We start from the raw sequence: 288,358 nt of genomic DNA, 5'->3' as shown, positions 1-288,358 counted from the left end.
AAAACACGAGTGCCAAATAAAACCTGAATCAGTAAAATAATAGAATAAAATAGACAAACAGTCATACATATAATTATATTGTTATAAAGGATATACAATACATCAATAAAAAAAAACAAATAAATAAATAAAAATTATACAAATTTATATAGTGTTTTGGCATTAAGGCCGTTAGGATACAAAGCAGGGACGTCATTTGGGGTGGGTGGGTGTGATGGATATTTGCTACCCACCCCACCCCGAATTTGCATGTGCTGCACAATTGATGTCCCATGTATGTAAAGCTCTCCATTGTTATTCAGCTGTGTCCCCTCAGTCTAGATCGTGGGTTGTGGCGACTTTTTGTAAGACGTTTGCTGAAGAAGTACCTCTGTTTTATCCAGGTTTATTATCAGACCAAACAGCCCGGATATTTGAAAGAACTTATTCATGATGGACTTTAGGTGGTTTTCCTTGTGTGCCATTAAGTGCACAGTCATCTGTAAACAGAGCTTTGAGACGTAGAATTTTCAGTGTTTCCGTACTTGTAGAGAGTCTAAACAAGTCAGTCAGGAATGCAGCAAGGCGATACTTGATGACATGGATTCAAATGTCTAGGTCTATCACTACATGGAGTAGGACTTGAGTGAAAATGTTGAACAACAAAGGTGCGTGCACACAGCCCTGCTTCAATCCGGTCGAGGCGCCGAAGTGCTCCGAGTAGTCCACATTGGCCAAGACTTCACCTGTCATATCGTCATTGAACAACTGGATATGGGTGGTAAGCTTAATGGGACAACCAAGTTGTCCAAGTACACACTACAGGTCGTCTCTCGAGCAGTTCCACGTGCCTCGCTAAGGTCAGTTATGAATATCGGATGGCAAACAAAGGGTGCCCAACTTAGAAATCCCCAGCAGGGCTTATGTCCCAAACATTGAGGTACGGTTTCTGAAAGCTCAGCTCAGATCGTATGATCACGTTATTTTGATGGATGAGACTAAAATACCTAGACAGCTTTTATATGGTGAGCTCAAGCAGGGAAAAGAAAAATGAAGATGAGAAATTCTTATTCCGAAGGAGCAGTAGGAACCACACAATATAGATGAGAACATTTGTATATTTATAGACTAGTCTCCATATTATTTTGTTGTGCACAAACGAATTTGGAAGCAGAATTCGAAATATCTTCGCAAATGTATTGACAATTGAAGAAGAAGAAAAAACATGCATTTAATTACTTTGAAATGTAGTGAAGGTGTTATGATTGATAATGTAAATGGATGTATTCCACGCAGTGACGGTACAATTTAAAAACAAAACAACATAAAACTAAATGAAAAAAGCGTGAATTTGTTCGTGGAGAATGAAGTCTGTTACTTGACTATTCCTTCTGAGATCTACATTAGAGATTTACTTATGAATTGTAACTATTCTGCAACCAATGGTGTCGAATCAAGATGAAGATGGTTTAAGGAACCCTGCGATACAAAATATAGTTATGTTCAATGTTGCATTGAGTTGTATGAGTGGACATTGGTTTGTATCAATATTAATTGAAGATTCCAAAAGATAAATAGAATACACTGTATAAGACGCAGTGTTTAATTCCTAAAGAGTATGCCCCTAAATGAGAGATAGTGTCGGATTCACTGCTGCTCCTTGTGTGTTTATTTGCATGTGTGTGTCTGAGAAAGGTGGATACTAAATTGTCTGTTAAAATCACAATTGCTCTGTGTGTGAGAGAGAGAGAGAGAGAGAGAGAGAGAGAGAGAGAGATTGTATATGTTAATACTGTTTTGGTTCCTGTTGACGTAATATCAAGCACCATAGTAGAAAATCAATCTATACATCCTAATAGAAAATTTATAAGAAACAATTGTAGCTGCAAACTCAGGTTTAATATTTACCAATCAAGTTTAGTCTGTACGTGTAAAAACGTATGTGATGTCTCGCTGATTTCACAAATCATAATGAGAAAGGAGGTGCAGAGAAAGGGAGGTGAACAATCAATATCATTGTACCGTTGTTCGAGGTGAACTGTTGCTATACTATAAAACACGAGAAGAAAAAATACATTTATTTTCCAATCCCCTCTGCATGAAGAGACACTCATATTACACTTTTCATGGCGAGACAATTTACTAGTTCTGTTTATTTTGTGTTGTATTTGTTTTTTAAATTGTTAACATAGGAAACTTACTCAAGAATTGATTCTCACACACTTATTAGTTCGGGTTTTTATGATTGTTCCTTCTACCACTGTTAATAAAGGGAAAGTATTCTTCAAGTGGTACGTAGTGTAGATATTAACAGTGGTTCTCGCTGTGTATTTCCGCTTCTGTTACGATGAACTGCAGGAATCGGGTCACGAGTACTATTCAAGGTCCAGTAGCCACGAATGTAGCCCCAGTGTTTCCTATGGTCATTTTGTTTTCTCTCTCCTTTTGATGGTGATGGAAGAGTTAGATTTGGTGTTGATTTAGAGGTAACTGTTTATTCTATAGAATTTTATCATTAAGTTGTGGTTGTCTGTCTGTATTTCGGTGATAGTGTACAGTGGCTCAAGAGGCATTGACGATGACCTGGTTATGAGTTCTGTGACTGAATGCAAGGTGGTTTGTGTATACTCCAGCAGCTATAAAATACTGGACACTGTACGAGTAAAGTTTCAACGTGTCTTTGAATGTACTTTAAAATAAGATATGATTTATTACTATTTGGATTCGATAAAAAGTTTGTTACTTAAAATAAATGTAGAGATTATAAAGTGAAGTTAATTGTAACATGATTGCTGCAACGCACTGTTGATTTAATAATTCCCAGACGAAGTAGAATAACGGAGAAGCTAGTGATGATAACCACCCCAATAATAAAATGTAACCCTCGCATGTCACACTCTGACCCCTCGATGACTCCGATCGAATTTATTCGAAACTATCTGCGGATATTGTCACTCACTCATAACTTACACCAGTGTAAAGAAAGCATTTAACACTTTTCCACTGTTTACCATATAATTAACTTACCTATTCTGAATGCCCATTTTAAGGCAAAGATTATCCATTGCTACGGGTGTGGCCAAAAAAGTGTAACTGGTACTCATTACCCGTACTGAATCCCCCGTACCTAAAACAGATTTTCTTAGATAAATCTTGTAATAACTCATCAAAATTATTATATTACTTACCATTACTTTTACATATATAATATTGAGGAAAACGTATAAATTTGTATTAAATTTTCTTCTGGTATTTTACCTGGAATAATGTGTTTTCTAAGGACTAAACAGGCAAACCCAAACAAGATGAATTAGGCATTAATGTTCAGAAGCATGACATTATGTAAGTTGACTTCGTTTATTTGATTTGCATTATAATATATACACTCTACTGAAATTCTGTCTCATCTCTTTATGATATTTTTGGAATGTAAGAGCATATGCTAATTTACCGTATACGATACTTTGAAAATTCACACCCAAAGTATACTTTTCAGTTCATTTAAAAATATTTAATAACATTTTCAACAAATAAATTGCTCGCACTTTTATAGAAATGCGAGTAGTCGCTGGAAAATCCTTTTATAACATCTACTGAGGTTTCTCCACAACTGTAGCGCATACAGGTATTACATGTTTTGCAACAAGCCAATTCATGCCAATTGTGTTGTCGCTACAGTCCTTGGTAATGCATTTCAATAATGAATATTATTTCGTATTCAGTCTCAGCTTTTGGCGTTTTGGCGTACTCTTAAGCTTTCGGGCTAAGTAATCTGATGTTTTAAGTACACTGGAGAACTTGAGGCATCGTGTTTGTTTCAAGAAACGTTACATTTCTATCGCCAACATATCGATTTTAACAAAACTATGTAATGATTGACTGTGACGTATGACATAAAGCCAACAATCAACATCGTTGTACCGTTGTTCGATGTGCGGAACTTTAAAATATATGTTATTCCGATTAAAGTAAAGATTTGATAACTGGGTCTGCGCACGAGAACTGAACATTTGGCATGTATTTTTACTGTCAAAAGTATAAATGTTGTTGCCTTTGTCTTTGATTGAAGTGACTCAGTGGTCATGACCTGTATGATGGATCTAAACACCAGCCGACTGTGCAGGTTTAAGTTGTAACGAAAAGTCTCATTTGTTGTCCATTAAATCTGGTGTCTCTGCAATATGCTGAAACCTCTCCATAGTAGAAAACTGGAAGAAGAAAAAAAAATGGATCAAATACATAGCCTCTTTGGTATCTGAGAATCAGGGTACAATTTTGAAAATCAGTCCTGATTCTTTTCTTGGCTTTCAAATTCGGGTAAAGTCAGTTATAAAGATTTTCTTGCTGAATAATTTGTGAGCGGTGTTGATGCAACTGTGGAGTTCTGTACAGAAACTGACGATGTCTTGAAGCAGCCACGACGAAAACTTCCATAAATTATGGAACATTGAACTGAAGTGCATGAGAAGCATTTTCAGGGGAAATGTTTTGATGAGGACTCTAAGACTTTGATTTAATTCCTTCAAGACATAATTAGTGTTTTGCATTACCTCTTCTTAAAGAAATGAGGTGATTTTACAGTGTCATTCTTTGAATTTATTTGTGACATTGGTTGTCTGAAATTGACTTGATGTAATGAACAATATGGTGCTGGTATTACCTAATTATCACGGCCCTTGTTCTGTCTTGCCTGCTTTCTTGATGAGACGTTTACTGGTGTTTTCGAGACGTTTCTTTCAAATAAAGTCCAGTGTCTCTATTACAATGTAAATGTCAAATCTCATTTGATCTTCGTTATCTTTGCCTTGGTGGATGGATCAGATATCCCAGTGCTTAGTATCAGCAACATCTATTCGATTTCACTTAGTTGCCTCCTTGAGTGTGTAATTCCAACTAACCAAACGAATAGTTTGTAACAGGATGTACAAGACACTGTAGTATCACTTATTTTTTATTGGGCTCCCTTTTATGGTTTTGTTGAAATAAATACACTATCAATGGTTCTTAGATTATCGTTTTGTTAACATATTAGTCACTATTGCATTTCTTAATTTAAACTCCAAAGAAAATCAAAATAAATAATACAGAAGAATATAACTATGCCGATACAGCATAAACCTGATTTTATATCGTGACTTCATATCGTGCTTTCTTCCAAGTGAATAACATCAACTGATGTCTACGTAGCCAACAAATTGATAACAATGCAAACTCTTCTATGAACACAAATAAATGGCCTGTAAGGATTGTAAGGGTCAATCAGATGGATTCGTCTGAGCACTGAACAACAAAGGAAATAGACGCCACCAAATCGGAAATATGCTAACTAAACTGAAAGTCAGTGGAAACATACTTTTGTTTGCGTCAGCTTCATGAGCAGTACATCATTAATTAATATTCTTGACAGTAAATTACACAGAATGAAAATCACACATCCATGGCTGGTATGCTAATTACGTAACAAAGGCCATCACGACAAAAGATGTTACTGGTGAGAATCAGTACAATATGCAATTGAACAATTACAACCACATTAATAAGATCAATTCACGCTGAACAGATAAATGTAGCTCACGAGACAATTAGAAAGATCATACCTATTTTAGTGGAGTTGAGAAAGCTGGATTTCTTTAATTCTGCTAACTGGGGATTCTTTACCTGAGAAGCATTTATGTGTACCATGGGATATTCTGTGAGAATCCGACTTACGGATTACTTATTCATTTGTATATATTATCTAGTTCCATTTAGTTTGAGTGACACTAACTTAAAGCCGTTTCCTGTGACAGTTTGATTTGTGGATGACTTACGGTTTATTTTCTATCAACGTTTCGATCCGAAATATCCTCTTGCACCTTGAGACCAAAAACTGTATGCCCCCATATGAGATAGAGCATTAGGGTGCAGAACGACCGAAAACAATAGCGTTGACCTTGAGGTGAACCTCCACCATCAAAGCACCATTTTGTAATCCAGGCCTAAAACAATAGCAAAACTATATTTACCGATCAATGTTAATTTGTGCATGAACACCATTATAAGCTCCATGGAGATTTAGAGCCACTGTCTACTGTCCCATTTAACCTCACTGAAAAATTACTGTTACGTGTACATTGCATGATTCTTTCCCCGCTCAGTTCAAAATTTCTAGGCACTTGCGCCATACGTATATGCGAGAGTTTTAAACAATTAGTCTGGCAGTATCCCTGCTCTTGAAACACATATGTTGGTACGTGTACATGTCATTCCCTCAACAGGCAGTCTGTGTTTATCACGTCGTCTACTGAAAGTGTTTTATAACTATGTTGCCGTGGCAATTATTATTCTATCCATGAGCCTGTCCAGCAAATACTTTAAATAAATAAAAATTACATCAGTGTTGTTATTAATGGATTTCATTTTGATATAAAACAAACTATGTGCGGACAGGTGTGTGTTTTGAATGGTTTAGCTATCAAACGCATGGACCCAAATCTGCCATCGCATAATGCACCAGTAGATCGGTAACCATGTACATGTATACTAAAACGTGATTTTTCTTTAGATTAAGTCAATACGTCATGGAAATTTCTAAACTGCAAGCAAAACGTAGCGCTTTTTCCGATACTGAAATCTTGTATGTGATTTGTAGTTAAATCGCTGTAGTAATAATAATAATACTGAGTGATTCTGAGCTAACTATGGAATCTCACACGGCTAAACTAGCTCGACAACGACTAGATGGAATTAAGCAATATATTCCAGTCCGCGATTCAGTCAAACATCAGCTGCAACAACGTCATGAAGCTAATTTGAAATTTACAGAAAGTACAAAACCGTCATTAAAAACTATGTTCGAACCAACCCAAAAACTTGTTACAGCAACTGAGACAACAAGGAAAAAGCTATTGAGCCATTACCTGCTGTTATTGCCGGCCGTCTTCAACCCCCTCCTCAACACGAGCAGCCACCACCACCACCAAAAGTTAGAACTGATGTTCTGGATAAATTTACCTAGAAAGTTGTTGTAGTTATCAATGATCCAAAACAAATTGTTAAAACCCGATGCATTTCGGTGTGATGAATAACGAAAAATGGGAAACCTGAATATGTTAAAAATGTAAGAATCGCGCTGACATAAATACATGTATTGCGTTGTCTCTTGTGAAACGCAAGTCAGAGATAACAATGAGGATTTTTAAAAAAATAACCGGATAGTAGATGAGTATGTTGAGATAGAAAATCAAGAAAGGAAACAAAGACAAGAAGAAATGAATATTCAACTTGAAAAGTTAAGAGAAGCAAGACGAACATCAAAACTAGGTCATAAAACAATAAAGGAAAAGAGAACAGCCGAGTCAGATATACCCCAGCAGCACTCTCCTGAACCACAAAAATACTGACGTCGTACAAAACAAACCTCTCCAGTGATTTACGATAAACATTGTCCAAATAACATCCTCGCTGATGTTGGTCGACTAAAACTTATGATTGGTGGAGGAAGAATTGGCAATAATTCCCGCGAAATGACCAATGAATCAGCTGCTATTTATCAGCGTTTATTTACCGGTGCATCATGGACAGCAGCGTTTGTCGGTAACTAATCGATACAAGTACTAACGATCACTTCAGTGATTGATCAATTTGACCGGCGATAACCATATAACTTAATTATAGCATTTTCGGCGATCAATGACAGCCTCGCGCTATTAGTGCGACGAAAGCCACAACTGATAAAACTGCCCAGCAACGAAGTGATGGCAGCAAGTGTCAGAAAAAAATAAATCAAGCGGAAATGAGCAGTTAAAAGAATTAGTTGGCGGGCCATCTGCGACAAAGCAATCCGCAGTCGAGATGGAAGAATAGAGCCGCAAACCTAAAAGCGGGAAATGGTTTGGCCCGTCATCATCGCTTATCAGCCACTTATTGATCGGTGAAAGAACATTATTTCAGACAAGAACGAATATAATAAAATGTCCAAGAATGTGTCTGATCCTGCATTCGACATGGACGCAACCAGTACATATTATTCCTACGAAGCATGAGAATCAAACCAACGCGGACGAATCGAACTACGTGTCCAAAATAAATTTAGGAATTTATTGGCCGAAGAGGTATTCATTTAAGTTCATGGTAAACTACCAGTTACTCTATTGTACAAAGGCACAATGTCTTTTATCTGTTTCCGATCATTTGAGTAGTAGTGTTGCTAACAAAAACGGATTTGTTGTATGTTGATGCAATCAGTTCTCAAAACCTTTAGAATTTAATCGTTCAATTAATTATGCAACCGAAACAGCTTAGAAATGCAATTACTTTAACGCTTATCAGGGTAGGAAATTTGCTTGTTTTAAATTATTTGTGGATCAAATCCTCTTTTCTGACAGTTCGTAAATATGGCATGTGATCGACATTATTACCTTGCTCCTTTTTATTAGAAATTTTTGGCTATAATTATTTTTATTACAATCTGAGTGCAACTAAACAAATTGTTGGTATTTTTCGGGAGGCCATTCTTTTTAATGTGGTAAATGTTTGTCTCAGGTTCGTACTGCTTTCCTCATATTATCCTGGCAGTACAATTTTCAGTCACTTTAGAAGTTTATCTGATAAATCAATTTCATTCGAATGAAAACTGGGGAAGCAGCAATATATAAGCTGCATTATTTGTATGGTGCGAGTTTACTGAAAGTGAGGGCGAATTGACTCCAAAGTGGAAGCGAGTTGGCTTAAAAGTTGTCGAGTAGGAGGTGGGATTTGAATAGAAACCGCGAAAATCATCACCTAGAGAAAACTATTTCTGGCTGGGGAAACTATGTGATAATCGATTAGCTCTTATGTAATAATGCCGTAAAAGCGCCTGAGTAGTAGGATCTACTAGCAGTACATGGAAAACTAAGGTTCCAAAGTTTTGTGTGATTCCAAATGAAAACACTGAGAGAATTGAGGTAAAATGGCAACCGGCAATGTGGTCGTACGTTCGACCTTTTGCCAGAGGAAAGTTTCGAATAAAGAAGGTCTTTGGGATCCGTCCGTCATCCATCCGACATACATGGATCTAGCCATCCGATGCGACGTTGTCGGAGGAGTTTGGCCATGCTGAGAATCATGGCACGTTCAAGCACCTGGTTGTTTGTTATTCGATCACTCCAGTATGCGTCAGATGCATCGCATGTGAAAGGCACTAAGTCTTTTTTGAGGCGTACAGAGTCCAGGTTTCGCTGGCGTACAGGAGAGTGCTTAGTCCACACACACTGTACACGGAGAACTTAGTGTTCAGGGTGAGCATGCGGTTGTTCCAAACTCTCTGCGACATCATGGAGGGAGTTGCTGATGCCCTCCCAATCCGCTTGTTGAGCTCAGCATCGAGCGAGATGTTGGTGATGGTAGAGCCGAAGCACATGAACTGACTAACTCAAGTTCTTAGTTGTTGGTGATGATGCTTAGGCTGTCAGCCTCCTGAGCCATCACGATAGTTTTTAGTCTAATGGTCAACCCAAACTCATCGCATGGTTTAGCAAAGTAATTCTTCAGGTGATGTAGCTTAGCTTCTGTGTGAGTGGCTAGAGCAGCATCGTCTGCGAAGAGCATGTCCCTGCTTATTGATTCACACACTTTGCTCTTTTCCTTCGGTCCTGCCAGGTTGAACAGTGTGCCGTCAGAACAGCGATGAAGATGCCGAAGAGCATGGGGGCAGAGACGTAGCCCTGTTTCACTCCGCTGCGGATATCGAAGGGGTCGGACGTTGAGCCATCGTACTGCAGTGCCTTTTATGTCATAGTAGAAGGACTGGATCACGCTTTTCAGCTTTTGAGGGCATCCAGTCTTCGCCAGGACTGTGAAAAGTCTGTCTCTGCTGACCAGATCGAACACCTTGGTGAGGTCTATAAAGGCCAGAAATGGGGTCTGTGTTGTTCTCTTCGTTTCTCCTGCAGGTGCCTGACGAAGAAGATCATGTCGAGTGTGGAACTCTCTGCGCGGAATCCGCACTGCTACTCTGGATACACTCTATCAACAAGAGTCTGCAGTCTGTTAAGGATGATGCGTGCGAAGACTTTACCCATGATGCTTAGAAGGGATATGCCCCTGTAGTTGTTGCAATCACTTATGTCGCCTTTGTTCTTGTACAGGGTTACAATGTTGGCGTCTCATGTCCTGAGACACTGCACCCTCATCCCATCACTGACAGCGGAGGTCGTGCAGGTGTGTGAGCAGAACGCTGCAGCCGCACTTGATGACCTCTGCTGGGATGCCATCCTTCCTTGCGACTTTACTTAAGGACAGTTTCTCTAAGGCCTTCTTTAGTTCTGCCACAGTATGTTTCTCAGCCAGTTCGGCCATGAGAGGGATGTTTTCAATGTCGTTGAGGGCATCGTTAGTCACGTGGTTCTCTCTGGAGTACAGTTCATAGTAGTACTCCATCCAACACTCCATCTGTTTGCCCTTGTCGTTGATGGTATGGCCTGCGGCAGACTTCAGTGGCGCTGTCACTTTCCTCATTGCTTTCTTTATGCCTTCATACATGCTTCTGATGTTTCCGATATCTGCTGATGACTGGATGCTCTGACAGAGCTGAAGCCAGTATTCATTGGCGCACTGAGAAGCTAATATCTGCACTTTGCTTCTGGTAAACCTGCATGCATGTAGTGTCCTCTGGCAGGGTTGTCGCTTGTATTCCCGATGAGTACTCGACGCTCTTCTATGGCTGTTGTGAGTGTGGTGGAGTTAGTCTCAATCCAGTCGTTGCTCTTTGACTACTTCTTACCAAACATCCATGTGGCTGTGCTGTACACAATCTCTCTGATGTTATCATATCTCTCTTTGGCACCGCCGTAGGGAGGTTCTGAATCAAACGTCTTGGACAGGCCATAAGTGAATTCCTCAGCCTTGTCTTGATATGACATATTGCTCAAATCAATGCGTGGTTTACCCTCTTGCCTAGAGCTGTGTTTCATCTTTGACTGAAGCTTCATTTTCAGCAGACCAGCGAGTAGTCAGTGTCACAGTCAGCGCCGTGGAAGGTACAGGTAAGAAGCTCACCCTTCATGGCAGACCGTCTCGTAATGATCAAGTTCAGCCGGTGCCAGTGTTTGGACCGGGGATGTCTTTTAGACACGTTGTGCTGTGGCTTTGTCTGAAAGAATGAATTGGAGATGCAGAGGTCGTGGCGCTAGCACATCTCTAGGAGTCGCTGCCCGTTCTTATTCCTCTTCCCAATGCCAAACGTGCCAAGAGAGGGTGGCCAAGAGTCATGGTCGGCACCCACCCTAGCACTGAATTCGCCCAGTAATAGCAAGTTCCCTTCCTTGGGAATTTGTCGATGAGCGAGTTTAACTCGTCGTAGAACTCATCCTTGGTATATGCGTTGGCGTTTAGTATGGGAGCGTAAACGCTGATCAGGTTGACAGGCCCGGTTGTGGTGTGGATTTAGAGGGATAGCAGTCTTCCGTTTCCTTGTTGGCAGAGTTCTATCATTCTCAGCAGAGAGTTCCTGAAGGCGAATCCAACACCAAACACTCTGGCTTCGTCGGCGCTCATTCCTTGCCAGAAGAACGTGTAGTTCTTTTCTCCGAGGGACCCTGACTATGGTAGCTGTGTCTCCTGTAGTGCGGTGATGTCGACCTGGAGTTTTGCAAGTTGTTGATGAGTGAAGTATTTCGAACATCGCTGATTGCCTGGAGATCATCTGAGAGCCCAGTCAACATGATCTGAACTGTGGTGGGACGGCGCCTTATTGGCTGGGGCTGCCCAGCTTGAGGCGGGCGGTAGCTGTCCAATGAGACCTGTTGAAGCAAGCCCTTGCGTCTGACTCTACGCCAATCGAGCGGTGACTTATAGCCGGTAAACTGCTGATTCCTATGTTTTGTCGACCCTGTGAAGCGAAGCTGGAGTGTCCTCTCCAGGACGCAAGCCTGGGCAGGGTGATACGGAGAATCGGTTGTTGCCCATTCAGCTGATTCGCCCTCTCCACGCAGCTGATGGATACAAGAGAAAGGACAAGTTGATACGCCATGGCACCAGCTACGTAGCAGGAGTTGCCGTGGTGATATTGAAAACAATGCCAAGTCGCCTTAGGGACCCTGTCTCCGGATTTTCTGTAAGGGTTTACTCCCTTAGCATTTCCCATGAGAGGGTATAGTCGCAATGCAGCAAAGGTTTGAAGTCGGAGTTTACCTTGTCATAGATGGGCGACTGCCTAAGGTTAATGAGCCCCATCTGCCCGAAGCGTCTGGTTTTGAGGCACCAGATACTCGCCTGTCATTCCTTCCCCAGTCAGTTTAAACAGGTTCCGTCTGGCTTAGTTAAGCCACTCGTGAAGACATGGAGCTGGATTTGGTTGTCAGAGGCTCTAACAGACGCAAGCCATATAGGGATTTCCAAGGGAAGTGGGTGTCTTTCTCCGACATGCGCCCCTGGCGATAACAATCCTTGGAACCTGGTAAAAAATAATACCGGAAATAACTGGCTAATGTTCAGTAATGCACATCTATAAAATCACAGGGCAAAGTCATTTCCGCTTCCCTAACAGGAAAATATGAAGTTTTTATTTTTTAGGCGACTTTATCACCCACTTCGCCTGGTAGCGTGACTCCTGCGCTATATATAAATATTTGTTTTCAGATTACATCAGACGTACAATTGGCAGCCAAAGTTTTGAAGAAAGTTGCAAATTAAGGGGTCAGAAGAAGCTGAATACAAAATGCAGAGTGATCCCGGTAGTTGGGAGCCATAGAACCCGACCGTGTTATAGACCGAACCGTGTTATAAGCAACCGGGTCGGTTAGTTGAAGAAAATGATGCATGTACCTCAAACAATTTGCGGGGGAGGGGGTAGGCAATATAAGCGAACAGTAAACCGAGTGCTTCAATGGCAAAGTTACCATCTTAAATCAATGGATTTTAAATGAGAAATACCCCTGGAATGTAAACAGATAAGGCATATATAATATTTTATTTTTTTTAGAGAACCACAGATTGGTACATATACGTGTATACTGTTTATATATGTCTAATATATAGCAAGACTGCTGTTAGTAAGCATAAACAGTTTCCCTGCAAAACGGAACTTTCACAGAACAGTAAACGCGTTCAAGTCACGTTAGAAATTGAAAATATCAATAAGATTCCATTGCTTTTAAGTTTGGTACTGACTTCCTTTGAAAAATGTTTCTTCATTTTTATTGAAGTTTGTAGTCGGCCTTCATTGATGAATGGTGCATGCATTATTGAAATCGCCGCTAAAGGACAGCTTTTTTTCATTTGCTTAGTATTTCTTCATCACAATCGGTTCTTCAAAGGTAATGTTTTCTTTGAAAATTCAGCAAACTATTTGACCTGGGTACAATTTTAAAAAAGGAATTGGCCGTCGTTTGGTCGACTGTAGTCACTGTTCCTCCCTGCCTATTGAATAGACCAACAAGATGGTTTTCTTTTTTTACATTGGTGGTAGTGGAGTGATGATGCCTTCCATGCAATCATCAGAAATTTAACAAAGGGTCTACAGATGATAGAGATGCAGGTGTTCTGGTCTAAAGCTGTACCGATTAATCAGCCATAATCGGCCCGATTATTAGAACACTCAGTATAATTAGTATCGGCAGAAATAATCGGTGAAGATGTAAACAAATTTCCAAAATATAAATTCAATCATAACATTCATCTTGACATGGCTTGAATTTTAAATCAGAATTAAATGGTGGAAATTAAGTAATAAACATTTGATTTTGGGGTTAATTGAAAGAAAATATATTCTTAAAAGTATATACTTTTTAACACACTTGCTGTAAAATACCGCTGATTGTCTGCACACAGCAAATTATCAATATCATTTATGCACTCATCCCAATCACAGCAGCCAGCCAACCAATGAGGCCTCGTGCGGGTGTTGAACTTCCAGCATACATATTAGCATATAGCTAGGTAGATTAGATAGCTAGTGAAATTTCCAACTACTACAAAACTATAACTCAGTCTCACTATAGTTAATCTGTTGTTTAGTCAGTCCTGCAATGCTGCTAATCAACAAATAGCGGTTGCATGCTGAAGCAGCTGAACACTGACATACAAATATTATGCAACATGGATATTGTCATGCCAGCGACAGCAACGTTACCCCAGCTGATGAGCTTCAGTGCGCGACTCGCAGCATGGTGTGTCCATCCATCCAGCCACATGGACAACTTAGTAACTTACATGATTTAAAACACTGGTTCAAGAGCGTGAATCAATTGGATTATTAATATTGACAAGCGATTGTACACTATTAAATATACTACCGTAACCAAGCCTATGCATAATGTTGAACTCGAAACATTTAATCTGAAATTTCTTCAAAGTAAATGCAGTCGTCAAGTCTAAGGCAAATTGCACACTTTGCAAAGCATACATTTCCAAAGGTGAAATGGATTTTTTTTAAAAATATGACAGCAATTCTTATCCAGCACTTGCACTGCAAGCACATCATCGAACATGGCCTGTTTCTGGCAGATAAAAAAGAAAAGGATGCTGCACAGTTAACCTCAGCAGCTGCAGCAACACCTTGACTATTGACGCAATGCTGGACCGGAAGCAGCCATTTACATTTGATGAATGGAGAGCTATTAGTTAGCACAAAACTATTCAGAGTTCATGGCAGTAGATGTTGAACCATTTCCATTTTGAGAACATTGGATTTCAAAGTCTGATGGCCAAGGCAGAACCGCACTATAAAATTCCAAGTCAGAGTACTTTTCCACATCTTTGATACCTGACATGCATAAGGCGATACAATGCAAGGTGTGTGATTTAGTTTCTGCCCAATCTGACCTTAGTTTGACCTCTGATGCAAGGTCATCTATGGGCATAGCCTTATTGAGTCTTACGACACACTGTCTGATGGAATTCAGCAGAAACAGGTGATATTAGCAGCATCGTCTATCGATGAATCACACACAGGAGAATATTTGCCGACCAAACTGGACAAATTATGCGAGGAACACAACATTCCCAAAACTCATATTCATGCTCTTCTGCATGACGGTGGTGCAAACATGGTTAAAGCAATGTGTCTGGCTGAAATCGACAGCATCAGCTGTTTTTGCACATGCTGCAGCTTGTTGTCAGTGATAGCATTCTTTCGCAACGAGCTGTCAAAGATGTTTTGGTGATCTCGCAATTCATAGTCAGCTAGTTCCGTCACTCCATTCTGGCACAACAGCAGTTCGAAAAGCAGCAGGAAAATTTGGTGTTGCCCATAAGAATCACATCCAGGATGGCCAGACAGACTGGAAATCTACAAACAAAATGTTGGTTTCATTATATGAACAAAAACAAGTCCTGGAGGCTTACGCTCACTCTCTATGACCTGCCTAGCCTAACAGCCCAACAGTGGGTCTTGATTAAAATTGTGGTAGACATGTTAGGCCCATTTGCGGAGATTACCAAGGAGGTAACTGATAGCCAAACATCAGTATCCGTCATTCTTCCAATGCTGAAAATGCTCAGAATGTTGCTGGCTTGAGAGCATGAAGCAAGCCAATGCATTCAGACAATGCGCCATGATATGTTGACATCACTGAACACATGCTTGCTGACGTTTCCTGCAACAAGAAGATTTTCTTGGCCACCATCTTGGATCCATGATTCAAACATCACCTATTCAGCGAAGAATTAGTTGTGACCATATCGAAAGAATGGCTTAGAGCAGAATGCATCATAGTTGCATCAGCTGACAAGCAGGAGGAACCCCCGACCAAAATAAGAAAAACTGAAACTGAAACAAACGCCACTGGACTATCAACAGAACATATCTAGGATTTGTTTTGTTGCCTGTGATGAACCTGTCCATACCATCAACAAAACAACCCACATGAATGAACCAGTCATTGTTATAAAACAAATAATAATGAAATAATTGGTCTTATAATCCACATTGGCAATTTTAAAAATCGGCTATATGCGATATTGGCAAAATCAGCAAAAAGTGACAGCGGTACAGCTTTATTCTGGTCTGATGGCAGGGATTAGTACAGAAAATGTGAAGGATTTAATTCTGAGCAAATTACATCCACATATAAATGTCAGTCCATGTAAATATATTAATTATTAGCAAGGAGCTAAAAATTCGACGAAAGATAGATTATTACATAATGTCTCCTCTGGTTGATCTCCACTATCAGAAATGTCAACAAAAAAGCAGATATCTCACAACATAACAGCACTCATACTAGATATCATCATAAGTGGATCATGATATAATAATGCACAGTTAAGATGGTTTGTCAATATGAACAAAGAATTTGCTTATGTAACAATAAATACATTTCAGTGCATTTATATCAAGTTTGCGGCTTCCTTTCATGGGGACTCTAAATCTCTTCACTATAAAACAATGATAATATATACAAGTTGAAACAGCCAATAATGAAAAAGTCACCATATAATATATTTTGCCACCAATAATGAAAAAAAATCACAGCTTGCGACATTGGCAAAGAACTACACGATCTCGGAATAAACGTTTTACATGTTATTTTTCTTCTTTTCTTCATGTACAAGAAAAGCACATACAATTTCAGCTGACACATGATTGTCTTGTATTATTCATTCGCGATCTCTTCCCCAATATGATAATAAACCTTTTTTTATGATTTTTTTTAGTTTTATTTGATTTGTCCTAAAATTTTGTTTGTCCTTGTTAAATGAGTTACATTTTCTACCCATTTAATAACAATTTAATGGAACATGAAGCATTCATGTATCTTTTGTTGTTTTGTGCAAGCTGCAAATGTTACGAATTTTAAAAACAATATACTAAGCAATTATTTCACATGAAAATATTTGTAAGTTCCTAATGTAATATTTGAAGTTGTTATGAGTACACGATAAATGGACACATTTTATATACATCATAACCATAGGGATACTGCTTCTGATGCTCTTTTTATTTGATATGTAGTTGTAACAGATTGATGTAAATTATTATCCAAATAAAAGAAATCATCAGCTAATTTGTCTCACCTTTTACATGAGTTACAACAATTGCAACAATCTGACATAGTTTGAAAGGAAAACTGACAGTTTTCTTCCAACTATTATTTTATGAAGAGAGGATACTAGATCATTGATCCATAATTAATTTGAAAAATGAATGTGAAAAATTTTAAATCTGAGGTATTTGTCCCATAAGATTGGCTGTAGAACACACTGTAGCTCAGTTTCCATTCTAACAAAACATTTTTCACATACTTCACATTTAAATGTTTTTTCTCAAGCATGTGTGCTCATTTGTCACATTCCAGCGAAATAATCTATCACATACTTCACACTTAATTGGTTTTTATCAAGTATGTATCCTCATGTGCAGATTTAGAGGTTCACTGCGTCTAAACCTTTTGTCACACAGTTCGCATTTAAATGGTGTTTCTCCAGTATGTACCCTCATGTGGTCATTCAAAACTCCACTGCATCTAAACCTTTTGTCACACACTTCACACTTGAATGGTTTATCTCCAGTATGTATCCTCGTATGCATTTTCAATGACCCACTCTGGCTAAATGCTTGATCACAAACTTCACATTTGAATGGTTTTTCTCCAGTATGTATCATCATGTGCATCTTTAGAGTTCCACTCTGGTTGAATTTTTTATCACATACTTCACATTTATATGGTTTTTCACCATTGTGTGTCTTCAGGTGCAAATACAACATTCTGCTGAGTCTAAACCTTTTATGACATAATTCACACTTAAATGGTTTTTCTCCAGTATGTATCCTTATGTGTTTATTGAGATCTCCTCTCACCCTAAACATTTTCTCACATATTTCACACTTATATGGTTTTTCACCAGTATGTGTCCTCAAGTGATCATTCAAGTTTCCAATGCGACTAAACCATTTAAGACATACTTCACACTTAAATGGTTTTTCTCCAGTATGTATTCTCGTGTGCTTATTTAGATCTCCTCTCAACCTAAACATTTTCTTACATACTTCACACTTAAATGGTTTTTCACCAGTATGTGTCCTCAAATGATCATTCAAGTTTCCAATGCGACTAAACCATTTAAGACATACTTCACACTTAAATGGTTTTTCTCCAGTATGTGTTCTCATGTGGATAATTACTTCTCCACTCTCTTTGAACATTTTATCACACACTTCACACGTAAACGGTTTTTCTCCAGTATGTATCATCATGTGCCTTTTCAGAGATCCACTCTGACTAAACCTTTTATCACATACTTCACACTTAAATGGTTTTTCACCAGTATGTGTCCTCATGTGATCTTTGAAATTTCCAATGCGACTAAACTGTTTATAACATACTTCACACTTAAATGGGTTTTCTCCAGCATGCGTTCTCGTGTGGATTGTTAGATCTCCACTCTGTGTGAACATTTTATCACATACTACATACTTCAGTGGTTTTTCTCCATTGTGTATCATCGTGTGCCTATTCAATGATCCACTCTCACTGAACCTTTTATCACATACTTCACAATTAAACGGTTTTTCTCTAGCAAACTCCATTATGTGATCGTAGCACACACCTGAACCAAAATAACTGTTCTCAAAACGCAGCAGGCCTAATATCTGCGATGGGAAACAAGAGTGACCGTAACTGAAACGCTCAAAAAAGCAATGTTATGTTCGGTGGGTATGACACCATTCTGGATTGTACTTATTATTATTATTATTATTATTATTATTATTATCAATTATATTATTATTACTATTAATTTTATTATTATTATTATTATTATTATTATTATTGTCATCATGGGTTTCAAGGGTTGTCATCGCAGGGGGCGGATGTTGGAGATAAGCACCCACTTCCTTTGGAAATCTCCCAATGGCTTTCGTCTGATAGAGCCTCTGACAACCAAATCCAGCTCCAGGCCTTCGCGAGTGGCGGAACCTATTTAAACTGACTCAAAACCAGATGCTTCGGGCAGATGGGGCTCGTTAACCTTGGGAGGTCGCCCATCTAGGAGAAGGTAAACTCCGATTTCAAACCTTCGCTGCCTTGCGACTATACCCTCTCATGGGAAAGGCTAAGGGAGTAAACCCCAACAGAAAATCCGGAGACGGAGTCCCTAAGGCGACTTGGCATTGATTTCAGTGTCATCTCGGCAACTCCTGCGACGCAGCTGCTGCCATGACGTATCGGCATGTTCTTTCCCTTGGCTGTGTGGAGAGGGGGCGTCAGCTACATGGGCAACAGTTGATTCTACATATCACCCTGCCCAGGCTTGAGCACTGGAGAGGACACTCCAGCTTCGCTCCACAGCGTCGACACCACACGGGAATCAGCTGTTTACCGGTTATAAGTCAGCGCTCGATTGGCGTAGAGCCAGACACCAGGGGTTGCTTCTGACGGTGGGAGAGACCAACATGTTTCAAAGGACAGCTACCGCCCACCTCAAATTAGGCAGCCCCCCAGCCAATAAGGTGCCGTCCCGCCACAGTTTGCCTGCCTTGCTGGGTGCGTAAGGCTTGAGGTACGCGAGTACCTGACAATAACAAAATTAAAAAAAGAAGACTTCAATCCTCACGCTAGGTACCTGGAATGCCTGGACCATGCTGACTGAGATTTCAGATGATCTCCAGACAATCAGTGATTTTCGAAAGACTTCAGTTATCAACGACGAACTTGCAAGGCTCCAGGACGACATCGCCTCACTACAGGAGACACGACTACCAGATTCCGGGTCCCGCAGAGAAAAGAACAACACATTCTTCTGGTAAGTAAAGACCGCCGATGAAGCAGAGAGTTTGGTGTTGAATTCGCTGTCAGGAACACTCTGCTGGGGATGATAAAACCCTGCCAACAAAGAAATGGAAGACTGATATCCCTCCGCCTCCACACCACAAACGGACCTGTCAACCTGATCAGCGTTTATGCTCCCACAGTAAGATCCTCCACAGACACCAAGGGTAAGTTTTACAATGAGTTAAGCTCGCTCATCGACAAAATTCCCAAGGAAGGGAACTTGATTTTGCTGGACGACTTCAATGCTAGGGTGGGTGCCGACCATGGCTCTTGGCCCTCCTGTCTTGGCAAGTTTGGCGTTGGGAAGATGAATGAGAATGGGCAGCGCCTTATAGAGATGTACTCGTACCACGACCTCAGCATCACCAATTCATTCTTTCAGCACAAAGTGTCTTGGAGGCATCCCCGGTCTAAACGCTGGCACCAGCTTCTTACCTGTACCTTCCACAGTGCTGATTGCGACACCGACCACTCGCTGGTGTGCTGCAAAATGAACCTTCATCCGAAGAAGATCCACTGCTCTAGGCAAGAGGGTCAACCACGCATTTGTTTGAGCAAAACATCATATCAAGACATTTGATTCAGAACAACCGCCCCCTCCCCCCCCCCAACGGCAGTGCCAAAAAAGATGGGATCACATCAGAGAGACTGTATACAGCACAGCCACACGGAAGTTTGGTAAGAAGCAATCAAAGAACAATGACTGGTTTGAGACTAACTCTGCCACACTCATGCCAGCCATAGAAGAGCGTCTCAGTGCTCACCTGCAATACAAGCGATCCCCCTGCCAGAAGACACTACAAGCACACAGGTCTACCAGAAGCAAAGTGCAGAGATTAGCACGGCAGTGTGCCAATGAATACTGACTTCAGCTCTGTCAGAGCATCCAGTCAGCAGCAGATATTGGAAACATCAGAGGCATGTACGATGACATAGAAAGCAATGGGTCCCACGAAGAAACTGACAGCACCACTGAAGTATGCCACAGGTGATACCATCCACAACAAGGGCAAGCAGATGGAGCGTTGGGTGGAATACTACTCCGAACTGTACTCCAAAGTGAACCACGTGACCAATGATGCCCTCAACGCCATTGAAAACCTCCCTCTCATGGCCGAACTGGACGAGAAACCTACCGTAGACGAACTAAAAAATGCCTTAGAGAAACTGTCCCTAGGTAAAGCCCCAGGGAAGGATGACATCACAGCAGAACTCATCAAGTGCGGCTGTAGCGGGCTGCTCACACACCTGCACGACTTCCTCTGCCAGTGCTGGGACGAGGGTGCAGTGCCTCAGGAAATGAGAGACGCTAACATCATAACCCTGTACAAGAACAAGGGCGACAGAAGCGACTGCAACAACTACAGGGGCATATCACTTCTGAGCATCGTGTGTAAAGTTTTCGCACGCGTCGTCCTGAACAGACTGCAGACGCTTGCTGACAGAGTTTACCCAGAGTGGCAATGCGGGTTCCGCACAGAGAGGTCCACAATCGACATGATCTTTTCTGTCAGGCAACTGCAGGAAAAATGCAGAGAACAACACAGACCCCTCTTCCTGGCCTTTATAGACCTCACCAAGGCATTCGATCTGGTCAGCAGAGACGGACTCTTCACAATTCTGGCGAAAATTGGTTGCCCTCCAAAGCCGCTTCGCATGATCCAGTCCTTCCACGATGACATGAAAGGCACTGTGCAGTACAATGGCTCAACATCCGGCCTCTTTGACATCCGCAGTGGAGTTAAACAGGGCTGTGTCCTTGCCCCCACGCTCTTCGGCATCTTCTTCGTAGTCCTTCTTAAGCACGCCTTTGGGACGTCCACAGAAGGGATTTACCTGCACATGCGATCAGACGGCAGACTGTTCAACCTGGCACGACTGAAGGAAAAGAGCAAAGTGCGTGAAGTAACCATCAGGGACATGCTCTTCGCAGACGGTGCTGCTCTAGCAACCCACACAGAAGCTGAGCGTTAGCGCCTGATGGCCCGCTTTGCTAAAGCATTCGATGTGTTTGGGTTAACCATAAGCCTAAAGAAAACAGACGTGATTGTTCAGGACGCGGACCCCCAAGCATCATCATCAACAACTACGAACTTGAGGTGGTGAGTTAGTTCATGTACCTCGGTTCTACCACCTCCAACAACCTCTCCCTCGATGCTGAGCTCAACAAGCGGATCGGAAAGGCATCAACAACTCTCTCCAGGTTGTCGCAGAGAGTGTGGAACAAAAGCATGCTGACCCTGAACACTAAGATCACCGTGTACCGTGCATGCGTGCTAAGCACTCTCATGTACACCAGTGAAACCTGGACTCTGTACGCCTCACAAGAGAAAAGACTGAGCGTCTTTCACATGCGATGCCTCCGACGCATACTCGGGATCACCTGGAGCGATCGAGTAACAAACAACGAGGTGCTCGAGCGTGCCAAGATTCTCAGCATGATCACCCTCCTCCGCCAACGTCGCATCAGATGGCTGGGCCATGTACGTCGGATGGATGACGGACGGATCCCCAAAGACATTCTTTATTCGTAACTCGCCTCTAGCAAAATGTCGATCGGATGGCCACATCTCCGCTTCAAGGATATCTGCAAGCACGACATGAAAGCCCTTGATATCGATGTCAACACCTGGGAAGAGCTCGCTCTAGACAGATCAAGCTGGCGACATGCTCTGATCACTAGTCTGAAAGACGGAGAGGACAAACTACGTTTGCTAGCTGATGAAAGACTATCGCAGAGGAAGAAGAAGCAGCTCCAACCAACACCAGACACAACCTTCAAGTGCAGAAAGTGCAGCAGGGACTGCCACTCCCGCATTGGACTACATAGACACAGCAGACGCTGCACAACCACCAAACGGGACATCTCTCATGGGCGCAGTTCCATCGTCTCTCGAGACTAACGGATGCCAACTAACATCATCATCATCGTTGCTGTTATTGTTCTTGTCAAAATGATGACGTTGATGATGATGATGATGATGTCCATGCTTCTGATTAAAATAAAGTATTATCGTTGTTAAATTATTGAGAAACCTGGAGAGGTTACTACTGATGTAGGACTTGTCATCATATTTAAGAACATCGTATTTGACATTTCAGACAAAATAACCATTAATTATCTATTGATATGCCTTAATGGAATTGAAGGTTTTCTGATGACCTTACTCAAATAGTAATAAGTTACATAATTCAGTTATCTTTTTTGTGTCTTGCATTATAGTAGAATGTGACCATCATCTTGGTCCTTATCTAGTCCTACACGTAAAACATAGCACATGGCACACGTTGATTTTGTTTAGGTGCTATGTCTTACCATCCAAATAACGGCCTTGTATAGCGTGTTCCGATGTCGTTGACATCTGAATGAGTAATTATGTCCACACTCTTCCACTAATTTATGTGTAATTAATATACTTACTGTGCTGTCTTTATCCTGGCGGAATCAAAATATGATACTAGCAAATAGACGCATTGTCACGTTCCGTTGACATACATTAGAATTTGTTGCAATGCGACAGTAGTCGAGGTATGCCGAAGAAAGTTCGAGTAGGTACATGTTGGGGATACGTTTCTTGAACGAAGGGAACCGTTGCTTACAGTTCCAATAGGCATAATATATTTTTTTTATTCGTTTCGTTAAAGAACAATGTTTAAACTTAACCCGATTTCGGCATTCCCGGCTTTCATCGCTTTCCAACCAACTGAAATGTAGGCGAACGAAACTTGAAAATAGGTCCATTTCTTTTGTGAGAATTTGAGTTTATTAGAGAAAAGATATCAGAGTAAGTAAAGTCTGACTAAAGCAAAATGACTTTACTTTGTAGAAAAGCTACGTTATTTTAGTTGTTGGTTGTTTGAAATATTCCTGAAAATTTGACTTCGTAACGATGTTAGTCGACATCAAAACACGCTACAAAGCGCCGTTAGTTAGGTTGAAAGACCTTGACGCTCACAACATAAATATCAGCGTCAGGTCTTAAATGTAGGACTAGGTCCTTACTATACTCAACATGGGCCGCAACAACTGGTGTAGTGGTACTTTATTGCTTCGTTTTATTTTTCCGGGGATATATTATTTTATTTCTTAGGTGACTATCATCATGGTCTTTACATGTAAAATGTTACCAATTGAAAAGGGCCGACCCAAAAAGGCCCATTTATATATAAATTACCAATCACTAGTATCATAAATGTAACTAATACGTAATATCAAATCACTGTTATAGCAAAAGGTGACTATCATCATGGTATTTACATGTATAACGGTACCAATTGAATAAACCCAGGTGGGTAGAGCTTAAGGTGCAGGGAACATTTTATTTAGAAATAACCAACAAAACTAGCTGTAAAAAATTGGTGCACTATGTAAGAGTTATACTTTCTGTTAGGCTTTAAAAAAATGTTGAGCCTCTTGACAACATGAAGATTATGTTATTTCATATCAAGATAATTTTTTGTATTTTTTAAGATTTTTTATTTTCAAATGTGGTACACATGGCTGAAAATGTGTATGTTGTGACTAGATAACTTTTACTCCTGTCTAGTTCAAGTAGAGTTATCTCTCTTAGATGCAATGGAGTACCTGGTTTTGTCCTTGTCGAATTGACAATCTAATAGTGTTCTCTGTGACAGTGTGTGATATACATGCTGAGGTAGGATAGAAAGTATATTTATTCTCAAAACATTAGCATTGAGGTATATTAAAAAAACTTTTGGTACTGTGATACATAAAGGGAAGAACAGCCTCACGGTGTATCCATAGAAACACATACATGTGGGCGGCATTTATGAACTGTACTAGTTTGATGTAGGAAACCAAATAGATGGTGAACAGTTTTGGTCAAATATTGAAAGTCTTTTTAAAAATAAAATGTGTAAAATCTTCAGAAAATAGCACAATGTTGCCTTGGATGGGGACTTTTGATAACAATAACTATGACAGATATAGACTTGTTTTGCCTGATGCCTTTATGTCTGTGTTTTCAGCACCTATATTGGAATACATGCATCAAAATAAGAAATGTAAACATAATATAGTTGATTTTGGCCAACTATTGAATATTTTACCTGAAAAGATGAAAAATCACGTGTACAGAAAGAAATATATTGCTCTTGTAAGGCAAAACATGATCCAAGATAGAGGACACTCTGAGTACACTTGTTGATATATCACTTGTATCAGATAGAATATTCTGGCATGAGTAATTTTAGGTAATTTATTAAAGATATGGTATTCCTTCCCACTTTGATTTTAATTGTCATGCTCTAATTGTCCAATTTTATTTACACTTTCCTGCCTTGAAATTGTTCATGCAGTTTGTGTAGATAAGTTATTTTGCATTCCCTTTTGTTCTCCTTGCGGGGCTCAGTTTCGATAAATCTTCGATTGTTATTCTTTCAATAGTGTTTTTAATGAAACTTTGTATTTTAAACCGACAATATTTTAAACCGTGCTCTTTTTATTCAAATAACTAATTTTAGTTATTTTATTATTTATTACCTGGAATTACTTGTCAATAAAAAAATCACATGCAAGAGATACATAAATGTTACGTTTGAATTATATTGCGAGCAAATTTATGTTGTTATCGGGTTTAACGCCAATTTTCAGCACAAGCTAGAGTGTACATGGCGGCAAGTGTAAATAGTTGAGGAAGAAGATGGGAAAACTCCCGGAAGAACCACCGACCCATACAAATAAAATGAAGTGAATAATTGCCACTGAAAGTTATGCATAATCAAATTCTAAAATGTTAAACCATTACTGAAATAGTAAATGTTGAACGCCTACGGGATCTGTATGATCGTTAATTTAGATTTGCTAAATGTGAAGAAAAAGACTGCTTGAAGATGAAGTAAATTGTATTTGCCATATACTATAAATAGGTTACATTTGTATGACTTTTACTAGATATGCTATTTAATAAGTGCAAATCTTTTCTAAATAGAATCCTTAATAAATTATCTAACGTTATGAATGATCAACGTGTTAGCCATATTGGATATTAGATTGGACCTATGTTCATTTAGAACCGAGTACATGTCACAAGAAATATTTTAGTGAAAACACCATCTCAGGTTGATCATCCATTCAGAAGGAGTAGCGATAACAATCTTTCCAACATGGCGAATGTGCCGGCCCTGTTTTAAACATCAGATCGGCCCCATTGTTCTTTCCGACAACCCAGTCACCATAAAGAGTCTTTAATGACGAGTTTCAAGTGTATTATCAGTAACAGTAATAATATCACGCCACGTCAAATGTTGCTTATCTAGTGTGACATATACGGTCCAGGTTTCACCACCTTAGAAAAGGGAGATGAGGACATCCGCTTTATAGATCTTGATCTTTGTGTGGATCAGACTTCCTTTTTGCTGTAGGACTTTGACACGACCTCTTCCTAGGGCTTGGCTTGCTTTCCGGATCATGCCTGTGATTTCTTTGTCCAGATACCTAACTGAAACATTGTGTTATCAAGGTATGTAAAGCTAACCACGTTATTTAGCTGCATCCCCTCAGTCTAGATCGTGGGTTGTGTTGGGATTGTGTAAGAAGCTGGCTGAAGTAGCACCTCTCTTGTATCTAGATTTATTATCGGACCAAACAACCCGGATGCGTGAAAGAACTTATTCACATGGTATGTAGGTGGTTTTCTCTGTGTGCCATAACTGAACAGTCATCTGTAAACAGAGCTTCGAGAAGTAGCCTTTCCAGCTTTTATGTTCTTGCAGAGAGCCGACATAAGTCAATCAGGTAACCATCAAGGCGATGACTTAATGATGTAGACTCAAATGTGTTGTTCCTTCACTGCGCGTACTTGTGTAAAGAATAGGTTGAACAAAAAAGTTGCATACACACAGCCATGCTTCAATCCGGTCGAGGCGTCAAAGTGCTCTGAGTAGTCCATTTTGGCTAAGATCCCGCCTGTTACGTCGTCAGTGAACAACTGAATAAGGGAGGTAAATTGTCTGGGACAGCCACGTTTTCCAAGTACAAACCACAAGACGTCTCTCGAGCAGCTCCATGTGCCTAATTACAGTCAATCATGAATATCGGATGGCAAACAAAGGGGGCTCAACTTAGAAGTCTTCAGCAGGGCATGTGTTCCAAGCGTTAAGGCACGGTTTCTGAAAGCCCAGCTAAGATGGTCTGATCACGTCATTCGGATGGAGGCGACTAAAATAGCGAGACAGATCTTCTATGGTTAGCTTGAGCAGGGAAAGCGGAAAGAGGACGCTCCAGGAAAAGGTTTAGAGACAACTTTAATTGTAACTGGAAATGGTGCGAAATCCAACCCAGCGAGCTGGAAGCGTCGTCCATGGACCTGTCTACCTGGAGCGCGGTTATTGCAAAGGCTTTCGAACTAGTGAGATGACCTCCACCAACGCACCACAGACACGAGAGAAAAATGGCACATCGCAGCATTACAGACCATTACGTATATAGACTTCACATGCCCAACCTGTAACATTCTGTGTGCATCCAGCTTTGGGCTCACGAGCCATATGGAGAGTCATCGTGGGCTGCACAATTAGCGTCCTCATCGGACGCGATTGAAAACCAAAGAAGAAGTAATCCATTTAAGAGGAATCAGTGACATTTTCTACCATGTGATACACCATATTATTCAAATACTACCATTTTGATTTTATTGAGAATAAAAATGATTGTACAATAAAAATTTCATTTCATAAACATTCCTAGAAATTTCAGTCTTTTGAATCCCATCAATCATGTTACCAATAAGTTATACTATATGAACATGTTGGGATTTAGACGATGTTGTTAACATCGATGACGTAAGTTTCCTTATTCCACATTACACGGACATGAATGGAAAAGGACCTGAAATTGTATAAAGCAATGAAGATCTTGCAATGTCATTTGTTGAGATAGCTCTATGCGAGACGGACCTCTTATATTCATCAATGTCTTTGAACAAGAACATTTGATTCCAGGCACATATTCTACATGGAAACTTATAACAATGAACAGACTTAGTTCGATAGTTTTATGTATATTCTGTCGTTATAACCTTTGTGTGGGACATAAGGAGTAGTACTTATTTTAATGTACATGTGCTTAGTGTCAATATCATAATCTACATTCATTTGTTTCGACCTCAAGAAGTGCAGTGATACGCTGTTATACGGATGTTGTTAGTTCTGAGCGTGGATTTAGCTCTTTAACCATACAAGTGCATGTACCCTATATAGGAATCATATCTTTTGCGTTATTATTGAAAAGTAAAAATGCTAAATCACTATTCTGAAGGAACAGAAGGAACAAAACGACATAGATTAGGACATTTTGTGTAGTTACAGACTAGTCTCCATGTTAATTATTTTGTTGTGTACAAAATATAAATTTGGAAGCAAAATTCGAAATATCTTCGCAAAGGTATTGCCATTTGCAAGATAATGTCTCTAAATGTTTCTAATTATATTGAAGAAGTTATCATTGATAATGTAAAAGGCTGTATTCTACGCATTGTCGTTAAAATATTTAAGAAACCAAATACAAAACGAAAAATAACAAGGAAAAAATCGTTAATTTGTTTGTGGATAATGAAACCTTTTACTTTACTATTACTTCTGAGATACGAGTGAGAGATTTATCTATGAATTGTAAATATTCTGCAACCAGTGGTGTCGAATCAAGGTGAAGATGGTTTCAGGAACCTTGCGATACGAAATGTAACTATCTTCAATGTTGCATCGAGTTGTAAGATTGGATACCGGTTTTCATAAATATTAATTGAAGATTCCAATACATAAATCATATACATGTACACTGTATAAGATACAGTATTTAATTCCTAACGTGGATGAACCTAATTGCGAGAAAGTGTCCCATATATAAAAGGGTTTGTCAGATTCACTGCTGCTTTGTGTGTGTGTGTGAGATGCGGATACTAAACGATTTCTTATAATCACCATTGCTATGTGTGTGTGTGTGTGTGTGTGTGTGAGAGAGAGAGAGAGAGAGAGAGAGAGAATACGTAAATACTTTATGGGTCACAGCTGATATAATATTTATTACCAGGGCAGAAAATCAGTTTATACATCCTAACAAAAAATTTACAACTGCAGCTCGTTTAGTCTGTACGTGTAAAATCGTATGTGCGCTGATTTCACAAATCTTAATGAGAAAGAGAGAAGCAGGGAAAGAGATATGGACACGTGCTTTCATATAAAATGCATGAGAAGAAAAAATACATTTATATTCGAATCATATCAGCATAAAGAGAATTTTTCATGGCGAGGCAATGGTAACAATGTACTAGTTCTGTTTCGTTTGTGTTGAATTTCTTTCCAAAATTGTTAATATAGGAAAATTACTGTAGAATTGATGTCCCACACGTTTTGTTAGTTCTGATTCTATAATTGTTAACAAAGGGAAAGTATTCTTCAAGTGGTTTTTAGTATGGATGTTAGCAGTGGTTCTCGCTGTGGATTTCCGCTTCTGTTGCGATGAACTGCAGCAATCGGGTCACAAATACTACTTCAGGTCCAGTAGTCTCGAATGTACAACCATGCTATTTCTAGGGTAGTTTTCTCTCTCTCTCCTTTTGGTTGTGATGCTAGAGTTAGTTTTTGGCATTCTTAATGTTGATTTAGGGGTAAAACTGTTTATTGTTTAGTTGTCTGTCTGTATTTCGGTGACGGTGTACAGTAGTTAATAAGGCATGGGTGATGATTTGGTATTGAGCTATGTGAGTCATTGCACGGCGCTTTGTGTATACACCAGCAGCTCCAAAATAAAAATGCTGAATCAGGTATGAGAAGAACGTGTCTTTAAAGGTACTTGAAAATAAGATATGGTGTATTACCGATTTGGACACAATGAAAAGCTTCTACGATGTTCTAGACATTCTGGTTTTACCGTAGGGTTGACCCTCATACAGGAATCTGTTTTGCGTCTCAAGTTAATGTATAACCTATGTCTATAGAGAATTTAGTCTGTCGGGCTTCTAAACACATGGACGTAAGGTTTTATTATTCTGGTTTGACCAGTTGAATTATATTTTAACTTTTCTTCAAACTGTTTGGATTCTAAAAGATTAATTCGTTTATATGGGAATATTTGAGTGCTCATAAAGATTTATTGGACAAAGACATTTATTTAAATTTTATTCAGAATTCAAACTCCGTAATAGTATTGTTTGTGGATCAACAAATAACTGTAGACACGTCAGTACTACACGGGCTATAGCAAATGTCGTCGCCTTTCATATTGGATTTTCGTCAGTATTCCAACTCAAATTCATTGGAACATTGTATTATTAGGATTAATAATCTACAGTTTTGGCATTATTCTTGGATGATTTTGATTGTTAAAACCGTAAGTTTTTTTTTTCGATTTTTACCTTGTTTTTCTAAGGAAATAAATTATTTGTTAAATTTTACAAAGTCTCTTGTCTTCACTTTTCTTTGTTACTGTTTATGAGAGTCTAAACACGTAACAAAGAAATTGGGTTGCTCTTTCTCGGGATATGTGGATTTCGGCTAAAATATTTCAGAAACCTTTTTTTTTTTTTGGAAATGTGAAATCCCCTAGTGTTTGAAATCTTTTAAAAATCTCAAGTTTAATTTTTTACAATCTTGATATTTTTTGTGAAATCAGCAAGCTTTTTCGACAATGTCATCAAAAGTGGAAATCTTTTTTTCATGTCCTACCCAGGAACAATTAGATGTTTTGAAAAAGGATGAACTAATTTAACTTGCCAGAAAACACGATCTTTCCGAGGGAAAAGCTCCCTTAACTAATATAAAAAATGGTCAGTATTTGGTAACATAAATAACCATTTGGATATTAAAAATACGCTTTGGTTTCGAGCAGTTAGTCTGTAGCAGAATCTGATATAAATGTAAAGGAATTATAATTAAAATACAAGATCGAATTGGAGTTGAGGAAGCTGTAACTTCAGAAAAATAAATAAAACGAATGCAGTTGCAATTGCAATACAAGAAAGAAAAAGAACAAATGAAATTGGAGAAAGAGAAAGAACAAATGTTATTACAAAAGAAGAAAAAGAAATGCAGTTATAATTTGAGAAAGAGGAGAGAGACAAGAAAGAGAGAAAGTCAAATGCAGTTGCAAGAAAAACAAATGCAATAAGATAAGGAAGAAAGAAAGAGGGAATATCAGTGTAGAATAAAAGAAATGGAGCTGGCAAGTGAAAAGCACGTTCCCACTTCAAATAGCAATTTAAGTTTTGATGTCGCAAAGAATATTTGGCTAGTGCCCCTTTTTGGACAAAAAGATGTAGAAACAATATTTTCTTTATTTTGAAAAAGTTGCTGAAATTTGCAATGGCCAAGGGAGCATTGGATTCGATGATGTAATGTGTACCTATTGGTATAGCTAGTGGTATTTACCATTCACTGTCAGTTCAACAAAGTGGTGACTATTATATGATTAAGGAATGCATCTTAAGGGTTGTGAGAGAGTCACTGAAGCTGATCGGCAAAATTCAGAAACTATAAAAAGAAGCTAACAAACTCATGTCGAATTTGCTAGAGAAAAAGAGCAGTTATTTGATAGATGGTGCTTAGCCCCGAAAGTTGAACAAGATTATGAAAGTCTCATAAACAACTTGTATTACTTTAAGAGTTCAAGAACTGTGTCCATAGTGACATTAAGACTTATCTTAAACTAAATACAAAAGGTTTTAACATAGGTCACTTAAATGTACAAGGTATAGTGGGAAAGATAGACCAGATTAAGTTAATGTTGTCTTCCAAGGAAAATAATATACATGTTTTAGGACTCACTGAAACCAAATTAAATGCTAACCACAATGATGATCTATTTCACTGTCAAGGCTACAATAAACCATTACGTAGGGACAGAGAGACAGCGGGGGCGGGGGGGGGGGGGGGCGGGGGATCTTGTTGTATACATAAGGGAACATGTAAATGTAAAAAGGCGACTTGACTTGGAGTCACATGAAATTGAGAGTATCTGGGTGGAAATTTTTCAAAATAGTGCAAAATCATTCTTAGCTGGTTTCATTTATAGGCCACCTTCCTCCAAAGCATTTTGGAATGTTAACTTTTTGAAACAAATGGAAAATGTTCTAGCACATGAGAAAGAAACATATATACTCGGAGATATAAATAAGGACCTTCTCAATACTCAAATAAGGAACAACTGGATGGAATTTATTGAATCGTTAGGCCTAGACCAGCTGGTAAATGAACCTACAAGGGTAAAAGAAAAATCGAGCACTCTTATTGATCACATTTATACCAACCTACCAGACAATATGGCTTGTGCTAATGTACCGAATGTTGGTCTTAGTGACCACTATCCTACTTTTTTGACAAGAAAGGTTAAATGCAAGAAAAATAAGAAAAATACACATAAAACGATCACTTACAGATCGTTCAAAATTTTTAATGAAGAACAATTTCTCAATGACCTATATAAAGTTCCATGGAATATGATCCAAAATTTGGATGACATAGATGAAGCCATGAGGGTGTGGACTGACTTATTCATGGATGTAGTATCTAAGCATGCACCACTGAAAGTACATCGAGTAAAGACTGAAATTCAACCTAATTGGCTTACTACTGAAATCCTAGATGCTATGAAAACACGAGACAAATTCAAGGCTATGGAAAACCATGCACAATATAAAGTATGGAGAAATAAAATAACAAGTATGATTAAAAAAGCTATAAAAAAAAAACTTATTATCAAGCATTGCTTGAAAACAAAAAGAGCAACACAAACTCCATTTGGAAAGTCTTCAATGAACTCACTGGAGGAACGCACAAACAACAGACAAATAAAATTCACTCTCTTCTGGTAAATGACACCATAGTCACTGATGAAACTGACATTGCAAATGTTTTCAATGATTTTTTTCACCACAAAATTAAAAGATAGACAACAACTTAAATGAACTGAAAAAGCAAAAGGAGGTATGTTTCTCTATCCCACCAGTGTCAAAAAACTTTGTTAAAAAATGTCTCAGTGAACTTGATACCAAGAAAGCTACAGGACTTGATCAGATTGGTCCACGACTCATTAAATCTTTTGCATTTGCTATTGTAGATAGCATAACATTCATAATTAATTTAAGTATTGCAACCTCAACTGTCCCCAAAATATGGAAAACTGCAAAATTAACTCCTATTCACAAATCTGGTTCTGAGGATGATGCTGATAACTACCGACCAATCTCAATACTACCAAACTTGTCAAAATTGATTGAAAAACATGTCCATGACTCATTCATGTCATATTTAACCAAACACTTGCCGTTACACCCTAATCAATCAGGCTTTAGACAGAACCATTCCTGTGAGACTGCCTTGATCACCCTAACTGATAAATGGCTTCAAGCACTTGACCAAGGTAGAATAATAGAAACTGTATTTGTACATTTCAGGAAAGCTTTTGACATGGTGGATCATTAAATCCTTTTGAAGAAACTGAAAATCTACCAGTGTGATGAAAGAACAATTAGATGGTTTACTTCTTACTTAAATGAGAGAACACAACATGTTTACATAAATAATGTTCTGTCTGAACCTGAAACAATTAGATATGGAGTACCACAAGGCTCAATTCTAGGTCCACTACTATTCATTTTATTTATTAATGACCTACCACTTTTGCTAAGAGACTCAATATCATCTACAGATCTCTATGCAGATGACACAACATTGTTAGACATCCAAAACACAAAGCATGAGCTCCGAAATTTCTTTACAGAATGCACTAAACAAACTGGAAAACTGGTGCACATGTAATGGCATGGTGGTAAATACTGGTAAAACTAAAATATTACTTATCTCAACACGGCAAAGAAGGACAAATCTTGATAGTGATGAACTATGTCTGACATGGAAGGATACAAATCTGCAAATGGTCTGTCATGATAGACTGCTTGGTGTTCTGGTAGATAATAACCTATCATGGACTGAACATATCAAACATATCAGTAAAAAACGTCAATTCAATTTTATGGCTTCTCAGTAGGATAAGACATTTTCTCCCTGAAAGGCACATAAAACTATTTTATAACAGTTACATACAACCCTATTTGGACTACTGTAGTACAGTATGGGGTAATTCAAATGATAAAAACAGAGCAAAAGCTGGCACATCTTCAAAAAAAGAGCATTTGGGCTAATATCAATCCAGAAAGAAAGCAAGGAAAGTTTAGCCGGTAGGTTACAAATATTACCTATTAAAGACCGAATCTGTTTGAAAAAAGCCAAATTAATGTACAGGATATCTCATAATAGTGCTCCTGAATATTTACAATCACTATTCCAGTATAGGCTACCTGGTAATACTCCCCACCTGCGATCCATGTCTACCACACAGTATAAAATTCCCAAGCCAAATAAGGAGTTATTTACAAAAAGTTTCCAATACTCTGGAACTCTGCTCTGGAATAGTATTCCATTTGAGATTAGAAATGCACACTCTATTTCCTTCTTCCAAACCCAATATATCCAGTGGCTTCAGAGATGCAGCTTAAATAAGTAAATTCCTTTGTATGAGGGCCTCAAGGTAGATTAGTTTTTAGCTAATTGTGTTACCCTCTTTAAACAAGGTCATTATTATTATTATTATTATTATTACTATCTTGACGAGCATAAGATAGAAACCTTGGAAAATGCTGCTCGTGCTGCTGATGAGTATACTTTTACTCATACAGTTCCTTTTGTACATAAGACTTCCACTCAACTGTCTTCTGGAGAACATCATTTGAGCCTAATAGAAGCCCTTCTAAATCTCAAACTAGCACAACTTTTAAAAATCAAGCTTCAGATAAGCGTGATCAAAGATTCTTGTCTCTTCCTACATGTACCTATTGCAAGAAGAAAGGACACGTTATTTCTGATTGCTGCAAATTGAAAAATAGGAATCAGAATTAAGACATATATTCTAAATGCTCTTATTTCTAAGAGGTCAAGGTCAGTGTCATGTATTGAAAGCAATACATGTTTTGGGTTTAATATACCATAGTCTGATTTATTATGGAGAATTATGAACAATTCTTTTCGAAGGGGTCTATATCACTCTTGGGTGATTTCTATACCTATTAAAATTTAAAGGGTCACATGCGCTTCTAAGAGTCTTGTATTGTCAGATACTTTGCTTTTTCTGAGAAGTCCTCTTCTAATGAGAATGTTCTAATTCAAGGAGTAGAGTATGGCTTTGTCAATGTTCCTCTCCATTGTGTAAATTTGTCATCAGACTAAGTCACAGGACTAATGACATTCGACACTGTGTCTGTTTTACCCGTTGAGGGCAATCATTTATTACTAGGCAACGACATAGCTGGAGACAAGGTTGTGGCTAATCAATTAGTAACTGACAAGCTTTGTTTGGATCAGAACGTTAATTAATTTAAAATAGAATTCCCAGATTTATATCCAGCTTGTGCAGTTACCAGATCTTTGGCAAAGAATGCACTTGAGAATGGCGATGATAGGGAAAGTAATCATTTAACTGAGACATGTACTGGTCAGGCTTTTGATGAGGTCACTTTCACTCCTTGTTTGGATCAGTCAGAAGGTTTTGAATACAGTGATCCTCTTTTACCTACTCATTCTCTTTATTCTAATCAGGGTGACAAACGACAATCATTTGTCGAACAAGAAAAAGATCCTGAGATCTCCTGTTTGTTTCAAAAGGTCATTATTGAAACTGAAGTCACTGAAGTTCCTGTCTGTTATTTCCTTAAAAATGGAATTCTTAGGAGAATATGGAGACCTCCACAGGTACCTGCTGGTCAGTGAACAATCAAATTGTAGTTCCAAATTCTTACAGACAGGAAATACTTAGTCTGGCCCATAAAATGCCTTTGGTTGGTCATTTAGGGATTAATAAGACTTATCACAGGATCTTAACATATTTATTGGCCAAAAATCAAAAGTGAAGTTGGTAAATAATGTAGATCTTGTCATACTTGTTAAATGGTAGGAAAACCCAATCAAAAAATACCTAAGGCTGATCTGCAACCTATTCATGCATTTGGCGAACAATTTAGTAAAATTATTGTAGAATGTGTTGGTCCATTACCTAAGACCAAGTCAGGTAACCAATACTTGTTTACCATTGTGTGCGTCAACAAGGTTTACAGAGGCATATTAAATCTAAAACAATAGTAAAAGCTTTGATAAAGGTTTTTACTCAATGTGGCCTTCCCAGATCAGTCCAATCTGATTAAAGTTCAAATTTCATGTCTGGAATTTTCCAGCTGGCTATGTACGAATTAGGCATCCAATAATTAACAAATTTTGACTTTCACCATGGCAGCCAAGGGGCATTAGAAAAATTTCATCAGACTTTTTGATTCGATCATATTATTTTGATATGGGTAAAGATTGGAATAAAGACATTCATTTACTGTTGTTATTTGTTAGGGAATCAGTTCAAGAATTTTTGGGCTTCTGTCCCTTTGAACTAGTTTTTGGACACTCTGTGCGTGGACCATGAAAGTTGTTGGAAAAGAAACTTCTTTCTAATGAAGATGATACTGAAATTAATCTTCTTCATTATGTTTCCAATTTTAAGTATAAGTTGTCAAAGGTTTATGCGGTTGCAAGAGCAAATCTGCACTCTACTCAATAATAAATGAAGTCGAGATATGATAACAACTCAAACGAAAGTTTCAGCCTGGTGATAGAGTCCTGGCTCTCTTGCCCGTACCACAACATCGTCTTCAGGCCAAGTATTATGGTTCCTACACAGTTCACAGGAAAGTAAATGATTTAAATTACATCCTAAATACTCCTTGGAGGCGAAAAGAAAAACAGTTTTGCCACATAAGCACGCTCAAGGTGTATATTGAAAGAGATAGCCAGGTTAAACATGCAATCCATTTAGTTGTACCTGACCCACTCAGTGAAGATTTAATTGAAGTAGAATCATCGGATTCTACTGATATTGGAGTGACAAATCTTCGGAATTCAGAAATTATGAACGATCTGGACCACAAACTGTCACATTTGCAAAAGCAAGAACTAAATGACTTTAAACAGTTATTATTTGAATATGAGCACTTATTTCCAGACGTTCCTACAAGAACAAACAAAATTTTCAATGACGTTGAAACTATAAATTCTAAACCTGTGAAACAACACCCTTACACGACTAACCCTCACAAACAGGAATACTTGAAAAACGAAATTCAGTATTTGCTGAATAATGATTTCATAGAGCCCTGTAAAAGTGATTAGAGTTCACCATGCATACTTGTTTCGAAACAAGGTAAAACATTCCGTATGTGCACTGATTATAGGAAGGTGAACAGTGTGATAAAAACAGATTCATTTCCACTACCAAGAATCGATGACTGTATTGATAAGATCGGAAATGCCAAGTATGTCACCAAATTTGACCTTCTCACAGAATTTTGGCAAATTCCACTAATGGAAAGAGCAAAGAAGATTTCGGCATTCGTGACTCCAGATGGACTTTATCAGTTTAAAGTGATGCCATTTGGGATGAAGGGGTTGCCAAGTATTTTTCGCTGTCTCGTGAATATGATCACCTCTGTCTAAACAATTCTGATGCTTGCATCAATGATGTCATCATCTACAACGACACCTGGAAGGAACATTTACCAACAATTCGGAAATTCTTTGACAGACTCACATATGCAAGTTTGAGAATTAATTTATCCAAAAGTGAGTTCTACCATGTTGGTGTAACTTTTTTAGGGCATATCGTGGGACATGGACAAGTAAAATGTATAGATGCTAAGGTCAACGCCTATCTGAATTCCCTGTGCCTGTTAATAAAAAGCAACTGATGCGATTTTGGTATGGCTCGGTAATTGCTGAACCCCTGACAAATGTATTGAGTAAACAAAACAAGTTGCTTTGGACTAAAATAGGTCACGAGGCTTTAGATAAGTTAAAAGCCACACTTAAAATCGCGACAATTCTTACAGCTCCAAATTTCAGCCAATCATTTAAACCGTTGATGCGATCGATGTTGGCACTGAAGCAGTTCTGAGTCAAGAATACGAAAATAGTGTTGATCATCCGTGTGCTATTTTGCAAGGAAATTAAATAAGAAACCAAATAAATTATTCAACAATCGAGAAAGATGTTTGGCTTTGACATTGGCATTACATCTTGAAGTTTACATTAGTTCAGCTACTTCTTCGATTATTGACCACGACTCCCTTACTTTCATCGGCAAGATGAAAAATAAGAATTAAAGACTACTAAGCCTGAGTGTGTTGTTACAGTAATATGATATTGACATCAGGCACATCAAAGGGAAAAATAATTTAATAGCAGATGCACTTTCCCGTGTAAAGAAACGTATTACTTCATGTACATTGTGTATAATTCAAAAGAGTTATCTTATGTCTTTTTAACCTCGTGTATAATTAATCTATGGTAAAAAGAAAGCTTTGTTATATAAATCTTTCTTTTTCTGTATGGGGGAAGTGTTATGTACATTGGATTTAATTTAAATTTGATTTAATTTATTGTCTATTTTTAAGTTTAAAGATTTTTTCGCTACATGTTAAAGCGGTGTAATTTTGTTACTGGAATTTGATATTTTCCAGACATTAGTATGACCTGTCCGTTTAGTCGTAAATACATAATGATGACATAGTTCCTGACCTTGATTCAAAATTAATAATAGTTCGAGTAAACAACTTCTTTTTATAATTATTAATGACTCTTTTAAAGGATGTAATCGTTGCTGACCAGGACTACATAACTTTAGACGTAAATAGCTTCTACGATGTTCTAGACATTCTGGTTTTTATCAGAGGGTTGACCCTCATCCAGGAATCTGTTTGCATCTGAAGTTAATGCATAACCTTTGTCTATAGAGAATTTAGTCAGTCGGGCTTCTAAACACTTGGACGTAAGGAGTATTTTTCTGTTGTGAACAGTCGAGTTATATTTTAAATTTACTTCAAACTATTTGGATTCTCAAAGGTTAATTCGTTTCTCTGAGAATATTTGGGTGCTCATACAGAATTCTAGGACAAAGACATTTATTTAAATTTTATCCAGGTTCAAACTCAGAATATTTTTTTGTGTATCAACAAAGAACTGTAGACACATCAGTACTACACTAGCTTTAACATACGTCATCACCATCTATTTTGGATTTTCGTCGGGGCTCGAACTCAAATTCATTGGAACATTTTATTATTAAGACAAATAATCTATAGTTTTTTTGGATTATTCTTGGATTATGTTTTGGATTTAATTCATAAATCCGTAAGTTCTTTTTCCCCATTTTTACCTTGCTTTTCTAGGGAAATAAATTATTTAGTGAATTTTACAAAGCTTGTTGTCTTCACTTTTTCTTTGCTGATGTTTATGTGAGCCTAAACACGTGACACGTTTACTCAATGCCGTACAGCCCGGATGCTTGAAAAAACTTATTCACGATGGTCTGTAGATTGTCGCTCTTGTGTGCCATAAGTGCACAGTCATCTGTACACATATTTTTGAGAAGTAGCCTTTCCAGTGTTTCTGTTTCTGCAGAGAGCCGACACAAGCCAATCAGGGATCCATCAAGGCGATAGTTCATGAGGTAGACTCCAATGTCTAGGTCCTTCACTCCATGGATTAGGACTTCGGTGAAGAAGAGGTTGAACAAAAGATGTGTACACACTCCCTTTCTTCAATCCGATCGACACGCCAAAGTTATCTGAGTAGTCCACATTTGATAAGACCTCTCCTGTCATGTCGTGATGGAACAATTGGAAAAGGGTGGTCAACTTTCTGGGGCAGCCAAGTTTTCCAAGCACAAGCTACATGGCTTCTCTCGAGCAGATCCACTTGCCTCACTACGGTCACTCAAGCATATCAGATGGCAAAAAGAAGTGTCCAACTTAGAACTCCCCAGCAGGGCCTGTGTTCCAAGAATTGAGAGACGGTGTCTGAAAGCCCAGGTAAGATGGTCTGGTCACATAATTCGGATGGAGGAGACTAGAATACCGAAAGAGCTTTTCTATGGTGAGCTCAAGCAAGGAAAGCGTAAAAGCGCACTCCCCAGGAAAAGGTAAAATGACAATCTTAAGTGTAACCGGAAATGGTGCGCAATCCGACAAAGGGAGCTGGAAGCCTCGTCCATAGACTGGTCTATCTGGAACACGCACATTGCAAAGGCTGTCGAATTAGTGGGATGACCGCCACCAATGCACCACAGACACGAAAGAAAAATGGCACATCAAAGCATTCAGACCATCACGTCTACAAACTTCGCATGCCCAACCTGTAACATTCTGTGTGGATCCAGCATTGGGCTCAGGAGCCGCATACCTAGTCGCCGTGGTCTGTACAACTAGCGTTATCATGGGACACGATGGATAAGCAAAGAAGAAGTATCCCTTATATCAATAATATTTTTTCTACCACGTGATACACTGTATTATTCAAATAGTACAAACTGTTTTCATGAAAATACTAAGAAAAGTTGTACAATAAGAATTTCATTTCATAAACATTCATAGAAACTTCAATCGGAACAATCTCACCAATGATGTTAACAGTTAGTTATAATATCTGAACTTGCTTGGATTTAGACGAGGTTGTTAACATCGATGACGTAAATGTCCCTATTCCACGTTACACGCACATGAATGGAAAAAAGACCTGAATTAGTATAAAGCAATGAAGATCTTGTAGAATATCATTTTTTCAGAGAGCAGTATGGGAGACGGTCCTCTTCTAATTATAATTCTCTTTGAATAAGACTCATTTTACAAAGAGATCAACGGAGATGGGCTCCGTGGCGTTATTCAAGGATTATTCAGAAGAAAACTCGAAAAAGCTATACACAGGACACACATTTGTGTCTGGATCAGCAGCATGGTTATAACAAACCAACTCCTTCCAATGTACCACTGACCACCACAATCAACGCGATCTAATTATACATCAAACCAACAAAGATTTATGAAAAATCCGGGGTATTTGTACAAACTGGATTTACAGATGCAGAAATTGTTGTTGTTGTTTTTGTGTTTAACGCCATTTTCAGCACACAATAGACTATACATGGCGGCCAGTATTAATGGTGGAGGAAGAACTCGGGAAAACCCCGGAAAGAACCACCGACCTATGAGAAGCTACTGCCAAGCTTTCTCACATACCGACATTGGCTGAATCCGAGACTCGAACCCACGCAGGCAGAGGTGAGATGGCAGTGATCCGTAACGGAGAGCGCTTTAGACCACTCGGCCACTCGGGGCCCCTGATGCAGAAATAGAAAAATCTTTATGATGCAGAAGATCAGTCAGATTTTGTTATGCTGGTGGATATCGATGCTCTACTGCGGTATGATATTGTTTGTCCTAGGTGATAGTAAAGAATGGTTTTACAAAGATGTAATAGGTTGGGTCGCCATGACGTCACGAGCTTAGCGACCTACTTTCCGCCATATTACGGAGGTGAAAACAATTGCTTAGTAACAGTACGGTAGCGTTAGTTATGTTCGATATTGCAAACAGTTTTTGTTCACCTATATTTTGTTTATTATTTATGTTTTCTGTTCAGAAGTGTTGCATAGTCTTCTGTACAAGCAGGATTTAAAACCATGAATGTGTGTCTGTCGAATATTTTTATAGACGTAATATATTTTAGGTTGATAAGGCAGGCAGTGATGTGTACGTGTCACGTACATGTGTACACGACAATATACGCCAGTTAGAGTCAGGGCAGTTTGAAGGCTGTGTTTGTTATATAGTTTGTATATTGTACACATTTCTTTTACAAAATGACGAATATAAATGCAAGGATCATAAGGTCAGTTGGCCATTTTTGCAATGTCTTACTGTTACAAAGAGACGCTGGAGAGCGATGCTAATGCACGATATTTACAGAAACTTAAAGTTGTGGAAATCAAAGATTGTCCTTATACATTTCCAGCAGATATTTGGGTAAATAAACCAACAAAATGGCCTGAAGTGATTTGGCCTGATGTTTACAACTATCTTACAGATACACCTGGTAAGTTTATTTTTAACAAAATATTTTATTTAAGTAATTGTACACCTTTTTCTTAAGCATATTTTCTTTTTCTTTAATCAAACTATGTCAAAATCTGTCATTTTCAATAGGTATTACTTGTGATCCTAATTTTTTTCTAAAGTTTTCATTAATTGATATTTTTCCATTATTATTATTATTCTTTAATTGTCCTATTAAACCATAATTAAAAAGCACTAAGAATTGTGTATTTTTCAACCTATGTACATTTATCCACACTGCATTTGTAATATTTTTAATCACCTGTTTTTGCTAGGAGTGCATACCAAAGAGTCAATCAAAAACTACAGAAGTCTTGAGGCACACAACTTTTTTCTATCAGGATGGGTGCAAACAGTATATTATATGCAGCCTGAGAAAAGCACAAATTTTGTGTTGAAGGCCGATGTCAAGCCATCATGGAGAGTGACAGATGAACCTCATCATCCATGGGTTGCTGTTGCCAATGAAGGAAGGGTCATTGCAGCACATTGTGATTTAATGGCAGGGTAAGCATTTTTTTTAAATGTTATATAAACATTAGATTAGTCATATTCTAGTTTGGTAATACTTGTGTAGTAATCAAACTGATAGCCATTAAAGTATTATTTTAGTCCATTTATTATTATCGTTTAAAACTTTAATGGTTTGCAAATATTTACACTGCAGCTTTCTCATCATTTCAAATAAACAACAGAGGTTTATATATTCTGCTTTGCTACTGAATCATGGTATGATACAATCTATGTGTACATTTTGTTAAATTTTTCGGGCTGGGAGGGTCATGTTCTCATGTTGATGCCCTTCTTTTCAAAATAGAACTGCAGTTCGCAATGGATACACACGGCCAGCATGCACATAGAAACCATGCGAATGGAATAAATGTTTTGTTAAGTCTGTAACACCAGCACCAGTTACATCAATTAAATTTTACAAGGATAAAGCAAAGAATAGGCTAAGAGAAAGTATTTGCACACGAAAGCCAACAACTCCAACACCACTAGTTTCAGAACAGCTGGGATTCATTCAGAGCTTAGAGAGCTGCCTAAACAAGCCTATTGGACTAAGCACATTCAAAGAAACAGCTTGGATTCATTCAGAGCTTAGAGAGCTGCCTACACAAGCCTATTGGACTAAGCACATTCAAAGAAACAGCTCATCACTTTGCAAGTAAAGACAAACAAATGTCAGTAAGACGCTTGCCAATGCCCCTGATATCTTTATACAACCCAGGCTGCATTAATCTTACAAAAGAAGAATTAGTGGAAAAGTGTAAACAAGTATTGCCAACTGTGTTAGTCAGTGCCAGTGAAAAGGAGTACTTAATGGAGTGCACCAAAAATCAGTCAAATTCATTGGTATGGCACGAGCAAAGAACCGGTAGAATAACAGCATCTGTGGCATATAGTGTACTGCACACCAATATGGACTGTCCTGCTCTTTCACTAATTAAAAAAAATTTGCAACCCTGTACAGCAAGAACTGAAAAGTAAGCCAGTGCAATGGGGGCGTTTGCATGAAGCTACTGCTCTTCAACACTACACAGCTGCCATATCTATACAACATCAAGATGTGAAAATTACAAGGACAGGATTAGGTTTGTGTATGGATAAATGGTTTATCGGTGCTTCTCCAGAAGCTCTATTTTCGTGTTCATGTTGTGGCAATGCTGTTGTGGAGATAAAATGTCCATATACATTAAAGGATGCCAATGTAGATGAAATCATCAGTGCTATTAACTATTGTCTTGCGTCAAACTATGAATTGAAGAAAGACCACAACTACTATGCACAGCTCCAGCTTCAAATGTACGTGTTCCAGAACACATTCTGCCACATTGTTGTGTGGACCAATAAAGCATGTGTTATCAGTGTGGTCAACAAAGACCAACATTTCATTGATAACATGGTGAAAAAACTTGAGTTTTCTGGATTGAACACTGCCTGCCAGATTTACTGACACGAAGACAGAGGAAGGCTGAAACCATAGCACAGACAGCATCAGCCAATACTTCAGAAGACAATGGAGTCTTCTGCTACTGTCAAAAAACCTGGAATACAGATGATAGAGATGACATGGTAGGGTGTGATGGGGCAAACTGCAAGTTTAAGCGGGTGCATCTCACTTGTGCCAAGATTAAATGCCCTCCTAAAGGAACTTGGTACTGCAAAGATTGCAAAAGGAAAAAACGCAAAAAATGAATTTTTTATGATTTAATGAAACTCATGCATTATTTGTCATCTTTATGTCATACTATTATGCATTTATATAATGAACATTAAAATTTATAAATATATGGAAAAAAATTAGGTATAAAAGGCACTTTTTATGATTGCAACTAAACATTTTTAACACAGTAGCTAAGTTTGACCATTTAAATATATCATTCTGTACGTGAAAATTGAAACGTATTGTGCATGCTAAAACACAATTGTGACATTACCTAAAAATGTTTCCATTAATAAAATTGTTAACTGACTACATAAACAGAAAGTATTTAGCTTTTCTTCCCTCTTGCATCAGAAGTAAGTACAATCCCATCGCCTAGATTTGTAAGAATGGCACATGTACTGACAATTTTATCAACACTTGAAAGCATGTCATTATGTGCTTCTGACTTAATTGAATTCACAAACTGAATTGGCAGAGTCACTTGTAAAATTGAAAATCTTGACTTCATGAGTCCAATCACTCTCTCTATGTGAATTCTAACTGATGATAGTTTTCTAGATTGTTCTACTTCACGGGCAGAAAGCTGTTTTTTTCCCTTTGTAAACGCTGGCAAGATCAACTCTGCAGAACATTCAGTTGCCATATCTTCTTGAATAGTAGAACCCTGTCTATCTGATCCCCGGGGTGATGAAATGCTCTGCTGATATATCCTGATTTGCGTGCTATTTCAATATCTGAAACACGTCCTCCCCAGGCCTTGAACAGAAACACAACTGATCTCAAGGGATTACATGCAACAAGAAACCTCACTGTTGTGTGTATTTTGTAGTTACTGTAGCACTCTGCTTTAGCTTTGTATACTTTTGGGTTTTCAATGAAGATTTCAAAGCAGTCAATTATATTCGTCAAACGGGGAAAGTGAATCTTGAAAACATCAGGTAAAGTTGTAAAAATAGTATCTCAATCTGGCCAGTGAATCATAAAACCAAGCTGAGATTCGATTTGAGTGACCCATTACCAAAATGTATCAATCACAGTACTCTTCCCAAGGTTGCACGGATCAGCCAAATATTCAAATTTTGGATATTGTCTAAATTTGACTAATGTCATGAAATACTGTTCTATAGCAGGTACATTTCCTCGTCTCGTTGAAATAATTTTGGATTCCAAAAACTAAAAAGTTTCATGAAATAAATCTCATGATAAACCTGTGTAAAATTTGCATTTCTTGTCATTTTCCCTTACTAGTTCAATTGAAAGCTGCAGTGTTTTCAGCTTTGCCTCAGTGTCTAAACGCTTTTTGCTAACCACGTTTCTGTCAGATCTCAGGTTGTCAATTTCATCCATGAGCATTTTCCTTTCTGTTTCTTGTAATGGAAGGGCAAATCCAAGCACTTCCTGCTTGTCTTCCACAGGTGTACAATTTACCATTTCACTTGTAACTACGTCATCATTAGCCACCATAACCTCCACACCTGAAATGTTTAAACTGACACTTTCCCCATTCTCCTCTTTTTATTCATATTCAATCTTACGCTTTTTGGTAACATTGTTGTCCTCCACCAAGCCAAATCTCCTCTTCTATGCGGAATTATATCGATTTAAACGCTTGGCTCCCTGTAATGATGAGTCTGCAGTCCTCATATAAATTCTGGGGATATAGTCCGGATGATGTGGAACAGAATTGGGTTTCCCTAAAAAACAATTTAAAAAGGTTATTTAGGAATATTAACCATTTAAAATAACTGTTTAACTAGTTTTACATGTTATCAGATAATGTTCAAATTGTAATATCTTCGTAAAGATTTCATAAATTATAGTTTTCTTCTAAATTCGTATTAAACACTACGTGTGAAAAGAATTAGGTACTTTACGCAACATTCAATGACGCTGACAAGAACAGTTACTGACTTACATTGAGGATAAAATTGGCGATGTCCTGATACCCAAAAAAATAACGAACAATGTATTCCCGCCAAGTTAATTAAGGGCATTTCACAATAATATAAGCAATTTACACACATCATTTTTCAAATCTCGTTTGCCATCCGAGTTTAATATACCTGAGACAAAGTGCTGACTACATATGTAGACATATTTTGCGGTTGGAATCCATTCAGATCCATCGGTATTCTGGCGGCAACACACACGTACCCAGCCAGCCCTTCTCTCTGGATCCTTTGCTGCATCATGAAACTTGAATAATGACAAATTTTCCTTTTGCATATGATGGTTTGTGCACCCACCAACACTGCAAATTTCAGGCATATCTTAAAATGAGTAAATGTCCCCCACACGTTACTCAAGTCACTAGAACAATGGTGGTTGTTTTCACCTTGGCGGTCGTAATCATGCATTGAAAATGCCCGGATGTGAAAAAGTGCCCGGATTCCCGACCCAACCTATACTTAGTGAAGAAATGTTAAGGGATTGGCACAAATCAGGGCAGTCTAATAAAGCACATATTGATAAAATAGATTGGGAATATGCAAATATGCAGCTCAGTCTGAAAAAGCTTTTTGAGCGGTATGCTCTTGAATATCTGAATCATAATCTTACATAAAGAATCACTGAGACAGGACATCCGAACAAGGTGAAATCTAACGCGAAATACTTTCAAAGATCTGTGTTGGAAACTGCAGCTTATTTTGATGAACGTATATTGTCCTCAAGATACTACCCAGATTAGAGGTTTCTGGATCATTTCAAGATCACCAAAGACCAACTGCCCACGTTCAAACTACCCGGGTTGGATATTGATAAAATGCAGCGGGATCTCAATGACATAATTGAAGAACATTTTCCTAAGATCTATGTGATATGGGAGAAAATAAAAGGCCCTCCAAATATTCTCCGACATAACAATGATCACCGGGTACAGTTACTATCAATCCGACGATTTCTGTAAATTTCGTATTTGACGCAGTCAACGGTAGATATACTGCATCTGGATCACAGAAAGGGTAGGTCCAACAGGGATATGTTCTTTACAGCATATCTCCAGGGGTCCCGCATTGTCATTTCTTGTCCACGGCGACTGCTCCTGCTTATTTAAGATGTCATAATCCGACGTTGTCACGAATACATTTCCGTCTGACAACCAAACCACTAATTTACTGGACACGCATGATGAAGAAAGGACTGTTAGTCTGCATGTGCGTGACAGGCCCTGAACGGCCCATCATGCAATGGTCAAAGACCCCCCACCCCCAAAAATAAATAAAACACAGTAGCGCATTTGCCCCTACTAACCAAACATAATAACATTTTTGTTTCGTTAATTTTTTGGGGTACTGGTGACGTTGCTATTCCGACTTGGATTCCAACACAAGTTTGGTTAGCTGTCTTGCACGCCCAGTTACAGCCATTGGAGTTGCATATTGTCAAGACACGTGAGAAACCTTGCCAGTAACTACTCATGGGCCGGTGGTTCTTTCCGGACATTTCCCGGATTCTTCCTCCACCATTTATACTGGCCGCCATGTATAGCCTATCTTGTGCTGCAAAATGGCGTTAAATCCCAGAACAACGACTTGATTGTGGTTGATTACTAAAGACGCCACTCTTTAGTTGAAAAGTTGCAAAACAAACAAGCTACTCTATCATTAACAAAATGAAGCATATATTTTCACAATCAGGGATCCAAGAAACTGTTATAACATATGAAGCTTCATATTTTACATTGTGAGAATTCACTGATTTAAAAAACAATAGGATTTCCCACACAGCGATCTAGTTCTCATTATCTTCAGTCAAATGGCTTGATTGAAAGGACTGTAGGTACCATAAAGAAATTTAAGAAATGCAGACAGGCAGGGAAAGACCCATTACTTAAAATATTTTAGTACTGTACCACAGCGCTTGACATGACATACCCCATCAAATGTATTAATGGGCAGGAACTTGAGATCAACTGTACCCATCAATTCGACACAGGAGACATAATCCCAAAAGCATCTGAAGAAAAAATATGACAGAAACACGAAGCCTTTAAAACCTCTAGAAATAGGCAAGCCCATAAGATTCCATCAAGACCAATGCAAACCATGGTGACTGAAAGATATAGTTAAAAGTCATTCATTGTGTGCACAACAGATGCAGCTGAGTATTGTTGCCAGAGACATACCTACTCAAGACTAACAAAGATACATGTATGCATTTTGACACTATCAAAAAATCAGAAACACTCTCATCGCACATTGGTACCCCAGAAAGTAATCGTCACACACCAGCTGCTAAGATACATCCTGAATCATCAAATACCAAGAAAAGTAAGACAGATAACAAAGCATTGATCCAAGAAATAACAAGAACAACATCATTTATGTAATTAGATCTGTTTAATTTACTACCATGATGTTGAATAGTAATTCATAACTGAATTTATTAGAGAATTGTGTTATAACTTGTACTTGCTTTATCAGTATGTGAATGTATAGTGAATTATGCAGAGTTAGTCACTGTTGGACTTCTGCAAACATAATTAGGTATTTGTATATGTCTTTTATAATTCGTAGGGTTGGGGATGCATAGGATTACTATTGATGATGATAGTTTACTATATCGTGAATATAACAATTAGGGATGTGTATGTATGTATTTGAACTTGCTAATAATATTACTATTATAGCACAAATATTACAAAACAAGGCGTATATGGAATATTTAGAAGTGAGTACATGAGTTGACATGTTAATTTATTCACGATTATTCTGATGACAGGTATATGAGAGTGTGGTGAATTTTCCTAAGATTACAATAAAGAGACAAGAATATACATCCTTTTCATTCCATAGGAAGTTTTCCAGGTGAGTGTTAGAGTTCAATATCCAAAGATTGGAGATGAGGACAGAGACATGGAAAATATGTGGTAGGCATTTATAGTGACATCTAGCAATTCGTGTGCAGATGAAGTGCCAGAAGAAGCATGTGATAAAAAGCACTGAAAGTGTTGGAGGAACAGCATGTTGTATGCACGTACCAAAGAAATGCAAGAGGCACACAAAGATTGACAGATGCATAACAGAGACAACACTGAATGGGAACACTCTCTCTCTCTAATTTCATGTGATGGAATAACTGATTCTATTTCTTCAGAAGAATTTGAAACTGCAATCGAGAATTTTTTTAATGAAATTATTGAATATATTTACTCTATTTTATTAAATCGCTATAGTTTGCACCTTGAGTTATTTATATATCCAGATTGCCAGCATTGCTGACTGGGGGCATAGAGCTATTTAAGTTTGAATTGTCCACCTTTCTCTGGTAATAGAATTAATATTGTAGGAAGCATGCAATATTTTTCATGTATAATTTATCTATAAGTATTGGTTGAGGAAAACTGCTTTTACACATCATCCAGGACAAATTTAAGCAAGCCATTTAGTTCTCTGTATTATTTACATCTTTACAAAAATTAAAAAATATACTTTTCATGTTAATCAGAGGGGTGTTGTTGCATTATAAATATGCATTGTATAACCTACATTCTTCTAAAATAGCATTTCAAGTACAAGGGCAGGAAGTTGCATTGAATTTAAGCAAGCTCAGCGTGCAGTCTAGAATGTTCAATTCCTTGGCCTACATCAACAAATAAACATGTTAGAATACATTGTGTCATTTTAAATTAATTTTTAAATCAATCAATCCTCTCTGCGCCGTCTGGTGCTTGAGGCGACAGCAAGACAGCACCATTTTGGTCTGTCGGCTGCTGTTGTGGGGGCGGTCTACATTGGAATAATAAGTACCATATAAAGCCATGATTAGTGTTCTCATTTGCTGATTCACACTTCAACTGGGACCAAACCTCTTATTACATATTTCACACCCAAATGTTTTCTTTTACAGTATGTGCCTTAATGTGCTCATTCAGAATTCCACTGTGAATAAAACTTTTACTACATAGTTTACACTTATATCGTTTTTCTCCAGTGTGTAACGTCATGTGCATATTCAGATTTCCAACCAACCTAAAGATTTTATCACATAATCCACACTTAAATGGTTTTTCTTCATTATGTATTCTCATATGTGCATTCAGATGTCCACTGTTTCTAAAGCTTTTATCACACATGCCACACTTATATGGTTTTTCTCCAGTATGTATCTTCATGTGCATATTCAGCTCTCCATTCAGCCTAAACATTTTATCACACACTTCACACTTATATGGTTTTTCTCCAGTATGTATCCTCAGGTGCATAATCAAGTTTCCATTCAACCTAAACATTTTCTCACATACTCCACATTTAAATGGTTTTTCGCCATTATGTATCCTCATATGCGTATTCAGATGTCCACTCTGGTTAAACCTTTTATCACACACTTCACACATATATGGTTTTTCTCCAGTATGTATGTTTATATGCATATTCAGCTCTCCATTTGACCTAAACATTTTATCACATATTTGGCACTTAAATGGTTTTTCTCCAGTATGTATCCTCATGTGTACATTCCGATTTCCACTCTGGCTAAATCTTTTATCACACACTTCACACTTATATGGTTTTTCTTCAGACTGTACCTTTACATGCATATTCATCTCTCCATTCAACATAAACCCATCATCACATATTTTATATTTAAACGTTTTTTCTCTAGTATGTATCCGTATGTGCGTATTCAGACCTCCAATGTGGCTAAACCTTTGATCACACACTTCACATTTATATGTTTTTTCCTCAGTATGTATCTTCATGTGCATCTTCAGGTCTCTGTTCAACCTAAACATTTTATCACACACTTCACATTTAAATGTTTTTTCTCCATTATGTATCCTCATGTGGGTATTTAGACTTCCACTCTGGCTAAAACGTTTATTACATACTTCACATTTGTATGGTTTTTTACCATTATGTATCCTCATATGCATGTTCAGATTTCCAATCTGGCTAAAGCTTTTATCACACACTTCACACTTACATGTTTTATCTCCAGTATGTATCTTCATATGCATATTCAGGTCTCTGTTCAACCTAAACATTTTATCACATAAATCACACTTAAATGGTTTTTCACCGTTATGAATCCTGATGTGAGTATTCAGACTTCCACTCTGACTAAACCTTTTATCGCATACTTCACACTTATATGGTTTTTCTCCATTATGTATCCTCTTGTGCGTATTCAGACTTCCACTCTGGCTAAAACTTTTTTCACACACTTCACACTTATATGTTTTTTCTCCAGCAAGTTCCATGATGTGATTATTCCAAAGGCCGATTCAGGTGGAAACTAATCAGTGCTTACAGGGCCAGGCGCGTTAGTAATTAATATATATATATATATATATATATATATATATATATATATATATATATATATATATATATATATATTGAACAAAGTCAATTTTAATCGACAGAAGAAAATTTTATGTTCAATATCATATAAAACTTGTTTAAAAGTTTATTTCCAAATGCTATACTCAGAAGCGTTCGCATGCGTAAATCTAGGTAGGCCCGCCAAAATGATCCAAATCGAACCAATCGTTTGTTAAGGCCGAACCGGAAACTAATGATAGATAAACCTCTCGAGGACTCTTAATTTAGTGATACAAATTTGTATGTGCGTCGTTTACGTGATGTGCCAATAACGTTATGTGGTAAAAACAAGTTATCTGCCTGATGAACATCGTTGGGTGTACTAACATTGAACCGTCCGTACCGAATTTCTTTAGGACGCGGCAGATAAACTTGCCTTATTGTCTGTCGGGCTAACCAATTTGCTGCAACAGTACGTGTGACACCTGCTGCATCAGCGAGTTTGCTAATCGCTCCTCTTCCCCTCCAGTATCCTGTTGGACTATAAAATATTCACCCCATTATTATAATTATGGACAATTAATTGCCGACTTTTGAAGCTATACGTCCACCGCTAGTTTATCGCTCATAGCCGATCTTATTGGCGAACGATTCTCGCATGTTTCTATGTTGGTTCTTTTACAGACTTTAGCGTGTGAATGAATCTCACGGTGCGATATGTCGTTGTTGTAGCTTTTTATTTTTATATTCGACATCATGAACTTGATATGTTTGATCGGTTGTATTTTCTGGATATTCTCCAGGTCGTGGTGTTTTGTTTGTTTTTTCGCTCGTCGAGTCTGGTATCATCAGTTCGTGTTCTAGGACCACAATAATTATATTTTTTAAGATGTTTTTTCACCAGGATTCTTAGTCCATGGAGTTCCTGGTAATTTTTAAAATGTCTAAGCAATATCACAGCCGCAGATTGCAAAGCAAAATGACACAGATATATATTTTTTGTACCACACTTTACGCAAGTGCCAGTAAGTTCATGTCGACGATTCTTTGACATTTTTGATGAAATGACTTTGTTTTAAGTCCACGTTTATCGGTGCAACCTTTGCAGTGAACACAATATAAACTGCTATTATTATCATATTTATACAACATGAATGTGATTAACTTTTCTGCAACGCGCGAGTAAGAGCCAGTTAAGCATTTTCGGGTATTAACAAACCCTATTGGTGCAATTATCATTGGTCCATCTGGATCTGATAAAACTAAGATGTTACTCAACCTGAAAATGCGATGACTCAAATGAAACAAGCTTTATTTAGTGGCACCATCCACAGTTGATCAGCGATGCTATAGTTTTCTTAAAGATTTATTTTTGTTTAATTTTTTATATTTTTAGATTTGTTCTGTAGGTTAGCTTATTCCGCCGATAAGGCTTGTTTATGCAGAATAGTTTAGGAGCCACTGGGTTTTTTTTATATTTATATTCCGCGCTGTGAACCAACAGTATTTTTTCAAGCCTTATTTTCTGCGCAATTAATAGTCTGTTCACCCTCCATCATTTCTCCGTCTAAACGCAATATGAACTTGCTCTCATTCAGCATAATGTGGCAGATTTGAACTCAACTTCATTTTATAACGGTTTTTCTTGCATATTTATTAACAGATTTTTAATTTTTTTAATTTCTTCATTGTTATTTAAAACATCCATTCTGAATTTAGCCAAAATAACATACTTCAGCGATGACCGAGGTGGTAAAGGATTAAAACAATTTTTTTTAAAAAAGAAAAAGAGCCTGAAGAAAATGTAGTATAAGAGTAATCAAAGAGGTGCTTATTCAGTTAGTACAGGTCGAAGACAAGGATATAAGGTAGGCTACTGTACAAATAGATCCAAGATTTCAAAGCATATAAAAGGACCGAGGATATGCATTAATAGAAAGTCGTCTCTACTGAATGAGTATAGATCGATTATGAGGACATAAGCTGGCCTACGTCAAAAAATGTTTATCACAAAAACACATAGAAAAGGATCTATGATAGATAACCATATAAACTGGTGGCGATTGAGAACAAAGACCAAATGTAGCCTTCTAAATTTGAAAAGGACTAATGTTAGTGTATCATTTCAAAGCAAGGATATGATATGTGCTAGATACTACACGAATCTGTTGCCATCATATCAGTATAAGTAGAGTACGAGAACCTAAGGGAGGATGTTATACAATAGGCTTCACGCTTATATATGATAGCAAAGCATGGTCAAGGAGCTGGGATAGAATTTAATAGTAAGATATGCTTATTCAGTACAAGATGAGTACAAAGAAAAAAGTTGGGTTGCTTTAGGATAGATCTAATTTTGGCGCATCATTTCGAACCATGGAAAGCATTTATGATAGTTATAGAAGAACTTGTGAAGCCGATAGGTTCCCACAGAACAGGGTAGGGATAGCGCTTGTATATGATTCCAGGGAATATGCTGTTATGTATATTTGATTTAATTTATATTTGATTGAATTATTTGTAATTTTTGAAATCTTATTTTGTAATTTCATTATATGTCAAAATAATGTAGTTTCGTTTACAAGGACCGCGATACTTTTCCAGAAAATAGTTTGACCGTTCCTGTTCATTTTGTAAACACATGAGGCTGACCTGGTTCCCGACCTTAATTCAAAATTAGTAACAGTCACGTGAACAAGTTTTGTACAATTTATTATTATTGTGGGAATAATAAGTGTGAGATCGAGGCTGTACTGAGTACGTGACCCAAGACTTGTAAATAGTTTTATCATTTTACGTCATCGCATTCCATCTTGGATTCTTCGTCGGGACTCGAACTTAAATTCATCAGAACATTTCAATATTAGGTCTTCTAAAATTTTATTCGTGGATTATTCTAGGATTTATTTTGGATTTGATTCTCAAATCTGTAAGTTCTCTTTTTCTTTATTCATTTTTACAGTATTTTCCCAGGGAAATACATAATTTGTTAAATTTGTCAAAGCTTTTTGTTTTCACTTTTTCTTGTGCTACTGTTTATTCGAGCCTAAATACGTAACATAAGAATTGGGTCGATCGTCCCGGATATTTCAATTTTGGATAAAATATTTCAGAAAACTTTTTTTTTTTTTTTTTTTTTTGAAATTTGAATTTCTCTAGTTTTTGAAGACTAACGAAATCGGCAAGCTTTTTATAAAATGTCATCAAAAGTGGAAATCTTTCTTTCAAATCCTACCCAGGAACAATTAGATCTTTTCAAAAAAAGATGCATTAATTCAACTGCTAGACAATACGATCTTTCTGAGGTAAAGACTTCCTTAATGAGAAATAAGAAATATTTTGGTTCAATAGAAAAGAAAGTTTTGGATGAAAGTGCTTTGTTTTCGATCATTTAGTTTGTATCAGATTCTTACATAAAAGTAAAGGAATTAGAATTAAAATACAGGATGAGATTGCAGTTGAGTAAGCTGAAACTTCAGACAGAAGAAACTGAAAAACAAATGCATTTACAAGCATGAAAAAAGGGAAAGAAAGACAAAAACAGTTACAAGAAAAACAAATGCGTTTACAATATGAGAAGGAGTAGAGAGAGAGAGACAAGAAACAGAGACAAGAAAGAGAGAAAAGAAACAAATACAAATGCAATTAGATAAGGAAGAAAGATAGAGAAATACAAATGCAATTAAAAAAAGAACAAATGCAAAAGGAAGAGAGTGAGAAAGAGAGATGTAAATGCAAATGCAAAGAGAGAATGAAGAGAAGGAATATCAAATTAGAATAAAAGAAATGGAGCTGGAAAGTGAAAAGAATATTCCCACTGAAGGAGATACCACGCTAAACATGCAATTAATTTAGTTGTACCTTCCCACTCAGTGAAGATTGAAGTGAAGGAATATCATCGGATTCTACTGATATTGGAGAGGCAAATCTTCCGAATCCAGACGCTATGAAAGCTCTAGACCAGAAACTTTCACATTTGCAAGAGCAAGAAAGAAATGAACTTAAGCATTTATTATTTGAATATGAGCACTTATTTCCAGATGTTCCTGCAAAAACGAACACAATTTTCGATAACACTGAAATTGCGAATTCCAAACCTGTGAAACAACACCCGTACAGAACGAACCCTCTCAAGCATGAATACATGGAAAAGGAAATTCAATATTTGCTGGAGAATGATTTTATAGAACCCATTAATAGTGATTGCAGTTTACCCTGCATACTTGTTCCAAAACCAGATAACACGTATCGTATATGTACTGATTATAGGAAGGTGAATAGTGTGACAAAAACAGACTCATTCCCATTACCACGAATCGATGACTGTATTGATAAGATCGGGAATGCCAAGTATGTCACCAAAGTTGACCTTCTGCAAGGATTTTGGCAAATTCCACTTTCGAAAGAGCAATGGAAATTTCGACATTCGTGAGTCCAGATGGACTTTACCAATATATAGTATTGCCGTTTGGGATGAAAAGGTCACCAAATACTTTTCAACGTCTCATGAATATGATCACCTCTGGTCTAGACAATTGTGATGCTTACATCGATCATATCATTATCTACAAAGACACCTGGAAAGAGGATTTAGCAACAATTACTAAATTCTTTGATAGATTCATATATACAAGTTTGAAAAATAATTTATCCAAACGTGAGTTTTGCCGTGCTAGTGTAACTTGTCTAGGACATATTTTGGGACATGGACAGGTTAAACCTATAGATGATACGGTCAAGGTTATCTCTGAATTTCCTGTGCCTCTTAATAAAATGCAACCGATGAGGTTTTTATGTAAGGCCTGATACAATAAAAAAATTGTTCCAATTTTTATATAATTGCTTTCAGCCACAAATTTCAGCCAATCATTTAAAATGTATGTCGATGCAAGTGATGTTGGGGTTGGAGTAGTTTTGATTCAAGAAGATGAAAATGGTATTGATTATTGTGTTTAATGACCACATCCCCTTACATTCATAGCAGGATGAAAAATAGAAAAATCAAAGGCTACTAAGGTTGTGTTTATTGTTACAGGAATATTATCTTGACATCAGGAACATCAAGGGAAAGGATAATTTAATAGCATACTCACTTTCCCGTGTAGCAGACTCACTTTTTCGTGTATAACAATGTATTATTTAATGTATACTGTGTGTAATTTACATGAGTCTGTTTTAACCTCATATATAATTAGTCTGTGGTAAAAATAAAGATTTATCATATGTAAAAATAATGTAGTTTCCTTTACCAGGAACTCGATACTTTTCCAGAAAAGAGTTTGACCTTGACTGTTCATTTTGTAAACACATAAGGCTGACCTGGTTCCCGACCTTAATTCAAAATCAGTAACAGTCACGTGAACAACTTTTTAAAATTTATTTTAATTGTGGGAATAATAAGTGTGGGATCGAGGTTGTATCGAATACGTGTCCTTGTAAATAGTTTTATTGAAGCAAATAACGTTTTTTAATTCTTTGAGTAAAATGATTGGTTCTTCTCAGGGCCATGCTGAAAGTACGTGAAGTAAACTTGATCACGCGACCCTTATCCGGACATCTGTTTTGCGCACTATCCTAGTTTTAAACCATTGCTAAAACAGAGATATTTCAGTCGGGATACTAAACACTGGGACGTAAAGGTTTTTCTTTTGTTGTGACATTTTGGGAAATACATTTTAACGTTCATTCGAATCATTTAGATTCTTAAAGATTAACTCGTATCTCTGGAAATATTTTGAGTGCTCATGCAGAATTCTTAAACAAGGAAATTTCATTAATTCAAACACCAAATTATTTCTTGTTTCTCTATAAGGAACTGTAGACTTCAACACGTTGCATGATATAACAGACGTCACCGGCTTCCATCTTGGGTTCTTCGACGGGACTCGAACTTGAATTCATTAGAACATTTCAATATTAGGACTTCTAAAATTTTATTCGTTGATTATTCTTGGATTATTTTTTAATTTCATTGTTAAAATTTTAAGTTCTTTTTTTTCTTTCCTCATTTTAACAGTATTTTTCCAATGAAATAAATAATTTGTTAAATTTTTCAAAGCTTGTTGTTTTCACTCTTTCTTGTGTTTCTGTTTATTTGAGCCTAAAAAAAACACGTAACATTGGAATGCACAGAACTGTGATAAGTATTTATAGAAAGTCAAGCTTATAGGAAGTGTAAAGGCAGAGGACAATGACCTAAGGTAATAATGTAGGATGCTAAAGTCCAAATCCAAGTCTTGTTCAGGGACTAAAGATAAGTATTAATATCAATATATGCTAATTCATTGAGTACAGGTAGAGGACAAGGACCTACGGTAATAATGTAGGATGCTAAAGTCCAAATCCAAGTCTTGTACAGGGACTAAGGATAAGTATTAATATCAATATATGCTAATTCATTGAGTACAGGTAGAGGACAAGGACCTAAGGTAATAATGTAGGATGCTAAAGTCCAAATCCAAGTCTTGTTCAGGAACTAAGGATAAGTATTAATATCAATATATGCTAATTCATTGAGTACAGGTAGAGGACAAGGACCTAAGGTAATAATGTAGGATGCTAAAGTCCAAATCCAAGTCTTGTTCAGGGACTAAAGATAAGTATTAATATCAATATATGTTAATTCATTGAGTACAGGCAGAGGACAAGGACCTAAGGTAATAATGGAGGATGCTAAAGTCCAAATCCAAGTCTTGTTCAGGGACTAAAGATAAGTATTAATATCAATATATGCTAATTCATTGAGTACAGGTAGAAGAAGGACCTAAGGTAATAATGTAGGATGCTAAAGTCCAAATCCAAGTCTTGTTCAGGGACTAAGGATAAGTATTAATATCAATATATGCTAATTCATTGAGTACAGGTAGAGGACAAGGACCTAAGGTAATAATGTAGGATGCTAATGTCCAAATCCAAGTCTTGTTCAGGGACTAAGGATAAGTATTAATATCAATATATGCTAATTCATTGAGTACAGGTAGAGGACAAGGACTTGCTTTTGATAAATGAAAGGCATTTATTATGGATATATAGATAACATCCTTGCGATTGTTGGAGTATATTAGATGACAAGGACATGAGAGAGGTTGCCGTAGAATATGCATACTGATTGTCTATGAGTATACGTCATGTACGTGGACCAAGGATAAATTTTGATATAAATATGTTTTTCACTAAGTACAGGCAATGGACAACGACCTAAGGCTGGATGTTATATTAAAGGCCAAGCGCTTTTCGGTGAGTCCAAGGCACATACAAGGACCGAGGATAAGAAACAGTAGAATCATTTGCTTGTTAATTCAGTAAAAATAGAGGACAAGAACCTGAGGTAGGCTGCTTTAGAATAGGTTGAAGGTTGTCGCATCATTTTGCCCCATGAAAAGCATTTGTCATATATATAAAGCATAACATCGTTGCGATTTCATCAACATATTTAGAGGACAATGGGACGAGGGAGGTTGCTGTATAATATGATATATCTTTATGCATGATTCTAGGTCATACACAGTTACCTAGGATAAGTATTAATATAAATATATGCTTATTCATTAAGCATTACGTACAGTAGAAAAGAAAGTCCTAATGTATGATGCTATACTATAAGACTAACACTTGTTTATGAGTCCAAGCCACAGAAAAAAAAACTAGTTTAGAATTTAATGGAAATATAGGAATGGCACATTTAAACATTAGCATAGTTAGACTTTTAAAAGCAACCACACAACCGACCAAATAAAGTACTAAACAATGAATATACGATTGTTGCTAATTGCTGTTTGTAAATGTTTAAAATGTGTATTCGGTTCTTCCCAACGAAAGCACTTCGCACGTGCGGCATAGGATGAACCGATTTCGAAATCTTTGTATATATATATATATATATATATATATATATATATATATATATATATATATATATATATATCACCCTCGGGTATCATTGTACACAAACAAAGAAACCCGAGTGCATATATTTAATAAATAAAAGGATTTATAAATTTTGTCACACATAGATGCGGCTTGTGTATTTATACTGTTAAAAATAAATATATATATATATATATATATATATATATATATATATATATATATATATATATATAAAATCAACATATTACTTCAAGCTTACCAAATTCACAGTTTTATTATTTCTTTATTTATAAAACGTTGTATAAATAATTAAATATTGAATAACTTAACGATTATAATAAATTTACGAATTTCAGTATTTCATAATGACTCCAAAATTGAAGTTATTGCGATCTATTAAACGTTTGACTTTAAATACCAAAATATTCTGCTCTGTAGCTTCAAAGGTATTTTATTTCTAAGATAATGATTAGTGAGCATAAAGTTGGTAGCGAATCGCATTTACAATAAATCAATACTACTATTACAGATACATATATGCATTCTTAATAATATTTAACTTTCCAAAACAATATATATATATTATGATTTATATTATATAATAAAATGAATACAAAAATGTTTCAAATTTTTCGATATAGAATTAAATCGGTTCTAAAATATATCAAATCCAATGTCTTAAAACATTCAAAATCTTTAAAATGTCGTACTTAATTTCTCTTACCTTTAGGAAAAGGAAGGTGAATGCTGCGAAGTCTTGAACCAAACTATTACAAGAGACATTGATGGCTTTACTTATATTATGATCTCAATCGGCGAGGAATGAGAGTTCGAACGCAAATAACTGTATACTGGACTTTGCGCTGCGCTTCTCCGTTAAGAAAAATTACAAGACTTGTTTAGGAAGATTTACGAAAACATCAGAACATGTATGATAGAACCTTCTATGTTCCCTAAATGCCCTATAGTTTGGCAGTTATAGACTTTGCATAATCTATCTTTGCTTTTTTTGTCAGGTAAGTATACAAAAATTTGTCAGGCCAACATCATAGAAAGATTTAGCGAATCGGCGGTCGCTGAGTCAACATCACAATTTATTGAATCAGCCTGGTATGATATCTTGTATCATATTACTGTATTCGTTAACTTAAAACACAGGAGAGATTTTTCCAGTATTTTTATACAATGTTAGACCTATTGCCATATTTAGGCAACAGTCACAATCTTTATTAAAATCATACAAATTTATGTTACAACAATAAAAATGCTTAACTGGGCTATTACTGCTTAAGGACTAAAAACGTGGTTCGCATTTAAGTGTAAATTCGGTGTTTTCTTTTTAGGTGTTTCTGTTTTAAAACAGAAGATTTTGCTATCTGAAATTAAACTGTCCATTATTCACAGGACTATTTTTCATGCTTAAAAACAAGAGTAAATGTACACTGCTCAAGAGAAGCCCAAGAAGGTGGACCTCCCGTCAGGTCAGCGCCCAAGTTTGCTAAATGTATGAAATATAAAAGACTTATAAAATTAATTTATATTGACCATATATATATATGATTGAAATAATGATCACTGATTGCTAAAAAATAGTATTTGTTAATCACTCACAATGTCTCAGCCTTTGCATTGGGTGGCCTTCACTGACTGGCTGTTCATATGTCAATAAATAAAGCCTATCAGCCACTCCACGGTATTATGTAGCCATGGAACTGCCTTGGATAAGAACTTGACTGAATTAATCAGAAGAATTAATTCATCTACTCAAACCTGATATCATATGCTTACAAGAAACTCACTTGACCACTTCAAAAATACCAGCATACTCTACTGTGTACATTAAAAATACAACAAATGGCAAGCAAAAACGGGGGGGGGGGGGGCTACCTTCATTACTGATTCAACACCCCATACCTCTGAAACCAGAACCAACCAAACATGACTCAACATCGAGGTACAAAACATCCTGGTCAATAATGGACACCAAATTATACACATACTCAACATTTACAACCCAGGGAATGACAACCATATCAACATGAAAGCATATGTGAACCTGATCCCAAAGCAAACTGACAACCTTATTATACGCGGTGACTTCAATGCCCATAAGACACAATGGGGAGGTTTAGTAAACAATCAGAAGTAAATTAATCGAAAAGTGGGCAGCTGATTCGAACCTAATTAAACTTAACAATGGAGCTGGCACAAGAATGAACCCAATAAATGGCGCACTGTCAGTCATCGACCTGACTATTATTACCCCCAGATTGGCACAAACTACAGAATGGGACGTCGACCAAAGTGACACTCTCGGAAGTGATCACTTCCCTATCCATCTCACTCTTAACATAGCGATTCACACCCAACTATATAACACCACCCTAAAATGGAGATGTGGCAAAGTTGATTGGGAACATTTTAGAAACATCCTCTCAACAGTCACACTAGCTGATCTGTATAATGATAACAGTGATCAATACAACCTAAATATAGTAACAACACTAACAGAAGCAGCGAAACAAAGCATACCTAGAACTGGAGGTCAACAATTTAAACCGACTGTACCCTGGTGAAACGATGACTGTAAGACCGCTCGCGAAAATAAAAAGGCCCTGAATAAATTTAAACACACATGATCATCGAATAATTTTAAGATCTATAAAAGTAGGGAAAATGAATTGAAATCAACAATCAAACCAGCAAAAGAAAAATCATGGCAAAAGGTTTGTTCAAATACTAATATTAAAACTAATGCAAAGCAGGTATGGGATAGGATTAAAGCCAGTAGGGGTAAAACCGAACAACAAACTCCCAAACTAACAGGAAACTTTACCAACAAAGTGAAAGCTAACCTACTGGCAACACATTTTTCTAATATGAGCAGCAACTCCAACCATACCCAAAAATTTAAGGACCACCGCCAAAAAGGGGAGGAAAAACATCAAAACTATTTACCAACCTTGGCTCCAAACAATCGCCACTTAATGAAGAATTTACATTAACTAAATGGACGGAGGCACTTGCCACCAAAAATGCAACCTCACCCAGTGAAGACCAACTTAGATATGAAATCTATAAAACGCATCCTGGATAACTTTGTTGCTATAGTACTTGACTTCCTCAACAATACCTGGCAGAAAGGTCACTTACCAAAAACTTGGAAAAAGGCGATCATCATACCTATTCTTAAGCCTAATAAAGATCCAACTGACATCCATTCATATAGGCCTATCTCGTTTACTGACAACATATGCAAAATAATGGAGACCATGATTAATACTCAAATACCATCTTGAAAGAAACAACCACATATCAGAAAACCAAAGCGGCTTTCGCAACAAAAGGTCCACCATCGACCAACTATTTCGATTAGCAGCGAGCATCAAGCTAACATTTAAAAACAAACTTAAACGCAATAGACATCTCACAGAAGTATTCAATGATCTTGAGAAAGCATTCTATTTAGTCTGGTCAAATGGTTTAATTGCGAAATTAAATCTATATGGGATTACTGGCCGCATTCATAGCTGGATTTCAGAGTTTCTAACTAACCGCAAAATAATGATTAAAATAGGGGATCAATATTTAAACTCGTACCACCTTGAAAATGGAACACCTCAAGGTAGCGTATTTGTCCCCACATTATTCAACATTATGATCAACGATCTAGATGAAGCAATCAACAAAGATACAGTAGACCTATCCCAATTCGCTGATGATAGCGGGATATGGAAATCAGAAAATCCTGCTTGCAAAAAAGTAATAGAGCAATTACACAATAGTCTTAATCAGATAGGTCGGTGGGCCAATAAATGGGGTTTAAAATTATCTTCCAATAAAACTAAAGCCATTATGTTTACACCGCACCCTAGGATGGTCCCTAACTACCCTAAGCTATACATTCAAGATAAATTAATAAAATTCATAAAAATAACTAAATTCTTGGGAATGTACTTTGATCAAAACCTATCATGGACATACCACATCAAAGAATTACCTGGAAGATGCAGAACTGACTTAAACTTACTGAGGAATCTTAAAGGTACGACGTGGGGAGCTAATCAAGAAACCCTATTAATGCTGTTCAAATCACTCATCAGATCTAAAATGGACTACGCATGTCAAATATAAGCTTCGGTAAGTAAAACTGCATTAAAAAAACTGGACAGATATCAGTATAAAGCTCTAAAAATATGCACTGAAGCATTAAACTCATCATCATTGGTGGAATTACAAGTAATAACAGGAGAACGACCATTATAACTTAGAAGGAACGAATTTATACTCAGATACGCCGCACGGGTATCAACACACTTAGTAAACCACCCCACCAGAAAACTAGTTCTTAAATGCAAAACCCCATTCAGTCGAAGGCGTGTACCATATCCACCAGGTACAACAAAAATACATGAGCTAACTAAAGATTTTATACTAGAAACGATTCAAGCAGAGCACAACAACTACCCTGATCCGACACACTGGACATGCCGAAGTCCCATAATCAATGTAACAGCCATAACTTATTGCCCTAAATGAGAATAAGAGCACAACATTCAAACCCGGATACTAGCAGTGTTAGAAGATCTGTACTCAGGATATACAAATATATACACAGATGGCTCCAAAACGAAAAACACTAGCAAAACAGCAGCGACAGTAGTCATACCTGGAGCTAATATTGTTATTGGAGCCCGTTTACCTGACAAGTGCTCTATCTACACAGTTGAATTCTGGGCCATTCTAGAAGCGCTCAAATGGATCAAACAAACAAACACCACTAAAGCAACAATCCTCAGCGACACCCAAAGCGTGATATATTCGATCCAATACAAGAGAGAAAATTTCCTTAAAGAAACCAAATATATAATTAAGCAACTTACACATAACCATCAGACTATTTAACTCATGTGGATACCCTACCGCATTGGATTGGCAGGTAACAACAAAGCTGACCAAATTGCTAAACAAGATCTAAACGAACTTGACCCAATACCATTAATGTACAGCGTCCACTAGAGCAATGATCAATAGTAAATGGCAGGAACTTGGGGAGAATTGCAAACCAGGACGCACCTTATTCATCATACAGGACAAAATCTCAAGAACCATCAAACCTCCCAAATTAGTCAGAGGTCAAGACCGAACGATTATCAGCAGGATAATATTAGGCAAAACCAAACTAGCCGACAGCTTTGGTAAAAATCTGGCAAGTAATGAACACTCTAATGGCAAGTGCCCACATTGCCCATACCTAGAAGATATAGAAAACAAAGAACAAAATTTAGGAAATATCAAAATAGCATAAGATCATCACCGATCTACCGTATTTCCTAAAAGACATAAACCCGAATATAGCTCGTACATATCTAAACATAATATAATTCTTAACTGATATTGTGAAAAAGTGAGGCATCTAAATAGGCCAAAGCTAACAAATCTAAAACTAAAATACCTACTTAAAATTAACCTCACTTAGGAGATGGTAGCCTTTGACACGTCGCACGAGACAGGAGTTTTTCAGCAAAGAAACCCGTCTTCCTAACCATAGCAATAATAATAAATACCCATGGGTTAAACTTAAAAACACACTACTAAATCAATACAATACCTACTAACCAAAAGGGAAAAAAGGATCACAAAATCTAAAACTAAAGTAACTAATTAAAACTAATCTCACCCAAAATTTAAACGCAGAAGACGGGCGCCTCTGACTTGTCGTTAGAGAACTGAATAATCAGCAGAGAAGCCCGTCCTCTCAATCCTAAACAATAATTCGAATCTCATAGGGCTAAATTAAGCAACACACCACTAGATCTAACCCCCCTCTCCAATACCCTTTTAATTCTAACTGGCGCCTCTGACTCGTCGTAAGAGACCTGAATCACCAGCAGAAAAACCCGTCCTCTCAACCTTAAACAATAATTCTAATCTCATAGGGCTAAATAAATCAAACCACCACTAGATCTAAACTTTCTCCATCCATTACCCTTTTAAGTCCAGCTTTAAAAAAAATTGTTCTCCTTCTAACTTGTATATACAAAACATATAATAAACAAAAGACATCAACCTAAGAACACAACATTTAGATTATTAAAAGATAGTTAGGATACTGACATCTATCCTCTTATCACAACAGTTAATATAGCTTTTTGATTGAGATACTATTCATTTTGCACTGCATGACACACTGGGATGCCGCGTCCAAATTCAAACATAGTACACAAGATAGAACTCAACAATGAGTTCAACGGAGGTTTAAAAATAAGGAGAACATGGCAGGGTTCTCAAGATTCCCAAACGGAAGGGTCACTTGACCCTTGACCCCAAAATCTCAGGAATCAAAATGAAAATCTCATGAGCCAAATCTAAAATCTCGAGAGCCGATTCTTTTGGACAGTCATGAGCCCAGTTTTTATTCTTCATTATTAGTGGAAAAAAGTGACGTTTAAGACTTATCTCGTACTGAATATTGATAAATACTTGTACAGTATTTTGTAAGAAATATACAATCTCAGTTTTGTAAAGCTGTTTCTCTAATATTCTACAAATTAGATCTGATGTAGATGTCAACCAGTTTAACATTGTAACCAGGCAGTAGGTGATGTTGTTACTGTAAGGTTTAACGCCATCGTTTCAGCACGAGATCAGCTGTACATGGCCGCCAGTATAACTGGTCGAGGAAGAATCCTGGGAAAACCCGGGAAGAACCACTGACCCATGAGAAGCTACTGGCAAGCTTTCTCACGTACCCACGTTTGCCGAGCCTGAGACTCGAACCCAAGCAGTAGGTGAGTATATTGAAGAAGTAAAACAAGAAAGGAGACAATAAGAAGAAATGAAGTCGCAACCTAAAAAAGCTGAAACAAAAGGAATTCAACCTTAAGAACAAGTTAAGAAAAAAGCAGACGAAACATAAGGTAAGGAAAACGAAAGATGGTACGATACAGATCCTGGCCCCGGTGCCACTGGAAGTAGCATTGAAACTCAAGTAAGTGGCCTTAATAAACTTTGTCCCAATAACGTCGTTGCCGCTGTTGATACACTTGAAATTCTGATTGGCGAAAGACAAGCCAGTAAAAATTCCCCAGAAATCATTAATGAAGCAGCAGCTGCTATTAGTCAGAGATTATTTACAGGCCGTATCATGGACATTATTGTTTATCGGTCCGTTATTGATGAAATCATTGATGATTACCGCAGTGATCTATGAAATTAGATCAGTGACAAGAAAATAAGATGATGATACATAATGCTTAACGTGGACCTGTAAGGACCAGGGTGATAAATTTGTATGATGTTAGCTTTCCACCGGCAATTCCAACAATATAATTAGCACTAGCACAATTGCAAGTATATTACAGCTGGCCAATTATTAGATCAAAGTCATTTGGTGGGTTACAAGCAAATACTTCACTGGTATCTACGTATAAAAATAAACCTGATGGAACACCAGACTGGAGTGTTATGGGCATACCTACAGACAGTTATAAAATCGAAGAGATCAACTATGAGTTCCAGTGCAGAATCAAATCTATTACAGGAAAAGATTCTAAGACAGCTATCGAGGTTCACAAGCCAACGTTATCTGCTGCGTTAGAAATATCAACACCTGACTACACTGTACAGCGTTGATACATATCAGTCGTCGATCCAAACTGGCTTAGTATAGTCAAAAGTACAACCACAAGCACCTCCAACACAACCGCGCCCTCAACAATCTGAACATGTTTAAAAAAATCAAGGGTATCTGGAAAACACTCAAGATTATTATAAGAGTTCTTGGCTGTGGACAGGAATAGAAGCTAACCCCATGAGTTGAAATCATTCCAGATGACAAAGCTCTACCCATTGAAATGAGATTGGAACATATCTCCAATAGGCCACAAACCGAAGATGATATTAAAGTATTATTCGACAGAATTAAACGCGAGCACAAAAAAATGAGGTACAATCTATGCTAGTCATTCACCCACCATATAAATGAGTACCCCATCGTTGATTAACCAAGTGTGGAAATCATCAAGGAAAAAGAGTACTGAACACCATTATATTTTACCTCGAGACTGTTCGTCCATTTATTATTCATTTAGTGATTGAAGCTTGCAGTGAATTTATTGAAGATGGCATTAAATACATAAACAGTTGTTCTTTAACAAATATTCTATCACAGAAGAAGATCTGCCAACGTTTAAATTTCTTGGATTTAACAACGAAGAGCTGAATAAAAAATGTCAACGACATTATCAATAAATAATATCCCAAAATCATTGAAGCAGGAAAAACATCCCATCCTCCAATTATTCTCAATGATCAAGAGGGCGGTGGTCGTCATGTATCACTGGGTTTTGTCAATATCGCATCAACAATTGTGGTCAATCTGGTGTGTGATGCGATCGATGGCAGCTACCATACCCAGTCAAGCACAGCCTATGATATATCCTATATCCATTTATTCCTTAAGTACCACATGGATATTTAAATGTCAGTACCTGCTAATCCGGTTTATCTGAGATGTCATAATCCGCTTTTGGCACGGGTACATTTCAAACTGACTGACAAGCACGGGCACCTTCGTGATTTAAGAGATGAATCTTTAATGATACGTTTGTATCTCAGATCCTGACAATAGTCAAGGAGTCAAAAAGGTCCAGCATGGGTATGCCAAAATTGTACTTGGGCCCATGGAACCATACGATAATGAAAAAATAAATTTTGTGCAGTATTATAAAATGTACCAACACATGAAAGTTTTTATATTCAACAAAGCGGAACTCGAAAATGATGTCAAAACAATTTTGACACTTTTCCACACAGAAAGGTTTAGTGTTAATGTTCTTATTAATGATTATGGCGATGAGAAATATTTGTTAACGCAGGAACAGTTAAATAAGTTTCTCCGATAGCATGTTATTACAGGTCTATGTGATAAGGATAAAATTCAGTATTACTCATATTCTTGCCTTAAATGGTCCAAGTTACAGGAAGCACTTTCCTCGGGATAACTAACAAGCCCAAAAAAAGGCTTTCTGACCCACCCACCCCCCACCAAAAAAATATTATAGACGCCCTTGACAAACCCCTCATTATACCACGCTATTAATATTCAGTGTCACATCTTTTGCTTTGACAATCAAATATAATTTTGTTTTCAATTGTCTTACACGCGTACTCTTGTTTTCTTCTTGAAACAACCCTGAACTAATGTTTTCAATCACTTGTCCGAGTGGAACAAATTGTCAGCTGTTTGTATCATCACATAACAAGCTAGCGATCGTTTCATTGCCTGTTGTAGTAATTTAATAAACCCGCAATAGGCTGCTAGCGTGTATCTTCCTTTAGATTTCTGTTCTTGTAATATTTTAAACTAATTTTATTTTTTCAGGATCAAGTTGATCAGAAAGTTGTACACGGTCATGTAATTTTTGAATTGCAGACATAATCACATTAATATTTTCGTGATTCATTATATAATGATATAATAAATATGTTAAATATAATTTAAAAAATCCTGCATTCCTAATTTTTGTCAGAATGCATGGATGACACAATCCACATACATAATTCTATCGTAATTTGCATGGACGGCACAATACACATACTTAATTCTATTAGGACTATTATAGTGTGTGTGTGTGATTTGGATTTTTAATGTAGCTTTAAAAAAAATCAGTCATATCGCTACGGTGTCTGCAGTGTGACAGTTTATTTGTTGTTTTCACCGACGTCACGATTGAGTATGCAATTACCTACAATACAATGCGATCGCACTTTTGCCGCCATTACGAGTCCCTAACAAGCCTTTGTTAACATTAGTCATCATGTATATTTAAGATAATAATCTGTTTTAACTGTCGATAAGGACATTTACTTCATTGAAACAATACATATATTAAACTTGAAATTAAGTGCCTTATAGAACGAAAATAAAAATAAGGCTAGAGGTTCCCTTGCTTTTATCGAAAGACATAATAGTGAAGCTGAACCGTAATCATGTATATTGCCATCAAATAGAAATGCATTCTTATTTTACAAACAGGCAAAATTTACATTTTTAAAAGTGTGTCATATCATATCCCTAAGCTTGTCATCTTGAAAGAGTATTTCCGGACAATGAATTTCGGGATACAATATCAGTTATGAATTAAAATTTTACAGCATGTGTTTTATGCCAGAACTTTTATGTACAAATACTTTTCACGACAACAGGTGTTTGTACCAAAGACAGTTGACAAACCAGTTTAATTAGACTGGTTAAATATTGTATTTGTTGTGGAGATGATCGACGTAGGATGATACTGAATAAAAGTGATAACCGTTCAAAAAGATGTTACATCTTCACTGTATTCAAACGAAACACATGCAAAACAGAACATGACTTTGTGTCGAATGTCAAAACGAAGTATTCCTGAAATGCTTTTAGAAATATTAAATTATATATTAACAATTAGCTTTTTAACTTGAAAGATAACCAAATGATTGATTTCATCCCATGAAAATTAAAAATTATTAAATGTTTCTGCTTGTTTGTGTATCCATTTGTTTATGTGTTTGTTTATCAGTCGATCTTTTTGCTTATGAAACAATAACAAAGACTTGAAATTTAAACGTTTTACTTGAAGAAAACAAGTAGAAAAGTCACGCATTCTGTCTCGTACTTTTTGACATGCACAACAGAATGTGATGTATTATTATATTCTTACGCACAAAATGAGACGTGCCTTCGTAATTATGTGGGAAGAACAATGTTATTAGGTGCTGATTTGAGGGGCTAGGGGCTCACAATGGCGGATATGGAAGTACACGTCTTGTGACGTCACATGAAAACAACGGATAGTGATGTCTAGCACGGGGGCAGCATGCCGCAGACATGTAGCATAATGTTCCACCCAGTTACATTATCCTGACACCAGGCCTATCAGTTCAAACAATAACTGCTTAACACAGAGCAATAAGCAAGACAGTTACAGATACCGTTTTTATCAGTGTTTGTTATGGCTTGACCAATGTTCAAACCAGCGACCTCCTGCATCAAGGCGGATGCTTCAATCACTTAGGCCATCAGAGCGTTCAGATGTGAAATGAATCTATTTCCCATTATGCATATTTGCCTCATTTAACGTTGGATTTAAGCAATACTTTATTTCCAAGTAGAAAATTAATTAGTTATTTTGGTCATATGACTCTAAAGGAGAATAGAAACTACAATGTAACAAATTTTAGTTGAGTAACCTAATTATACTATTGCAATTGCAAGTTAGTCAAAATGCTTTATCAACTACCTGCAATCAATTTTTTAAACTTTTTTATTATATTTTCTCAATAATGGCACTATCAAAGATTTCTAGACGCGTGTGAAGCAACCCTTGTACCATGTAGATGTGGGCAAATGCAGATGTCTTTAGGTCAGTCTGTTCTTGCTCAATTCTTTGTTGCGGATAAGACATTATCATAACTATTCATACATAACACAATAAAATGCATAAAATTACCGACATGGCTCCTTTATAATTGGTGTAATAACTAAACCCTTCTTACCAACTGAATCAACATAGATGTGAGTGCATTTTTTTTTAGAAGGAGGGGTTTTCGTAATGTGTAATCACTCACTTCGCTCCATTACAATGGTCCATTGACAGGATTGCAAATTTATGGTTTATTTATTTGTCTATGTATTTGTAGTAATTTTAGGCATTGGATAAATAGTATCTGTTTCGCTGCTTTTTCCTGTATTTTCATAAATACGAGTGAATTCAGAATACAACGTTGACGTTACTGTACAACACGTGTCCGTTCTCGCGAATTCCACAACATAGCGTTGTCCCAAACGTTTCTGACCTACATGAATGCATTTGAAAGTTAAATCTGAAATAACATTATACCTAGACTTTGCTTTCAATGAATTGTATATTTTTCTTAATATATTTGCTCAATCATGTACAGAAATACTAACACATTAACCCCTGGAGGCTTTTGTCGTTTTCGCCTGAATTTCAAGCAGGAAACACATTTTGAAAGCTATTTCTGAATACATCATAATGCATCAACTTAAAGGTGATTTTCCAATAACCTAATGCCTAGTTGTATTAGAAACATCATTTTTCATTGGTTATTTGGCTCGCGCATGAACAGAAGGGTAAAATTTTGAGTTTTTTGTTGTTGCTTAAAGGGCACATTATTTTCGTATCGAGACCACTTTCCAAATGCCCATATTATCCTACTGTTTGCAAAGGTTCATCTGTCTGTTTGCAGTTCATACTGGTCTGCCTTAGATCTGAGACCAAAAAGTCTCAAATCCGGACACAAAATCTAATTTTGACCATGGGTGGAAAATAATCGGGTCCAAAACATGGGGTTTTCCCTCTGTATTTTGTAGTGCAACTAGAACTTCCAGATTATTTGGTATTATTGTAGAGCTACATCTGTCTACCTTTCTATAATACCACCCAGGGGTTAATGTGTTAAAAGGCTTTATCCCAGTATGTGTCTTCACAAGACAAAACCTTCTATGACACGCTTCACACTTAACTGATTTCTCTAGTATGTGTCCTCAAGTAAATCATTAGATGTCCACTCTGATTAAACATTTGATTACATACTTTATAAATAAATTGTTTTTCTCCAGTATGTATCCTCATGTGGTGATACAGACTTCCACTTTGACTAAATCTTTTATCACATACTTCACAATTAAATGGTTTCTCCCAAGTATGGGTCCTCATGTGCCAGTTCAGGTATCCACTGTGCCTAAACATTGTATCACACATTTCACAGTTTCACAGTTATATGGTTTCTCCCCAGTATGTGTCCTCGTGTGCTGAATATGAGCTCCAATGTGTCTGAACCTTTTATCACGTACTTTACACTTAAATGGTTTATCTCCTGTATGTGTCCTCATGTGCTAGTTGAGAGCTCCATTTTTCAGATATGGTTTAGTACACACTTTCACACTTATATGGTTTTTCTCCAGTATGTATCCTCATATGCGTATTTATATCTGCACTGTACTTAAACCTTTTATCACATACTTCAAACATAAAGTGTTTTTAACTAGTATGTCTCCTCGTGCTGTCTCAAAGTTCCATTTAAGCTAAACATTTTATGACATACTTCACACCTAAATGGGTTCGCCACGGGTGCACAGAAACACCAAAATGCACCGAAAAGCCGGAACGCAATAAAAAGCACAGAAACGCATTTCAATTATATCGTATAGACCATAGTTTATATTGGTTGTGTATGTATAATTCATATATGTGACATTTAGTATTAATTATATAATAAATTTATATTTACTTTGTTATGTATATTTTATTTAATAATAAATGTATATTTGATTTACATTTGATTTAATTTGATTGTTTGTTGGTTTTACATTAATTATATTCCATTACATGCTATTATGAGGTAAATTTGTTTACTAGATTTGGTATTGTATAGAACAGAGTTCAGTTCTGACTGATTTTTTATTTTATTTTTGACGTAAAGAACTTTACAGAGGCACTGTATCTAATGCTGACCTAGTTCCTATTGATTCAGAACCAGTGATAGTTTTGGTAAACAGCTTTTTAAAAACAAATTATTCTTTCGCAGAGTATGATTCCTAACGTGGAATTGATACCATACTGGGAGTACGTGACAAATAAGATGTGTTTATTGTTAAAAACTTGTGGTTTTCTCATAAAGATGAACTTCTGACCTTCATCCGAGCATCTGTCTTGTGTTGTAGTTAGACTTATTACTAATGTTTTGAGAAGAAATTGTCATTAGTGCCTTAACACTTGAAACGTTCAGGTGTTTTATGTTGTGACCAGTTTTAGGCTAACGTTTTCATTTTATTTAAATTATTTTGAAGTGTGATTCCTTTTCCTGGAAATATTAGTACTCTAAATTAATTCTTGGACAAGGACAGTTATCGAAACTCATACAGGATTTAACAACTGGAATAATATTTTCTGTGATTCAACAATTAAGCATTCAGTTTGATTCCAATTTCTGTAGTCATTCAGACTTTTTGTGTTCCTGATGTAAGTCTGCAGTGTGTGTTTTATGCTGCACTTAGATATTTTCACGACGAAAAACATTTGTTCCTGGACTGTTCATTGGTGATAGAAAATGTTCATTATTTGGATAATAATATTATTCTGGAACTGTTATAAATTATTCGAAAGAATTCTGGACAACGCCATCTTGACGTCACGATTATTAGAGGACCAGTACATTTTCAGCATTGAAAATATAAGGGACTTTTAATTCATTCAGGACCTTCATACACCTTTATAAGGACTAATCTGGATTCACTTCATTATACCATAAGTTCCTCTAACATTTTTCACTTATCGCTTTAAAATTAAATTGTTTGTTACGTTTTACAAAACTTGTTAGTTTCGCTTCTTTTCTATTACTTAAGTGTGTAACCACAGAGTCATAAAAATATGCAATAGTGTTTCCAGTTGTAAGTGTGGTAATATACAGTTCTGTTCATATAAATGCTCTGACAGTTACAGGTCACATAAGGTCAGCTCCTTGCTCCACGCTCCACCCTTGTAACATTATATGCCTTATGATAGCGTGAGAAACTAGTGTGCGTGTTTTATCCGTTTTAGTCAGTTGTAATCTGGCAATTACAATATTTAGACCATACCTTGCCTAAGCTAAAATTGACAATAATTATGATGCCAACATTGTATGACAGTGCTTACAATGGTCGCTGTCTTTATTTGTCTAGAACTTCCATAGAAGCCAAGTCTTTATTAGGGAGAGACCATTTATGTTTCTAAAAGGACAGGAACAAATGCTGGAAAACAATTGTCTTCTTCTAATCTGTAATATAAAAAGGACACTGTTTAATTCTTTGTATTTGCTTGAAACAAATGTATGTTGCGATCAATAAAAAAACAGGTGATGTGATTTTGATTTTTAACGTAGCTTTAACACTTTTTCAGTCACATTGCTATGATGTTTGCAATGTAGCATTTTATAGTGGTGTCTAGCACTGGGGCATCTAGTCCAAGTTCCTCTGACCCTTGCTACCCCATTTTTAATATTTGGACATTTATGTTGGGGTGTAGGGTCAAAGCGCATTCCCTATCGAAAAGTTGAAATTCGCTGACACAATTTGCCAAATGGTTTGGTGTCAGCATATGGTAGCCGCTATCTAACCGACCCAGCACATTTGGACGACCTTTCCTCAAGACATACCTGCATGAAATTGATAAGAACATGATTTATTTTGTCAAGACTCGTTAGCATAGCATTCGTCATGTCTTTAATCTGCTGACAGACAAGACGAAAATACGTCGTTGCTGAAATTTGACCTGGATCTGGCCATTTGCATTCTGAGTCACATGACAATACAAATCTTGGAACCTATATGTCAATGACATCAGAGGTCATATAGTCACGTGATAATTTCTTTTTAAAAGCTATGGTAAAAACCAAAAACATACACACCTCCATCAAATAAGATATATGCCATAAAGCAAGGTAAAACAAAATATCAACAGAATTTGTATACCTTCATGAAATTATTTGCACATACAATGCAACTTTAAAGTCCTTTGGAGTTCATAGAGTAGTCGCCCTAGTTGAGTCACTTTTTATGAATGGTGTGATGTGTACATGACAACATTTGGTAAATAAAGCAAGTGTAAGTTGAATAGTGGCTTTACTAGTGCAAGTATTTCCAATGTGTTTTATCAAACACCCGCCAGTCTAATTTATGTGATAGTGTTCCAAGTTGGAACATAACAGCTTTGCTTAGTTTTATCTAAAAATCTTATGGTTTATATCACATCACAATAAGAACAATATCCACATACATTATTGTATTCTTCATTTTATGTGTAAACAGGAACAACAGTGCAGGAAAGCTGAACATAATAAATAATGTGGTATGGCTTCAACTTATTCTACTATCCACACCAGAACCCTTTCAAAGTTAAGTCAACACTGTTAGATAGTGAAAACAAATAAAATTTGAACTTATCCAAACCTTACTCACAATGGAACACAGGTCAGTGCATTTTTTGTGCCTCTACCACCCTTCTACTACTTGAAAAAAAAACAAGTTGACTGAATCTCTCTTAGGAGCTGTTTCCTTCAGGAGTATGGAAATTCAGCTGATGGTAATCTGATTATTCTTAGGGATTTGAACTTTCACTTTATCTGCCTGGAAAACCCAAACCCATCAAAACTCATTGGTTCTATTCACATTTTCAATATAAAACAGTTAGTTAGCCAACTCACCATACTTTAGAACAGATTCTTCATAGACCTGATGATAGTATTCTACAGTCTTCAGTGGTGTTCCACAAACTTGCATCAGATTATTTCCAATCTCAATGGGGGCCCCGAGTGGCCGAGTGGTCTAAAGCGCTCTCTGTTAAGGATCATTGCCATCTCACCTCTGTCTGCGGTGGTTCGAGTCTCGGATTCGGCTAATGTGGGTATGTGAGAAAGCTTGCCAATAGCTTCTCGTGGGTCAGTGGTTCTTTCCGGGGTTTTCCCGGGTTCTTCCTCCACCACTAATACTGGCCGCCATGTATAGCCTATCATGTGCTGAAAAATGGCGTTAAACCCTAAAACAACAACAACAACCAATCTCAATGTATTAGTTCTCAACCCTCCATCTCTGCTACTAAGAGAAACCTCTGTTTGATAAATAGAACCAAACTAATTCATGACATCCTAGCAAACCTAACAGCTTTGTTATGTACTTCAGCAGTGCAACTTCACAATTGCTTGCATTTCTGTATGGTGGTCTTAGGGACTAGCTTCACACTGCTAAAAGAGAACACTGTAAGGCTGAGAGTATTTGGCTATTCACATTAATATTCATAAGCTACATATGAAGCTGCTAAGAAGAATGTCACATAGTTATTATTTCTGTCATCATATGATTTGAAACTGTAATGATTAACACAATCTTTAGAGTCCATTTGATTTTAGCTTTCACAACATCATCTTGTCTATGACCTTTGATGATGGCTGACGCTGACTGTTCTGCTTTTCTGACAAAGCTGTCACAAAAGATGAATTACTATTCATTGAGTGTGAATAGAGCATAGGTTTACTTAAGAAGCTTGAAAGTGGCACTGCAGGTAGTGTCTGTTTTACTAGACCCATGAATTTGCCTTTCCCATGATTGAAAATGGCTTGCTTTCAATCTGCAGCTACTGTGAAGCTTTTCTTACAGACAGAGAAAAATGCTTTGTGACATTTCCACTGGGATCGTTTTTTTAATTATGCTTTTTGGCTAGAAAAGTGAACATTACAGGCACTGCTTGAGTGACAGAAGCCCAAGACTATTTAAATAGTGTAAAGTTACATTTCTATTGATCGATTCTGCACTACTAATGACCATATGTGCCAACACCAAAAGAATTATCAGCATAGTTCTTGCTACTTTAAGTGCAAAAAAGTGTAATATCAGCAAAATAAATGTATTACATGCGATAATGGCATGATATGGTATGGAAAATGTACATTTATTCTTGGGGGGTCCCTGAGTGGTTTAAAGGGCTCTACATTACAGACCACTGCCATCTCAACTCTGTCTGCGTTCTCATGGGTCAGTGGTTCTTTTCGGAGTTTTCCCGGGTTCTTCCTCCACCATTAATACTGGCCGCCATGTATAGCCTATAGTGTGCTGAAAATTGGCGCTAAACCCCACAACAACATTTATTCTTGTTACAAACTGGATATGCTGCTGGTCAAAAATCTTGTTACTAATGGCAAAATCCATAATTTACAGAAAATTCTCATTTCAGCCAATAAACATTTCTAACTTTCACTAAATTATTGTTAAGTCAAGTTCACAAATTCTCCAATGAACAGTATGATGTGCTCAGTCAGAATGCTGTATTAAGTTACTACTCATATTCCTTTTGGGTTTGCCCTTTTCTGACCTGTTTTGGAGTTTACAAAGGTTGATCTGCTCATCATTTCTTAGTCATATAACATCCTTGAGTGACATCAATAAAACCTATTTCACTTAACATCTGACCCTTCATTAAAGTATAGACTGGTCTGCTAGCTAAGTGGCTCGAATCATGACTGTTCATCATTTATATAAACTAAATGTAATGGGCATATACTGAAAGTGATGATTTTGTTTAAAATTTTTGAAGATTACCAAAAATTGTGTTTTCTTGAAACATGACTGTGTCAGGTGGTTTGGGAGTACAAAATCAAGTTTTCAGCATGACATGCCATGTTACAATTTGACTGAAATTAGACATCCACTTCATGTAAGACAATGGGTATATGATTTTAATCTGATTGCATCATGTTATGGTGGTGTGTTACTGTTAACATCTTGAAAATACATTTCCGCATTTCATTAGCACAATCAGAGTTTTCTCTTACAAATTTGACAAAATGTTTTTTTGGGGACAAGCTCGACATGCACCTCTTTTACAATTCAGGATAGGCCTAATCTAAAATTTGAGGGGCCCCTTGTATCAGATGTTTTGAGCACTGACAACTCTGAAAAACAGTAACAAAATCTTCACTTAAAAAGGAAGTCAAAAGATCAAAAAAAGGTGCATGTGTTTTCCTACAAATGTCTGGTTCAAGAGTTGCTTCCCTTTGTTCATTTACAAAGAAGACAACTGGTTGGTTCATTCATACTGATCGACAAACTCTAATATTTTAATTTTTTTAAAAATATAACAATGAAACAACTGAACTAATGTTTCCATCATATTCACAAACCTTGCACAAAATGTCATTTATGAATGAATTTTTATGAATATGAAATGGCCATCTAAAATTTAAAACATTCACGGTCTGAGTTAATCAGGATCATAATCCACCCCTTCCTGCCATCCGGTGTCATGCTTGTCAAACATTGACATAACTGATAGATCATGTGTTCATTTTTAACACTGCCACATCTTTGACCCATAGTGTCCAAGAATACTCAATTTCAACCAATTTTTGTACCACAAGTACCACACTATCCTTAGTTATAAATACCTCTTGTGCTTCTTCAGACTTGCTCTGTTAAAAAAACATTAAATTCACACTACACACTATTTTTTTCTCTGTAGTACGTACACCATCATGTGCATCATTAGATCCCACCCTAACTATATACTATATTATACATTTCACTCAAATTCTTTTTTCCAGTATGTGTCCTCATGTTTTGTTACACAGGGTTCAACTGTCACCAAGCCTTTTCTTATGCACTTCACTCTTAAAGGCAATTCTCCTGTATGTTTCTTCATGTGTCTCATTAGATGTCCACTCTGACGAAACATTTTATTACATTCTTTGCATGTAAATGGCTTTACTCCAGCATGTATCCGCATGTGCAACTTTAGTTCTGAACTTTGACTAAACAGTTTATCGCAATTTTCACACTTATATGGTTTTTCTCCAGTATGAATCCTCATGTGCTTATTCAGATATGCACAGAGACTAAACCTCTTATCACACACTTCACACTTGAATGGTTTTTCTCCAGTATGTATCCTCATGTGTTGATTCAAAGTGCCACTGTGTCTAAACCTTTTATCACACTCGTCACACTTATATGGTTTCTCTCCAGTATGTAACCTCATGTGCATATTCAGACCTCCACTGTGACTAAACCTTTTATCGCATACTTCACACTTAAATGGTTTTTCACCAGTATGTGTCCTCATGTGCCTATTCAAATTTGCATTGAGATTAAACCTTCTATGACATGCTTCACACTGAAATGGTTTTTCACCAGTATGTATCATCATGTGCCGATTCAGACCTCCACTGAACCTGAACATTTTATTACACACTTCACACTTAAATGGTTTTTCTCCAGTATGTATCATCATATGAATATTTAGACTTTCACTTTGAATAAACCTTTTATCACATACTTCACACTTAAATGGTTTTTCTCCAGTATGTTTCCTCATGTGCCTGATCAGCTGTCCATTCAACCTAAACATTTTATCACATAATTCGCACATATATGTTTTTTCTCCAGTATGTATCCTCATGTGCGTATTTAGACTTCCACTATGAAGAAAACTTTTATCACATACTTCACACTTAAATGGTTTATCTCCAGTATGTTTATTCGCGTGTCCATTCAAAGGTCCACTGAGACTAAGCATTTGATCATGTACTTCACACTTATTTGATTTTTCTCCAGCAAATTCCATTTTTTTTTTTTTTTTATTATTCTACAGGTACTTCCTTCTGAGGGAAACTTAATGAAATAACACCCTCCTCAAATAATACAAGGTAGGTAACTCTCACAGGTCACACTCCGACACCTCCATGATTCCTTTCTAATATTTCGATACTATCTACGCATTTAGTTACTTATAACTTACACCACTGTAATGAAAACATTCCACACATTTCCCTCATGTACCACTTAAGTACCTTACTGATTTTGAGTAGCCATGTTTATGCAAGTTATCGTTGCTTGTTGTCCTAATCGCACTGTCCACTTATGTACTTCCGGTCAGGTCTCGCTAAACACAGTAATGTACAGTAATAGACTAATGTGCAGTAATGGACAGTAATGGGGACAAAAAATTATTAATGTTAAAGAAATTAAAGTAATGTCCATTAAATATTATAATTTTTATTCTACGAACTTAAATATATAAATCATAAATAACAAATGTGGGTATTATATTGTTTTATTAGTGCTCATAATACGCTTTAATTAAAATAATGCCAAAAATGGAAGTAATATGTGTGTGTGTGTGTGTGTGTGTGTATATATATATATATATATATATATATATATATATATATATATATATATATATTCTTAACTAAGACTGTCCATCTTATTTATGTTGTTCTCGTCTGACTCCGCTCACCTCTCATCCATTTCCTCTTGTGAGTTTTTTCCCCTCCTGAAGGTGTCTTTGGTATAGTGATTTTACCATTTGACAACCTTACTGTTAACTTATTTGTACCCTTGTCTTTGAGAAACTTTCTAAATAATGCTTCTCGTTCAATTCTGTGTCTTGACACCACACATCAATAGAAACTCTGTGGTGCATATAATTGGATGCCAGCTTGAAACTGCATCTTCCAATCAATGATCTTTCGGCGTCTTTATACTGGGAACTGACAATCGATTGTAGGACGTCTATCAGATTGGATACATTTTTTGCTTCCAGTTGGTTCCAGTCTTCATGATATTATTGGCAGGCTCTGCATTATTATTTGTCCAGTTGGCGTCCACATTTTGTACCCTCGTTGGAAAGTTAATATGATCTTTCAGTATTGACAGCATTCGTTTTTCGAAGTATGGCTGGAAACTCGATGCTTTTTCCGAAAGGATATGTTCTATTCTTGCTTCTAATACTACAGGATTATCGGCCTGTGCAATTCCTTCGTCACCGAAAATGGTGTTTACAACTGGTTTTCTATCTTGCATTCTGATGCCGAACCTATTTGTAAATAATCAGCGACATTTTTCTTCAAATGAAGTGTACAAACAATCTGTGTCGTTCCAGGGAATGACCGCTGTAAACTTTTACGAATCGCAGTTTCGTCATCTTAGCCGACAGTCATGTTTTTTATTTCATCGTCTGTGAAATGACTGGCAATTTGTGAGAAGAAAGCATTGCAAGTTTCAAATCTACCATGTAGAAAAGTGGGGCCGAAAAAAATAGGAGACTCTCCGGTAACGGTTCGTGAAAGTGCTCTGTTTTTTTTAACACTGTTGATGTTAAATACATCTCTCCAAGATTAAATGTTTTGTCCACACCTAATACATGTGCGACAGTTGTGATTGCGGCATTTAATGAAAGCACACTATACTAGTTTTAGGTGGTTATGCAATTCAAATGTTTTATCCATTAGTCCTACAATATAAATCAGTTAACTATTTTGTTTATAGAAAATTTTGAAAAAACGAACACTTAAATGGAGACGCTTAAATGAAGACAGAAATAAAATGATAAATACATTAAGTTCCATAGCTATGCAACTATGCAACTCTATTATTATTTGATAACATAGATTAGTATATACCGTTGACAAGTGCCAACATATATATATATATATATATATATATATATATATATATATATATATATATATATATATATATATATATGTTGTTTTGCTATACATATTTATTCCCCTAGAAAATTACGTTTGTATACAGAGCCAAAGGATTGGACGTAAGTTTGTCAACTTACAAGTTTTACTCCATTATAAACATAATTAATGAAGACACTAGCCTGAGGTCTCGAAAAAAGTCAAGACAGTTGATATACATACATAGAATTAAATGAGAGGGATGAAAGAACTATAAAGTCAGAAGGATGGTGATTCGTGTGGTCTGGAATGTAAAATTGTAATGATCGTGATGGAACAAAGAGTAAATATCTTTCTAATTCTTTTTTTGTTAATCATAAATTTCTGCATATAAATCTTATAAAACAAGTTCCATTAATTTACACCATTCCTGTAATTTCTCTTATTTTATAGTATTTTCGTCTCCATTGCTGTCCATCATTGTCCATTACTCTCCATTACTGTCCATTACAGTATATTACTGTGTTTAGGGAGACCGGTTCCGGTCTATTTCAACAGCACGATTTACCCAAATACACCCAAATACTGCGCAAATGCTCCCAATACTGTTCATAAACAACCACGTGATCAATTTACAACTAAAGAGACTTTTTAATTCGTTGCAAAGTTAAGTTCTGGGTTAAAATGAAATACATTAAATTAATAAAGCTATTACAAATTCGTTGTTAGAAAAGTAACGAATATCTCCAATTACCAATAGCTTGGAAATTATCGACAGAATCCGAGATAATATGTATGTGCGTAATTTGCATATTTGATTGCAGTTATCTATATTCTAGAGGAACGTTAATTTTTATTTGTGGTGACACCGTTGACATTTAGAAGTAGTATATGGGGATACATTGGCGTCAATTGAAATCTCAGTCATAAAGGTCGTGGGACACTTTGGTGCTAAGGGGAATTTAACATGGGGAAATTTAACATAGAGTGAATGGGATTTGAACATAGCGACATAGAATTAGGCCACTTTAGCGTCGATGGGACCTTAACGTTAAAAATGGGTATATCAAAATTGGCGTCAATGGTAATTTTACCTGGGAATGTCACTTGAGGGTCAATGGGAATTGAACATTGGTGGCATCATGGGGTTTATAGGGTCAAAACTATTTATAGGGTGATATGTATTTGTATGACCAAAGGGTTGATAGGGGCAAAAATAGACACACAGAAAGAAGCAAATGCATATCCAAGCACACATAAAAGACGACAGAGATGTTTTAAAAAGACTCACAGATATAATAGAGACTCCTATAAGAAAAGTCTATTGTATGGGTACAAAACATGTATTCATTTACGTACATGGGCTCTCTAGCCCGTGCTAGGGTCTAAGCACTATCCATTTAATACACAAACATTTTGACATGAAACTAACGTATTTACAAGTTATGTAGTTCTTGTTTCTACTAAACTAATTTTTAAAATTAAAGTTCATCCCGTCAAACAGAACCACTTCATTTACAAATTATTTACATTTCATAAACAAATATGCCATTTTCTTTCACGCTACATTAAATGTTCATTTTTTAAGAAAAGCTAAAATAAGTAATGAACAATCAAATAGGACAAATTTGATGTTTTTCTCTATATCCGTCATGCACGTTGTTTAAAATTTGGTCAGCTACCACTTGTGTCCCAGCGTAGATATTTTACATCACATACTCCCTTTCATTTGTAAATCTGCTGTTATGTCAACAGTGCTAGGTACACTTATAGGTAAGCAGATCAAGTGCAGTCATTGTCTTCTTCCCATGGAGGTACAACGTCTGCCATATGAATGGCCACTTTTCCATTGGTGATGTTAAATGTTTCTCTCATCCTCTGCACGTCTTCAATAGCTCTCAAAGGTGTGGAAGAAATTATGTCTGCAGGTGTACTAAACCCGAGACATACAAAATAGTTAAAACTGACGTGATACATAGATAGGCTCAAACGACCTCGATCTTTGACTTGGCACTGACCTTTGAGTTCCTCTAACAGTGAGACAAATAAGTCCGTAATGAAACCTGCCGCTTCGTCGGCTGGAATGTCAGACGCGAAGTCTTTAAATTTCAGCTTGTAGGTGTAAGTTGTCGTCCTACATTTTCTCGAAATCACTGTCTGAGTCATTTTTATGCTAGAATACTCTTTTAGGTATACTGAATCATTTTCTTTCTTGCAACCAGTGCAAATTTCAGACTACAAGACTTTACCTTATGGACACACTGATATCACTCAGTATAAAAAGTGGACGAATTCCAAGAACGACACTTCATTGCGAGGACAAGCGACGAGAAATATGAATCACTCTACGCAGGTGAAAAAAGAGAAGGAACAAACATCATTTACCTCTTTCACCACCACCATACCGTCACAGCAAAGTGCGTCCAAGAAAGAAAAAGATCCAGTAGACCGTTAGCAAACTAACGATGATTTAGCATTAAAAAAATGAGTATGTTATAAACAGTGTGACAAAAAAAAAAACAAAAAAAAAAACAAGTGCGACTTTGATTTCGATACTGAATGTATTATGACATTGCAACAACGACAGAATAAACATTGTGCAAGCTGTAACACAGGAATATTGTGACAATATTCAAATAATAATCCAAGACAGTTTACCATAGATAAAAATAATAGCAGTCTTGGCCACACACGCGAAAATGTGATGCTGACCAATCTTAAATGTAATGGACGTCGAGGTGCTAGTTTACAAAAGTGAATGTGGTGTTAATTTTGTGTCTTCAGGAAATACGTGTATATGTTCACGTACAGATAGATCTACGTTGAGGAGCAGTTGAATCTAGTCTGTAGATTGCAGGTCTACACGTAAATCTTACCACGCTCGAAATCTTATGTGTTGTAATACTCCAGATAAATCGGTCGCTTTTTGTTTACCACCTTCAAGTTCGCTGGCTTCATATAAATATTTTACAGCCACATTACCTAATACTGGTTGTTTTTTAAAGTCATGATGTTGTAATGGTATTTTTTTAAATTTTTTTTTATTTTTTTTTGGATGGGTTTCATAGAAATCGCACGAGTATTTTCATCATTTAACGCAGCTATCACACTTGGTAATCTTGCAACCCATTCGGGAGATCTCATATCCAAATAACTGCTCAGCTAGTGTTCGATTGAATCATTCAACAATTGCCTGATCAAGACGAATTGCAGTATGTCCTCGTCTGATTTTGAGCGTTATGAATTTCAATCAAAGATGATACTGCAACTGCGGCCATCGCAATGGTCCTTGTTCATACGTTCTTTCAAAAGCATATACAACTTCAGTTGCTGTTTTAGTTGATAGTGGTTCTTCTTTTTTATATCTACTTGCAACATCAACGACAGTTAACGCGTATGTAGATGTACGTGATTGACGTCTACCAATTTTAATAATAGCGTTTGGTAAAATGAAATATCTGATTGATGAACTTCGTTAGGAGTGCTGACATCGAAATGTGCATGCTGAATTGTTTCAGGTGGTGGCTGATATTTTGCCATATTGCCTTTCGTGCTAACCAGAAACAGAACGTATATCATGTGCTGCATCAGCAAGTTTACTAGTCGCTAATTATTATCCCCTACAATATCCTCTTGGGCTATAATAAATCGATTCCATTATAATGATAATCGATTGATTAATTACCAGCCCCTAGCACGAGTTTATCTTTCATCGCCGATCTTACCAAACAATTATCTAATCATTCTCTGCAAGATAAATTTTTATGGAATTTAACGATTGAATCAACTTCGCATCTGGACTATGTCATTGTTGTAAATGCTTATTTTTTTATCATGACATGCTCGATCAATAACATTTATTGGATATTCTCCAGGTCTTGGTTCATCTCGCTCGTCAAGTTGGATATCAAGCCGAGTTCCAGGACCACAATAATTATATCCAAAAAGATGTTTTTCTCCTGGGTATTTAACCCATGGAGCTCCAGGTAATTTTCCTAATGAAGTAGCAATAACACCACCTGTCTTCAAAGCAGACGAAATAAATTTATATTTATTTGTACCACATTTCACACACTTGTCTGTTAGTGCACGCTTATTATTTTTTCTTATTATTGTTGTTTGTTCACTTTTGAGGGTGGATGTTCTGCATGGAACACAAGATATATCCATATTATTTATTATATTTGTACAACATGGGTTCATTGATTTCTCAGTGACACGAAAGCAAAGGCCAGTAAAACTTCATCCAGCGCTACCAAATTCTATCAGAGCAATTATCATAGGTCCATCTGGTGTCTGGTAAGACGCAATTATTACTTAATCGGATAATGAGGTTTTCTCAAATGTTCTCCCTCATGGCTTACCTATCTTCATTTTTGAGAATTGTTTTAGTTACCTTCTCTTATTTTTCTTCCTGAAATATTTTATTGTCCCAAGAAGTGACTTCTTTTGGTGTTTCGTCTGGAGTTGCGTTCTATAGCTTTTGGTTGAAACAGTGGCATTTTGCGTGTTCCATATTTGTGTTTTCCTTTCTTGCCATTTCCAGCTGTTGCATTCTACCATGGTCATTTTTTTTCTTTAATGCTCCACCTGTGGCACTTAAGTTCCGCTTTCCTTGTCGTCAATATTTCTGTCTCTACAACCCCTCATTACAGACACGCACTATACTAGGACACACGGTGCTAATTATATGGAAGAACTGTGAACTAGTCTAGAAATGGGTGAACAAATAATAGAGTATTTACGGGTTTGGTAGTCTATAATTGGTTAATAATGAAAATGTTAGTAAAACTATCTTTTGAGAGCTTACTCTATATGTAATTTTAAAAAATATAGACAACATTCTATTGATGCAATTTTAGCATTTTTACAGGCTTCACTCATGAGTACTCAATAATGAAAGTAGCACCTGATTCATTTGGTGCAGAATCAATAACATGTGTTTCATGCACATGTAGATAAAGAAAATGCCGCGGCTCATATAGTGTTCTCCATGCATAAGCTTGCATCAAGGTTAGTTGTGCATGGAGAATTATAGGTCTCATCATCAGCACCCAGAAATTTTAAGTTATTGAATTTTGAATATGATAGTGTTTCCATATGTTTACTATTGGAGTTGAATTATTACCGTGAGTCCTATTTGTTACGTGTGTGGTTGTCAATATTTTCATATTTTATGTTGCTAAAAATAGAACAAGAGCAGGGAAGGTAACTAGTATATGCATCAACTAAGGAGAATTAAACGTTGTAATCTTTATTGTCTAAGAAACATTATATATCACAATCTGCCATCATTTAGACAAAGCAAAATATTAAGCAATTCTTAACAGTAGAATAAGGAAAGGAGAGCTTAGGACTCACTCACTTGCACTTTTTTATAAGAGGGCAGATTTTTTTCCGATAGCATACTGACAGACAAAATTTCTTTCCTTCTGAACGTTACCCATAACCTGTACAGCATCAATGTCCCAAAGAAAATTAGTCTCAAATTACAGATTATATATGAAAAGAAAGTACGTGGTCTTATAAAACTATGCAAGTGAGCTCAAACTCTTCAATCAATATGCCACAATCTTGAACTAAAATACCCTGTAGTTACTACCTAGATACCTGCGTCTCCCATCAATGTTGCTATTGTTAACATAGCCAGTGGCAGACACATTTGTATCATAGCTGAAGGCAATGGGTTCGTAAGTTTACCATCTCAGCATACTGCATAATGTTTAAGTTACACCTAAATCGTTAATCAACAGCAATGAATATATTAATATTTTTAGCAACATTTGTCAATCCTACAATTCGTCTGTACTAGTTATAATGGAGATCCACTAATTTGAAATCGTGCTGATCAATTTGAAATATGGTAAAAGTCCAACTCCTTTGCTTGAAATTACCACGTATATACAACCTAAAGGGGTTAATATTAACACTGAAATGCACTGAAAAACCACAACACACCGAAATACACATTAATGTACATGTTCTTTGTGTATATATCGGTGTCCACACATGAATTCATAATTCCTGTGTGTACACCAATATATACACCGAGAACTTGTAAACATGTGTATTTCGGTGTACATTGGTTTTTCAGTGTATTTCAGTGTTTATAGTAACAGAACCAAAAGGTGTGTTCAATCTTACCATCGGACTAGGAAGGGTCAGCTATCACAGTGTGTTCCTGAGTAAGGCATTTTACTCCAACTGTCTAAATATGCTATTTGTATTTATGTGCCATAAAACAAGAAATGAAACCAAACAGTCATATTTCTCCTGGCCACACTATCCAATTATATATATACACAGTGAGTCACCATCAACTCGACTAGAACGATATACCAACCCTAGAGGCCAATAAGTCTACTTTTCTTGTAAATTCAATCTTGTATTCAGCTAAACATGGATAATATTGATACTTTATCTTATGTCCATAACCTTTCAGACTAAAAAAGTACAATTTTGTCTTATCTTCTATTAATTTATACTTTACTATATCTACCATATAATTCAATGTTATTACTTTAACAACATCCTATATTTCTTGATTTACAATATTCTTAATGGATCACTGCACTATAAAAGTATCTTGAATAACTAACAGTCTTGAATGCCATTAATTTATTCTGAAAAATCAATCTGTTAACATTGTTAAACTCAACATATATGTTGGTCAAACTCGTCAGTATATTACTTCAAAAAGTGACTCAGTAGGTCAACATCCATAACAAGCCTAAATTGAATAAGGGTGTAATATATCAAGATAAAACATTATAACATGGATATTTTAATGCTTAAAGTTGTAATCTTTATCATACTCAACATAAAATACAAATAAAAAATATAGTAAATAATAGAGCTTTTACCTGATGAAAACTCGTCTCAATTATTTTTGCAAGTATTCTGAAGTGAGGTGTTTGCCATTCCATTTTACTATTACACACTGGTGAATTAAAGGTTTGTAATAATGTTACTGAGTCCCACTATGCCTGTTTATTATTTTAATCGGGAGCAGTTGGAATACTGTACTGATAATTTTTATTTAGGAAAGTTGATAGAATGTCAATCATGAGCTAAAATGGATTACACACACACACACACACACACACACACACACACACACGAGTCTGAACTACCTTTAAATATTGTTTTAGTTTCACTCAACTCACCCCAATTGGGTTAATTCAGCCATGTAAATCTGCTTATAGTCTAAACTATGTGAGAGTGCTTTACTTCACTCTGGAAGTCTTAACGGACCTGAATTTGAAGTCATATAAAGCCAGCCGAGATGACAACTACAATTGACTGCAAATCAGGTTCTCCAAGATGCCGAAAGCTGCACAAACGTATGCAAGCTTGCAGTTTCAAATGCAAACAGCCATAAATTCTCTTTTATTTTATTAATTTATACAAAGCAAGTAACACTTGAGTAGTTTACAGTGCGGTGTGCCGGTTATCAAGCAAAGTCCTAGAGATCGTAAAGGAATATCTTAGTAGCGATGGAGATTAGGCAATATGTTGATCGACTGACGTGCGTAATGATCGCTTTGATTGGAAGACTCTATATGCTCGAGTCTGCTCACATGTTGTGTTGATAAGCAGCATTCATCACTTTTAATAAATCTGTATTTTAAATCATTAACCAGTGTTTGCTACACTTGCATTTTATCATGTACCACTATTAGAAGAAAAAAAATAGTGGCAAGAATTTAATCGGCATCAACATCATATGTTTTTGTGATCCATTTACAGCAAAACATTCTTTTTCATGTCATTTTCTGTAAACAATGAACACAGCCAAGGCAGATGTTAGTACCTTTTTTGTAATCTTTGGTATGACTCGGACGGGGTTGGAACCCGCTACTTCCCGTATCGGAGGCAGACGTTCTAACTACTTAGACCGCCAGAACAGTTCCTCTATGCTGTGTGGGTCATTTGGAATCAGATCACAATTATTAGTTAAGCTATGACAAGAACTTCACAGTGAGTTCATCTTCGAAGGTACTTTAGAATGCGATGTGATTTTTTATCATTTGGACACAACAGAAAGTTCAGTATAGAAAACAAATACATGTATACAGTGGTTACACATCCAGGCAAAGTGGGCGAATAAGTCACCTAAAAATGTGAACTTTGCCTTCTTCTGTTAGGAATGCAAAAACGACTTCGTCTTGTGTTATTTTAGAGGAACATTGAATGACCATCATTTCTTAATATCTGAATTAGGCAGAAATGCTATGAAAACTGGAAAATTAAAAAAAAGTATTGAATTGTCAAACAAATTATATTAACATTTCCATATTCACGATTTTAATCCCTTAAACAACCACGAAGAAATTTTTTGTTGCAATGATTACTAAAATACATTGATTAGTATAAAAAGTTATGAATGTGTCCCAAGACCTATAAATACATTTAACAATTGCTAGAATTTCGTGTCCCAAAATGTATGTCATAAAATATTATTTTTTTTAGAAGTAAGTTTGTCCAAAGACTTTTTATTTAGTGTCCAAAGATTAACAGTCATCATGGTACGTATGTCATGATTTTACCTCATAACTGCAAGCTCAACCCGTTTTCAATATTATTTCAAACAAAACTAGACAATTATAAAATCAGAGAATGTCTATAAAAAAAGTTTAAATACATAAGGTCAAAATTATTGTCTTGGATGATTTGGGGTTAAAAGGTCAGTGAAGGTGTGATTTATTAATAAATTTGATATAAATTTAAGGACACCATGGGTTGATCACTCGTATTTAATCCAGGGACATATATTTATAGCTTGTTATTTTTGTAGTTATATACCAGTGTACATTTTTTTGTATATGACAATGTCAGACTCAAACTTGAATGGATTGGAAATTGACAAAATTACCACAATATTCATATCAAGAAAATAGCAAAAGCTAAGATTGAGAAATTTATGAAAATTAAGTAAGGTTCAAACAATACTTTCAATTTTAGGGAGAAGTGACTTCTCCTTTTGGACAGAACATATTTCTAAACACGTTGGAAACAGCCACTGTTCCCTGAACATGAGGGCAAATGCACTCATGTCTTTAGATCATACTGTTCGTCCTAATTTCTTTGTTGCGGATAAAACATTACAGTAATTATTCATACAACGCACACTGAAATGCATAAAATTACACACATGGCTCTTCTATAGTTAGTATATGAACTAAACCCTTCTTTCCAGCCAAAGAACATGGACATGTGAGTGCATCTAGTTTTAGAAGGAGGATTTTTCGTAATGTAACCACTCTATATAGCTTAATTACAACAGTCCATTGATAGGGTTGCAAATATTTATGGGTTTATTATTTGTCCACATACTTGTAGTAATTGTAGTCATTTTCTTTACAGCACTTCTCACAAAATCCGCAACATGTCAACATCCCATACGTTTCTGGCATACATAATTGCATTTTAAAGCTAAATCTTCAATACCCAGGCTTTGTTTTCTATGAATTTAATATTTTTCTGAATATATTTGCCCAATGGTTTACAAAAACAGACAATCTAATAAACTGGTACTTCCCAGACACAGTGATATCTGCAAATATATCCCCGTTACTGGTTCACTTACAGTTTCAAACTAATTTTATGACAAAATAGCGTAAAAGAGGCAATTAAAATATCCAGATAACTGATTCTGTTCTTAACACACAAAATGCTATAAATTTATATACTATTGTTAATGTTTCTAAACACAAGTTTGTATGTTTTTATTGTCATAGGATAATGTGCAGAAATCGGGCAGTGATTGTTGCTAACTTACTTGAGTTAATGGTCAATGAGCTATCAAAACACATGCCTGTGAATATGCAAGAGTTTGTTTGTCTGCATAATTGACACCAATACTAGCTATCTGATGGCATTTGGCTATAACGCAACACAAAACAATCCTGGCTAAGGGGAGGCGGCATCTCAAAAACTAATGTCAGAAAACGTACCTCTAAAAAATTGCAGGACGATGTCGTCTTCGTTTTCCTAATAGAAGAAGGCGAAGTTTACATTTTCATACGACCTAGTCGCCCACTTAGCCTGGTAGCGTTACCCCTGATTAAGTAGGAACTTTTGCTCTAATGGCAAGCATCCCTTGCAAATCAAACATTCATATTTTCCTTCCATGCTTCTTTGAAATTTATTTATTTTGTTGCTGGAGCATCCAACAGTATAGCTTTATCAACCATGCAATATTTTCTGTCTAAATCAAAGAGATGCTTGAACAACAGGGCTAATGAGGTACAGTTGTTACCAGTAACGGCCAGGTGTATTGATATTTTCTGGTCATTGAATTGTATCAATTTAAACTATTTTTTTAAAGATTTTGTTACTTGTTACTGTAGACTGCTCTGGATACCTGGTGGTTAGAGCATCCGCCTTGGGTGCAGGAGGTTGCAGGTTCAAACCCTGGCTGAGTTCAAGCAAAGACATATAAAATATAGTACTAACAGCTGCTTCACTAGGAGCTCAGCATTAAGAGGTTAGTGTAAGGACTGGTCAGCCTGGTGTCAGGAGAATGTAACTGGGTGGGACATCATGCTACATGTCTGCAGCATGATGCCTCAGTGTTAGACATCACTATAAACTGCCACACTGCAGACATCATAGCAATATGACTGAAAAATTGTTAAAGCTAAGCTAAAAATCGATATCATGCATGCATCACACTTGATACTGATTTGAAGCAATATCAGCATTTGCATCAATGCAGTCAATCCTAGTGATCATGATTTACATTGTAGTAAAAGCCGACCGCATTCTGAATGATGGTTGCTGATGCGGTTGGTCAATTCAAACTTAAAATATTCCACCAACGTACATTGACTTCATTTGCAGAATGTTATAGCAATGGATTTATTGATGGAAGGTAGAAAAATATTCTCCACAGTTTTTGTATTACAATGAAAGAAATTGGTCAAATCAAAGCATCACTATATTACTAAAGCCAGGATGAGATCTAAAAAGGAGATTTGGTAATGGCAAAATTTAAGAAATGGGAATGGAAATTAAACTATTTTAAATAATTTATCATATTATCATATGTATCATTTATCATAAAATAGGACTGACCATATATCTTGTTGTGATTATTGTTTGCCTGTGGTTTTGGTTAATACCAAGATTTTAAGTAAAAATGAAAGCATTGTAATCCTAAGTGATTGTGTTCTTTGACATCATTTTGTACAAAAGAAGTTTCAGTCATAAAATAATAAAAAAAATCATGGATTTTTTTTAAATTATCATTTTCTTCTTCTTGAATGATGCAGGAATGTTTTAGAAAACTTGTTTATGAAATATTCATCAAATCATCTTTACTAGCCAAGGTTCCTATATGATAACCCTATCTACACCTTGGTGTAAAGAACAGATAATTCTGTGCTTTGGATCTGTGAATTTCATAGGAGCACAAAACATTAATGGACTGATAAATAATAAATTTTCCTTTCCCGGTTCATTTTTTCACAAACACCTTTCACTCAAATACACCTGTAATGACTACCCTCTTTCAATGTTAAACTTCCAAGGTATCTTTTTTAGGTCAATTGCACCAACCAATTCCGACTGATGTACAATGCACCACACTACTGGTTAGCTGGTATTACATCCGAAGGGAGGCACTTGAAATGTTTCTCTCCAATATGCATTCTCATGTATGTATAGAGTTCCACTGCGACAAAACACTTTATTACATACTTAACTCTTAAATGGCTTTCCTTCCATGTGTCATCATGTGTTTTTTCAGATTACCACTCTCATTAAACCTTTCATAACATACTTCACATTTAAACGGTTTTTCTCCAGTGTGTATCCTCATGTGATTCCTTAAGTGACTGTTCTGACTTAACATTTTATCACATACTTCACATTTATATGGTTTTTCTCCAGTATGTATCCTCATGTGCTTCGTTAGATCTCCTTTTCGACTTAACCTTACATTACATACATCACACTTATACGGTTTTTCTCCAGTATGTATCCTCTTATGTGTAATCAAAGTACCACTGCGACTAAACCTTTCATCACACACTTCACACTTAAATGGTTTTTCTCCAGTATGGATCATCATGTGCATTGTTAGATGTCCAACCTGACTAAACATTTTATTGCATACTTCACACTTAAATGGTCTTTCTCCAGTATGTGTCATTATGTGTTGATTCAGACTTCCAGTGGTACTAAACCTTTTGTGACAAACTTCACACTTAAATGCTTTTTCTCCAGTATGTGTTCTCATGTGTTTTATTAGATGTGCACTGAAACTAAAGTTTTTATTACATACTTCACACTTAAATGGTTTTTCTCCTGTGTGTATCTTCATGTGTTTATTCCTATTTCCACTGTCACTAAACCTTTTATAACAAACTTCACACTTAAATGGTTTTTCTCCGGTATGTGTTCTCATGTGCGCTGTTAGAAGTCCATCGTGGCTAAACAGTTTATTACATACTTCACACTCAAATGTCCTTTCTCCTGTATGTGTCTTCACATGCAGATTCAGACTTCCATTGGTACTAAACCTTTTATCACACACTTCACACTTAAATGGTTTTTCTCCAGTATGTGTCCTCATGTGCCTCATTAGGTGTGAACTCCAACAAAACTTTTTATTACATACTTCACACTTAAATGGTTTTTCACTAGAATGTGTCTCCATATTCATATTTATAGTTCTACTAAGAATAGACCTTTTATCGCATACTCCACACTTAAATGGGTTTTCTCTATTATTTATCCTCTGGTGCTGATTGTAAGTTCCACTAGACTAATCTGTTTCTTACACACTTCACAATTCACTGTTTTTTCTTCAGCTTGTTCTATCATGTGCTTATTCATATTTCTACACCAGTCCAAATATATCACAACATACTACAAATTAAATGGTTCCTCTAAAGCCATAATCTTTTTTTGTACATTTAGGTGGCCACTCCAGCAAAAAGATTTTATCCCAAACTTAAACCATATATGGTTTTACTTCGTCTCGAATCGTGTATTTACCTATTATCGTCCTGTACGGTCCTACTAAATACCACTAAGACGCGCAAAAACAGAGCAAAGACGGAAATATTTAAATATTTATGTTTGCAATTTGAATATGTTGAGCGTTCTTTTCTTTAAAAATACAGCGAATATTTGTTAAATATACTCAATATTGCCTTTACTCAAAACAATAGAATCTTCTCATCATTATTTGTAAACTGTTTTATCTCACTGAAACTATACGCTGCTGTCGGGCATTTCTGCGCACCCAAGGTTTCCGTTTCCAATATTGAAGCAAAACGCATACCGAATTCGAGCGATTGACAAAACTAAAATACAGCAATGCTTACCATTTGAAAAGATGCAATTGTCACCAGAATATTCAGTTCTAAATAATATTAATTTTGGACACAGCGGATACCACCCCTTTTTTTTTCCTGACTAGCGATATGTCGGCCTATTCTGCGCATAGCTTTGAAAAGATATAATGTTTATCCATCTTGCTATAGAAATGAAATATATTACTTTGGACTGTTTCTGTCAGCAGTTCAGTCAAGTAATTAGGTCAGGTTTATAGCTAGTTTTATAAAATTCAACGTAAAAATGCCAATAAATGGCAAGAGATATTAAGCAAAGTAAACCGATCTTGTAAAAAAGTTAGTAAAGTTCAACATTTTATGAAAGATAAGCTATTACGTGGAAGAAACCAACAATGAATAGGATGTAATGTGTTTACAACGTCTTCTTGATGGGGACAAATTACTACAGAATTTAGAAACAGACTATGCGCCGGGGAACTTGTTGAGAATTTTTGTTCTAGCGGCAAGTAGACACGTTGGGTAGCAGACGATTTTGTACGTGTGGGACAACTTCTTGCAAAATTGGAAACTTGGATTAAAATACAGTTTTGTTTTAAGGTACACATTTCCATCTTTAATATAATGTAGTTATTTGTATGATTCTAAAAGTTGCATAATAAATCGAATTTTCTGGTTTACAGGTTCAAGAAGGTCATGAGTGGGTCTTCACGTTGCCATTTAGAAATCACATTTTTATGTGCATTTCGAGTCTAAATGTGGGATATTTTTGTACACTTTATGAATATCACGTTTCTTTATTAATGTGCGATTGTTCTTTCTGGCTACAAAATGGATTTATATTTCTATTTTCACAAAGTACTGAACTGCTAGCAGTTTGTGCCTGCACTCCACTATACCTGAAATTGTCATAAAATTTACATGAGTCGCTAGCGATTTACTGTAATAACCAATCTAAAAAATCCACCTTACTAAAATCAATACTATCAGACATTTTATATCCTAACGCAAATATATTGATCCCATCAGAGTAGTATATTTTATCAACAAAATTACAAAGACCAAATTATGATAACATCAGTCTCAATTTTATGACAATTTGATCTTATTGCCATCATCTTAACATAACTTGAACATACGTCTAACGCAGCTTTATAATTATCGAATCTCGTCACCTTACCTACTACATTTCTTTTTTATCCCTTAGCTCGTTTCTTAACTTTTTTATCAGCTAATTTTGGACAGTATATTTTACTACGCAATCCGATGAACTCGGTTATAATTTTCACAGCAAATTTCATTTTGTTTCCCTTACATTGTCATATTATATTTATTATCGTCACTGTGAAATCCGCTGTTTTGGGATAATCTGAAGTATCAAGCATTTCTCGGTTATCATAAAACTCTTGACAAATATCATCGGATTTCATATTATACATAAGCGAGTCGGTATATGTAAATAACACGCTCTTGTCAATATCCTTTTTCTCACACCACACGCGTTCAGTATCCGAAGATTGACGGAAAATATGCATACGAAGCGGGCCTGCTTATTTTGACCGAGTTTATACAGAACTACTAGGTGCTTCGCGATCTTTCAGAAAAATTAAACAACCCATTGGACATTTTCAATACTATAGTAAATAGGAAAAAACAAAAAGCTTTGAAGAAAAGTTTTAAATGTATCTGCCAAATGGAAATTTGAAGTAAGAATGCAATCATTTTAGTTATAAGTATTTCGTGTCTATGATGTGAGCATATACAGAAGATTATACATAATTGTTATAGCTTCAAGTAATGCACTGTAACCGACGGAATACTTTCTGGTCAGAGTCATTTTGAAATCCTACTTATCGCACTCAGTTACCAAGAGGAAATAACGCATTATTGTTATATTTTCGCATTATTAAATGTATGACTCTTTCCGACTCGGCATGAGAGATATTGCTTGCACTGGTTTAAAAAAAAAAAAAATGGATTCCGCTATTGAAATGTCCACGTTTCAGCCGTTTCCACAAGCAAGTTGAATCGCTGAGTTTGGCTGATTAGACATATTGTTGTGGCAATCGGAATGCATCGTAGCTTCCCTACCTCGTATTCAGATTGGTTCTAAGAGTGGACCGGTTCTGGCGCTAACAGGTACTCATCGACAACAGCGTCTGCCAAACATGTTCCGGTCTAATTAAAGAGGACACGTACTGCAGATAAAACAATTAAGTGCGAAATATGCCATAAAATGTTTGTCGCAAACGAGATGAACAAGATGGAACATTCTGACGAAAAACTATATAAATGTGCAGTAGGTAATGAAAGTAAAGTTGGAGTTCGAAATATGCACATGAGGATGCAAGTTAGAGAAAAAACATTTAAGTGTGACGTATGTAATAAGATGTTCTCTCAAAATAGCGATCTCACGATGCACATGAGGATACATACTGGTGAAAAACCCTTTAAGTGTGAAGTATGTAATAAAATGTTCAATCAGGGTGGACATCTAATCAGGCACTTGAGGACACATACTGGAGAAAAACCATTCAAGTGTGAAATATGTGATAAAAGATTTAATAATAGTAGTTCTCGGCATTTGCATATGAGGATACACACTGGAGAAAAACCGTTTAAGTGTGAAGTATGTAATAAAATGTTTAACACAAGTGGAAGTCTATCAAGGCACACGAGGATACACACTGGAGAAAAGCCATTTAAGTGTGAAGTATGTAATAAAATGTTTAGTGTAAGCGGTCACGTAACGAATCACATGAGGATCCATACCGGGGAAAAGCCATTTAAGTGTGAAGTATGTCATAAAATGTTTACTCAAAGTGGGGACCTAATGGTGCACATGTGGACACATACTGGAGAAAAACCATTCAGGTGTGAAATATGTGATAAAAGATATATTACAAGTGGAGCTCTAAATACGCACATGAGAACACATACTGGAGAAAAGCCATTTAAGTGTGAAGTATGTGATAAAATGTTTAATGAAAGTGGACATCTAAGAACTCACATGAGGATACATACAGGAGAAAAACCATTCAAGTGTGAAGTGTGTAACAAAACATTTAATACAAGTGGAAATCAAGTGACTCACATGAGATTACATACTGGAGAAAAACCATTTAAGTGTGAAGTATGTAATAAAAAATTTAATACAAATGATAATCTAGTAACTCACATGAGGATCCATACTGGAGAAAAACCATTTAAGTGTAAAGTATGTAACAAAATGTTCAGTAGGAATGGACATTTAAAGAGTCACATGAGAATACATCCTGGAGAATAAACAAAAAATATTCAAGTATAAAGAATGCAAAGTGTATTTAGAGTGGACATCTAATGATTCAATCAGGGATGAATATCACAGACAAGTCAACTAACTGTGAAGTATGTGATCAAAGGTTTAGTCTAATGGATATTTGAATAAGCACATGAGGACACATACTGGAGAAAAACCATGCTAGTGTGTAATATATCATAAAATGTTTAGTAAAAGTGGAACTCTGAATATAACTCTTCTATGAAACCAGCAATTTCAAGTAAAATTCAACAGATTATTTATTTTTTTAGAATAAAAAACAAAATTAATGGTGAAACCAGCAATTTGCAAGTAAAATTCAATAATTTATTTATTTTTCTAGAATAAAAAGCAAAATGAAAACATCTACAATATTAAGCTCCAAATGATCATAGTCCAGAGCCCTGTTTCACTAAACTTTTTAAGTGTATTTTTGGACTAAAGGTTTGAGATTTTCCCCAACATTTGAGATTTTTATTAAATCCAGTTTCACAAAGAACACATGAGAAAAATCTCAACACAAATTTGAGAACTATCCTCAGTTATCTGAGGTTAGGGTTATGCTTCTTGCAGTGGAGATGCACAAATATGGAACTTGAACAACGTTATCATCGATGTCTTCAAAAAAATAGTTTAGAAAGAAGAAATTTTAGGGACAGAGGAAACCCAAGGATGTCGTTGACACTATTTTGTAAATACTGTTACTAAAACACTTGATTTGACTTTTATGAAGTGCAGCATGGCATTACCACCCATCCACAAGGTGCTTGTGGCCTTATGCTTTTTTTGCCACTGGTGCTCACTTTAGGCTCATTGGAGAGTCCTTGGGTGTGAGTGTAGCCAGTGTAAGCTGGTGTACATTTGAAGTGGCAAGAAGTCCTTGGGTGTGAGTGTAGCCAGTGTAAGCGGGTGTACATTTGAAGTGGCAAGAAGTCCTTGGGTGTGAGTGTAGCCAGTGTAAGCGGGTGTACATTTGAAGTGGCAAGAAGTCCTTGGATGTGAGTGTAGCCATTGTAAACAGCTGTATATTTGAAGTGGCAAGAAGTCCTTGGGTGTGAGTGTAGCCAGTGTAAGCAGGTGTACATTTGAAGTAGCAAGAGCCTTAGTGAAACAGGCAAAGAACTTACTGTGATTTTCCCAACAAGAGGCAACATCAGCTGTCAAGCAGGGCTTTTACAGGATTTCAGGTCAGATATTTGCCATTTATTTTATTCTACCCATTTCAAGTATTTAAAAAAATGATTTGTGGCCATTATTAGCAACATCCATTCTTCATGCCTCATATGGCCATGACCCCATGTGAAAACAGCTGATGATATTGGATAGGGTTTGCACAGAAGGAAATATGCTGTAACATTTATGCATAGTTTTTACTGCGAACCTGCAATATGTGTTATTCAGTTACAATGTATACGAATTGAATGTGAGATTAAAAAATATGTTTTTAATTTATGTTAAGAATTTTATATGGGCTACAGACTTTGATCTGATATCACGTCGAGCACGTTGGAACTTGGGGTAGTGATGGTAATGCTGTTAGTTATATTATTCGTATCACAGGGTCTTGTACAGTCGCTTACAATTTAACTAATAATCATACATGTATTATTATATATTGCATGTATGACTGATAGTTGCATCGTAAGCACCGATAAAGACCCTGTGATTTGAACACCATCTCAGCCAAAATTAAAAGGAGAAATCATCAGTGATGTAAACAAATGCTTATAATTTAGTAATTACATTAATTTATTGTTTTAAAATTGTCGACAGCGGATCCCTGTCAATGAAAACTTGCTACCACTTCCACCAAAATGAAAGAACTTGATGTAAACAACGATACAGGATACACACACTGTCTATTTCTGGTTTCTTTACTAGTCCAATTCAACAACAAAAATGCAGCCTTTATAATTTTAATATTTCTACAACAAATTGAACAAATAAAACAAAAAAGATTAACTCTTGTATACATGTGTTTAAATAGATGTAAATACAATATTTATGCAATTGTTGAGATTATCAAAGATGGTAGACTTAATCACATTTGTTGCTTAAAAACAAAGTCATTCATGCAAATATGGCAACAGTATTACTAAAGAACTCTATTGACCAACAGAAAAATATAACTTGGCTTAGCATTTACTTAATCACAGCAAAAACATTACTGAGTTTCATACTTTTTATTTATAAGATACACATTTTATTATCTTATTCAGTTTCAATAGAAAAGATAACCACAAGGTATATGCAAGAATATAATTTCCTTTCATTCATGGCTTATTCTCGGCTTCCCTCTTGTACCAGTAACCATTGTAATCTAGCTTTGACACACCACATTTTATTCCATGCACACAGTTGGGACAAATAACAAAGACAAATATAAGATAAATAGCTGTTACATTTTACTTCAAATTGAGTAATGTATTAAAATAAATTCATTAATATAGAATCGTAACACACTTTCATTTGCTGAAGGATATAGCTCATAGATTTTGATTAATTAAGTCCCCATTGAAGAGAATATGGTAGATAGCTGATATACCTGTAATCATAACAGTGAAGAGAATATGCCTATGGTAGATAACTGATATACTTATAATCATACCAGTGAAGAGAATATGGTAGATAACTGATATACTAATAATCATGCCAGTGAAGAGAATGTGGTAGATAACTGACATACTTATAATCATATCAGTGAAGAGAATATGCCTATGGTAGATAACTGATATACTTATAATCATACCAGTGAAGAGAATATGGTAGATAACTGATATACTAATAATCATACCAGTGAAGAGAATATGGTAGATAACTGATATACTTATAATCATATCAGTGAAGAGAATATGCCTATGGTAGATAACTGATATAATCATACTAGTGAAGAGAATATGGTAGATAATTGATATACTTATAATCATACCAGTGAAGAGAATATGGTAGATAACTGATATACTTATAATCATATCAGTGAAGAGAATATGGTAGATAACTGATATACTTATAATCATATCAGTGAAGAGAATATGCCTATGGTAGATAACTGATATAATCATACTAATGAAGAGAATATGGTAGATAACTGATTTACTTATAATCATACCAGTGAAGAGAATATGGTAGATAACTGATATACTTATAATCATATCAGTGAAGAGAATATGCCTATGGTAGATAACTGATTTACTTATAATCATACCAGTGAAGAGAATATGGTAGATAACTGATATACTTATAATCATATCAGTGAAGAGAATATGCCTATGGTAGATAACTGATTTACTTATAATCATACCAGTGAAGAGAATATGGTAGATAACTGATATACTTATAATCATATCAGTGAAGAGAATATGCCTATGGTGGATAATTAATATACTTATAATCATACCAGTGAAGAGAATATGGTAGATAACTGATATACTTATAATCATATCAGTGAAGAGAATATGCCTATGGTAGATAACTGATTTACTTATAATCATACCAGTGAAGAGAATATGGTAGATAACTGATATACTTATAATCATATCAGAGAAGAGAATATGCCTATGGTAGATAACTGATTTACTTATAATCATACCAGTGAAGAGAATATGGTAGATAACTTGATATAATTATATCAGTAAAGAGAATATGGTAGATATTTGATATACTTATAATCATATCAGTGAAGAGAATATGGTAGATAATTGATATGATTATAATCATATCAGTGAAGAGAATATGGGAGATAACTTGATATAATTGTAATCATATGAGTGAAGAGAATATGGTAGATAATTGATATACTTATAATCATATCAGTGAATAAGCATGACTATATGTAGACTTGTATATCAAAATCAAGATGAAATTGGTCACAAGAACAACAGGAATTCAAATTCAGATTCACATATACAGTATTCATGAAAGGGTAGGCTTCTTAACACATACATCGAGTTGAGAATTTATTACTTAATGCCATCAATATATTTTAATCCATCATGTTATTTGAAGCTGATGTCATTGTGCCCCACTTTTCCCATTTTTGAACATAATAATTGGTCATGTAGATTAACATAGTTCATAAAAATAAAGTGACAGAAAAGATAAATGATTTATTGCAGCACATATTTGATGTCAATAATACCAAATACTTTTAAAAACAAATTATTTACGTTTATTACGTGATTTACAAATGTTCTTGGGGTAATAGATGGCAATTCATCAGGATTCAGGTCCCAATTTCTAATGAACAGTTGTTGTTGTTGTTGTTGTGGGAATTAACGCCATTTTTCAGCACACGATAGGCTATATATGGCGGCCAGTATTAATGGTGGAGGGAGAACCCGGGAAAACCCCAGAAAGAACCACCGACCCACTCTAGTGAACAGGATTATGTGAATAGAAAAGGATTTCATTCATCTAAATATACAGGTAATTAATAAATGAGGAAAATATAGTGTGAGACACTTGGCACCTAAGTATGCAAACATTATAATTGAAACTTGAATTGTCAATATATTGAACTGATGGGGGGAAATAGAGAAATACACATACAGCATAGAAAGGGCAAAGGTAATCTGTATACTGCAATAAAGTTTGTTTTCTGTTAAAATATTGAGATGTGTTTTATATACCCATTCAGGTAATTTTAAACAAATTATATATCTTAAAACGATTACGTAGTACATGTAATGTACTAAGTGCTTCAATTCATGGGCAAAACTGGCTTTGTTAGATTTATGAAGCAATTTCAATAATTTAAGTTGTTTATTTTCTTTAATTTTTTTTTAAACCTTGGGGATCCACATGCTAAGGTCAGCAACAGAAAACTGGGGCTGTCATCTGATCCAAAATGCATTAATTTTTGCCTTACAGGTACATTAAAAACTTCATATTTGTCTTTATGTACAGATCGGATTGGTGAATTTAAACTGTAAATAAAGGACAATAAAAAAAAATATTGATTGGGCATTGTATGTGCAAGTGTAAACTAATATATTTCTTTTCAGATGACCTGTGGACTATAGATGCCACATAACGAAATGTAGCAAAGTGGCCAGGCTCTGTGCACAATTCCAGAATGTTCCAGGGAACGTCAACTTTGTACTGCATTTGAAAATGGTAATCAATATCAATGTGCATGTACATATATATATATATATATATATATATATATATATATATATATATATATATATATATATATATGTTGTATGCACTAAAATCATTTCATGATATTGTTTTATTTTAATTTTATACCATATTTTGCTGGTGGGTATGATGTAGTTATAGGTTCAATTGTATATTTCATCAAACAAAAGTAACATTTGTATATATCTTTTGGAATCAAGGCTTATATATGGATATGTATTTCCTGGAAACAAAATATACCTAGATGATTTCAGATTTTAGGAATCTTTGATGATAGGTATGTCGGTTGTAGAATATATTATCTTTTTGAGAGGATGTGATTAAAAATTACAAGAATTTACCATATCAAGAGCCGAGAAGAAATATTTTTACATATAATCAATTTTATTAATATGATAATATTTTTAATTTGATGATAATTTTAGCAGATAAATTTAATTGTGTTAATTTATCATTTTAATATCTAACATTTTAAACATCATTTAAGTAACCAATACCATATGCTTCATGTTTAATTCCTAATACTTTCAGGTGAATATGATGGATGTCTACTTGGTGACTGGCTATCCTTGTTGGAAGTTCCTTATGACGCCATACAATGCACCCTCCACAACTGCACAGAGGAAGTACAACAATGCCTTGTGTAGAGTCAGAGTTGTTATAGTACAAACATTTGGCATTCTAAAGAGGTGTTGCCCATGTTTGCATAATGGTATGAGAGTTTCTTATGATAAAACTGCCTTATACACATTGTTCTGTCTTGTCCTTCATAACATAGGTATATATACAAGGGGGACATCATTCCATAGGCATATACAAGGGGAACATCATTCTATAGGCATATATACAAGGGGGACATCATTCCATAGGCATATACAAAGGCCACATCATTCCATCTGATGAATTAATTGCAGATAATGAAGACAATTTAAATAGAGAGAGAGAGAGAGAGAGAGAGAGAGAGAGAGAGAGAGAGAGAAGAAATGATAATGCAATATAGAATAAATGAATTAGAACTGTCAGGCAGAGTATATCCCCCTTATAATACAAGTTTGTGTTTGATGCTACCAGCAATATAAGGCCAATACTCTCTTTTAAAGAAAAAGTATCAATGTACTTTCCATTCTGTGAGAATCTTGCTAAAAAGTTTGAAATGGCCATGAGATCATTGGGTTTTGTTATTACAAATTACACTTATTGGCCCAGCTCATGAAGTCTTCAATTCACTGTTGGCAGCAAAGTGTTGATTATGATGCGGTTAATGCAAGTTTCCTGAAGAGCTGGTGCTCGAGGCATATTGCTAATGGTTTAGGAACTTTAGAAAGAAATTGAACAAATCCACGTTTAATTTGCATGGGAAAACGAACAGTTATTTACTAGGTGGTGCTCATGCAAGAAGGTTGATAAAGAGTATGATAGTTTCATACTAATATTTTTGCATTAAAACCCAGCGCACAAGTATAATCCACAAACATGTTTGACCTGCGAAAAATCACGAATTTCAGGGAAGAAAGATGTGTATATCCTGCACCCATGTATGTCCACATTATCTTAAGTCCCTATACCACAATTTCTCTATGCCCCAAGTCAAAATTACTGGATCATTTTCACCCTATTGTTATTTGGCCTGTAGATTCCATATTAATATGTTACAATTCCAGAGAAAATTCAGTGTTAACATGCATGTCTCCTTAAGGCACGATCGATAACGGGTGACTAAACAATACAGAAGTGCATAGGTTTTAAAGAATTTAAAGTAAGAGTATAGCTACTGTCCCATTTTTACGTTCATAAGCAAACCGAAACTTGTACGCGATTGTGTAATACAAACGACATTTCGAGAATCACACAGTGTTTTTTCAAACAAAGCACAGTCATCATGTGGTGTGAGTTGAAACTGGCTAGACGTTTCACTCAACCGGCAGATGAAATATAAAACAGATTATGTACATACTTCGTTTACCCTTCATGTGAAGCTGATCATGGTATCTTTCAAGAACATATAAAGTCTATATATATAGCTGCATAGATCTCGGAAATGCTTAATTACGCGTGTTTGGATGCCAATTTTTGATCCGGGATGCAGAAAATCACTGAGGCGGGAGTCCGCCGTATGCATGTAATAGGTGTGCGAAAAAATTCAAAGACTTGCTAGTCTTGCTTCAGCCACTTGCTGTGTGGGAAAATGTGTTGATCAGTTAGCTGTGCTGATATTTACAATGACATAATTTAGTGACTGAAAGACCCCATAATGTACATGTTGCCATTTTATAAGGTAGCAACTATCAATTTCCTGCATGCTATCCTTTGATGACAAAACAAACTTGTGTTTGAAGATCAGAATCAGTTATCCTGATATATATTAACTGCCTTTTATACACTATTTCGTCATAAAATTAGTTTGAAACTGTAAGTGACCCAGTTGGCCTAACGGGAAATAATGGCGGACTTTGCTAAGTCTGGGATGTACCAGTTTATTAGATTGTCTGTTTTCTTAAATCATCTGGCAAATATATTCAGAAAAAATATACAAATAATTGAAACCAAAGCCTAAGTATTATATTATTAAAGATTTAACTTTAAAATGCAAATTATGTAGGTCAGAAACGTATGGGACAATGCTATGTTGTGGAATTCACAAGATGCGCTTAAAGGTCTAAGCTGTGTTCTGACTTGACAAAAACAGGGAAAAAAACAGCAAATCAGATGCTATTTATTTGCATAAAATTACTACAAGTACGTATGCAAAATAAATAAACCATAAATTTACCATCCTGTCAATGGACTGTTGTAATGAAGCTATAGTATAGTGAGTGATTGCATTACGAAAACCTCTCCATCTAAAAATAGATGCACTCACGTCTGTGTTGATTCTGTAGGAAAGAAGGGACTGCAACTTTTGATGGTGGGACTCCTATTTTTACCAAAATGGGAGTCGTGCTCTCCTAGTTTTAAAATCCTAGCGAGACCTCAGAGCTGAATGTCAGATATTCCTAAAAGTTTTAATAAAAAGTCATTTTATCCAAATTCCAGTTTCATTTAGCTTGTATAATTTGTATTTTATATTCATGAAATGATTTACAAGTTGTCAGGTCTATTATTATTATATCTGTAGGTACTTAAAATCACCTGTTATTTTTACTTCTGTATAAATGATGATGAATGACTAATGACTAATGACTAGTGAATTAAAAAAGGATGCTTAACAATAACTTGAATATACACATGTCAGTGACAGTTTTAATTAGGCAACACGGCAGACACACCAAACATCAAAGCACACAAAACAAAGCTGTATTTTGAAGTTCTTCTTTCCTTACATGCCATATGTTGATTTAAGCTTTTAGAGTAAAAGCAGTGTTGATCTTTATTAAACCGATAAAATGGTATTAGATGAGCTTCTTCTAGCCTACTATGCAGTTGGCTTCTTTTGTAGTGCTCAGTTTTGGAGAATATACATCTAAATTAGCACGTGATGAAATATTTGACAACCGTGTACCGGTACTTTACATTTTGCTCACAAGCTGATTATAACTGTGCAGACTTTTGTTGTTTGTTGTCTTCTTGTAATTGATCCCAACAAATGTTTTAAAGTTTCTGCATACCCAGCACCCTTTTAAATACCCATCCCCTTCCAAAAAAGAAATATTTGCATAACCCAATGGTTATATACGCGAAAATATGGTATCTCCAAATCTTAATGTGGTAACTTAATTACAACTCAAACTTCTGATAGGATGATCAGAAGCCCTTAATTCCTCCTATGTGCGCTTGTTGAAAAAGAAATGGCATGTCATTTCTGATTGCTACATGAGTAAAATATAAGAAGTTTAAAAAATACAGATCTATTTCAGAGAGATCAATGTCACGATTTGGAGTTAAAAGCAATAATTTTTGGGGTCAAAGGAACCCCAGTCTGAATTTAATTTGGTGAATTAAGAACCATTAATGCCAAGATTTTCCATATCATTTATTTGTGATTCTGCCATTAAAATATTAAGTGACATATGATCTTCTGAGAATCTCCTCTTATCAGCTACTTTGTCAGAGAAGACTTTAAGGGAACGTATTCTATTTCAGAAGCAGAGAGCGGCTTTGTTAATGTCATTGTGTCAATTAGGCATCAGACGTAGTCTCAGGATCCATTAGTGTCAGAGCAGGGATACTTTATTTATCGAAACTATTCATTTGTTACAGTGAATTCTTTTCTCATTTATTACTAGGCAATAACCTAGCGGTAGGTAAAGTTGTTAATCCATTTGTAATGGATAAGGCTTGTTTGGATAAAATAGTTTATCTTTTTGATATGGAAATCCTTGATTTATATTATGATTATGCAGTTACCGGAGATGTATCAATAAGAACTCTTGAAAATAATGTTGATCAGGAAATAATTCCTTTGGCTACCATATTTATAAGTCTTTTTATGGTGTCATGTTTGATCCTAGTATTGATCTTCAACATATATTGATTGCAGTGCTTTTCTTTTTACTACACAATACCTTTATGCTAAGCAGGGTGACAAAAGACAATCTCTCATTGTCGATTAGGATCAAGATCCTGAGAGTAGATTGTAAAAGGGATCTATTTGCAAACATGATATCACACAAGTGCCAGTTTTTTTATTTTGTGAAAAATTGGTTCCTGATGACAAAATGAGGTAAAGTCGGCTTTAACATTGGTTCCCAGGAACAACATAACTGTATAGCTGGTTCTTAGCAGGGAAATAACTGGCTTTGGGCAGCGGTGCAAACAACAGGTGTTTTATTATATGCATTGTAAATTTAGTCATTCCATCGCTTTTTGTTTCCAAAGGATTCATTCTGATTGGGAAATGCTTGGCTATATCCAGGTGCAAACTCTAATGTATGTTTATGAGCTTGGTTCTGTGTGAAAACATGACTATAAGGCATGTAAATTGTGTAATTCTGACACGTGACACTAACATATTCAATGAAATATATCTGTTCTGAACTAAAATATTGAATATAAATAATTATACGTATGTTTATTGGAAATATTTTTGTTGAGGTTAATCACGAGCAACTTGTTCTGTTTTAATGTTTTATTCTGTGTTGGGGCAAAGTTGATTATAGGTGGTTGGGAGGTTAATACATATACGATGTTCAAATTGATTGGAATAACATAATTTTGAGCCAGTACACAAATAACTGTCAAGAAATATAATGGTTCTGAGCTAGAGTATTTAATAAATTCTCTGGTAAAGTCTGCTTCTCATACAACCTTTTGTGTAATTTAATGATTGGTTTTGTGCAAGGACAAAGCTGGTTTTGGGGGAAGGGGAGGTGCATGTATCTTCAACGTGTTAATTGATCAGAATCTAAGTGTCATGGTTCCAACAACTCAATCTCAAATCGTACTTCTGTGGCGCCCATCCGAGCTGGGACATAAGTATCCAGCAACTGCCGACCCCGATGATAACCAGGCTTCTCCAGAATCTTTCCACTTCCAGAACCAATCTGAACACTGCGAAAAGCTACTATGTGTTCCGATTAGCATAATCACATGACCAGTGAGGCTAATGCATCAAAACAGCTTCTTGTTAGTAAAAAATCTGAAATGTGGTCAACATTCCCAAGAGGACCAGTGCAAGCAATTTCTCTTCCTGATTGTCGGAACCATGACCCTTAGATTCCGATCAATTTACACGTTGAGGATACATGCACCTCCCCTTCCCCCAAAACCAGCTGGAAAACTGGTGCACATGCAATGGCATGGTGGTAAATACTGGTGAAACTAAAATATTACTTATCTTAACACGGCAAAGAAGGACAAATCTTGATAGTGATGAACTTTGTCTGGCATGGAAGGATACAAATTTGAAAATAGTCTGTCATGATAGACTACTTGGTGTTCTGGTAGATAATAACCTATCATGGACTGAACATATCAAACATATCAGTAAAAAAGTCAATTCAAGTTTATGACTTCTCAGTAGGATAAGACATTGTTTCCCTGAAAGGCACATACAACTTTTTTAACAGTTACATACAACCCTATTTAGACTACTGTAATAAAGTATGGGGTAATTCAAATAATAAAAACATAGCAAAGCTGGCACATCTTCTAAAAAGAGCATTTGGGCTAATATCAATCCAGAAAGAAAGCAAGGAGAAATTAGCTGGTAGGTTAAAAATATTATCTATTAAAGACCGAATCTGTTCAAGAAAAGCCAGATTAATGTACAGGGTATCTCATAATAGTGCTCCTGAATATTTACAATCACTATTCCAGTATAGGCTACCTGGTAATACTCCCCACCTGTGATCCATATCTACCAAACAGTATAAAATTCCCAAACCAAATAAAGAGTTATTTAAAAAAAGTTTCCAATACTCTGGAACTCTGCTCTGGAATAGTATTCCAGTTGAGATTAGAAATGCCCACTCTATTTCCTTCTTCTAAACCCAATATATCCAGTGGCTTCAGAGATGCAGCTAAAATAAATAAATTCCTTTGTATGAGGGCCTCAAGGTAGATTAGTTCTTAGCTAATTGTGTTACCCTCTTTAAATAAGGTCATTATTATTATTATTATTTTTATTATTATTGTTATTATTATTACATGTATTACTCCCTCTTTAGAAAGGTTAATGTATTTAACGATTTTTTTATCATATTTTATTCCTAGGGTAATTGTGCTGAAAAGGACTTTAACCAATAATTAGCTAATTTGTAATGGTTTGTCTATTTAAGGTTTGTAAGTATGTATACATTTATGTATATGCTCAGCTAAGTCATCCACGAAACCAGAACATGTATTCATGTGATAAACATGTTAATTGTAAAATCAAAATCACTGATTCAGATCAGGTAGAAAATGAACTTTATTTTGGACAAGGTCAATTTCAAACTACAATTATCCATAGTATATAATGAAAATTAAAAACTAACAGACCAACTATGCAAATTAAAAGTATAAAACACTTTCCCTCATAAAGAAAAAGAAAGATTTGTCCAGAAAAGCTTTTGCACTGTTAGTCAGATGTACATGTGATTAAAATTTCCATTAGATGAAATCATATGAATGAAACAAAACATACATGAAACAATATACAAGTGAATGTGCGTCTGCTATTAAATCATATTTTGATCGACGTGCTTGATATCAATATTGTATTATATCAAACTTCATCTTAACAATTTTTGATGTTTCTTTTTCATCATGCCAGTGAAAGCAAGGGGGTTGTGATCACTAAATACAATAATCAGAGAAGGCGCTGACTTAATATACACTTCAAAGTGTTGCATAGCCAATATAAAAGCCAAACATTCTTACTTGATTGTGGAATAACTTTTATAGTGCTTATTTAATTTCTTAGCAAAATAGCACATTAGATAATCTACACCAACTTTGACTTATTTTATCAATACTGCACCAAACCGTACATCGCGTGTATCAACATATATTTTAAATGATTGACTCAAATTTGGAGCCAAAAGAACTGATTGCCTCTTAGGTATGGCGTTTAACTTCTGAACAGCCCTCTAACATTTTTCAAACCAATAAAATATGGTGTTCTTACTCAATATGGGTTAGCAATTGCAGAAACATTTGGACACAATTTCCCATAGTATCAAGCCGTACCCACAAATCATATCAGTTGCTTTTTATTGATAGGCACGGGAATTCAGAGATAGCCTGGACTTTAGCATCTATAGGTTTAACTTGACCATGTCTAACGATATGTCTTAGAAATGCAACACAACTACGTATAAACTCACTTTTTGATATATTAATAATCAAATTCACACCAGTGAACCCGTCAAAGAATTTTTGAATTGATCTTTCCAATTGTGGTTGTAGACGATCACACCATCTATGTAAGCAAGTCAATACCTATACCAATTTCCTTTGCCCTCTCCGTCAGCCGAATGTGTCAGAATCCTTTCAAAAGGTCAACTATGGTGACATATTTTGCATTTCAAATTTTATCAATGCAGTCATTGATTCTTGGCATTAGAAAATAATTGTTTTGGTCAAACGATTCGCTTATCTCTAGTCTGTACTTTAGTGAAAATAATTATTTGGTTTCGGTACAAGTGTACATGGCGAACTTGAGTCACTTTTACTCGGTTTTATGAAATCATTCTCCAGCACATATGAAATTTCTTTATTTTAATCATTTCTGTTTGAGAGGTTTTATCATGTATGGATGCTGTTTCATAGGTATGGGATCTAGAATTTCAACGTCATGGTATGTTTTGTTTGTTTTATAGTCTGTGCACATGCGGAAAATATCATCTGGTGTCGGTACAAGAATACTAGGTGAACTCCACTCACATTTGCTCGGTTCTATGAAATCATTCTCCAGCAAATACTGAATTTCTTTTTTTTAAACGTTCCTGCTTGACATGGTTCATCGTGTACGGATGCCGTTTCAAAGGTGTGGGATATAGAATTTCAACGTCATGGTACGTTATATTTGTTTGTGTAAGAACATCTGGAACAGATGATCATATTCAAGTAATAGGTGTTTTATTTCATTCTTTTCTTGTTGCTGCAGATCCAAAAGTGTCTAGTCCAGATTATTTATGATTTCTGTAATCCGAAGATCTGTTATTCCAAAGTCACTACAATCCAATTGCATTACATAGCTTAAATGATCTCTGTATGCGACAAGTGCAACTAAATTTATTGATTGAATGATTATCCTGGCTGTCTCTATCAACATACTGGTACCCTTCAAAATATTTACATCCTAAGAATATAAATATTGAACATATTTTCTTCTCAACTTTGTAATGACCATACTACCTAATCTTAAGAAAATTTTCAAGACTTATCAAAGAGAGGCAGAACTCTCCTCAGGCTGAAAAGTTCTCTCAATTGTAGTTCTTTCCTACCTTAATTTCACTTTTGACTTGAATCGCTGGATGATCAAGATGATCACTGAGATCAATACCATTTAATTGGTCCATCTAATTGATCCGTGTAATTCATGCATAACTTGCTGGACTATTCTAGACATAAAATTCGACCTTTTATCGAATTAACAAATTTCGGAAGGCAAAATTAAATAAACAGATTTTTAAAAGCTTTTACGACTGTTTTAGTTTTAATTGTTCTCAACAAGATTGCCTCTGAGAATCTAGAATCTTGTAGACATGCACATTATGGTCAACAAGTATTGGTAGTCTGACTTCTTCTTAGGTAAGGGATCGACACAGTCTACCATTATTCTGCTTATTAGTTTGTCAAATGCATAGGTTGCAGATGAGCATTGGATGTCTTCTGATTGGGTTTTCCTACCATTGAGATGTTTGACAAGATCTGCAACATTTACAAACATCACTTTTAAGTTTTGTCGAACAAAAGTGGTTCAAGATCTTGTGATCACTAAATGACCGCAAAATGGGTTTCATGGCTAGACCAAGAAAGTCATGTATATATGGCTTTGGAACTACAACTCGATAGTTCAGCGACCGCATGTCACCGTCAGGTATCTCAGATGGTCTAAATTGTCTCATATTGACCCTATTTTAACACAAAAACAAGCAGGTACTTCTGTGCCTTTAGTAATTCTAATAGCCCCCTGAAAATAAATAGGAGATCTCATGATCTGTATCCTGTTCGACAATAAGTGATTGTCGTTTGTCACCCTTATTAGTCTGAACAGAATGATTATTACCCAGATGATCACTGAGATCAATACCATTTAATTAATCCAAATGAGGAGCAAAAGTGACCTCATGACAAGCCTGACCAACATAAGTATCAGTTAAAGGAATATTTTCCTGATCAATAATAATCTCACGAGTTTCTGTTGCCATAGGTATAGTAACTGCACAAGCTGGTTATAAATCAGGGATTTCTTTATCAATAGGATCATCTTTCTGATCCAAACAATGGTGCTTTCCAAGGCAAAATTTCATGTTTTAAATAATTTACGCCGCAGTATTAGTCAGTCGAATTCCGCGATCTTGACTCTGAAAATAGTAGTGATTTTTCTCTCCTAAAAACTGTCCGCGTAGTGGTGGTCCCTAGTAAACACAGTATTTTCACAACATTGTTCCATGGCTGTGATTTGGTTACCTGGGGTAAAAGCTTTGAACAACGTTGCGAAACATTACACATGAACATAACTTTAATAATCTTCTGATGTAAAGAATTTAAAACAAATAATACGTACAAATTGATCTGTGATGTCTCTTGATGCATTCATGTACATGTAAACACCATGCCACAAGGCATTGCCATTTCCAAATAAAGAAAAAGTTGTCTATCAGCCCACATGTTCTATCTATACATAAAATGACAATTTCTGACGTATTTCTGTGACCTTTATCTGACTCGCATTTAATAAATTTTTTGATACACTGTGGGGATGGGCGGGCTGAAAAGAAAAATATTAAGGATTGGGATGAGTTTATATATATATATATATATATATATATATATATATATATATATATATATATATATAGAGAGAGAGAGAGAGAGAGAGAGAGAGAGAGAGAGATGGAAAACAGCACTTACGCCTGGAATATTTTTTTTTTTAGTTGCGATTATGAATAACGATACACGATTGGTGGATTCAGGCAAATGCATATATAATCTTGTGGAATATTCAATCAAATGTGCAAATGTTGCGTTATCGTTTCTAGGCCTATCTTTGTTTTGTTTTTAAAATTATTATGCATCCTGAATAGATTATTGTGTATATGGTCTAGGTTATGAAAAAATGAAAAGATTTAAAGTTGCAGAATAATAATAATGAAAGCAATATGTATCAAGTAGCGATATATGGTGCAATAGACTTCAAATGAACCTTTTAACCAAATTGTTTTTGTTTTACACAAAGGTATAAAAGGTATAAGTTCAAGAACGTAAGGAAAAACACAATAACTATGTATTGGATTTCTTCAGTTTGAGCATACAAGTCAGTTCATATACTACACAATTTACAAATTACCAAATCTCCAAGTACTGATACTGAATTTGCCTATGTCAGATTTTCAGGAATTATGCCCCAGTATAAAGTTCTGAACTTTGATTTTTTTTAAAAATATATTACTAGACACCTTTTTCTTTTTGTTAATAACTGACTTTACAATTTTAAGACAAGGATGACTACGTCACAAGTGGAATGTAATATTATGTTTTGATAAGAAATAAATATATGCCTTGCTACAGAACATGAATGTAATGTGCATGATACCACAATTATTCTTATAATGAAAGACATAGACCGTACCAAATTTAGATTTGCAAAGACTGATATTTAATTTCTGAGAATACTTTTACTATTGTCACTTGAAACTACACTGTACAGGATATGTTTTACAAATACTCCGCTTATTCTTGATGACAAATATAAAACCAATGTTTATTTTGTTGTCAAACTTATTTTTTTAAACGAAGAAAGAAACCGTATATTATTTTTGCAAGAGCCTGCATGAAATATAAAAGCAAGATTTGTTAAAGCTGATCTTTAACTTTGAAGAAGACATCTAGTATTGTCTTTGGAGAAAACATTTTACAAAATGTTTTACAAACACTCTTGATTATTGATGACATGTAGAAAAATTAAATGCGTCCTTTGCTGTTAATTTAAAGAAAAGAAAAGAAAACCATGTATTACTCTTGCAACAGTCTGCTTGAAAAATAACCGAAAGTTCAAGGCTAATGAAGTGGAAGAAGCCTTTTGGAGACCGTCAAGTATGTACCGAACCAACGAGGAGGAACAAAATACAAGGTTATCCGCTTGATTCGTGCATGTACCGAACCAACTAGGAGGAAAAAAATACAAGGTTATCCGCTTGATTCATACATGTCTTTATATAAATTGCAGCATGCATTTCTGAATTGCAAATGAAAATAATGTTTATTCTAGTGCCAGGGGCTATCGAAAAGTTAGGTCAGTCAACTACAATATTCATCCATCTTGTTTAATTGGGCAAGTACTTCAGTTTGGAACTTTATTGAAGTGAATTATCTGGATAAATAAAGTCTTCTTTTGCACAAATTGATGTCACTGTCCGTTTGTTTGAATTGACAAGTGTGTACTAAAGTTAACATTTAACCCAGTTTAACGATTTTAATGGCACCACAAGTACGGTGAAGAAAGTTTCATTATGCTAGCTATCTGACGTCTACATATGTACAAAGTGCTTAGATGATATGGCTGTGCTTAAGTATTAAAATTAATTTTCAGTTAGTAGGAGCCTGACTTTGCTCTGGAGGAAACATATGATTTTTTAAAACGTACTGAAATAAAAAATCAACATTAAAATATAGTGATGATGGTAAATCATATAGTGATTTGTTTCCCTTTTTAAAACCACTTGTCTGTTAATTAACTTCACTATTTAATTTTTATAGATTTTACACAGCTTATCATAACAGTTATATGAAACCTTTATACAGTGCAGAGTGCATTTTATATGTGCGACGTCGGACTAATTTGCGACAGTTATCACGCATAGCTGCCTTCCGAATATTCAAACTTATGTAAAGTTTTCGTGATTTGTGCCTTCACATGCCCTGGCATCTTATCACTACTCCGTTAATTATGTTCAAATCATTGGCGAAGTTTAGTTTGTCCCAAACGAAAACGGTGCAGATCTGACATCCAGTATGGCGACAATGGAATTCTTCTTGAAAATCATGCTATCTGTACTCCTCCTAGATGGATGGTAAAGCTGACAGTTTTGCAATCATTAATGGTAGTTTAGGACTTTTCTTCCAGCAGTGGGGCAGATGGGTTTCAGAAGCATAAACAGCTTTCTCCCAGTTTTCGTAAAGGTTTTGAATGTTGTCAGAATGTTGTAATGATACTTTATGAATTTAAACAAAACATTTGTACCAACATTCCAAGAAAACGTTGCAACAACGTTATATGACAACAATGCCACAACCTTATTGCAACTTCGCTGCAACGTTATTGCAACGTTGAATTGTTGAGTTGGAAGTGTTGAGAGGCACATAAACAAAAAGTTAAAGAGACGACTCAGCTAGAAGCAAGCGAATCTTGGAAATAAGATACCTTCACACACAGGGAACTGCTGCTAACAAGCACCTCCCTTCTCACCTCCAGCATTTTACGGGTCATTAACTCTCGACGAGCATGCATTTGAGAACAAATTCGACAATCTGTTGATAACAAACATCTACCATTTATATCTGAACATCTTATGAAGCCTGCCAAGAAAGGCAGATTATCAACAAACTGGATAAAAAATAAATCTGCTAGTGGTAATCTTATTGTGATGTCCGCCATAGACTGGTAAGGGTCGAAAATGCCAGAGTTTATACGAACACTGTATGATTTTGCTTCCGGAGAGGAGCAGAGAGATGTGGAGCGATAACAGATCAGGGTAAATTTAAATTACGAGACATTTAATCATTTGATATCGACCAATGAACAAAAATTGGTCAAACACAGAGAGATCCACTCATATTACTTTTTTCAATCACAGTGGAATAGAAATGCAACTGAACAGGTGAGAAACGATCTGACCTGACAACGAAACAAATATCAAAGTAACAGACAACGTGCAGAACGGTCAATTATTCTAAAACGCACATGATTAACATTTATCAACATTGTTGCTTAACAGTCATTAGTTTCAAACAATAAAAACGCAAACGCAAATCATAATTAATATGTGTACCGATATATACAGAGAAAATGTAAATACTCTTGTATTTTGGCGTATTTCGGTTTTTCAGTTTTTTTCGAGGTTTACAGTAACTCACCCCAAACCACACTAATCCTCCCCCCACCCAAAAAAAAAAATACATTAAAAACTCCCCAAGCTACTCCAAACCAAGCCCTCTGGTTGCATATATAAAAGAATACAATATATATTATATAAAACACACTTTCTATTTATATACTTTACTGGACTGGAAGCGGTAATCGAAAAATTGCTCACCCCCATGCTGTAATTATCTTTGTATACGGTCTTCTTGCAAGTTATATTAGCTGTGAAACGTTTGAGAAGTCCCCCCCCCCCCAATTTGGCCAAACATTTATAAAGGATTTTATATCTGTTTGTACCCCTCAATAGGGGATGACCTATACTTTAAATACTTACCAGAAAGCCCGAGCTGGCTTCCCAGTGTTACCAGAGAATGAAACTGTGAGGTTGTGCTCCCTTCTCCATACACAAAATCAGAGGCGGGTTTCCTCCCCGTGGTTTCTCAGTAATCTTTTGCCAGTAGGTTTCCTATTGCCCAGTGCTTGGTATGTCTTTATTGCTTTATTGTATGGTAGTGCACGTGTTGTTGTAATGGAAAACGTCCATTCCACGTGGGATTTTGCCGTTTTTGTTTCCATTTGCTCTGTATGTGGATCTTGTCTTCAATCTTCTGGTTCCATTTCCGTTTCCCTGTGTCTAATTCGCCTGTTTCCTGATTCCTTTCTTTCCTTTTATACTTCAGGACATTTATTGTCTCAGGCGGTATTTTCGTCATATTTGTCTTTACTTTAGGCTGTTTTTGGTTTGCTATCGTCCTGCGTCTACTGCTCAGAATTCGATTTGTTCAATTTTTTTTGTACTTTGACTAGAGTGGAAGTGAAAGATTTATCCCTATCAAATCATGCTATAGTTCTGTCTTTTTATTATTATTTCCTCATTAGAGTTCTCGCAGCCTTATCGTTTTCCTTTGATAAGATTTCTCCCATTTGGGTCGAGACATCCTGCAGAATATAGTATCTATTCCATAACAGTAATTTCTCCTTCATTTCTTTCTCGGTGATGCTGATCGATTCCGCTTGAGATTGAGGGCTGTCCATTTTTAAATTTTCCCACTCTAGATCTTTTGTATCTTGAGCGTCGTTCAGGGTCACGCCCTCTTTACTTAGATAATTACCCGGGAATGTTGAACTTATCTCAAAGGTTCCTTCTGTACCTGCTTGGTTTCCTTCTTTCTGTAATTCCGGTATGCTTTCCGTTATTGTACTTGCAATAATGCTTTGGGGTGTCATAGAAGATACTTATTCTATGTTGGTTCCAGTCTCATTTGCTTCCGGTATTTTATCTTAGATTTACAAACTTTGTTGTGTCTTTTCCTTTTCTTTTCTTTATTTCTTTGAACTTCGTCATATTCTTCTGCAATAAAATAATCGGGTGGTTCTACCACTTCTTCGCCATTATTCATTCTGTTGCACCACTTGCCTTTGATGCATACATAGGGAGAGTGGCCGGATTCTTGCAGTCTCTAGCTAAATGTCCATACTGCTGTGATCTTGTGCATCGGCGTAGCATTTCGCAGCCTCGATACCCACGTAAAAGAACGTGGCCATTTTATGTGCTTCTTCCTTTAGCACTGAGATAACCCTAACGCCATATTTTATTATGAGGAACCCCCATATGGGTGCACCTTTCTGATTTATGATGAATGAATATGTGTGCCTATACTGGTTAATATATACAATATATGAACAATATACAATCAAGACGTTAAAGCCGCATTTGCTGGTGTTAATACGTAATCTAAGATACAGGCATGTTATAATAGTGTGTCTCACCCTATGAAGAATATGGAGTCAAGTCAAAATGAGAATTCCATTGGTCTTCGTATCTGTTGGGTAGTCGAGATAACATGTATATATGCTAGTGTGTTAGGTCTGGATAATTTGTGACTTAACTTTATGTGCGCGTGACATATGTAACTTTGCACAATCTAGCCGTAATTTGTTTGTCATAACCACATATGAGGCACGTTCTTTTGCCGTCTCAGTAGATATATCACCAAATCCCCCCTCCAAACCTGTTCTGCCTCATAAGTGTATTAGACCCAGCCATCAAGGAATACAAAAATATGAACACAGCAAAACATTTATCACAAATAACACGTTCAATTAATGAAAGAGGAGTCGTCATAAAATCGTGTATCAAGCAAACTCGAGATTTTATATGAATTCTACATTTCTTTTCATGTGACATTTAAGCTTACTAACGGAGTTACTGACAATGCCAAGACTGTAATAGAATAATTGAAAAGAATCCATATTGAACATAGATTATCTGTACAAAGTCTCAGTCCAAATATAAAATCGTCACATGTGGAAAGTGCATATGTCTATATATTCCCATGTTCATATATCAATATGAAAACTGTAAATACAACTTCTCGGTCTGACAGTGTTGTAATGTTTATTGGAAGTTTTGGACTTCTCTGCCAGTAGTGGGGCAAATGGGTTTCAGAAGCACAAGACGCGTTCTCTTTTCCCTTTTTTATATACATATAAAATGTTGTCAGAATGTTGTAGGAATGTTACTTGATGACGCTATAGAAACAACTGTATCAACATTTCAGCAAGTTAACTAAAACACGCTGCCACAACGTTATGTGACAAAGTTGCTACAATCTAGTGCAACGTTGCTGCAACGCTGAGTTAAGCTGGATAGAAAATATTTGAGAAGCACTGAACCGAAAGTTAAAACGACGAATCTGCTGCAGTTGGAGAAAGTGAAATTTGGTTACCAGATAGCACCAAATTCGGGGGACTGTTGCCATCAATGCCACCCACACCAGCCACTCTCGCATCCCGCCTCTTACGGGTCATTAACCCACTCGACGAGCAGGCATTGATAGCAAGTCAGACAATAAGTTGATCACAAACGATTAACTTTGATATATGAACACGTTATTAAGCCTGCCAAGAATGGCAAATTCTCAATAAACTGGACGATGAACAACTCCGGTAGTGGTAATCATAGTGTGAAGGTAGTCATAAGCTGGAAAGTGTTGAAATTAACAGAGTTTATGCGAACACTGTATAATGATGTTTTCGGAGAGTAGCGGAGAGATGTCGAGCAATAAGAAAACAGAGTTTCTTTAAATTATATGAGGCCTTTGATCACCTGAGTAGTGAATGGGGATACCGTAGGGACTATGGGACTTACCATTAAAAACATGAGAGTTGTACCGTAGTGACTATGTAAAATTTAACATTAGAGAAATTTTTTTGTACCGTAGGGACAATGGGAATTTAACATGGGACTATAGTTTGGGTCTGTCTAGGGACAAGGGGAATTGAACAGGGGAATAGAGTTTGGGTCTGTCTAGGGACAAGGGAAATTAACATGGGAAATTGAAACAGGGAGGGTCTCTATTTTTTTATTAAAAAAAAAATAAATAATAAAAATAGGCTAGGCAATTGAAAGTCAAGATCTTTTCGTGAGATATGAGTGGCCCTGAAAAGGGCCTTTGTGTTTATGTTAATATGCTCTTAACATAAAGGGCATCTGTGACTTCTTCTTGTCCTTAGGCTTCGTCTAACTGTAGGACCATAGACTAAAATTCTTTTGAGGCATCCTTGCCTTTCCACATAGATCCTACGTATCCATAGGCTGGTGTCGGTCCTATGGACAACTGTCCACTTGGATCGGACATACATTGGTATGTCCGTCCTGAACATCATCGAAGAAACAAGCGTAGAAGATTGAACGTCGGTCCACGTGTTGAGGCGCCGAGAACAGGTGAAGGAATTCAGTGAACTGCACTTATTTATAGGTAGAGGAAGGATTGAAACGGAGTGAGTTCGTTGACCAATCCAAACACGCGTTACAAAATTCAGTCAGCCCACATCCAATCCGAAGAGATCAGTCTGTGACGTCACATGGTCTATATAGATTCGCTAGCGCCTGTGCGCAGTCAATTCATGCAACAGTTTTTCAACATGACGAAAACTCAGAAAACGATAAATTGGGGTGCACCAGTCGTGGAGACCACCCAAGGGAACCCGGACTTACTTTCAGAAGAGGTGAATTGGGATTTTGTGGATTTTCTTACCTCGCAAGAATTTGTTCCGGAACCTTCGTCACCTTCATTACCGCACATGGAGAATTTTAGACAGAGACAGAAAGAAGAATTGGAGAAATTTATACAACAGCAAAAGGAAGCGGAACAAGCTTTTCTCCTACAGCAACAGCAGCAAGAAGAAGAGGTAAGAAAAAAACAACAACAACAACAAGAAGTAGCAGCAGCAAAGAAAAAAGGGTGTGAAAATCAAATGGTCACGGTACTGTTAGACATTTTAGCGGAGTTAAGAAGTTTGAAACAAATGTATCAGACTTCTTTATTACGACCGAAGAGAATACGACCTTCCCGAGCTAAACACTCCAACCCTGTGACTAAGCCTACCGTGCCACCCTTAGTGATTTCAACCAAATCATCATCATCATCAACAGTATGCAGTCCAGAAGTAGGCCTTGGCCGTGGCAAAGGCTTAAGACAGTTAAAGTTGATTGCTTAAACTCACCCCTGCACCAAAAAAAGGCCCTTTTCAGGGCCACCCACTTCTATCGAAAAGAGATAGACTTTCAATTGCCAACATCCATTCAAACTCAAAAGAAAATAACCATTTTACCCCTATAGTACGTGTGTATGAGCGTGTGAGTGTACGTTCTTATTTTAAACTCAAAACTCAAAGACACTTACCTTTTCTATACCTAATTTATTCTTTTATGAATATTTACAATCCAATTCACAATTCACAACAGAACACTTTAAAAAGTTCAAACTTCTTCTGACTCATTTTTTCACTCTCTCTGTTTATTGAATTTCTTCACCGTGACACTCTTTTACTCCTCTTCCTCCTCACTTTCTTCCCTTCTTTTCCTCTCCTGTTTCTTTTTCTTCACCTCTCTGTTTTCTTCCTCTTCTTCCTCTGAAGAATCCCTCTCTTCTTTTGACTCCTCTTGTTTCTTTTTTGGGCAATCTGGAGACCAATGTCCTTTTTCTTGACAATAATAACAGGTATCTTGACTTTTGTCTTTTCTATCCCCTTTTTTTCTTTTTTGACGGTCTGGGCACTCTGAAGACCAATGCCCTTTCTTTTGACAGATATAGCAAGTATCTTGACTTTTATCTCGAAAGGAAGGAGAGTAGTTCGTCGGCTGGTCTGAAGAGAATTTTCTAATGACCCTCGCAAAGCTCTGATGAAACGTTCGATTTGGTTAGTCTCTTCCATGGTTGTGCTCGGTTTGAGAGTGAAATGAATAGTGGAAGGACAAGACACACACCCTTTTATATACGCTGGTCTGCTATGACTATAAATTAGTCCATGGTGTTTAAACTTTAGTCATTTCACTTTTTGCTATCAAGATGAAACGATCCAATACATTTGAGAAGAAAGAAGAAGAAAGTAAGAGGCAGAAACGTGATCTATCGCCTCGTACCAGGGCTGAAGTCTTGGCACAAATTCATGCCAGTGATTTTGAAGAGGACATGAGTGAACCAGAATCCAAACACTGTAAACAAAGTTCACCAACCTTAGTCAACCCTGAAAAGTACTATGACGTTCGAGAGACGGAAAAGCGTCCCTCTAGAAAATTTAGAACCACGGCTTACAAAAACACGGTGAAGTTTAAAGATTTCAAGTCCGAAGTACCGTTAGAGAAAGCAGAAGGGTTCATCACCGAGATGTGGGATTCTTTGCTCACCACACTCAAGCGACAATGTCAACCCAAAGAAGACGATCGCTTGAGACTTTCCATACAACACGACGATTTGAAATCCCCTGTTTGGATCGAGTTTAGCAGCTCTGCAGAATTGACGGCTTCCAAAGTCATGGACAAAATTCAACACGTACAACAATCCAACGACCTGTTTGACATCACCAATGGAAAAGCCACACTGGACATGACCCACGTCTCTCCTCCTCAAGGGACTGGACGCAAAAAGATCTTATTGGTGAACAAGCTTCGCACCACCAAAAAGAGTTTTGTCCGAATTCACAACCCTCAAGACCAGATGTGTTTAGCCCGTGCCATCGTGGTGGGACGAATCTATGTCGACAAAAACGACACGACAGAATTCAAAAGGATCTGGGAGAACATTCGAAAATCGAACCGAGCCAAACAACGAAACGAAGCAGAACTCCTGTTGCAACAAGCGGGCTTGCCCAAAGACACACCCTGTGGCATTCCTGAAATGCAAAAATTGCAAGATGTCCTAGCTCCACGCTACACCTTGAAAGTGTACCCTCAAGAAGTGCGCGGACCTCTGTTGTTTCGAGGGAAAGACTTTAAGGACGGAAAATACATTCACCTCTATCATCACGATGAACGTTTTGATACCATTACCAGTATCACCACTGGGATACGGTTATTACTGTGAGACATGTGACTATGGTTATAACAATCGAGAACAATACAGGCATTGTGGATCGAAATGCTCAGGATGTTTTGGCCTCTCCACCATGTCTGAGCGAAGGACAAGAACCAGTGCATTGTTCAACTTGTCTGCGCACGTTTGTCAGCCCTACCTGTTACCAACAACATTTGAAGATGCAAGGTTCACAGAAGAAATGTGCTTGTCAACTGCTGAGATTGTGCCCTACGTGTGGACAAGGCATACGTACCAATAGTACCAAGGCACACGTATGTTCAGGAAAGAAAAAATGTCACATTTGTCACCACATCGTGAACTTGGAACACCAATGCTACGTGCAAAAATACCAATCCCAACCAGAGAAAGAAGACGGTCACAAGAAGAAAGACAATTTCATCTTTTTCGATTTCGAATGCATGCAAGAGACCGGCATTCACATTCCTAATTTCTGCGTGGCTCATCGAGCGTGCGAGAAGTGCATTCAAGAACCTATCTTTAGTCATTGCCCTCACTGCAGCAAGATTCCTGGAGGACGTGAAAAAAATCTTTCGGGGACCGAACACGCTAGCCGATTTCGCACAATGGGTCTTAGACCCCATCGACAAGACGTGGAGCCAAGAGGACATGGAACGTTACGGAGATTGTCATCGTCATGCCACGGTGATTGCTCACAATTTCTCCGGATACGATGGACAGTTTCTTTTGAGATACTATACGGAACATGGTGCCGAGCGTCCTAAAGTCACTTTGAACGCAGCCAAAATCATTTTCATGCAAGTGGGACAAGTGCAGTTTAAAGATTCAATGAGTTACTTGGCCATGCCTTTAAGTCGAATGCCTAAAACGTTTGGAATGACAGAAATGGCTAAAGGGTACTTTCCACACTTTTTCAATACGGAAGCCAATCAACACACCGTTCTACCCCATTTGCCCGAGGCTCACTATTACGACACTGACAACATGCGTACCCAACAACGAGAAGCTTTATACGCTTGGTACCAGGCTCACGCCTCGGACCCTTTCGACTTTCAGGAAGAAATGCTAAAGTATTGTCGTTCCGACGTGGACATTTTACGTCGATGCTGTGGAAAATTTCGAGAACTGTTCATGGAACACGGAGGGGTCGATCCTTTGAAAGAAGCTTGCACCATTGCCAAAGCGTGTTCCTTAGTGTACCGGCAAAGATTCATGCCTGAAAACACCGTGGCTGTCATCAGTCCTCAAACGACCATCTATGTCAAACTTCAATACTCGTTCAAAGCCCTGCGCTGGTTACATTACTTGTACGACAAGGAATACAAATGGATTCAGCATGTCCGCAACGGAGGAGGCGAAAAGACCATCGGAACGCATTCGGTCGATGGCTGGGACTTAGAAAACCCCAAGATCGTGTACGAGTTTAACGGTTGCTTATTTCACGGTTGTCCCGTCTGTTACCCTGACCGTGGCACTAAAAATCAGTTTTTACAACGAACCATGGAAGACTTGTACCAGGCCACTTGTCAGCGACGCCTAAAGTTAGAACAGCAAGGATACCAAGTGGTGGAAATGTAGGAACACGTATACGATTACCGTTTGAAAACCGATCCCGAGTTTAAACGCCTCGTGTAAAGTTACCAGTTCATGGACCCCCTGAACCCGAGGGATAGTTTGTACGGAGGAAGGACCAATGCCACTTGTTTGCTGTACCAAGCTGACGAAGAAAAAGGAGAAGAAATCAAATACTTGTACGTGTGTTCGCTGGATCCCTATGTGTGCAAATATTGTCGCTTTCCTGCAGGGCACCCACAATTGTTCACCGAACACATCGACCTGAAAAACATTCGACAATACGAAGGCTTGATCAAGTGCAAAGTTCTGCCTCCCACGAACCTATACCATCCCGTCTTACCTCACCATTGCAAAGGCAAACTCATGTTTCCTTTGTGCCATACTTGTTCCGAAACGTGCAACCAAGATCAACCTTGTCAGCACACCGAGGAAAAAGGGGCCTTGACGGGGACGTGGGTCAGCGTAGAATTGTTCAAAGCTACGGACATGGGATAACAACTGTTAGAAGTGTACGAAATTTGCCACTTTCCCAAGACACAACAATACCACAAGGGTGACCCCACGCAGAAAGGCATTTTCGCAGACTACGTGATGCCTTTTTGAAACTGAAACAAGAAGCCAGTGGCTATCCGTCCTGGTGTCACACTCCTGAAGACCAAAAGACATTCAAACAGAAATACTGGGCACAAGAAGGCATTACTTTAGATCACATCGAGAAAAACGAAGGCAGGCGATCGTTTGCCAAAGTGATGTTAAATTGCTTGTGGGGTAAAATGGCACAACGCCCGCGTTTACCCAAGACGGAATATTTGACAGAACCTTCCCGCTACTTCCAGATGATTCACGACAAAACCAAATTCATGAAACACGTGGATGTCGTTCGCGAGAATTTGATCTTGGTCAATTACGAAGAAGATCTGGACTTTGTACAGGACGACCCTTTTGGAAATGTCACCATTGCGGCTTACATGACAGCTCATGCTCGCTTAAAATTGTACGAAGCTTTAGAACTGTTAATGGAACGTGTCCTGTACTTTGACACGGACAGTTGCATTTACATCCATCACCCGAGTCAACTTCACCCTGACATCGAAGGAGACCGTTTAGGAGCCTGGACGGACGAACACCCCGACGACAAGATTTTAAGTTTCGTCAGTGGTGGTCCTAAAAATTGCGGCTACGAATATCGGGACAAAGAAGGAGAAGTGCACACGAAGTGTAAAGTGAAAGGATTGACTCTGAATTATCGCACCAGTCGAGTGGTCAACTTTGGGGTATTGAAAGAAACCTTGCAGTCTAGAGAGGATGAACACTTTAAAGTGACCACCTATCAGCCCAACAACATTGTACGTTTACTCACTCACCACATCGTCAGTCGACCCTTGGAAAAAGTCTATCAAATCGTGTACCAGAAGCGAGTGCGGCTTCCCAACCACTTTACTTTGGCGTATGGACATGTCGGTATATAACATTGGCTGTAAGAGGATAGCCACCCACCAGAAGTATGACTTCGCCACAGCAAGAATCGAGTGAGAAATCCAGTGAGAATTCAAAATTCAAACCCTACCATTTTCCGGTCTTCTTACCTGACTATTGTGATTGCTCCCGTCGGTTGGAAACGTTTCAAGCATGGCCTACGGATAGGGAAGGATTTTACTTTCTTCGAATGTTTTAGCTAGAACAGGATTTGTCTACTTGGGACCTGAGTCTGAATTGGGATACGAAGTACCGTGTTTCGCTTGCGGACTGAAGTTACGAATGGATCTATGTGTCTATAAAGATTCAGCTATTTTGGAACATACTCGATGGTCTCCGCACTGCCCTTACCTTTCTATGACCTTTCCACCCATTACACTACGGTACAATGTTGACGGTACCTTAGAGACGGTACCTTCCAAAACTAGACATAAAAAAGAAACGATGTACAAGCTTGAGACTGCATTGCGACTAGCATAAAAAGGGGCTATGGTCAAGATCGATAGTTCATTGTGACTACCAAGACTTAAGCGAAGAAGATGAATACTTTCAGAGAAACACAAAACAAGTTCAGACAGGCACAATTCAAGTTTGGGGCATCTGAAGTGGAATGCGATTGTGAGCCTTGCGATGGGAACGATGCTGTACGTTGTGACCTTAGCGATGCCGTAAAGCATCATGGGAACTTTGTACTCACTACCCCTATCATGGAAAGTGATGCTGTGCGTGTCAAACCTGAGGGATGCGAAAGCGATGCCGCTCGTCCTCTTGGACACTTTAGTGGGTTTCGTTTTAAAGGTGAATGTACACCTTCACGTCTACCTCCCTACTGATGTCATCCAGCTTTGAGCAAACTCCTGTTCATGTCACCCAAACCTCATCGAAACGAACCTGTGAAAGACGAATATTCGTTTCCTGTGCGTTTGTCGGAATACTGCGACTTTGAAAATCGTCTTCAATCGTTCAAAGGAAAATGGCCTAAGTATCTGGGAGGACCGACCCCTGAAGAATTAGCCAAAGCCGGATTTTTCTACTTGGGCGAAGGGGATAAAGTCAAGTGCTTCAGTTGCGGTGTGTCACTTCACCACTGGGAACCACAAGATTCGGCCTACGTAGAACATGCTCGTTGGTCACCGAATTGTCATTACTTACCCTTAGTGGGACCGAGACATTGAAGTAACTTACCATGTCGTTGAAGAAGAAGAAGAAACCAGATTGGCTAGGAGTCAAATGTTGGACATCACCGAGACCAGTATTTAAACTTCATTTCAAAAACGATATAGAATCATTACCTAAAGAACTGCAAGAGAAGATTTACAAAGAAGTTTGGCAGGGGCTTGCCAGAGTGAAATCTTAATGAGTGACTGTAGAACTTTTATGCCGAGAAATTCACAAGAGGAAAGTGAAAAAAGTCAACCAGTGTGTTAGATTTCTCTGGGTCAAAGGTGCATTCATCCTATTATATTACTCTAATCCGTTTACATCAAAAGAGTTCAATGAGATTCTTGGACGTTACCCTGAGTGGCTGTGGCCAGAAATTACTCACTATGTGGATTACTTTTGCTCTAGGAGAAGATTGTGAATTGTACGGACTGACCTATTCATGGATACTTTACAAGAGAACATTCGTGCTTTGCCTGTGGAGTTGAGAGAACGCATTTACCGAGAACTGGTCAAAATACAAGTGAAACGTAAAGAACAGTTGCATCCGTTACGTCACCGGTGTTTGAACCACTGGTACCTGAATGCTATACAAGGACTGATTCAGTTGAAAGTGTTCCATTGGACAGACATTGATGAACGACCCCTGGTTTTAAAAAGGATTGGTTTGTTATTGATGATTCTATCTGCTACATTGTATACTTACTGCATCGAATTCCAGAGGAAGAGTTAACGAATTACCAACATCTTTTACACAATGTCAACTTAGTGAAAGAGGAAACTTCTGAACGAATTGTAATGTGTAAATTAGTGATTAAACGATTTAGATTCGACAATGAATTAAAACCATGTCTGTGCAAACGGTACATTTCTTCTGTCAGAAAGAGGATTTAGTATGACCTATTCATGGATACTTTACAAGAGAACATTCGTCCTTTGCCTGTGAAGTTGAGAGAACGCATTTACCGAGAGCTGGTCAAAATACAAGTCAAACGTAAAGAACAATTGCATCCGTTACGTCACCAGATGTTTAACCACTGGTACCTGAATGGTATAAGAGGACTGATCCGTCAGAAAGTGTTTTAGTGGTCAGACCTTGTTGAACACTTTGAGTTAGTGAATGAACGAAATGTTCATCATTTTGGTTACTTCGAGATTCACCTAGAGCAACGCATTGAGGAAGACGAGTTAAAGGATTACCAACATATTTTACGTGGAATCTGCTTAGCGGAACAGCAAACTTCTAAACGAACTCTGAAGTGTAGGTTACAGTATGCAAGATTTAGATTCCCCACTGGAGAACGAAGATCTCTAGTTAGAAAGTACCTTTATTGCTTCCGAAATAAGGAGACTATAAAATCAGGAATCCATGCCGCGGCTTATGTCAAAAGTGATTGAACAGATTCCGTGGAAGGAACTCAATGACCATATTCAAACCGTGGATCATTACCATCAATTATTACAAGAACTGTAGCCGTTCAATTTGGGACGACGCATAGTGTGTGTCCTAGTGACTTGTTTTCTGGGATTTCGTTTACCAGCCGATTCCTTGTGGACTCTTTACGAACAGTACTTACCACCCAAATGTCCTTAAATGGGCACGAAAGACTCCTTTTGCTCAAAGCCTTGCGTTTTCATCTGGATACTTCTCGACCTCAACAGGAAAAAAAGATTCGTCAACTTTTAGCTACCCAAGACGTGTATGACGATGTGTGTAGCTTGTGACTTACACCCCCATTGGACAGATGTCCGTGACTGGAAAAAAGGGGGTTTTGAGGCTTGGACCCAAGAAGTGGCCCAGTGTGCACGAGAGTTGTTCAAGGAAAAAAGTTACTTTTCAACCTGTGTTAGTGACGATGCCAGAAGAAGAACCCGTCACCCAGGACAGGACTGTCGTCAACATCCCTGAAAGACCCTTTCGGGAGGACACTTGTGTGACCTTACCCCTTATAGAACTGGTCAGAACATTACCCAAAACATGTTGTGCAGACACTTGTGTTTATTCCATGTTGATGGTTTTCATGTGCCTTTTATCGTTGTACTTAAGCCTTTGGCTTTTATGTATTTTTGTCTTTCGTGTTCATGTTTAAAACATTCAATAAACGTGTCCTGAAAAAGTATATAAACTCTTGTCTTGTCTGTTTTTTCGTGTCACAAGTGACATTCCTAACACTATGGCTACCTCTGCTGTCTCTGCTCCCTCTTCCTCTACTGTCAAAGTCATCGACGAACACTTAGATCGTGCCAGTTGGGAGGCTTTGTATCTTCGCCATCCCTTTAACATGCTCATTGTTGGACCTAGCGGTTCAGGCAAAACCGAATTCGTCAAACGTTTGATCGAACATAAACATCATTTGATCGATCGACCACCTCAGCGTATCGTGTGGTGTTACAAAGAGTGGCAATCGGCGTACAGCCTCTTGCGAGAAAGTCAAGGGATTCCATCGTGTTTGTGGAAGGCATTCCTAAAGAAGACGTCGGCATCGTCTCTGACTCCCGTCAAACCCATTTGGTCATTTTCGACGACATGTTAGGAGAAGACGAAGAAGAAATTAAACTGTGGTTCACGCGCAAAGGGCATCATCGTAATGCCAGTGTCGTTTACATCACTCAAAATTTGTTTCAACAAAGTAAACCTCATCCCACCATTAGTCTCAGTGCACATTACGTGGTCTTGTTTAAAAGCCCTCGAGATAAATCGCAAGTGCAAGTCTTAGCCAGACAGTTAGGAACGCCTTGGCTGACTCAGGCGTACGACGATGCCACTCAAACTCCACACGCCTATGTACTCGTCGATTTGAAACCTACGACCCCCGATGATTTGCGATTTCGTACCCAATTGTTTCACCACTGGTGCCAAGATGGAGGGCCTGTCCTGTACACGTCTCCGTCCTCGACTTAATTTCACTCAACAAAAAAAATTTATAAAAACCTCAGACACTTTGCGTCTGTCTCACTCTCAGTGCGAACATGACGTCCCTTCAGTCGCATCTTCCCGTCAAATTGATTCGTGCCTTGTATGGCATCAGTCGAGACAAAAATGCACAAACACGGGCTCGTGTCTTAGAAGCCAGTCTCAAAGAAGTCTTACGATGGTTCACGGTGACAGCACGTCAATTACTGCAAGGGATCATTCAGATTCCTCATCAAACCAAACGCTTTTTTGATCGAAACAAAGTCGCTTTGACCCAACTGGCCGATCCCCGCATCGACACTCAAACCAAAAAACAAATCATTTTGAAACCTGGAGGGAGCGGTACTCTAGGAAGGGTCATCATTCACTCTCTCTTAAGATGGGATCCTAATGCTCCCAAAGTTCTCCCCAAGAAAAAAGTCAAACGAAGCTCCAAGAAGAAAAAGAGCCACGGTGTCAAGACCAAGTCCCCAAGGAGACCCGTGTCTCCAAGAACTTCTCCAGTCGCGGGACCCTCCTCTTACCAGTCACCACCCCGGAAAAAGAAAAGAAGCTCCCAGAAAAAGAAACAGAGAAAAAGTCCCCAGAAAAAGAAAAGTCCACAGAAGAAAACTAGACGCAAACCACGACCAGCAACGGCGGTGACCGCGTCTCCGGTAGCCTCAGGTTCATTCACTTTTCCGTTGATGACACCAAGAACTGAAGAGTACTTGGAGACGTTGATTACACCAAGAACATCTCCGTTGATGACCCCAAGAACTTCCTCAGTGGCAGGACCCTCGAATTTAGTGGCAGTGGCCGCTGCTCACAAAGTTCCTTCTCCCAAAATCAAAGTCCAAGAAAGATCGGGCATGTTACAAAGTTTACTGGATTTGTCCAAGCAAGAACTGGCTCGATTTAGTCCGTTGCGTACCTCTGCACGACGTGTCATGCCTGTCCTCAAGTTAATACGCCGTAAGGACAATCAGTGGCGACGCGTTCCAGTATAAAAAAGGCCTGTGTCCAAGTAAGGGTATCAGTGTTTTTGGTGGTGCTGAAGACTCAAAGGTGTCATCCTCTAAAAAATATCCCTCTTCTAAACCCCAAGGAAAGAAAAGGAAAGGACTGCCTCCACGTTTAGTCAAACATGGGGACATGTTATCTGTCCTGTCCAAAGCTTCTCCACCCCAACGAAAAAAACTCATTCAATCGGCCTCCAAAGAGGTCATCGATACCGTGTGCAAATGTTGTTTGAACGTGTTGAAAGGCACGATCCCTTTGTCCAAACACCAGAAACAATGCTTAGGCAAACATCGTCACGTTCTTCGCCAAATGGTTCAAAAGAAAATTCCCATTCGTCAAAAGAAGAAGATGTTGTTCCAAAGTGGAGGAATTTTACCCCTCTTGCTAGGCCCATTGCTGAAAGGAGTCTTGGGAACCATGTTGGGAGGACTGGTGGGAGCAAGATAAAAAGGCCCTCTGAAGTCCAAAGATCTCAGAATCGACCCTTGACAACCCCATGGAAGGACGAAAACTAGCTTTAGTACCTTACAAACGATGGATGGAATACCATCGGTGGCAAGAACAACGCACCCCGCATTTACCTCCCAATCCCAATTTGAGGGAGATGTCCCAGTTACAACACGAATTGCAGTCCTTGATGGATCGCCAAGATTTGTCCGAAACAGAAAAATCGCAAAAGTACGGTCAACTCTTGCAACGACTGCAACTCTTTCACCAGAAAGCTTTAGACGAAACAGCTCTACCCACTTTGAAAGATTTTAAGACCTTGATGAAAAGTCCAGCACCATCACCAGTACTGCCAACACTACCAGTGACCAAGACAGAAAAAGCAGAAGAAGAAGAAGAAGGGTTTCAAACTCCTCCAGAAAAAGTACGCAAGTTAACAACACCACCTACCTCCAGAATTGGATGGATTAAAAAGATGATGACCACCCCTTCTTCATCACAAGAGAAAAAGAAGGTGAAGACAGAAGTGAAACAAGAACTGATATCCCCTGTTCAGACATCCTCCTCCTCGACACCTATTGCCGGTCGCACACGCAAAGCATTGCAATCCAAGAAAGTACCCCAAGAGAAAAAGAGTAGCATTCTCCAAGAGTGGGTGCCTTATTAACAAACAAACAGACAAAAATTGGAAAAAGTGTTAGCCAGCATTTACCACAATCTCTCGCATCCTGCAGGTTACGCAGGAGTTCAAAAACTGTCTCGTGCTGCCAAAACTCGACTGAAAAGTCTCCGTTTACCTCAAGTGCAACGATGGTTACAAGAACAAGCTACCTACACTTTACACAAACCCATTCGTCGCACCCGAGTGGAAGGCATCGATCATCAATGGCAAGCCGATTTAGCCGATGTCTCTCATTTGGCCAGCTACAATTGCGGCTACAAATATTTGTTTTGTTTTGTAGACGTCTTTTCCAAATGTGCCTGGGTCGTACCCTTGACTTCCAAATCGAGCAGCGAGTTAGTTCGAGCCCTGCAACGAGTGTTGAAACAAAGCGGTCGTCACCCTCTTCGATGGCAAATGGACAAAGGTACCGAATTTCTGAACCAAGCTTTCCAAAAAGAATTAAAGAAACGTGACATTCATTTTTTTACCACCGAGAATCCCGAAACCAAAGCCAGCATCGTGGAACGTTTTCAACGCACTTCGAAAGAACGGATGTGGAAATATTTTACGCATCACCACACTCTGAAGTACATCGACATCTTACCGCACTTGGTGCAAGCGTACAACCAATCTTATCATCGAAGCATTGGACGTGCCCCGCAAGACGTGACTCCCGAGAACGAAGTGCTGGTGTTTGAGCGCCTGTTTGGTACGTCCCCGACGAGGGCTGTCCCCAAGAAAAGTGGAGTGTTGGCCGTAGGTGATTGGGTACGCATTGGCAAAATCAAACGCACTTTCGACGAAGGTTACTTACCTAAATGAACCACCGAATTGTTTCGTGTCACTGGACGAGTGCATGGCCGTTATCCTGCCGTCTATAAATTGGAAGACATGAACGGAGAAGTACTGAAAGGAACGTTTTATTTGCCCGAGTTACAACGTGTCACCAAAAAAGAAGACGACGTGTACGACATCGAAAGCATTCTCGAACGCAGAACCCGTAAAGTGGGTAAACGACGTGTCAAAGAAGTCAAAGTACGTTGGAAAGGATATCCACCCAGTTTTGATTCTTGGATCGACGCTTCGCAAGTCATCGACTATAAAAAGAAGTGACCATCATGCCCTTTCACACAGACGCAGCTACTACGGTTACCACTCCTTCACCCAGTTCTTCTCTGCAAGATTTACAGAAACAACCCTTGTGGGTGTGGTGTGGAGAACGTGTGCCTAAAACGCAAATCGTCTTTTCCTGCCAAATCTTCGTGGTGTATTGTGTCATCGGGGCAGCCATCGCCAATTTGAGTTTGCAACAAGGAGACAAACAATTGTGGACCATTTTATTGAGCAGTTGCATTGGTTACCTGCTTCCCAATCCCTCCCTGAAATTCTCCTCGAACGGGAACAACGGGAACCTTGTGTCCAGTGCTAGTGTCAGTCACCACTCCAACAACAACCACAACAACAACCCCATTTTGGGCGGAGACACGCCTCTGACGTCCAGTAACCCCTCGGACAGCCACAGAACTCTGGAATTATGAGTCACCAAAACCAATTTTACTTAACCTTACCCAGTGACAGTTCCATGGAGGTGTTTCCCAACAACACGTTGTGCTGTTACACGGCCAAATTACCTCAGGCCATCCAATTAGTTCACAAAGCCCATTGGGAAGTGGCTTTAGTGGAAATGATTCACCCGACACAAATCAAAAACATCACTGAAACTCAAAACACTTTTGAGGTCGAAATCATGAAGCAACAATTGCAAGAAACCATGAATGAAATGGGGTTTTCAGGGGACACAAGACCAGCCAGCAATCCAGCCTTCAGTATCTACACCTTGAAAATTCCGTTAGGGTTTTATTCTAGTGGCCAAGATTTGGTGGATACCATTGCTTCCAGGTTCGAGTTAGCCTTTGGCAAAGCCCTGAACAAAGCCAAAAAAGTGTCACCCTGGAGTACCATAAAGTGGCTCGTCGCTTACTGATGAAATTTCAGGATAGCCAAACGTTGTCAATCAGTTTTAATCGTGACTTGTTTGATATTTTAGGTGGAGACACAAAAATGTCTCCAAATTTTAAACCGAAGATCAACAGCAATACGGACTTTTACAAGTTTTTTTCGATTCCCTGTAGAACTGAACCAAGGACTGAATTTGATCTTTGTGTACTCCGATGTGGTGGAGTACAACGTGGTGGGACACACCTCCGTACCGTTACTGCGTGTCATTCCTTTCAAAGTGGATTCTACCACGACCAATGACCAGGAAGGTGGAAACACTTATCACGTTCACCGCGAATTTGTACATCCTCACTATTTGCCTGTCAGTAAGTCGTATTTGGACACGGTCAACATTGCTATAAAAGGAGATCTGGGACAAAATATTCCATTAACCAAAGGAAAAGTCACGGTGAAACTCCATTTTAGAAAACGGTTCTCTCACGACTCGTAAGTCATGTATCCAGTGTACCGAGGGGTTGTTCGACAGCGAGGACACGGTTTAGGAGATATGCTAAAATCGGTCTTTCGTTCGGTGGCCCCAGTATTGAAACCGATGGTGACACGCGGATTGCACGCCTTGAAAGATGCGGCACTGACGCAAGGCAAAGAATTTCTCCAAAATGTCATCATCGACAAACAAAACCCTAAAGAAGCCTTCTTGAGGGCAGGCAAAAATGTCTTGCTGCAAACGGGTAAAGACCTTTTGGGCCGACGAGAAACACCTATAAATGCCCTGCACGCTACCGAGTCAGGCATTCAGCAAGGACAAGGCAGAAAGAGACGACGAAGAAAACACTCTTTCACCAGACTTCACACGTCTAAAGCTAGAAAGACAAAGAAAAGAAGAACCGTTCGAGACCTAGACGTTTTCGATTATTGAGAAAGAGAAAATATGATGCACCGAGAGTCTTGCGCTTGTTCCAAGTCGGAACTGGATCTGTTTGCCATGCCCCCCACCATGATGACCATGCAAGAATACCAGTGGGTGGAATTTCACCCTGGTCTCCTCTTTGACGGATTCCGCTCCCATCGAGTTTGAAATCAAAGGACAGCCCGAAGATTACATCGATCTGAATAGCAGTTACTTGTACTTGAAAGTCAAAGTTCAAGATAAGACAGGAGGTGATATAGACGGTGACGAGAAAGTAGCTCCCGTCAACAATTTCATGCATTCCTTGTTCAGTGGAGTGGACTTGTACTTGAATAACAAACTAGTCAGTAGCAGCATGGATACTTACCCTTATCGTGCCTACCTGGAAAATCTCTTGACGTACGGAATAGACGCCAAGAACACTCATCTCGATGCCTGTGTGGTATGGGAAGCTGACGAAGCTGGCGAGTTTGAAGAATTGGAAACTAATACTGATAAAAATAAAAAATACAATGAGGGATTTGTAGAACGAAGAAACAGAATCATGGAACCCAACACATGTTTAGAACTGATGGCTCGTTTGCATTTGGACATGTGGTTGCAAGAGAAATATTTGCTGAACGGAGTGGATGTCCGCCTGAGACTGAATCGTACCAGTACCGCTTTCCATTTAATGGCTGATAGTGACGATTACAAAACCAAAATCCAAGAAGCTAGACTCTTCGTACGACGCGTGGAAGTGTTACCTAAAGTGGGAAACGACATCAGTCAGAAGTTGAGCAGAACCACCGCCAAGTATCCGATCCGACGCGTGGAAGTGAACACCTTCACTATTCCCAAGGGTCAACGATCCATGATTGAAGATCATCTGTTCCAAGGACAGCTACCCAAACGTTTAATCGTTGGTATCGTCGAGAATACAGCCTTCAACGGAGCTATCGCTTAAAATCCTTTCTACTTTCCACACTTTGGCGTGTCCAAGATCGAAGTCAGTCGCGATGGCAAGACCTTGTGTACCCGACCTTTCGAACCTAACTTTGACAAGAAGAATTACTTGAGATCGTACTTGTCCTTGTACGAAGCTACCGGGCAGTTATGAACCAACACCAGTCACGGCATTACGTACGAAGATTATGCAGGAGGCTATGCTTTGTGGGCTTTTGATTTCACTCCAGACCAAGGCAGCGACGAGGGACATTTCCACCCTATAAAATCCGGCCAGATTCGTGTGGAAATTCAGTTTACTACAAATCTATCAGAGACAGTGAATCTCATCCTGTATGCAGAATTTGATAATACGATAGAAATCAACAGTTTGAAAGAAGTCATTCTAGATTATTAGAAGCTATGGAAGACTGTTATCCCTCTTTACCTAGTGGAGAAACCTTGGAGATGGAATGTGAGGAGACTGTGGAAGAGGAAGAAGTTATCATGATGAAGTCGAGATGGCCAGAACAAGAAGCCCATTTAGTCTCCTGTTTTGCCAACCACTTGGTCGAAAAAATGACGGAATTGATCAAGAAAGATTGCTATGGATGTCAAAACGATCATCCCAGTCAAATTCAGCACGATAAATGCCTGATGCTGAGTCAAGAAGAAAAATTGGACGAGTATCTGGACGAAGCTTGGAGTCTCATCTCGGACGAAGTCGTGTTGCATCAGTGGTATAAAGACTTGCGTGAACATTCTTGTCCACCATTAACCACTCAAGAGATCCATCGTATCGAAGCTCTCCTGAATCAGAGTGGGGAGACGAAGCGAAGAAACGGTTATTTGTCAGACATTTTCAAGCAAAAAGTCAGGATCGAATTGATCACTTATTATTACCCGTGAAGAAGAAAAAGACAAAAACCACACAAATCAATGGGTACATGGGAAAGCCTGCCAGTAGCTTCTCGTGCATCGGTGGTTCTTCCCTGGGTTTTCCAGAGTTCTTCCTCCGCCAGTTATACTGGCCGCCATGTATAGCCTATCTTGTGCTGAAAAATGGCGTTAAACTCTAGAACAACAACAACAACAACAACAACAACATCATCGACTTTATGAGAAGAAATGCTCAGACCACCCGATTCAATAATGTGAAATTACAAGGCACATATTCCTTGGTGTGTGGACAATATTGTGTGTATTTTCTGCATCATCGCAGCCTGGGTTATTCCTTAGACATTTAGTGACTCAATTTGATCCTCGTTCTTCTTCTAGAAACGATGTGAAAGTAGATCGATGGTTTTGCGACCATTATACTGGCCTTTTGTCTCAAGCTAGGAAACGTAGTGTCCATCAATGGCCTAATGACTTCCAATAATGGAAATCACAATTTCATTCACAACGTTGTCAGCCTTGTTGAAAATAATGTGTTAGTTGAAAAAAAAAATGTTTGTCATTTGAAAAAAAATGTTTGATGTTATATTGTTTGGTTATTGTTACAAATGTTAGAGTTGTTTGTTAGTGGTAAGTGATTTTGAATAAAAAAATGTTGTGTTTTGAAGAAAAAATGTCTTGTCGTTTGTTTGGCTATAAGAATTTTGATTCATGCTCTTTGACTTCTTACTATCCCTCTCATGACACTCATTGAACGTTCCGGCTCGAAAACCGTGGAGGGATGTTTTCCTTCACGTCCGCGCTTTGACTTTATAGCCTGGGTAGCCTCCAGTCTAACCATCCATTGTCGACTCATCCTCCTACGAAGATGTGCTCCAGACTAGCTAAGCTAAACGAAGCCTACGTGAATTTGCATAGGGTCAGACACAGTCTGATACCGAAACCAGAAGAGATAGAAAATGTGAGAATGTTAAAAGCTTGAAAACTATCTCTGAATTTGCTTGATTTGTTTACTGTTTAAAACCGGCTTGGTGTATAATTTTAAAAGTTCTACTGAGTGAGGCCACCACCAACACCAATTAATATAGAAAAAAGGAACAGAACAACTTGTGCAAAGAAATAATGCTAAGAAGAGGAAACGATTAGCAACCCGCCGAGCCGTGAACAAAGGAAGTGCACAGAACAAAGGAACTCTCACAAAGGAACGATAGGAACACGCAGTAAGATAGTAATATAGTAATATATCAGACAAAGGAAATCCAGCCAAGCAGCCCGCCACGCAGCCATTTTGGATCATACCACCTCGTATAATAGCTAAGTACTTTAGTACAAGGTAGGAAAATTACTAAGCCTGCGGGCAATTAAAACTCTGTGCTGTTTACATCTCACTATAATATATTTTACCTTACTTGTGCTAAATTCCGTATCTACTCAATTTGCCGCCTATTCTCTTAAACAGTCTCTAAGAACCATACTAGAACCGACTGGATTGAACCCATACATGATAAAAGCACCAAATATCATTGTGTGATTTTCAATCATAGAGAATAAATACGACAAATTACACAACTAACCACTACCTTTTTCTCATAATAACAACTCTAGCTGTTAGCACTGTTCCCGAAAACAGGCACTAGGAAACGCATTGGTACCACGCCTGGTCAGAATCTCACAAGTTACAAGCACAAGCTAACCGCTGTGAGATTTTCCGATTCACGGAACGTAACAGAATCTCATCTCTCGTTGTTTCTTCCTAACCACAACCTCAATTAACAACAATAACTAACCTAAACCTTATTCAAAACCAAAGTAGGAATGTCTCAATCACAAACAAACAAACTTAATTTTAACACTAGAAAACAAATTCTGAGAAACAATAGGCTTGAAAAGGAAATGAAATCACATAAACCCCCCACCCCTATGACACCAAACCCGCAAATAATCAAGGGGAAATTGGAACTCAGTGCAAATTCCAAGCACCTTGAACTTTGCGAGAAGAAACTCAACTTCTCATCCACTCCTGAAAGGAATGATTTAACAACACCGCATCTAACCACCCCTGAGAGAAATGAACTAATTCAAACATCAGCAGCCGACTTAAGTATCAACTCAACTGTAAGTTTCAAAAACTCACTAGACCCATCGGCAAACAATGAACTGGACGATACAATGCCTATAGAAACACCAATATCGCCACTCCAAAAACAAGACTAGCCACCCACCCCCAAATACATGGTCATTGCATAATCCCCGGAAGAAAAAAAAAAACATATAGCCATGATAATAGGAAACCGACCGAAAATAGGGCCCAACTCTTGTAACAAAGGAAAAACTATACCCAAAATGGCGCCCATGGTAACGATAACTCCACCCATTCATATCAGTAACAACAAACCGAAATATCATAACAGTCAGACCCCTGGACCATCAAAACCCTTAACTGAAGAACAGTTACTCAGAAGCCGAAACAAAACACAAGCTAACCCAACCACTAAATCAAAACCTAACGTGTGGGATGGCAAGGGTAAAGGGAAGGGACCCATGTTTACCATGAACAAACCTGCCCCCCGAAATAATTCAAACTCACCCCCCCCCCCAAGAACCAAAGAAACAGGCTAAATTTTCATACCACCCCATAGAACACACACTTTATATCAGTAGCAACTCCAATAAACTGATAAACTTAACTGTTAACAGTCTCACACAGGCCCTCCTTAGGGTTCATCAAGGACAATTCAAAATATTTAGGCCAAACACAAGGTACATAATAGTACACTGCAGCACTCGCAGTCAAATGGCCAAATTCCTAGAAATTGAAATTATTAACAACATTAGGGTTAACGTCGAAAGACACAAACAAATAGGGACAAAGAACATAATAACCAAAACACACAATAGCAACCAGACCCTCATGGCAATAAACAATAACACACGAACACATGACGTAGCCACACACTCCCGCACGAACAACCCCACATTTAAAGCAGTTCTAAAACTCACAGGACAAAATAAAGGGATAAACAATGAAACCCTCACTGCTAAACTCAAAGACAGTGGTACCCCCATAAATAGGGCGTATAAACTCAAAAATCATTTAGGACAGGAAACCAATACAGCGATATTAGAATCAAATTCTCCACTCTCAACCATGATAAGACTAGATCACTCTGGGGCACGCCACCGCCTTGAGACCTACATAAACAAACCCAGGTTCTGCAGCAACTGCCAACACTGGGGACATTTCTCTAACAGATGTATTTATACCCAACTATGCTACAAATGCGGGGGAAACCACAAAGGTGTATGTCGTAGAACCACACCCAAATGTACCAACTGCAGGGGCCCCCACCTACCTAAATCCCACGAATGCCCCAACACTATCAAGGAATATCAAACCATAGATATCATGAACAACAAGCAAATCCCGTATCATGCGGCGAAAAAACTAACCCCCAGTAATAAAAATCATCACATCATGACCCCAAACAAACCAGCAACTGAAGCAACCACAGCCCAAACACCCAACCAACCAAGGTCAAACAAGGTCAAACAAGATCAAACAAGATTAAATAAACAAGATACATTCTTAATCAAATCCCATAAAGACTCACAACTCCACCCCGAAGAATCAGATAACACTAACACCAAAAACAAATCACTGTCAAACCCGACAATAGAAAAGTTACTCATAGAGATCAAAGCCGAACTTATCAACAACCACCACTCCATCGTGGATAAAATAACACAGATAATAAGCATAATAAGCAAAATCGAATCAAATTTGAAGTAAACATCATAACCCTCAACACAAAACAATCAATAAATGACCACCCCAATAATGGATTATACAACAAACCGGAACATTATAATATGGCAATGGAATGCTAGAGGGTTAATAAGTAATATCAGTGAACTCAAAGCCAAATTACACAGCTTAGAATACAAACCAGATATTATATGCATTCAAGAAACAAAAATAACAAGTAGAACCAAACAAATACCCAAACTCCCAGGATACGCCCCAGGTCACTTCAAAAATCGAACCACGGGACAAGGAGGTGGGGGTTTAGCCATCTATATAGCAGATAACATCCCGAATGTAACAACAATAACCATAACACCAACCCCAGGTAGCAACGAAGCATTCGAAATTCAGTCCCTCATAATTCATACAGGCAAGGGTCAAATACAAATATTCAATATTTATGACCCGGGGGAACATCAGGCACAACTAACTTAATTACTTACAAACAAATAAATGATCACAAACGAGTAAATCAGATCGTCATCTGTGGAGATTTCAATGCCCATAACGAGCTGGGGGGGGGGGGCGGTGTGACGGACAAAAGAGGCAAATTGATTGAAGAATGGACCGCAGAATCTAACTTAGCCATTTTAAATGACGGTACAAAAACACGCCTTAACCCAGAAAACGGTCTCATGTCAGCCATCGACCTCACCATTTGCTCGCCATCAATAACCCAGGTGGCGGACTGGAGAGTGGATCAAACTGACCCCTTGGGCAGTGACCACTTTCCAGTAATAGTCACCCTGCAGATGACGGTCCAATACAACTCGCTAAAAAGAACCCTTAGATGGATATATTCAAAAGCAGATTGGACCACATTTAATGAAACACTAAGCAAAATAGACACCAAAAACCTAGAAAATGATAATATTAATAAATATTACGAAGACCTGATTGATACCATACTAAAGGCAGCCACCACTAACATACCCAAAACTAGTGGTAACCCAAATAAACAAGCAGTCCCATGGTGGAATGATGAATGCAAACAAGCCATCACTGAGAAGAAAAAAGCCCTCAATAAATTCAAACGCACTAAAAACTCTATTGATTTCACTATATATAAACAAAAGGAGAAAAACCTTAAAAACATAATTAAACAGGCAAAGGAATCAATTTGGCATAATTACTGCACAAATATCAATATCACAACTAGTACCGAACAAGTCTGGGATAAGATTAGATCAATTAGAGGAAAGACAACTAACACCACCCCAAAAATAGCTGGAGCCATTACTAATAAAGAAAAAGCTGACCGACTAGCTCAGCATTTCTCAGATATGAGTAGCAAAACCAACCACACCCCAGCATTTCAGTTACATAGGGACAAAGTAGAAAGAACCCATAGTAATCTCTTTAACGACCTCGGTCCCAAAGTCTCGAACCTAAATAAAGACATTACAACTTACGAATGGGACCTAGCATTGAAAACCAAAAACGAAACTAGCCCAGGGGAAGATCAAATAGCATACACAATATACAAAAATATCCCAAATAACATTAAACAAACAATTATTAAATTACTAAACCAAATATGGACCTCAGGCAAACTACCCGATAAATGGAAACACGCAATAGTAATTCCAATACCCAAGCAAGGAAAAAACCCTAACGATATTAGGTCCTAAAGACCCATTTCCCTAACAAACAACATTTGTAAGATCATGGAAACCATAGTCACCAACCGACTCAAACACCACCTAGAGAGCAATAATTTAATCTCCGATAATCAATGCGGATTTAGAAACGAAAGATCCACCACGGATCAACTAATACGATTGGAAACCGCAATCAAATTAGCGTTCAACTCCAAACGCAAAGCTGATAGGAATTTAATTGCAGTATTTATTGACCTCGAAAAGGCATTCGACCTTGTATGGACCAAAGGCTTATTAGCCAAACTCAACCACTACGCCATGACAGGTCGAATGTTTAAATTCATTGAAAACTTCCTCGCTGACCGTAAAATATCAACCAGAGTCGGTGACACCTACTCTGAACCACACACACTTGAAAACGGTACACCACAAGGGAGCGTACTCAGCCCAACCCTTTTCAACATCATGATTAATGACTTGGACACCAACTTAACATCAAAACTAATTGAACTCTCACAATTTGCTGATGATAGTGGATTATGGAGAGCAGGAAACCCCTCCAACCACAAAGTAATCAGCGATATTCAAACAAGTTTAAACAAAATAGGGAAATGGGCTAATAAATGGGGTTTCAAATTATCCCATGAAAAAACCATAGCAGTATTATTCACCACCAAACGTAAATTACAAAATCAGTTTCCCAAACTCACCATCCAAAATCAAGAAATTAAATTCGTAAAAGTAGCACGATTTTTAGGAATGCATTATGACTCCAAGCTAAACTGGGGACACCACATAAACGAACTAGTCAAAAGGTGCAATAAAGACCTTAACCTCCTTACAACCCTTAAAGGAACCACCTGGGGATCCAATCAAGAAACCTTACTAGCATTATATAAATCGTTAATTAGATCTAAACTAGATTACGGATGCCAAATTTACAACTCGGCACCCCAAAATAACCTCAAGAAACTAGATAGTATACAAAGAAAGACCCTAATTATTTGCACTGGAGCACTACCATCCACATCACTAGTGGAACTTTAAATCTTAACTGGAGAACTGCCGCTCCACCTTAGAAGACAAGAACTCACCCTCAGATATGCAGCCAGGCTAACAACACACCCCGACACACACCCCACCCGGCTAGCTATAAATAAATGCAACATACCTTTTAGAACTAAATTATCACAAAACATAGCAGCAGGAAAATTAGTCCATCAATTAGTTGAACAACTTCCTATAGACAACCTCCAAGGAGAAATTGCAAATCACTATGACAAAGAACCATGGATAAATATCAACCCCTCAGTTAACACCCTCATTACGAAATATGGCAATAAAAACGAACAGGAAATCAAACTAAACACAATCTGTACAGAAGAAATCAACTCAGAATATTGCAACTACATTAAGATTTACACTGATGGATCCAAAATTACAGAACCACCCAGAACAGCAGCAGCTTAAATAATCCCCCAACTTAACATTAAAGTAGGACGAAGACTACCTAACCTCTGCTCCATATACACAGCTGAATTCTGGGCCATACTTGAAGCACTCAAATGGATCAAAGAGAACAAAATACCCCAAGCGGTAATAATAAGTGACTCGCTAAGCGTCATAAACTCAATACTTAATAACAACACCAAATCAAGAGAAAACTATCTTAGGCAAACCAATTTATTGTTAAAAATACTGAACAATAATAACTTACAAGTAGAATTTATGTGGATACCATCCCATATTAACATACCAGGTAACGATATGGCAGATATAACAGCTAAACAAAAACTAAACGAAACCACTCACATCAACCTAGATTATAGCATATGCGAACTCAATAGCATGTCTAAAACCCTCATTGATAATAAATGGCAGGAATTATGGAACACAAGCACTCAAGGCAGGAAACTAAAAACCATCATTAAAGAAGTATGTAGAAATAGGAAACCACCCAAAACAAAAGGCAGTGAACAAAAATTCATAAATAGAATACTCACGGGCAAAACCAAGCTGGCTAACAGCTTCGGACAGTACATAGGACCACAACCACATAACCCTAAATGCTACCACTGCAGGGTCCCAGAAGACATAGAGCATATTTTTAACAACTGCCATACACTTGAAAAAGAAAGAGCTAAGTTTAAAGTTAAACAGCATAATATTGGATCCCCTGCAACATACCCAGAATTCTTGATGAACACAAACCCCAATATTAATCTGACATTCAAAAATATCATAAGTTTTATACACGAATCCAATCTAATCAAAAAAATCTAAGAAAGTAAATCAAAGACCAGTTAAAAATATTACAAATCACTGTTTGGGAATTATGACGGCCTGCTCGGTCTAGTGGGTTCACAGACTGACACAGCCGTTCATAGCCCGAATAATAAAAACCAGTTAAGGACGAATATTACAAAATCACTGTTTGGGAATTATGACGGCCTGCTAGGTCTCGTAGGTTCACAAACTGACACAGCCGTTCATAGCCCGAATAATAAAAAGTAATTAAGGCCACACAAAATTAAAATAGGAAAATAGGAATTAATTAAAACAGGACTCCATAATAACATACAAACAACCATAAAACAAGTTTTCATTCCAAACCAATAAGATAAGGAATCAAAATAAATAAAGAATTCATGAAAAAAAAAAAAGAAAAAGAAAAAAAAATACTCCTAACCGTAACCTTGTTTCTTAAACAACATCTGGCTGAACTTTTAAATCAAGCTTCCACAGCTATTTCTCCTAACATACTCAGCCAAATCCAGGCAATGTTGGCAGACGACCCGGAAGAATTTGAAACTTCCACGCTGGCAGCGGTCCTGGAAGTATCATCATCCAGCGGCGATGAAGCTGATGAACCTGCACCACCTAAACAGAGTGCAAAAAAGGAAGGCTCTGTCTACTGGAATATGGGACTGGGAAAGGCAATTGATGATATCAAAAAAGCGGGCCACTTCGTCAATGCCACAAGACCAGGTGTCTTAATGTGACGTCATCGCTGCCGACCAATCGTAGCGGGAGTCACATACTGCTTGGTTTGACACCTGGGGCATTTCAATCCAACTAAGAAACACGAGTGTGTGGTGTTACTATTCCCACTCATGTTTATTAGCCTTTCAGTCAGGTTGTTAAGGACTAGTTAGTCCTACACCTGAGTGGCTAAATTAAAAAGTACTCTTTGAGTACATAAAAGCCTGGGGGATGAGGCTCCTTTTCCTTTCTCCAGGAGTAATTAAAAATCACGCAGTGCGTGAATAAACAAGTGGTACATGTTCAAAAGAACGAAAACCACTATAATCCAACTAACTAACTAATGTTAAAAGTCACTGAAGACCTGATAGAAGAGCTCTTCAGAGAAGAAATAAACGGGGAGAAAGAAGAATGGACAGAGAAGTACAGATTTCAGAAACAGCAGAGAGAGCAGCAACAGCAACAACAACAGCAGCAGCAACCTGAACCTGACAGAGGCTTTGTTGACTGTCGTATCGACACCAAAGAGTTCTTCTTCTCTTTCCGAAGAAGCAGACCTATCGTCAGAAAGTCTATCGTCAGAGGACGTCGCATTCGTAGAATATAAAAGATCGCCCTAGCTTCAACTTCGCACACAAAAATACAGCCCTTTTCAGGGCTACCCCAATCTCTAGAAAAGAAATAACAATCGATTGCCTATAATAAGTTAAAACATAGAAGTGCGTGTATAAACACATGAATTATTCATCTTGCTTAGAAAGTGTGTGATTGTAAGCGCTTACGTACGTTTGTGTGGACAGTAGATGATGATAATGTTTTTTGTTGTTTGAAGTGTGGGGATAGTAGATTTGATTTGACTGCTTTACGTATGTGGATAGTATATTATTTTTAAATGAAAATTTTTAAATTAGTAATGGGTAGTATAAAAAAGTGAGTGAGTGTTTCTTTTAGGTCCGCGCGTTGTTTGGTCATGATCAAGGTAATTTAAGTTTTAGGTCTTAGGGGATGTTTACCTTCACGTCCGCGCTTTAACTATAAATTGAAAATCGCTCGGCAGTCTAGCTACCCTTGTTGATTGATCAACACTAGAGAATGAGCAGAAGGCTAGAGAAACTGTTGGAACTTCATGTGCACCTAGAATATGCCAGGCTCATACTAAATGAACTGGCCGCGGAGGCCATCGTCGAAGAGGGAAGGATGAAAGAAGAGGAGAGAAGAAAAAAGAAGAGGAGGAGAGAAGAAAAAAGAAAAGGAGGAAAAGGAAAGAAGAGTGGCTGTACCACAGACACAAGAAGGAAATTTCAGAATCCCAGAGACAGAAGATTGGGATTCTGAAGCCACTCATACCGCCTCTACGCTCCCAACAAAAAAAGTAAAAGGAGACTGGAGTAGATGTGTGTGTGGTGCCAGGCCTGGAAGGTGCCATCATTAACCAGATGCCCTGGAGTTCAAAACAAACAGCCCTTTTCAGGGCTACCCAAACCTTTAGAAAAGAAATAGTAATCCATTTGCCATTGTGTGTATGTAGAGTAGTGTGAATATAAACACTGACTTTTTTCCCTAGTGTGAGTGTATGAGTTTATGTATATGATTGTGTGTTTATAAGCTCTAGCATAGGTTAGTGTGGATAGTAGATTATTGGGATTTGATTTTAATACTTTGCGTGTGTGGATGGTAGATTTTGGGTTAGTTTATTGCTGGTTCGCGTATGTGGATAGTAGATAATATGAAATGAGAAAAGTAGGGATGTTTTCCTTCACGTCCGCGCGTTTTAAGTGATAATCTAGGTAATATAATTTTTGGGTCTTAGGGGATGTTTTCCTTCACGTCCGCGCTTTTCGTATAAGAACCCACAGTGTTCGTCGTTCGCACCATTCTACAGAATAACTGAGAAAAAATGACTCAAGTATCAGTTTTATTTAATCTATTGAGAGACATCTATTTTTGGATAATGATGTAGAATATGTGGTGGAAAGAATAGAAAAGAAATGGAGGCATGGAGATATGAAAGACTTGGTAACCAGTCAAGTTCAAGGTCTCAAGGCAGCCAGAGATATCATAGCAGGGATGATAGAAGAAGAAGTCAATAAGTCAAGAGGCTTCATTGACCCACCTTATGTCAGAGTGGGAAGTTTGAAGGAAGCACTGGATCATGTCATTCAAGTCCGGTGTTTCCTAGAAAAGATATTGTACTGGACAGAGGGGAGGAATGTAAAATGGGGGTTGGAAAAGATGAAGAAAAGGGAAGATCTGATGAGAAAAGTAATGGAGGAAGAAGTAGAGAAGATTAAAGAGACATGGAGTAAAGAAAGAAAAGATCAGGAAAACAAAAAGAAACAGAGTTTGAGAGGCTCAATCAAAATTGGATCAAAGTCCAGGAAAAGTTCAGAGCATTGGGCCATCCTGACTGGACGCCAGAAAAGGAGAAAAAGAAGACAGGAATAGTGTCAAAAGTGAGAAGATGGTTGAAGAAGTGGAGGAGTTAGGAGAAGAAGAAGAAGAAACCCAAAGGCCCTTTTCAGGGCCACTCCTATCTCTCGAAAAGATCTTGACTTTCAATTGCCTAGCCCAATTTTATTACTTTTTTTTTAAATAAAAAAATAGAGACCCTCCCTGTTTCAATTTCCCATGTTAATTTCCCTTGTCCCTAGACAGACCCAAACTCTATTCCCCTGTTCAATTCCCCTTGTCCCTAGACAGACCCAAATTATAGTCCCATGTTAAATTCCCATTGTCCCTACGGTACAAAAAAATTTCTCTAATGTTAAATTTTACATAGTCCCTACGGTACAACTCTCATGTTTTTGATGGAAAGTCCCATAGTCCCTACGGTATCCCCCATTCACTACTCACCTGATATCGACCTATGGAGAAACAGAGAGATACTTAAGTATTACATTGTTTCAGTGACAACGGAGAACCAAATACAGCTTTGTAATTTGTAAAGATAAAAACGACCTGGTCTGAGTATGGAAAATAAAATAAAAGAAACGCACACACACACACACACACACACACAAACAATTACAGAAAAAGTAGAACAAAAAAAAACAAAAAAACAAAAAATGCAGAACTGTGAGCTATGCTCAAACGCATATGACAAACATTGATCAACATTGTTGTTTTTTTTTTTTGTTTTTTTTTTTTTTATTTTTTTAACGGCTATTTGTTTTTAACATTATAATACAATCCCGGGAGGCCTTTGTTGATAATTAAACATTGATTGTACGGTCCGTTTCGCGTACTTGGTTAAAAAAAAATATTTAGGTCAAAATCAAAGAATGTCTACATATGTTTATATTTTTAATACGGATTTATTAATTATTTATTAAATTATATAATTTAATCAATTAAAAAAATTGACTGACGTTTATATGCAAATTTTATGCTTAAAAAGGCGTTTTCTCCAAGAGGAGTTCTGTTCGAGATTTATACCAACCCGAGAAAACCATATAAATGTGAATATAGTGATGTAATGGTACGCTGGAGTACACATATCTGTGCATTTAAAGGAACCATTTAAATACGAAACAAGTGATTTTAGGTTCAGTCGAGACTGGAATTCTGAATGATCGCATGATGGAAGATGTTGGAGAAAAATCTTTTAAGTGTGAACTGTGTGATAAAAGGTTTAGTAACAGTGGACAGCGAACGATGCATATGAAGACACATACCGGAGAAAAACCATACAAGAGTGAAATATGTGATAAAGGGTTTAGCAGGAGTGAACTTCTTAGGTTGCACATGTCTACGCACACTGGTGAGAAACCATTTAAGTGTGAAGTATGTGATAAAGGCTTTAGTAGAGATGGAACTTTAAATGTGCACATGAGAACCCATACAGGAGACAAACCTTATATGTGCAAAATATGTAATGAAGGGTTTAGTACAAATGGAAATCTGAAGAAACACGAGAGGAAACATACTGGAGAAAAACCATTTAAGTGTGATGTATGTAATAAAATACTTAGTACGATTTACACCCTAATAATGCACATTAGGATACACACTGGAGAAAAGCCATTTAAGTGTGAAGTGTGTAATAAAATGTTTAATACACGTGGACTGGTAAAGAGGCACATGAGAATACATACTGGAGAAAAGCCATTTAAGTGTGAAGTGTGTAATAAAATGTTTAATGCGAGCGGAAATCTAATGACTCACATGAGGATACATACTGGCGATAAACCATTTAAGTGTGAAGTATGTCATAAAATGTTTAGTGAGAGTGGAACTTTAAAGATTCACATGAGGATACATGCTGGACAGAAGCTATTTAGTTGTGAAGTATGTAGTAAAATGTTTAATACAATTGGAAATTTAAAGGGGCACATGAGGATGCATACTGGGGAAAAACCATATAAGTGTGAAGTATGTAATAAAATGTTTGGTCAGAGTGGAAATCTAAAGTTGCACATGAGGATGCATACAGGAGAAAAACCATTTAAGTGTGAAGTATGTAATAAAATGTTTGGTCAGAGTGGAAATCTAAAGTTGCACATGAGGATGCATACAGGAGAAAAACCATTCAAGTGTGGAATATGTGATAAAAGGTTTAGTAAAAATGAACTTTTAATGGTTCACATGAGGATGCATACAGGAGAAAAACCATTTAAGTGTGAAGTTTGTGAAAAAAGTTTTCGTAAAAGTGAAACTCTGAGTGTGCACATGAGAACTCATACTTGTGAAAGACCATATATGTGTGAAGCATGTGATTAAAGGCTTAAGGAAAGTGGAAATCTTAGGAAGCACATGAGGACATATAGTGAAGATAAACCATTTAAGTGTGAAGTGTGTGATAAAGGGTCTGGTGAAAGTGGAAATCTGAAGATGCACATGAGGACACATACTGGAGAAAAACCGTTTAAGTGTGAAATATGTGATAAGAGGTTTACTCAAAGTGGAATTATGAAGAAGCACATGAGAATACATAATGGAGAAAACCCATTTAACTGTTAAATGTGTTGTAAAATGTTTAGTCTGTATGGCATCAAAATATTCATTCTGGGACATATACTGGCAAAATCCCTGTCAGTGTGAAATGGTGATGAAAGGTTATTCTTAGTTTAAATTTGAATAAGCACATGAAGACATGTACTGGAGAAAAATAAAGGACATTAAAATTGTGACATATGTGACAAAATGTTTAAAAATATTTAGTGTGAGTGGACATTAAATATAAAGCATTTTTGTGTAAAGTATGTGATGAAATGTTTTGTGACAAAGTGAGATGTGAATAAACACAGAAGGACACATACTGGATATGTTACAAATTTATGATCTTCTGTGTAACAGGAAGAAAGTGAAACCAACAACTAAAGTTAAATTAAAATAAAAATTCATTTTGCCAACAAGTTACAACATTAATTAAAAATCCAGAAGGCAATATTATTATTATTAATTAGATCCCAAATAAATTCAAAAGGTCAGTGAGTTCTTTATATGAATAATTTATTTGATTCCTCTACAGTTATATTGCAACACAACTATGAGCTCTGATCATAGATACTGAAAGACTGATATGACATAGGAAATGAATATAATGTTTTTGAACCTCTGTTTCTCTGTTACTCTATACAAACTATCACTTGCCTTGTGGCACAACAGTATGCCATGGAATTCCCAATAATTGTCATTTCGATCCTATCATTTGTCCTGTGACAAAATAGTATGCCATGGAGTTCCCAATATGGGTCCTTTCCATCCTATTGTCAATTAATTTGTTAAAGTACAGTCTACAAACATGAACAAAAGTTGAGGACACAATTGATGCACATAACGCTTTCGGGGCCCCGAGTGGCCAAGTGGTCTAAAGCGCTCTCTGTTACTGATCACTCCCATCTCACCTCTGTTTGCGTAGGTTCGAGTCTCGGATTCAGCCAGTGTGGGTATGTGAGAAAGCTTGCCAGTAGCTTCTCATGCGTTGGTGGTTCTTTCCGGGTTTAATGTCATATTTCAGCACAAGATAGGCTATACATGGCGGCCAGTATAACTGGTGGAGGAAGAACCCTGGAAAACCCAGTGAAGAACCACTGACCCATGAGAAGCTACTGGCAGGCTTTCCCACGTACTCAAACTAGTCGAGCCTTGGATTCGAACCCTTGCAGACAGAAGTGAGATGGAAGTATGTCCGTAGTCCTTTCAACCTGATGTGACTGGACAATTGTTTAAGCCCATTGTGACCAAACTCAAAAAGACACAAAACGACATACGATCAGTTACTGGACATGTTCAAATCGACACAACATCAGCAGCAGCAATTGTTGAACGATTCCACGCCACCTTCTTCTGAAGTCAAAGTCTCGAGATAATGAGATGAGTGCAAGCTGAACAAAAAGGACAAGCTAGGAGGGCTGAAATGAAGAAAATGAGGCAAAAAGTAAAAGAAACAGTGGCTGCTCTGCAGAAGATGGAAGAGGAATGAAATTCAGTGATACTCATCTCGACACACTGAAGAAAGAGGAAGAAGAAATTCACCAGGAAAAAAAATTAGAAGGAATTCTCTGATATGGAAATCACCAGAACACATGTGATCTTGAAGACCTCAGTAAAGAATGGCTGGAGCAATTCGTGTAACACACGATTCCAGAAATCAATAGCTAAGAAGCTCTGGGATCCTCCACCGAGGGAAATTACTTTAATGTGCTCGCTGCGTGTGACCTGGTCAGCATTTGGCTCACTGGTCAGTCTGTAAATACAGTAGATAATAACCACTAAAGAAATCATCTATTACCTGCATGTATGTTGAAAAGCCGCCTAAAATGTTCGCAGATAAAATAATCAGCAATGAGACCTTCACATGAGCATCGACATAAATCATGGTTGGATTTTTATCCACGCCATTTTGTTTTGTGCGAGCAGCCCTTCCAGGCATTGCTGCTATAGCCACACCCATTACCCTCATTAGCTGTGACTACATGCGATCCTGCGCTACTAATATGTGGTGGTTCGGCGATACCAACACGGAAACTGTGATGAGTAACGAATTATCCAGCTAATGTGTCTGGATCACTTTTCATAACCAATTTTGCTTTCACACATACTGCTATCTACAAAGTAGGATTCACAGCTCGATGGACTCTGATTGATACTAGCCACTAGACCTGCATGATCCTTCCTCTCAACAAGGTCATTTTTATTTGTGGAGATATCCATACGATCTTTAGAGGCGTAAAACTTACGCCGGTGCTTGAAAGAGACAATTCCTTAGTTCAACAGGTACATCAAAAGGTCGCCTTTAAATGTTCGCAGATGAAATAAGCAGCGATGAGACCTTCACGCATGTATCGTGATATGGTTATCGATGTGGATGCCATAAATCACACCCTCTATGACATAAATGCTGGAACTGAAATCGACGTTAGCCAGATTTACCAAGAAACTGTATTTTTAGCAAGATCGCATTTACATACGTCAGTTTCTTGCAGCTGAGATCACCACCTCGTGAAGATTCACCACCAATCCAGGCAGCGAACTTCCCAGATTCGTCTTCATCACGTTTCAGGCGCCCATACAGCGTATAGATTAAGCAGGAAATGCACATCTTTAACAATGTCGGTTTGTCTCGTATTCAGTTCCGCATAAATTCCAGACAATTATCCAGAGCAAGAACTAGAACGCAACTTCGCTGACGATACCTGCAATTATTCTCGTGTGTACATGATACTGATGGAAGCCATGCAGCAGTCTCAAGACGTGGATACATGCACGCAGATCTCTCTGGATGATTTCGCGGCTTTGTATCCCAACATCCGCTTCGATGTCTTCAAACATTCCGAGTATCGCAAAGACTTCTCTGCTGACATCGAGATCCGATGGACTGTTGCACCAGGTGCTGATAAGCTCTGGTACGCTCTGGTCACTTCAGACCGATTCATGACGCTGAACTTGCTCAATAGGAAAACGAATATTCTTTTATAGACATCCACGCCCAGAAAAAGGTGATATCGACGACGATGTGATGGAGGATTCATTGCCACCGCCATCATTTCCTTTGTCAAGACCATGGCTCCCAAATTATTTGCTTTGGTCCTTGCACCCTTATGACTGGTTGCAGCCACAGTAGCCATTGCTGGAGCTACTCAAAAGGCGGTGATGGGCCTCTATTCCTTCTATTGCACCACTTGCCTTTGATGCATACGTCGGGGGAGCAGCCAGATTCTTGCATTTTCTAGGTAAATGCCCATAATGCTCACATCTTGTGCATCGGCGTTGCATTTCGCAGCCCCGATACCCCGTCGATAACAAGAAACCTATTAGGGAAAAGAACGTGGGGATTTTATCTGCACCTTCCTTTAGCACTAAGATAACCCTAACGCCAAATTGTATTATGAGGAACCACCATATAGGTGCACCTTTCTGATTCGTTATTTTTATTTTGAATTTCCTCTCCAATTTCTGAAGTATCTCTGCTGTATAAACCTCTATTGGTAATCCATAGTCCAGAGTTGTGTATTTATGTTTGCTTTGAAGACATTAATAGAACATTACTCGTATCATTGGTGGAGTCCCATTTTATTATTACTACATTCTCACTAACTTCTATGTTCCTTTGCTGTATTATTGCCTTATTTCCATTTGGTTAAAGTTTAAATTTTCCTTTTCCCACATTTTGTAGGGCCTCTGTCTCCTCCAGTTTATACCGCTTGATTGGAGTGATGTCAATTTATCTGCCTGCCTAGGCCAATTTGAGATGTTAACAAAATATATTTCTTGGCATTCCTTCTGGATGAAAAACCACTATTGTCTTAAAATAGGTTTTAAGATTTGTTTTCCTTGTGGTTTGGTCGTGAGCTTCACTCACGTGCTGCACACAAAACGTGTCCCACAATTTGAAATGACTTGGACACGTTCAAACTACTCAGTAATGTATCAGTTTTCATACAGTAATTTCACCAAGTCACGTTTTAAAAAAAATATGAATTCAAAATTAGATTGTTGTAAAACAGCCAAAATTGCGTTCGGAAATTAAATCGATCTCTCTAAGTAAGCATGTGATACACATGTGTGTATCACTAAATTATGAATACTACAAATTTGTTGTATGGTTTAACGCCATTTTTCAGCACAAGATAGGCTATGCATAGCGGAAAGTATAAACGATGGAGGAAGAATCCGGGGAAACCAAAGAAAGAACCACCAACCCACGAGATGCTATTGGCAAGCTTTCTCACCTACCCACATTGACCGATTTTGAGACTCGAACCCATGCCGACGGAGGTGAGATGACAGTGATCGATAACATTAAGCACTTTAGACCACTCAAGAGTATTGGCCAGTTTAGCTGTCAGTCTTTGGCAGCGGCGTTAATTGAAAATTATAAGTTGAAGAAATAATGTGTCGTGTTTGTGTCTTTTGAATTTTTAACGTCACTTTAACAATTTGTTCAGTCATACCCCTACGACGTCTGCAGTGTGGCAGTTTATAGTAATATCTAGCATTGTAGTATCATGTCCCACCCAATCACACTATCCTGACACCAGGTCGACCAGTCATAGCACTATCCTCTTAATGCTGAACACCAAGCAAAGCAGCTGCTAGCATCATTTGTATAAGTCTTTATTAATGACTCCTCCGAGGTTAGAACCCGCGACCTCACAATAGATATCTACCAAGAACTAAAAAATGATTACCCACTATTATGTGTACGTGATTATGAAGTCATCAGAAATAAAAATTACTGTGATCAGATAAAAGTTAGAAAGTCGTGTCAAACAAGGCTAATGAGCTGTTGGGGGTAATCGGAAACGTAAATTGCAAACCTCTCGATCAAACAATTATTAATCACAAAGGTAATGTTCTGTCAGTCATCTGTTATTCTGAAGACCAGATGGAAGATCTCAGACATTTCCTGAAATATTCGAAGCGCTATCCATTGGAAGTAAAACAGTTAATATTTTATATCACAACAATTGTTTACAAGAACTAAAGACTCCTCAGAAAAGATACAAGTGAGAACCCAGTCTTCTTAGGACCTATTCTTCTTCATAAAGACTCCTCATAAAAAACTTACAAAAGCTTTCTTGAACATGTTGCTATAGAAATGGACTCTGAAGTTATAGATGCAGTTTTCAGAATTTGCGATTTTTAAATTTTATTCGCACAGACGAAGAAAAAGCGCTGACAAAATTCATTGAGCACGTCTTTCCAATTTATCGTTTATCAAGGATCTCAAGGAAAATACCAGGCATTACCTGCAAAACAAAGTTAGGATGGGAAAAAAAAACAAAGTCAGTGTATTATAACCACACTTTTTGGAACTAACGGAATTACAGATGCAAAAACACCAATCGATTTTGAAAGTAGTGCAGATGATTTGGATTATAGAGTATGGGTAAAAGTGTCTTGTATTTGCCGAATATTTGCAGACCAACCTTAAACAATAACTCAAAATGTATGTCATTGAACTAAATAGAACAAATCGCTCGAACAAACTCAGGACCAATAATAATGAAGAGTCAATGAATATGATACTTAAAACATCCGTTAATTGGTAGTCAAAACACACACAGGAGCTCATTTAGTCCGATAAATCAAACACACAAATATGTGTTCGTACAAATGGACGATAAACCGTCACTCAGGATCGTATTGGTGTGGGGCTGCATTATCGGCCTAGAGCTCATTCATAACTTGTGCAGTGCAGCTGAACTACACTTTATGGATTACGGAAGCGCTCTACACAAAAGTGGAAATTATCGCCTCGCTACACATGGAGAGCTTTATTTAGTTCATAATGGAGTGTGAAAGTGCAAGTCAGAGGAAGATAAGACAAAACTCCTTTCAAAATATCATGTCTGATACCAAATGCAAAACGAATCTACGTTACATCCAATATTGCGACGGAAAATACTCTATCAGACGTGAAACAAAAGGGAACAGCAAAATGCTAGGGAAACAAAAGCTACTGCTAAATGTAAAAGTAAATAAAAGATCTGTATATGATGTATTTTGTTTTAATTCTGTAACTGTGCATAAAAAGCATTACGCTTATGTGCATTAGTAAATTCGGAATAGAGAGACTTGGCCTGATTCGTAATAACTGTCATGACGTTCAGGATTATTGGATGCATTTGTTTAATGAAAACAGGCGAGGCATTAACAAAAACCAAAATATATCTCTGGTGATAGACAAACTGTTAGATATGTAATTGTTTAAACTTCAATAAACAGTAACATTTATCGAGACATTTGTTACATTCTATGCTTGTATCTATATATGTAGTTTTATGTGAATTTGTTGTAAAGCAACTTGAGTTATTTTTAACGATAATTCCAGTAAATTATATAAATATAAATCATTTTAATTTTTTTTATTTATATACGCAACGAGAGGGGTTGGGTCGATTTAAGTATTTGGCGTGGTTTCGGTTGTTTTGAAGGTTTGAGGTGGTTTTAAAGTGTTTGTGGTACAGTAGTTTTACATAATGTTTCTAATTAATAACTGCTCCCCATAGTAACTGCAATATTATATAGAAACTACTCTCCAGACAGGGTGCGCCGCGATCCATGTTGGAAGCTAGTTGATGTGTAATCAGAACGTGTGTGAATAAATGCTGTTTGTTTAACAGCTTGAGACTCTCTCGTTTTCATGACATGGTGTTAAATATGGCTCGAAAAGATATGTAAAGTTTTGTAGTCGTTAATGGCGAAATTCTAGGCACCTGATAGTTTTAACTTTGGCAAGCCTGTTGATTGGCTGGATTGGAAAGTGCTTTTCGCGCGCTTTATGATTCCGCTGAACTGAATAAGGAAACTGAGGCGATTTTAAATGCACTTATATATACATTGGGGAAGGAAGCAGAGCAGATGTTTAAATCGTTTGAGTTTAGTGATGCTGAAGACGTTGAAATGTACGAATAAGTTTTATAGAAATTTGATGAGCACTTCATCCCCAAATGAAATATTATTCACAAAGAGCATGTTCGTATCAATTAACTAAAATTTCAGGAGAATCCGTTCAGGAATTCTTAAGAAAACTGTATGAAATTGCCGATCATTTTGACTTCGGCGCACAGAAGGAAGAACCAATAAGGGATAATCTCGTAATTAGAATCCTGGGTAAAGCCGTTTCTGACACGTTACAAATCGGAGCCGACCTTACGTTAGCAAACGCTATGCCAACATATAAAAAGAGTTGAAGAAATCAACAAAACAGATTTTGGACAACTTGGCCTGATGAAGTTTGAATCAGTAAAGATCGTACTCAAGGATAATGTGAGGCCATACGTTTTAGCTGCATCCAGGCGCTATCCATTCCCTTTGTTGTCCAAGACGAAAAAGAATTGCTTCATGTGCTGCAGGAAGGCATTATTGAAGAAGTAACTGAGCCTATAGAATGCTGTGCACCAATGGAACCAGTCTCAAAGGAAAATGGCAAATTCAGAATTTGTGTTGACGTAAAGAAGCTAAATGAGGCTGTGAATAGGGAAGGATATATGCTCTCCACTCTAGATCACATATCATCAAAGCTAATAGGTTTCACAATCTTCTCCAAATTGATGCAGAAAGCGGATTTTATCAAATACCTTTACATCCAGAAAGTTTAAAGCTGACTACCTTTATAATGCCGCTGTGTTTATTCAGTTTCAAACAAGTCCCATTTAGTATTATATCATCACCAGAGATTTTCCAAAGAAAAATGACAAAGCTGCTGCTGGCTATGAAGGGTCATACCATTATGAATGATATACTAATAAATGGCGAAAACATTGAGGAGCATGACCAATGTCTCAATTTCGTATTTGAGAAACTCAATAGGAGCGGTATCAAGCTCAAAAAAGGAAAATGTGAATTTGGGAAGAGCAAACTGTATTTATTTGGTCATATGATCAGCTCAGATCGTATACTCCCTAGTCAGCAAAGCTTGCTGCAGTATAAGAGCTTTCTGCACCATCAAATGTTAGCAAGCTTTGTCGTACCATGGACATTATTAACTACCTTGGTAGATTTCTCCCAGATTTGTGGACAATGATATGACCAATTATGGACCTGCTTAAATCAGACATGCCTGGCAATGGGGTCCAGACCAAGATTTTGCTTTCACGAAAGTCAAGGAAATGCTACCTTCAACGCCGGCTTTAGCATTCTGCGACACTGGAAAGTTATTATTTTTTAGCGCCGATGCCAACCATTATGGTATTCGGGGTACATTATTTCATCAACATGGACAGAAGCTCAAAACGACTGCCTTTTGGTCTAGAACATTCATCTTTGCAGAGGTTAAATATGCACAGATAGACTAATATTGCCTTGCATGTTTGTGGGTCTTTGAGAAGTTTTCACGATATCTTATTAAACTCGACCTGTTCAGATTGCATGCCGACCACAAACCTTTATTGCCACTGGTCAACACATATGATTCAGATAAAGCTCATTTGAGGTGTCAACGACTATTGATGTACTTAAGACGCTTCATTGCAAAGGGAGAGGACGTAGATGAAAAGCGTTTGGTGGCTGAAAACACTCTTTCAGGGACCCCTTTAGGAGGTCACGAATCCACATGCGAAGAGGAAGAGGAAGTCTTTATAGAGTCGATGGAGGCTAGGAGGCCAATTTCCGATAGGACGTGAGAACAAATAAAAGATGCTTACATGAGTTACTGTAGTCTGCAGACTGCAATGGTTTTCACCAGTTATGGAAGGCCAGATAAGATATATTAACAGACAAATAATTATATCAACTATGCATAGCACTCTACAGAACCAATTCTCTTGATGGTCAATCAGTCAGACATCATGTGATCCCAGAGTCATACCGGAGCCTTCCCCTGAAAGGTATCCCTAACGATATTGGTAATCAGGGTAATGATAAAAACAATCTTTGGTTAGCTAGGAAAAGGTTTTATTGGCCTAGACTGGAGAAGGACTTGCATCGCAAGGTGGACTCTTACGAACGGTGTATATGCAAAAAGACCCCAGTTAGAGCAAGGCTGAATTAACTATGGAGTTCGTCTGCATAGACTATTTGTCACTAGAGTGGTCTAAGGGATGGTTTGAGAGTATCTTGTTGATAACTGATCATTTCACCAGGTACGCTCAGTCCGTTCCTTGCCACAACCAAACGGCTCAGATTATCGCTAAAGCCATTTATGAGCACGTTTCTCGATATTGCAGTTTTCTGGAAAGGTTTCAAGGTGATCAGGGACGTAATTTCGAGGGCAGGGTTATAAAGGAGCTATGCAAATTAGCAAACATACAGAAGTCTCGCTCATCCACATTGCACCAACAGGAAAATTGTACCTGCGACGTTTCAATGGAACGAACTTAAAAATGCTAGGGGCACTAGAGGAAGAACGAAGACAGATTTGAAGTCGTGCATTGCTCCAATTGTCCATGCATACAGTGCTATTAAGCATTGATTCCAGTGGATTCTCACCGAATTTTCTTATGTTTGGTGGCACTCTAGCTTTCGGTTGACCCCTGTCTGGGTACAGCCACCTGCGAATCCGGGGTTGTAGAATTGGCCCTACGTGTCCTCACTACGTGTCGTAAGAGATGGGTTGCGTCCAATGTCGGGGGAGGAAATGATCCTGGTAGTTGAGCAGAGGCTTCCCAATGCAATACAGTACTTTGGCCTCTATTTCTTCTAGACGGGTGGTCGGGAGGGCCCGGTCTCGACAAATCGGCTGTTCACGCCAAGCCCTAGGAGGTCTTAATTTACTTGATCACTTTCTCATTTTCTCCATGTATCTCTCTTGAGACCACCGTTGCCCCTATTCTCTACCCTTTTATCTTTCCTTTCTCCTACTATCAGTAGACTTCCTAGAAGGCGGTGGATTAACGTATCAACCGGGAGGTAATCTTACCTACTGAGTATACCACCTGTGTATCACTGGCACTTGAAAAGTGTCCCCTTGTTTGACTCCACGGCGGGTGGTAGAGCACGGGTGATGAAACAAGTAATAAACAAAAAGTAGAAAATAAAAACAAAAAACAACTGAAAAGAACCAAAACTATTTCCGACTCTAATGATGAACCATGTGGCGAGGAATCCTTTCCTCGCTTCATGGTCATCCAATCAAAAGATGAAACTAGATCCCTAGCCGCACTATCGCCATTTATAGTCGAATAGACTATACTTGGATCAGTCGGCAAGACCAAAAACTTCAAAAAACTAAAATCGGGTGGGCTACTTATAGAATACGAAAGCAAAGCACATACTGAAAATATCCATAAAATTAAATTTTTTCACGATATTTCAGGAAGCTGTTTCGCCCACGCTTCACTTAATGCGTCAAAAGGCAGCATTCGTTGCCGTGACTTGGCTGGAGTCAGCGACAAAGAAATCGTCGAGGGGATGAACAATGAAGGGGTCACTGCAGTCCGTAGAATTCGTATAAAAAGAAACAACAATCTGCAGGACACCAACACCATTATACTAACCTTTAACAAATCAACAGTACCTATAGAGGTCAAAGTTGGGTTCCTAGAAGTTAAGGTTGAAATATACATACCAAATCCCCATCAAATGCTACAAATGTCAAAACTACGGCCATCACGAAAACCGATGCTCCAGAAGCCAAATATGTGGCCGATGCAGAGACCCTTCTCATCGGGAATCCGAGTGCAAAGCCACTCCGCATTGCGTCAACTGCGGAAAGGAACACCATGCTAATTCAAAGGAATGTGACACCTGGAAACAGAAGAAGTAAATACAGAGGGTTAAATACACCTTCAACATCCCCTATCCAGAGGCAAGGAAGCTTGTGCAAGATAGAACATCAATCTCCGGCCCGGCCTCCTCATCTGTAGTAAAAGGAAACAATAATAAAGCAACGAAAGACGCCCAATCCCAAACAAACCCACCCGATTCCACTAACAGCTCGAACATTCCGCATTACAAAACTCTGAAAAATTCAATATCCACTCAAGCAACAGTCAACATCACTCCACCGCCAAAATCACCAAACAGCAAAAGAAGGTCGCAAACAAATAGAGAGCAAAAGGGGTCTGATGACCCCATAAAGCTACAGAACAGGTTATGAGATTTGAGGAAATGGAGTCAGAAGAAACTGCTCCATATCCTCAGGGTGGCTCCAAACCTATCAACAAAAAAATCACCCCCGTACTTCCTCCAGAGAAATGACCACACAGATTGCTGCCGCGAAAGGTCTAACCTAGCTCCACAATCTTCAATTTAAATTTATAATGAATAATACTATCATACAGTGGAACTGTCGGCGACTTAAAGGAAATTACAACGATATTCTCCTCCTTTTAAACGAACATGATCATGCGGAAACATTCTTGAAAGATAAGGATAATATTACAATTACAAACTACTCCCTGTTTAACACCTACTCCCACAATGTTGACAGGGCCTCAGGAGGAGTTTCTGTTGTTGTGAACAATAGAGCCACTCGTAGCGTTATCCCTTTAAACACAAATCTGCCAGCCATTGCTGTAAGTGTCACTCTACATCGAGTGATTACCTTTTGTTATATTTACTTACCACCAAACAACAACGTAATACCAAACGACTTCGACAAACTTGTTCAACAACTCCCAGCACCATTTGTTTTACTCGGGGATCTTAATGCCCATACCATTTTGTGGGGATCAAGCCACATAAGTGACCGAGGCCACAAAGCAGAAGACTTAATTTCTAGACACGATTTGTATCTATATAACAACAAATCACCGACATATTTACACCCAGGAACGGGTACATACACGAGTATCGATTTGACAGTTTGTTCACCATCGCTGCTTTTGAACTATTAATGGAAGGTCGCTGTTGACCTTCACAACAATGATCTCTTTCCAATCTCACTTAAGAACACCGACGCTATAACTGACGAAGAAATTCCACAGTGGAATTTAAAGAAGGCCGACTGAGCCAAATTTGAATCACTTTGCACAGCTAGGCTTAACAGGGATACCGTTTTAAAAGAAAATAATCATTTTCAATATTTTACTTCTGTTTTAACCGACATTGCAGAAGAATACATTCCCAAGTCCTCACTAAACTGTAAAAGAACACCAAAACCGTGACTCACAAAAGAATGTAAAGAAGCCATTAGACAACACCGAGAAGCACTGTAAACATTTAATAATCGTCCAACACCCGAAAATTTAACTCAGTACTGTATTGTTCGGGCCAAAGCCCGCCGCACGATTAAAGAAAGTAAAAGAGCATCTTGGAAAAATGTTTCAACTTTAAATTCTCGTTCCTCTATAAAGAAGGTTTGGGACACGATCCCCAAAATAAAAGGAAAGGGAAAACACAATTCCTTTCGACATCTTAAACTAAACAACAATAATTTCAATTCCAAGTTTGATATAGTTAATATACTTGATGATAGTTTCTCTAAAAATTCCTTATCGTCTAATTATTCATAAGCCTTCAGAAGATTAAAACCTCAGAAAGAAAAGACACGGTTGAAATCCACATCGAATAACTCAGAAAGTTATAATCAACCGTTTACACTGTTTGAGCTGATGGAACCTCTGAATCAGGCCCACGATACATCCAATGGGCCTGACGAAATACATTACCAGTTTTTGAAACACCTTCCAGAACCATCGTTGACAGTCCTTCTGTATATCTTCAACGATTTATGGATTACTGGTAATGTACCAAAAATTTGGAAAGAAGCAACAGTAACACCAGTTCCCAAACCAGGTAAAGATAGCGCAGATCCTAACAGCTATCGACATATTGCACTCACAAGCTGTGTGTGCAAAACAATGGAACGAATGATAACTTTTATGGTACCTGGAAACTAACAATTTAATATCTCCTTTCCAATGTGGGCTTTCGATATGGCCGGAGCACAAATGATTATCTGGTTAGACTGGAAACATTTATTCGCGATGGATTTATCAAGAAGGAACATTTCGTAGTGGTTTTTGTTGATTTAGTAAAGGCCTATGGCACGACATGGAAGTACGGAATACTAAATGACCTGCACGATCTAGGTCTAAAAGGCCGTCTGCCCTCTTTCATCTCAAACTTTCTCTCAGACAGAGAATTCAAAGTACGAGTGGGCTCTACCGTCTCAGATCTGCACGAGCAAGTGATGGGATTGCCCTAACGCAGTATTTTTATCTGTGACGCTTTTCAACATCAAAATTAATAGCATCACCAAGTGTTTGGCTCCTGGTGTGGATTGCTCGCTATACGTTGATGATTTTTAAATATGTTATCGATCAAAGCACATGCATACAATCGAAAGACAACTACAGCAAAATATAAACAAGATTCAAAATTGGGCCAATACTAACGGCTTTAAATTCTCGAAATCCAAAACAGTATCTATGCATTTCTGTCAGTTACGAAGACATCACGATGAACCTAAACTCATGCTGGAAGGAGCACCTATTCCAGTTGTTGAGGAAACAAAGTTTTTAGGTAATGTCTTCGACAGAAAACTGACTTTTATTCCACACCTAAATAACTTGAAAGCTAAATGCTTAAAATATCTAGATCTACTTAAAGTAGTAGCGCACACTGACTAAGGTGCTGATAGAAAAGTCATCCTCAATTTATATAGAACGTTTATTTGCTCCAAACTGGACTATTGTTGCATTTTTCATGGTTCATACAGAAAGTCTTATTTGAGAATGCTGGATCCAATTCATCATCAAGGAATAAGACTCGCTCTGGGAGCATTTAAGACACCTCCGTGTGAAAGCCTTCTCACCGAAGCGAACTAACCACCTTTATCACATCGTAGAGAAATGCTTTACACACAGTATGCTCTCATATTAAAAGCAAACCCTCTGAACCCTGCTTTTTTGGCTGTTTTTCAGCCCAAATACAAAAACTTAAATGAAAATAAACCAAACGCCATACCCTCCTTTGGCATTAGAATATTATCCAGCCTTGACAGTACACAAATTGATCTTTCTAAAATTCAGAAAACGTTAATTCCCGAAACACCACCCTGGCTACTTAAACAACTAAACGTACTTTTTACCGTCTTCCACAACTCTTATTATGAACTACTCACAGAATTTAAAAACTACACACAAATTTATACCGACGGATCAAAGAATGAGAAAAAGGCTGCTGCAGCCTTCGTTTATGGAAATCACAAAACAAGTTCGCTTACCAGATGGCACATCACTTTTTTTTCAGCCGAAATCGGAGCAATAGACCATGTTCTGCAATATATCGAAAACAAACGTATTTTTAACAGCATTATCTTCTCCGATTCACTATCAGCACTTTCGTCACTACACAATAGAAAACTGGAGAACCCATTATTGAAAAATATACTCGTCACAAATACCGAGCAGAGTGTCTCCCACAATAAAGTATACTGTTGGTAACATAGCCATATTGGTATTAGAGTTAATGAAAAAGCAGATATCGCTGCTAAAATGACCATAACTCAAGAACCATCTGATTTTAAAATACCGTATACTAATTTTAAACCTAGTATCAAAACGTCCTTACGTCAGAAGTGGCAGGCATCATGGAATTATGCAGTGAATAACAAACTTCATGCAATCAAGCCAACCCTAGGAGAAGGGACTCCTTCCTACATAATCGTCCGTAGTGAGGAGGTAGTCATTGCAAGAATTCGAAGTGGTCATACTTATATAACCCACTCCAACATACTAAAAGGTGAAGACCCATCAGAGTGCATTACTTGCAATGAACCATTAACTGGTAAGCACATTATGACGGAATGCTTTAACCTGCAACCTACGCGCGATCAGTACTACAATGTGCATGATATGAAGGAACTTTTTAATACAATAAAAGGAAGTTGTATTCTAGAATTCTTAAAAGAAGTAAATATTTCTTCTAAATGGTAAATTTTATGCCATCACGTTGAGAAGTTTTATGTAATGTATATTCCTTCCTAAACATTCAATACATTTTCATGTATCTTCATTAAGATACACTGTTTACATTCTCCGTTGATCAGGAAGCTTTATTTATACCCGTTTCCATCTTGTCATTTTACATTAAAGTCTTTGGTTTTATATCACTGGTCGATACGAAACCTTTTACCACTTTTGAATAACCCTTCATATACCCTTTTGTATTGCGATAAATAGCCGAATTGTGCTGATGCGCCGTAAAAATATAATCAATTAATCAATCTGGGTACCGCATCAGACTGTGGCGAGTCTACTGAAGAGCATCACTGTCACAGGATGAAGCCGGGTTGGGACTGGATTAGGGAAGACACCAAAAGCAACTGCGTTTACAAGATGTTTATTTATAAACGCGGTTTAAATATTAACAAATCTGACACCATTATAAACAAAAACATAAGGAAAATTATAAAGTTCCTAACATGGAACTATCAACAACAATTAACTCAACGAGAAAAAACTCAAAACATGAATTTAACAAATGGAATTTCAAAACAAACGTGAATTTCTATCACCGATCAACAAAATAAAAGTGATCTACACCCCAATATAAAGAAAGTCTTGAATGTATCGTTCAAATAATGATTTACAAAAGAATGTAATTATAAATTTATCGTTCATAAAACGATTTAGAAAAGAATGTAATTATGAATGTATCGTTCAAATAACGATTGTGAAAAGCAGGTAAATTTGAACGTATCGTTCAAACAACGATTTTGAAAAGAATGTAAATTTGAACGTAACGTTCATAAAACGATATTGAAAAGCAATGTAAATTACGAACCTATCGATCGTTCACATAACGATATAGCAATAGTAACGAATGAAATTACGAACCTATCGATCATTCATATAACGATATAGCGATAGGAATGAATGGAATTACGAACCTATCGATCGTTCATATAACGATAGGAATGAATGAAATTATGAACTATCGATCGTTCACATAACGACATAGCAATAGAAATGAATGAAATTATGAACCTATCGATCGTTCATATACCGATATAGCGATAGGAATGAATGAAATTATGAAATGCAATTGTGGAAATAACATGGAACACTATGGAACTATCGTGGCGCCCATTTGACGACCAAGATGTTAACTCCAGTTCCACGCGCTCTAGTCTATGGCCAGAGAAGCACCCATGCGCGGTCCGCTCCTCTCAGTCTGTTGAAGGATCCCTCGAGAGCCCTCACATCACAGACCCGATGGTCGCGAAGACCTGGTCCCTCGCATCGAGAAAACCAGTCCACTCTTCCGATCCAACGTCACCATAACACAGCATATACGTCACACGAAACCCCACAGAGTTCTGTGACTCCACATCAAACGACGTATAAGGCATGGCAGGCATGTACAAAGCAGCTCTACAGCTGGTGACTCCACATAAAACCATATTAAAGGCATGGCATAAGGCAGCTCTACAGCTGAAGATTTGCTTCCGTAAAGGGGTAAGCTTCCTGACAAGGCTCTGCGTAATGTAATTTAGTTATAGAGAATTTGCTCTATATGTACACTAGCTGTGACAGATATGCGCAGCTAGGTACTTAGGTTTCCCGCTGCCAGCAATTTGCACGTGCAGGGGTCTTGAGTTTCGCTCAGGATTTCGAAATAACTATAGCCGAAAAAATATACCACCCTCTGGTGACGCTGTACGCGGCAACGAAACCCGAGTTCATCTTTCACAACATATACATATTGATATAACTCCTACACAATTTCGTGACAATCACACGTACGCGGAAATACTGAAAGACCGCCGCGGCGAGGTAGTCGAGCAATAGCCATACTAAAAACAAGGTCCAATACGATACGAAGGTCCGAGAGTACAACCTAGAAGTATGGGACCGATTCCTAGTGAGCAATGTTGGACTAAAGGGGAAAACAATTAGCCGACAAATGGACCAAGGACATATAGCAGGTGATATCAATCCCTAATTTAGATATGCCAGTGTACAAGATGAGAAGAGTAGTAGGTCCTATATCTGTACGCACATTGCATCGTAATATGCTTTTGCTCTTTGACTATCTTCCTTGCAATCCCCCCCCCCCCCCCATGAAATCGGTTTAGATGACCCAGTGTGTACAAAACGTAACCTCTTCAGAGTAGAGCTCTGAATCTTTGAGTTCTGCTTCAGAGAACAAGTATGTTATACTACACATATGACACGGTTGGGTCGGGAGGGAGGGCGCTTGTTCCAACCCGTTAACACTCCACACAGACTGCCTCTGATAGTAGATCAGGAGCTATTATTGAGCCCCATATTACGCAGCCTCTTAAAAGCGTAAGCTCTCAAAATAGAGGGTCTAAGCAATATGAAAGTAGTTTCAATGAACCAACGAATCGTTTTACTCCTACCTCACGTGGCTCACATGAAAGCACTCAGCTCGGATATCCAAAAGGTGCCTACCGAAGGTCAGTTCTGAACCCGACCGTATCAGAGGAAGGCCCATAAGGTTAGTCCGTGAGATTAGTGCAGAGCCCACCAACACAGCAGATGTCGAGGAAAGACTCAGGCCAGCAATCGGTAAGGTGTTCTACCAGAGACCGAAAACCACCCGACCGGCTGGGCCAGTGGGGGTATTCGCAGGCGATTTACTGTTTGTGAATTACTGAAATGTATCCGTATCTTTCGGGTGTTATCTTTGTTTTTATTTCGTAGGTAGGAGTGATTCTGAATTTTCAATTTATTGTCAATCTAACACAAAAATATAAAAAATGGAGACAATTTGACATCATTATGAAATAATTGTAGTTTCAATTTCAGTGGTTGTATGTATTTAATTTTGTTTCGTGCAATTTTATTCATTAAGCTCTGCAGTTCCGTTTATTTTGTACTTGTCTTTCATGTCATAAACCAATATGACTGCGGAATTATGGATAAATATGGGGGTAGTAGTCTCCCGGGGAGAATCGGGTGGTTTCGAATCGCAATTGGGCTGTCCTAGTAGGTCAGTATAACTAGTACCACTACGGAAGAAAAAGAAAAGGAACATGTAGGAATAGAAAACCATTTGTGCATGGTTTTCATTTTTTAACTAAAGAGGATTAACTTTCATATTTTTATGGTTGTCTTTAAATCTTGACATATGTGAGTAAATGTCATGTAATAATGTTTTAATTTATTTCTAAAGACATGATGTATAGTACTGACTGATTATTTGTTCCTATAAAAAAAATTGTTTGGCTCCAGGCAGTTTTGTTAAATGTCAGTAAACATTTACACTTAGGCAGGGAATATGTAATCAGGTTAGTAGTTTTCATGAGTGAGCGCGTGAGTGAGTGTGTCATCTATTAGTGCACGAGGCGCATGAAGGGGGCGATATCGTCGAGCCCCAAGCACATTGCAAATGCCCTTGGCGCTCGTCTTATCGTCTCTGAACGAAAGACATCTTATTCATTTCATCTATGCCAATGGTGGCAAATACAGCTTGGGAGAACTGTATTATCTGGATGTTTGGGGTTTTGTGTCTGGTAAGTTGTCATTTTTATATTATCGTGTTGATATACATTGAATTACATGCGTGAGAGTTGTGTATCATATTTGTCTCGTTTGTAGTATTGTATATTTAAGTATTTGTTCTGTTCTGTTTTAGTATCGCATATTAAGTATTTTTTTCTGTTTTGCTGCAGGTGCTTTTCTGTTTTTCATTTGTCTCATATTTGTCGTTAAATAAACCCCACGACCAGACACAATTGTATCAATTTCTTTCATACAAATCCCTGCTCAAACATCCCTGAAGTGATCGAATTATTTTCTAAATCCTATCCATCTACATAATATAACTAATCATTTTTATCAACCGTTTCTAGCATGTTGTATCCACTTGTCTTGAGGTTCACACGTAATCAACGCAAAGCTTTCGTGAAGTAAAGATGGTTGACAGATTGATACGAATGGGGTTGATTGCTGACTATTGTGTATATGAGCATGCATAACTTACATCACACTAAAGCACTTGCTTTAGATGCATCTATGTTTCAGAAATATTTATCGAAATGTTCCACAACAACGCTGTAAAATGTCCACATCCGAACATCGATATTACACCATTTCATCTTGAAGGTCATGCCTGTTGGACATGTGGACTTTGTACAAAACGTATGAACCACATATAGATTAGATCTATGCATTCCAGTCTTTTGAGAATATTCTAAGTAAAAAAAATGGTGAAACAACCACAATCGTCATGTTTCGTTTTTTTCTGTTCTAGTATACATTCAATGACTTTCTTGGTTAGTTATCGTATATTTGAATATCACATTAATGATCCAACCCTACGTATACTTATACGTATGGTTTCTTTTCTGCACAAACGTAATTTCAATCAACGGCTTCAGTGTATATTTTACCTGTACAACGAAGGGAGAACGCATCGTGAAGTTTTTGCATTTCAGGATATCTGCACACGGTCCTGCTCAAACGCAATGCTTGTTTCAAAATGAGTTTTGCTTTTTTTGTTGTTTGTCTCTGTATGATTGTGTCATGTTCCTCTATAATCATTTCCATTTGTTGTTTAATTCTGTTTTGCTTGATTTCAAGCTACGTTGATTTATCGGGATAAACACAACTGATATCGAAGGCTGCTAGTCTGCACGATGCTTCAATTTTTACGCGAGACACCATTGAGTCTTCCACTTCTACCTAAGTGTGTGTGTGTGTGTGTGTGTGTGTGTGTGTGTGATTTGGATTCTTTACGTAGCGTCGATATTTTTTCAGTCATATTGCCACGATGTCTGCAGTGTGGCAGTATATAGTGATGTCAAACACTGAGGTATCATGCCGCAGACATGCAGCATTTGGTCACATTATCCTGACACCAAGCCGACCAGTTCTAATACTATATATATATATATATATATATATATATATATATATATATATATATATATATATGGGTGAGAAGACAACTTATAGGAATAGACAAAATGGTTACAGCTGGGGGAAATCTATTCATCAGTCTATCTGTGAACATTTTATGCGTTCAATATTTTATAAGATGTACCCTTCATATTGTATAGAAAATGTTACACCGCCCATATACTGATTTCAATGGTATCAGGGTGCCAATTGTTTTTCCATTGGCCTCAGTGCTAATGTTTTGTGAAATAAATATACTTTGTATCCTACCTCAGCATGCCTGTCTCACACTGTCATAAAGAACAATGTTAGATTGTCAATTTGACAAGGAAAAAACCAGGGGCCCCGAGTGGCCGAGTGGTCTAAAGCGCTCAGCGTTCCGGATCACTGCCATCTCACCTCTGTCTGTGTGGGTTCGAGTCCAAGGCTCGGCTAGCGTGGGTACATGGGAAAGCCTGCCAGTAGCTTCTCGTAGGTCGGTGATTCTTCCCTGTGTTTTCCAGGGTTCATCCTCAACCAGTTACACTGTCCGCCATGTATAGCCTATCTAGTGCTGAAAAATGGCGTTGAACCCTAGAACAACAAGGAGAAAACCAGATACTCCACTGCATTTAAGAGGGATAACTCTGCTGGAACTAGACAGGGGTAAGAGTTATCTAGTCACAACAGACACATTTCAGTCATGTGTACCACATTTTAAAAGAAAATCATAATAAAATACTAAATATGATCTATATATGAATTAACATAATCTCACATGTTGCCAACAGGTTCAACATTTTGTAACCCTAACACAAAGTACAACTCTTACATAATGCACCGATTACAGTTAGTGTTGTTGTTTATTTCTGAATACAATAATCCTGGCAACATAAACTCCGCCCACCTGGGGTTGTACAATTGGTACCGTTATACCTATAGCCATCCTTAATTTGTTCAATAATCTGTGATATAGCTTGAAATGTATAAGTTTAGTATCGCTTGTCAAAAACAATTTTATGAGGTACCAAGCTCTGTCTTTTATTAATGTGTATGAAATGGTCTTTGAACTGTTTCATCTGCCGTTTTCATATTTGTGCTTTACTACCAAACTATAGTTTGGGAATAAAATGAATTGTTTTAAATATGAGTTGTTTTATTCATGTCATCACTAACTGAACTTGACATGGGTGATATGGGATAAATCACATTTTATCATAGTATGTAATAACGAGGTCAAATGTCAATCTACGAGATAGTATGTACCTCTCTTACGCCAAAACGTATAATTCATCTAAAATAAAGGACTTTATATTTGTTTGGAATATGCAGAACCTAGCATCAGAAACAGGTTGACATGACCCAGTCTTATAAAGTAGAAGCTCTGAAAACTTTACACTGTCTTCAGATACATTAGGTCACTAACCCCAAATCCTCACACAAAGGTCTACATGTCCATCCCCTTTGCAACACAAATATAAAGCTTCCCCACTTTGTTGTATGAATGAACTTGATGCAGTACGCCAATCAGTTAGCAAATATAGCAGATCACAGGTTCTAAGTGGCTGTTAATGACTGGTGGTGAAATTTGGGGAATAAAATACAGAAAAATGCCAAATATAAACAATAAGTATAACGAGTCAAATGAAGTTAAAACAGGAGGAAAATGTGTATCTAAAAGGAACATGTAGCTAATGATAAAAGAATTAAAGGAGACAAAAACAGCAATGACAAAATAAGAAATGAAAGTTTGATGACCTTACCATGGACAAATATATGGGGCAGTTTTTATTTCTTGAAATGTTATGTCTGGTGTAATGGAGATAACTGAATGACATACATCAGGTGTTGTATTTTTATTTGGTTTAATATATTATCTATGTAATATAGATAAGTTTATGAACGACATGTATTAACTTTAATGCAATTAAATTATCCAAAAATACATTATTGATTAAGTGAGAACCTAACATTCAGTCTTCTATATGTTGTGGATACCTCAAGAGTTATTAATTTTGCTTTCTAAGATAAGGGGGCTCTTTTATATCCCATAGTGCATGTTTCCTACAACGTCGGCATGTGGAAAGCAGCCTTCCATAACCATTCACATATGATCCCATGCCGATTTTAATTCTCGCGATGGGATGCAAAGTTTGAAGAACAGTGTGGACTTCAATGGAAGGAATAGGCAATATGTGACTGAAATATTTGTAACTCAGTAATGTTGGACCTAATATGGAAATTCCACAAGAACAGCTGGACAGAAATAAATAAAATTAATTGAAAGTCAATAGCAGATACTAATTGCGCTTATACAAGTGTCAATGGGAAATGCTCACTTAAAGAAACTGCTCTTGTCTGTTGGTATTCTCTGCTACTTCAACAAAAGGAAATGCAAAAGAACTTAACTACATAAACTGCATGAAAAATTTCAAGGCAGGAAAGTGTACATAAATGGACATTTGGAGCAGGACAATTAAAATTAATATAGGAAGGAATACCATATCTTAAATTAATTAAATAAAATTACTAATACCAGAATATTAAATATGATACAATTGATATATCTAAAAGTGAGCCTAGAGTGTTTTCTATCCTGGTTTATGACATGCTTTACATGAATAAGATAGTTGCTTTTTATACATGATTTTTCATCTTTCGCAGGTAAAATAGTCAATATTTCGCCAAATTCAACTATATTACCTTTACATAATTTATTTTGTTGCATGTATACCAATCTTGGAGCTGTCTACACAGATATAAAGCAATCAGTCTATGTCTATCATAACTATAATTACAAAAGCCCCCATCCCAAGCCAATTTGTGATATGTTCTGAAGATTTCATACATGTTATTCTTAAAAGACTGTCAACATTTGACCAAAACTGATCAGCATCCATTTATATTCCTACATCAAACTAGTACAGTTCATAAATGCCGCCGAACATGTATGCGTTTTTATGGATACAATCTGAGGCTGTTCTTCCCAATAGGTATCAAGGTAATAATTGTTTTACCATAGACCTCAATGGTAATGTTTTGTGAAATAAATATACTTTCTATCCTACCTCAGCATACATGTCACTCACTGTCATAGACAACAATGTTAGATTGTTGTTTTGACAAGGACAAAACCAGGTACTCATTTGCATTTAAGAGAGATAATTCTGCTGGAACTAGACAGGGGTAAGACTTATCAAGCCACAACAGACACATTTTCAGTCATGTGTACCACATTTAAAAAAATCAAAAACAATACAAAATATGATCTAGATATAAATTAACATAATCTCAAATATTGCCAAGTGGATCAACTTTATTTTAACCTAACAGAAAGTACAAATCGTACATAATGCACCAATCACATCTAGTGTTTTTATTTATTTCTTAATACAGTGTTCCCTACACGTTAAGATCTTCCCACCTGGGGTTGTACAATTGGTACCTTTTCTCATTTGACCTTATTTGTAATAAATGCAATATTGTTGGAATGCACGGATCCTATTGTATGTTGCCCAAGTAGTGTCATATTTCATGTCTTAGGTTGACATAAAGCTATCTTGATTGTTTTCTCAAGTATCAAGACTAGTATGTTGTCTTGGACGTTGAATCAGTTCAGACAATCTGCACAGAACTTGATATATAGTATTCAACAAGCCCTTTGTAGAACTGGCCGGGTTAGGCTCATTATTAAAATATGTAAACGACTATAGTCATAATCATGTATCCTCGCACACTCATTCACACCGATTTATGATGAATGAATATGTGTGTCCATAGTGGCCAATATATAATACATAAACAATATGCAATCAAGACGTTAAAGCCGCATCTGCTGGTGTTATACATAATCTAAGATAGAGGCATGATATAATTTTTTGTCTCACCCTATGAAGAATATGGAGGGAAAACAAAATGCGAATTCCATGGGTCTTCGTATCTATTGTGTAGACGAGATAACATGTATATAAGCTAGTGTGTTAGGTCTGGATTATTTGTAACTTAACTTTATCAAACTGCTTACGGGTGCACGTGACATATGCAACTTTACACTATCTAGTCGTAATTTGTTTGCTATAACCACATATGAGGCACCCGATTTTGCCTTCTCAGTAGATCTATCACTGGATCCCGACTCTTAAGTGTATTAGACCCAACCATCAACGAATACAAAATATAAACACAGCCCATCATTTGAACCTGTCTGTATGGATTTAGTAGGCACAATCGTGATGAAGAGTACTCCTAAGTCATGTGAACGTGATCCAATTTCAACATTACTGCTGCTTGAGTGCTTAGATCCAGTATTGCCTTCACTAACTGATGTTATTAATACTCTCTCTCATCCGGCGAATTCCCATCATGTTTCAAAACCGCCATTGTAAAGCCTCTGTTGAAGAAACCAACACTAGACCATAACGATTTAAAGAACTAACGCCCAGTTTCTAATCTCCCATTCATATAAAAAATCTTAGAAAAGGTTGGTCTATCCAAACTTGTATCTCATCTGAATTCAAACAGTCTTTTCAGCAATGTACAATCTGTATATCGCCCATGCCACAGTACTGAAACTACTCTTCTAAAAGTAGTTAATGACATTCTCTCTGCGTTGGATAGCGGAAAGATTACAGTTCTCACCCTCCTTGATTTGTCTGCAGCATTTGACACAAAAGATCATGATATATGACTTCACCGTCTCCAGCAAGTATTTGGCATTCATCATACAGCCTTACTGTGGTTCAAATCCTACTTGGTCAACAGGACACATATTGTATCTGCAAACGGAATACACTCCAGCCCAGTTAATCTATGTTGTGGTGTTCCACAGGGGTCTGTTCCTGGACCTCTTCGCTTCATTCTATACACTCAGCCGCTCTCAAGTGTCATAGATCCAGTGTCTCACCAACTGTACGCTGACGACACATAAATATACAAATCTAGCCACCCAAATGAAGTTGATGCTACCATCCAAGGCTTAGAGAGGTACATTTCTGATGTGAAATCATGGATGACATGTAACAAGCTACAGATGAATGATAATAAAACTGAGGCCTTTCTGATCACAACACAAAGACTTTCTCAATCACATCCTTTACCTCAGACAATAAATATCAGTAACACCACCATTAAATTCAGTCAGAACGAAACCTAAGTGTAACTCTGGACAGTACTCTCACGTTGCACCAACATGTCATGAACATATGCAAGGTTGCATATCTTGAGCTGAGACGCATCAGCTCCATTCGCAAAAATATTTCAGTTGATGCCACTAAAACACTTGTATGTTCATTAATAGTTTAAATACTGGACTACTGTAACTCAATTATGTCTGGTTCATCTCAACATCTACTTCAGAAACTTCAATAAGTTCTAAACACAGCTGCTCGGGTCATATTTAGAGTACCACGATCAGAGCACACCTCTCCGCTGCTCTGTACCCTACACTGGCTATCCATTCGATCCAGAATCGAACACAAAATTTGTTTTCTGTGCTACTTATCACTGACGGACTCCAGTCCAACATAGCTATCCGACCTCACCCATGTGTACACACCAGCAAGATACTTACGCTCCTATTCTGACAATCGTATACTCATTATTCCTACTACGAAAACGAAATCATATGGACAATGTTCTTTTGCATAGAAGAGCCCAGCAACGTGGAATAAATTTCCCACTGAACTTAGAGACAAAGACAGTGATCCCATTCAAGAGTGCTTTTAAAATGCACTTATTTCGACTGCAAGAACAAACTTAAAGACCTAATAATGTTCCCTGCCTTAAATATTTACAGCTTGTTTTTATGTTTTCTAATTTCATGGCGTTTGTTTTCTGTCATAATATCATTATATGTGTTTTATGGTATAGGTCTAATGTTGTAAAGCGCTTAGAGCTTCTAACGATAAGGCGCTATATAAAGTCCTCATTATTTTTATCACAAATAACACGTTCAATTAATCAAGCGACGAGTTTTCATAAAATCGTGTATCAAGCAAACACGCGATTTCATATAAAATCTACATTTCTTTTTATGTGAAATTCAAGCTTACCAACGGAGTTACTGACAATGCCAAGATTGTGCATACAATAATTGAAAAGAATGCCTATTGAACATATATTATCTGTACAAAGTCTCAGTCCATATATAAAATCGTCACATGTGGAAAGTGCATATGTCTATATATTCCCATGTTCATATATCAATATGAAAACTGTAAATACAACTTCTCGGTCTGACAGTGTTGTAATGTTTATTGGAAGTTTTGGACTTCTCTGCCAGTAGTGGGGCAAATGGGTTTCAAAAGCACAAGACGCGTTCTCTTTTCCCTTTTTTATATACATATAAAATGTTGTCAGAATGTTGTAGGAATGTTACTTGATGACGCTATAGAAACAGCTGTATCACCATTTCAGCAAGTTAACTAAAACACGTTGCCACAACGTTATATGACAAAGTTGCTATATTCTTAGTACAACGTTGCTGCAACGTTGAATTAAGCTGGATAGAAAGTATTTGAGAGGCACTGAACCGAAAGGTAAAACGACGGTTCTGCTGCAGGTGAAACAAGTGAATTTGGGTTACAAGATGGTACCAAAAAACGGGGGACTGTTGCCAACATTGCCACCCCACCCCCGCCACTCTCGCATCCAGCCTCTTTCGGGTCATTAACCACTCGACGAGCATGCATTGATAACAAGTCCGACAATACGTTGATCACAAACTATTACCATTGATAGCTGAACACGTTATGAAGCCTGCCAAAAATGGCAAATTCTCAATAAACTGGACGATGAACAACTCTGGCAGTGGTAATCATAGTGTAAAGGTAGTCGTAGGCTGGAAAGTGTTGAAATTAACAGAGTTTATGCGAACACTGTGGAACATATTGTTTTCAGAGAGTAGCGGAGAGATGTTGAACAATAAGAAAACAGGGTTTCTTTAAATTATATATGAGACATTTAATCCCTTGATATCGACCTATGGAGAAACAGAAAGATACTTAAGTATTACATTGTTTCAATGACAATGGAGAACCAAATACAGCTTTGTAATTTGTAAAGATGAAAAACGACCTGGTCTGAGTATGGAAATAAAAAAAAAGACACACACACACACACACACCAAAAAGAAACAAAGAAAACAAAACAAAAAAAATAACACAAAAAAGTATAAAAAAAGACAAATAAATAAAAACACGTGCAGAACGGTGAGCTAAGCTAAAACGCATATGATAAACGTTGATCAAGAGTGTTGTTTAACGGTATTTTGTTTTCAACATTATAATACAATTCGGGGAGGCCTTTGTTGATAATTAAAAATTGATTGTACGGTCCGTTTTGCGTTCGTGGTTAAATAACTATTTAGGTCAAAAATAAAGGCTGTCTACATATTTTTTTTTAAAAAAATTTAATACAGTTTTTTTAAGCGTTTATTAAATTATATAATTATATCCATTTAAAAATTATTGAATAACGTTTATAAGCAAACTGTATGCCTAAAAAAGCAATTTCTCCTATAGGAGTTCTGTTCGAGATTTATACCAACCCGAGAAAACCACATAATGTGAATATAGTGATGTAATGGTACGCCGGAGTGATTACCTAAATGTACACAGACATATTTATTCATTTAAAGTAACCATTTAAATACGAAGTAAGTGATTTTAGGTTCAGTCGAGACTGGAATTCTGAATGATAGCATGATGGAAGGGCCCCAAGTGGCCGAGTGGTCTAAAGCGCTCACCGTTCCGGATCACTGCCATCTCACCTCTGTCTGCGTGGGTTCGAGTCCAAGGCTCGGCTAGCGTGGGTACGTGAGAAAGCCTGCCAGTAGCTTCTCGTGGGTCGATGGTTCTTCCCTGGGTGCTTCCTCCACCAGTTATACAGGCTGCCATATATAGACTATCTTGTGCTGAAAAAGGGCGTTAAACCCTAGCACAACAACATGATGGAAAATGTTGGAGAAAAACCTTTCAAGTGTGAACTGTGTGATAAAAGGTTTAGTAGCAGTGGACAGCGAACGATGCATATGAGGACACATACTGGAGAAAAACCATTTAAATGCGATGTATGTACTAAAATGTTCAGTGAGAGTGGACATCTAACTACGCACATGAAGATACATACTGGAGAAAAACCATACAAGTGTGAAATATGCGACAAAAGGTTTAGCAGAGGCGAACTTCTTAGGTTGCACATGTCTACGCACACTGGTGAGAAACCATTTAAATGTGAAGTATGTGATAAAGGCTTTAGTAGAGATGGAACTTTAAATGTGCACATGAGAACCCATACAGGAGACAAACCATATATGTGCGAAATATGTCATAAAGAGTTTAGTACAAATGGTCATTTGAAGAAACACAAGAGGATACATACAGGAGAAAAACCATTTAAGTGTGAAGTGTGTAGTAAAATACTTAGTACAATTGACAGCCTAATGATGCACATTAGGATACACACTGGAGAAAAACCATTTAAGTGTGAAATATGTAACAAAATGTTTAATACAAGTGGGCATGTAAAGAGTCACATGAGAATACATACTGGAGAAAAGCCATTTAAGTGTGAAGTGTGTAATAAAATGTTTAATACCAGCGGAAATCTAATGACTCACATGAGGTTGCATACTGGAGAAAAACCATTTAAGTGTGAAGTATGTCATAAAATGTTTAGTGGGAGTGGAAATCTAATGATTCATTTAAGGATACATACTGGACAGAAGCCATTTAGTTGTGAAGTATGTAATAAAATGTTTAATACAAGTGGAAATATAAAGAGGCACATGAGGATGCATACTGGAGAAAAACCATTTAAGTGTGAAGTATGTAATAAAATGTTTGGTCAGAGTGGAAATCTAAAGTTGCACATGAGGATGCATACAGGAGAAAAACCATTCAAGTGTGGAATATGTGATAAAAGGTTTAGTAAAAATGAACTTTTAATGGTTCACATGAGGACACATACTGGAGAAAAGCCATTTAAGTGTGAAGTTTGTGAAAAAAGTTTTCGTAAAAGTGGAACTCTAAGTATGCACATGAGAACTCATACTGGTGAAAGATCATTTATATGTGAAGCATGTGATAAAAGTTTTATTGAAAGTGGAAATCTGAGAAAGCACATGAGGATACATACTGAAGATAAACCATTTAAGTGTGAAGTGTGTGATAAAAGCTTTAGTGCAAGTCGAACTCTAAATATACACATGAGTACACATACAGGAGAAAAACCTTTTACGTGTGAAGTATGTGATAAAAGGTTTTGTGAAAGTGGAAATCTGAAGATGCACATGAGGTCACATACTCAAGAAAAACCATTTATTTGTGAAGTATGTGATAAGAGGTTTAGTCGAGGTGGAATTCTGAAGAAGCACATGAGAATACATAATGGAGAAAAACCATTTAACTGTTAAATGTGTTGTAAAATGTTTAGTCTGAATGGCATCAAAATATTCATTCTGGGACATATACTGGGAAAATCTTTTCAATGTGAAGTATGTGATGAAATGTTATTCTCAGTGTAAATTTGAATAAGCACATGAAGACATGTACTGGAGAAAAACAAAGGACATTAAAATTGTGACATATGTGACAAAATGTTTAAAAATATTTAGTGGGAGTGGACATTACAAATAAATAATTTTTGTGTAAGCATGTGATGAAATGTTTTGTGACAAAGGGAGATTTGAATAAACACAGAAGGACACATACTGGAGATGTTACAAATCTATGATCTTCTGTGTAACAGGAAGAAAGTGAAACCAAGAACTGAAGTTAAATTAAAATTAAAATTTATTTTGCCTACAACGTAAGAAAAATCCAAAAAGGCGATATTATTATTATTAATAATGAGATCCCAAATAAATCCAGAAAGTCAATGACTTGTTTATATGAATAATGTATTTGATTCCTCTACAGTTATATTGGAACACAACTACGAACTCTGAAAATAGATACTGAAAGACTGATATGACATAGGAAATGAATATTTTGTTTTTGAACCTCTCTTTCTCTGTTACTCTATACAAACTTTCACTTGCCTTGTGGCACAAGTCAACCGTATGCCATGGAATTCCCAATATTTGTCATTTCTATCCTATCTTTTGCCCTGTGACAAAACGGTATGCTATGGACTTTCCTATATGGGTCATTTCCATCTTATTGTCAACAAATTTGTTTGAGAACATTCTGAGCTCTTAAATGAGGTAAGGCCTTGAACTAAAATTTTAGTAAACATATACTTTAGAAGTCACTATTATCTTACAATCTACAGACATGAACAATAGTTGAGGACACAATATAGCTATACAAAACTATTTCCCTCATAAAAAAAGGCAAGATTTATAAAAGAAATTTTCTATTTCGATATTATGTTATTCAGACAGAGGTCTTGCTAGGATTTTAAAACTATTAATCCAGGACTCCCATCAAAAGTTGCAGTCCCTTCTCTCCTACAGAATCAACACAGACGTGAGTGCATCTATTTTTAGATTTAGAGGTTTTCGTAATATAATCACTCACTTTAATATAGCTTCATTACAACAGTCGATTGACAGGATGGCAGATTTATGGTTTATTTATTTGTCTACGTCCTTGTAGTAATTATAGGCAAAAGTTCAATAGTATCTGATTTGCGGTTTTTTCCCCGTACTTTCGCAAATATGTGTCAAGTCGGAAAATAGCTTTGACCTTAAAGCGCATCTCGCGAATTACACAATATAGCTTTGTCCTATACGTTTCTGACCTACATAATTTGCAGTTTAAAGTTAAATCTTTAATAAAATAATACATTGGCTTTGCTTTCAATGATTTCTATATTTTTCTGAAAATATTTGCCCGATGATATACCAAAACAGAAAATCTAATAAACTTGTACATCCCCGACTTAGCGAAGTCGCCATTATCTCCCGTAAAGCCTACTGGTTCACTTATAGTTTCAAACTAATTTTATGACGAAATAGTGTTCAAGAAGCAGTTAATATATACCCAGATCACCGATTCTGATCTTAAAACACATGTTTGTATGTTTTATCATCAAAGGATATCATGCAGGAAATTGATGGTTGCTACCTTCTGGAAAAGGGTTAATGGTCAATCAGCTATCAAAACATATGCTTGTGAATGGGCAGGAATTTGTTTGTCAACGTAATTGATATCAAAACTAGGCCTAGCCACTGATCTATTGATGAATACATTTCGCTACTGCACTAGAAGCAACCGGACTCAGGCTAGTGGCATTTAAAAAAAAGTATGGTTAGTCAATGTAAGTAAGGACTTCTTCCAAACACTAAGCTAGGCATAACACACTTTCTTACACTTAGCTACAGTCCTATCCGAACTATCAATTCTAGCAGCTTTAGCACTCTTCTGAATCACATTACAATCTTCGTAAGTTTGCCATCTAACCCCAAAATACTTATCCAAATTTACGAATGGCATTTTGTCTAAGTCTCAACATGTCTTGATTCTCGTGCACTACTTATTCCGATACATTCAGAAATGAAAACAATAACGAAAGCTAAAGTTGTTTATCTCTTTCTGACTCCGAATTCAATCCCTGTAAATATCAGTACATTTTCCCACACGGCCGCCTGTCAAAGCCTTTGACCTTGCCGCCAAGCTATTGCATCATGTTCTTTTTGAGGTACTCTTATAATGGCAACATGTATGTACATCAAGGGGTCTTTCAGTCATTGAATTCTGTCATTGTAAATATCAGCACAGCTAACTGATCAACACATTTTCCCACAAATCAGGGAACTGAAGCAGGACTGATAAGTCTTTGCCAAACACCTATTACATGCGTACGGAGGACTCCCGTCTCAGTGAGTTTCTGCGTCCCAGATCATGAATTGGCTCCCAAATACGCATAATTAAGCGTTTCCGTGATCTCTGTCAGATATATGGAAGGTATTAAAATTACAAAATGATGTTTTATAAATGACGCAAAATATGCTTGCAGTAATGTAGTACTCTTATATACATCGAAGTGCATCTACAAGCACATTATTTTTTTAACAGATATGCCTAATATTGCTGTTGTATTCATGCAGCATGAGACTCCTCAATAATTTATGATTATTGTTTTGAATTTGTTATTTAATGAAAGTGAGTGGATAGTGTTCATTAAATAATTTAATCAGAGGAGTTAAACTCGTATACTACAAAATGCTCAAAGCAGATAACAAAGCCAAACATTCTTTCTTGATTGTAGACTGGTTTCTCTGGTGCTGGTTGTCTTTTCTTTTGGTGCTGTGTACCTGACATTTTAAGCAAAACATTTCTCTATATATGAAAAGTCAGATAGGATATATAAAATACAGTCCAAGCAGTGTTTCTCTTTACGCACATTTGTGCGTCAGGGACGCACGCTGGAGAAAATTGACCCACATTTTGTTGCCGTGCGTTTTTTTTTTTTTTTTTTGTTGACGCAAAGGATTCGCATGATGTGATCAGGATTTTTTAAATATCCAATGCATTGGACGAGGGGTGGCATCGTGTATACTTCGAGCATATGCATTGACTAGTTCCCCTCTTTGTTTACTCCCTCTGTTGTGCTCCTCTATTAGTATAGCGGATTGCAATGCAGGGAAGATACAAAATAAGGAACCAGACTAGCATAGGCAATGTTATGACGGAGTAGCTTCCCCTAATCTCGCGAGCACTCACGCGATTTCCATCGAACTCAGCAAAATGTCATCTTCATGTTTAACATCAATGCTTGTTGCACTAGAAAGTGATCTCCAGATTAAAACATCGTGCACTAAGAATCATTAGCAAAGAAAGTGAAAGAAGCAGAACGCAAAAGAATAACTGTGGATCTAACTTAATGAACAATGGAGAAAATAATTCCCTTGACTGGAATACGGCACATCCATTAGGATTACCGGTATGACTTCTAATCGCGAAGACTGCAAAAGTGAATTATCTTTTCGTGACAGGGTTTAAAAATTTTAAAAAATCTGCCCTTGTTCGTCACAAGATATCTGGAGAACACATTATAACCCAAGACATTCTTTCACAACAAATAAATCAGTAAACTTGCCGAGACAAATGCGTTTATTTCGATTACACTGTCAGGGGGTCATTGCAGATTTTATTGGTTTTTAACTGTTCTGCAATAAAAGAAAGATCTTAAAGTTTAAGTGTAACTTATTAGAAACAAGATGAATCATTAGCCGCCTTGATTTTTAGATAAATTTGTTCTTGGGCGAAGTACAATGAAACCGATAATAGTACACATTTTATGACAAGCAGTATATTAACTGCCGTTTAGTCTTACATGTAAAAGACATAGCACATTTTGATTTTGTTTAGGTGCTGATGCCCAAAACATAAATAATGACCCCGCTGAAACTTTCTTACTCTGTGATTTGGTTTTTGGTTCACTTATGGAAAAGTAGAGTTCTGGAGCAGCTGATTTTTGTGGTTTTAAGGGGGATTCTGGCTCACTTTGGTTTTCGTATGTGTCGATCACCAAGTGTGTGAATGACATTGGTGGGGTATTGTTTATCATCAAATAGGCACAATTTTTTTTTGTTAGCGAGTGTTGTGGATAGTTCGTTCCGTTGTGAACGGAAAGTTATCATGGGATAATACTGGAGATGGCCATGCAGTGATTGTGTGTAAGGCTGGTGGGTGGTTACTTTGGCAGTGACAGGGTTTTTGACTCCTTTGGATTTTTGCATGAGGATGCCATCGTCACGGTAAATGCAGTACTCTTTTGGATCTAAGTCCTATGAATTCAGTGATGGTTATTCCACAAGTTTCATATTTTGACTTTCCAAGTTTCTTTCCAGTGTAATGGTCTTGTGTCAGGATAATCGCTGAGGTCGAAGGTTTCGCGATGTTGATACATGTCATTGTAGACATGGTCGTCGTGAATCTCATACACGAGCAAGTCTTGTATCAGTCATGAACAGTGTGGTTTTATTACTGTACTTGCTTGATGAAGTCGTAATGAAACTTCAGCAGGAACATTTTCGAAAAATCGAGAACAGCTGCACCGACGTTGATATGTTTGTCTAGCAAGATATTAATTTTTTTCTGGATTCGTTGGCGACGAGTTCTTCGTCAAGGTGACAAAGACATCGTTGAGCACGAGCTTATTTCGTCGACGTTGATTATTGACGATTTCGATATCCTTTCGATGTCGAATATTTTCCATGGTCTTTTTGGAGTCGCTATTGTTCATGAGTTTGAAGAAGTCATTTTCGAAGTCTGTGATGGCTTTGGCGTGTTGTGCTGTGTTGAGATTGATGTAGGGTTGCATCCCACGAGATTGACGAAACAGTACTCAATGAACATTTTCGAGAACGAGCCCATGCGGAAGAGCTTGTTCGAGCAGTCGATATTGCATTCTGTTATGGGTTTGTGGTTGAGATTGGGTATGGATTTTTTCACCTTAGTATCTCCGAGCCCAAACTGCTTCTTTTGTTTCAGCTGATCCGGCGAGAGCATTGAGTTGGTCACAAGAATTTTTGTCAGCACAGAACACAGAAGGGATAATCGTTGTGAAATGGATGGAAGTGGGGTGGATAGCTGTGATCGACTTCGGTAAAATAGCCCCAGCCGTTGAGATGTCGTGTCTGTCTTTCTTGGATGAATCTTGCTTCGCTGATCCGGAGAAAATCTCCTTCAGGAAGGGGATGTGTCATGGCCCAATGATGGAGATTGTTCGCGTCCAGGTAGTACACGGATGGTTTGGCCGGATCGTAGTGTTTCATATAATTGTGTTTAGCTATGACGTATTTTTTTATTTTATTTTTTCGTTTTGCTGATGACGAAGATTCCTGTTCGTACCATTTGTTCGGTGAACGTGAAAATGTATGGATCGTTGAAGAGCTTTTAGATCACACCGGCTTGTTTAAGCAAGGCATCCCAGAAGAGTCCCGTTGATGAGAAATAACAGAGGCGATCGAGTTAGTAATGACCCAAGTATCTGCGTCGGACATTTTGAAGGTATCCTCCAGTAGGAGCATCCTTTTTGAGATAAAGATTGTGGTAATCTTCCAGATTTTTAGAGTTGAATTCAATCCATATCTTGCATGTGTATTGACATTTATCATCGGTGATCCCTGTCAGGCTTAGATGGGAATAAATGTCTTTATGCGATGGTAGCAATGTTTCGTAGAAGCGTGAGGATGAATCGATGTATTCGTAGGGATAAACTCCTTTTTGTTTGAGAAGATTGGCTTTGTACCCAAACTCTTTATCGAGATGGGTGAATTTAGGACAGTTTTTATCGAGTTCTTCCAGCGACGTTGACATAAACTGGAATGAATCAATGAAACCGAAATGTCCAATGGTGATGGACGTGTATTTTTCGAAATTGTTTTGGATACATATAATGCTTGTCCCCCTTTCAGCAAGAATCATTTAGACGCGTGGATGACTGATGGCTGTCACGATGGAGTCCCCATCATACTTGTAGATTATGGTCAATCACTTAAATCAAGTCTGGATCCTTGCATCGTAAGTTGTAGTCCGCGTGAGCAGATCCTCTACATTTTCCAGTGATATAGCAGTGGTCTCTAACTTTGTTATTGTAAGGCGTAATGCACTTTTCGCAGATGTAGCATCGTTGAGTTGACTTGTGCTGTTATAGCTGTTACTGTCTGAATAAAATGATCGGTGCTGGATCCCTTCGTATCTCCTGGATGCGTTTTAACTCTATCGCTAATTGTTCATAGAACAAGTCATCACCACGATACTGGTGATACCCCGACGACAATGATTCATCAGCGGAATAACACGTTTTATAACCAATCGAGCACGGGACATGGTTACGTTCCACCTGAGTGAAAGAATGGCTAGGGTCTGTATAGGGTCCTTCTACTTTTTACAGCTTGGCCTTGCAGTCAAAGAGGATATAAAGCGTATGAGCCTTTTTTTGTGGTGATGTTCGAACTTCAGCGTCTCATCGCGTGGCATAAAAAGATAACAAGAGCAAGAGGAAGAGAGGGGATCAGAACAGGAAGAAGAGGTACCCTCCCCAAAGGTAGAACTCAGACACACAGAGAAACAGAAAAAAGAGAAGAAAAGAAGACTAGGAGAAAGTGAGGAAGACGTGGAGGAAAATCTTTAAAAGAGAAGAAATTCAGAAAACAGAGCGTGTTTGTTTGTTTTATTTTTCATACTCAGATCAGCAACATGTCCTCCAAATAAACTAAACTAAATGCTTGTCGGACTAGGAAATGATCTCCAGATGAAAACTACTTGCACTCAGAATCACTAGCCAAGAAAAGAACAGAAATAGAACACAAACAATAACTGTGAATCTAACGTTACTGAAAATGGAGAAATTAGTTCCCTTGACTGGAATACGGCACATCCATTGGGTTTGCCGGTGTGACTTCTGATCGCGTGATTGCGATGGCTGCACAAATGAATAATCCATTCGCGACAAGGTTTAAGAATTTCCAGAAATCATCTCTTGGTCGCCAATGTATATCTGGAGAACACATTATCACCCAAGACATTATTTCAAAGCAAAAGAAAGCAATAAGTTTGTAGAGACAAATGCGTTATTTGAATTACAATGTCTCCGGGGGGGTGGGGGGGGGGGGTGAGCTTCATTCATTGTACATTTTGTTGGTTTGTAACTTTGCTGCAATGAAAGAAAGTTTTGAAAGCTAGAGTGTAACATAATAAAGAAGGTTCAATGTGTTCAAGGACGATGAATAATAAAACCGATGAAATAAACTGCCACTTGATTAAAAGATTTATTTGGGCTTTGTATTGCTTTATATATGTTATATGTACTGGTTTGGTTTATAACGTTTCTATAAAAACAACCACTTAATAAACAATGTTATCCTATCAGAAAATGCTCAATAAAATCCAATCGTACCTGAAAGATGCTCCATTTGACATGTCGTTGCTGATCTATGAACTGAAAACAAAGGACAGCCTCACCGTGGACATGGTGGATAGCCAAATGCGGCCTGAAGCAACTAAGACACTTCGAAAAGGTGTATGACCAAAACTATGTGACCCAATTCTATAAAAGATGTATGATGAAGAGGTCTTTGTGACCGACGTGAGTTTACATCATCTCGAAGCGCTCCACGAAGCGATCGCTACGGTCTTACGAAATCAGGTTCCTATGACGCTCGAACTAACGCTGACTAAAGTACAAGGATCAACACGTGGACAGACGTTACTCACAGGAGAGCATAAGGCAGAGTAATCCTTGGACATAGTCGTAAATATCATCTACGAAGAACATCTGATCAGGAAGTACTGCATGCGATGTTTGAGTGAAAAACCGCTGAAGAAGACATTATAATTATCTTACCATAAAGACATGGAAGACGTAGAGATCACTGACTTGGATCTTACGCGGTATCTCACGTACGTCATCGTGGAAAATCGGAAAGATCTCTAGGATGCCATCATCAACGCGTTCCATCTCCATATCGACATCAGCGTAGCTATCTCACTCACTAACGTCGTTGGGATAGGACATCATTTCGTGTTGCTTACAGCAGCACAGCAAAAAGAACTCTATGAACATGGCACGCTCAGCATCATCTATGATAAAGAACTCCTTCTTAAGACCTGTAATCTCCTGCCTGCATCGATAAGAGTTCCTCAAGTTCAGTCATACAAAAATTTTGAAAACAACCGATTATACGATGTATCTCCGTTGAGAAGAAAGATGGAATATTCGATGGGAACCACCTCACGATGAGACGGCAATGTCAAGCCAAATACGACGATCACTTGAGACTTTCCATTCATCACGACAGTTTGAAGTCTTCCGTTTAGCAGTGCTGCAGAATTGACACGTTCCAAAGTCATCGACACGATTCAAAACGTGCAACAAGCCAACGACAGGTTTTAAATAACCGATGGAAAAGCGACTATGTTCATGACCCACGTGTCTCTTCCTCAAGGGAGAGGACGCAAAAAAGGTGTTTTTGGTTCACTACCTTTGCAGCATTAAACGTAGTCTCATACAAACAAACAACACTCAAGACACTATGTCTTTACCCGTGACATCGTGTTAGGACTAACTTATGCCGACAAGAACGACACGGCAGAATGGAAAAGAGACTGGGAGATCATCCGACGATCGAACCGATCCAAACAACAAAGAGAAGCAGAACTCCTGTTACAACAAGCGGGTCTATCCAAAGACAACCATTGTGGCATTCTTGAAATGCAAAAATTACAAGACGTTTTGGCTCCACGCTACACGTTGAAAGAGCACCCTCAAGAAGTGCGCGGACATCTTTTGTTTCGTGGAAAAAAATTCAAAGACGTTATATACATTCACGTCTATTTTCACGATGAGCATTTTGATGCCATCACCAATATCATCACATTCATGGGATTCGGTTACTAGTGTGAGAAAGATGACTATGGCTATAACAATCGAGAGCACTACAAGGATTTTGGATAAAAATGCTCAGGATGTTTGGATTCTCAACCATGTCTTGACGAAAAACAAGAACGAGTGCATTACCCCGCTTGTCATCGCGCTTTTGTCAGTCCAACATGTTACCAACAACTTCTGAAAACGCAAAGTTAGTTCAATGACGAAATGTGCTTGCCAACTCATGAGATTGTGCCGTACTTGTAGACAAGCATACGTAAAAATAATATCAAGTCACACGTACGTTCAGGAAAGAATGTCACATTTGTCACCAAAATGTGGAGTTGGAGCACAAATACTACATTCAAAAATACCATTCCAAACAAGAGGAGGAAGATGACTAGAAGAAAGACAATTTCATCTTTTTCGATTTCGAATGTATGCAAGAGACTGGCATTCACATTCCTAATTTCTGCGTGACTCATTGACGTGCGAGAAGTGCACCCAAGAACCTATATTTAGCCATTGTCCTTCAGTAAGATTACTGGAGGACGTGAAAAAATATTTCGGCTACTGAGCACGCTTGCCGGTTTCGCCTATGGATCTTAGACCCCATCGACAAGACATGGAGTCAAGAGGATATCATACGTTACGGAGATTGTCATCGTCATGCCACGGTGATGGCTCACAATTCATCGGGATACGGTGGACAGTTTCGTTTCAGATAGTATATGGAATAAAGTACCGAATGTCCTAAAGTGACTTTGAACGGAGCCAAAATCATCTCCATGCAAGTGGGACAAGTGCAGTTTAAAGATTCGAGGAGTTACTTGGCCATGACTTTGAGTGGAATGCCTAAAATGTGTTTGGAATGACAAAAATGGCCAAAGTCTATTTTCCACACTTTTTCACTACCGAAGCCAATCAACGTGCTATCCTGCCCCATTTGCCTGAAGCCGACTACTACGACCACAAGAACATGCGCACCGAACAACGATAAGCTCTCTACGCTTGGTACAGGTAGCCCACTCACTTCACGGACCCTTTCGACTTTCAAGAAGAAATGTTAAAGTATTGTCATTCCGACGTGAACATTTTACGGCGTTGCTGTGTAAAATTTCGAGAACTCTTCATGTAACACAGAGGGATCTATCCTTTGAACGATGCCTGCAGCAATGCTAAAGCGTGTTCCTTTGTGTACCGCCAACGATGCATACAAGGAAAACTAAAGCTTCCCATTTGCCGTATTTGTGTCGAAGCGTGCAAGAACTCGCCCTGACGTGAACGTTAGTCAGCGTGGAATTGTTTAAAGATCTGGATTTGGGATACCAACTGTTAGAAGTGTACGCAATTTACCACTTTCCAAGACAGAACAGTAACACAAGGGCGACGAGACTCAGAAAGATATGTTCGCAGACTACGTGGATGACTTTTTGAAATTGAAACAAGAAGCCAGCGGCTCTCCTTCCTAGTGCCACACTCCCTTATACCAAAAGAAATTTAAAGAGAAATACTGAGAGAAGGAGGGAATCGTTTTAGACAACCTGGCCAAATTGATGTTCAGTTGTTTGTAGGGTGAAATGGCACATCGATCGAGTTTACCTAAGACGGATTATTTGACAGAAACTTTCCGCAACGTCCTGATGATTCACTACAAAACTAAATACAAATACGTAAAACACGCGGACGTCGTTCGTGAACACTTTATCTTAGTCAATTATGATGAAGAGCTGGAATGTAGAAGTGACGAATTTGGTAATATCATCATTGCGGCTCAGGTGACCACCCATGCTCTATTAAAATTGTACGAAGATTTAGAACTGCTGTATTTTGACACGGGCAGTTCTATCTACGTCGATCGGTTGACATCGAAGGAGACCGTTTCGGAGCCTGGACGGACAAGCACCCCGACGAAAGGTTCTAAGTTTTGCTAGTGGCGGTCCTAAAAAGTACGACAAAGAAATACCGGAACAAAGAAGGAGTAGTGTACACGGAGTGTAAAGTGAAAGGATTGGCTAAATTATCGCAACAGTCGAATGGTGAACTTTGGCGTGCTGAAAGAAGCCCTGCAGTCTGGACAAGATGGAAACTTTAAAGTGACCACCTGTGAACCGCATCAGACTGTTTACACGCTCACCAAATCGTCAGTCGACCTTTGGAAAAAGTCTATCAAATCGTGTACTAGAAGAGAGTTCGGCTTCACAATCACCTCACTTTACCATAGGGATACATCCCTTCATTCTCATCTTTCCGCCAAACTGATTCGTGCGGCATCAGTCGCGAAACATATCCACAAATAAGTGCTCTTGTCTTAGAAGCCAGTCTAAAAAAAGTCTTGATCGATTTAAGAACAACAACTAAAAATCTATAAAAACCTTGGACACTATGGGTCTTTCTCACACAGCGTCAGTATAACATCATTTCATTCTCATTTTCCTGTCAAATTTATTCGTGCCTTTTACAGCATCTGTCGCGACAAAAATCCAGAATTACGTGCTCATGTCTTAGAAGCCAGTCTCAACGAGGTCTTACGATGGTTTAAGGTGACATCCCGTCAATTATTGCAAGGCGTCGTTGACATGCCACATCAAACCAAACGATTTTGGAGAAAAACAAAGTAGCTATGATGCATGTGGCCGATCTCCGCGTCGACACTCAAACCAAAAAGCAAATAATTTTGAAACCTGGCGGTAGAGGTTCTCTATGAAAATGGAACGATGAACAGAGTAGACACATCAATGAAAATAATTCATTGTAAATATTGTTTATATGTACAATTAAGTCTTGTACAGTATGTTGTACTACCTATAATTTAATTAATTACACATCTCACAATGTTCCGAAATAACAGTGTCTAAGCAACAAAAAAGGTATGCTTCATGTCATAATTTTCCATTTCCAAACAAATTTTGATGTTGACTCAATGTATATGGCCTTAGTATTGAACATTACCATTTATAATGTCTACAAGATGACAAGACTAATATCAACTGAAGTGACAACATACCAATGAGTCTGATGTACATTGAAACAAAAACGTTTTTAGATGCTGCAAACGCATTTTTATTTTACTGCTGCAAATTACCCAACATTTTTTTAACACAAAATAGTTATATTACTTAGATAACAATTAAATTCATGAATACAGTGTATTATTGACTTACTCATATTTAAAGAGTAGCAAATGAAATAAGAGATTATATACAAGTTAATATCTGTATTACTTCTTTCATTATTCTCGTTTACATTTTTTCCCCATCCTCAATACTTACTATTTGTAGAGGAGCTGGCAGAGAGAAATTGTTCTATTCTCCGCTCTAGAGTGGATGGGGATTGCAATGGTGTTGTCCTTCTGGATGCAGCTAAATATACAAAAATAATCACTAGTCATTAATTGTAGTAATATAGAAACAAAGAAATGAGCCTGGGGTTATTGGTAAATAAACTAAAATGCATACTGGTCACAATGAACATTGTATATTAGGCAGTGATACAATATATTACAAAATGTATTCATTTTGAACGAAACATCTAACCTCGTATATAAAGCATGAATAAGTACTCCTAAAACCATCATATCAAAGAGACAGATAAATAGATGAAATTTATATATACTTTTGGCAATGCTTTTCCAAATGTAGCATGGTTTCATAATTACCTTTCTTGTGTTACGGATTTTAACCAGGGAAATTATATTGAAGTTTGTAAATTAAATGGTAGAATCAAGATATGTATATCAAAAGATTACTAATCTTCAGTTTTCCAATTAATGCTAAACTTAAGTATCAAGCCACGGATTTAGTCTTTCCCCTCCAATAAATGCATTACAGGGTAATCTTCATATATTTAGCTTGGATAAATATTTTTTAAAATCAGTAATCACAGCAAGCCATAATTAAATCAATGGAATTTTGTTCTCTGATCATAAAAGTATAATTATCACAGAAACAATCAGTATTAGATTATTTACAACCAACTATAATTCATTTCTAAATTATCAAACTTTTATTATCTTTAATATTTTCACATCTATGTATATCAGCATATGAATACATATGTCTCAACATAAATTCATTTAAATTTCACTTGTGATTGATTTTAATTTATATTACTGGTTATTTTAAAACAAAAATATTTTGGTCAAGAACGATAAATCGTACGCTCTTGAGCTAAGCGATCGTAATTCGAAATGTTAGCCTAACGGAAGGCATTTTACCACGGTAACCTATTCTATCATCGATATTTTTCATTCCAAAAATATACCAGTGTAACATTATAATTTATTTCATACGAGTCGGATAAAAGTCACAGAAATATGTCAAACGGTTAGGTTATTTTATGAGTTGAACATGTTGGCCGATATTCCGATTTTCTTTGTTTGAAAATGCAATTGCAGCACCGCCTCGCGCCTCGCTCGTAGCAGTTTAATTGTGCCTGATTGCATCAACTGACATCAACCAATAAATAAACGTTATTTCCTGCAACTAAAAATGCGAATTTACATTAACTATTTAATGTTCATACCTTGGTGGTTCAAAATAGCTGGAAACAGGAGATACTTCTCTGTCAGAAATGTGATTCGGTCGGTACAGGATGAGCTAGACTTCGATTCGTAGATACGTAATATATTGTCAAGGCAATCACAGTATGTCATGTTTGTAATATATAAAAAAAGCTGACGAGTGAAATATTTTCCAACAAAAGTTGCAAACTTCTTTTAGTTATTGGTTTTGAAAATAAAAATGAATAAACTACGAAACTATGATTATTCCCCCTGATAATGTAAAGTTAACCACAACATTGGTACAACCTTGTAAAAACGTTATATATTATCTTTGCAAAAATTATATTGTTTCTTGTCCATACTATTAGGATCAATGCATATACATACCATTTGTAATTCGCAATATCTTTTAGATCAGAAGACCACTTAACATCATATTTATGTGTAACGTTTTAGCAACGTTGCCAAAACGTTATTTTTTCACGTAACCAAAACACAACCATATAGCAACGTTGTGAAACATTGCGTGTTAGCTGGGATAATACGATAGAAATCAACAGTTTGAGAGAAGTCATTGATCGAGAAAGATTGCTATGGATGTGACAATGATCATCCCAGTCAAAGTCAACACGATAAATGTTAGATGCTGAGTCAAGAAGAAAAATTGGACGAGTATCTAGACGAAGCTTGGAGTCTCATCTCGGAAGATGCCGTGTTGCATTATTGGTATAAAGACTTGGATAGTAGAGTGTGTGTTTTTATGCTTGAGCATACGTTTGTGAGACTATTATATTTTGGGTTTGTCTTTTCTCCTTCCCGTGTGTAGATATTATATTTGGGGTTTGTGTGCGTGTGCGTAATTTTGTGATGATAGTAGATATTGTGAGGCATTTTTTTGTCCTTCCCGTGTGTATGTAGTATATTTGGGGTTTGTATGAGTGCGCGTACGTTTTTGTGGATAGTCGATATTGTGTATTTTTGCCTTCCCGTGTGTGGCTAATATATATTGGGATTTCTGGTAGTATATTCTGGGTTTGTATGCGTTCGCGAACGTTTCTGTGGATAGTAGATATTGTGGGTTTTTTCTCCTTCCCGTGTCTGGAGAGTAGATATTAAGGTTTTTGATAGTATATTTTGGGTTAGTATTTGTTCTCGTAATTTTGTGTGGATAGTAGAGAGTGTGTGTTGTGTGTTTGTATGAATGCGCGTACGTTTGGGTCGATAGTAGAGTGTGTGTTTGTATTCGGTTTTGTACGTTTCTGTGATTAGTATATTTTGGGTTTGTTTTGTCTTCTTCCAGTGTGCGGATAGTATATTTGGGGTTTATGTACGTGTTCGTGTGCGTGCGTTTGTGTAGATAGTATATATTGTTTTGTTTTTTCTCCTTCCCGTGTGTGGATAGTACTTATTGGGGTTTTTGATAGTATATTATGGATTTGTATAAGTTCGCGTACGTTTGTGCCGATAGTAGACATTTTGCTTGGATTTTCTTCTCCTTTTCGAGTGTGTATAGTATAGTTGGGGTTTGTGTGCGTGCGCGTACGTTTGTGTGGATATTAGAGTGTGTCTTTGTGTGTTTTTTATGCATGCGCGTACGTTTGTGTGGATAGTAGAGTGTGTATTTCTGTGGATAGTATATTTCTTGTTTGTTTGTTTTTCCCTTTTCCATTGTGTGGAAAGTATATTTGGTGTTTGTATGAAAACAGAATAAACCCACAGGCCCTTTTTAGGGACCACTCATATGTCTCGAAAAGATTTATTTTCTTGATTAACCATTTTTAGTCGATTTTATTGATTAGGTGTTGTATATGTTTTAAGTGTATATGTCTATGTTTATGTCCCGTAGGTCCCGCTCCCGCCTAGCGTTGTTTTATTGGTATAGTTTATGAACTAGCTGAACTTACCCGCCACACGCTATCCACTGCAACCCGCTACCGGTAACTATCTGAATTTACCCACCACCCTCTACCTCTACCCGCTGCACTAGTTGAACTCTCCGACCATCCGCTACTCGCTGAACTACCTGAACTTACCCGCTGTCTCCTGTCACTGTTTGCTGTTTTGCCCGATTGAGGTCAGCTCCTTGCCACATTGATGCTAATGTATAGTACCGTGACGTCACCTCACCTATTCCATTTCCCTTGTCCCTGTTTCACAGTGAAAGGCTATAACGCTTGGCGGGGCGTGTAAGATTAGATAGTTTAGATAGTTCAGCGGTGAAACTATATGAATAAAACAATGACTGCCGGGGCGGGACATAGAACAGGATAAAATGCTGGGCGGAGCGGAACATATCACTTTAAAGAACGCCTGGTGCAAATTGATGCCAATGTCAAGTAACGTGACGTCACCCATCTGTTAGTAGTAATGGATGTCACCCTACGTACAATGGGAATTAGCATTACAGGGACCCCTGGGTCACTCTACGTACAATGGAAATTTAACATGGCGAAAAATCGTGGGTCACTCTACGTACAAGGGGAATTTAACATGGGAATAAATCGTGGGTCACTCTACGTACAAGGGGAATTGAACATGTGGAATAGAGTTTGGGCTTGTTTAGGGACAAGGGGAATGGAACATGGGATTTTTTTTTTTTTTTAAATTTTTTTAAAAAAGGGGTAGGCAATGGAAAGGCTATCTCTTTTCGAGAAATATGGCTGGCCCTGAAAAGGGCCTTTGGGTTTATGTTAATGTATTCATTAACATAAATGGCACCGCATTGGTCTTCTTCTTGTCCTTAGGCTGCGTCTCACTGTTGGCCCGTAAATTAGCACTCTTTTCAGGCATCCTTGTCTTTCAACGTAGATCCTACGTATCCACAGGCTGGTGTTTGTCCTGTGGACAATGGTCCACTTCGATCGGACATACATGAGCATGTCCGTCCTGAACATCATCGTTGACACAAGCGTTGAAGAGTGCACATCGGTCCACATGTTGAGGCGCCGAGAACAGGTGAATCAATGCAGTGAACTGCGCTTATTTATAGGTAGAGGAAGGATTGAAACGGATTGAGTTCATTCACCAATCCTAACACGCGTTGCAAAATTCAGTCAGCCCGCATCCAATCCGAAGAGAGCAGTCTGTGACGTCGTGTAGTCTATATAGATTCGCTAGCGCTTGTGTGCAGTCAATCTATGCGACAGTGATTCAACATGACGGAAACTCAGAAAACGATCCATTGGGGTGCACCAGCAGGGGAGACTGCCCAAGGGAACCCGGACTTACTTTCAGAAGAGGTGAATTGGGATTTTGTGGATTTTCTCTCCTCGCAAGAATTTGTTCCGGAACCTGCGTTACCTTCTTCATTACCGCAAGTGGAGAATTTTAGACAGAGACAGAAAGAAGAATTGGAGAAATTTATACAACGACAAAAGGAAGCGGAACAGGCTTTTCTCCTACAGCAACAGCAGCAAGAAGAAGAGGTAAGAAAAAAACAACAGCAACAACAGCAAGAAGAAGTAGCAGCAAAGAAACAAGAGGGTGAAAATCAAACGGTTACGGTACTGTTGGACATTTTAGCGGAGTTAAGAAGTCTGAAACAAATGTATCAGACTTCTTTATTACGACCGAAGAGAATACGACCTTCCCGAGCTAAACACGTCAACCCTGTGACTAAGCCTACCGTACCACCCTTAGTGATTTCAACCCAATCATTATCATCATCATCATCAACATTACGCAGTCCAGAAGTAGGCCTTGGCCGTGGCAAAGGCTTAAGGCAGTTAAAGTTGATTGCTTAAACTCACCCCTACACCATAAAGAAAAAAGGCCCTTTTCAGGGCCACCCACATTTCTCGAAAAGAGATAGCCTTTCAATTTGCCAATAACTCAAAAAAAAAAAAAAAACCACCCATTTTACCCTTATAGTACGTGTCTGTGTATGAGTGCGTGAGTGTAGCTTCTTATTTTAAAATCAAAACTCAAAGACACTTACCTTATATCATTAATTTATTCTTTTCTCCACTGTTACAATCCAATTCACAATATAACACTTTAATTAAAAGTTCATTGACTTCTTCTGTCTCCTTGTTTAGTCTCTCTGTTTTTTAAATTTCTTCACCGTCTTTTCCTCATTTTCTTCCCTTCTTCTTTTCTTCTTCTCCTGTTTCTTTGCCTCTTCTAAATAGAATTGTCTTCTTTCTTCCTCTTCTTCCTCTGAAGAATCCCTCTCTTCTTCTGAAGAATTCCTCTTTTCTTTTGACTCCACTTGTTTCTGTTTTGGGCAATCTGGAGACCAATGTCCTTTTTCTTTACAATAATAACAGGTATCTTGACTTTTGTCTTTTTTAGTCCCTGTTTTTGTTCTTTTTTGACGGTCTGGACACTCTGAAGACCAATGCCCTTTCTTCTGACAGATATAGCAAGTATCTTGACTTTTATCTCGAAAGGAAGGAGAGTAGTCCGTCGGCTGGTCTGAAGAGAATTTTCTAATGACCCCTCGCAAAGCTCTGACGAAACGTTCCATCTGGGTAGTCTCTTCCATCGTTGTGCTCGGCTTGAGAGTGAAATGAATAGTGAAAGGACAAGACACACACCCTTTGATATACGCTGGTCTGCTATGACTATAAAGTAGCTCATGGTGTTTGAACTTGAGTCATTTGACTTTTTGCTTTCAAGATGAAACGATCTAATTCATTCGAGAAGAAAGAAGAAGAAAGTAAGAGGCAGAAACGTGATCTATCGCCTCGTACCAGGGCTGAAATCTTGGCACAAATTCATGCCAGTGATTTTGAAGAGGACATGAGTGAACCAGAATTTGAAACCTCTAAACCAAGTTCACCACCCTTAGTCAACCCTGAAAAATACTATTCCATTCGAGAGACGGAAAGGCGCTCCTCTAGAAAATTTAGAACCACGGCTTACACCTACACGGTGAAGTTTAAAGATTTCAAGTCCGACGTACCCTTGGAGAAAGCAGAAGGGTTTATCACCGAGATGTGGGATTCTTTGCTCACCGCACTCAAGCGACAATGTCAACCCAAAGAAGACGATCGCTTGACACTATCCATAGATCACGACGGTTTGAAATCCCCTGTTTGGATCGAGTTTAGCAGACCCGCAGAACTAACTCCTTCCAAAATCATGGACAAGATTCAACACGTACAACAATCTAATGACCAGTTTGACATCACCGATGGTAAAGCCACACTGAAAATGGCTCACGTCTCTCTACCTCAAGGGACAGGACGCAAAAAGATGTTATTGGTGGACGACCTTCGCAACACCAAAACAAGTCTCGTCCGAATTAACAACCCTCAAGACCAGATGTGTTTAGCCCGAGCCATCGTGGTGGGACGAACCTATGCCAACAAGAACGACACGGTAGAATGGAAAAGAACCTGGAACACTATTCAACGTTCCAATCGAGCCAAACAACGAAACGAAGCAGAACTCCTGTTGCAACAAGCCGGACTGTCCAAAGACACACCCTGTGGCATTCCTGAGATGCAAAAATTGCAAGATGTCCTAGCTCCACGATACACCTTGAAAGTGCACCCTCAAGAAATGCGCGGGTCTCTGTTGTTTCGAGGCCAAGACTTTAAGGACGGAAAATACATTCATGTCTATTATCACGATGAACATTTCGATACCATTACCAGTATCACTGGATTCCTGGGATATGTTTATTATTGTGAGAAATGTGACTATGGTTATAATAATCGAGAGCAACACAAACATTGTGGATGGAAATGCTTAGGATGTTTGGCCTCTCCACCCTGTCTAAGGGAAAAACCAGTGCCTTGTTCAACTTGTCAGCGCACGTTTGTCAGTCCTACCTGTTACCAACAACATCTGAAAACACAAGGTTCACAACAGAAATGTGCTTGTCAACTGCTGAGATTGTGCCCTACGTGTGAACAAGTCATACGTACCAGTAAGGCCACGGCACACGTATGTCGAGGAGAGAAAAAATGTCACATTTGTCACCACATCGTGGACTTGGAACACCAATGCTACGTGCAAAAATACCAACCCCCACCAGAGAAAGAGGACGGTCACAAGAAGAAAGGCAATTTCATCTTTTTCGATTTCGAATGCATGCAAGAGACCGGCATTCACATTCCTAATTTCTGCGTGGCTCATCGAGCGTGCGAGAAGTGCATTCAAGAACCTATCTTCAGTCATTGCCCTCACTGCAGCAAGATTCCTGGAGGGCGTGAAAAAATCTTTCGGGGGCCGAACACGTTAGCCGATTTTGCCCAATGGGTCTTAGACCCCATCGACAAGACGTGGAGCCAAGAGGACATCGAACGTTACGGAGATTGTCATCGTCATGCCACGGTGATGGCTCACAATTTCTCCGGATACGATGGACAGTTTCTTTTGAGATACTATACAGAACAAGGCACCGAACGTCCTAAAGTGACTTTGAACGGAGCCAAAATCATTTTCATGCAAGTGGGACAAGTACAGTTTAAAGATTCGATGAGCTATTTGGCCATGCCTTTGAGTCGAATGCCTAAAACGTTTGGAATGACAGAAATGGCTAAAGGGTACTTTCCTCACTTTTTCAATACGGAAGCCAATCAACATGCCGTTCTACCCCATTTGCCTGAGGCTCACTATTACGACCCCGACAACATGCGTACCGAACAACGAGAAGCTTTCTACGTTTGGTACCAGGCTCACGCCTCGGACCCTTTCGACTTTCAGGAAGAAATGTTAAAGTATTGTCGTTCCGACGTGGACATTTTACGACGTTGCTGTGGAAAATTTCGAGAACTGTTCATGGAACACGGAGGGGTCGATCCTTTGAAAGAAGCTTGCACCATTGCCAAAGCGTGTTCCTTAGTGTATCGACAACGATTCATGCCTGAAAACACCGTGTCTGTCATCAGTCCTCAAACGACCCACTATGTCAAGCGTCAATACTCGGTCAAAGCCCTACGTTGGTTACATTACTTGTGCGACAAGGAAGACAAATGGATTCAGCATGCCCGCAACGGAGGAGGCGAAAAGACCATCGGAACGTATTCGGTCGATGGCTGGGACTTAGAAAACCCCAAGATCGTGTACGAGTTTAACGGCTGCTTATTTCACGGATGTCCCGTCTGCTACCCTGACCGTGACACTAAAAATCAGTTTTTACAACGGACCATGGAAGACTTGTACCAGGACACTTGTCAGCGACGCTTGAAGTTAGAACAGCAAGGATACCAAGTGGTGGAAATGTGGGAACACGAGTACGATCACCGTTTGAAAACCGATTCCGAGTTTAAACGTCTCGTGGAAAGTTACCAGTTCATGGACCCGCTGAACCCGAGGGATAGTTTGTACGGAGGAAGGACCAATGCCACCTGTTTGCTGTACCAAGCCGACGAAGAGAAAGGAGAAGAAATCAAATACTTGGACGTGTGTTCGCTGTATCCCTACGTGTGCAAATATTGTCGCTTTCCTGTAGGGCACCCGCAATTGTTCACGGAACACATCGACCTGGTCAACATTCGACAATACGAAGGCTTAATCAAGTGCAAAGTTCTGCCTCCCACGAACCTATACCATCCCGTCTTACCTCACCATTGTCAAGGCAAACTGATGTTTCCCTTGTGCCGTACTTGTGCCGAAACGTGCAACCAAGACCAACCTTGTCAGCACAGCCAGGAAGAACGGGCCTTGACGGGAACCTGGGTCAGCGTAGAATTGTTCAAAGCTCTGGACATGGGATACCAACTGTTAGAAGTGTACGAAATTTGTCACTTTCCCAAGACACAACAATACCACAAGGGTGACCCCAGTCAGAAAGGCATTTTCGCCGACTACGTGGATGTCTTTTTGAAACTGAAGCAAGAAGCCAGCGGCTATCCGTCCTGGTGTCACACTCCCGAAGACCAAATACAATTCAAAGAGAAATACTACGAACAAGAAGGCATCACTTTAGACCACATCGAGAAAAACGAAGGCAGGCGATCGTTTGCCAAAGTGATGTTAAATTGCTTGTGGGGTAAAATGGCACAACGACCGTGTTTACCCAAGACGGAATATTTGACAGAACCTTCCCGCTACTTCCAGATGATTCACGACAAAACCAAATACATGAAACACGTGGACGTCGTTCGAGAGGATTTGATCTTGGTCAATTAGGAAGAAAATCTGGACTTTGTACAAGACGACCCTTTTGGAAATGTCATCATTGCGGCTTGCGTGACAGCTCATGCTCGCTTAAAATTGTACGAAGCTTTAGAACTGTTAGAAGAACGCGTCCTGTACTTTGACACGGACAGTTGCATTTACATCCATCACCCGATTCAACATCACCCTGACATCGAAGGAGACCGTTTAGGAGCCTGGACAGACGAGCATCCCGACGACAAGATTCTAAGTTTCGTCAGTGGTGGTCCCAAAAATTACGGCTACGAATACCGTGACAAACAAAGAGAAGTGCACACGACGTGTAAAGTGAAAGGACTGACTCTGAATCATCGTACCAGTCGAGTGGTCAACTTTGGGGTATTGAAAGAAGCCTTGCAATCGGGAGAGGATGGAAACTTTAAAGTGACCACCTACCAGCCGAACAAGATTGTACGTTTACCCACTCACCACATCGTCAGTCGACCCTTGGAAAAAGTCTATCAAATCGTGTATCAGAAGCGAGTGCGACTACCCAACCACTTTACTTTGCCGTATGGACACGTTGGTGTAAAACATTGGTTGTAAGAGGATAGTTACCCCACTAGAAAGATGACTTCGCCACAGCAAGAATCGAGTGAGAAACCCGATGAGAACTCCAAGTTCAAACCCTACCATTTTCCAGTCTTCTTACCTGACTATTGTGATTGTGCCCGTCGATTGGACACGTTTCAGAAATGGCCTACGGATAGGGAAGGATTACCTTCTTCGCATGTTTTAGCTAGAACAGGATTTGTCTACTTGGGACCTGAGTCAGGATTGGGATACGAGGTACAGTGTTTCGCTTGCGGACTGAAGTTACGAATGGATCTATGTATCTATAAAGATTCAGCTATTCTGGAGCATACTCGATGGTCTCCGCATTGCCCTTACCTTTCTATGGCTTTTCCACCCATCACACTACGGTACAATGTTGACGGTACCTTAGAGACGGTACCTTCCAGATCAAGACAGAAAAAACGTAAAAAAGGAAACATGTACAAGCTGGAGACTGCATTGAGACTAGTATAAAAAGGGGGCTATGGTCAAGATCGATAGTTCATTGTGACTACCAAGACCGAGCGAACAAGATGAATACTTTGAAAGAGACATCGTTCCAGTTTGGGGATTGTAAAAAAGTTGTATCTTCCTCTAGTGTGACTAATACTGGATGGATAAGACACAGGCATTGCGACGGAAAATGTCCGGAAGGAAACTGCGATTGTCCATGTGGTTACCATTGTAATTGCGTAACGGAGTTTGCAGACGAGTGCGATTGTGAGCCTTGCGATGGGTACGATGCTGTACGTTGTGACCTGAGCGATGCCGTAAAGCATCATGGGAACTTTAGTGTCCCTACCCCTATCATGGAAAGTGATGCTGTGCGTGTCAAACCTGAGGGATGCGAAAGTGATGCCGCTCGTCCTCTTAGACATTTTACCGGGTTTAAAGGGGAATGTCGACCTTAACGTTTACCTCCCTACGGATGTCATCCAGCCCTGAGCAAACTCCTGTTCATGTCACCCAACCCTCATCGAAACGAACCTGTGAAAGACGAATATTCGTTTCCTGTGCGTTTGTCGGAATACTGCGACTTTGAAAATCGTCTTCAATCGTTCAAAGGAAAATGGCCTAAGTATCTGGGAGGACCGACCCTCGAAGAATTAGCCAGAGCGGGATTTTTCTACTTGGGCGAAGGAGACAAAGTCAAGTGCTTCAGTTGCGGTGTGTCACTTCACCACTGGGAACCGCAAGATTCGGCCTACGTTGAACATGCTCGATGGTCACCGAATTGTCATTACTTACCTTTAGTGGGACCGAGACATTGAAGTAACTTCTTACCATAATAATCTGTTCATGGATACTTTACAAGAGAACATTCGTGCTTTGCCTGTGGAGTTGAGAGAACGCATTTATCGAGAACTGGTTAAAATACAAGTGAAACGTAAAGAACAATTGCATCCGTTACGTCACCGGTGTTTGAACCACTGGTACCTGAAGGCTATACAAGGATTGATTCAATTGAAAGTGTTCCATCGGACTGACATTGATCAACGATCCTCTAGTTTTAAAAAGGATTGGTTTGGTATGGACGATTGTAGTTACATCATTGTAAACGTACTGCATCGAATTCCAGAGGAAGAGTTAACGAATTACCAACATCTTGAACACAATGTCAACTTAGTGAAAGAGGAAACTTCTGAACGAATTGTAATGTGTAGATTAGTAACTCAACGATTTAAATTCGACACTGAAGTGAAACCATGTTTGTGCAAAGAGTACATTTCTTGTGTCAGACCAAAGAGGATTTAGTATGACCTATTCATGGATACTTTGCTAGAGAACATTCGTGCCTTGCCTGTGGAATTGAGAGAATGCATTTACCGAGAGCTGGTCAAAATACAAGTCAAACGTAAAGAACAATTGCATCCGTTACGTCACCAGATCTTTAACCACTGGTACCTGAATGGTATAAGAGAACTGATTCGTCAGAAATTCTTTCAATGGTCAGACATTGTTCAAAACTTTGAGGTCGCTAATGATCGACATGTTCATGATTATGGTTACTTCGAGATTAACCTAGTGCAACGCATTGTTAGGAAGACAAGTTAAAGGATTACCAACATTTGTTACGTGGAATCTACTTAGCGGAAGAGGAAACTTCTAAACGAACTCTGACGTTTCGGTTACAGTATGCAAGATTGAGATTCCTTACTGGAGAACGAAGATCTCTGGCTAGAAAGTACGTGTATTGCATCCGAAAAAAAGAGAATATAAAAACAGGCTGCCATGCCACGATTTATGTCACATGTCATTCAACAGATTCCATGGAAGGAACTCAATGATCATATTCAAACCGTGGATCATTATCATCAATTATTACAAGAATTTTATCCATTCAATTTGGGACGACAAGTGGTGTGTGTCTTAGTGACTTGTTTTCTGGGATTTCGTTTACCAGCCGATTCTTTGTGGACTCTTTACGATCAGTACTTACCACCTCAATGGCCTTAAATGGTCACGAAAAACTCCTTTTGCTCAAAGCCTTGCGTTTTCATCTGGATACTTCTCGACCTCAACAGGAAAAAAAGATTCGTCAACTTTTAGCTACCCAAGACGTGTATGACGATGTGTGTGTAGCTTGTGACTTACATCCCCATTGGACAGATGTCCGTGCCTGGAAAGAATGGGGTTTTGAGGCTTGGACCCAAGAAGTGGCCCAGTATGCACGAAAGTTGTTCAAGAAAAAAAGTTACTTTTCAACCCGTGTTAGTGACGGTGCCAGAAGAACCCGTCACCCAGGACAGGACTGTCGTGGACAGACCTAAAAGACCCTTTCGGGAGGACACTTGTGTGACCTTACCCCCTACTATAGAACTGGTTAGAACATTACCCAAAACATGTGATTGTTGTACAGACACTTGTGTTTATTCCACGTTCGTAGTTATCATGTGCCTTTTATTGTTGTACTTAAGCCTTTGGCTTTTATGTATTTTTGTCTTTCGTATTCATGTTTGAAAAAAAAACATTCAATAAACGTGTTCTGAAAAAAGTATATAAACTCTTGTCTTGTTTGTTTTTCGTGTCACAAGTGACATTTCTCACACCATGGCTACCTCTACTGTCTCTGCTCCCTCTTCCTCTACTGTCAAAGTCATCGACGAACACTTAGATCGTGCCAGTTGGGAGGCTTTGTATCTTCGCCATCCCTTTAACACGCTCATTGCTGGACCTAGCGGTTCAGGCAAAACCGAATTCGTCAAACGTTTGATCGAACATAAACATCATTTGATCGATCGGCCACCTCAACGGATCGTGTGGTGTTACAAAGAGTGGCAATCGGCGTACAACCTCTTGCGAGAAAGTCAAGGCGATTCCATCGTGTTTGTGGAAGGCATTCCTAAAGAAGACGACGGTATCGTCTCTGACTCCCGTCAAACCCATTTGGTCATTTTCGACGACATGTTAGGAGAAGACGAAGAAGAAATTAAACTGTGGTTCACGCGCAAAGGGCATCACCGTAATGCCAGTGTCATTTACATCACCCAAAATTTGTTTCAACAAAGTAAAGCCCATCGCACCATCAGTCTCAATGCGCATTACGTGGTCTTGTTTAAAAGCCCTCGAGATAAATCGCAAGTGCAAGTCTTAGCCAAACAGTTAGGAACGCCTTGGCTGACTCAGGCGTAAGACGATGCCACTCAAACGCCACACGCCTATTTACTCGTCGATTTGAAACCTACAACCCCCGAGGATTTGCGATTTCGTACCCACTTGTTTCACCACTGGTGCCAAGACGGAGGGCCTGTCCTGTACACGTCTCCGTCCTCGAGTTAACTTCACTCCACATAAAAAATCTATAAAAACCTCAGACCCTTTTTCGTCTGTCTCACACACAGTGTGAACATGACGTCCCTTCAGTCGCATCTTCCCGTCAAATTGATTCGTGCCTTGTATGGCATCAGTCGAGAAAAAGATCCACAAACACGAGCTCGTGTCTTAGAAGCTAGTCTCAAAGAAGTCTTACGATGGTTCACGGTGACGGCACGTCAAATACTCCAAGGAATCATTCAGATTCCTCATCAAACCCAACGCTTTTTCGATCGAAACAAAGTCGCTTTGGTCCAACTGGCCGATCCCCGCATCGACACTCAAACCAAAAACCAAATCATTTTGAAACCTGGAGGGAGCGGTACTCTAGGAGGGGTCATCATTCGTTCACTCTTAAGATGGGATCCTAATGCCCCCAAAGTTATCCCCAAGACAAAAGTCCAAGGAAGCCCCAAGAAGAAAAAGAAAAAGACCAGGTCCCCAAGAAGAATAACTTCTCCAGTGGCGGGACCCTCCTCTTACCAGACACCACCACCCCGGAAAAAGAAAAGAAGCCCCCAGAAAAGGAAACAGAGGAAAAGTCCCCAGAAAAAGAAAAGTCCACAGAAGAAAACTAGTCGCAAGAGAGGCACTTCGGCCAGGAGGCAACCTTACACTCGCAAACCACGACCTGCCACAGCGGTGACTGCGTCTCCGGCAGCCTCGGGTTTGTCCACTTCTCCGTTGATGTCACCAGGAACTGAAGAGTACTTGGAGACGTTGATCACACCAAGAACGTCTCCGTTGATGACCCCCAAAAGAACTTCCCCAGTAGCAGGACCCTCCCATTTAGCGGCAGTGGCTGCTGCTCACAAAGTACCTTCTCCCAAAATCAAAGTCCATGAAAGATCGGGCATGTTACAAAGTTTACTGGATTTGTCCAAGCAAGAACTGGCTCGATTTAGTCCGTTGCGTACCCCTGCACAACGTGTCATGCCTGTCCTCAAACTGATAAAACGTAAAGACAATCAGTGGCGACGAGTTCCAGTATAAAAAAGGCCTGTGACAAAGTCGGGGTATCAGTGAACTTGTAAAAGATGTCACCTCCAAGAAGCCACAAAAGAAAGAGACAAAGGCAGACGCGTCATCCGACAAAGCGCTTAGCCAAGCATCGACGTTACCCTAAGAAAAGACGCAGTCGTTCCAAGAAAAAGAGGCGTCAACAAAGGGGAGGATTCCTTGGCGATTTTGGGAAAAACATTGTCACCTTTATGACAAAGCGATAGTCCCAAAAAAAGATAAAAGGGTGTGTGTTAAGTCATCGACGTTAGTGTCTGTTTGGTGAATGTCCAGGAACCCACAAGCAAAGATGTCACCCTCCAGAAAACCCCAAGGAAAGAAAAGGAAAGGACTACCACCACGTTTAGCCAAACATGGGGACATGTTATCTGTCCTGTCCAAAGCTTCTCCACCCCTACGAAAAAAACTCATTCAAACGGCCTCCAAAGAGGTCATCGATACCGTGTGCGAATGTTGTTTGAACGTTTTGAAAGGCACGATCCCTTTGTCCAAACACCAGAAACAATGCTTAGGCAAACATCGTTACGTTCTTCGGAAAATGGTTCAAAAGAAAATTCCCATTCGTCAAAAAAAGATGTTGGTCCAACGTGGAGGCATTTTACCTCTCTTGCTAGGCCCCATACTGAAATGAGTCTTGGGAACCATGTTGGGAGGACTGGTGGGAGCAAGATAAAAAGACCCTCGGAAGTCCCAAGATCTCAGAATCGACCCCTGACAACCCCATGGAAGGACGAAAACTAGCTTTAGTGCCTTACAAACGATGGATGGAATACCATCGGTGGCAAGAACAACGCACCCCGCATTTACCTCCCAATCCCAAATTGAGCGAGATGTCCCAGTCAGAACACGAATTGCAGTCCTTGATGGATCGCCAAGATTTGTCCGAAACAGAAAAATCGCAAAAGTACGGTCAACTCTTGCAACGACTGCAACTCTTTCACCAGAAAGCTTTAGACGAAACAGCTCTACCCACTCTGAAAGATTTTAATACCTTGATGAAAAGTCCAGCACCATCATCATCATTACCACCACCACCACCACTACTACCATCCCCAGGGGTCACCAGAGATGCTACCCCACGAAGACCTGAGGAAGAAGAGATGCGAGAGGTGTTTCAAACACCGTCAGCAGCTCCCATTTCGAGTAAGATTGCAGCATCCTTGTTGACCCCGTCCCCCACACCCCAACGAGAAGAAATGAAAGCTTGGGTTAAAAAGATGATGTCCACGCCTCCTTCGACAGAAGTGAAAAAGAAAGAAGGGAAACCAGAAGCGAAAAAAGAAAAGAAAACCAAAGCCATTCCATTGCCACCTCCACCTCCACCACCACTACCTTCGACTTCTACTCCCGTAGCCCATCGGACACGTAAATCCGTTTCCAAACCACCCTTTCGACCCACCCAAAGTAGCATCACCGAAGAGTGGGTGACTTATTAACACACAAACACAAAATAAAAAATGGAAAAAGTCTTAGCCAGCATTTACTACGATCCCTCCCATCCTGCAGGTTACGCAGGAGTTCAAAAATTGTATCGTGCTGCCAAAACTCGACTGAAAAGTCTCCGTTTACCTCAAGTGCAACGATGGTTACAAGAACAAGCTACCTACACTTTACACAAACCCATTCGACGCAAGTTTGCCAGAAGTCGCACCCGAGTGGAAGGCATCGATCATCCATGGCAAGCCGATTTAGCCGATGTCTCTCATTTGGCCAGCTACAATCGCGGCTACAAATATTTGTTTTGTGTCATCGACGTCTTTTCCAAATTTGCCTGGGTCGTGCCCTTGACTTCCAAATCGAGCAGCGAGTTAGTGCGAGCCCTGCAACGGGTGTTGAAACAAAGCGGTCGTCACCCTCTCCGATAAAAAACAGACAAAGGCACCGAATTTCTGAACCAAGCTTTCCAAAAAGAATTAAAGAAACGTGACATTCATTTTTTTACCACCGAGAATCCCGAAACCAAAGCCAGCATCGTGGAACGTTTTCAACGCACTTTGAAAGAACGCATGTGGAAATATTTTACGCATCACCACACTCTGAAGTACATCGACATCTTACCGCACCTGGTGCAAGCGTACAACCAATCTTACCATCGAAGCATCGGACGTGCCCCGCAAGACGTGACTCCCGACAACGAAGTGCTGGTGTTTGAGCGCCTGTTCGGTACGTCCCCGACGAGGGCTGTCCCCAAGAAAAGTGGAATGTAGGCCGTAGGAGATTGGGTGCGCATTGGCAAAACCAAACGCACTTTCGACAAAGGTTACTTACCTAACTGGACGACCGAATTGTTTCGTGTCACTGGACGAGTGCATGGCCGTCATCCTGCCGTCTATAATTTGGAAGACATGAACGGAGAAGTTCTCAAAGGAACGTTTTATTTGCCCGAGTTACAACGTGTCACCAAAAAAGAAGACGACGTGTACGACATCGAAAGCATTCTCGAACGCAGAACCCGTAAAGTGGGCAAACGACGTGTCAAAGAAATGAAAGTACGTTGGAAAGGATATCCACCCAGTTTTGATTCTTGGATCGACGCTTCGCAAGTCATCGACTATAAAAGGAAGTGATCATCATGCCCTTTCACACAGCAGATGCAGCTACGTCGACCACTCCTTCTTCACCTAGTTCTTCTGTTCAAGATTTACAAAAATAACCCTTGTGGGTGTGGTGTGGAGAACGTGTGCCTAAAACGCAAATCGTCTTTTTCTGCCAAATCTTCGTGGTGTATTGTGTCATCGGGGCAGCCATCGCCAATTTGAGTTTGCAACAAGGAGACAAACAATTGTGGACCATTTTATTGAGCAGTTGCATCGGTTACCTGCTTCCCAATCCCTCCCTGAAATTCTCCTCGAACGGGAACCACGGGAACCTTGTGTCCAGTGCCAGTGTCAGTCACCACTCCAACCACAATCAGAACCCCATTTTAGACGGAGACACGCCTCTGACGTCCAGTAACCCCTCGGAGAGCCACATAACTCTGGAATTATGAGTCACGAAAACCAATTTTACTTAACTTTACCCAGTGACAGTTCCATGGAAGTGTTTCCCCACAACACGTTGTGCTGTTACACGGCCAAATTACCCCAAGCCATCCCCTTAGATCACGAAGCCCATTGGGAAGTGGCTTTAGTAGAAATGATTCACACGACCCAAGTCCTCAATGTCCTTCCCAATCAAAATAAATTTGATGTGGAAGTTTATGACGAGCGAGTGCAACAGTGGTTGGATAACCATGGCAAATATAACAAGAAAACCCGTTTACAAAATCAAAAGTACACCACCTAACACTTGTTCATTCCCCCAGGCTATTATTTTAGTGGTCAACATTTGGTCAGCACCATAACCTCCAGGTTTAATGTCGTGTTTCTGAAGGCTTTGGAGGATGCCAAAAAAAGTGTCATCATGGAATACCACAAAGCAGCTCGTCGCTTCTTGATGAAATTTGACGGGAGTAAAATCGTGTCCGTTTTATTTTGTCCTGAATTGTTTGACATGTTGGGCGGAGACATGGACATGAGAATGACCATGATGAAGAAAAACGAATTACCCATCGTTTACGACAACGAGTCTTTTAGCAAGTTATTTCGTGCCCCAGTAGAACTGAATCAAGGACTGAATTTGATGTTCGTGTATTCCGATGTGGTGGAGTACAACGTGGTGGGACACACCTCCGTACCGTTACTGCGTGTCATTCCTTTCAAAGTGGATTCTGCCACGAACGCTGACGAGGAAGGTGGAAACACTTACCACGTCCACCGCGAATTTGTCCATCCTCACTATTTGCCTGTCAGCAAGTCTTATTTGGACACGGTCAACATTGCTATAAAAGGAGATTTGGGACAAAATATTCCATTCACCAAAGGAAAAGTCACGGTGAAACTCCATTTTCGAAAACGGTTCTCTCACGACTCGTAAGTAAGTCATGTATCCAGTGTACCGAGGTGTTGCTCGACAGCGAGGACACGGTTTAGGAGATATGCTGAAATTAGCCTTTCGTTCGGTGGCCCCGGTGTTGAAACCGATGGTGACACGCGGATTGCACGCCTTGAAAGATGCGGAACTGACGCAAGGCAAAGAATTTCTCCAAAATGTCATCATCGACAAACAAAACCCTAAAGAAGCCTTCATGAGGGCAGGCAAAAATGTCTTGCTGCAAACGGGCAAAGACATTTTAGGCCGACGAGACACACCTATAAATGCCCTGCACGCTACCGAGTCAGGCATTCAGCAAGGACAAGGCAGAAAGAGACGACGAAGAAAACACCCTTTCACCAGACTTCAAGCTAGAAAGGCCAAGAAAAGAAGAACCGTTCGAGACTTAGACGTTTTCGATTATTGAGAAAAGAGACAAAAAAATGATGCACCGAGAGTCTTGCGCTTGTTCCAAGACGGAACTGGATCTGTTTGCCATGCCCCCCACCATGATGACGATGCAAGAATCCCAATGGGTGGAATTTCACCCCGTCTCCTCATTAACAGCCTCAGCTCCCATCGAGTTTGAAATCAAAGGACAGCCCGAGGATTACATCGATCTGAATAGCAGTTACTTGTACTTGAAACTCAAAGTTGTCGATGAGGACAATTCAACCCTAGATGGCGATGAGGTAATAGCTCCCGTCAACAATTTCATGCATTCCTTGTTTAGCGGAGTGGACTTGTACTTGAACAACAAACTGGTCACCAGCAGCATGGATACTTACCCTTATCGAGCGCACCTGGAAAATCTCTTGACGTACGGAATAGACGCCAAGAACACTCATCTCAATGCCTGTGTGGTATGGGAAGCTGACGAAGCAGGCCAGTTTGAAACATTCGAAACTGATGCAACCAAAACACCAAACAATGACGGATTTGTAGAACGAAGAGACAAAATCAAAAACGGACAAAGTTTAGAACTAATGGATCGTTTGCATTTGGACATGTGGTTGCAAGAGAAATATTTGATGAACGGGGTGAATGTCCGCCTGAGACTGAATCGTAGCAGTGCCGCTTTCCATTTGATAGGTAATACTGCTTGCAAAACAGTCATCGAGGAAGCCAGGCTCTACGTACGACGCGTAGAAGTGTTACCTAAAGTGGGTAACGACATCAGTCAGACGTTGAGCAGAACGACCGCCAAGTATCCGATCCGACGCGTGGAAGTGAAAACCTTCACCATTCCCAAGGGACAGCGATCCATGATCGAAGATCATCTGTTCCAAGGACAGCTACCCAAACGTTTGATCGTTGGTATCGTCGAAAATGAAGCCTTCAACGGAGCTTTGGCTAAAAATCCTTTCTACTTTCAACACTTTGGCGTGTCCAAAATCGAAGTCAGTCGCGATGGCAAGACCTTGTGTACCCGACCCTTTGAGCCTGACTTTCAGAAGAAGAATTACTTGAGATCGTACTTGTCCCTGTACGAAGCCACCGGCCAGTTAGGAACCAACACCAGTGACGGTATTACGTACGACGATTATGTAGGAGGCTATGCTTTGTGGGCTTTCGATTTCACTCCTGACCAAGGCAGCGACGAGGGACATTTCCACCCTATAAAATCCGGCCAGATTCGTGTGGAAATTCAGTTTGCAAACCGAGACCCTGATGTAACGGTGAACGTCATCCTGTATGCAGAATTCGATAATACCATAGAAATCAACAGTTTGAGAGAAGTCATTCTAGATTATTAGAAACCATGGAAGACTGTTCTCCCTCTTTACCTAGTGGAGAAACTTTAAAGATGGAATGTGAGGAGACTGTGGAAAAAGAAGAAGTGATCATGATGAAGTCGAGATGGCCAGAACAAGAAGCCCATTTAGTCTCCTGTTTTGCCAAACACTTGGTCGACAAAATGACGGAATTGATCAAGAAAAATTGTTATGGATGTCAAAACGATCATCCCAGTCAAATTCAACACGATAAATGCCTGATGTTGAGTCAAGAAGAAAAATTGGACGAGTATCTGGACGAAGCTTGGAGTCTCATCTCGAACAAAGACGTGTTGCACCAGTGGTATAAAGACTTGCGTGAACATTCTTGTCCACCATTAACCACACAAGAGATCCATCGTATCGAAGCTCTCCTAAATCAGAGTGAGGAAACAGAACGAATAACCGTTTATTCGTCAGACATTTTCAAGCAAAAAGTCAGGATCGAATTGACGACTTATTATTACCTGTGAAGAAGAAAAAAACATGGATACCTGGGAACTTTATTACCTTTTGAACCACAGTTCGTATACGGCTTCTTGGAATCCTGTCGTCTGTGCTAAAGATGAACTCCCTCATCGCAAACCTAAAGACCATCAAGCTTACGTGATCAACACGGACGACAGTCATCTCCCAGGAACCCACTGGGTAGCCGTTTACTTTCCTCAAGAAGGCTGTGTGGAATATTTCGATTCGTACGGATTGCCCCCTTTGGAAGACGATATCATCGACTTTATGAGAAGAAATGCTCAAACCACCCGATTCAATAACGTGAAATTACAAGGCACAGATTCCTTGGTGTGTGGACAGTACTGTGTGTATTTTCTGCATCATCGCAGCCTGGGCTATTCCTTAGAACATTTAGTGACTCATTTCGATCCTCGTTCTTCTGCTAGAAACGATGTGAAAGTAGATCGATGGTTTTGTGACCATTATGCTTATCTTTTGTCTCAAGCTAGGAAACGTAGTGTCCATCAATGGCCTAATGATTTCCAACAGTGGAAATCACAATTTCATTCACAACGTTGTCAGCCCTGTTTAAAGTAGATTGTCAATTGAGAAAAAATGTTTGATGCTATAGTGTTGGATTATTGTTAAAAAATGTTAGAGTTGTTGTTGGTTAGTGTTAAGTGATTTTTGAATAAAAAATGTTGTGTTTTGAAAAAAATGCCTTTGTCTTTTGTTTAGCTATAAGAATGTTGGATTGATGCTCTTTCATTTCTTACTATCCCTCTCATGACACTCACTGAACGTTGCGACTCGAAAACCGTGTGGGGGATGTTTTCCTTCACGTCCGCGCTTTGACTTTAAGAACCGGGGTTGTTTCCAGTCTAACCATCTATTGTCGACTCATCCTCCTAAGAAGATGTGCTCCAAACTAGCTAAGCTCAACGAAGCCTACGTGAATTTGCATAGGGTCAGACACAGTCTGATACCAAAGCCAGAAGAAATAGAGAATGTGAGAATGTTAAAAATCACTGAAGACCTGATAGAAGAACTCTTCAGAGAAGAAATGAACAGGGAAAAAGAAGAATGGACAGAGAAGTACAGACTTCAGAGACAGCAGCAACAGCAGCAGCAATAGCAGCAGCAGCAGCAGCAACCTGAAGCTGACAGAGGCTTTGTCGATTGCCGTATCGACACCAAAGAGTTCTTCTTCTCTTTTCGAAGAAGCAGACCTATCGCCAGAAAGTCTATCCTCAGAGGACATCGCATTCTTAGAAACTAAAAAAGAATGCCATAGCAAACAAAAAAAAACAGCCCTTTTCAGGGCTACCCAAATACTCTAGAAAAGAAATAACGATCAATTTGCCAATGTGTGTAGGTAGAGTAGTGTGAATATAAACACTAACTCTTTTTAAAAAAATGTGAGGGTATGTGTTTGTGTGTTTGTGTTTGTAAGTGCTCACGTAAGTTGGTATGGATAGTAGATTAAAAATGATGTTTGGTTTTTTTTGGCTGTTAGAGGTGTATATTTGGGGTTAGATTGGATTGCTTTGCGTATGTGGATAGTCACTTGAAGTGATTTATAAAAAAATTTAAAATAGTGATGGGTAGCATAAAAAGTGAGTGAGTGTTTCTTTTAGGTCCGCGCGTTGTTGTTGCTTTTTGGTCACGATCTAGGTAAGATCAATTTTATGTTTTTTAGGGGGATGTTTTCCATCACGTCCGCGCTTTCACTATAAATTGAAACTCGCTGGGCAGTCTAGCTACCCTTGTTGATTGATCAACACAAGAATGAATAGTAGCAGAATAAGCAAACTTCTTGAACTCCAGATACATCTGGAATATGTAAGGCGCCTGGTCAATGAACTGGCTGCGGAGGCTATAATAGAAGAAGAAAGAATAAAGAAGGAAGAGGAGGAGAGAAGACAGAGGGAAGAGGAGGAAAAGAAAAGAGAAGAGAGGATGTCGTTCAATATTCCCGAGACAGAGGATTGGGGTGATGAAGCGAATCATCCTCCCTCTTCGCTCCCCAGAAGAAAGGTGAAAGGAGACTGGGGAAGAAGATGCGTGTGTGGCGCAAGGCCAGGAAGGTGCAACCATTAGATAGGTGCATCTGGAGTTCAAAAAAAACAAACAAACAGCCCTTTTCAGGGCTACCCAATACTCTAGAAAAGAAATAACTATCAATTTGCCAATGTGTGTAGGTAGAGTAGTGTGTATATAAACACTAACTCTTTTTTAAGATCGTGTGAGGGTATGTGTTTGTGTGTTTGTGTTTGTAAGAGTAAAGGTATGTTTGTGAGAATAGTAGATTATGGGTTTCTTTATTGTTTCTTAGCAAATGTGAAGAATATAGTTTGGGTTATATTATATGAAATGAAAAAGTAGGGGGATGTTTTCCTTCACGTCCGCGCGTTGTTTGGTAATGATCTAGGTAAGATCCATTGTATGTTTTTAGGGGGATGTTTTCCTTCACGTACGCGCTTTAAGTATAAGAACCCACAGTATTTGTCGTTCAAACCATTCTACATAGAAGATGGCTTCAAACCACCTGGATAAATTTCAATCATTGCAAGACGTCCTTGACAATTTGGGCATGATAGAACAAATGCTCGTACGACTCGTTGAAGACCACTATTCTTATAGTCCGCATAGAGTAAAAATGGAAATTAACAACTTAAGAAAAGCAAAGGACATGATCAGTGGTGTGATGAAGGAAATAAAGGAGGAGAAGGAGGATGAAGAGGAAAAGATAAGAATAAGAACATGGAACGAAAAAATTGAAAAAGAAAAAGAAAATGAGAAGAGGAAGAAAGAAGAAGAGGAGAAAGAGAAGAAAGAAGAAGAGGAGGAGAAAAAAAAGAAAGAAAAGAAGAGAAAGAGTGTTGGAGATAAAATAAGAAGTTGGTGGAGGAAAAGAAGAAATTAGAAGCAGAAGAAGAAGAAAACCCAAAGGCCCTTTTCAGGGCCCCCATATTTCTCGAAAAGAGATAGCCTTTCCATTGCCTACCCCTTTTTTAAAAAAATTTAAAAAAAAAAAAAAATCCCATGTTCCATTCCCCTTGTCCCTAAACAAGCCCAAACTCTATTCCCCATGTTCAATTCCCCTTGTACGTAGAGTGACCCACGATTTATTCCCATGTTAAATTCCCCTTGTACGTAGAGTGACCCACGATTTTTCGCCATGTTAAATTTCCATTGTACGTAGAGTGACCCAGGGGTCCCTGTAATGCTAATTCCCATTGTACGTAGGGTGACATCCATTACTACTTCTGTTCCATTCATATTGTCCTTATCCAAACCCACTATTTGTTGACGCTAGACAGTCCCAATCCCTTATCCCTATACATCCCATGATAAATTTCTCCATGTTAAATTCCCATTGTCCCTATAAATCTTGTCCCTAAACAGCCCGGGGTGGGGGGGGGATTTCACTACCAAGACCCATTGTCCCTATAAATCTTGTCCCTATACGGCTCCCGTTCATATTTTAATGGTAAGTCACATTGTCCCTATACAGCCACAATTTTTTTTTGTCCCTCTATAACCCCACCCATGTTAAAATTCCCCATGTTGAATTTCCATTGTGCCTACGGTAAAACTTCATGTCAAATTTGTCTTGTCCCTACGGTACAAACCACTGTTTATCCTTATATATCTTCATTTGCTCTACGGTAGCCCACTACACTACTTATGTCGGCCTATTCTGCGTACAGCTTTGAAAAGATGTAATTTTTATTAATCGGGCTATAGAAATGAAATGCAGTCGAGTAATTATGTCAGGTTTATAGCTGGTTTAAAAAATATCAAAGTAACAAATCCAAAAAATGGCAACATATATTATGCAAACTAAACTGACCGTGTACAATTTTTGTAGTAATGTTCAACATTTGTTTGTTTTTTTTTTATAAAAAAAAAAGCTATTACATAGAAGAGAAACAACAATGAATAGATTGCAATGTCCTTGCAACGTCTTGTTGATGGGGGAAAATTACTACTGAATTTAGAAACAGCCTATCATCTGGGGAATTTCTTGAAAATTTACGTTCTAGCGTCAAGTTGACACGTTGGAAAGCAGAATTTTTTTTTACGTGTAGGACTTCTTGCAAAATTTGAAACATGGATTAAAATGTAGTATTGTTTTAACGTATACATCTTTATATAATGTATTTATTTGTATGATTCTAAAAGATCCATAGTAAATCGGATTTTCTGGGTTACCGGTTCAAGAAGGTCATGGAGCGGGTCTTCGTGTTGACATTTAGAAATCACATTTTTTTAAATGTCAATTTCGAAATGTATATATATATATATATATATATATATATATATATATAAACCCACTATTTGTTGACGCTAGACAGTCCCAATCCCTTGTCCCTATACATCCCATGGATATATACAGTTTATGAACACCACTTTCCTTGATTAAAGTACGATCGTTCTTTCTTGATACAAAATGGACTTTGTAACCAAAATAACACGTCAGAGGCGTAGCTATGATATTTTGCGCCCGGGGACGAACTATAAAATTGGCGCCCCAGCCCCCTCCCTTTTAATCACATTTTTGAATATTACCCTTGTTTACTTATTATAATGTAACGTTGTAAGCCTCATTTTGGCGCCCCTGTACCTTGGCGCCCGGGGACATATGTACCCCCCTGCCCCCCCCCCCCCCCAGCTACACCTCTGTAACACGTGATCCAATGTTTACAGAAATGACGTATCGTTGGGCAGGATTACCCGACGCGCAGAATTGCCCGACATGGTGGAATGTGTTGTTTATTTTAATTTTAGATACGGATTTATTAATAATATTTATTAAATTGTATAATTTAAACCATTACAAAATCTTGAATGACTTTTATACGCAAATGTTTTGCTTAGAAGTACCTTTTCCCAAAGAGGAGTTCTATTCGAGATTTATACAAACCCGAGAAAACCAGATAAACCAGAACATAATGATGTAATGTTCCACTGGAGTGGTTACCAAAATGTAAAGAGCCATATCCATGCATTAAAAGGAACTATTTAAATATGAAGTATGTGATGACAGGATTAGTCTAGACTGGAAACCGGAATGATCACATGATGGAAAATGCTGGACAGAAATCTTTAACGTGTCACGTAAGTGACAGTGGAACTCTAAATAAGCACATAATGAAACACAGGCCTACTCGAGAAAAACCTTTTAAGTGTGAAATGTGTGATAAAATGTTTAGTAACAGTGTACAGCGGACTATGCATATGAGGATACATACTGGAGAAAAACCATTTAAATGCGATGTGTGTGATAAAAGGTTTAATCATAGTGGACATCTAGCTATGCACTTGAGGATACATACAGGAGAAAAACCATATAAGTGTGAAGTGTGTGATAAAAGGTTTAGTAGAAGCGAAGTTCTTAGGTTGCACATGTCTACGCACACTGGTGAAAAACCATTTAAATGTGAAGTATGTGATAAAAGCTTTAGTAGAGGTGGAACTTTAAATATGCACATGAGAACCCATACAGGAGAAAAACCATATAAGTGTGAAATATGTCATAAACTGTTCAGTGCAAATGGACATTTGAAGAAACACAAGAGGATACATACAGGAGAAAAACCATTTAAGTGTGAAGTATGTAATAAAATGTTTGGTCAGAGTGGAAATTTAAGAAAGCATGTAAGGATCCATACAAGAGAAGAACCATTTAAGTGTGGAATATGTGATAAACGGTTTAGTAAAAATGAACGTTTAATGATTCACCTGAGGACACATACTGGAGAAAAGCCATTTAAGTGTGAAGTATGTGATAAAAGGTTTAGTGAAAGTGGAACTCTGAAAAAGCACATGAGGACACATACTGGAGAAAAACCATTTAAGTGTGAAGTATGTGATAAAAGGTTTAGTGAAAGTGGGAGTCTGAAGAAGCACATGAGGACACATACAGGAGAAAAACCATTTAAGTGTGAAGAATGTGATAAAAGGTTTAGTCTAAGTGGAATTCTAAAGATGCACATGAGAATACATACTAGAGAAAAACCATTTAAGTGTTAAATGTGTTGTAAAATGTAAAGTCTGTGTGGGCATCAGAAATATTCATTTTGGGACACATCCCTGTCAGAGTGAAGCGGAAATTTTAATAAGCACTTAAGACATGTACTGAAGACAGAACAATAAAGGACATTACAATTGTGACATGTGATAAAATGTTTAAAAAGATTTAGTGGAATGAGAATTTTGTTTTTAAAACTTTTTGTCTTTTACTCTATACAGAGGTCTCACTAGGATTTGAAAACTAATAAGAGTCCAGGACTCCTAACTTGTTAAAAATCGGAGTCCCACCAGCAAACGTTGCAGTCCCCTCCCAGAAACATGTTGACGTGGCTAAATGTCCTTTAAAATGCCAGGAATAAAAAGACACAAAACTTTTTTCAGTTTTTTTATTTGTAATAATTTATTATTCATTAAAATTGATATCATTTACAAATATCATATTCGTTAACTACAATATAGTTCCTTTTGTCTATGTCGCATTTTTTAATAAAAAAATCTGATGCTTGGCTTTGGAACGTATTCCTCCACACTAGGTCTGTTTTCTTTGACTTGTCTCATGTTTTATTCTGGACCTTCCCTTAATCTCTATTTTTTCTGTACAGTTAAGCCTTTTGTATACCATGGATGTCACCGGTGACACGAATACCATCACAGCTAGGACTGCAAAGTTTGAAAATTTCTTTACTCTTGAGTCGTAGAGGCTTCAGTCTGTGTGCAGTTCAATGATTTTATGACTACCTAGCAAGTAGGTGGTCTCAAGATGCCTTATACCTAGAAAATGTGGAACTTTGCAGATTAAAAGAACCAATAGCCATTGATGTTAATTTTCCACATTCTTTACACCACTGGCATATTGCTCTTGCTTGTCAATCAGGATGAACTTTATATATCCAAGGAAAGTTTTTATTCCAGATACTAAGCCAGGCATTGTGCACTTTCTTACACATGATTACTGTCCCATCCAAACTATCAGCTCTAGCAACTTTAGCGGAGTTCTGAAACTCATTAAAATCTTCATTCAGTTTAATCCCAAAATACTTGTCAGATTTGCACACAGCATTTTGGCCATGTCTTAATGTGCCTTAATCTCGAGGTCGCATGCATTATTTATATGGCTACAGTCGGAGATGAACACAATAACAGGGATTGAGCTGGGCTTTGCCATTGTCACAAAGTGCAATTATTTTCCTAATTAGTGACAAAATATACCAACTTGAGATATTTTTGATGCCAACATTTTTGGCTGATAAAAACTGTAGATAAAATCTTGGCTTTGGATTGAAGAAATTCAGAGGCACCATGACAGGTCCACACAAACTTGGATATAAAAATGCACTGGAATCTATTGTTACATAAACAAATCATTGTTTCATATTGACAAACCACCCCAACAGTGTACTGTTATATCATAATCCACTTCCGCTGGTGTCTGGCCTTGGTACTGTATGCTGTAATATAACCAAAATAGCCATGCAGTTGACTAGCTACAATCGACCACTTCTGAATGCGAGAACGGGAAATGACTAAAGTCGACTAGAGTACAGCAATTTTTAAAGAAATGTAACAGAAAAAATAGTTTTCCTGCAACCTTAAAGAAAACTGATTATCTTTAAAGCATCTATGTATAGCAATCAGATTAAAAAATCTGTTTCAATGTTCTAGATTTATTTGATGTTGCCGCAGCAATAACAAATGGGTATTTGTTAGGTCCTTCAAAGAGAGTCTTTAGCAGCGCATTTAATAACAAATGCACCTTCATCAAAGCAAGCCAACAACCTTTGATCAATGAAAGTCGGCGACAAACTTAAATAAAATTATTGTTTGATTTTTCATATTGATTAGGCATATTTATTGTGCCATGAAACTTTCCTGTTTGCAACAAAATAGTGCATATGAAGGACTCCAGTGTGGGTGATTTTCTGCCTGCCACATACAAAATTGGCATCCAAATACGCTTAATTAAGCGTTTGAGAGATCTCTGTCTATACAAACTATCACTAACCCCATGACAACAGTATGCTATCAAGTGCCCTACAGGGGTCATTTCCATCCGATTGTTCCAGAACGTTCTAAATTCTTGGGTGAGGTTAAGCCTTGAACTCAGATTTTGGTAAACATCTACCTCAGAAGTGACTGTTATCTTAAAGTACAATTTACAAACATGGATAAAAGTAGAGGACACAGTATAGATATACATAACACTTCCCATCATAAAGAAAAAGCAAAATTTATAAAAGAATTTCTCGTTCAAAATTCTACAGAATTTCTTAGAAAATTACATAAAAAGATGTCTTATAAATGACACAAAATATACTTGCAGTAATGTAGTACTTTTGTCAATTTCAACAGATGTGTCTAATGTTGTTGTGTTCCTGCAGCTTGAGACTCCTCAGTATTTATGATTATTGTTTTTGAATTTGTTATTTAATGAAAGTAAGTGGGCTGTGATCACTAAATAAAATAATCAGAGGAGCTCAGCTAATATACTACAAAATAATGCAAAGAAAATATAAAAGCCAAACATTCTCTCTTGATTGTGGAATGGTTTCTCTGGTGCTGGCTGTCTTTTCTTTTGGTGCTGTGTACCTGACAGTTGAAGCAAAACTGTTCTCTGTATATTGAAGATCAGATTGGATATCCGAATACAGTCCAAGAGAAATTAAATCCAAATACAGTCCAAGGGAAATTAATTGCTGAAATTTGGAAAGGACAAATTGCAAATTTAGACACATGCAACAGAAAAAATAATTTTCATGTAATAGGTGATTGTATTAATATCAAAGAGTAGTATGCTGAAGGGAAAACATCTGACCATGTTTCCATAACAAACTACTACCTTTAATATCTCATCATGCTATGAAGCCTGCCAGGAAAGGGAGATAATCAATGAACTGGATAAACCATAACTTTGCTGGTGGTAATCATAGCATAAAGTCTACCATAGACTAGAATTTAGAAAGTGTTGATGATGAAGGAGTTTATGTGAGCACTGTATGATAATGCTTTCGGAGAGGACCAGAGAGATGTCAAGCGATAAGAGATCAAGGTAACTTAAACTTACATGAGACATTTAATAACTTGATATTGACCAATGGACAAACATTGGTCAAGCCCAGAGAGGAACACCAATATTACATTTTTTTTAATTGACAGTGGAGAACCAAAATATACTATCCACACACGGGAAGGAGAGTAAACAAACCCTTAATATATTATCCACAAAAACAAATATACTATCCACACACGGGAAGGAGAAAAAAACATCTTAATATACTATCCACAAAACCAAAATATACTATCCACACAAGGGAAGGAGAACAAATATATATACTATCCACACACGGCAAGGAGAATAAAACAAAAACAAAATATACTATCCACACACGGGAAAGAGAAAAACAAACACAGATATACTATGCACACAGGGGAAGAGGAAAAAACAAACACAAAATATAATATCCATACACGGAAAGGAGAAATAAACAAACCCATATATTATATCCACACACGGGAAGAAGAAAAAGAAGAAAACAAATCCAAATATTCTATCCACACACGGGAAGAGGAAAAACAAACCCAAAATATACTATCCACACACGGGAAAGAAAAATAAAAAAATATTCTATCCACACACGGGAAAGAGAAAAAACAAATCCAAATATACTACCCACACACGGGAACATAAACCCCAAATATACTATCCACACACAGGAAGGAGAAGAAACAAACAAATACTCTATCCACACGCGAGAAGGAGAAAAATACAAACCCAAATATACTATCAACTCATGGGAAGAGGAAAAGCAAACATAGTGGTTAGAGCGTCTGCCTCAGATGGGGGAGGCCGTGGGTTTGATCCCCGACCAGGTCATACCAAAGACTTACAAAATGGTACTAACAGCTGCATAGCTTGGCGCTCAGCATTAAGAAGTTAGTGTTAGGACTGGTCGACCTGGTGTCAGAATAATGAGACTGGGTGGGACATCATGCTACATGTCTGCGGCATGATGCCCCAGTGCCAGACATCACTATAAACTGCCATATTGCAGACATTGTAACCATATGACTGAAAACTTGTTTAATCTACGTAAAAATGCAAATCACATCACACAACGCACATCTCTATCCACTCAAGGGAAGAGGAAAAACAAACCCAAAATATACTATCAAAAACCTCAAAATCTACTATCTACATAAAACGTTTGCGCACTTATACAGTCACACACTTTACATCCATACAACTGTATGCGACCTCATACACACACACACACACACACACACACACACACACACACACACACTCACACACACACTATCAAATCAGTAAAGGATTGAGTGTTTATAATCACACTACTTCACATTCATACAAATTGGAATTTGATCAGTCTCTCTTTTATAGAGATGTGGTTAGCCCTGAAAAGGGCTGTTGTTTTTGGAACTTCAGATGCCCTCTGTCTTCTTTTATGACAGACACTGGGATGATGTTGTTTATGTGGCTGCTCTTGAAACTCTTCCTCCCAGTTTTCCGTTTGTGGGATTACACATTTTGCTACTGGTGGTAAAGGCTGTGGTTGTGGCAATGGCTGTAGTGGACGTGGTTGTAGTGGTGCTGCTATTGCATGTGGAGGTTAACTGACCATAGGCTTCACCTCACGCAATGGACTTAGCATTATGTTAGGTAGGACATATCTCTTCCTTTCCTTCTCTTCTTCTCTTTTTTCCTCCTCATCTTCTATCGTATAACTTTCCTAGATCGCCTGGCATATTCCAAGTGCATTTGGAGTTCCAAGAGTGTTATGAGTCTTCTACTTATTTTTCACAGTTGATGAATCAATGACGGGCAGCCAGACAGACGAGCGCTCCCTTTATATTTGTCAAGCAAGGACGTGATGGAAAACATCTCCTGCTTCCAAAACGTAAAAGACCCATACCTTTACCACAAAAACACGGAACGCGCGGACCAAAACGTAACACCCACTTATTTTTATTACAAAAACTAACTACAATCAAAATTACACACAGACTATTTTGTGACAAGCTACCGAAACGAAGTGCTTATAGACACACTTCTAACAAAGTCAAAGAAACGAAGTGCTTATAGACACTCTTCTATTTTTAACTTACTAATATACAATTGGCAATGGAATTAGTATCTCCTTTCTATAGTATTGTGGTAACCCTGAAAAGGACTGTTCTTTTGTAGACGGGAAGTTATGGCAATCTTTTATTGTCTAAGATTGCCTTCCCGTCTGGCTGTAGGCGTTCCCACAGGATAAGGTCTGATATTTCATGTCTACACGGTAGTCGATAAATCCTCTGTCTGGTTCCTGCTGTTGCTGTTGGTGTTCTCTCTGTTCCCTGCTTCTGAGGTGGCGCCCTACATTTTCATATTTTACATAGGGTTAGAATTGTAAAGAGAAATAATTTTACCGGCTTTCGTCACTGGTTATACTGGTTATTTGTAAAAAAAACTTGCACATCTTAGGCATTTTCAAAGAACTTTCAATTCCCTTTATTTTGGTTTATGATTGATGGGTGTAATGTGGGTTACAGAGTATAAAGCTAGGCCTTACTCCAGATGTGCACCTTCTTAGAAGTGCTAGCTCCACTTGGTTTCTTTTCACTTCCTGAACTTCAGAGGTAAATTGAATAAAAAAAGAGCCGATCATAGTTTATTTTACATTTTATAAATTTGTAATTCATTCTTTGCACTTTCAGAAACTGGTAGCATCTAGTCTGGCAAAGTTCATTTTTCCTATTTTAATACCTGATACGGATATTGCACCTTAGACTAATTCAGGCTGATTTTTTCTTTTAGTACGAGGGAGCATACATTATAGTTAGCAGTGAGATTAGATCATGTAAAATTTCCAAAAGTACAATATCGAAAGAAATGTCACCCACATTACAATAACGTGGCATAGAGGTATGTCAACATTTTTTCACTGTGCATGTTTTAAATGCAAACAACCTTACCTCACATACGTCGCTCTCTCAAAAGTACATAATAACTGGTGAACGCCCCCTGAAGTCTGTACATCTCCGTCCATTCTTCTTTTTCTTTTTTGATGTCCTCTCTGAAGAGTTCTTTCTTCTATCAGGTCTTCCGTCACTTTCAGCATTCTGACATTATCTATTTCTTCAGGCGCTGGTATCAGGCTTTGCCAGGCACGAGGTAAATTCACCTAAGCTTCGTTCACACGTCTTCATAGGAGGATGAGTCAACAATGGATGGTCCGACTGACTGACTGATTGATTGAAATAAGGTCGTTTAACGCCCTTTCGGGCATGTACGACCGGTTTATTTCCCATTTGGGAATGATTGATTTTTTTCGAGGGGGAAGGATATGTGCCACTTCCCCCAACACATTACTACACTTAAGAAGTGCTGTTTGATTGGTCCGGTTTCGAGACATTTATGTCTCATGGGACTAGTCGTGATTGGGAATGGTCGACACGCACTTGGATGGTACATGTCTAGAGGTGGCAAAGGAGGATCGGGCTCAGTGGAAGGGATGCACCCTACATCCGGTATCGATTTTTGTCCCCAATTTCTGAATAGTAAATGGCGTCGTTTGCCGCATTTATAATTTTGGAAAATCATTTGTGCTGTTTGTAGAAATGGTAGACTGTAGATTGTTTCGTTTATATGGTTCAAGCGCGGACGCGATAGAAAGCATCCCTACGATTTTTTGTTGGTTCGGAAAGCTATGATAGTTTGATTTTAGGGTAAGGGATAAAGAGAAGTCTAAGAGCATGTATCATGCTAAAAATTGATAACAAAGGACAGTCAGAATTTTTCAAAACACGGCATTTTTATTCATATAACTAACAACCAACAATTAACAATTTTCAATCAATATAACAAATAAACATTTTTTTCTAATAACAAACATTTTTTTTATCCGGTCGACAACGTTGTGAAGTCATGCTAGACTTCCACTGATGGAAGTCATTGGGTCATTAATGTACCATTCGTTTCGTAGCTAAAGACAAAATATAACTACAATGGTCAGAAAACCATCGATCTAATTTGTCATCGTTTCTAGAAGAGTGCCGGTCCAAATAAGTCACAAAATGTTCTAAAGAATATCCAAGAGTGCGTTGATGAAGAAAATACACACACTATTGTCCACACACCATTTAAAACGTGCCTTGTAATTTCACATTATTGAATCGTATCGTCTGGGCATTTCTTCTCATAAAGTCGTTGATTTCGCCTTCCAAAGGTGGCAATCCATACGAATAAAAATACTCTACATAACCTTCTTTAGGCAATTAGACTTCTACCCAGTATATTCCTGGGAGATTACTGTCGTCTGTGTTGATGACGTAAGCTTGATGGTCTTGACGTTTGCGATGAGGAAGTTCATCTTTACCACCCACGACAGGAGTAAAAGAAGCAATGTACGAACTGTGGTTCAAAAGATAATAACGTTCCCAGGTATCCATTTTGTGTTGTGTATTTTTTAATTGTTTTTTTTTTTCTTCTCACAGGTAAAGATAAGTTATCAATTCAATCCGAACGTTTCGCTTGAAAATCTCTCAGTGACGTAATAGTTGCTGATCAGTTACGAACATAAAAGAGTTACTTGCCTGTTGCAGCACCACGCCTTTCTAGTCGAGTGAAGAAGGCACCTTCATGGATGACCTCTGACGATTATGTGATGTCCCAAGCCGTTAATGAGCCAGACTGGCTAACAAAAGTCCGTATTGTCCAGTCCTTGCACACAAACGGAGGTGGATACCCCTAAATGATGAGGACATCATTTAAATATGTGGAGGGAAGTGTGTAGCAGGAACATATATATTATAATTTTATAGATTCATGCTTTAATTAGGCAGAAGTGTTTTATTATTTTATGTAATTAATGTTTATTAATGAATGAAATAAAGTCATGAGTTGCAATTATTGTGTTATTCTCATTTTACACATATTTAGCCATTTAGGTAACATTGATTACTTTTCATACCAGATTGTTCTATTGTATGAAAAGTGGCAAGTAAATTTCTGATTGGTTAGTTAGCTACTTGTCTGTATAAACAATATAGTAAGAACAGCATATTAATGGTGGTCATTCCATTGGAGCGTCTGAATTGTGCTGGACATGGCATTGCAGTAAGAAAATTGCCTGATGATTCTTTGTAATTGAAGGAAAATGTGACTTGACCTTTGTCCCATTTGATAAGGTAAATAGATATATAATATGGTTAATGTAGCAGTTTATTTTATATGTACACTGTATATTTCTCTGGAATGTATGTTGATGTATTTTAGTTCATTTTAATAGGTTATCAACCTGCATATTCTTTTATGAACCTATCATTCTGTCCATATGCTTGTTTGTCTGTCTGTCTGCTTTTTACGTTTGCTTTAAACACTGATTGTTGTGTTTAGGTTTATTTGGTCCACTCTCTCTCTCGATGGATAATCAATAAATATATGGTGTAGTAAGTTATTTGTATTGAATGTACTGTAAACAGAATCAATGTAAACATACAGACCAAAAATACAACGATGACGGTATTATTTATTGTTGTAGTAAATTTATTTTTATTGTATTTGCAGGGTATAATAAAGCAAGAAAAATGTATCAATTTCCAATTATCAAACTCAATGCAAAATAAGACCCAATAATAACAAATACTGGACATGTATCGTCTATTCAGTGAGTAGAAGGCATATGCTGTAATATTTTCTCCGTCCATCCGTAAAATGTTTCAATAGGCGAAGAGCCACTGTATGGCACTGGATCGTGACAGGATTGATCTGTTTGGTCAGGGCTTTCCCAAGCTGAGTGTAGAAAATAGTAGTAATCGTAGCCACCTAATGTTTACCACTAAAATAATAGCCTGCACAAATTTTCATCTCTACCGTGCTCATGGGACAATTGGCTTGTGATGGTTGTTTTGGATTATTAAAAACCAGGATCATTGGTATCAAAGTTTCCTTGTATTTATATATTCCGGATCTTGACCCCAAACTTCGTTTGACTTTCGGCGAGGTTAAGGATTTGTGTAGGGTGATTAAATTCAATCAAAGCCACTTCCCAATGGGCTTCGTGATCCAATTGGACGACCTGTGGAAGTTTGGCCGTGAAATGGCACAAAGTATTGTGGGCAAATTCATCCATGGAACTGTCACTGGGTAAAGTTAAGTAAAATTAGTTATTCATAATTCCAGAGTTCGTCTGTCCAAGAGGTCACTCGAAGTCAGAATACTGTCCAAAAGAGGGTTATTGTGGTTGTTTTGGTGGTGACTGTTGGAAGGGTGGCTGGTTATGGTCAAAAGCCTGACGTTGTTACCATTCGAGTATTTTAGGGAAGGGTTATGGAGAAGGTAACCGATGAAACTCCTCAGTAAAATGGTCCACAATTATTTGTCTCCTTTTTGCAAACAAAAATTGGAAATGGCAGCACCAATGGCACAATACACTACAAAGATTTGACAGAAATAAAAGGATTTGCGTTTTAGACACACGTTCCTCACACCACACCCAGACGGGATGCTTTTGTAGATCTTGCAGAGAATATCTCGGAATAGCATGATGGTCACTACCTTTCATACTGGATGACTTGTGAAGCGTCGATCCAAGAATTAAAACTGGGAGGATATCCTTTACCTACGTACATTGACTTCATTGACACGACGTTTTCCAACTTTTCCACAATGCTTTCAGTGTCGAACACTTCGTCTTCATTTTGGTCACTCTGTGTAACTTGGGCAAATACAACGTTCCTTTTAACACTACTCTGTTTATTTCTTCCAATTTATAGACGGCAGGATAATGGCCACGCACTCGTCCGCACTCGTCCGGTGACAAGAAACAATTCGGTGGTCCGGTTGGGTAAGTAACCTTTGTCGAAAGTCACATCTTGGTGGGGGGGGGGGGCACATCCGATGCTCCGATGGTAAGATTGGTTGTACGCTTGGACCAGGTGCAGAAAGACGTCGATGTTCTTGAGAGAGTGTTGATGCGTAAATTATTTTCAAGTACGTTCTTTCAAGGTGCGTTGAAAACGTTCAACGTGAAAAACATGAATGTCTCCTTTCCCTAATACCTTTTGGATAGATTAATACTGGCTGCCATGTATAGCCTATCGTGTGCTGACAAAATGCTTTAAACCCTACAACAACAACAACAACAACTTCTGGATAGCTTGGTTCAGAAATTCAATGATATTTGTCCGCTTGCCATCGTACAGGGTAATGACCACATTGTTTCAACACCAAATTTGGAAGTTAATGGCATGACCCAGGCAAATTTGGGAAAGACGTCGACGACACAAAGGAAATATTTGCAGCCACAGTTGTACGTGACCAAATGAGAGACATCGGCTAAATCATTGACGATCGATGCCTTTCACGCTGGTGCGATGTGAAATTTTCGTTGAATGGGTTTGAGTAAGGTGTACGAGTCTTGTTATTGTAACCATCATTGAACTTGCGGTAAACGGATACATTTTGGCAGCACGACACAACTTCTGAACTCCTCCGTACCCCGCAGGATGGGATTGATCGTTGTAAATGCTGGCAAACACCTTTTCCATCAGGACTTTTTTAAAAATCAGTCACACACCCTTCACTGATGCTACATGGGATAGGGTGAGGTGGTGGTTTGGAAACGGCTTTATGTGTCCGACATGCCACGGGAGTTAGTGGTGGTAGTGGTAATGGATGGCTTTGGTCTTGCTTTCTTTTATCACTTCTGGTTTCCCTTCTTTCCTTTTGACTTCAAAGGGGAAGTGGACATCCTCTTTTTAACCAAAGCTTTAAGTTCTTCTCGTTGGAGCGTGGGGGAAGGGGTCAACAAAGACACTGCAATCTTACTAGTGATGGGAGCTGCGGTTTTTGAAAGACTTCACGTCCCTCGTCTTCCTTTATCATCCATGGAGCTGCATTTGCCTCTTTCTTGGTTACTGTATGGTGGTGGTGATGATCATATCACCGGGGTCTTAAAATCTTTCAGTTTCGGTCGAGCAGTTTCGTATTAAATTTCTGGTGAAGTCGCTGAAACTCTTGACCGTACCGTTACAATTTTTCCGTTTCTGACAAATCACTGAGAACCATCAACGATTTCAATTCATGTTGTAACTGGGGCATCTCGGTCAAATGAGAATTTGGAGGTGATTGCGGGACCAGTTGTTCTTGCCAACGATGGAATTCCATCGCTTGTAAGGCACTAAAATCAGTTTTCGTACTTCCATTGGATTCCAAAAATCACGTCTGAGATCTTTGGATCCAAAAGGTTCCTTTTATTTTCTTGGCCATTTCTTTATCTTGCTCCCATGAGTCCTCCAAGCATTGTTTCCAATACTCCTTTCATCAATGGTCCTAACAAAATGGGCGAAATTCCTTCGCGTTGTAAGAACCAGTATATCTTTTGACGGATGGGTATTTTCTTTTGGGCCATTTGGCGAAGAACTTCTCGATGATTGGCTAAGCATTCTGTTTGATGAAGAGACCAAGGTATCATGCCTTTCAAGACATTCAGGCAACATTCACACACTTCTGGGGAAGACATCTTTGTGGATCCAGGAGAACAGAAAACACTGATACCCATCGTTTTCCCCAGGTCTTACTTTATAGTGGAATGCGTCGCCATTAAGTGTTGGTCCGTCGTATCATCTTTACGCCAGGTATCACTCGACGTGGAGGGGTTCGAAACGGACTAAATCGGGACAGTTATTGCTTGGTTAAATCCAGTAAACTCTGTAACATGCCCGATCTCTCTTGGAATTTGATTTTGGGAGTACGTTGTGATCAGCTGTCTCAGCATTTAAAGATGTGGAGGTTATCACCTTTTAAGGAGAAGTTTCTGGATACACGGTTTTCTATTTTGTCATCAAATTAGGCATAACGGGTGTCAAATTGGATTTGGCTGGCATCAACAGCAACGGAGAGGTGGACGAACCTGAGATTACTGGAGATGTGGTCACCGTCGCTGCAGATCGTGGGTTGTGGATATAAGATTGCGTCCTGGCTGAAGTGACTCTTCTGCGGGTAGAAACTGTTTTCTGGGGACTTTTCTTTTTCTGAGGCTGCGACCTGGTTTTGACACACTTGCTCTTTTCCTTCTGGGTTCTTTTGGGTTGGGGAGTGACGTTTTCTTGGGGATGCCTTTGGGGGCATTTGGATCCCAATTTAAGAGGGAGCGAATGGTGACAACTCCTAGAGAACCGCTACCTCCAGGTTTCAAAATGATTTGAGTTTTGGTTTGAGTGTCGATACGAAAATCGGCCAGTTGTGGCAAAGCTACTTTATTCCTGTCAAAAAAGCGTTTGGTTTGATGTGGGATGTGAACGATGCCTTGCAGTAACTGACGTGATATCACCGTAAACCATCGTAAGACTTCTCTGAGACTGGCTATGAAGATACAAACACATATTTGTGTATTTTTTCGCGACTGATGCCGTACAAGGCACGAATCGATTTGACGGGAAGATGAGAAAGAAGAAACGTCGTATGCCATAATATTTGCTTGTTGGGTTTGACAGTGGGATAAATCATGGGTTAGGGAAGTGGGTGAATGTGGTAACGGGGATATGCATTGGGGTGGGTATGGGATTGGAGATTGTAAATGAGAGTAGGTGGTTCAGGCGTTGGATAAGAAGTGGGTGATTGGGATGAGTGAGAAAGTGAAGATGGTACAAAAGGGTTTTCAGCTACGTTTGGGAGTGTTTTAGTGCCTCCCACTGGTGTTGATATCCTGGTGTCCGACAGAGCAGGAATTATTAGTTATGGAGCAGATCCTTCTATACATGCTATTGAATTGTTGTCAAAAGAAATTTGTATATGGGGTTTCCAGTTAGAGGAAAGGTTTAGAGTATCCACGATACTTAAATTTGGCATGGTTGTTTGGGTTGTGGTGTTTGCTGATACACTCAGGTTGCTTGTTATTTCTTAAGTGTTTGGCAAAGGAGAGTGCGTCAGAAGGGTTGTGTCGGTCCTTTCCAGTTCCAAAGGTTTTCCTTGTACTGAAATTGAAACTGAAAGATCTTCCTGTGGTAATAGTAAGTTTGAAATCATGTCCAATGAACGTGGTACAAGTACACACAAGGTAGGGCCAGATACAAAATGCCCCATCATGGTTTGAAAAGTGAGGAGGCATCTGGGGTTGGCATTCAAGGGGGTTTTGACACTATCGTTATTGCTTTCAATGATTCCGAATGGTATGCGGCATTTGAATTTGCAGGGGAATTAATTATGGAGTTACTTATTGGATTTGCTTGCCAAATTTTGGACGTTTTTGTTTTCCTGATGTTGTATCTAACTAAATTCATACTGACTTGGGACCTAGTCACTCGTGACATTTTGGTGAAAAGGCTCTTAAAGTTGAATAGTTCAAAAAATTGGTCAGGAGTTTTAAATCTTTGATTGTTAACTACTCCGTTTCATGAACAACAAGTAGATATGCACCACTGGTTTTAGTTTGGAATGTGGTCAAAATATGTGTTACTAATATAAATAAATGTTGAGGGTCTTAGTAATTGTATTGGGGAGGGGTAGATGATGTTAATGGTCAAAGTGCAAGAGAGAAATAGACAGTGAGATTTCCAAACAGAGCAAATAATTACCCAGAGGTTTAATGCCGAATTAACAAACAATACCTTACAATTTCCCTCCATAATTAAATTTGTATTGAAGAGGTGTTAGCGTATTTCGGTCTCGTCGGGCGAGCTGCTGTGCGGGATTCTAGACCTCCGCGCTGGTCGAACTGGATGGCGGCCTGCAAGGCGGGCTGCTAGTCCTCGTCTGCAGGTCGAACTGCTTAGCGGGCTGCAAATCGTCTAGGCGTGCTTGGATGTCTGATGAATATCTGATGATTTGGACTCGGCAGTTAAATATCCGTTTTATGCTCCAACTTGTAGCTTGTGTGGATACGTACACTTCTTAAGAGGGCTGTACCCTATGACTGTCTTGCTCGAAAGACGTTCAATGTAGCCAGACGGGTTAATTGATTGTTGAATTTTAGACGTGTTCTTCCATCAGCGCATGTACGTCCGGTTTATGTGCGCACAGCAGACTAATTAATTAATCATGGGGTAAGGAATTCGATCCTCCTCCATCCACGCGTTTATACACTCAAAGAGTGGTATTAAATTCTAGCTGACAGGTTGTGGTGCTAATGTACCCATATGACCTGTAAATTGGCTATCATGAGAGGGAATATACCCCGCACATACTCTTGTTTTAGGCTGTATCTACTGAACGTGTATATGAGTGGAAATAGACTCAATACACACTCATGAATAAGTTGGAATTTAGTGAGTTTACAATAGTGAGGTGTGATTGCATTGTGTGCTAATACGTTTTGATGTCCGTCCGAGGCAAGCAAGGGGAGGGTGTGAAGGTTTGATCTGGTTCACAGGAAGGGCCTCCTAGACTCCAGTAGTATGGCCTATAATTGGTCGTCTTGTACAATGTTGGAGAAAAAACTCTGCTATTTATCATTTTAGTAACGATGGACAGGTTGTACCTTTGATGAAAGCCATGTTCTAGATCTAGGTTTGCCACATTGTGTGGCTGGCTCTAATGGTCCTGGATGTTAGACCACCTTATATGTTGTAAACGTTTTGGATCATTCATGTTCCCTTGTATGAATTTATCTATTTCTGCTTTGTGCTGCTGGGCCTGATGGTCTCTGGTGTTTAGACCACCTTCAAGTAATTAATCTTTATGTCTTATCTTCCTAATAATGTATAATTGTTTTGGCACCTTGTGTGGTGGGACCTGATCGTCCTGGGTGTTTGGACCACCTTAGAAGTTTTTATTTTGGGTCCTTCATGTGCTGAATTTTTTGTCCTTGTCCAGGTCATAGCTGTCACCACTGCCTAAACAATGGTGTTAGGATAGAGATATCAATATAGTAGCATTCACAATGGTTATTATTGAGATGCTAGTTTTAAAGCTTGTAATTGATTTGTAATTATTGAATTGGCACTCTGAGATCCTCATGGACGAGAAGAAGATTCACTATTACTTGCAATTAAATCATGCCATCAATATTTAACTAACAATACAATTTTTTTACTGTCAAAATTGATGGATGTTACACAAACTAGATGTTCCATTTATTTTTCTTTCTTTTTTAAATAAAAGGAATCTTGTTTGATTGTGATTTTGGATCAATAACTAGTCTGGTTTCCTGTTTAGTATTGCATTGCAATCCACTGGAGCAGACAGCATAGCAGAGAATATACAGTTCAGGGAACCAGACAACTTAACAACAACATGAAGCAGTGATGTAGTACACAATGTTTTCACATACTCATGATGGTTGTTGAAACCAGTTGGAATTTTTTTAACAATCTCTCTCAGCGGTTGTGCATCTTCAAAATAAAGGTCATTTTTACATAAAAACGATTAACTTAGATAATCAATTTATTGACAATTATTCCCAAAGCAATTTTAAAATGAGCTTTCAGTTTTGAAACAGACCAGTACATCTCCCCTCACATTTTCTTGATGTTCAGTGAAGATGGCATCATTTCGTATTGTTAAGGAGGTCCCTCAATAACTCGTGCCCTCACTTATAGTGCGCTCTATGTTTTATGACCCAGCTGGGCATGAGTTATTGAGGGAATAGGGTATATTTCTTTTTGTTTGAATCAATTACAATTAGAGTTCATATTTCAGATCATTACTCAATTGCACATACAGTCAATCGGTGCCCAAATGTGCGCAATCTCAGAAGCTTCTCGTGACACCCTGTCAACATATTGCAGAGGTCTCGCTAGGATTTTAAAACTAGGAGTCCAGGACTCCCATTTTGGTAAAAATATGAGTCCCACTAGCAAAAGTTGCAGTCCCCTCCGGGGGTCAAGCTAGACTTGACTTTTAGGGAGAAGTGACTTCTCCTTTTGGACGGAACTGGGTTAAGTGAGAGCTCAACAGGGAGAAGTGGACGTGACTTATATGTTCTGTTATTTTAATTAAGCCGTCTATTTTCGAGATTAATATTTGCATTTAAACAATATTTTATTTTGAAGTAGCCAATTTTCTGAGTTACTTATGACTCAAAAAGAGAAGAGAAACTACACTGCAACAAATTTCAACTGAGTAACAAGATTATATTACTGTGTTTTCAAATTAGTAATAATGTTTAATCAACTATCCTTGATTAATTTTTTTATTCTTTTATTTATTTATACTTTCCAAAAGTTCACACTAATGGCACTTTCAAGGATTTCTAAACGTGTTAAAAAAATCCGGTACCATGAACATGAGGGCAAATGCATACATGTATTCAGATTATACTATCTGTCCCCATTTCTACGTTGCCAATAAAACATTACCATAAAATATTCATTGACAATTGAGAGTTGTTGTTAAAAATGAAGTAACATTTAACAGCATCTTAACAATATCCTTTGATATGGTTTCCTGCTGGCACAGCACTGCATGATCATGTTTCATTAAAAGCAGAAGAATATCATTGTAACTGATATATGTCCTCAAGTAATAAATTAAAATTATGGCAGACAGAAAAACTTGTGGAGGAAGAATCCATGAACACCCCCATAAGAACCACCAACACACAGGAAGCTACTGGCAAGTTTGGATGAGCCCAGCTCTTAATCCCACATGAATGACATGATTGGTCATGGTCAGCCCATTAGATCACTTTGCTACCTGTGGCCCATGAAATTAAAAGCAGAGACAGCAAAGTCAGCATTTCTATATACCTAGTGATCAGGAGGAAGTATGGTGCTCAGGGATTTAAAATTCCACTTGCCAGATGCCTGGGACAAGGTCATATTTGGTTCAGGCAAAATGAACATTGTGAAACAGATGCCAATGAACAAGTACAAAATAATAGGAAGGGATAAATAGTTTTTATTTAAGGTCAGTAGTCTAGACAAAATACAGAAAACACTTGCTATGTTCAAGCTATTAATTGACAATTATTAATTATTAATTATTATTAATTGCTATTAACTGTTCAGTTCTTAGCTTTACTATAGTCTGTACATTCTGCTATTTTAATACCTGTGATTTCAATAAGTCCTTATACCAGCACCTTTATTGTTTACATGTAGTAAATTCTCAATCTATGTTACTAATCCAAGTTTAATCTATTTTTTTTTCATCTAGTAGTCATTGTGAAGGCCAGTCTTAGATATTATGTTTGAGGCAAGCTCAAACTTTCAAAGGACAAGTTCAACTTTCCTCTCAACTTGTCCTGGGCAAGCTTGCTTTTAAAAGAGTTACATTTTTCATCGGTAGGTCTGGTATCTATGGTGTACATTAAGCTGCCAGAGTGGTGTTAGGGTGAGTCAGTTGGCATGAAAAATCCATTGGTTGTCACTGCTTCCAAGACATAATACCTTACATCATGCTGTCACCCACAATGCAATATTTGTAAAGCATTTACAGATAAACGGGGTAAATCTCGTGTTCATCTTTAGCACCATTCCCTTGATGCTATACAATGTTCTACAGTACTCTAGATAAATAATTTTGTACTAGAAGTGTTATTTTGTACCCATGTGTCATTTTTGTGCCTCAAGTTCATTTTTCCACCTCAAATGTCAACCTTTTTTTTTTACCTCATATGTGATTTCTGTACCTCTTGTGGCTCTTCAGATTTCCGCTATTACGAAACATTTTATTACAGACTTCACACTTGTATGGTTTTTCACCAGTATGTATTCTCATGTGAGTCCTTAGATCTCCATTCCGGCTCATTGTTTTATTACACACTTCACACTTAAATGGTTTTTCTCCAGTATGAATTCTCGTGTGCACCATGAGATGTCCACCTTGATTAAACCGTTTATTACATATTTCACACTTAAATGGTTTTTCTCCAGTATGTCTTCTCATGTGTTCTTTCAGTCTTCCACTGTGACTAAACCTTTCATCACATAATTTGCACTTAAATGGTTTTTCTCCAGTATGTATCCTCATGTGAATTGTTAATGGTCCACTTGTTCTAAACATTTTATTACATACTTCACACTTAAATGGTTTTTCTCCAGTATGTATCCTCATATGCATTGTTCGAGATCCACTCTCACTAAACCTTTTATCGCATACTTCACACTTATATGGTTTTTCTCCAGTATGTATCCTTGTGTGTTGCTTCAGACTTCCACTGCGACTAAACCTTTCATCACATACTTGACACTTAAATGGTTTTTCTCCAGTATGCTTCCTTGTGTGTGCATTCAGAGCTCCACTCTCATTAAATCGTTTATCACATATTTCACACTTAAATGGTTTTTCTCCAGTATGTATCCTCATGTGTCTTTTCTGAGTTCCCTTCTGACTAAACATTTTGTTACATACCTCACATTTAAATGGTTTTTCTCCAGTATGTATCCTCATGTGGCGATTACATTTTCCACTATCAGTAAACCTTTTATCACATACTTCACACGTAAATGGTTTTTCTCCAGTATGTATGGTCATGTGCTGATAGAGATTTCCACACTGACTAAACATCTTATCACATACTTCACACTTAAATGGTTTTTCTCCTGTATGTATCTTCATGTGTTGATTTCGATTTCCACAATGACTAAACCTTTTATCACATACTTCACACTTAAATGGTTTTTCACCAGTATGTGTCCTCGTGTGCTTATTCAGATTTCCGATGTGACTAAACATTTTATTACACACTTGACAATTATATGGCTTTTATCCAGTATGCCAATGCTCATTCCGAGTTCCACTGTAACAAAATGGTTTAACACATATCACAAATTTCACACCTTACTTTTTTATCCTCCAAAATAATATATCCTGTGATTATTAAAAAATCCACACTAGACAAACCGTAGCATCACATAGTTCACATAAATGGTTCCTTTCAAAGATTCAGATTTATGTCGTTACTATACAAAGTAACAAAGAACAAAATACACCAAAAATTGATACAAACACCGGTATACAGCCATATTTCCCTGTTTCCGGTTTATATATTGGTGTACAACCAGATATTAAAATTCTGAAAATTGATTCATAATAACAAAAAGAAAGCAAACATTGATTTAAGTCACGCCTATATGGATACAAATTATTTATTTTTAAGGTCGGCGCTAGGAGTAATCTGGTCGTATTCCGACCTTGAGGACGTCGATATGAGATCGACAACTTCTTTTATTGAAGCCGACTACTGTGTACCTAACTACGATGCGGGAAGGAGACAATCGGGCTTCTTTCAACAAGTTTCATTATTAAAAAAGCATATAATTTTCGTTCTTCTTACTGAAAAGAGATTTTATTATGATTATTTACGCAAGGGTAACTCATACCGTATTGTGGCTTATTCTGATCTCTCGTATGTGTAATTCTGATCACTTTTTACGGACCGTAGGCCTACAAGTACAAGTTTCATCTTTTCAATACAAAGATTGTGTTTATCTTGAAAGATCTGAAAGCTTAGATTGTTTTTAATATTTTTTTCAGATACAGAGATAACAGATAGAGAGTTATATTGTTATATAGATAATTGTGGATGTTATTATAGAGATAATTGTGGGGATAACTGATATTGTATTTGTATTTAGATTTATACCGCTAAGTTTTATTTATTTGTTTTTAATTACATATTTATTTCTGTTTTTTCTCCTCAATGTTCAATACAAACTAATTATAATTCTACATTTTCTTTAAGCTCGTGTTCTTGGTCTGAATTGCCCTTTTATGATAAAGATCCTGGTGTAAATCCAATCACTATACAGAACATTGCATACCATTGTTATTTGTCATAAAACCGGTGCACTTTTAACCTTTTTTTAGCAAGACCACGCATTATTTTAAAGCTACAAAAACACGATTATTATGTTACTGAAAGCTATACAGATTTTGGACGATTGATGCCTTGAGTATGGTCCTGAATACAATTTTCTAGGAATGCTGCTTCTGAACTCACGCGGAAGAGAGAATATTGAGGTGATTACACCATTTTGTCACGCGATGCCCTCGTCGCCTGGAAACATCTTTACTAATCTGGATACGCATGTGTACAAATAAAAACAAACAACACAGCAAGTAATTTGCATTACGTTGTTGTAAACAGTAAGACGTACATCCACTGTCGGAACTGACCTATCGCCAGTTGTCAATCATTCTGCTCGATTGACCAATCAGCGAGCGCTATTATACACACCTCCAGGCACTGTTTACGTCCGCCATTTTCCTCCGACAAGCTGCTTCTGTCGATACCGACTCGGCTATTGTATATATTTACAAATTTCGCAACGGTTCGGCAATTTTTAGATTCACAATGGTGAAGAGGTGTCAATGGGGGCTTTCATAATATTTGTAGAGATAGTGTTATCAATATTTGTTATTACATTTACATCTAAAAATGAAACATGCGTATTAGATGCAGTATAAGTCAATTTAACCGTCGGGTGAAAATGATTTAGGCGATCAGTAATTTTTTTCAGTTCTTCAGTTGAATGCTTCCAGATCATCATAAATATGTCATCTAAAAATCTGAACCAAAGAGATGGATTAAACTTTTCGTTTTGAATAAAATCCTTTTCTAATTCACCCATGAATGGGAAGAGTATATACGAGCCATATTAATACCCATTATCTGAATGTATTAAATTGAAAACAATTATTTTCCAAGATAAGTTTTTATTATTCTACAAATATCTTCACAAGATAGTGTGCTATTATTGTTATCAAGAAAATATTTGCACGCTTCAATACCATCTGCATGCGGAATGTTGGTATATAGTGATGTTACATCTAATGATACCAGGACTGAAATTATCAGATAGATGTGGAATAGACTTCGACTTTTTAATGAAAGTAGTTGTATCTTTAATGTATGAAGGAAGTGATTTCATTAAAGGTTGTAAAACACTTTCAATACGTTTGGATAGGTTTTCAGTATATAAATTACAACCTGATATAATGGATCGTCCTGGAAAATTTAAAGGTAAATTATGGTCCAGATTTTTATGAGTTTTGGGTAATATGTAGAATTGAGGTGTACGTATATTAAGATGGAAAGTATCAAATTCCTCACATACGGAATTATTATTTTTAGCGATCTCATTAATGCATGTTGAAATTTTTTATTTAATTTCTATTTGACGTTCAACTTCTTGAACATAATCGTCTTGATTCACAATAATAATAGTGTTTGACTTATCATCCTTTTTAATCGCTATACTGTCGTCATGCATTAGATTATATACAGACACAATTTCGTCCTTAGAAATGTTACTATGATATTGCTTTAATTTAATTAATATCTCTTTTTGTGTTCGCGCATATATAAATATATAAATATGAATCACGTAAAAGATTATTTAATTCTGTTATAAAAAGGTTATTTGGGTGACAAGTTTTGGGGCAACTTCTCCAACCACTCTGGGGCGATTTATCCAGATACGTGGGGGCGAGTTCTCCATGGGGCTATTTCTCCGCATACCGACGTAACTTAGAGAAGTGGAAGCGATGGATAAATGCTCTCGCTTTCTGTCTCTGTCTCAGTGTTGCTTCATATGGCAAATATTGCTTACCAATATCGTCTGGTATATCTTGGGGCCCCGAGTTGCCGAGTGGTCTAAAGCGCTCTCCGTTACAGATTACTGCCATCTCACCTCTGTGCGCTCTCCGTTACAGATCACTGCCATGTCACCTCTGTCTGCGTGGGTTCGAGTCTAGGATTCGGCCAATGTGGGTATGTGAGAAAGCTTGCCATTAGCTTATCGTGGGTCGGTGGTTCTTCCCGGGGTTTTCCCGGGTTCTTCCTCCACCATTAATACTGGCCGCCATACATAGCCTATCATGTGCTGAAAAATGGCGTTAAATCCCACAACAACGACGAAACTGGTATATCTTTTAATGTTATCACGCCCGCCATTTTCACAGAATGTTTGTCGGAGGTTAAGAGGTTGTCAAGTCACGTGTTCGGTAGGCGGAGCGATCTACCTTCTGGCGTAAGGTCAATTACCCTACAGGTAAGAATATAGATAGCAAGGACCGACATGTAATGGTGTCGGTTATTGGCCCGGAACGCGATCGCAATGTTCTTACCGGTACGCAATAAACTGTTTGGCAGAAAGCCAAATTGGCATACGTACCAAGCTAAAAAAAACTACTTTCTAACTAAGTTAGTCGGGGCAGAAGGAAGTCAAATACTGGTAGCTAATCACCTTGACAGATGCCCGATCCTGGATTTTAGGAATGTGAAAAATTGGCCTCGGCAAGCTGAAATCCTGACTACGCTCAAAGTGATAGGAATTGACATAGAGGCAATTGATGGACTACAAAATGGGGGGGGGGGGGGAAATTAAGTTCATTCTATACCCCAAAATACTACAAAACTCCATTACTTCAAATGAGAAGCACTGAGATCAAAGGGATGAAAGCACGAGTCACTAAAAGTGACTCCATAACGAGAGAAATCGAGGCAAAATTATTGATGTTTTTGTTTCGGGCCACCCCACCCCCGAAGTTAGTTAATCAGTAAGATTAAGGATAAATTCAGAGTCCCAGTCAAGAACAGCAAAATGGCGACTGTTTATGAATTTAGAAACGTGAAGACGGGGGTTAGAATAATAGGGATACTCAATCTAAAAGCAAAAATTGTTTTAAAAAATCGCAGCATATCTCTTTGAGATGGGATTTAGACTTAGAAGTTGGTATAAGGGATGCGAGGCTGAAAGAACATGCCCAAAATGTAGGCAAACAGGCCATGGTCCTAGAGACTGCAAGGACCAGCCAACAGCCCCCAAAACGGCTTCTTATGCGGAAAAAGCAGCATCCGGCAATAATAACCTAAATGTCGAGTAACACAACCAAATGCAGGATGAAATAGGGAATTTATTAAAACAAATAAGAAATGAAAAGCAATCGGGGTCTATGGTATCAATAGCCAAGGAAGTAGGCGAAACAGGTGACATAGGAACAAAAATTGAAACAAGGGAAGGGAACCTATTACCACTGCCGGAATTAGATATAACGACCATACGGGATGACTCCCAAACAACTTGCACCTGGGATAAGTAATTAAGTCCAAATAGAACGGTGAGGAGTGAAACCTCCATAATATAACTCATTCAAAAAAAAAAAATAGATTCCATCTCCTAATAAAAGGGGAAATGACAAATGAGGATGAGCATGAAAGCTTAGAGAAGGGGCGGAAAGATTTGATCGGTATTATGCCACTGACATCTACCCCGGAACCACCCACAGGACAAAAAGAATGAGGAATACCTTGTCGGTGTCTCCACAGAGGTAAGTACCCTGACAAAAGACGAAGACGTAGAAGCCCCTCAACAACAACATAAAAAGGATAACCAGCGATTACAAGGATGACGACGGAAAAAACCACACTGAGACTGATCAATACGAAACTGACGATGACAATGACGATGACGATGCTAACAAATACAAGACTGACCTAAAGGAATCGGACTCAGAAATGGAAACGGAACACGAGACGGAAATGACAGAAACACAGGACAAAACGGAAAAAACTGAGCTTGAAACATCAAACTAATCTGGATCTGATGGGGGACCAGTGCCCATGCAGTAAGACAATTAACAAATAAATTAATTCGAACTAAATAAAGACACTAAACCTTAATTGAAATGCACTTCAAATTGCAAGAATCCGGCAAGCTGTGGTGGAAGTAAATGGAAGAAGCTAATTTCCGAATTGCCTCAATTAAGATAAATAGTTAAATAAAGGAAAAATTCAAAAACTTCTCGAGCTAATGGAATATGATGTCATTCTAATCCAGAAACCCATCATAATTTCTCTATCTACAGTGGAAGAGAAATTGGATGTAATTGTGATTTTAAATGATTTTAAACAGGAGGATATAAGTGGTGGGGTCGCGATGATTATACAAAATAAAAAGGGAATTAACTGGGAAAGAAAAGACAAGGGAGAATGTTTTAAAGGTAGGATGATCCAGATCATTATAAATAAAATTCACATTATCAATGTATATTTACCTGTAAACAGGTATAAAAAAACCCCAAGATTTTACACAAAATTTATCTAAATATCTAAATGACTATACTATGGAAACCTTATTTATGGGGGGGGGGGGGCGATTTTAATTGGGTAGCGGATAATATAGACAGGGCTGGAAAATTATCATCTAATAAAAAACGGACAAAAGAAATTATGGAAAAACTTATAAAAGAACATAAACGGTTCAATGTTTATAGGAAATTAAACTTATTAAGAAGAAATTGCACATAAAGAAAATATACAAAAATGCAGATATCATAGACTTCAAAATTTCGGACCACAAATTAATCAATCTAGTTGTTGTTCTTGTTGTTGTTGTTATAGGGTTTAACGCCTTTTTTCAGCACAAGATAGGCTATACATACTAATGGTGGAGGAAGAACCCCCGACCCACAAGAAACTATTAGCAAGCTTTCTCACATACCCACACTGGCCAAGCCCGAGACTCGAACCCACACAGACCGAGGTGAGATGGCAGTGATCCGTGACGGAGAGCGCTTTAGACCACTCGGCCACTCGGGGCCCCCAATCAATATAGAAATTAGGGTAAAAACATGGAAGATTTGGGAAAGGGGGTCTGGAAGTTGAACAATAAAGTGTTGGATGAAGAAGAATATAGTAACGAAATAAGAGCAATAATTAGAGAATTTAAAACCTCAGGGAATAGGGATATTATCAAGTAGTGGGATAGTTTAGAAAATGAATTCAAAATTAAGTCAATTAAAGTTTCAACTAGAAGAATGAAACTTCATAAAATGGAAAAAGAAGAAATTAAATTGCAATTTTAAAAAAAATTAAAATGCAGAAGGAAATAGGGGCATTTTAAAAGAGATAAAATTGTAGAAGAAGAGAAAAGAGGTAGAGAAATCAGAGCTGGAAGTTTACTATGATATACAAGTAAGTAGAAGTTCTCTACAAGAGAGAAGAAATAAGAAGGGGGGGGGGCAAATTGATGCTCTCTAATTGAAAATGGGAAGGAAATAGTAGGGAATGAAATACTATTGGGGACAATTAGAGATTACTATATACATCACAACATATTGAAGATAATATCATTAATAAATGTTTAGAAGAAACTCCATGTGAACAAATATCATATGAACATACAAACGTATGTGATGGCTTTGACTCAATGGAAGAAATACAAACAACACTAAAACAAACTAGCGAAAGATAAATCCCCAGGTAGAGATGGGCTCACTGAGGAATTCTATCAAAATTTCCAAAGTGAGCTAGGGCCGATTCTTGAAGAATTATATAATAATATATTGTTAAGAAATGATTAAATGAGTAACGCTATGACGGAAGGACTGATAACCATAATTTATGAAGGAAAGGGTGATAGAAAAGAATTAAAGAAAACTGGAGGCCCATCTCTCCATAAACATGGATTATAAGATAGCGTTTATAAATAAACATCTTATTAACGCAGTTGCTTTCGGTGTCTTCACTAATCCAGTCCCAACCCGGCTTCATCTTGTGACAAATGGTATAAATAAAGTGATTAATGTAAATCAAACATGTGAGGGAAAACGGAGGAACATACAAAATAATATATTAAACATACGAACAGTAATCGATTCCTTAAATAACACCGGACAGAAATGTGATATGTTACTTTTCGACCAAGAAAAGGCTTTCGACTGATTAGAACATAACATTATACAGAAGGTTTTGGAAAAATTTGGCTTTTGAAATATTTTCCAAAAATGGACCAAATCCTGTATAATAACATACCTGCAAGGGTACAGGTAATTGGCGCTGTCACAGATACATTTGATATACAAATATCAGTAAGGCAAGATTGCCCACTATCCATGCTATTATACGTAATAAATACTAAGTATAACAATAAGAAACAATAAACCTATCGAGGGAATAAAAATACATAATCTAAAGGAAGAATTTAAAATGCTCCAGCATGCCGATGATTCCACGAACTTCATTAGAAAGCCAAATTCTTTCAGACATCTAGAAAAGAAATTCGACTCATTTGGGAAAGCATCAGGGTCTAAAATTAATAATGATAAAACAGAAATTGAAAAGATAGGCAACTGGTGGGGTAATCACCATGGACAACCTCCACATGTAGTGAAATATTGAGTGAAAACGTTAGGAGTGTTCTTCGTTAAGGGAGAAGAGCAACAAACTATAACAACATAGAGAAGAAGATAAAAGAAAATATCCAAATCTGGGCACTTATGCCACTATGCACACTGGAGCGGGCTCAAGTAGCCAGATCGTGTCTATATTCGAATTTTAATTACACACTAAAATCAATAGATATAGGAAATCAACTTTTAGATAAAATTGACAAGGAGAAATAGAATACATCTGGAATTTAAAAACCCATTATGTACATAAAGCTACATTATATAGGTCAAAAGAGAGAGGGTGGCTTGCCCTACCAAGTCCCCTACTCATGAAATGTGCAAATATTTTAAACAGGTTCAAAGTACTAAGCGCAGAACCCCAGACCCCGTGGGGGCTCTGTATATTTGTTGATTTGGTTTTACACTGTGAAATAAAAATTATATATATAAGAATAATGAACTAAGCAAACAACTAGACGTACCTAGGAAATTCAGACGTATTAAAGATTTACTAGTGAAATACAGGGACAAGAAATCTTATGGGAAATTGAAGCAGACAAAAGACAAAACCTATGCATGGATTAGAGAAGATATTACCAAAACCTTAATAAACAAAGTCGAAGTCGAACACATAGATATCATCTGGTGAAAAACATGGAGGCACTGGGCCAGGACTGGGTCCGTTAAGATTCAAAGTCTTTTATTTAAATACCTCCACAATGCGTGGCTAACGGGGTACGTTGCCCGCAGGAGGAGAATGACATTATACAACATTAAATGCCCTATGCGTAAAAGGGCAATGCGATAAACGAAAGGAAGACAGATTAAAACTGATAACTGATAGTTGCAAAAAAGAGAGGTACAGGAGGAACAATGTTCTGTATTTGGATGGGAATTTTGACAATTAAAAATAGAATAAATACAACGAAAACCTTCTTTGTATAAAAGGCTTTCTTACACTCCTTTAATTTTTTAATATTATCATTATTTCAAATTATTAAATTAATATATACCAAACCATAAGTTTAAAAAGTATGTCAAGGGAGGTGGATATGGGGAGGAGACTTAGGTTGCAGCCCGCGTAGGGGAGTACTCCGCAAAAGGTGGGCTTGAGCCCGGCTTTCATTTCCCACCTCGGGAGACATCTCCTAATTACAACTTTTAATTCATATGCAATCTCCTCCGGTGCCTCAAAGTAAGACTTCAGTTCTATTGAAAAATATTTACAGAACAATAACAAAGATAAGTAGTTGTGCTTGGAGAGACTGAACGAGGGAATGGGGGGGGGGGGGGTTCGGTTTGCTACCCATTAGGGGTGCGACATCGCCAGTGTGCGGGCTGGAGCCCCCACCTCATCCCTCAGTCCGGACCTAAATTAAGCTCCACTAGCGTTGAACAATACATTTTAATCAATAGTAAAGAAGAAATAAAGGGATGGGACAGGGAATCTATGTGGAGGAAAGCACGAGGCAATGACGTCATGGGGCTATGTCACATGGCACTACACAAAGTGGACAGGCCCATGAAATAATCTTGGAAAAATACCCCATGTAGAGCACTAGTAGACAATACACACACACATGGAAACAGGATATTAGTAATCTAGCACCTTTCTATATCCCTTCAGTTAACTATACAGTTCCCTTACTGTATAATTCTTTCCTTCTCCATTTCTTTATATTTAAAAAAATATATATTTTCCAGTCCGACGAACATTTTCTATAAACCCTTTTGGAAACCTTTTAGTTATTAGTTTAAAAAATAAAGAGGAGGCCTACTCGAGTCGGGAGAAATACAATTAAATAAAGTGTGGACCCTCACTCGAGTACGGCCTGCATCATTCTCGAATCGAACTAATGCGAGGAACGCCACATATAGCCACGCATATAAAACAATAGGTTTATTTTTATAACTCACCAACAGTATACCGTTGACTCGCCAAATTCCAAAATTATATAATAAAATGTAAATATCTAAATCATATCAAGATTATCAAAAGGATTTCTGATATCCATATAGAAATATATACTAAGACAACTGGGATATTTGACAGAGTTTTGCTGTCCCTACACAAAAACTATATAGCACACACAGTATAGCATTAATACACATAGCAAACACGGGACATAGGAGACCTCTGGCAAAGGTCACACACACACACACACACACACACACACACTAAGGGAAGGTAATTCGAGCAAGGTGAAAGAAATCAGTTCGGATTAACAAACCCATAGATAATGCTAGGAACAATTAATAAATACCCCATCAAAAATTTAATTTAAAATAATTTTTCATTAAAATTCTTTTATAAAAAAGAACAAACAACACACCTTGGGTGGAAACTCTTACACATAAAACACCTTTTCTTTCTTTATCGACAAGTATGGAGGGGGCATCTGTCTGGTGCCCCCCCCCCCCAAAAAAAAAAAAAAAACATAGACAGCAAGGACCGGCATGTTATGACGTCGGTTATTAGCCCGGAACGCGATCGCGGTACTTAATGTTCTTATCGGTTCATAATAAACTGTTTTCGTAGTGTTTCTTACTTATAATTTGTAAATTTGCCATGACTTTCCCTCGTTTTATTTCTGCAAAAATTCTTTGTCAGTCGAAGCGCGAAAATGTAAATAAAATAGTATATGTTAGATGACCCAGATTAAAGTACCATGGGGAAACAACTCTATACTATCGCGGTATTTTCCAAAGGGGGCGGGTGCCAGTTTTGATGCAAATATTTAATGCCGTAATTACAGGCATAGCATTAAAAAAATCATAAAATATCAAATACACAAGTGAGATCAAAATGGTCCGTTATCTTGGATACTTACATTAAAACAAAAACTTAAGAATATTTATAGTGAGTGGGGACAGTCTAGGGACAATGGGACCTTAATGTTAAAATAGTGAGTTTGCCCTCTGGGGACACACATTACTTTAACTTTGTTGGGACTGTCTGTCGAGGATGAAGGTAAATTTAACATAGGGAATGTATAGCGACAAGGGATTTGGACTATCTAGGGACAATAGGAAATTAACAGGGGTGACGCCACGGTACTGAACCTGAATACTCTACTCTAGGGACAAGGGATACATAGAGACATTGACATAGAGACGTGATTAGAGACATGGTTAGAGACAACGATATACATAGATTGATGGACATAAATCTATCACATAAACAACTATACAACCGACTAAAAGAAACTTTAGTCAAGAGAGATTAAGCATCTTTCGAGACAGGCGAAGGGCTCTGAAAAGAGCATTCATATTTCTTCTTCTTATAGTCTTCTTTTCCACCAGTTCTTTATCTTTTTCACTATAAGAGCCATACTCCAGTCTCACAAGCATCTCCTCCACCATTCCCGGATCATCCATTACCGTTTGCAACGTTATCATCTTGTCCATGTGGTTAGATGCCATCTTCGTTTATTCAATGTTGAATGGCGCGAATCGTTCATTCGTACAATTCAATTAGAGATACTTTCGTCCATTTGGACATGTGCGTCTGGTTAGTTCCAGCACAGTTGGATATTTAGTTACTTGTACAGAAGGGAGTAAGCGCCACCTTCCGTACACTTTCATGCATACACCGTATGCTTATTATGTATTCCGAATCCTGTGCTATAAAATCCCCACGGGACAAATGATGAGAGGGAATCACAACACATATACTCATCTTAATACAATATTCACCGTCTAAGCTGCTATCATGTCCGTAAATTGCAAGGGAGATCAGGGTCCCAGAAAAGCACCATGGCGTCACACAAGTGACCGTTTATTCAGTGGCAATAATTTTTGCAACCCTTTGTCTAAAATATAATTTGTGTCGTCTTGACGAAATTTTGAATACAGACTCTCCGTGCCGATGAATATTATTACGGAGTGGATCAAAAGGTGAGATCCACAAGTGGGTTTTACTAGTTATTAGTTATTCACATGACTTGTATTTAAGTTTTAAATTGATTCGATTAATATTACAGGGCCTAATGGTTTTGAATTTGAACCACCTTATAGTTCTTGGTTTATTCGACCAGGTCTCATAGTATTTTACCAATTATGCCATGTTTATTTGATAATATCCAATCCTATTAAGTTCGGAATGTGCGGGGGACCTGATGGTTTGGACTATTTACTACGTTATAGTTGTTAATTTGGGGCCTTATGGTTTTAATATTCTTAATTTGTAGTGCCACCTTGTGTGGCTGGCCATATCAGCCTTGGGGTTTGTTTGATTTATAATATATAATTGGGGACTTCTAACGGCGCGAACGACGAACTCTGTACCTCAAACACGGACGTGAAAGAAAATATACCCTCTCACCAGCTACCCATATCACATACGAAACAATCTCATAGTGATTCGAGTACTAACTTACAATACATTTTTATACAAAACAACACACTAATACTAACAAAACTCAAAGTATTTTCTATCAATGCATAGTTGAAAACGGGAGTTTTAATTTACATATCACACCATCATGTGCAATCACATCAGCGAAAGAGTTAATGTTTATAGTCACACAACTCCACATTCACACAAACCAATTACATGCACACTCACACACACGTACGCGTACGCACACAAATACAAACACAAATACACACACAAATCCAAAGTACCCACACTCATACAAACACAAACACAAACAAAAATACACCCAAGAATGCTAACGCACATACACACACATACACAAGCACTAATACTTTTGGCAACTTTGTCAGTCTATCTTTTTCTAGAGATCTGGTTAGTCACGAGAAAGGCTGATTTTTCAAATTCCAAATGCACCTGTTTAATGATAACATCTCGCAACACAGGCATCCCTAACTTCAGTCGTTCTCCTAATGTATGCGTGTGGTTGGGAGTGCAGATGGTTGATGAATGGCATCATCATCCCAATTCTCACTCTGAGGGACCATAGGGACTCTTTCCGTTACAAATATGTGGTGTTCTGTGGATGCTACTGATGTGGCCTCCTTACTTGCTGGGACGCTGTGGCTCCCATTCTCTTCGTTGTCTCTCCAACTCGTCCCGATTTTCGATATGATGGACTACAGATCTTGGTGGTGATGATAGGTGATTGTCTCTGGGGCGGTGTCCTACGCATGGACTTGACTTCGCTGGTCTAATTCAGGATGAGGTAAGGATGAATCCTTTCTTTCTTTTTCTCCTCCTCTTCTTTCTTTTTCCCCCTCCTTTTCCTTAATTCTGTCATTTTTTGCAATGGCCTCCAATGCCATCTCATCCAGAAAGCGCCGGGCGTACACCAGGTGAAATTTGGGGTTCTAAACGGTTTGAAATTCTACTGTGTGACCGTGTGTGATTTACATTTTTAACGTAACTTTAACTATTTTTAGTCATATCGCTACGATGTCTGCGGTGTGGCAATTTATAGTGATGCCTATCAATGGGGCATCATGCCGCAGACATGTAGCATGATGTCTCACCCAGACACATTATCCGGATATCAGGCCAACCAGTCCTAACACTAACCTCTTAATGCTGAACGCCATGTGAGGCAACAGCTTATACCAGTTTTTAAAGTCTTTGGTATGACTTGGCCTGGGTTCGAACCAGTTGCTTCCGAGGCGGACGCTCTAACCACTAGGCAACCGGAGCGTTCTGAAATTCTACTCATCTTCTCTGAAGTTATTCAGTGAACGTTGGGTAGACATACTTACGATATGCTAGTTGGATTTAGGACGTCATTCGCCCATCAGGCCAAACGTGACCGGTTAATGCCTCCACAGGGTCTGACAGATTTGTTCGTGGTGGACGAAATAGTGCCGCGTCCCCGATATAGTGTGCTAAATGATTTGTCCGTTTTCGAGACATTATTGTCCAACAGGACATGTTGTGAGTGGAAATAGACCCACACACACTCACTCATGCACAAAATGTCCGGCAGTGGAAGGAAGGATCGGTCTTCATAGGCGGAAGTTGCTGTACGTCCGGGATCATTTTTGGTTTCCTTTTTTTCCCCTAAAGTTAATGGTGTTGTCTTGCTATTATTTTGTTAATTTATTTAATAAGTTAATAATTAGGGACTTATTTTAAAACTAATGTTTTCCGCCTTGTGCGGGGGGTGGGCTGATGACAGGGTTTAGCAACCTTATATATCTAATTTTGGGTCCTATATCCTACTTGACTAATATTGGTGCCACATTGTACGGCTAGTCCTGTTGGCTTTGGTTTACAAACGCCTTATAAGCTAATTTGGGGTCCAACGCTATGCTTAACAAGTCAGTTAGTCGAGCCGTTGACACATTGTCATGATGACTGCGATTTAAACAACCTTATAATATCTAAATTTTGTGGGCCAGTTTTGTTTGCTTATGTTTTAAATGATCCACTATAACACGAGATGTAGAAGGAAGAAAGAAGTATTTGCTAGTATGGTTGTATTTATCTTAGAATAAATGGATAATTCGGATGCCGACCACTTGGGATACCTTGTGTATTGCATTGCCTAGCGAATCAATTTTAATGCCGCTTCCAGTGCTCTAGTGTGTAGTAGATGCAGGTAGCATCTGTTCTCGCTGAGACAGGCACCACCCCTAATTGAACGATCAACCATATGCCACCTCCGCACCCGATTCCCCCCTTTGGCACGTCTACATAAAGGCGTCTATTAAATGTATAGCTGTCTGCTTAGTAGCGTCATTCATTACCTGATTCGATTTGGTAAGAGAATATTGAAATCAAGATGGTGGAATTGAAGATGATAATGGTGAATAAATTATAAATATCTCTAATGTATATTTATTTTAGAGGGTATCAATAATTATATTACATTGCTTTGCTTATTGGGATAATATGCATTTTTTCCTGCTTTATCCATATCTTTGAGGAAAAGTAGTATATATTCGTTAGTTAGATTTGGATTTAGGTTGTTCTGATATAGTAATTCGGGGTAGCAATAGAGAGAACCAATGTCGATTGATCGTGTTTATTGATTGTTATTGGTGTTCTGGTTTTGCGAAACACTTTTTGTACTGAGTACAGCGTACGTCGTTTGGGGCATGAATCCCATTCAGTTTGCCACTTTGAAGTGATTGTTTTGGATATAGTGCTGTATATCTCTGGGATGCAGTACTCAATATGGACGGGGTTTGGGTCATTAAGTTTTGTTTTTGTCGCCAAGTCGGCTTTGTTATTGCTTGGTATGTTAATATGGGATGGCACCCACATGAATTCCACTCTTTGATCTTGTTTCATCATGTTTTAGGAAGCAGTTATGTTTCTTTTAGGAGGTTTTCTTGCCCGGTTGAGTTTCCCGTTTCTAGGGATTTTAAAACGCGTAGAGAATCGCTAATTATTAGCGTTTTGTGGAACTTATTATCGTATGTCAATTGTATTGCTTCAAATAGTACACACAATTATGTTGCTTATATAGAACAATCATCTGAGAGTATGTTTCCTGGTTCTTTTCCTATATCCGGGATAGGAATGGCTTCAGCAGTTCTGTTTTTTTAAATATATATTTCGATCCATCTTTGTAGATTTTAACAAATTCCTTATAGGAATTGTCAATCATTCTTAGGACTTTTGATCTTATTTCTAGCGGTTGGTCCTGTTTGGAGTCAAAGGTTGTGGCTAGAAAGTTAATAGCTGGGTTTTTGTATGCCCACGGTATATAGTCTGAGTGGTGGATGGTCACCGCTTGAAGGCTGTTAATATTCAGCTCTTTCTTTAATGTATGCATCTTTTTCACTGAGGATGGCTAAAGAATTAGTCTCTTACTAGACGGGATAGTGCATCTGTTGTCGATGTCCCTTGTAGGATGGGTAGGAGCATGTACTGCTATTCAGGCTTCATATCCTAAGATCAGTTCTTCTCTTCTTAGTGTGAATGTTATTTCACCTGTGAGGATCTGCAACACTTCCTAAGATGTTGTTAAGAGAACCTGTACAAATATGTTGCGCCTTGGACTGGATTCTGTATAGTCGTTTAAGGAGAGTAGGTTTCGTCGAGGCGTAGATCTTGCACCCATAGTCCAGTTTTGACCTAATTATTGCCATGTAGAATGTTACAAGCGTGTCTTGGTTGGCCCCCATTTTAACCCTTTGATGTTTTTGAGAAGGTTTAGGTCGACATTACAATTACGGACTAGTTCGGTAGTGTGGTACTTCCATGTAAGGTGTTGATTAAAGTACATACCCAAGAATTTGGCTATTTTCTCAAAAATACAATGGGTTCGCCTTGTATGTACAAGGTGGAGGGTTCTTTCAATTAGGGGAGAATAAAATTTCAGCTCTTTTTTTCTTTTGATAGCTTGAATCCCTACTTGTCAGCCCATTTATCAATATTTTGTTAGACTGGTTTGTAAATCAACCTTAAGTTGTTGGCTGGATGGGATGTCCGCTTTCCATATGCCATTGTTGTCAGCAAATAGCGATACGTCGATTGTGCTAAGATCGACAGCATATTCTTGGTCGTTGTTCACAATGTTGAAAAAGCTTGGGCTTAAAACACTTCATTGACGTGTACTGTTTTTTAATTCGTGATTTTTTGAACATTGGTCCCTTATTCCTGTTTTCATGAGTCTTTCTTTTAGAACGTTTTGTGCAGGTGTCCATTATTCCCATAATGGTGTAGTTTAGTAATTAGGCCATCTGTCCAAACTAGGTCAAAGGCTTTCTCATGGTCGAAAACAATCGCTATGAGATATCGATCGCATTGTCGTTTAGCGTTGATTGCTAGCTTAATGCGTGATTCGAGCATCACTAGTTGGTCCAAGGTGGATCTTTTATTACGGAAGCCACTTTGGTTTTCTGAGAGGAAATTTTTACTTTCACGGTGGTGTTTCCTTCGACATTAGGTGGGATATATTTATGTATTTCATATCGTAGATTATCTTCTCCTGGTAAATTTAATTTGTTGTCCTTAATAGCTATTTTCCATTCTTCAACGGAAAAATCAGCAGTATGTGGGGAATGTTTGGAACCCTGGTCAGTGAAAGAAATGAGAATATTTACGCTCTATCGTTCTTCGATGTGCTTGGAATAGGACTGAGCGATTATTGTTGCTCATTCTGGCAAAATGTTTTGCCAGCTGATCAGCTTTTGTTTTGTTGGTTTTCACTCCTCTGATACTGGGCATGCTGATAATTATATTATCTCTCATGGATTTTATTTGTCTCCAGATGTGTTTGAAATTGTATATTGTAAGCTACAAGGTGGAACAGTAAATATACCATGATGTTTTCTTTGCTTTGCGGATAACAGGCTTTGCTTGTTTTACCTTGGATTTATATTCCATGTAATCCGTTGATAGACCAGCGTGCGGAAATTCGTTAAGGGCTTTCTTTTTCTCTTTAGTCATATTTTTGCAATCATCGTTCCACCATGGGATGGACGGGTTTGCAATTGATTTTTTTCCCTTTTCCTCTTTGGATAGAGAAGCATCCTCTGGGCTGATCCTAGTTTTGGTGTCGTCGTTTAGTATTACCAAGTTATTGTTATACCCATTCCTCAATCAATGAGCCGCGCGTATTTAGGCGAGTTCCTCCCCATCGTTTATTATGTGCATTGAAGTCACCACAAATTACACGCTCATTTGCAGAACTAGATATCTGGGTGTAATTTAAGCTCGAAAAATTTTATGTTTTCCCGTGGTTTTTCCTGTGGTGGTAAGTATTAAAACGTTCTGTTGTAAGTTGGCCAAGATGAATGAGTACCGAATGGTACTCAAGGGTTATAGGGTATCTGGAATCAGTCTGAGGGTTTGACCGAAGGTCGTATTTGGAAGTGAGTCACTGACAAAGATAGCCACCCGTCCCCTTTGTTTTCGCTATCTGTCATAACGAATTGACTGGCTGAATAGCCGTGGATTTTCGGTAGATATTTGTAGGTCTGAAATAGTAAAGATTCTTGAATACAAATGATACCCGGTTTGTGGTTGGTTTTATTAATTTTGATCAGTAATTCGGGGTTGCTTATATTCAAACCCCGACTATTCCATTGGCCGATTAATAGTTTATTTTTCTTAGTTTTGTCCATTTTTATATTCATAAATTAATTAATTGGTTTTGTTCCTGGTGTTTATTGGGTGCAAACAAGGCGTCTTTCCAACAAATCCAGGAGTAGTTTGAGAAAAGTGATGCATGATATGTGATTATTTTGGGCGAGGGCTGTGATACCCACCAATAAGTCCTTTAAGTAATAGATTATAGCGATATGTGAGAAGACTTCTGAGGTTGTTTGTTTATTACTTGTGTAATCAGGTTACTTGCATTCCTTATACCTTTGTTACTCGCATTGCTTAATATTTTATTATCTGTTTTAAATGAGGATTCATGTTTAGCTGCGTGCCCACAGCCTGCTATATCTTCAGTGACTTTGAGCCCGAGCTTCAGCTTGAAACTCGAGCTTGAGCACGAGCAAGGTTTTGTGTGACCATTTGCATTGCCATTTGTTGGTGGTGGGTGTTCCACCTGTTTACTAATCCCCTTTGTCAGCTGATTTTGTTGTAGGATGTTTGTGTGTTGCGTTATTTGGACCGGGGGTACTGTTTCCTCTTTCGCTGCCTATTTGGAAGCCGTGTTAGCGCCTTGGCTCTGGGGTAAGTTAAGCTGTGTTCCGTTATAAGCCTTATTCTTTCTTTTTCCCTCTTGGTATTTGGACAGTCATCCGAGATGGATTGTTGGGTCTATGATAATTTGCACTTTTTTTGCACTGGAATGTGCATTTATTGCTACAGTTGCCACCACAAGTATCACATTGTTTTTTGAAAACTTATATTTATTGGCTTGATGTCATGATTTTCAATTGCTGAAAAAAAAACGTGGCTTGTTGATATACTCCTCAAGGGAGTATAAGTAGTCATCAAAGAAAACCAGTAGCGGAGGTTTGAGATCAACTCTAGCAAAATTGCCGAGGACATACGATCACGGTTGATCCGGAATCTATCTGCCCTGGATATATAGGCTCTTTGGGTTAACAGCTCACGGGAGATCTCCGCGTTGCTTAGGGAGTTGTGCTTCACATTGAGCTTTAAGACTTTTTCATATGTTACAGTGTGTTTGGATGGTTTTGTTTGGATGGTCATAGTCAATGTTTTTTCTTCCTTTACCTTTATAATTTCTTGTTGCTGTTTGTTTGGGGAACCTATTTTCGGTTTTAATGCGTTGTGCCTTGTCATGTATATTCTAGTTTGTCCGATGTATTTGATTTCAATAAATTTGGCCACCTGTTTAAGGGAGCTTCATCTCACAATAACATAGCTGGTGCTAGGCTTTATTATTTCAAAAGCAACTGAGTGGATGTTGGTCAAGGACGACACAATGTTTCTAGTGCCGAGGTTGATGGGTGTGGAGTTACCACAAGTGATGCAGAGTGTGTATTCTTTGATGTGGTGTTTTCTCTTGCTTTGAGTTTTTAGTTTTTTCGCGAGATTGGGAGTTATTTTTCCTCCATCTTTGTCTTTTCTTCCTTAAAGTTAGTTTCCTGAGGTTTGGTTGGTAGTCGTTCATGTGTTGGGGCACGCATCTTTTGGTTTGGTTTCTCGCTGTCTTCTATATTGGTCCTTTTAACTTTCGATATTCCATTCACAGGTGTTACCCTTTTCCTTGAACTTTATTTCTTTTAGCTGAGTTTTTACTTTCTAGGAGGAGAAAGGGCATGCATGAAGAAACTGATTTCTTCATCTTCTGTTTCGAATAGTTCTTTGGTTTTATTTTTCTTTGAAGGTCCTGGCGTTTGACTAAGGTGTATTATATTTGACGAGGTATATATCTTGGGTTTTGTCTTGTTGTTTGCCATGGAATTTTGGTAATTTTGGTTTGTGGTTTTAGTGTAAGGAAGCCTCTTGTCGTGTCTTTTCCCCTTGTCGTGGTTAGTTTGGGAAGTGGATAGGCTTGAGTCATCTGCCATAATATTTACTTGTTAGGTTTGACAATGGGACGAATCATAGGTTAGGGAAGTGGGTGAATAGGGGAACGGTGATTTGCATTGGGATGGGTATGGGATTAGAGATTGGATGTATATTAGGGAGAAGGTTATTCAGGCGTTGAATTGGAGGTGGGTGATTGGGTTGAGGGAGAAAGTAAAGATTGTACGGAAGGGTTTTCAGCTAGGTTTGGGAGTGTTTTATTCCCTCCCACTGGTGTTAATATCCCGGTGTCCGACAGGGCAGGAATGATAAGTTATGGAGCAGACACGTCGATGGATGTTCTTGTATTATAGTCAAACGCAATTTTTATGTGGGTTGTCCAGTCAGGGGAAAGGTTTAGAGTATCCATGATACTTAAATTTTGCATAGTTCTTAGGGTTGTGGTGTTTGCTGACACACTCAGGTTATTTGTTTCTGGAGTGCTTGGCAAAGGAGAAGGAGTCAGAAGGATTTTGTTTTTCCCTTCTTGTTTCAAATATTTTCCTTGTCCTACAATGGAAACTGAAAGATCTTTCCTTGTTACTAGTACGCTTGAAATCACGGCAAATGAACGTTGTACAAGTACACATGAGGTGGGGCTAGATGGAAAATGCCCCATCATGGTATGAAAGGTGAGGAGGCTACTGGGTTTGGCATTAGAGTCGGCTTTGAAACTATCGTCATTGCTTTCAAATGTTTTCATCTGAATGGTGTGCGGCATTTGAATTTGCAGGGTAATTAATTATGGAGTTACTATATTGGATTTGCTTGCCAAATTTAGGATGTTTGTTGTTTTCCTCGTTTTGTGTCTAGTTAAATTCTTCTTGACTTGGGACCTAGTCACTCGTGACATTTTGGGGAAAAGGCGCCAAAATTTGAATACTTAAAAAATTGGTAAGGAGTTTGAAATCTCTAATTGTTAACTACTACGTTTGATGAATAACAAGTACATATGCACACTGGATCTAGTTTGGAACGTGGTCAAAAGTAATATTGATAACATTACTAAATGTTGCGGGTCTTAGTATTCGGATTGTGCTAGTTGTTGTTAATGGTCAAAGGTAAGAGAGAAAGAGAGAGTGAGATTCCCAAACAGCACATATAATTAACCAAAGGTTTGATGCCGAATTACCAAATAGCACCTTACGATTTCCCTCCCTAATTGAATTTATCTTGAAGAGGTGTTAGCATATTTCGGTCTCGCCGGGAGGGTTGTTGAGAGGGCTTCTAGCCCTCCGCGCTGGTCGAACTGGATGGCGGGCTGCTAGGCAGTCTGCTAGTCCGCGTATGCGGGTCGAATTGCTTGGCGGGCTTCAATCGTCTAGGCGTGCTTAGATGTCTGATAAATATATGATGATTTTGGACTCGGCGGTTAAATATCCGCTGTATGCTGCAACTTGTAGCTCGTGTGGATACGTACACTTCTTAAGAGTGTTTTGCCCTATGATAGCCATGCTCTAACGACGTTCAATCAATGTAGCCATACTGATTGATTAATTGATTGAATTTTAGACGATTTAGTCCATCAGGCCATGTACGTCCGGTTTATGTGCGCACAACGGACTAATTATTTATTCATGGGGGAAGGTGTTCGAGCCACCTCCCCCACGCGTTTATACACTCAAAGAGTGTTATTTATTTCTAGCTGGCAGGTTGTGGTGCTAATGAGCCCATATGACATGTAAGTTGGCTACCATGAGTGGGAATAAAGCCCGCAGATACTCACGTTTAAGTCTTTATCTACTGAACAGTGTATATGAGTGGAAATAGACCCAAAACACACTCATGAATAAGTTGGAATTTACTGAGTTTACAGCAGGGAGGTGTAGGTGCATTGCGCGCTAATAGGATGTGATGTCCTTCCAAAGCAATGGAGGGGAGGGTGAGTAGGTTGGCTCCGGTTCTTAGCAATGGTCTCCTAGACTCCAGTATTATGGCCTAAATTTGTTCGTCTTGTACAATTTTCGAGACAAATCTCTGCTGTTTATAATTTTAGTTAGGATGGACAGTTGTACTTTTGATAACAGCCATGCTCTAGATCTAGGTTTGCCACATTGTGTGTCTGGCCCTGATGGTCCGGGACGTTGTTTCACCTTATATGTTGTAAACATTTAGGATTATTCATGTTCCCTATTATGATTTATTTTTATTTCCGCCTAGTGCTGCTGGGCCTGATGGTCTCTGGTGCTTAAACCAACTTAAAGGAATTAGTGTGTATGTCGTCTCTTCCTAATAATGTATATTTGTTCTGGCACCTTGTGCGGCGGGGCCTTATCATCCTGGTGTTGGAACTACCTTAGAAGTTCTCATTTTGGGTCTTTCATGTGCTGATTTTTTTGTCCTTGCCTGAGTCATAGTTGTCACCACGGGCTAAACAATGGTGTTAGGAATGAGATGTTAATATATTAGCATTTACACTGGGTATTTGATTAGATGATGGAATTGGTTGGGGTAGAAGAAAAGAGAGAAGGATATAAAAAAATCCCCCATATAATTTTGTTGTTTATTTAGTTTGTGTACTAAGTTTTCAGGTCTTTTTGGGCACGGAGATTTGTTATTTTATGTTTATATTTCTATACTCTGCTGATAGACCTTTAGGGATTGTTTGGGCTTTATTAATTTTTCAAAAGCAATGGCATAATTTAATTGTTTGTATACATATATAATTATTTATAAGCAATGACGTATCTTATGAATGATTTTAATGAGATATCCGATTAGGGAGTTAAGGGGTGCGGTATGTCATCTTCCCCCCGGTGGTGGGTCCAAGAACGCGCACAAGCGAAATCATGTCCTAGCGACATGAATGATTTTGCCCCCACCCTAAGGGGTGACACTTTGCGTTCCCCTTGCAAGTACTTCCTCGGTTTATCCTGCTTTTTATCACTCTCAATTGTAAGAGTAATGGAGTCAATATTTTAAAAGACAGATATCTTTGCTGAGTAATCAGATCCCACTGCGACGTTTCTAAGACATGTGTCTTATATAGGTCCCTATTTAGTTATTTATCTTCCTATATTTTGTTCGAGAATTTTGACTCATGAATAAAGTTGACGATGTTTTGGTACGTAATGTTTATTTTGGGGTTTGTGTTCGCTAGAAATTCTTGGTATGTAAGTGGGGTTCCAATTTTGTTCTGTTCACTTTTGAATTTTGTTCTTTCTTTCTTTAATTTGTGGCGGTTGTTGAAGATCTGATGTAAATCTTCTCGAATTTGGCAGTATAAGCAATTGATATTTTATGGTTTGGGTTCTAAGTGCTTCCCAAAGCTGCTGTCTAATTGTTTTTTTCTAGAGATAATTCTGTTAATAATTTTTTGATCAGAGCTTTTGGTAGTTTTCTGATTCTGTTGATATCCTTTTGAATGGCAAATAGTTTTCGTCCTCGCGTGTTCTGATTCCAGTGTTTCTGCCATTTGTTGTTGATATAATTTTTAGTAATTCTGTATATTTCACTGACACTGTATTTAATGTTTGTAGGATTTTGGTCTTTTAGTCTTAGCTACTTGGTAAGCTCGTTCATTTCCCTTTATATCGATGTGGGATGGTATCCACATGAATTGTACTTTATGTTGATTAGTGTTTAGTTCCTTGAGTAATAAGTATGCTTCCCTAAAGAAAGTTTCTCTTAATGCAGTGTTGTTTGTTAGCATGGAGGCAATAACGCTAAGCGAGTCACTTATTTTTGCTGCTTTGTTAATGTTATTATTTTAATCCACTTGAGAGCTTCCAAAATGGCCCAGAATTCTTACCGTTTTCTTGACTGGGTGCAAGAGGATCTGAAGTCAGAAAATCCCATTAGCAGCTTAAGGAGATGAAATTCAATTTTCATTCATTACAACAAACTTTGGAGTAATCAAGTCAGTGATCAATGTAACAAGACCTGGAATAATCGAGTCATTAATCACTATAACAAGGCCTTGAATTATTAAATTGTAGTGGGGAGGGATGAGGAAGAGGGAGATCAATCGCTTTACTGTTATGTCTATTTTAGCTGTTTTGTGCCCTGACTTTTATCAAAGATTATATGTTATGTGTATTTAATATTTTGTGCGATTTACGCTTGTCCATAATTGAGGGTAGTAATTTGGGTCTACCTGACTAATGTCTTTCTTTTATAAACAACATATTACATAGCTATTTTTGTCTATGTAGAGTATATATTAAGATTATTATTATTTGTGTGTAAACATGTTCACTTGGGTTTGATTTCTTTCATTCCGACCTTAGACAATTGTAAAATGTATTATGTTTACAGTTTGATGGAAATTTTCATTAAGATAATCCCCATCTTGGTCCTTATATTACGTCTTATGTTTTTGTGTAAGGGGGAAATAAAGTGAAATTCTTAATTCCTGTCTTTAACTTCAGTTGTGTTCAGTTTTAATTTTAGATGATTTCTTTTAAAGAAAAGTATTCACTGGTATTACAAAATGCTGAATATTTTTTTCCGACTAAATCACTATTTATTGAATTATTGCGAATTCATGTAGATACACTTTGGGTTATATCATTGAGATACATCAAGACTGTTGGCACATCAACGGTATTCTACGATGTGGGTCCATCAGAACTTTCAAGATTGGAATTCATTCAGAACTCCAATATAATTCATTTAGGATAATTTATACTTTTGGACTTGTGATGTAATGTTTTGGACCATTTGGAATTAAATTCACAATAATGTAAGTTCATCATTTGACAATTTAATTGCTATTAAAGTGTTATTAATTGAATTTCACCTTTTTGTATATTTAACCATCTAACCATCAGCAATGCTGTCTGGAGGCTCTGAGCTTTTCTGATTCTGATGTGTTAATCTGTAACAAAGTTAAAAAAAGAGGAGATAAAATTTATGTTTATTTCAATGTCCGTTTTACAAACAAATCCCAGTTTTGAATGACAGTATATAACATAAAAGAATGCATTATCTTCATTAGAGTTAATATGTTGAAACGAGCAGTACTGGTTGATTATATTTATACTATGTGAATAATACATTTCCTTAATTAAAATATATATCCAATTACATTTTCCAAGGGAACATCCAGCCACCCACCCCCATTAAATAATGTCGATGAAGTATTCTTATATGTGAAGCATGTTTTAAATCGATAGGGGTGTATGTAGTAAGTGTCAATTTCCTATATTTTGTTTAGCGCATAAAATTACACTCTGCTTATTCTGATATGATATGCTTATATAATCTAGAAATGTTGCATATGTATTCCATATATTTAAAAACAATGCATCAATGTGTGTTTTGTGGTTTTATTTGTTTGTTTGTTTGTTTTGTTGGTATTATGCATTAGTTATTTTAGTAACCATTTCTGATTCTGATGTGTTATTCTGTAACAAAGTTAAGAATAGAAGAGAGAAAATTTATATATTTATTTCAATGACTGTTTTATGGGAGGTCGCGGGTTTGAACGGTGGCTGTGTCACACCAAAGTCTTATAAAATTGTTACTTGCAGCTGCCTCACTTGGTGCTCAGCATTAAGAGTTTAGTGTTAGGACTGATCAGCCTGGTGTCACGATAATGTGACTTAGTTGGACATTATGCTACATGCCTGTACCTTGATACCCCAGTTTTTGACATGACTACAAATTGCCACACTGCAAGCATTCCTGTGCTTTGACAGAATTTTTAAAAAGTTACATTAAACACACACACACACACACACACATACACCATTAAACATGTAAGATTGCTATAGAGATAGCTTTGTTTGCTATTTATAAGTATCTATATAAAATGTATATCATCATCAGTCTTATTTTTGTAATTTATATTCTACTGTGACTTAACTTGGTCCCTAAGTTTCTGATAGATATTCCATCTCTTATATTTTTAAATGCACAGGGTGATCATTTCTACTCATCCATAATCTTTAATTATATTTAACTTTATATTTTTCTTTCACTTTTACACAATTGTACATTCCAGAATTAAACTTGCTTTTGTAAAATTGACCATAGTGACAATTAAAATATTGATATAAAAGGAATTAAGTTTATGTTTTCCTTCACTATTTCCCATTAACAACTTTTTGTGTGGATACATTAATATTTCATATACTGTTTTATACTCTTTTGAGTACTTACATTAATAATTACAACGAAGATTCCAGGCACTTGAAATGAGATGCTACAGAACCATCCTTGGCATCTCTTACATGGACCACATCGCACATGAAGAAGTGCGTAACACCATCAGGCGCAAAGTAGGCCAATATGAAGACCTCCTCACCACCGTCAAAAAGAGAAAGCCGAAATGGTATGACCGTGTCACTAGAGCCAACAGTCTATCCACAATAGTCCTGCAGGGCAGCTTCCAGGGTGGCAGAATGGGATGTAGACAGAGAAAACAGTGGACTGACAACATCACAGAATGGACCAAAACAAGTTTTGTGGAGACACAGGCATTGGCACATGATCGAGAAAAGTGGAGGGAACTGGTCAGATGTTCAGCAGCACAGCGCCTCGACAACCACACTAGGTCAAGAGACTGATGATGACGATGAGATTCTGAATTATTGTTAGTGTAAATCTGGATTCAGCTTTACACATAATCTAACTTCATGTGTAGTTATTAAATATGTACAATAAATGTTTTCATTGAAGTATTATTATGAGTTTTGTGTTTCAGCATACACCGTTAATCTATTATTGGCTTCCTGTACATTATCTATATCACACCTGGTAAAGATAACAGAATGTATGATTTATTTGCAATTCACACCCATTCACATCTTGTCTTGTTAACGAGGAATATTCTGCATTGGCTATAAAAACACTTCAGTCCATGGTGTGAAATACTCAGGTAAGGATGTGAAACAAGGACCAAAGATAGTCTGTGCCATACAAATATTTTGTTGTTTTGATAGAAACAAATTGTAAACATGTTAATATATAAAACTCTGAAACTACTTATGTGAATTGTAGGATGGACATTTCTCGTAACAAGTTTTATGAGTGTGATTTAGTCGTAACTGATGTACACTATCTTGCTGGATCCAGTGGACTTGAAAGGACTGTATTTCTCCATATATATATATATATATATATATATATATATATATATATATATATATATATATATATATATATATATATATAATTATTTGTATTTTTAAATGTCTTAACATATGGGCTGACGGCCGTGTCTGAATAGGACATACCTCCGTATCTATCCAGATCGGTGTCAACCCAATTGAAGTCTCCTCCAATGAGAGATTTTTCTAAAAACGTAATCTTGCAGGTGTGTTGTTAAAAATGATATAAAATATTTTTTTATATTTATAATTGTAGGATCATATATGTTGATTATGTTTCAGTTATATAACTGAAACGACCTTTCTTTTGAGTGGGCGTAGGCTATACTTCAAGGTTTAGTCCCATAGCGTTCCGCCTTCGCTTTCCGACGTGTGCAACAATTCGGCCATGTACGGCGAATTAAAAAACCAGCCGCTCTGTCTGTTTATATCACTAGACACGGTCACGCAATTTCTCGAGAAAGAGCGCAACAACTTGAATTATTGAGTTGTTCCAAGTTGGACCACAACACTGATAATGGTCACCAAAGTGTACACTGTCAAATCACTGCCTGAAAGGAACCATTTAAATGTGAAGGTTTAGCCAAGAATGGAATGGGAATAACCACACGATGGGAGAAAAAACACCTTTAATGCGTGATGTTGTAATGATTAAATTTTTGTAACAGTGGAGGTTTGAATGAGAACCATTTAAGTGTGAGGTATGTGAAAAATGTTTAGTCACATTGGAAATCTGAATAAGCACACGAGGACACATACTGGTGAAAAACCATTTAAATGTGAAGTATGTGATAAAAGGTTTAGTCATTGTGGAAATCGAGATCAGCACATGAAGATACATACTGGTGAAAAACCATTTAAGTGTGAAGTATGTGATAAAAGGTTTAGTCATTGTGGAAATCGAGATCAGCACATGAGGATTCATACTGGAGAAAAACCATTTAAGTGTGATGTATGTGGTGAAAGTTTTATTCAAAGTGGACCTCTGAATGACCACATGAAGATACATACTGGAGAAAACCCATATAAGTGTGAAGTATGTGATAAAAGTTTTGCTCACAGTCAATATCTGAATGAGCACATGGCGATACATACTGGAGAAAAACCATATAAGTGTGAAGTATGCGGGAAAATGTTTAGATGGAAAGGAAATTTAAATAGTCACATGAGGATACATACTGGAGAACAACCATTTAAGTGTGAAATATGTGCTGAAATGTTTAGTCAGAGTGGAGATTTGAAGAAACACACGATGATACATACTGGAGAAAAAAGATTTAGATGTGCAGAATGTAACAGAATGTTTGGTCAGGGTGGACAGCTAATATTGCACATGAGAATGCATACTGGAGATAAGCCATTTAAGTGTGAAATATGTGCTGAAAGGTTAGGTCAGAGTGGAGATTTGAGCAAACACATGATGATACATACTGAAGGAAAATCATTTATGTGTGCAGAATGTAACGGAATGTTTAGTCGGGGTGAACAGCTAATATTGCACATGAGGATACATACTGGAGCAAAATCAGTTAAGGGGTCCAACTAAAAACTGCTAAGCTTGACAAAGTCATGCAGAGTTGGGTTCATTTACTCGTCAATATAATTTACAATATAAATACACTTGTCAGGCTTTGTGGGGATTTTGTCAGGCTTTGTATGATAAGGATATATTGAAAAATTGCATTTTCTTTCAATAATAAGTTAAATGAACAATTTATAAAGTATTAAACAGTTTACATATGATTTTTTCAGACTTTGTTATTACTCTGTCATTATTCGATTTCGAACTTTGTTGCACAATTTTCGTTCATTTAATTCTGCATAAATATGTTGAAAACTAGTCTTTCTGTTTGGTTAATTTAATCATGAGTATAATTAACAATATAAATACACTTTTTAAAATGGGGCCAGAGTGGCCGAGTGGTCTAAAGCGCTCTCCATTATGGATCACTGCCATCTCACCTCTGTCTTCATTGGTTTGAGTCTAGGATTCGGCCAATGTTGGTATGTCCGAAAGCTTGCCAGTAGCTTCTCGTGGATGGGGGTTTTCCCGGGTTCTTTTTCCACCTGTAATACTGGCCGCCATGCATAGCCTATCATGTGCTGAAAAACAACAAAAACTCTTTAATATGACTTTACATGGCATTGTGACTATTTTTGTGGTTTTGTCAGTCTTAGCAGTACTTAGTAGGAAATAGTGTGAAATATGTGCTGAAAGGTTTAGTCAGATTGGAGATTTAAAAAAACACATGATACATACTGGAGAATACATTTACGTGTGCAGAATGTAACAGCATGTTAAGTCAGGATTGACAGCTAACATTGCACATGAGAATGCGTACTGCAGAAAAACCATTTATGTGTCAAATATGTGGTTACCTACTTCACGTATGTTAAATCAAAATAGAACTCAGAATTGACATATTATGATACATACCGGAGAAAAATAATTTTAACGTGGATATGTAATAGATTGTATAGTCCGGATAAAAGCATTGAAGTGTGAAGTATGTAGTAACATTTTTATTCAGGATAGACATCTAATGAGGCATATGATAATCCATACTGGAGAAAAACCATTAAAATGTGAAGTATGTAATAAAGTTTTGAATTGTGATGGAGATGAAACAAATCACATGAGGACATATACAGGAGGAAAACCATTTAAACGTGAAGTATGTAATAAAATTTTGAATTGTGGTGGAGATGAAACAAATCACCTGAGGATACATACAGGAGAAAAACCATTTAAATGTGAAGTATGTATGTAATAAAATTTTGATGAGTTGGAAATGTAACAAAATGCATTAGGACACATATAGTGATATAGGAAATAAACCATTTAAGATTTAAGTCCTCACCCTCCTTGATTTGTCTGCAGCATTTGACACAATAGACCATGATATATTACTTCACTGTCTCCAGCATGTTTTTTGGCATTCATGATACAGCCTTACTGTGGTTCAAGTCCTACTTGGTCAACAGGACACAAATTGTATATGCAAATGGAATACACTCTAGCCCAGTTGATCTATGTTGTGGTGTTCCACAGGGGTCTGTTCTTGGACATATTCTCTTCATTCTGTACACGCAGTCGCTCTCAAGTGTCATAGATCATCATTCAGTGTCTCACCAATTCTCTGCTGATGACACCCAAATATACAAATCTAGCCACCCAACTGAAATTGATGCTACCATCCAAGGTGTAGAGAGGTGCATTTCTGATGTGAAATCATGGATAACATGTAACAAGCTGCAGATGAATGATAATAAAACTGAGATCATTCTGATCACAATACAAAGACTTTCTCATTCATATCCTTTACCTCAAACAATATATATCAGCAACACCAACATTAAATTCACACAATCAGTATGAAACCTAGGTGTTACTCTGGACAGTACTCTCACATTGCACCAACATGTCATGAACATATGCAAGGCTACATAGCTTGAGCTGAGACATATCAGCTAAATTCTCAGATATCTTTCAGTTGATGCCACTAAAACACTTGTGTGTTCATTAGTACTTTCAAGACTGGACTATTGTAACTCAGCTCTGTCTGGTTCATCTCAATATCTGCTCCAGAAACTTCACAAAGTTCAGAACACAGCTGCTCGGATCATACTTAGAGTACCACGATCAGAGCACACCTCCCCGCTGCTCTGTATCCTACACTGGTTATCCATTCAATCCAGAATCAAACACAAAATTTGTTCTCTGTGCTACGTTTCACTGTCGGACTCTAGTCCAACATACCTATCCAACCTCACCCATGTGTACACACCAGCAAGATACTTACACTTCTCTTCTGACAATCGTATACCCATTATGCCCACTATGAAAACAAAGTCATATGGACAGCGTTCTTTTGCATACCAGGGCCCAGCAACGTGGAATGAATTGTGCACTGAACTTAGACACAGTGATCACATTCAAGAGGGCTCTCAAAACTCACTTATTTCGACTGCAAGAACAAGCTTAAAGACCTAATAATGTTTCCTACCTTAAATATTCTCAGCATGTTTTTTTAATGTTTTGTAATTTCATGGTGCTTGTTTTGTAATCATATTATTATATGTTTTTATCTCATAGGTGTTGTCGAATGTTGTAAAGCGCTTAGAGCTTCTAAAGATTAGGCGCTATACAAAGTCCTCATTATTATTATTATTATTATCATCACTTAGATGGTTTAAGTGCATTATAAAACAAATTTACAAAATTGTCCCTGCTGCACCTGCACTGTTCACACTCAGTTGTTGTGGTGGTGTTTAACGCCATTTTTCAGCACAAGATAGGCTATAAATGATGGCCAGTATTGCTGGTGGAGGAAGAACCCTGCGAAACCCAGGGACGGACCACCGACCCATGAGAAGCTACTTGCAAGCTTTCTCATGTACCCACGTTAGTCGAGCCTGAGACTGGAACCCACGCAGGCAGAGGTGAGATGGCAGTGATCCTGAACGGTGAGTGCTTTAGACCACTCAGCCACTCTGGTCCCCATCACACTCAGTAAAACTACCTATAAGTGGCAACAATGTATCTTCCACAAAGTTTCTAATTTTGACGTAGTTATCTTGAACTTTGTTTTTCTTCACAGCACTTTCATTTTTCTCTAAAGATCCATACTGCTTATCATCTGATAATCCTAACAAGTCACTTGGATTCTCAACAATCATCTCCTTTATGTCATCCATGAATTTTATAAGCAAATTTGGAACTGTAAATAATGGAAAAATTAAATCAACGATTCATTATTCACTCCTTAAAATAATAAATTTCTAAAGCCCAAAAGTGTCGATAAGCTATTGCGTCCCTCATTATGTAAATACATTTTAACCTGAGAGCCATCCAGACTTGACACTGTGTCCGAATTATTGCAGCTCAAATTAGTTTGTGTTATTAAAATTTAATAATTTAATTTGTTCCAGTCGCATCAGGAATGTACCAGTTAAAACTCATATAATTTTCTCAGCTGCTACTGTGCAGTTTTATTTTCATTTTTAACGTAAAACATATATATAACATATTATTTGAATTAATGTAACCAGTGGCTCCGGGCCTCAGTTCTTTTAAATTTTCACTTGGGGGTGACAGGCTATAAATTTATTTTGTACAAATCAACATTTTCATGGGTTCATCAGGCCAGGTTGAACTGTCCCAATGATCTCTTAGCTGGGGTATCCCATCGTTACCGTGCATATCAAAAGCATGCAAGGCATAAATTATAAAAGTTATTATGTCAAATAAATAAGCAAATATTTCAAAAATGTTTGATATTATTCATATGAGTTTCAGTGTATTATTTCTATCACTCTTCAAAATGCAATGATATATGCATAATCAAGACATTAAACAAACAAGGCAAAACACTTATAAAAATTATTATGATTTTCATTTTCTTATGTCTGCCATTTTTCAAATGGCAACTTTATGCGAAACAATGATTCAAATGATTACTTTATTTCCACTCAATATTAAGAGTGTACACACCTTGATGTCTGCTCACTTGATACATTTATTCAAACTATAAGCGAGTTCATGCTAATATACTGTGTGCCGCCATATTTGTTGTGACGTCAAAAGTCAAAGGTCAGAGGGACCCAAGCGGTATGCCCTCATTCAAAAAGCCATTTAGCAGGAGTGAACAATGTCTTTTAATGGTGAGAATTTGTCTTTTGACACAACAGAAAGGAGAGGAATGCATTAAAACTGCATAATAATGTAATATGCGGACTGTGTGATTCAGTTTGCAAGGAACCCAAGGATATTGTGACTGATGATGATAACAGTATTTGTTGTGATTATTGTAAAAAATGGTTCCATTGGAAGTGCCTGCATATCACCCACAAAAGCAAAGAAGTTGAACTTGACAAATGGTATTGTGAAAGATGCTTAGTAAAGACATAAGTTTATGTTCCATATGAACTCCTTTGAACATGCAAAGTGTGGAACTTCTTTAAACATGTATATAATGTAAAGTGTGTTTTTGTGAATTTTTTTGTTATAGTCTGATTTTCTCATTACTGAAAGCAGTCACTATGAACTTTGGTATGTGAAATCATTGTTTTATAGTTACATATCTACACATAAAACAAAGAATGCATTAGTTTACACAGTTTATTTCAGTATATAAATTAACAACAATGCAGATGTATATTCTTAAAAGATAGTTTACATGGTACCATTATATTGCTACTCATATATTGCTACTCATATGAAGAATGAGTTGAACATTTATGACAGTACATGTATTTCAATGTTGCTATACTGGTGAGAGATATTTTTATTTATCATGGATGTATACCATTAAAATTCCTAAAAATGCCATTCCTTCTCTTTTCTGTGTGCATATTCTATAGTATGGCTCCTCTTGACTTTTATTGTCTTTTGTAATAGTTGAACAAAAATTTCATTTATCCTAAGCTTGAAGTCAAGAAAGGAAGATACTCATCAAGTCTATTTCCTTTCTTGTACCATGGAACACAAGAAGAAATCTAACTTTAGTTTACTTAATTAGTTTTGGTAATAGTGACAGAGAACATGTTACTTCTGTTTTCAGCTTTAGGATGGACTTTAATAGCTGTTACATCAGAGAACCTAAGGTAATTGTGGTGATATTTCTGCATTTCCTCCTTTCAGGATCTTTCAGATCCGTTGGTAATGGATGCAGTTTAATAGGGCATATACATTCACAAAACATCCTTTTTCGCTTGTAAAGTTCACAGTACTCATTATGCCAATCCTTTATATGTTTTTTTAATGCTGCATCCTATAACTGCACATCTTTGACTGATTGGCATGTTGCTTTCTGTAAATAAAGAAAAATGAATGTTCCCAGAAATTCATAACAAGAGGAATAGCTCACATGCTGGTGCTGACATTGCAAGACTATATTTATTAAGATACGTCAATATATATATATATATATATATATATATATATATATATATATATATATATATATATATATATATATATATTATCTCCCTCTTTATAACAGGCGCACATATATCAACATATCGTATATGTCTGTAATATGAAGCAGTATTTTACCATGGCTGAGTTGTAGATGGGCCATCTTATATACCTCTGCCTTCCTACAATGATCAAAACACTTTGACTTGTTCATAACAGTTTGTTGTCGGAGAAAATTTACCTGTGATTCGGCGTGGGTTTATTTTATCTTTTGCGCCACTATGGGCCTGTTTACTCTCAGAAGTTTAAGCTTGCCTCATCAGAGACTTTTATCAGCAAATAATGTCTTAACTTGTAGCTAATCAGAAAATAAAACAGTCTTACCTGATTGAAGTGCTGCTTATCGCCGTGCTAAATATGTGATATGGGTCCTTTTGACCTTTAACAGCTGTGAAATTTCTGCGCATGCGAAGTAATTTTCCGTGAACTCGCTTATTAGTTTATTTCATTCGAAATGAGGCATTTATCAATCAAAGTCATAATAAGATTACAGGCTTATAGTCTATGCTGCGCGCTTTTGACGGCGCGTTTGACGGGCATATTTCGTTGCGCGCTTTTATCAGGGCGCTTTTGACCTCCGCGCTTACGACGGGGTGCTATTAGGTGGAGTGCACTTTGTGTTTTGATCCAGTGGTTTTCATTTGAAATTGGTCTTCGTTTGTGATACCAGTAAACTACTCATGCAGTGTTGTCAAGTTTTGTGCTCAATTTTCTATTAAACCCAGGATCCTGTTACACTGAATTTTAATTAATTTCTTTCAACTTCCACAACTATATGTGCTGAGCGTGCTGACGATTCTTTAAAGTTCTTAAGGTTTCTCTGTCGAGGTTTGAAACCACTAAACTGCTTTAAAATTTTAAAATGATATGGGTGGATAAACGAGCCTCTGGTTTAAATGAGAATTCTATTGAAACCTGAAATTAATCTGAAATTTGATCACAATGTTCATATCATGACTGTACTCAAATGTTGGAATACTTTAAAACACGTTTTCGAACATGGAGATGATTGTTTTAAAGACAAAGAAGCTGTTATCGTATTTCTGAAGTGGCAAGAAACAATTCATAAGAAAGACATTAGCAACATTTTATCAGTACACCAGCTTGTTTTTGTTCACACATCCATCCTTGTGCTTTTTACTCACATGAGTTATATTTACCCTTACTTTTAAACACGTTTCCGTTCTCTTTATCGTGGAAATGTTGTACTCTTTTCATTCGCTTCTAGAATGTGGTTGTTGGTGCGATATTAATGAATTAAGTAGAATATTTTGTTGTGCATTTAAATAAATCGCTTTGCTGCTAGAATAAAGGCGCAAAAATAGTTTGATACTGGCGCGTTAATATCCTTAGCTGCCAGGCAAACTGCATCCATGGACATAGCTGGCATCCTTTATTCAAAAAATCAGACTGTATATTTCAACCCGTTGATGCCGTTCCGCAACCGAGCATGTGCAACGTTTCAAGATGGCAGTTCCCCAACCGATCATACGCGACTTTTCAACATTGCTGAGAGAACGATGGTTAGCACATGATAAATGTATCTTGGAAGTGAAACCCAAGCATTGAAACTTGATCAAACCGACATGGAATTATTTCTTAGTTCTGTGTATGAAGAGTCTACAAATGAAGTGATTCTTATTCTGAATTCACTGAAAGCTTGAAACATCTTCATGAGTGTTGAGCTTTACAAATCAAAATTTTTGCAATTGATGTAAGTTATCTATCAAAGTATATTTTCTTCTACTTGTCTTCTTTAAAGTTAATTAAAAATCTATATCAGGCAAGACGCATCAGCTAAAATGTTCACATTTAACAAATTTCCAGCTCCAATAATCTGATATAGTTTTTCAGCCAGTATTTGCTGAATGAAGTAATAATCAAAGATGAACAACGCTGTGATTTAGCCATTTCAGATTTTCTAGGTAGCTCATATTTTAACCACATTTGTAAAATATTATTGATGCACAGTTCAATCTATGACATAATGATTGTGCAGGACTCAATGTGCGAATTAAACTTGGTTAAGTAAAATATTGTGCATGTATTGATTATAATATCGACATGACATTATCCGTTATTCAACAGATCTAACGCTGCTTTAGGATTCATTCAAGTAGGTGACTGATTCAGTTTTCACACTTTTAGAACATTATCTTTGATAGCCACGAAAATCCTTTAAGCATGCTATTTTTGATTTAAAACAAAATATTCATAACCAAAAACCATACTGAAATGTATACCAAATATTTGCCATAATTCATTTTGAGAAATTATATGATGATAAACTTAGAAGTACGATAAGGTGAATGGTAAGACCAGAGTAAACAGAAGGTTTCCAACTAGTGGAAACTGGGCATCAAGCCTGTTGAAGCCCACGAGTAGAAATTATCAATGTCACGTGAAAGAAGCATTATGCATGGCATCCAATTACTTCCCGTGGATTAAAATAATAAGGATAAATAGTGACAAAATAAAACCACGCATATGATGGAAAATCAAACCATGTTTCCAAGCATCATACAATGCAACATAAACGACTCAAAAGTAACATTTTTCATGATATTTTATTTTCTAAACAAAATCTTTAAAACTCAAATGCTTTCAAAGACCTAAGTAAACTTTAAATGATTTTTTATGCCTTAAATTGAGGTGTTCATTTGTCAGTGACTTTGAATAACATTTACTGGCTGTGCAGACCCAATCGTATAGCGGGTGCTTCAGGTTTCAGTGCTTAAATGAGAATTTCTCAATATGTGTTACTGATTACCATAGCAACCTCCCTAAAAGCTTTTCCTTCATTTGATATAAGACGAAAGTTTGTTCTTGTACAGATAGGCAGAGATAAACTATATATTTCCAGAATTTCAAATGTTGCTGAAAACGTCAAACCTTTTGAGACATAATGATGTATAAAATAATTCCTGCACAGTCAGTTGTACATAATTATCAAGAATTGTAAATATATATTGACTTGTAAGCTAATGATTATGTGAGACATTACTAAAGTGGAAATTAAATTAATCAATCAACCAATTTTTCTGATCTTTTAATGCCACTGTTTTTATAATCATAGGTATCATAAACCTATTGTAGGATTAGTCATGTTATCTACATGCTGACTTTTGCATATCAATAATTAATAACTATGACAATAATTTGGTTAATGAGAAAAGAAATAGTTTTTAATGAGACGTCTCTTTCAAGACTGTCTTTTCATCTCCATTCTAAGGTATGTTTCCTGTACTTTATTTTTAGTTTGATTTTCCTTGGATTATGTTAGGTAACTTTTATCACTGCATATTTTTAAAGAAATAAAATAGCAATATTGTATAGTGCAAGATCGCAACCAGTGTAAAGTAAATAAAAGAAAGTATGTTTTTCATGATTATAAATATGTAAACAAAAGTATTAAAATTTCAATAATATTGAGATATAACTGAAATACAGCTTCCTAAAACTGTTTAGATAAAACATTCTCAAGTGCTGCAACAACTTTTGGAAGAACCGTGTTATACACATTTGAGTATCTGATTTCAATGAATGTCTTTACCTGAATTTAACGTTAGAACAGCTACAGCAATTAAAACCTTTTGTTACGTATATTTGATTTAATTTGTGTTTGATTTGGTTTGATTGTTTGTGGGTTTTGGAGTCTCTTTATTTTCTTTTCATGTCAATGTAATGTAATTTCGATTACTAGGACTTTGATATGTTCCGGAAAATTCAGTTGGACCTGAATCTTTCCATAGAAACCTAATAATAGAAACATTGTCTCTACTTTTAGCATAGTTTCTGACCTTGATTGAGGGTCAAGTAAATAACTTTTATTCTCTGAGTAAAATGATTGGTTGTTATCAAGGACATACAAGGGCTACGTGATTTTTATATGTAAACATGATCACGTGATCCTTTATTTTAGCAATTAGGCATTTCTAAACTTGCACATTGCTTAGTATTAATAGTGATCCTTAGAGAGAGATCTGTGAGTCTGGACTTAAAAACGCTTGATGTCAAGTCGTTTCCTTCCGATGTAGCCAGCTATTGAGTTATATGTAAATTTTTCTTCAGATTATTTGGATTCTAAAAAGATTAATTCGTTTCTCTGTAAATAGTGTTGTGTTCATACAGAATTCTTCAACAAAGACATTTCCTAAAACTTTTGTTTGGATTTCCAAAACAGGAGGATTAATTATTGTGTTTCTACAAGGAACTGTAGACTTCAACACAGGAAAGGTTACAGCATACTTCATCGCCTTCCATCTTGGATTCTTCGTCGGGACTCGAACTTGAATTCATTAGAACATTTTATTATTAGGACTTCTAAAATTTTATTCGTGTATTATTCTTGTATTATTTTTGGATTTGATTCGGGAAACAGTAGGTTATTTTGTTTCTTCATGTTTACGGTATTTTTCCAGGGAAATAAATTACTATATTTTTCAAAGCTTTTAGTTTTCACTCTTTCTTATGCTACGGTTTATTCGAACCTAAAAACGTGTCACAATAATTGGGCGCTTGTCCTCAGGATAATTTTTAACTTTGGATAGAATATTTCAGAAAACTCTGACTTCTGAATTCCCCATGTTTTTGAAACCTTTAGTGAAATCGACAAGCTTTTTCTAAACGGTCATCAAAAGTAGAGATCTTTCCTTCAAATCCTACCCAGGAACAGTTAGATCTTTTCAAAAAAATGATGAATTGATTCAATTTCCCAGAAAATACGATCCTTCTGAGATAAAGGCTTCCTTAACGAAAGAGGAAAAAAATAGTTTGGTTCAGAATTTGGTAGAAAATGATGTTTTGGATAAAAGTGCTTTGGTTTCAATCAGTAACACTGATACAAAAGTAAAGGAATTAGAATTAAAACACAAGATTGGAGTTGAGGAAGCTGGACCTTCAGAAAGATAAAGAAGAAAAACAAATGCGAATGCAGTTGCAATAAAACCAAATGCAGTTACAATATGAGAGAGAGAGAGAGAGAGAGAGAGAGAGAGAGAGAGAGACAAACAGACAGACAGGAAAGAGAGAAAGAAAGGCAAATGCAGTTATAGAAGGAGCAAATGCAGTTACAGAAAGAGCATATGCATTTACAGTTGGAGAAAGAGAAGTAAGAGAGGGAATATCAATGTAGAATGAAAGAAATGGAACTGGCAAGTGAAAAGCACATTCATACTTCAAATCCAAATTTAAGTTTTGATCTAGCAAAAAATATTAGATTAGTGCCCCATTTCAGAAAAAAAGAAGTAGACAAATATTTTACTCATTTTGAAAAAGTTGCTGAAAATTTGAAATGGACAAGGGAGCATTGTTACAATGTGTACTCACTGGTAAAGCTAGTGATACTTACAATTCACTGTCAGCTCACCAAAGTGGTGAATATGTTTAGGTTAAAGAATGCATCCTAAAAGGTTATGAGTTAGTCCCTGAAGCTTATCGGCAAAAAAAAATCTGAAACTATAGAAAAGAGACTGGACAAACTCGTGTCGAATTTGCTAGAGAAAAAGAGCAGTTATCTAATAGATGGTGCTTAGCAAATAAAGTTGAACGAGATTATGAAAGTTTCAAACAACTTGTATTACTTGAAGATTTCAAAAACCGTGTCAACAGTGACATATCTTGACGAGCATAAGATTAATACCTTGGAAAATGCTGCTTGTGTTGTTGATGAGTATTATTTAACTCATCAAGTTCCTTTTGTAAATAAGACTTCTACTTAACAGTCTTCTGGCAGAAAAGTATTTCAGCCTAATGCAAGACATTCTAAACCTGATACTGACACAACTTGTAAAAATCAAGCTTCTGATAAGCTTGATTCAAGATCCTGGTCTCTTCCTTCGTGTAATTATTGCAAGAAAAAAGGACACGTAATTTCTGATTGCTACAAATTGTAAAATAGGTACCAGAATCAAGGCAGACCTATTCCAAATGTTCTTTTTTCTAAGAGGTCAATGTTCGGGTCAGGTATTGAAAGCAATACATTTGTTGGGTCTAATAAACCATCTGACCTTATTATGGAGAATTATGAACCATTCATTTTATATCGAAGGGTTCTATATCATCCTTGGGTGATTCGGCCAATCCTATCCCTATTAAAATTTTAAGGGACACAGGAGCTTCTCAGTCTTTTATTTTCAGGTATTTTGCTTTTTTATGAGAAGTCTTCTTCTAATGAGAGTGTTCTTATGCAGCGAGTAGAGTGCGGCTTTGTCAATGCTCCTCTCCATTTTTTAAATTAGCCATCAGACGTAGTCCCAGGACCCGTGACAGTCGGAACAGTCTCTGTTTTACACGTTGAGGGCGTTCATTTACTATTAGGCAACAACCTAGCTGTGGAGATAAGCGTGTGGCTATTCCACTTGTAACTGACAAGCCTTACTTGGATCAGAAGGTCGATCCAATTGAAAAAGAATTCCCTGATTTATTTCTAGTTTATGCAGTTACCAGAGCTATGGCAAATAAAGCTCTTGAGAATGATGTAAATAAGGAAAGTATTCCTTTAGCTGACACATGTATTACTGATGCTTTTTAGTGAGGTCACTTTCACTCCTTCTTTGGGTCAATCAGAAGGTATTGATCACAGTGATCCTCTTTTAACGGCTCAAGGTGATAAACGATACTCATTTGTCATCAAACAGGAAGTTCCTGAGATCTCCTGTTTCAAAGGTTCATTAGTGAAACTGAAGCTACTGAAGTTCATGTCTGTTACTTCATTAAATATTTAATTCTTTATGAGAAAATGGATAACTCTCGAGGTACCTGCTGGTGATAAGTGGTCTGTGAGCTATCAACTTGTAGTTCCAAAATGTAACAGACAGGAAGTACTTCCTCTGGCCCATGAAACTCCGCTGGTTGGTCATTTAGGGATTAATAATACTTATCAAAAGATATTGACTCACTTCTATTGGCCAAAAATCAAAATTGATGGTGGTAAACACTGTAGATCTTGTCATACCTGTCAAATGGTAAGAAAACCCAATCAGAAAATACCTAAGTCTCATCTACAACCTATTCCTGCTTTTGACAAACCATTTAGTCATCTATTCTATGACTGCAAAGTTACTTCAAAGTTTCTGAGGGGCCCTGAGTGGCCGAGTAGTCTAAAGCACTCTCCATTATGATCACTGCAATCTCACCTCTGTCTGCGTGGGTTTCGAGTCTAGGAATATGCCAATGTGAGTATGTGAGAAAGCTTGCCAGTAGCTTTTCATGGGTTGATGGTTCTTCTCAGGGTTTTCCCGGGTTCTTCCTCCACCATTAATACTAGATGCCATGCATAGCCTATTGTGTGCTGAAAAATGGCGTTAAACCCCACAACAACAAAAACAATTCAAATATTGGTACTCTTTTACAAACACTGTGCACCTTGTTGTCCAGGTACAGTACAATTGTCCAAAATCATTCCATTTATGTTTTCAAGCAAATAGTTGAAGTGCATACGAACAATGAAAACTATACCACTATGGTAAACAAAAAAAAAGAGAACAAACTTCTTCAAAATGGACATCAACCATGAAATGTGTAACATGTGCAATTAGGTAAACAGGAACAATTACTGTAATATTGCAAAGTCTATGTCACCTAAACACTATACTTGTGCCAGACTATTTGTACCAAAAGAGATTATGTCCAATGTGCATGTGTGCATGTGTCTTTTATAACACGGAATATTGATAGAGCTCCGAGATCGATTATAGCAATTTATGTGGCATTTTAATTCATTTATTGCTTGCAACGTTGTGTAAGTATTAAACTTCTTTTATTTTACTATCATTTTATAGGTATGGCACTGATGGTTCATTAATTACTTCACATGATTGAAAGAAAAAGAACAAGAATTTAAACAAATCATCAAGAAGAGATACAATAATACAATATATTCCTGTAGCCTGTAGCAACAACTAATTGCTAATAAATCCAAGAACAAATACATGTGCAAATATTAATAATGGCTTGTATGTGATATTTTTTCCATCTCCATTTAAATGTCTGGTAATGATGGTCCAGTGAGGCTGTTTTCACTTGGAACATACTGAGTGGGTCTGATTTGACTTGATAACCAGCACTGGTGATGAATCCAGTAAGATTTTCTCGCCATCTCATTTGCATCTCTTGTAAACATGTTAGATGATGACAAATGCACTTTCTGTAAGAGTGAGGAAGAAAGTATTGAACATCTATTCTATGACTGCAAAATATGGTTTTTCTCTAGTATGTATCCTCATGTGCAGATTCAAACGTCCACAGCAACTAAACCTTTTGTCACATACTTCACACTTAAATGGTTTTTCTCCTGTGTATGTCATTGTGTGTTTATTCCGACTTCCACTGTCACTAAATTTTGTATCACATACTTCACAATTAAATGGTTTTTCTCCAGTATGTAACCTCGTGTGCTTATTCAAATATCCATTCTGGGCCCCGCGTGGCCGAATGGTCTAAAGTGCTCTGTTATGGATCACTGCCATCTCACCTTTGTCTGCGTGGATTCGAGTCTCAGATTCGGACAATGTGGTTACGTGAGAAAGCTTGCAGTAGCTTCTTGTGGGTTGGTGGTTCTTCCCGGGGTTTTTCCCAGGTTCTTCCTCCACCATTAATACTGGCCGCCATGTATAGCCTATAGTGTGCTGATGTTGTTGTTGTTGTTGTGGGGTTTAACGCCACTTTTCAGCACACGATAGGCTATACATGGCGGCCAGTATTAATGGTGGAGGAAGAACCCGGGAAGACCAGGAAAGAACCACCAACCCACGAGAAGCTACTGGCAAGCTTTCTCACATACCCACATTGGCTGAATCCGAGACTCGAAAAGGCACAGACAGAGGTGAGATGGCAGTGATCCGTAATGGACAGCGCTTTAGACCACTCAGCCACTCGGGCCCCCCCATATCGTGTGCTAAAAAATGGCGTTAAATCCTACAACAACAACAACAAATATCCATTCCATCAAAACATTTTATCATACTTCATGTTTTTCTCCAGTATGTATCCGCATGTGCTCATTTTGACAGCGTCATTCAGTGTTCCACTGAGAGTAAAACTTTTACCACAACTATTACACTTATTTGGTTTTTCTCCACTTTAGATGTTCACATCGAGTCAGCATTTATTACATACTTCACACTTGAATTTTTTCTCTCCAATATGTACCATCATGTGCTCATTCAGTGATTCACTCAGAGTAAAGGTTTTACCACAAACATCACACTTAAATGGTTCTTCTCCATTGTGTATCCACATGTCCTGAATTTGATTTCCTTTGTGACTATCACATACTTCACACTTATATGGTTTTTCTCCAGCATGTGTAATCATGTGCTGATTCATATCTCCACGGTGACTATACATTTATCACATATTTCACAGTTATATATTTCTCATTCAGATCTCCGCTGTTACAAAACTTTTGTCATACAACATCACACATTAAAGGTTTATCTCCTGCAAGTCCAGTCATGTGATTATTCAGATTAAACTCTAGGCTAAAAATATAATACATACTTCACAAGCACTGATAAGACAGTGTACATTTTGATGGCTACTTTCAGCAAAACATTCGTCACAATCTTCACATTTATATGGTTTTCCTCAGGTTAGTATAAAACTTGAAAAGGATTCCTTCTTCCAAAACCTAATGTTTTCATTTGGCTACAAGGGATCAGGGTCAAAATGGACTGGTACCAATAAGGCCCACAACCAAAACAGACTAATGCTTAAAAGGCCCGGTCTAAAAAGGCCCATTTGACCTTTCTGCACATTTTCTGTTTCTTTGAGATATTTTCTTTTTCACTGACAGGTCAGGTCATTTTTCATCTGTACAAATTATGAAGTTGTATTTGGTCCTCCACTGTAATTAAAAAAATGTAATGTATACATCTCTCTGTGTTTGACCAATGTTTGTCCATTGGTCATCATCAAGTGATTAAATGTCTCATGTAATTTAAAGCTACCCTGATCTCTTATCATTCGACACGTCTCTGCTCCTGTCCCTAAGCGGTATCATGCAGCGTTCATATAAACAATAGCATTTTCTACTTTCCAGTTTATCAAGAGTCAAGCTACCAGACGAAGTGGGCGACTAAGTCGCCTAAAAACTATAAATGTTGCATTCTTTTGTTAGGAAAGCTAAAACGACTTTGCCCTGTGAATTTTTTTAGAGGAACATTGAATGACCATCTGTTTTGATATGCCCCCTTGCCTTGGCCGGGTTAGTGCTAGTGTTATGTTATACCACAAGGTGAAAATGTTGGCTTCAAGCCATCAGATAGTTGGTGTTAATATCAACTGTGCCGACAAATAAATTCTTGCACAGAAGCAGGCATGCGTTTTGATAGCTGATTGGCCATTAACCCTTTCCCGAGTAAGTTAGCAACTATTACTGTCCAATTTCCGCCAAGTTAACCCTTGATGATAAAACATACAAACATTGCTTTAAAATGTAAACTGATGTAAATAGCAATTTGTGTTTTAAGAATTGAACCAGTAACACAAAATATTTTAAGTGCCAGGTGTACATTATTTTCTTCATAAAATCAGTTTGGAGCCGTAAGTTAACCTTTAATGGGGAAATAATGGCAGACATCGCTGAGTCTATTATTAGATTGTCTGTTTTCGTAAACCGGTCTAAACATGACGTTATTGAAGATTTAGCTTTAAGTGCAATTATGTAGGTCAGAAACAAACAGATCAATGTTATGTTTGGAATTCATGAGATAGTATAAAGTCAATGTTGTATGCTGCGTTCACTTATTTTTGTGAAAATATGAAGGAAAAAAAACAGCAAAGCAAATACTATTTCATGCTACACCAAGTACACGGGGAAATAATAAAACCTTATATTTGCAATCCTACCTATGGACTGTTGTAACGAAGCTATAAAGTGAGTGGTTACATTAAGAAAACCCCTCTTTCTAAAAATAGATACACTCACAGTTGGCTGTGTCAATTCAGTTGGGATAAAAGGGTTTAGTTCATTCATATACTGACTTTAATACATCTGGATGTTGTCCATGATGAGTTATGGTAAAGTTCTATCGGCAAGAAAGAAATTACGATGAAGTGTACGATCTGAAAGACGTGAATTTGCTCTCATGTATATGGTGCGGGGTGGGTGTGTTTCAATCAAGTTTAGAAATCTTTTCAAGTGCTATTTTATAGTGAACTTTTAGAAAGTAAAACGAAAAATTCTTGATTAAGGGTAGTTGATTAAGCATTTGTACTAATTTGCAACTACAATACTGTAATCTAGTTACAATTCATTATCACATATAGTTTCTCTTTTTAAGTCATAATTTCTACTAAACTGTCCTTTCCAAGGTTTCATAAATTAATTTCCCTTGTACTGTATTTGGATTTAATTTCTCTTGTACTGACTTTGGATTCAATTTCTCTTGGATTGTATTTGGATTTAATTTCTCCTGGACTGACTTTGGATTTAATTTCTCTTGGACTGTATTTGGATTTAATTTCTCTTGGACTGTATTTGGATTTAATTTCCCTTGTACTGTATTTGGATTTAATTTCTCTTGGACTGTATTTGGATTTAAATTCTACTGGACTGACTTTGGATTTAATTTCACTTGGACTGTATTTGGATTTAATTTCTCCTGGACTGTATTTGGATTTAATTTCTCCTGGACTGTATTTGGATATCCAGTCTGATCTTCCATATACAAAGAACAATTTTGCTTCAACTGTCAGGTACACAGCACCGAAAGACAAGCAGCACCAGAGAAATTATTCTACAATCAGGATAGAATGTTTGGCTTTGCAACATTTTGTAGCATATGAGTTGAAGTCCTCTGATTATTTTATTTAGTGATCACAGCCCACTTACTTTCATTAAAAACAATAATCATAAATTACTGAGAAGTCTCATGCTGCAGGAATACAACAACAACAACAACAACAACATAAGGCACATCTGTTGATAAGATAATGTGATTGTATGTGCACTTCCATGTAGATAAAAGTACTGCATTACTGCAAGTATATTTTGTGTCATTCAGAAGACATCTTTCTACATAATTTAAATACCTGATTCCATATATTTGACAAATATAATATAAAAATGAAAAATAAATCTTGATTTTTTTTGCTTTATGGGTGGAATATGTATATCTATATCATTTCACTAGAAATGACCCATGTAGGGAATTCCAGGGCATGCTGTTGTGTCAAAGGGCACTTGATAGTGTTTGTATAAAGTAACACTAACAAAGAAATACAATTTCTATAACAAAATATTCATTTCCTGTTTCATATCAAGCCTTGGGAATCTACCATCATTTGTCGCTGTGCAGATTTAATTGTACATGAATCATTTAAATTATTCATGCAAAGAATTCATTTACTTTTGGACTTTTATGAGATCTGATTCATAGTATTGTGTCTATGGATTTTTCCCTTTATGTTCTAGGGAAACAAATGATTCTTTTAATGTAACTTAAACTGTTAGTTTCACTTTGTTTCTAGTACACTGATGATCGTACAGCTGTAACATCTCCAGCACGTGTCCCTCTGTGTTTATCCAAATCTCCACTTAGACGAAACATTTCATCATATACTTCAAACAAAAATGATTTATTTTTAATGTCCACTCCCATTAAACATTTTAATACATACATCACAATTAAATATCCTTTTTTCCCCTATTAGATGTCTTCATATGTTTATTCAAATTTCCACTGTGATTAAACTTTTCATTACATGCTTGACACCGAATGAGATTTTCCCAGTGTCTATCCCAGAATGAATATTTTGATGCCCACAAAGAGTAAAGATTTTACAACACATTTAACAGTTTAATGGTTGACCGCCTGTATGTATCCTCGTGTGCTTATTCAGATTTCCACTTGTACGAAACCTTTTATCACATACTTCACACATAAATGGTTTTTCTCCAGTATGTGTCCTCAGGTGAACCATTAAAAGTTCATTTTTAATAAACCTTTTATCACATATTCCACATTTAAATGGTTTTTCTCCTGTATGTATTCTCATATGAATCATTAGACTTCCACTTCTACTAAACATTTTATTACATACTGCACACTTGAATGGTTTTTCTCCAGTATGCATCCTCATGTGAATTGTTAGATTTCCACTGGTATTAAACATTTTATTACATACTTCACATTTAAATGGTTTTTCTCCAGTATGTATTCTCATGTGACTTGTTACATGTCCAACTGTATTAAACATTTTATTACATACTTCACACTTAAAGGTTCTTTCTCCATTATGTACCCTCATGTGCATCATCAGATTTTCACTTGATCTTAGAATTTTAAAACATACTTCACACTTAAATGATTTTTCTTCTGTATGTGTCCTCTTGTGTTTTTTCAGATGTCCACTTACACTAAATTTTTTATGGCATACTTCACACTGATATGGTTTTTCTCCAGTATGTATCCGCATATGGATATACAAAGTTCCAGTTTTACTAAACCTTTTGTCACATGCTTCGCACTTAAATGGTTTTTCTCCTGTATGTGTAGTCATGTGCAGCCTTAGAAGTCCACTTCTACTAAACCTTTTATCACATATTTCACACTTAAATGGTTTTTCTCCTGTATGTATCCTCATGTGTGTAATTAGATGTCCATCCTGACTAAACAGTCTGTTACATACTTCACACTTAAATGGTTTCTCTCCAGTATGGATCCTCAAGTGGATCTTCAGACCTCCACCGTTACTGAAACTTTTATCACATACTTCACACTTAAATGGTTTTTCTCCAGTATGCCTGTGCGTCATCATGTGCTTAGAGTTCCACCGCTACAAAGATTTAATCACATACTTCACACTTAAATGGTTTTTCCCCAGTATGCCTGTGCGTCATCATGTGCTTATTTATAGTTCCACCGCTACAAAGATTTAATCACATACTTCACACTTAAATGGTTTTTCTCCAGTATGCCTGTGCGTCATCATGTGCTCATTTTGAGTTCCACCGCTACAAAGATTTAATCACAAACTTCACACATTCTACCATGTGATTGTCAATATTCAGATTTCCACTCTAGACTAAACCTGCCATTACATACTTCACATTTAAATGGTTCCTTTCAGGCACTGATATGTCTATGTAGAACTTTGGTAACCACTCCAGCCGAACATTTCATCACCGGTCTATCGAAACATCCTGTCATTAAAAGGAGGAAGTCTCCAACTGCTACACAAACAATATTTATTTCACTTACGTTCTGTACACATCAACTAGTTTCCAGTGTGGATCGCGGCGCCCCCTGTCTGGGGAGCAGTTCTTTTCTAATATTGGAGTTGTTTTGGGGAGCAGTTATTAATTATAAATAGATTATAAAACTACTATACCACATACCACTGAGATTAAACAAACATCACATTTTGATTATGTCTAGATAAAAAAAAAACACCAAAACAAAACAAGCGAATCAATTCCGCCAACATAAAAAATAAAATAAATGATTAATCATAATTTTACTGTCTTTGAGCCTTAATTGGCCAATGAAGATTTAAACGGAACTGAATTATATACTGAACAGCTTTAAAGCCCCATTCAAATGAACCAGCTTCAAAACAGTACTAATCTATCTACGCGTTTGCACATTTATGAAAGTCACTATCTTAGAAAAATAAATGAATCAGGCTGGTTTTAGGATCACTCTCCCATTCAACGTCAGCAATGGAGTGTTGGTTGCTGGGGTTCGGACGCATAAGACCATGCTGGTTGGGTGCATCCTCATGTGGTGGCACGGATTGCATGTTACTCTGAGACGCTGTGCTGGACTCCGAATGGGTCCTGACTGGACGATGTGGAGGACACACGGTACGAATTATACGGAAGAACTGTGAACCAGTCTAGAAATGAGTGAAGAAATAATAGAGTATATACGGGTTTGGTGGTCCATAATTGGTTAATAACGAAAAATAAAATTTTAGTAAAAATATCTTTTGAGAACTTATCTTATATGTAATTTTAAAAAAAAATAGACAAATTTCTACTGATGCAATTTTAGTATTTTTACAGGCTTGACTCAGGAGCACTCAATAATGAAAGTAGCACCTGATTCATTTGGTGCAGAATCAATTGCATGTGTTTCATACACATGTAGATAAAAAAAAAAATGCCGCGGCTCATATGGTGTTTTCCACACATAAGCTTGCACCAAGGTTAGATGTGCATTATAGGTCTCATCATCAGTACCCAGTAATGTTAAGTTATTGAATTTTGAATATGATGGTGTTTCCATATGTTTACTACTGGAGTTGAATTAGTACCGTGTGTCATGGAGATGTTATGTCTGTAGATGAGTCTGTGTTGACTGGAAGTGGATTGTTAGGGTTTTTAATCTGCTGTACATTGGTGCGATTACACCTGTAGATCTCTTAAGGATTTTTTTTTTAAACAAGTAACTTATACGGTCTTCGTCGGTTTAAATAAGTATGCACGGTATTGATCACTTCCTATCATTTCCATCCTATTTGATTCTGACACCTTCTCCCACATCAATATCTACTAAATTATGTGCAGATTAACAGTAGTATAAGGGGTGAGATTAGCGACAATGGGAATTAGCATTAAAAACACCCCCCTGGGTAAGATTAGCGACAATGGAAATTTAACATTAACCACCCTGGGTAAGATTAGCGACAATGGAAATTTAACATGGGCAAAAAAACCTGGGTAAGATTAGCGACAATGGAATTTAACATTGGAGAAAGGAAAAAAAAGGAAATATTGAGATTAGCGACAAAGGCATTCGAACAATGGAAAAAAAAATATCGATTCTAGGGACAAAGGCAATTGAACATGGGGAATAGAGTTTGGGTCTGTCTAGGGACAAGGGGAATTGAACATGGGAATAGAGTTTGGGTTTGTCTAGGGACAAAGGGGAATTGAACATGTTAGAAAAAAAAAACTACTTTAGGGACAAGGGGAATTGAACATGGGATTTTTTTTTTTTTTAAATTTTTTTTAAATTTAAATTTAAATTTAAATTTAAAAAAGGGGTAGGCAATTGAAAAGTCATTCTCTTTTCGAGAAATATGGGTGGCCCTGAAAAGGGCCTTTGGTTTTTCTTCTTCTTCTTCTGCTTCTAATTTATTCTTTTTCTCCACCAACTTCTTATTTTCTCTCCTACACTCTTTTTCTTCTTTTTTTTCTCCTCCTCTTCTTTCTTCTTCTCTTCCTCCTCTTTTTTCTTCCTCTTCTCATTTTCTTCTTCTTTTTCAATTTTTTCATTCCATTTTCGTATTCTTATCCTTTCCTCTTCATCCTCCTTCTCCTCCTTTATCTCTTTCATGACACCACTTATTATGTCCTTTACTTTTCTTAAGTTATTAATTTCCATCTTTAGTCGATGGGGACTATAGGAATAGTGGTCTTCATTGAGTCTCACTAACATCTGCTCCATTATTCCTAAATTGTCTAAAACATCTTGTAATTTTTGCATTTTGTCAAGGTGGTTCGAAGCCATCTTCTTTGTAGAATGGTTTGAACGACGAATACTGTGGGTTCTTATACGAAAAGCGCGGACGTGAAGGAAAACATCCCCCAAGACATAAAATTGATCTTACCTAGATCATGACCAACCAACGCGCGAACGTGAAGGAAAACATCCCCTACTTTTCTCATTTCATATAATAAACTATCCACATAAGTGAAGCAACAATAAACAAACCCCAAATCTACTATTTACACACGCAAATCATTAAAACAAAATCCATAATCTACTATCCACACAATCGTACGTGAGCGGTTACAAAACCCAAACTATACTCTCCACATACGCTAAGAAACAATAAACAAAATCCATAATCTACTATCCACACAATCGTACGTGAGCGGTTACAAAACCCAAACTATACTCTCCACATACGCTAAGAAACAATAAAGAAACCCATAATCTACCATTCACACAAACTTACGTGAGCAGTTACAAACACAAACACACAAACACATACACTCGCACTATGAAAAAAGAGTTAGTGTTTATATTCACACTACTCTACCTACACACACACACACACACACACACACACACACACACACACACACACACACATTGGCAAATTGATGGTTATTTCTTTTCTAGAGTATTGGGTAGCCCTGAAAAGGGCTGTTTTGTTTTGGAACTTCATGGACACCTGGTTAATGGTGGCACCTTCCAGGCCTGGCGCCACATACACATCTTGTTCCCCAGTTGCTTTTTACTTTTTTGGGGGAGAGAGCAGAAGCAGGATATGTGGCTTCAGAATCCCAATTTTCGGTTTCTGGGATTCTGAAATTTCTTCTTCTTTTCTCTTTTTCCTCCTCCTCTTCTTTGTATCTTCTCTCCTCCTCTTCTTTGTATCTTCTCTCCTCTTCTTTGTATCTTCTTTCCTCCTCTTCTTTGTATCTTCTCTCCTCCTCTTCTTTATTTCTTCTTTCCTCCTCCTCTCTCATCCTTCCTTCTTCCACAATTGCCTCCGCGGCCAGTTCGTTCAACAGGCGCCTGGCATATTCCAGATGCACATGAAGTTCCAACAGTTTCGCCAGTCTCGTGTTCATTCTGGTGTTGATCAATCAACAAGGGTAGCTGGACTGCCGAACGAGTTTCAATTTATACTAAAACTGCGGACGTGAAGGAAAACATCCCCCTAAAAAACATAAAATTGATCTTACCTAGATCATGACCAAAAAACAACGCGCGGACCTAAAAGAAACACTCACTCACTTTTTTATACTACCCATTCCTATTCTAAAATTTTTTTTCATTAATCACTCCAATATACTATTCACATACGCAAAGCAATCCAATCAAACCCCCCCCCCCCAAATTTACTCTCCCCACACCTCAAACAGCCAAAAAACATGATCTTAATCTACTATCCACACCAACGTACGTGAGATGTTACAAACACAAACACACAAACACATACCCTCACACTATAAAAAAGAGTTAGTGTTTATATTCACACTACTCTACCTACACACATTGGCAAATTGATTGTTATTTCTTTTCTGGAGTATTGGGGTAGCCCTGAAAAGGGCTGGTTTTTTTTTTTTTTTTTTTTTTTTTTTTTTGTTT

At 37.7% G+C, this 288,358-nt stretch overlaps 7 protein-coding genes across 8 annotated transcripts; 3 read left to right on the top strand and 4 right to left on the bottom strand.

Annotated features, from left to right (window-relative positions):
* Window positions 1-15,900: 15,900 nt before the first annotated feature.
* On the bottom strand, window positions 15,901-79,479 carry LOC149783751 (uncharacterized). The gene is made up of 7 exons (XM_089932899.1): window positions 78,134-79,479; window positions 49,706-51,106; window positions 47,731-47,834; window positions 45,086-45,352; window positions 43,756-43,869; window positions 39,080-39,308; window positions 15,901-18,560 (listed from the first exon to the last, which is right to left on the bottom strand). Exons 1-7 carry the CDS (start codon window positions 79,168-79,170, stop codon window positions 17,279-17,281), a joined length of 4,434 nt encoding a protein of 1,477 aa, XP_089789025.1. The 5' UTR covers window positions 79,171-79,479; the 3' UTR covers window positions 15,901-17,278.
* LOC149783752 (THAP domain-containing protein 7-like) lies at window positions 45,340-47,190 on the bottom strand. The gene is made up of 2 exons (XM_089932000.1): window positions 45,941-47,190; window positions 45,340-45,571 (listed from the first exon to the last, which is right to left on the bottom strand). The coding sequence occupies exons 1-2, from the start codon at window positions 46,143-46,145 to the stop codon at window positions 45,459-45,461; spliced, it is 318 nt and encodes a 105-aa protein (XP_089788126.1). The 5' UTR covers window positions 46,146-47,190; the 3' UTR covers window positions 45,340-45,458.
* A 6,778-nt stretch (window positions 79,480-86,257) lies between the features above and the next one.
* Window positions 86,258-94,034, bottom strand: LOC149783750 (uncharacterized). The gene has a single exon (XM_089931996.1). It carries the CDS (start codon window positions 93,687-93,689, stop codon window positions 92,730-92,732), a length of 960 nt encoding a protein of 319 aa, XP_089788122.1. The 5' UTR covers window positions 93,690-94,034; the 3' UTR covers window positions 86,258-92,729.
* Window positions 94,035-96,131: 2,097 nt separating this feature from the next.
* Window positions 96,132-103,512, top strand: LOC149783749 (uncharacterized). Of its 2 annotated transcripts, none has more exons than XM_089931994.1 (3): window positions 96,132-97,710; window positions 102,625-102,736; window positions 103,298-103,512. In XM_089931994.1, the coding sequence occupies exon 1, from the start codon at window positions 96,560-96,562 to the stop codon at window positions 97,607-97,609; it is 1,050 nt and encodes a 349-aa protein (XP_089788120.1). In that variant the 5' UTR covers window positions 96,132-96,559; the 3' UTR covers window positions 97,610-97,710; window positions 102,625-102,736; window positions 103,298-103,512. The 2 variants fall into 2 exon arrangements, with proteins under 2 accessions (XP_089788120.1, XP_089788119.1); XM_089931993.1 differs by having other exon boundaries at window positions 96,132-98,808.
* Window positions 103,513-148,613: 45,101 nt separating this feature from the next.
* On the top strand, window positions 148,614-218,861 carry LOC149783747 (uncharacterized). Its single transcript, XM_089932898.1, has 2 exons — window positions 148,614-149,863; window positions 217,360-218,861. Exons 1-2 carry the CDS (start codon window positions 148,727-148,729, stop codon window positions 218,332-218,334), a joined length of 2,112 nt encoding a protein of 703 aa, XP_089789024.1. The 5' UTR covers window positions 148,614-148,726; the 3' UTR covers window positions 218,335-218,861.
* LOC149783748 (uncharacterized) lies at window positions 177,394-179,710 on the top strand. Its single transcript, XM_089931987.1, has one exon. It carries the CDS (start codon window positions 177,779-177,781, stop codon window positions 179,243-179,245), a length of 1,467 nt encoding a protein of 488 aa, XP_089788113.1. The 5' UTR covers window positions 177,394-177,778; the 3' UTR covers window positions 179,246-179,710.
* Window positions 218,862-235,157: 16,296 nt separating the features above from the next.
* LOC149783746 (uncharacterized) lies at window positions 235,158-284,542 on the bottom strand. The gene is made up of 3 exons (XM_089932897.1): window positions 283,103-284,542; window positions 277,202-277,257; window positions 235,158-236,980 (listed from the first exon to the last, which is right to left on the bottom strand). Exons 1-3 carry the CDS (start codon window positions 284,064-284,066, stop codon window positions 235,889-235,891), a joined length of 2,112 nt encoding a protein of 703 aa, XP_089789023.1. The 5' UTR covers window positions 284,067-284,542; the 3' UTR covers window positions 235,158-235,888.
* Between the last annotated feature and the right edge of the window lie 3,816 nt (window positions 284,543-288,358).

The sequence above is a fragment of the Sinohyriopsis cumingii genome, chromosome 14, assembly GCF_028554795.1.
Source record: "Sinohyriopsis cumingii isolate HCF-2022 chromosome 14, ASM2855479v2, whole genome shotgun sequence".
NCBI classification, from domain to species: domain Eukaryota; kingdom Metazoa; phylum Mollusca; class Bivalvia; order Unionida; family Unionidae; genus Sinohyriopsis; species Sinohyriopsis cumingii.
This window is presented reverse-complemented; position numbering and strand designations above follow the sequence as displayed.

Excerpts from the sequence above, each read along its gene's own strand:
- LOC149783746 (XM_089932897.1), bottom strand. The coding sequence starts at position 284,066 with ATGATGACGCACAGGCATACTGGAGAAAAACCATTTAAGTGTGAAGTA. Across the intron at positions 277,258-283,102 it reads AGGCGGTCAACCATTAAACT|GTATGACAAGATCTACAGTG; the intron begins GTTAAATGTGTT and ends ACCATTTGACAG. Across the intron at positions 236,981-277,201 it reads TTGATTTTTGGCCAATAGAA|CCATATAATTGTCAAGTGTG; the intron begins GTGAGTCAATAT and ends ACTGGATAAAAG.
- LOC149783752 (XM_089932000.1), bottom strand. The coding sequence starts at position 46,145 with ATGCCTGAAATTTGCAGTGTTGGTGGGTGCACAAACCATCATATGCAA. Across the intron at positions 45,572-45,940 it reads TAGTCAGCACTTTGTCTCAG|GGAAACCCAATTCTGTTCCA; the intron begins GTATATTAAACT and ends ATTGTTTTTTAG.
- LOC149783747 (XM_089932898.1), top strand. The coding sequence starts at position 148,727 with ATGATGGAAGATGTTGGAGAAAAATCTTTTAAGTGTGAACTGTGTGAT. Across the intron at positions 149,864-217,359 it reads CATATATGTGTGAAGCATGT|ACTGGAAACCGGAATGATCA; the intron begins GATTAAAGGCTT and ends GGATTAGTCTAG.
- LOC149783748 (XM_089931987.1), top strand. The coding sequence starts at position 177,779 with ATGATGGAAAATGTTGGAGAAAAACCTTTCAAGTGTGAACTGTGTGAT.
- LOC149783751 (XM_089932899.1), bottom strand. The coding sequence starts at position 79,170 with ATGGAATTTGCTGGAGAAAAATCAAATAAGTGTGAAGTACATGATCAA. Across the intron at positions 51,107-78,133 it reads TACTGGAAAAAAGAATTTGA|AATCGGCCTTTGGAATAATC; the intron begins GTGAAATGTATA and ends AGTTTCCACCTG. Across the intron at positions 43,870-45,085 it reads GAAATGCAAATTTTACACAG|TACCAAGTTCCTTTAGGAGG; the intron begins GTTTATCATGAG and ends CAATCTTTGCAG.
- LOC149783749 (XM_089931994.1), top strand. The coding sequence starts at position 96,560 with ATGTTTGTCGCAAACGAGATGAACAAGATGGAACATTCTGACGAAAAA.
- LOC149783750 (XM_089931996.1), bottom strand. The coding sequence starts at position 93,689 with ATGAATATGGAGACACATTCTAGTGAAAAACCATTTAAGTGTGAAGTA.